The 288,358-nt window shown below is 46.3% G+C and overlaps 1 protein-coding gene across 1 annotated transcript; it reads left to right on the top strand.

Annotated features, from left to right (window-relative positions):
* The first annotated feature begins 94,446 nt into the window (after positions 1 to 94,446).
* LOC143929837 (C-type lectin domain family 2 member B-like) lies at positions 94,447 to 232,593 on the top strand. Its single transcript, XM_077453811.1, has 6 exons — positions 94,447 to 94,495; positions 144,245 to 144,304; positions 146,454 to 146,558; positions 153,705 to 153,889; positions 227,993 to 228,096; positions 232,342 to 232,593. The coding sequence occupies exons 1-6, from the start codon at positions 94,447 to 94,449 to the stop codon at positions 232,466 to 232,468; spliced, it is 630 nt and encodes a 209-aa protein (XP_077309937.1). The 3' UTR covers positions 232,469 to 232,593.
* The last annotated feature ends 55,765 nt before the right edge of the window (positions 232,594 to 288,358 follow it).

The raw sequence follows: 288,358 nt of genomic DNA, 5'->3' as shown, positions 1-288,358 counted from the left end.
ATGTGTAGGCAAACATTCTCCTTTACACGGATACACAGAAGACGGGGTGTATAGGAAGTTGTTACTTACCTGGTCCAGAAGCCGAAAGGCTAAAAGGGCTCTCCTTACCACTGAGTGGTCATTATCCCTAGAGGTGGAAACAGGAAACATGAAAACCAAAGAAGCAGGGGTTGCTGATTGTGCCACACATGATAGATGTAGGTGTGGAGAACTCTCTGAAGGTGAATACCAGATGAGTTGAGCAGTAGGACTCAGGAGAGCTGATGGTTGTGCGTGCTGCACACAGCAAGAAGCAGGCTGGATATATCAGGTAAGTACTGCAAGCTGGAGCAACAGGTGAGTACTGCAGGTAGGTACAGTAAGCAGGCACCAAGATGGATCACTACAGACAGGGTTAAGAAGGTGTAGTCAGGGATGGTTGCAGAGATCAGGGTGCCAGTGGTCAGCAGACAGTAGATCAGGGACATGATCAGGCAAGCCGAGATCATACACAGGACAAAAGTCACGAGCAGATCCATGGGCAATCCGAGGTCAGAACTGGGAGAAAAACAAGAGGTATCCAAGCCGGGTCGGTAACGGGTGATCATAAGCAAGCAAGGGAACAGGAAGCTGAAGACCAGCCAGCAATGTCCATGTGCAATAGTCACTCTTTTAAAGGCCAGATGGCAATGGGATCTGTCGTGCATTGTGTGTGCCATGGTGTATATGCGTTCGCAAGTTCATCGTAAGCTTGCATGTTTACCTCCAATAAGTCTGCGCAAATGAGCATGGCCATAGTGGAAATTGGCCACTGTGTCAGGCTTATGGGCAACTCCTCCCGCTAGTTTCTTGGCAGAAGGAGTACATAGTCTGTTATTTTGACTTCTGATTGGAAATTGAAGACTGTTATTCCAATTCAGGCAATGGGGGGCTTGTAATCATATCTACCTGTGTACTATCAGGGGAATTGACAGTATGATTGATGATACTTGTTGAGCGTTTTGATTAAAAGGTACATTCACTATCACTGAACATGAACCCATGAGATGCATACAGGGACCAGAACCAGCATACTCCATATTTTAGTTTTTCATCCAGATATTGCTGTACTAAGCAAGTCCCCACCATGTCTCATTCCCCTATAATCTGGTGGTTCTGGGATGAGAAGCTGGAACACCCACATCAAGTTCCTTGCTGTCTCTTGCATACTGAAAACCTGATGTATAGAAACCCAGGAAATATTTTTTTTTTCTGTTATGCCGCGTACACGCGAACAAAATTCCGGCCAGAAAAAGACCGATGAGAGCTTTTCATCGGAAAATGTGACCATGTGTATGCTCCATCGGAATTTAGCTGTCCGAATTTCCGCCAGCCAAAAATTGATAGCATGTTCTCAATTTTCCCGACGGAAAAACGTTCTATCATTAATTCCGATCATGTGTATGCAATTCCGACACGCCAAAAATCACACATGCTCAGATTCAACTACGAGACAGAAGCTATTGGCTACTGGCTATTGAACTTCCTTTTTCTAGTCACGTTGTACGTGTTGTACGTCACTGCGTTATAAACGATCGGAATTTGATGTGACCGTGTGTAGGCAAGACCGCTTGAGCCGAATTCTGTCGGAATTCGGTCGGGAAAACCGTCAGAGCTTTTTCCGACGAGAATTTCGATCGTGTGTACGCGGCATTAGCCATCCTTTAGATTTAAGCTGGCCTTAGAAGTGAGAATGGGGAGAGGTTAAATGATGAAATCATGAAATCCATCAGTATGTGTCCAGAATAAGTTTTAATTATCATTGTGTTTAAAAAAATCAGTCAACACATTTCAAGGTTTTAAAGGCTCTGCTTCATCAGGGCTGGAAAATGATAAATCTGAAATATAGACCGGAGTCATTTATAAATACAGAGGAGAACTCTGGTAGTGATGAAAGGCACTTATACAAGTATGTGGTTTGGCAGGAGCGCATTTCAATCCTACCCCAATTCACTGCTGTATATAGCCACTGCCTCATCAATTATTCCTTACCATTAAAATGTCAGCATTATAATTTTTCAACCCTGAAAAGGGGTAACCTCAAACCCCTGAATTGAGTTGGATGATTTGGTAGACTAATCAAATATGAATAAAAGTTATTCAGGACACATACCAGTGGATTGACTCTTCCATCATCTACTCTCTCCTCATACTTCTAGGAGTCCAGATCCTCCTCTTCATCCCAATATTATGAATATATGTGGATTTTAAAAGCAATTTTCTTATAGGGTGTGTGGTGTGTCCTGATGGTTGGTTGCGGCACAGAGAGAACTGTTATTACATTTCATCTGGAGGAGATCAGAGAACATGGAAGGAGAGCCGGGAATTGTGTGAAGAGATGGGAGCCGATCTACTGGTCATAGAGGACCGGGAACAGCAGGTATGATATAATATGGAAATAGATGGGAGATGGATGGACACATACAGAGGATTTATAATCCATTGTTCCAACATCTGCATGTTTATTATACAGGAATGACCAGGACAGATGTGCTTACAGTACAAAATGCCACCTAAATGATGGCCACATGTATTGATTTGATAATACAGTCAATTCTCAAAAAAATCTGACAATAAAGACCCTCCATTTAATATATTTAATGAGCTCTTGATTGATTTCAACTCAGCCAAGGTGGAATTATTTTGATTGCTTCTTCTGCTAAAACAAATAGTAAAACAAATTGACTAAATTATATTTTGAATAGTGTCAATCTGTCAAAAAAAGTGAGAAATATAAATCTTCTACAAATATAAACCTGAAATAAGGCTGCTTACATAGTGGCCGTGTATAGTATGTGGACAGAGATAGATTGAGCATTGGGGTCCCCCCCAAAATCCACACCAGGCCCTTCAGGTCTAGTATGGATTTTAAGAGGAACCCCACACCAATTTTAATTTAAATCCTTACCAGACCCTTATCTGAGCATGCAACCTGGCAGGTCAGGATAGGGTGGATGACCGAGCACCCCCCTTCTGAACCATACCAGGCCACATGCCCTCAACATGAGAAGGGTATGGTTGTGGGGTCTGCAAGTCTGCAAGCGGGGGGGGGGGGGGCTATCGGAATCGGGAACCACGTAAAAATGCCAGGAGACAGTTCTGGACAATTCCTTTATTAAAAAATAAAATATAAAAAAGTGTCCCGCGATGCCCATCTATCTTCAATCACGGTGCCGACGGACCCAAAAATAGAAAAAAGAAAAGCTCTGCTTCGATAGGAGACGTCCTGCCAACTGCTGTCTCTTGGATGTGACAGCTGTTATATAGGCAAGGGCGGGGCCACCAGATGACATAACTGGGTGAACCTGCCCCTTCTGACATCATGTGACATCAGAGGGGGGTGGGGTCACCTGTTCACGTCACCGGGTGGTCCCGCCCTTGCCTATATAACAGCTGTCACAGCCAAGAGAAGTCAGAAGCGGAGTTAGCCTTTTTTACACTTTTTTGGTGAATGGGTAGGGGTACAATGTATCTGATACCCATTCACATGGGGGGGGGTGAGATCTAGGGGCCCCTTCTTAAAGAGGGCTTCCAGATTCCAATAAGCCCGCCACCCACAGACCCCCCAAAACCACCGGGCAAGGGTTGCGGGGATGAGGCCTTTGTCTCCATCAACATGGAGACAAGTTCCTTTGAATGGAACCCAAAGCACCCTCCCCATGTTGAGGGCATGTGTCCTGGTACGGTTCAGTGGGGGGGCACTCACTCGTCCCCCTGATCCTGACCTTCCAGGTTGCATGCTTGGATAAGGGTCTGGTATGGATTTTGGGAGGGATCCTCACACCGACTTGTTTTCAATTTGGCATGGAGTTCCCCCTAATAAGCATAGCAGATCCAAAGCGCCTTGTATGGATTGGGGGGGACTGCATGCCATTTTTTTTCAATGTTTTTTTTATCTATAGTGTTGGGAACCGGCCATACATTACAGCCGCAAGCAATTTTAAATTACATTTTTTCCTTTAGAAATATAATTTTGCTGTGGTACTGTAATAATCATTGGAAAGACTTTACATGCAGACTAAGGGGACCCCCAGTCACGATATTTAAAGGAATATTTAGTTGTTATTGTTTCACTTTAAGCATTATTAAAATCACTGCTCCTGAAAAAATGGTTGTTTTTATAACTGTTTTGCATTGATACATGTCCCCTGGGGCAGGACTCGGGTCCCCAAACACTTTTTATGGCAATAAATTGCATATAAGCCTTTAAAAGGAGCACTTAATTTTTCATGTTCGTGTCCCATAGACTTTAACAGTGTTTACATAAATGATTTGCCTGTTCGCATGTTCTGGTGCAAACCAAACCTCGGGGTGTTCGGCTTATCTCTAGTTGTAGGGACTGTGACAATATAAAGCTCACCACACACATTACAATCTGATTGTACAATTTAAATCTACCAACAATTATGTAATGCAAGGGCATGACTGATTGGATGTAAATAAGTTGGATGGTTTAGGTCCTTACCCACTTGAGGATTTTAAACATAAGAGGTACATCCAAAAATACTACAACAAAGTTTTTTAGGCAGCATTTCTTACATTTATCTTCTCACCCCCTGCAGCTATTACCGTCAATTACCAGCTGTCAAAATGCAGGGAACCGAGCAGACAGGCTCTGTGCTTCATGATTGCTATGATGGGCAATAATTTGCTTTATAAAAGGAGTCCTTTTGAGGTTGTCCTGGCATTTATAATTTATCATGTTTTAGAACAGCATGGGAAAAAAAAAAATTTCTAGCTCTATCTTTTTTCGAACTCTAGCAGTCTCAAAAAATGTTGGGTGCTGTGTTCCATGATGATTAATTGTCAGTCAAACTATCACAGTACTGAAAACTGAAAAATGTCCTGGACATGAAGGGGGGGGGGGGGTGTAACATGCTGGTATTAGGGTGGTTAAACTTAGCCCTTGTACACACGGTCGGACATTCCGATGGACAATGTCCGATAGGACCGTGTTGTCGGATAATCCGACAGTGTGTGGACTCCATCGGACTGTTTCCATCGGAGTATCCGATGGACCAAGTTTTCCAGCTGGGCTATAAAATTTTCCGACAACATGATCCGATCGGGCTTCATCCGATCATGTGTAGAGAATTCCGATCAGACAAAGTGCCACGCATGCTCAGATCAAATTCCTAGACCAAAGCTATTGGCTACTAGCCTGAACGTAGTCCCGTCCTAACGAAATATCATCACGTTAAGTACGATCGGATTTTCTGACAACTTTGTCCGACTGTGTGTATGCAACAGTTTCGGACAAAATCCGACGGATTTGGTTGTCGGAATATCCGACCGTGTGTACAAGGGCTAACACTGAACAAAATAGAAAACATATTTTTACATAAATCAAAATAGTTTTTGCAAAACAATATTGCCAAAAGAAAGCCTAATTGTTTTTCCCTTTAAAAAACAGTAGGGTATAATCATATTAACAACACTAATAGTCTCACATTAGGATGCATGTAATTTAGCAAAGTCTCTGGATCAGGTTTTCAGGGCAGTGCGTCTATATTCCTCAGCACCCAAGTGCAACAGTTGGCATATTTCCAAGACAGATTTATTACCAAAGATAAAACGTATTTCCACTCTAAACAGAAGTATAATTAAAAAGTGGTCAGTTGTAATGCATTCACAAATGTTACCACTTATTAGAGCAGCCAAAGTGTTAATTTATGGCACAGGCTGTAACCTTGTACTAAATCTAACGATGAGTCTCATTGCTTCTGTTTAGCAATGCTTTGCCTTGCAACAAGATTGATAAATGTCCTCCACTGTATGTATTTTTTTTATAAGTAATGGCAAAGTTATTGCAGAAGAAACAGGCCCTTAGTCAAATGTAAAAAATTATGTGGTCTATAAGGGAGGTAAAGGTTCCAGAGCTGAAGTGGATATATTACATAGGTTTGGTGTTAGCATGATGTTTGGCTGCAACATCTATTCTCACATAATATGCTGTGATTACTAGTTGTGCCATTATGTATCAGCACCAAAGCAAGCCTTATAGCAGGGATTTGCAATTAGCGGACCTCCAGCTGTTGCAGAAGTACAAGTCCCATGAGGCATAGCAAGACTCTGAAAGCCACAAGCATGACACCCAGAGGCAGAGGCATGATGGGACTTGTTGTTTTGCAACAGCTGGAGGCTAGTTGCATATTCCTGCCTTATAGGAATAAATGAAAAATAAATGAATAAATGAAAAATGACTTGTTCGTTAGAAGCAAATGTGGATTAAAGCTGCAGATAAAGTAAAGACATTAGGGGGTACAGAGGGTGAAGGGCAAAAAGAGTCACGAGTCACCAGCAGGCAGGGCAGGTGTCATTAAAAGGTTCACCTGTTGGTGGCGCTGCTGATCTCTTGGATCGCAGTACCAGTGTCCACCAGCGGGTGTCTTCTAACACCTGTAATAAGAGGACTCACCTGCTGGTGGCACTGTTGGATCCTTGAGCTGTAGTACCTGTTCACCAGCGGGTGTACTCCGGCAGTGTGGAGCAGACAGCACCTTCTGCGCTCAGCTGTTACGTGAGGTCAATCACTGGCAGTCTTATAAATACCCGGCAGGCCTTCACATGCTTGCCTTGGTAACTTTCTCCCATGTGCCCTGACCTGTAAGCTGCAGCTGCAGCTGCGGCTGCGGCTGCGGCTGCGGCTGCGGCTGCGGCTGCGGCTGCGGCTGAACCTGATCCCATCCCCATCCTGATCCTGTGTTCCTGTTCCCTTGTAGCCTTTCCCATCCTTAATCTCCCTCTCCTGTCCTGCTCTTGTTCATCTGCTGATCCTCTGTGTATGACCCTGGCCTGGCTAATTCTTGTAATTCCAGAACCGCCCTTGTTATCTGCTGATCTTCTGTGTATGACCTTGGCCTGGCTAACGTGTTTGATTTCGGTACTTCCCTTTGGCTGCATATATTATCTGTTGCCTGTGGGTTTCTGTTTGTTGGTTGAGGACTATTTGTATTTGAGGTTTTTACTTATTCATATCACTTATCTTAAACAAACATTATTCTTATTCACTTTACATGCGTTTTGGTTTTCTCTTTGCAGTCTACACAATCTGGTCACACCTGTTCATGACAGTATACCAAGGCCATCCCTGACCAGAAGTGGCTGCACAGGGGAACCATCTTGGTTCTGTTTTCATGTTGCTGAGATGAATTCAGATATAATTGTTTTGTTCTGCTGGCAACAGAGAGTTCTGAACATCTCCACCAGACATTGAAGGGATGGTCCAGTGATCAGCTGCTGGAGATTATTTGTTTAGCTCAGGCTGCGGTTGATCAGGGCAGTATAATGTTTGAGGATGTTCAGCCTTTGATTGGAATGTGTACAGAGCTGGCTCTGCCCTGTATCCCAAAGGGCCATGATCAAGGGTGGTCGGGGCCCCTGGGCTTGAGTCACTTTCGGGCCGTACCTTCTATACATTACCATATGTATTGGCGTATAACATGCACCCCAGTGTCATTTGCAGCCTTGTCATTGCAGTCTTGAAGTTTAAAAATGGCGCCACCAAGATACAGAGTCCTGGGTCCTCTTGGCGGCTCTCGGGTCCTCTTGGCGGCTCTCGGGTCCCCTCGGCGGCTTATGGCAGCTCTCGGGTCCTCTCGCAGTCCCGAGCAGAGCTGAGAGTACTTGGCTCAGCTCACAGTCATGCCCAGTTCCTGCATTATGTCCATCATAGGGCGGGACTGGGCGTGACTGTGAGCAGAGCTAAGCCGAGTACACATCGCTATGTAGCTCAGCGGGGCCCGTGGGGCCCCCTATTGGGTGGAGCCCATGGGCTTGAGCCCAGTCAAGCCCAATGGTAAGTCCAGCCCTGGCCATGATGACTTTTCTCCCCCTTCAGCATTAATTAGATTGCGTCCTTAGTATGGCTGTTGGAGGATGACTCTGCATTCTGATTGTCTCCAGTCTGATGTCCTGATACCTGCCTTCCAGTCCAATGTGCCAGCCTTCTGGTCCGATGTGCCAGCCTTCCGGTCTGCTGTCCTGGTGCCTGCCTTCCAGTCTGATGTGCCAGCCTTCCAGTCTGCTGTCCTGGTGCCTGCCTTCCAGTCTGATGTGCCAGCCTTCCAGTCTGCTGTCCTGGTGCCTGCCTTTCGGTCCGATGTGCCAGCCTTTCGGTCCGAAGTTTCAGCCTTCCGGTCCGATGTGTCAGCCTTCCAGTCTGCTGTCCTGGTGTCTGCCTTCCAGTGTGATGTGCCAGCCTTCCAGTCTGCTGTCCTGGTGTCTGCCTTCCAGTGTGATGTGCCAGCCTTCCAGTCTGCTGTCCTGGTGTCTGCCTTCCAGTCTGATGTGCCAGCCTTCCAGTCTGCTGTCCTGGTGTCTGCCTTCCAGTCTGATGTCCTGGTGCCAGCCTTTCGGTCCGAAGTTTCAGCCTTCTGGTCCGATGTGTCAGCCTTCCAGTCTGCTGTCCTGCTGTCTGCCTTCCAGTCTGATGTGCCAGCCTTCCAGTCTGCTGTCCTGGTGTCTGCCTTCCAGTCTGATGTGCCAGCCTTCCGGTCCGATGTCCTGGTGCCAGCCTTCCTTTCCGATGTGCCAGCCTTCCGGTCCGATGTGCCTGCCTTCCAGTGTTCTTGCGTTCCTGTCTGCTGCCCAGCCTGATGTGTTCCTGTCTGCTGCCCAGCCTGATGTGTTCCTGTCTGCTGCCCAGCTTGATGTGCCTTTTGTTCAACCAGCAGGTGTACTCCGGCAGTGTGGAGCAGATAGGCACCTTCTGCGCTCAGCTGTTACGTGAGGTCAATCACTGGCAGTCTTATAAATACCCGGCAGGCCCTCACACGATTGCCTTGGTATCTTTCTTCCATGCGCCCTGACCTGTGACTTGTATCCTGAACCCTGTAAACTGTAACCTGTATCTGAACCTGAGCCTGTACCCGATCCCATTCTGATCCTGTGTTCCTGTTCCCTTTTAGCCTTTCCCATCCTTAATCTCCCTCTCCTGTCCTGCCCTTGTTCATCTGCTGATCCTCTGTGTATGACCCTGGCCTGGCTAATGCTTGTGATTACGGAACTGCCCTTGTTATCTTCTGTGTATGACCCTGGCCTGGCTATATATTTTTTCTGTTGGTTGAGCACTATTTGTATTTGGGGTGTTTACTTATTTATATCACTTATCTTAAACATTATTCTTATTCACTTTACATGCGATTTGGTTTCCTCTTTGCAGTCCACACAGTCTGGTCACACCTGTTCATGACAGCAGGTCTTGTGTGAAGGTCACCGACAGGGGGACAGCTGTGCAGGACTGGAAGATGCTGAAGCTCAAGAAGGAAGATGGACAGCTAATCCAACAACATGCCGGGGGTCAAACACCGGTGACTGGCAAGAGTCTCTTAGATAGGCAAAACAGTCTAGTGCCAAGGACTGTTAGCAGGTCTGTCAGCAGGCTGATGACTTAGTACTGAAGACTGATAGCAAAGTCCGTAAAACAAGATAACTGGAGGCAAAATCTGTGAGCAAGCCAGGGGTCAAGCACTGAAGATAATATCAAAGTCCAGAAGCAGGCTGAGGGTCGCTCACTGGAGACAGGAAGCAACATCCGTAGACAGGCCGAGGGTCAAACCCAGGAAGCAAGAAGAGTGGTCCCAGATGCAAGCCGAGGGTCAGATGCAGGGAGAGATCAGAGCAGGTCAATCCGGGTCACAATAGGTAATCAAGAATCAGGATACAAGCAGGAAACACACGGGGAGCTGAAAGACAAACCAGCAATCTGGTCATGGCACAGAGTGGCTTTATAAGCCAGTAGGAGGCTCATGTTGCGTATGCACATTCGCCATCCCGATGAATTGCGCACGTGCATTAGCCATTTTCGCTGTATTGTGCCCAGGGATGCGCCGGAGTGCCGCTCCTCCGCGCATGTGCGAAGGAAGGCAGCGATATTGGCGAGACTGGTACTTGCTTCTTTCCTAACGGCTGTTTGGTTCCAACATACATTATATTCTCCTATATTATATGGTGATTATTGGATGTGCCTCTGTGTGTCAGCATTATACTTGCATTAACGAGTTATTCTATTTTGTGGGAGTTATGGTTATGATGTAATTTCCTGACTTTGTGATCTCCTTGCTCCTTTATTTATAATAAAAACAAGAAAAGCTGCTGCCATATATACCCAATAGCATCAAACTATTAAGAAGACATATGAGTAGCACATATCCAACATTATAGTCTTTACCCCTTGCCACTGATTCCCAGTGGCCCTTTTAAGGGATTCCTAATGCCAGGAGTCAGAAGTGGTCTACCTGATCATGTGATCATTGTGATTGGCTTTCACAATAGTCTCATTTTCGCCATTCTTAAATTGAGACCCAGAGCCCTTGGTGATAGCTCGGTCAATGTGCTAGGAGCACGCCAGTGAGTGTGCTGTCAGCAAGGGGCAGCATATGGTCCATATATGGGTTATGCTGGCGAGAAGGCATTAAAGTGATCGTAAGGCTTTGTTTTTGTTTTTTTAAAATAACAAACATGTCATACTTACCTCCACTGTGCAGTTTGTTTTGCACAGAGTGGCCCCGATCCTCGACTTCTGGGGTCCTGTGGTGGCGCTGGCAACTCCTCCCCGCATTGTATAAACCAAACCCCCTAGGAGAAGCGCTCTCCTGGGGGGTTAGCTTGCGGACATGCTTCTGAATCCAGCATTTGCGTCCATAGACACAGAATTCTGGACTCGGCCCCCCCCCCCCCCCCTCGGCGCCCACGTCGTTTTATTTGATTGGATAGATTAATAGCAACGCAGCCATTGCTGTCAATCAAGAGCCGAGACAATGGGCAGAGGGGAAGAGCGCGTCTCTGGCGTGGGAAATACGGGGTTCAGGTAAGAAAAATGGGGGGGGGGGGGTGCATTAAGGTGAAAAAACATGAGGGTTTACAACCCCTTTAAAAAGGCAAACTTTGAAATGATCTACAAGAACAAAACTCTTGTATCTCTTTATCTCTTTTTAATCTTTGTGTGAATTTTTTTGCTATAAAAGTCATCCAACATTATGCCAAGCGGGTCTCTTGTAGTGTCTATGGAGGGCTCTGCCCCTCCTCCTATCTATATACCATTACATGTAATCTAGATGATAGATTGTTCTCTTATGGCTAGTGGCTAGTTCTAGAATCTAGAAAATGAAAAAAAAATGATAGGATTCTCTGCTACATTTGGGTTATACATAGAGAGCGATCATCAAGTCTTTTGATAGATCTTTCCACAAACAGTGACAATCTAACAAAAAGATCATCCATTACTTCAATGGTCCTTGGTTTTGTTAGATGATTTATCTTGGGTAGTACAAGAAATAAGCATGTATGTTGTGTGATCTTTGATTACTTCAACCACTTTGCAATCAAAGCAATTTAACATTTTTGCATGTTTGTTCAAATCTGAAAATTTGGGGGGAAAAAAAGAATTAAACCCTCAAATATTATATATTATTATCTAACGGCAAAGTTCCTGAACAATAAAAAAAATGGTAGTTGCAATTTTTTATGTTGTTCAATATTTGTGTGAATGTTTATCGAATTGATATTTTCAAGAAAAAATACACTAGAATGAATGTTTTATGTACGCACAAAATGATAACCGGTTTTTAGTAAAATATAAAAATGAGGTTGTGTTGGGTAAAAAGATTTACCAAACACAATCAGCCTCATAATTAAACTATTATTATTATTAGATTATATTAGTATTGTAGCCCAAATTGCCCAAAGGTGATATTTCATAAACCTTTAATGCTCATCACAGTTAACAGTGATTGATGGCCCTAGAATTATCGCTCTCACTTTAACATTCGCAACAATATGTAATATATGACGCAATTGATGTTTTTGTTGTAGGTGCGCCTGTCATGGTTATGCAATAGAGTTGGTCTGCTTACCTATTTCCATGTGTTCATCTCTAGAGACCAGCCGACCCTCACCTGACTGCTTTTGTAATCCATCCTCTAGCATGACTCCACCCTAGCTCCTATCAGAGAACTCTATATTAACCTGTGCACTGCAGGCCAACCCTGCTCCATGCATGGTTCTCAGTTACAAGCAGCACTTTAAAGAGACAGACACCGATTTTTGAACAACATGGAGAAGTTTTTAAAACAGCTTATATTGACAAAGCAACAGTGCAATGCTACCCAACAGCAGACTGATCGGCTACTATACAGTAAGAGTCAAACTACTGAACCAGTCAACAGATGCAGCTGACTAAAGTTTACCAGGTCTCCTTACAGAAACAATAGTACAGGAACCTATCTACCTACCTATCTTGAGATACCTATCACCGAGGCAGAAGGTGGCACAGGGGCCAAAGATTACACCACAACAGCTCCTACAGGATGCTTTACAGAAATTATCTCTGAAGGATGATGTTGAAACCTACTTCAGCATTTTTGAGAGAGTCACTGAGTGTGAGACGCTACCAAAGTAATAGTGGACTGATGTGCTAGCACATTTTTTAACAGGGTAAAAAGAAAGCCCTAAAAAGCTTGCTGTGACTTACAACTTCAGGATTCCAAGAAGTTTCCTATACTTAAAATAGAGGTATGAACAAAGCTCTTTTAGCCATACTCCTCTCTTCTCTTTAGCTTGCTGTCAGCAGAATCTGGATCACATGAGTGCAGAATAGAAAAGCAAAAGAAAATAAAACTGCGCTGAAACACTCAAAAAAAAAGGGAAACAATTCCTCTTTCTTATTTTATCGTGCAAGGGGAAAAAATATCGAGCAAAAAAAATAAGTATTTTCCTCAAATGAATATCCCCCCAAAAAAATTAATCTTAGACATAAATACAAATAATCCAAAAATTACAAATGAATGTTTCACAGAATATAAGGCTGCTGCTCCACAGTGGGATACACACACATAAATATAGATAGAAAAATGAACAAAAGAGCTGCGCCAAATAATATAAATCAAAAAAAAAATATGTTTTTTTTTTTTTTTAAATCAAATAAACAATTTATAAAGAAAAGTCCATGAAAACTTTATGTTATCCAAGAAAGGAAAACGATCGCACCGCAGTGATTCCACACTTCCTTATCGCTATAGTGTCCCACCACCGACAAAACAGTGTGCTTACTAGATGGTAAAAGCACAAGGAGCGTTTACAGTACCAAGTCACCGGCAGCTCCTCGCTTCCACCAAACACTTTATCCTTAATCCCTCAGGAACGAACGATCCATACACTGTAGCCGCTCCACAATCTCATAGGTAACCCAGGTACACGTTCGTAGTATAAAAAGAAAAGAAGCCTCCCATAGTGTAAAAAACTTCAATGCTTTTTTAATTAATAGAAATACACTTACATAAAAACGAACATTTTTCACATGTAAAATCAAGCCGGCCGGAAAAAACGAGAGCCCGTCCTCCTCTCGTAACATGGGTTCCCCATTGAAAACGTCACGTATGACGAAACGCGTATGGGAGGGCACGCTGTGACGTCACCACGTGTTACGAGAGGAGGACGGGCTCTCGTTTTTTCCGGCCGGTTTGATTTTACATGTGAAAAATGTTCGTTTTTATGTAAGTGTATTTCTATTAATTAAAAAAGCATTGAAGTTTTTTACACTATGGGAGGCTTCTTTTCTTTTTATACTACGAACGTGTACCTGGGTTACCTATGAGATTGTGGAGCGGCTACAGTGTATGGATCGTTCGTTCCTGAGGGATTAAGGATAAAGTGTTCGGTGGAAGCGAGGAGCTGCCGGTGACTTGGTACTGTAAATGCTCCTTGTGCTTTTACCATCTGGTAAGCGCGCTGTTTTGTCGGTGGTGGGACACTATAGCGATAAGGAAGTGTGGAATCACTGCGGTGCGATCGTTTTCCTTTCTTGGATAACATAAAGTTTTCATGGACTTTTCTTTATAAATTGTTTATTTGATTTTTTAAAAAAAAACTAATTTTTTTTTGGGATTTATATTATTTGGCGCAGCTCTTTTGTTAATTTTTCTATCTATATTTATGTGTGTGTATCCCACTGTGGAGCAGCAGCCTTATATTCTGTGAAACATTCATTTGTAATTTTTGGATTATTTGTATTTATGTCTAAGATACATTTTTTTGGGGGGATATTCATTTGAGGAAAATACTTATTATTTTTTTTGCTCGATATTTTTTCCCCTAGCACGATAAAATAAGAGAGGAATTGTTTCCCTTTTTTTGAGGGTTTCAGCGCGGTTTTATTTTCTTTTGCTTTTCTATTCTGCACTCATGTGATCCAGATTCTGCTGACAGCAAGCTAAAGAGAAGAGAGGAGTATGGCTAAAAGAGCTTTGTTCATACCTCTATTTTAAGTATAGGAAACTTCTTGGAATCCTGAAGTTGTAAGTCACAGCAAGCTTTTTAGGGCTTTCTTTTTACCCTGTTAAAATTGATTTATATTATTTGGCGCAGCTCTTTTGTTCATTTTTCTATCTATATACATGAGTGCAGAACTAAGTGCATTCTGTTGACCCAGATTCAACTGACAGCAAGCTAAAGCCTTCTGTTGGCTGACTACACAGAGCTAGTCCAAGCTTTGCAGGGACCCCACTTTATGGCTTGTTCACACTTGACTACATTTCTAATGCTTAACAAAATCTCCTATAGCATTAGTATGGGCATTAGACTCCCATTAAGTAACTTTAGTATGGGCAATAGGCTGATCAAACTGTCAGGTCACCTTGAGGCCAGGTGACAGATGCACACCGTAGGGATCAGGAGTGCACCGCAAGGTTGTGGACCCTACGGCTGACTGTTGAGGACGGGAGACAGAACCAACTGGGGTTAGAGCGTAAGATTCCCTGGGGCGCGGAGTCTAAGAGCCAGCAGGTGTAAACCAGCGCCTCTAGTGGTGAGGATGGACTGGGCTGCAACTGGCTCCAGGTCGCGACCCCCAGGGTCCCCCAGCTCGCACCCACAGTAGGCAACAGGAGGATAGGGATAGTGAGGGATAAACCCAAGGTCGGGGCCACAAGCAGACAGGAATAGTCAGGGACACGCCAATAGGTCAGGATCACAGGCAAACAGGGATAGTCAAGGACATGCCAAAGTCTGTAACGGAACAACAGAAGAGCACACGACAGGTAACAGGAAGCTAACACACAATGGTTGATCAGCAGGGTTGGCCTGCAGTGCACAGGTTAATATAGAGTTCTCTGATAGGAGCTAGGGTGGAGCCAGAGGATGGATTACAAAAGCAGTCAGGTGAGGGTCGGCTGGTCTCTAGAGATGAACACATGGAAACAGGTAAGCAGACAAACTCTATTGCATAACCATGACAGCACCCAATGTGTGTGTGTGGGAAAGGGGGGGGGCTTAAAAAAATCTTTGTGTGCTTTAATTTATTTTTGCCACTTAAATTTTTTTAAAGTGATTGTAAGGCTTCGTTTTTTTTATTTATTTCTTTTTTATTTACCTCCACTGTGCAATTAGTTTTGCACAGAGTAGCCTGGATCCTCAAATTCTGGGGTCCCCCGGCGGGGCTGGTAGCTCCTTCCCGCATCTTATAACCCCCTAGGAGAAGCACTCTCCCGAGGGGGTTACTGTGCAGGAACGCTCCCGAGTCCAGCATTTGCGTCCATAGATGCAGAATGCCGGACTCGGCCCCGCCCCCCACATCATTGGATTTGATTGACAGCAGCAGGAGCCAATGGCTGCTCTGCTATCAATCTATCCAATCAAGAGCTGAGACAACGGGCAGGGGGGAAGAGCGCGTCTCCGGCGTGGGAATTACAGGACTCAGGTGAGTAAGATGGGGGGGTGGAGCGGTCACTGCCAGAAGTTTAATGCATCCTATGCATTAAGGTGAAAAAACATGAGGGTTTACAACCCCTTTAAGCTTTAGGGGGAAAGCCCCTATATGACAACATAAATGAAATGACAGGTTCCCTTTATGGAGACATCAGGGGTCTATTAGAACCATGATGTCACCTATAGAACTTATTGAAGCTAGTGAAGTGCAGATCATGCTTTACTAACTTCTTCTACCACAGTAACCGGATGAAGGACAGCCGGATACTGGAAGTGATGAAATCCTTGAGGGTAGATCAGATGGTGTATGTGTGCAGATCTCCCTCTAGTCTACAGCCAGGCACCTGCCATGCTGGTCCTGGGCCCACAGGAGGGACAGCAGAGCCTGGGATATATGGAGGTGGTGGGTTGGGGGAGACTGTGCTGCACCACCTCAGGCCCATACAAGAGGAAATTGACAAAAAATTCCAGTTTCATGGATCATCAACTTTTGTAGAAATTATGGAAAAGACAGACTTCTAACCAATGTGGGTGTCCGATATCTGTGACTGGATTGTGACAGAAGATGTTCTGTGTTACCAGGAATTTATAAACAGATACATCAGAGGACAAACAGATGGAAAGTTCTGGATTGGTCTGTACAGAGATGGAGATGGATGGAGATGGGTGGACGGTCACCTCTACGATACAAGTAACCTGTAAGTGACTCTTAATGTATGCTGACAATATGAATGATGTTCCTCCAGAAAACAATAGATCCTCATAACTCCTCATTGTTATTTATTACCCAGATTACAGATATCAACAAAATCTTCAGGAGTCTGTGTAAGGATGCATGCAACTGCTGGATATTATAAAGGTGACTGTCAAACCAAACACAACTGGATTTGTCAGAAGAGAGCCCCGAAGATCTGACTGATTCCTCCCAACATACAGACACTCTGCTTGATTTATAATACAAAGTAATATAGGAAGATGACTTCCAATATCTTTTAGCCTCAAATTCTAGATACTAGCAGGGGCGGACTGACCATTCTGGCACTCGGGCACTGACCGAGGACCCCAGGGCCACTAGGGGGCCCCATCAGGGTTGCCAACCTCTGTAAAAGCAGGGACAGTTTGTAAAAATCTGCATATTTTTACATCTGCCCTTCAAATGGCCACTACCGACACCATTTTGCTGTACAAATCTTGAGATTGTATCTGCCCCGCCTCTCCACTGCCTCCTCAGCCAATGGGAGCACAGTTTGCACATCCCGTTGTCCAGAGTGGGCTTTTTTGACACAGGAGCAGGAGATGCAGACAGCTGGAGGAGAGGAGAAGAGAGGGAGGAGGGGAGGGAGGAGGGGACCGCCTGCAGTGTGGGTACTGACTGCTGCCTGATAGAAGGTAAGCTAGCTGAGCTGAAAGAAATGTATTATTATCAGTGGCTTACCCTGGTGAGGAGGGGGAGGGGGGGGAAGATGTGTTACATCTATCAGAGCTCCTCCTGTCGCTGCTGTTAGATCGATGTGCGTGTGTGAGAACTGCCATGCTTCTGGGGGTATGATGTTCTGAACTTCCCCAATCTCTGCTACATCCCCTGCCCATCAGTACACAGCCATATCATCCTCCTCCTCCTCTTCTCCTGTATTAGCACATCCAATGTCTGAGCTGCTGGGGCACTACAAGTCCCAGCATGCCAGGAGATGGAGGCAGCAGTGTGTTCTATCAGGATGATTTTTGATTGAAAAGTGCTGTTTTGTGTGTGTGTGTGTGTATGTATGTATGTATGTATATATATATATATATATATATATATATATATATATATATATATATATATATATATATATATCTATCATAGTTGCCAACTGTCCCGAATTTCCCGGGATTAGGACATTTGTCCCGAATTAATTTTGTCCCGGGAAATTGAATTTCCAGTTTTTTTGCCGCCGGCCGCTAGAGGTCGGCGGCCGGCGGAGACAATGTCTCCGCCGGCCGCCATTTTTAAGAAGACCAGAAGTTGGTCTACAATATAGAGTACCTGTGGCGCCGCCCACCCCAGCTGCCAGTGTGTGTATATGTGTAAAGTGCAGTGGGAGGGCGACACAGTTAAATGACTCTCCGCGTGGCAATGGCGGCCAGTGTCTGTCACTGTGGATGTCGGGGCGGGGGCCAGTCATCGGATGTCGGGGGCCAGTCTATGAATGTGGGGGCCAGTGGTATGTCGTGGGCCAGTCTGTGGATGTGGGGGCTAGCAGTATGTCGGGGGACCAGTCTGTGGTATGTCGGGGGGCCAGTCTGTGGTATGTCAGGGGGGGCAGTCTGTGGATGTCGGGGGGGGCAGTCTGGATGTGGGGGCCAGTCTGTGGTATGTTGGGGGGCCAGTCTGTGGCTGTCGGGGGCCAGTCTGTGGCTGTCGGGGGGCCAGTGGTATGTCGGGGGCCAGTCTGTGGATGTGGGTGGCAGTGGTATGTCGGGGGGCCAGTCTGTGGTATGTCGGGGGACCAGTCTGTGGCTGTCGGGGGACCAGTCTGTGGAGTATGTGGGGGGGCGGTCTGTGGATGGCAGAGGGGCACCAGATGTAAGGAGGGGCTCCGCTGATGGACACAGATGTGAAGAAGGTACCTCTGATGGGGCACCTGATGTAAGGACAGACTCCGCTTGGGACACCTGATGGCATCTGGTGGCAGGCAACGTGGCTAGTGACGCGCTCAGGGCTCCCACTGATTCTGCATTATGGTGAGTTGAATGATCTCATTTTATATTACAATGTAATAATAGAAATAATGCGCTTCAATCATCCTGACACCATAACAATCATGGCGCCGGGATGATTGAAGCGCCAACACCAGGTATTTGGAGTAACTTTTATCTGCTGATTGTCAAACTCTGGAAAACACATATTGCTATTGTGGTGTAGGATCGGGGGGGCTGCTGTACCTCCACCCCCCCACCCCCCCTCCTTTCCCTCTCTCCATCCCCCTCCTTTCCCTCTCTCCATCCCGCATTCATCTCAGACTCTAACCACACCCCTTCGAGCCACGCCCCATGTAAGCCACACCCATTGTTTTACGTAAACCACGGCCATATTTCGCCGCAGCGCGCTTTGTGCGTCGCATTTTTTCCTTTTCTTATGCCACACCTATAAACGCATGCCCCGCCCCCTAATTATATCACGACTCCGCCTACTACCAAAAAGTGTCCCACATTTTTTTTTTACAATGTTGGCAACTATGATATATGTATGTATACTGTGTATGTACACTGTGTATATATGTGTGTGTGTATGTATGTGTACACACACAGTATACATATATACACATACGCATTATACAATATATATATATACTGTATAATGCGTATGTGTATATATGTATACTGTGTGTGTGAATATATGTATACTGTGTATGTGTGTGTGTGTGTATACCAGGGGTGGTCCATCCATTAATGGCACCGCCCCCTCTATCACGACACCCCCTATATCTAGAATGTATAGATTCATGCATAGCATAAATCTATCCATGGCCACTGTGGCCACCCCCTATTCGGGCATCCTGACCCTTTTAGGACGCCAGGCGCCTGAATTACAGCGGCAGGGGTGGATATTTTTAAAGCACCTGATTAGAGCCATAAGCTCTAATAGGCTTCAAAATAGTATATTTGCTTTTCTAACACTGAACCGCCTCTCTGCCAATCAGGAAGTGCAGGTCTGATGCCCATCACATGATTGGCTGAAAGGACAGGCGCTCCTATTGGACACCTAGCAGGAGGAAAGAAGAGATGCAGGGCGTAAGCATGGAGGACATAGCTCGCCGCTGCCCATCCCACATCTCGCCACCATCACACGATGCCTGACCCGCCACCAAGATAGGGTAAGTGCCAGTCAGACAATGGGTGGTGGTGCTGGTTAAATGCCGCTGGGGGGTTCACAGTGGCTGCATTTGATGGGGCACAGTGAGGCTGCGTTTGATGGGGCACAGTGAGTCTGCGTTTGATGGGGCACAGTGAGGCTGCGTTTGATGGGGCACAGTGAGGCTGCGTTTGATGGGGCACAGTGAGGCTGCGTTTGCTGGGGCACAGTGAGGCTGCATTTGCTGGGGCACAGTGAGGCTGCATTTGCTGGGGCACAGTGAGGCTGCATTTGCTGGGGCACAGTGAGGCTGCATTTGCTGGGGCACAGTGAGGCTGCATTTGCTGGGGCACAGTGAGGCTGCATTTGCTGGGGCACAGTGAGGCTGCATTTGATGGGGCACAGTGAGGCTGCAATTTTTTTTCCCATTTTGTTTGCACCTCCCAAAAATGTTGAGCACCAGCCGCCACTGGTGTATACTGTGTGTGTTGTGTACTGTATGATCAATGTGTGCCTACTGCTGCTCAACAGAAGTCGCTCTAACAATCCCATGCCCATGAAAAATGCACTTGTTGCCATTCGGGGCCATCTGAATGGTGAACTGCTGAGCTTGGCCTTGGATCAGGCAGCAGAGCAGGTCTGAGTGCACACCTGTGCAGTGACATCGTGGCACACATCAAGCATGGCTTTTGTTTACACACCCCACTGCCCGATCTGAGACCAACCACAGCAGTTCACTATTCCGCTGGCTTTACGACTCACTTGTGCAGTTCAGAGGCTGCAACAAGTAGATATTTTTTAAAAGCCTTTTCCCGCCAGCTGCTTAACACACCAAGCACCAAGGTGCAAAGGTGTGTGTAAGGGGACATTGATGGAAGGTGACACTGGGGGGCTCTGCCGCAGGGTGGCACACTGGGGGGCTCTGCCGCAGGGTGGCACACACGCACGGCGGCCATCTCTAAGGCTGAGGGCCCCATAATCTCCTATTGCCCGGGGGCCTCATGAGTTGTCAGTCTGTCCCTGGATGCTAGAAATCTACTTCTTCATTGGGATATCCCGGGTTTGATAACAATTGTTGTATATTTAATGTGCATGATTGCTCTATGAGCATCAGTGAAAGGGAGCCTTGACTGCTGGGAGCATGGCACTTTAAAGCAGAACTAAACCCTCCAATCCCTTACAGACAAGGAAGCTACCATCTTAGCCTCTGTTTAAATTGCAGTCACCGCGGTGCTGCCCATGTGATCAGTTATGACACCAGCCATTTGATGCCTAGAGGGCTTGGCCTGGGTGGAAGTCAAGTGGAAACCATCTTGATGTTTCAACTTTCAGAACAAGTTGTGCAGTGGTGTTTCTCCCTTTCCAGTATATGATACAGAGCCCATGGATGAGCTCCTTAGCCGCCTGCACACTTGAGTAGAAGTCACCAGAGTTGAAGGATGATTGTCTGGAGCGTCACCTCAAGTTTCCTAGGATTGCATTTGATAGCTTGAAAGTTTGAGAATGCAAGCAACTGTGACAGTAAGGCCACTTTCGCACATGAGGGGCAGGGGCAGCTGCCAGTGAGAATTAGTAGAGTCTTCCTGGTGGTACGAAATGACGCCTGCACACATTGGGTGCGACCAGCAGCAGCTGTCAGGTTTGTTCTCTGTACGAATCAATGGACAGTGCCACCGCTGTTCACACGTAACCACTTATCTGAATGGTAACACACAAATGGAGGCTCCAACTGACCCTGAACAGAGGCGGTGCTTGTAAAGAGTTTTGGCCATACACAAACTGGTTACAGCTAATCAGCCAATTTGTATGTGGCCAAAGCACAAAGTGTTGCTAAGCCCAAAGGTGGGGTTTAGCCAGTGTGAATGTAGTTTTATCAATCACAGCATGCTATGCATGTCATTGTTTTAAAAAACAGTTAAAGAGGAGTTCCTGCCCCCCCCCCCCCCCCCCCCCCCATACACAAACAAATAATATAGCTCCTGACTTTTAAAATTAGGGCACTTACCTGTCCAGGCATCCAGCGGTGCCCTCACCTGAGCCAATTCTTCAATCAGCTCTTGGGTGCTGGAGCTGCCATCTTGACAAAGGGAAACCGGCAATGAAGCCTTGCAGCTTCACAGCCGGTTTCCTACTGTGCATGCATGAAGCGTACTGCACTTTGTGAACGGGCCGCAGTCTTCTGGGACCTGTGAAGTGTCCAAGAAGACTGTGGGTGAAAGAGGCGGGCTGAACTTCCGGGTTGGTTCGCCGTGGCACATTGAACCAGAAGTGGGAGGGGGTACCTGTCAAAACCAGGTACCTGCTCCCCCCCAAAAGGTACCAAATGTGACAGCAGAGGGGGAGTGGCGGTAGAAAAGTGGAGCTTCCCCTTTTGAGTGGAGCTCCACTTTAACTCAGTGGGTTTAGTTTCTCTTTAACCGCTTGTACTGCAGCAACATGGCTCGGCTGCACGAATCACAATTGTGTTACGTCGGTAACCTATTCGGCCACTAGGGGCCGTGCCTCCGGAAGGCATGCGCACATGGCGGGCTTCCGTGATCGCTCGGGGCACACCTAGAACCGGGATCTGTGTGTGTAAACACAGTTTCCGGTTCTCTGAGGGGAGAACAGACAGATAGTCTGTTCATACAGAGTATGAACAGTGATCTGTCATCTCCCCTATACAGTCTCATCCCCCTTTAGTTAGAACACACAATAGGGAACACAGTAACCCCTTGATCTCCACTTAGTGTTAACCCCTTTACTGCCAGTGACATTTTTACAGTAATCAATGCATTTTTATAGCACTGATCGCTGTAAAAATGCAAATGGTCCCAAAAATGTGTCAAAGTTGTCCGACGTGTCCGCCATAATGTCGCGGTCCCGATAAAAATGGCAGATTGCCACCATTACTAGTAAAAAAAATATATAATAAAAATGCCATAAAACTATCCCCTATTTTGTAGATGCTATAACTTTTGCGCAGACCAATCAATATACGCTTATTGTGATTTTTTTTTTTTTTTACCAAAAATATATAGAAGAATACACATTGGCCTAAACTAAGGAAAAAAATATTTTTTTATATATTTTTGGGGATATTTATTATAGCAAAATGTAAATTCGCAATTGGCGCTCTTTTTTTGTTTATAGCGCAAAAAATAAAAAACGCAGAGGTGATCAAATACCACCAAAAGAAAGCTCTATTTGTGGGAAAAAAAAGGATGTCAATTTTGTTTGTGTGCAACGTCGCACGACCGCGCAATTGTCAGTTAAATCAACACAGTGCCGAATTGCAAAAAGTGCTCTGGACAGGAAGAAAAATCTTGCGGGGTGAAGCGATTAAGTTGCTCAGTAGATGGAGCATGTTAAAAGTAAATGTTTTGATTTACTCACTGTCCTGATTGGATTAAGTTGTACGGGGGTAGGCCTTGGGGTTTATTTTCCAAAGGTTGGTGTACAGGCACGGACCTTCAAGATTCCTGCGATCTGACAAGTTTGTCACCCTGATATCTACTTGATGGTCAGAGCTTTAATTGCGGTTGGTACCTTGCCATGGTTTAGATGGCTGTTCATGGTTTAACCCTCGTGTTTTTTAACCTTAATGCATCCTATGTTTTTTTATTTTATGTTTTTTTATTTTATTATTTCAATAGATTTTTATTGAAAGATTGAACATAAAGACAAGAAATCATATGTACAGTGCACAATAGTATTACAGAGTTCATTAGAGTACCGATTAGTCAGAACATAAACCCTGAGAATTATTGAGCAAGATCTATCTGTTTAAGCTATCTGGTGGAGATCATGTAAATCTTAAGTTAAGAACAACCAACGAATTAACATCTCAATAGGTGAAAAACCTATGGTTCCGAGGAACCCATCTATTGACTGTGAGGTCGAGCCTCCTGGGCCTAGCACCCCAAAAGGGATCTTGCTGTGCCGGAGCCCCTGAGACCTAACCTAGCCCATGATCTGGGACCTATGATACATCTTCTTCTAGCGTAAGTATCGAAACAACAATGCCCCAAAAAGCAGGTCAAAGAATTATCTCAGAGAAAAAATAACTATACCAAGTGAACCAGATAGGATTTAAAAAACAAGTCAGCATACAGATCTGAGTATAGAGGTTTATGATCTTAATGGGGGTTTAAACCTCCCGATGTACCCAAACTAGTCTAGATAAGAAGCACTAAATCATAGAAAGAAGAGAAAAAGAAAAGAAGAAAGGAAAAGAAAAGGAATCAGAGAAAAGATAGCTAAGAAGGAAGCGGACCTCTCTTGCCCCTCAGCAAACTGGAGTCCCTGAAGACGGTAAACATTTAGAGGTATAATTGATCCAAGGAACCCATATCGCAGTATGTTTGTCTATCGTATTAAGGAAAATGCTTACAGTTTTTTCCTGAACCATGATCCAAGAAATTTTCCTTTTAACCACTCTTAGGGAGACCGTCGTTGTTTTCCAGGCCCTGGCAATAGTGAGTTTAGTTCCCACCAGAATAAATCTAATGAGTTGTTGAGTTAATTTCGGGACTCCTTGTAAGGGAAAGTTGAGTAAAGCTATTTGAGGTGTTTTAGGAATAGGGAAGGTAGTGATTTTCCGAATAATGTGGAAAACCTTATTCCATAAAGTCCTAATTTTCGGACAATCCCACCAGATATGTAACATCCTATGTTTTTTTTTACACCTGGTAGCACTCAAGGTAAGAACAGATATTCAAACTATTGTGAATTTTGTTTAATAGCATTAACCACTTCAATACTACCTTCCTGCCCAGGCCAATTTTCATCTTTCAGCACTGTTATACTTCGATTGACAATTTTTTTCACACAAATAAAACTTTCTTTTGGTGGTATTTAATCATCACTGGGTTTTTTTCTTTTTTGAGATATAAGCAAAAAAATACAGAAAAGTAAAAAAAAAAACCTGCGTTTTTCTTAGTTTCTATTATAACATTTTGCAAATATGTAGTTTTTCTTAATAAATATAGGCCAAAATGTATACTGAAATAAGAAAGGGAAATAGACTTGGCGCTATACTGTTTGGTTTAGAAAAATTAATAATTATAGTTTATATAAATTTTCCAGCGTGCTTGTAAGTAATAAAAAATGAAGAACTATCTGTTCATGCCCAGCAGTAATTTCTAGTAATTATTTGTATATATATATATGCTTCTTTATAAATGCCATAAAGTGCTGACAAACCATAAATAAACATGCGATTCCTATACTTAGGTATTAAAGTGCAAGTGCCAGTGAAAAAACATGTGCGAAATGTAAGTATTAAAATGCACAGATTCAGCTACATTTAAAATAAATATATGATTGATTAACAATTTTGCATGTCATATATCAATTGGTGAAAAAATTAGTGTACTAAGTGACACAATTAAATACCATGTGACTAATGGCCCATGAGAAAATAAATAATTATTAAAAATAAAAATTAAAAATTAAAAAGGTGAGCAACTGAAAAATTATAAGAATTAATGACACATATAAAAGTGAAAAATTAAAAAATTAAAAGTTAGAAATTAGAAAAAATAAATATATGATAAAAATTGATTTAAAAATAATAATATAATAAACGGTGGAAAAGATCCTCTGTGAGTGTCTTTAAAAAAGGGGGGGGGGGGGTGACTGCAGCTGCTGCTCCCAGTGCTTGGTGTCTGCTAATGTGATTGCTCTCACCAGAGGTATACCCCCATCCGGGGTGGATCAGCCTCCACAGTATAAGCCACTGTGTTGCTCTCTGGCTTTCCTCTGCTGTGGTCCTGGGGGTCCACCGTTCCTTCGTTGGTATAGCGTGCCACGTTATATGCACATAGACCCGCAGACACAGGATGAGAGAAGTCTCGTGAGGCCACTTCTATATGTAGACACCTAGAGAAACCAGTTATCCCACTCAAAATGTATACTGCTACATTTCTTTGGTAAAAAATATCCCAAATGAGCGTATATTATTTAGTCTGTGTGAAAGTTAGAGTCTACAAGCTACAGTATCATTGGAAATTGGTCAATAATGATGTATTGACTGATATCTCGTTTCTTGAGGCCCCTAAAACTGTATAAATACCTACCAAATGGCCCCTATTTGGAAAGTAGACAGTCCAAAGTATTTAGTAAGAGGCATGGTGAGTTTTTTGAAGTTGTATTTTTTTCCCCACAATTCTTTGCAAAATGAAGAAATTAAATAAAATGTTTTTTTTTTTTTTTTTTTCAGAAAATTGTCCTATTAACATGTTATTTCTCTCACAGCATAAGCATACTTGAAGTTACTCCCCAAAATACATTCTGCTACTTTTCCTAAGTATGTCGATACCACATGTGTGAGGCTTTTTATACAGCCTGGCCACATATAGAGACCCAGTATCCAAGCAGCCCCTTCAGGCGTTCTAGGAACGCAAAGTACGCATCTAATTTTCTGACTACCTATCACAACTTTAAAGGCCCTGGAGCACCAAGACAATGAAAATGCCCACAAAACAACACCATTTTGGAAGGCAAACACCCAAATGTATATTGTATGAGGCATAAGAAGTCTTTTGATTATGACATTTTTTACACAAGTTTTTGGAAAATATGGAAAGAAAATTTAAAAATGTTTTTCTTTTTACACAAAATTGTCAATTTATAAAATATTTCTAAAACACAGCATGGACATACCAAGAATTACACCCCAAATACATATTGCTACTCCTCCCGAGTATGGCAATACCACACGTGTGAAACATTTTTACAGCCTAGCTTAACAAAGGATAAACAAAAGATTACTTGTGGTTTTAGTAGAGCAGTTGTCTGCAGAGGAGAGCCAGTCCAGGCTCCAGGATGCAGGCAGAAATGTGGTCAGCAACAGCCAAACAAATCCTCCAGGCAGCAGGCAGGAACATGGTCCATAAAAAGTCCTGGGTCAGTCCAGGCAGAGATATGGTCAGCAGTCAAAGTATTGTCCAGGCAACAGGAACTTGGAAGGAACATCAGGCTTAGAGCCGTGGTCGGGTAAGACATGTGCACAGGGGTAGACCCAATCGCTTTGAAGCATACTGACTCCAGACTAGGGATGAGCGTCGAGTTCGAGTCGAACTCATGTTCGACTCGAACATTGCCTGTTCAGCGAACAGTGAACAATTTGGGCTGTTCGCAGAAAATTCGAAAAGCCGGAACACCCTATACAAGTCTATGGGAGAAATCTAAAGGGTAATATGCAGGTTACTGTCCTAAAAAGTGTTTGGGGACCCGGGTCCTGCCCCAGGGGACATGGATCAATGCAAAAAAAAGTTTTAAAAACGGCTGTTTTTTCAGGAGCAGTGATTTTAATATTGATTAAAGTGAAACAATAAAAGTGTAATATTCCTTTAAATTTCATAGCTGGGGGGTATCTATAGTATGCCTGTGAAGGGGTGCATGTTTCTGGTGCTTAGAACTGTCCCTGCACAGAGTGTAATTTGTGCAGGAAAAAAAGTCTTTTAAAATGACTTGCGGCTAAATTGTCGGCTCCCCGTAATACAGAGAACACTCAATGAGTGTTCTCTGTATTAGCCGACAATTCATTCATTCATTCATAAAAAAAAAGAAGGATGTATGGACAGCGCTGGACTGAGAGATCCCCCGTCGCTGGATATGATCATCCATCGTTGGACCCCGGAGATTCGTCGCTGGATAGCAAGAGTGGATTAGCACCGCTGGAATCTTTTTTTTTTTTTTTTTTTTTTTTTTAATAAAGGAATTTTTCAAAAGTGTGTTTGTCTTATTTAACCATTTTGACAATTTCTTTGTGAAATGGTAGGGGTACTTTTGTACCCCCTTACTATTTCAAACAGGGGGGGGCCGGGATCTGGGGGTCCCCTTGTTAAAGGGGGCTTCCAGATTCTGATAAGCCCCCCGCCCGCAGACCCTCAAAACCACCGGCCAGGGTTGTGAGGATGAGGCCCTTGTCCTCATCAACATGGGGACAAGGTGCTTTGAGGGGTCACAGACCCCCAAAGCATCCTCCCAATGTTGAGGGTATGTGGCCTGGTACGGTTCAGGAGGGAGGGGGGCAACTCTCTCGTCCCCCCCTCTTTTCCTGCGACCTGTCAGGTTGCGTGCTCGGATAAAGGGTCTGGTATGGATTTTTAGGGGGACCCCCACGTCAATTTTTTTTTTATTTGATGCGGGGTATAATCAGTATATACATCCCAGCTTTGTGCAGCTACATCTCCCTGCCGGCCATTAGTATGTCTGGAAGACCAACAAGGAGAGGCAGACAGTCACAATCCAATAAAAGAGGGCAAGCAGGCTCTGTGTCTAGAGGCAACAGTGCTGGTCGTGGACATGGTGCATCCTCATCAGTACGTGGCCAGGGGACACGCTTGTCCTTTTTTTCGGCATCTGGCCGTGTTGAGCCGCAACATGCCAAAGACTTGGTAGAGTGGATGACCAAGCCGTCCTCATTCTCCTCATCCTCTCTCAGCCAGGCTCAGGGTAATGGCAAAGCAGCTGCCAACTCGGCCTCCTTCCGTGGCTCAATGGCATCAGTCACTCCTTCCCTAGCCCCACCATGTCCTCCTGAGGAGTCCCCCGAACTGTTTGACCGCAGTGTTGGGTACATGCTCCATGAGGATGCCCCGTGTTTTGAAGCCTCTGATGATGATACCCAGCTAGAGGAAGGCAGTAACGTAACCCTAGAGAGAGGGGTGCCCAAGAAGGACAGCAATCTGACAGTCCTGTTCCCCCAGCTGCTGCATACTGGCAGGTTTGCTCCAATGATGAGGAGGGAGGGGATGATGTGGTCACTGACTCCATGTGGGTGCCTGATAGGAGAGAGGAGAAGGAGGCACATCTCCAATTAGACAGGATGCCCGCCAGGGGCCAGCTTAAGGGCAGCACCCCGACTGCATCACACCGCACAGCTCCACATGTGCAGGGCGCTTCCTCTTCACGTTATTCCAAAATTTCTTTGGTGTGGGCCTTTTTTGAGATGAGTGCATCAAATCGCACCGCTGCTATTTGAAACATATTTCTCAAGCGTATCTCACGTAGCTAAAACTTCAGTCACTTGGGCACCACATGTTTGACCAGACATATGTCGACCTGCCATGCAGTTGGCAAGCATACCTAAAAGACCCACACCAAAGAACAAAGCGGACCTTTCCTTGCTCCTCATCAGCTGGGATCTCCAACCCCACTATACCTTCAGTCCTCTCTGAAACCTGCACTGGGAGGAATGAAGGTGTACAATTAGGTGTGTCACAGCCAAGTACTTGTGGGCAATCTGCTAGCGGTACACCGACATCGGATTGTACCAGCCAAATTTCCCTGCCTCAGCTGCTGCACCACCAAAAGAAGTTTACTAACAGCCATCCACATGCCTAGTGGTTGAATGCTAGCTTGGCTAAATTGCTAGCACTTCAAATGCTGCCTTTTCAGTTGGTAGACTCTGCCCCCTTCCGCGAGTTTGTGGAATGTGCGGTTCCTCAGTGGCAGGTTCCCAAACGCCACTTTTTCGCATGGAAGGCAATTCCGGTTCTCTACCGGCATGTGGAAGGCAATGTCTTGGCCTCGCTTGACAGGGCGGTCAGTGGTAAGGTGTATATTACCACTGACTCATGGTCCAACAGGCATGGATAGGGATGTTACCCATCTTTCACGGTGCATTGGGAAGGATGCAGGACAAGGTGCAGTAGTATTGGAGGTTGTTCCACACCATGCCTCCAAAATGCTACTACTGGTGATTCTGACACACCTCTCTCCTCCACCCCCTCCTCTTCTTCTTCTTCCTCCATGGCTTCTTCCTGTGCTTTGTCCTCGGGAACCAGTGGTGCTCTGTAGGCGTTCAAGGGGCTACACAAGTACGCAGGCAAAAAGATGCCATGTGGTACTTGCGCTGGTGTGCTTGAGGGACAGGAGCCACACTGGGGCAGAGATTCTGTCAGCTCTGCAGGGGCAGGCTGAGATGTGATTGACGCCATGCCAGCTTAAGCCAGGAATGGTGGCTTGCGACAATGGCACCAACCTCCTCACCGCCCTCCGTTAGGGACAACTGACTCATGTGCCCTGTTTGGCTAGCGTCCTTAACTTGGTGGTGCAGCAGTTCTTGGACAGGTACCCAGGCTTACAGGATGTCCTGAGGCAGGCCAGGAAGGTCTGTGTGCATTTCCACCGGTCATATAATGCCAGGGCTCGGCTGGCTGACCTCCAAAAGGAGTTGAACCTGCCCAAGAACCGCCTAATCTGTGCCACCAGGTGGAACTCAACGTTGGCATGCTGCAGCGCCTGCACACACAGCAGTGGGCCATCAATGAGTACCTGTGCGACTATGGCACCAGGACAGGGTCAGGGGAGCTTGGTTTTTTCCCCATGCCAGTGGGCCATGATCAGGGATGCATGCACTGTCCTGCCACCATTTGAGGAGGCCACGAGGATGGTGAGCAGTGACAGTGCATGCATTAGTGACACTGTCCCTCTTGTCCACCTGTTGGAGCACACGCTGTGTGGAATAATGGATAGGGCACTTGAGGCAGAACAGAGGGAGGAAGAGGAGGACTTCCTTACCTCTCAAGGCCCCCTTTATCCAGACAGTGTTCCTGCTGCCCTGTCAATCACACAGGAAGAGGAGGAGGAAGTGGAGGATTATGTCAGCATGGAGGTGGAGCCTGGCACTCAGCAGCAGTCTTTTAGGGATCATTTACAGTCCCAAGAAACCCATGGCTGGGAGGAGGTGGCTGCAGATCATGTCGTCCTTAGTGACCCAGAGGACTCTGGACCAAATGCCTCAGCTAACCTATGCTGCATGGCCTCCCTGATCCTGCAAAGCCTGCGGAATGATCCTCGTATTCATCGTATCAAGGAGAGGGATCATTACTGTCTGGCAACCCTCCTTGATCCACGTTACAAGGGTAAGGTTGCGGACCTTATCTTGCCGTCGCAGAGGGAGCAGAGGATGAGACATCTTTGGGAGGCCTTGCAGAAAGGTCTGTGCAATGCATTCCCAGAGACTGGGATGTTACAAATTCCTGGTCCTGGACAATGTGTTGCTGAGGCTTCGATCAGTCACAGAAGGAGCGGTGGAGAAGGTGGCCGCCTGACCAATGCATTCAGACAATTTTTTAGTCCACAGCCCCAAGGTAAGATCGGTTCCAGCAACCATCGCCAGAGTCTGATTTACATGGTGCAGGAATACCTAGGGGCAAGGTCAGACTTGGACACCTTTCCCACCGAAAATCCTCTAGGTAACTGGGTCTTGAGGCTGGATCACTGGCCAGAGCTTGCACAGTATGCAATTGAGCTACTGGCCTGTCCTGCATCCAGCGTTCTTTCGGAACGCACCTTCAGTGCTGCTGGAGGCTTTGTAACCGATCACAGGGTGCGCCTGTCCACTGACTCGGTTTATCGACTGACCTTCATAAAAATGAATCAGTCTTGGATCACCACCAGCTACCAAGCACCTGAAGCTGATGTAACCGAATAATTTTTTTTGAAATGTCAGATCCCTTCAAGACTGCCTATGCTGATGCTGAGTGACTATTCTGTTATTCTGAGTGACTATCCTCTTCCTCCTCAATAATCATGCTGATAGCTTGTAAGAACATTTTTGGTTTTGGGCGCCACCACCAGTGGCTAAGGCCCAATTTTTTAGCCCCTGTTTAACAGGTGCGTGTAATTACAATTTTTGATGCAATACTTTGCAGCAGGGCTCATTCCTGCGCTCCAACTAGAGTATCTGTGAGGGGTTGCAGTGTCGTGGCACCAGCACCAGTGCCTAAGGCCCAATTTTTCAGCCCCTGTTTAACAGGGGCGTGTATTTACAATTTTAGATGCAATATTTTGCAGGAGGGTTTGTTGCTGCGCTCATCTACATTATTTGTGAGCGGTTGCAGTGTTGTGGCACCAGCACCAGTGCCTAAGGCCCAATTTTTCAGCCCCTGTTCAACAGGTGCATGTAATTACAATTCTTGATATAATATTTCACTGCATGGCCCGTTCCAGCGCCCACCAAGACTAACTGTGAGGACTTACAGTGTTATGGCACCAGCACCACCATCACCACCAAAGGCCCAATTTTTCTACCACTGTTCAACAATGGCCTGCAATTACAATTCTTGATATAATAGTTCACAGCAGGGCATTCCAGCGCCCACCATGAGTCATTTTGAGGGCTTACATTGTTGTGGCAACACCAACACCTTAGGCTCAAATTTCTGCAGAGCATATAGGGCAGGCCCGTACTTTCAAACATCCAACTTACAAATGTCTCCTTGCAAACGGAAGGAGACAACAGGAAGTGAGATGAAATCTACCCCTAGGAAGGGAAATTCTCTCCTGTAACAGTTGATATGGGAAAAACGTGTCTCCTCTCCACTGATGCTTTATCCCAATCCTTGTTTTACTAAAAAACCCAAATTTTCAAGAAACATTGGGACAGAAAGTGAGGTGAAATCTTCTGAAGAGGTCCACCGACAGCAAAAAAAATGTTACAGGGGTGATAACCTTTCCCTATGTTTTCCAAAAAGCTTAAAAATAGATTTTTTGACTGGAGCTACACTTTAAAAATGTACCAGTTCAAAATTACAAACAGATTCAACTTAACAACAAACCTACACAGTCCCTGTCTTGTTTGCACCGCCTGTATACTGCTGTTCTGAGTATATAGGGCCTGGGGGCCCCACGCCTTTCCTGTTTTTTTATTTGGGTGTGGGGTTCCCCTTAATATCCGTACAAGACCCAAAGGGGCTGGTAATGGGCAGGGGGTACCCATGCCATTTTTCTCAATGATTTTCATCCATATTGCCGGGACCAGACATGACATTAAAACCGCAAGAAGTTTTAAAGGACTTTTTTTCTGTTAGAAATGTCATTTTGTGCAGGGACTGTTCTAAACACGGGAAACACATGCCACTTCACAGGCATACTATAAACACCCCACAGGTACGATATTTAACCACCTCAATACAGAGCACTTACACCCCCTTCCTGACCAGACCAATTTACAGCTTTCAGCGCTCTCATCTTATCAGGCCTTCAGTACATCAGGTGTATCTCATTTCTTGAGACACTAACAAGTCAGAAAAGTACAAATACCCCCCAAATGACCCCTTTTTAGAAAGTAGACATTTCAAGGTATTATGTAAGTAGCATGGTGAGTTTTTTTTAAGTTGTCATTTTTTTTTCTGCAAAGTTCCTTATTTAAAATATTTTTTTTTCTTGAAACTTCCCTCTTAAAATGAATGTGTGTGTTATACGCTGATAAATACGGTAACTATCATATTTTTGTGAGTCTTGTTGCCAGTTGATACATGTGCAATGCTGCTATGTTATGTTTTGCAAATGAGAAAATGTTTACAAATAAAAATTACTATTTTGTGGTTTATCATTTTGAATTATTTGATCCAAAAGCTGGTTTGGGGGCAAAACTGTAAAATTTCCACAATTAGCTGGTCTAGCAAAGTGTTGCATGCAAAATAGTAGTGGTCATTAAAAAGGTGGGGTGTACATAGGAAGGACAAAGGGGCTGGAGCCAAGGGGGAGGCAAAATGAGGTTTCACCTAGGGAGTCAAAAATTCTTGCACCAACCCTGCTGGTATAGACAAGTATAATGCGCATATATATATATATATATATATATATATATATATATATATATATATATATATATATATTAGTGTATGTAGCACTGACCCCTGAAGGAGCTGCTGGTTTTATTTGGGTTTACCATTACCTCACCTGCTCGCTTCTCAGGGGTCCCGTTGGAAAATAGCCCAAAGAATGTTAAATTCGACACTTAGTCCTTTTTCACAGATTTATTTGAAATAAGCACAAAGTTCTTCAATAGAGGGTTAGAGGATAAGGGGGAGTTCAGGCATCTGGTAATTGCGGGTTAGAGGTATTGGTTAGATCCAGAGGACAAACAGCTCCTCAGACTGGATCCAGCAACCACCAGATAGATCCCTCTCACTTGACCTAGAAGCCGGTGGGATGCTCAAATATTCTTGAGAGATTCTGAACAAATTTAAAGAACTGCCATACAGTATTAGTTTCTTTCAGCCGACCCGGCGATATTCTATGGATGTTGATCCGGGTTGCATCCTCCAACTGGGTTCCCAGGCTCCTCCAGAGATACCAGCCTTGTGCTCGGTCCTCTACTAGAAAAGTCCTCCCCTGGGTCCTCCAGTTTTCTTGGCCTATCCCCGCAGGCGAGACAGAACCACCCCTGGATCAGTAGGCCCCAAGACTCTTGGGCCTACTCTCTCAGTTGCAAAGCCTCGGGCCAGCCGGCCCCGAGGCGCAGGATCATGCGACACACACCCCAGGCCAGGAGGGCCATGAGGTCGGGATGGGGAACCCCGGAAAAGAGACCCCACAAAATGGCATCGGTATCTTAAATACCCTCTCCCAGAATGCACAGCAGAGAAACCACCCCCACAGAGCTATGCCCGAGCAAGAGGTGATATTCAATACATCCAGCTTGCTGCATTTCTACACCTACCAGTGGTGACAGCGACACCCACGTTCAAGTGGACATTAGTGCAACCCAGCTGAACTGATACAGAAACCAGAACTTTTTGGAATAATTAGTCTGAGCCCAACTACAGCTTCAGACAACTTAAATTTGAAAAACAATAGTGTCTGCTCATCATGAGGAGGGCGCTACATATATAATATATTTCACAAGTAGGGTTGAGCGGACACCTGGATGTTTGGGTTCAACGGGTTCAGCCAAACTTTGCAAAAAAGTTAGAGTTCGGGACCCGAACTTGATCCCGAACCCCATTGAAGTCAATGGGGACCCAAACTTTTGAGGACTAAAATTGCTCTAAAAAAAGTAATGGAAAGGGCTAGATGGCTGCAAATGGCAGCAACATGTTGTTAAGAGCATGGCAAGTGCTCTGCAAACAAATGGGGATAGGAAAATAACTTAACATAAAATACATAAAAATAATATGCTAGAGGCTCATTCTTAGAAGAAGAGGTACAGGAAGTCATTAAGAACCTCAAATCAGGTTCTGCTCCAGGCCCCGATGGTCTCCCTAACCCCTATTACAAGACATTTACCACCACCCTGACTCCACATTTGACACAATTTTTTAACGCAAAGACACAGGGAACCCCACTTGATCCTCACCTAAACACAGCCTACATTGCAGTAATACCAAAACCGGATAAAAACCCGGAAGAAGTCAGTAATTATAGACCCATCTCCCTCATCAATAGCGACTTAAAAATCCTTACCAAACTCCTTGCAGATCATCTAGCTTCCTTCATAAGGATCAAGTGGAGTTCATCCCAGGCAGACAGGGCCCTGATCAGATCAGAAGAGCCATAGACATAGTCTCCATTCTCCAGACAAACTGGCCAGGAGGTCCAAAACAATTAGGCATGCTTCTATCACTGGACCTTCAATAGGCCTACGATTCGGTCTCCTGGCCATACATCTTTACAATTCTTGAACGTTGGGGCTTTGGCGACAAGATTATGGGCCTGATCCAAGCTCTTTATTCAAATCCTAAAGCCTATATTAGGCTTCAAGGCCACTACTCCAAGCCAATACATATAGCCAAAGGCACCAGACAAGGCTGTCCTTTATCTCTGCTAATCTTTGCAATAGCAATTGAGACACTCACCATCAACATTCGCTGGGACCCCAACATACAAGGAGTTCAATGTGGCTCTCAGGTTCACAAATGTGGCCTGTTTGCAAAGGACAAACACTGATGCCTAGTCACGGATTCCTATCTTAGGGAAAAAGACACAAGGTCATTTCCGTCCCTCTCCTTACATTCACACCTAGGGGTCGGTGGTTAAGTTCCTCCTCTTGTGCACAGCTAGCACCCAGTGGGGGTGTCCAGGGAAGAGGTACACCTCCGACCATTAACAGGAATACCAACTCTTCACTCTAAGGCCGCGTACACACGGGCGGACTGTCTGCCCAACTTAGTCCGCCGAAACATATTTGAGCGGACAATCCGCTCGTGTGTGGGCTTCAGCGGACTTTTTCAGCGGACTGTCTGACGAACAAAGTCTTACGGAATTTCCGTAAGATTGTCCGTTCAAACTTGGTTTGAGCGGACAGTCCGCCCGTGTGTGTGCCAGTCCACTGTACTTTCGAAATGAGCGGACTTTTCCTGCCCGGAGAAAAGTCTGCTCATTTCGAGCGGGTATCCAGGTAGGCGGGGCCCGCGACGGAGACGTCGCTGGCCCCGCCGCCTGGTATGGACTTAAAGGGGAACCCCAACCCTGAAAAAAATCGGCGTGGGGGTCCCCCCCAAGTCCACAACAGACCCTTGTCCGAGCACGCTACCCGGCCGGCCAGGAAAGGGGGGCGAGCGAGCGCCCCCCCCCTCCTGAGCCGTACCAGGCCGCGTGCCCTCAACATGGGGGGTGCCTTGGGGAAGGGGGGGCCGCGCGGCCCCCCCACCCCAAAGCACCTTGTCCCCATGTTGATGAGGACAAGGGCCTCTTCCCGACAACCCTGGCCGTTGGTTGTCGGGGTCTGCGGGCGGGGGGCTTATCGGAATCCGAGAGCCCCCTTTAATAAGGGGGCCCCCGGATACCGGCCCCCCACCCTATGTGAATGAGTCTGGGGTACAATGTACCCCTACCCATTCACCTGTGAAAAAAAGTACAAAAAAAAACACAACACAGAGTTAAAATATTTTATTGCACAGCTCCGGGGGTCTTCCGTCTTCGGGGGTCTTCTCGCCGGACTCCTCCGCTATCTTCTTGTAGCTCTTTTGCTAGCGGAGGAGTCCGGCTTTCTTCCTCCCCGCCGCCGGCCTCTTCTCCCGACTTCGGGGGTCTTGTCCCCCTCTTCGGTTCTTCTGCCGGGCCACCGCGCCTTCTTATAGCTCTTTTAGAGGCGGTGGCCCGGTCTTCTGTCGCCGCTGTCGCTGTCGCCGCCTTCCGTTCTTCTTCTTCCCCAGGAGATGTTGCCTCGACGATCTCTCCGGCCGGAATGCCAGAGCCGCGCTGCGCGGCCACTTATATAGTGACAATGGGGCGGTGTCACATGGTATATGTCACATGGGTTGGTCACATGGGTTGATGTCACATGGGGACTATGACATTGTAAGGGGGCGGGGACACCATGTGACACCAACCCATGTGACATATACCATGTGACACTGCCCCATTGTCACTATATAAGTGGCCGCGCAGCGCGGCTCTGGCATTCCGGCCGGAGAGATCGTCGAGGCAACATCTCCTGGGGAAGAAGAAGAAGAAGAAGAAGAAGAAGAAGAAGAAGAACGGAAGGCGGCGACAGTGACAGCGGCGACAGAAGACCGGGCCACCGCCTCTAAAAGAGCTATAAGAAGGCGCGGTGGCCCGGCAGAAGAACCGAAGAGGGGGACAAGACCCCCGAAGTCGGGAGAAGAGGCCGGCGGCGGGGAGGAAGAAAGCCGGACTCCTCCGCTAGCAAAAGAGCTACAAGAAGATAGCAGAGGAGTCCGGCGAGAAGACCCCCGAAGACGGAAGACCCCCGGAGCTGTGCAATAAAATATTTTAACCCTGTGTTGTGTTTTTTTTTGTACTTTTTTTCCACAGGTGAATGGGTAGGGGTACATTGTACCCCATACTCATTCACATAGGGTGGGGGGCCGGTATCCGGGGGCCCCCTTATTAAAGGGGGCTCCCGGATTCCGATAAGCCCCCCGCCCGCAGACCCCGACAACCAACGGCCAGGGTTGTCGGGAAGAGGCCCTTGTCCTCATCAACATGGGGACAAGGTGATTTGGGGTGGGGGGGCCGCGCGGCCCCCCCTTCCCCAAGGCACCCCCCATGTTGAGGGCACGCGGCCTGGTACGGCTCAGGAGGGGGGGGGGCGCTCGCTCGCCCCCCTTTCCTGGCCGGCCGGCTAGCGTGCTCGGACAAGGGTCTGTTGTGGACTTGGGGGGGACCCCCACGCCGATTTTTTTCGGCGTTGGGGTTCCCCTTTAAGTCCATACCAGGCGGTGGGGCCCGCGACGTCTCCTTTGTGGGCCCCGCCTACCTGGAGACGCGCTCGAAATGAGCGGACTTTCCTCCGCGTGTGTGGGCGAGTCCGTTCATTTCAAAAGTTGAGCGGATTGTATGGCGGACTTAGTCCGCTGTATTAGTCCGCTCAAAAAGTGCCGTGTATGGGCAAGTCCGTTCATTCAAAAGTTTGGACGGACTGTCTGTCGGATTGTCTGACAAACTTAGTTGGGCAGACAATCCGCCCGTGTGTACGCGGCCTAACACTACCATGTCTGTCTAAAATGATTTTACATTTTATATCTCTGACGTGTTACACTCAGTTCATCTTGCTGCGCTGCCTTTAGCCTTTCTATGTTTTGACTGAATCAATATTCTGAATGTCACTTTCAAATAAAAAATAATATTCTTGACCTAGGAAGACGAGGTCCATATGGAGAAGGAGGTTGAGATGGTGGTGGATGTGGCGGTGTAGGTGGAAGCGGCGGTGGAGGATGAGGTAGCCAACACTGGTTTTTGTTTTTAATTTTTTTTATTTATTTTTTTAATTAGGGTACACCCTAAAAGAGTGAGAAAGATCAAAAATACAACAATGGCTGGGTAAGGCCGGTATACATGTCTAATCTGCACAAGGTACGGACAAGTCCTGTGGGATGTGGGTGCCATGGTTCATTTTAATGAACGTGAGCTTATCCACATTGGCTCTGGACAGTCGGCTGCGCTTGTCTGTGATAACTCCCCCTGCTGTGCTAAATACACGTTCAGATAATACACTGGCTGCAGGGCAAGCCAGCATCTCCAAGGCATAAAGGGCAATCTCAGGCCATGTGCCCAATTTGGAGACTCAGAAGTTGAAGGGGGCAGATCCATCATTCAGTACGTGTAGGCATGTGCACACATACTGCTCCACCATTAGGGATGGCCGAACTGTTCGCCCGACGGTCGGTTCGCGGCAAATTTTGCGTGTTCGCAATTCGCCAAACCGGCGGACTATTGTCGCTGTTCGCCCGGCGGACAAATGTGTTTACAGTGTGAAAGAACTTTGACCCATGATGACACATCCATCATGGGGTACAGGACAGCCAATTGAGACATTTCAGCACATGGACAATTAGACATTCCCCCTAACTTATAAATAGACCTGATCTGGTGGCCATTTCTGTCTTATGTCAATGTAGGGAGAGGTTGCTGTGTGGAGCAGGGACAGACTGTAGTGACACAAATTGCTATCTATTAGGTCCACAAAAGTCCTTTTAAGGACTGGTATAGGTGTAGTACAGTATATAGGGATCAGTGCACTGCTGTTCTGGTGATTGCAGCTGTCTTTTGTCAGTGTACGGACAGGACGCTGTGTGGAGCAGGGACAGTCAGTTTAATCACTAGCTAGCTATTATTATTAGGTCCACAAAGGTCCTTTTAAGGACTGGAATAGGTGTACAGTATATAGGGTTCTGGTGCAGGGCTGTGCTGCAGATTACTGCTGGTTTCTGCAGCAGTCTTTCATTAGTGTAGGGACTGAGGGACAGTCTGCAAATCACTAGCTACTAGGTCCACAAAGGTCCTTGTAAGGACTGGTATAGGTGTACAATATATAGGGTTGTGGTGCACTGCTGCTGACTGCTGCCCTATTCTGCAGCAGTCTTTTATCAGTGTAGGGACTGAGGGACAGTCTGCAAATCACTAGCTACTAGGTCCACAAAGGTCCTTTTAAGGACTGGTATAGGTGTAGTACAGTATATAGGGTTCAGTGCACTGCTGTGCTGGTGATTGCAGCTGTCTTTTGTCAGTGTAGGGACAGGACGCTGTGTGCAGCAGGGAGAGACTGTAGTGACACAAATCACTAGCTATTAGGTCCACAAAAGTCCTTTTAAGGACTGGTATAGGTGAAGTGCAGTATATAGGGTTCAGTGCATTGCTGCGCTGGTGATTGCAGCTGTCTTTTGTCAGTTTGGGGAAAGGACGCTGTGTGCAGCAGGGACAGTCAGTTTAATCACTAGCTAGCTAATACTATTAGGTCCACAAAGGTCCTTTTATAGGTGATATAGGTGTACAAAATATAGGGTGCTGGTGCAGGGCTGTGCTGCAGATTACTGCTAGTTTCTGCAGCAGTCTATTATCAGTGTAGGGACTGAGGGACAGTCTGCAAATCACTAGCTACTAGGTCCACAAAGGTCCTTGTAAGGACTGGTATAGGTGTACAATATATAGGGTTGTGGTGCACGGTGCTGGTGTCAGTGCTCTATATGACGGTGCTGGTGTCAGTGCTCTATATGACGGTGCTGGTGTCAGTGCTCTCTATCTCACTGCTGGTGTCAGTGCTCTCTATCTCGCTGCTGGTGTCAGTGCTCTCTATCTCGCTGCTGGTGTCAGTGCTCTCTATCTCGCTGCTGGTGTCAGTGCTCTCTATCTCGCTGCTGGTGTCAGTGCTCTCTATCTCGGTGCTGGTGTCAGTGCTCTCTATCTCGCTGCTGGTGTCAGTGCTCTCTATCTCGGTGCTGGTGTCAGTGCTCTCTATCTCGGTGCTGGTGTCAGTGCTCTCTATCTCGGTGCTGGTGTCAGTGCTCTCTATCACGGTGCTGGTGTCAGTGCTCTCTATCACGGTGCTGGTGTCAGTGCTCTATATCGCAGGGCTGGTGTCAGTGCTCTCTATCACGGTGCCGGTGATCATCTCCTGCCCCCTCTTCATAGCCTACTCTGACCTTTCCTCTCCTCCATTGCCTTCATGCGCTCCTGAGTCCTGAATTGTCAAAATTTCACAGATAAAAAAAGAATGCTTGTAGTTGTCGATCCCAGATTCACTTCATACATGTGTTATGTCAGTGGCCATGTGGTGAGACTATGTGTGCACAGCTAGTACGTATTTTGTTACTATAAAATATAGAAGAGCGCCAAGTCAGTAAAAGATGTTTATTTCATATAACAAATAAAAGTTTCACTTACATCAATAATCATTGTTGTACATGTGAAAGTCAGTTCGCTGTTCCCTTAAAGTGGAGGGCCACCCTGAAAAAAATTTTTTTTTTACTTACCAGAAATGCCTGTTGCTAGACACATAATCCTAATCTGCCTCTTCCTCCTCCGCAGAGATCTTCTTCTTTCTTCTCTCCTCTTTGCGTTGTCTTCTGGGTAATGGGTCGCGCTGTGTTCTGGGAACTGTGTGTCCCAGAACACAGCGCGTCCCATTCACAAAGCGCTGCACGACTCGCGCATGCGCAGTAGGAAACGGGCAGTGAAGCTGCAAGGCTCCACTGCCTGTTTCCCTTAGAAAGAATGGCGGCGCCAGGACCCGAGAGCCGAGGTAAGGGTCGGCCTCGGGCGGCCGACATCGCGGGCGCCCTGGACAGGTAAGTCAGCTTATTAAAGTCAGCAGCTGCAGTGTTTGCAGCTGCTGACTTTTATTTATTTTTATTTTTTTAAACGGCCCTCCTCTTTAAGCTGGCACAGATCCAGGAAGCAGATGTTGTTAATCCTCCTCTGTAGTGCGCTGGGGGAAGATCGTCTGTGTTCGGCGGTACACAGAAACACAGGTCGGCTCGTAGGCAGTGTATGACGTCAGCAGGGGAATGCCCGAGGACACGATGTGTTTCTGAGCATGCGCAAGCCTCGGACGGGCATGCGCGCTCCTTTGTCAAGTGTAAGTATGGGCAGAACGACGGTGGACGGCATTTAAATAGGATAATTGGTAAGCAATGAGATTCATTATAGAGATTAACCCCATAATGTGTATAAGCAAGCTGAGTGGTTTATAGTGATTCAAGTGGCGAATAAATTATTTATATGTTAGTGTTGGTGAACTTAATGATGGATTAAATGAAAAATAAAATACAAGGAAAAAAAGGGGGAAAAAACAAGAGGAAAAAGAAAAAAGAAGTAAGAAGGAGGAGGAAAGGAAAAAGAAGGGTGAAAATAATAATGTTAAAATTAAATTAAAATGAAAATAAATGTGACAAATGAAAACGAAAATGTAAATAAATATAAAAATGAAAATAAATATAAAACAAAAATCAAAAAAAATATAATAATAATAAATATAGAAATAAATGTAAGAATAAAAATGAAAAATAAAAATATAGATAATAATAAAAATAAAATTTGAATAAAAATAAGAAAAAAATGAAATTGAAAATGAAGAGAAATGAAAATAAAAACAAAAATAATAATAATAAAAATTAAAATTAAAAATATATAAATAAAACAAAATAAAATTGCAAGTAAATGTAAATATAAATGGAAAAATAAGTGGAAAAATAAAAATGATAAATTTTTTTTAGAAATACGGAGAGTATTAAAAGTGAGAAAAAAAATGAATAAATTGGAAACTAAGGACGTGAATAATGTATAATAAATCGTTAATAACTAAAGGATATGGAATAGTGTTCCTTTGTAATAGCGACAATTAATTGTGAATGTGATTTCGGTTGCAGTCACAGAATGGTGCGACATCGTCGCGTGCTAGAATAAACAACATAAATACTAATAGTAGAAATTCATAGCGAAGTGGATATATGGATATATGGGAATTACATATAAAAAATATATAAAAATATAAAAAAATAATACCAGTAAATTATATATATATATATAAAAAGAAGGGTTGCATATGATACTTCACAACAACGTTATAAGCCCGGAGTTTGTGTGTACATTAAAAGAGTTTTGTACCAAAGAGATTACATATAAAAATCATATACATAAGAAATCTATGTATAAAAAATATATATATATATATAAAAAAAAATACATATAGAATATATACAAGAGAAGGGAGGTGGAAGGGGCCATAAAGATGAGAGCCCATCCGGGAAAAAAAGGAGGGAATGAGATAGCTGATTTGTCAGAAGAGGCTATTTCAAAGAATCGTGTGGATCTCGATTTCTTCATTGAGGCCATTGGGGGTGAGGGTGTCCAAAGAGAAAATCCAATAAATTCCACGCTCACACAATCTGGAGAAACGTTCTGCCTCGGACACCCCCGCCGATATGGACTCAATGACCCAAACTTGAAGGCCTGTGGTGGACTGATTATGAAATTCCGGAAAATTCGGGGTACGCTGTGTTTGTCCGAGCCCAATTCTATCAGTCGACGATGCTTGCCGAAACACTGTCTAAGTGGGCAAATGGTGCGGCCCACGTACAGCATTCTACAAGGGCAAGTGAGGCCGTATACGACATAGTTGCTGGAACAGTTGTGGAATTGGGTAGCAGGGTATGTGACACCTTTGTGGATAAAATTCTTCTGGCCGTGACTGACAAAATCACAGGTCTTACACAGTGGTTTATTGCACTTATACATGCCTACAAGTGGAATAAGGCACAGAGGGCCAGGTTCCTGTTTGCGTTTAAGTTTGCTAGGCGCAATCTTATTTTTAAGTGTAGGTGCCCTCCTATAAGTGACTTTTGGTCTATCCCCCTGGGAGGAGCTCAAATGTGGATCTTGTTTTAGGATGTCCCAATGTTTACCTAAAATATACTCCATTTTTTTTATATTGTCTATGGAATCCAATGATAAAACGTACAGTGGATTCTTCCGGAGGCTTAGCGGTCTTTGTTTTTTTTCCGGGTAGATAAATATTGTAAGCATGTTCGACCAAGTCTGTGGCATAACCCTTCTCAATAAACTTATCTTTTAATAGGGAACTCTGCAGTATGTAATCGCTGTCTCTGGTATAGTTCTGTCTAAGTCGGCAGAACTGACCCTTGGGGATGTTTTTTCACCCACGAGGGGTGATGGCAGCTGTTGAAGTGAAGGTATTTGTGTAATTACGGGCAAAGATGGTGCTTCCATCATGGCTCAACTCTAGATCAAGGAAGGCTAGACTGTCCCTGTCCCATACGTTTCTCCAGATTGTGTGAGCGTGAAACTTATTGGATTTTCTCTTTGGACACCCTTGCCCCCAATGATCTCAATGAAGAAATCGAGATCCACACGATTCTTTGATATAGCCCCTTCTGACAAATCATCTCATTCCCTCCTTTTTTTCCCGGATGGCCTCTCATCTCTATGGCCCCATCCCCCTCCCTTCTCTTGTATATATTCTATATGTATTTTTTTTTTTATATATATATTTCTTATGTATATGATTTTTATATATGATTTTTATATGTAATCTCTTTGGTACAAAACTCTTTTAATGTACACACAAACTCCGGGCTTATAACACTGTTGTGAAGTATCATATGCAACCCTTCTTTTTATATATATATATATATATATATATATATATATATATATAATTTACTGGTATTATTTTTTTTTATATTTTTTATATGTAATTCCCATATATCCATATATCCACTTCGCTATGAATTTCTACTATTAGTATTTATGTTGTTTATTCCAGCATGCGACGATGTCGCACCGTTCTGTGACTGCAACCGAAATCACATTCACAATTAATTGTCACTATTACGAAGGAGCACTATTCCATATCCTTTAGTTATTAACGATTTATTATACATTATTCACGTCCTTAGTTTCCAATTTATTAATTTTTTTCCCCCAATTTTTTCTCACTATTAATACTCTCCATATTTAAAAAAAAAAAAAATGTATCATTTTTATTTTTCCACTTATTTTTCCATTTATATTTACATTTACTTGCAATTTTATTTTGTTTTATTTATATATTTTTTTATTTTTATTATTTTTATTTTCATTTCTCTTCATTTTCAATTTGATTTTTTTCTTATTTTTATTCAAATTGAATTTTTATTATTATCTTTATTTTTATTTTTCACTTTTATTCTTACATTTATTTCTATATTTATTTTTATTATTTTTTTTTGATTTTTGTTTTATATTTATTTTTATTTTTATTCCCCTGCTGACGTCATATGCTGCCTACGAGCCGGCCTGTGTTTCTGTGTACCGCCGAACACAGCCAATCTTCCCCCAGCTCACTACAGAGGGGGATTAACAACATCTGCTTCCTGGATCTGTGCCAACTTAAGGGAACAGCGAACTGACTTTCACATGTACAACAATGATTATTGATGTAAGTGAAACTTTTATTTGTTATATGAAATAAACATCTTTTACTGACTTGGCGCTCTTCTATATTTTATATTGGTATGCTATTCATGAGTTGACTTCACTCTAAGCCCCCGTACACACGGTCGGAGATTCTGATGGATTAATTCCGGAAGAGGTCCGGAAGTGATGTTGCATACACACGGTCGGACTCAGTTGTCGGAAAATCCGATTGTACATAACGTGATGACGTTATTTCGTTATGACGGGACTACGTTCAGGCTAGTAGCTAATTGCTTTGGTCTAGGAATTTGATCTGAGCATGTGTGGCACTTTGTCCGTCGGAGTAGGCTACACATGATCGGAGTATGTCCGATCGGAGCATTTTGTCGGAAAATTTTACCGGCAAGTTGGAAAAGTTGGTCCGTCGGATATTCCGACGGAAACAGTCCTATGCAGACCACACACAGCGAAACGTCCTGTCAGAAGTTCGTCCATCTCTATCCACCATGTTGGTGAAATGCTGCCTCCTGCTAACACGTTCCATATCAGCTGGTGGTGCTGGTTCTTGTGGCGTGCTGACAAAGCTTTTCCACATTTCGGCCATGCTAACCCTGCCTTCTGAGGTTCTGGCAGTGCCCTGGCTGCGTTGGCTACCTCGTCCTCCTCCTCTGCCTTTGCCTTGTGCTTCCACTGTGCCCCCGCTGTCAGGTGGGAATGCCACCAGCAGTGCGTCTACCAGCGTGCGCTTGTACATGCTTTAGTGAGGGAATTAAGGACGGTACGTTGTCCTTGTAATGGGGATCCAGCAGCGTGGCCACTCAGTAATCAGCACCAGTTAGAATGTGGGCAACTCGGCGGTCATTGCGGAGACACTGCAGCATGTAATCGCTCATGTGTGCCAGGCTGCCCAGAGGCAACAAAAATCTGTCCTCTGTGGGATACGTCTGTGTCCTCTGTATCCCCCCAGCCACGCACTAGTGATGGCCATGAGCTGTTCTGGGTGCCACCCTGCTGTGAACATAGTTCCTCCCCCTCCATCTCCTCCTCCATCTCGTCATCCTCCAGAACTGTGCCCTTGTTGGACGTTGAGAACGGCATCATCGGCACTGGCTATGTTGGTGGAGTACTCAAAACAGCGCAACAAGGCACACAGGTCTCTTATGGAGGCCCAGTTATTGGTGGTGAAGTGGTGCTGTTCCGCAGAGCGACTGACGTGTGCGTGCTGCAGGTGAAACTCCACTATCGCCTGCTGCTGCTCGCACAGTCTGGCCAGCATGTGCAAGGTGGAGTTCCACCTTGTGGGCACGTCACATATGAGGCGCTGAGCGGGAAGGCCGAAGTTATGCTGCAGCGCTGACAGGCGAGCAGCAGCAGGGTGAGAACTTCAAAAGTGCGCACAGACAGCCTGCATTTTCTGCAGCAGCTCTGGCATTTGGGGGTAATTTTTAAGGAACCTCTGGACCACCAAGTTCAGCACATGCGCCAGGTAAGGGATGTGTTTCCAACCGGATAGGCCCAGAGATGCTACGAGATTTCGCCCATTATCGCACACCACCAGGCCGGGCTTGAGGCTCACTGCCACCAGCCACTCATCGGTCTGTTGTTCCATGTCCCTCCACAACTCCTGCACAGTGTGGGGTTTTTTCCCCCAAACAGGAAAGTTTTAAAACTGCCTGCTGTCGTTTACCCCTGGCTGTGCTGAAGTTGGTGGTGAAGGTGTTACGCTGACCGTATGAGGAGGCAGTAGAGGATGAAGAAGCAGAGTAGGAGGAGTTAGCAAAAGGAGGCAAACTGAAGCGCCCTGCAATCCTCGGTGGTAGAAGAACATGCGCCAAACTGCTATCTGCCTCAGGTCCAGCCGCGACTGCATTTAAGCATGGTCAGAGATATAGCGTCTCTGACCGTGCTTACTGGTCCACGCATCCGTAGTTAGGTGGACCTTGCCACAGATGGTGTTGCGCAGTGCACACCTGATTTTGCCCCTCACTTGGTTGTGCAGGGAAGGGGTGGCTCACCTGGAAAAGTAGTGGCGGCTGGGCACGACGTACTGTGGGACAGCCAATGCCATCAGGCTCTTAAAACTCTGTGTCTCCACCAGACGGAATGACAGCATTTCAAAGGCGAGGAATTTTGAAATACTGGCATTTAGGGCCAGGGATCGCAGGTGGGTAGGGGGGTACTTCCTCTTCCGCTCCAGTGTTTGGGAGATAGAGAGCTGAACGCTTCCATGGGACATTGTGGAGATGGTTGGTGACCCGGGTGGTAGTGTTGCTGGCAGATCCTCTGTTTGCGGGTTGGCAGGTGCCACTGTCACTACAGAGGTGGATGAAGAGGCCGAGACTGCAGCAGAAGAGGAAGCAGGAGGAGCCAGAGACATTTCTTGGATTTTGAGGTGTCTACTCCACTGCAGCTCGTGCTTTGCACTTAGATGCCTGGTCATGCAGGTTGTGCTCAGGTTGAGAACGTTTATGCCTCGCTTCAGGCTCTGATTGCACAGTGTGCAAACCACTTGTGTCTTGTCACCAGCACATTGTCTGAAGAACTGCCACGCTAGGGGACTCCTTGGACCTGGCTTTGGTCTGCTCGGTCCCTTGCTGTGTTGGGCAGTAGCAGGCGTACTGTCTAGGGGACGGACACTCCGCTTTTGCACCCTGCTCCCTCTTCTGCTTGTCGGTCTGCACAATTGCAAAAGCAGCAGCAGTTGGCACCTGTGTTTCGTCATCATCCGAGACGTGCTGCGATGGTCCTCCCATGTACTCATCATGAAACAGAAGTGGTTGGGCATCGGTGCACTCAATCTCTTCCACTTCTGGGGCAGGGCTAGGTGGATGGCCCTGGGAAACCCTGCTAACAGAGTCATCAAAAAGCAGAAGAGACTGCTGCATGATTTGGGGCTCAGACTGCTTGGCTGATTTGCAAGGGGGAGAGGTGAAAGACTGATGGACATCGGCTGCAGGTGCCAACTCTGATCTTTCAGCACTAGACTGGGTGGTAGACAATGTGAAGGCACTGTCAGCGACCCAATCTACTATCGCCTGTACTTGTCCTGGCCTCAACATTCGTAGAGCCGCATTGGGCCTGACCAAATACCGCTGCAGGCTCTGTCACCTACTCTCATCTGAGTAAGGTGTTTCACTTGTGCGTGTAGCTGGCACAGATCAACCACGTCCGCTCCCTGCAAAAGGAGCTCCACCAGCAGCACCACGACCGGAGCCACGTCCCTTCTTTGACGTTTTCCTCATATTTCTCAAATTTGGGATCTTGCCCTAAATGGGTGTTTTTTGAATAGCAGAATAGAAGAACAGTATCTAAAGGGTGTATCTCACACATACAGATATGAAGAAAATGCTATTCAAAAAATAATAATTTGCCCTAAATTTTTTATTTATTTTTGAAATAGCAGAATAGAAGAACAGTATCTAAAGTGTGTATCTCACACGTACAGATATGCAGAAAACACTGCAAAATATTTGTTTTTTGCCCTAAATGGGTATTTTTAGAAAAGCAGAATAGAGCAACAGTATCTAAAGGGTGTATCTCACAGTAACATATGCAGTGCTGGTGCACTGAGTTTGCATAAAATGCCCGCCGATGTCAACCTAACTAACAGACAGATAAAAGTAATATTTTCTCTGGCACTGGGCTCAGGGCAGTGTAAAAAGTTTGTGCACTGCACCCACACAAGAAGATCAAGGTAGATCGCAGAGTAATTAGATTTCTGAAGCAGGACTATCTAATTCTCTCCCTCAAAGCAGCAGCAGCAGCAACCTTTCCCTACACTATCTAAAGCAGAGTGACGTGCTGTGCTGTGTGCCTCTAGCTTATATAGAGGCTGTGTCACATGGGCACTGGCCAATCACAGCCATGCCATTAGTAGGCGTGTCTGTGATGGCTTCTAAGGGCACATGAGTTAAATGAATATTAATTGGCTGCCCTGCACCTGTTAAAAAAGTGCCATTACATTACCGAACACCGAACCCGAACATACAGTAAATTGTTCGGGTTCGGGACCCCAAAACCAAAAAGTCCAGTACTAACCCAAACTTTACAGTTCGGGTTCACTCAACCCTAGTTATTAAAATCAGTGCTCCCAAAAAAACTTGGTTAAAACTTTTTTTTGCATTGATTCATGTCCCCTGGGGCAGGACCCAGGTCCCCAAACCCTTTCTAGGACAATAACTTGCATATTAGCCTTTAAAATGAGCACTTTTGATATCGAACGTTCGAGTCCCAAAGACTTCAATGGGGTTCTAAAGTTTGCACAAATTTTTGGTCCGTTCGCAGGTTCTGGTGCGAACCAAACCGGGGGTGTTCGGCTCATCCCTATATATAATACATATTGTAAGCGAAAAGAGACTTAATAAATATAATTATAATCATATTGACATATTTAATATCAATGATAGATAGACATGATTAGTACATTCAATAAAAAATAATAAATTAAATAAATATACAAATCAGATTGACACAAAAATCATGATAAATGCAAACAATAAATGCCATTGACAGAATTCATGATTTTGAGCAAGCTTGACTTGGCACCCTTGAGTGAAGACTCAAAGCGTTTCAAGGCATTTACAGCCAATCATCAGGAGTAGGATGCATGAATTTTGGCTACAAAATGGAATAAATAAATGAATGGGTAAATAGAGTCTCAGATAATGTGCCATGCTTTTCAAAAGAGAGCAGAAGCTAGCGATTTATACATTACCTAAGGAGCAGCCTATAGGTATGACCCAGCAGTTCCCGTGATGGTGTAAGACAGTGGGCCTGAATGAGCTGTTTCCCCCGGGGTTGAAGCAGGGACAACCCCCCCCCACCCCAACAACCAATGGAGACTGGAGAGGGGGTCATGGGGAACAGCAGCCATGGAGCGGGCAGGACACCCACAACGCAGCTCCAAAATATGAGGTGTGCATACATGGGACATGTGCCCAATTCTGTGAAAAAGGAAAAATAAATATAAACTAGATAAACACGTGATAAAAAAAGAGTGGAGAATGTGAAAATGAGTAAAAGATGGGCGGTGTTGGATTATAATTAAAACAACTCTGTGTACCCACAGTGAATGTGTGTATGCGTTGCAAGGTATGTGTATATCTACACCAGTGGTAGCACTTGAACTTGTAATAAATGTTAGCAAATAGAAAGTAAAAATAAAAGTGATTGAATAAATGTGGACACTTCCAAGAATGGGGTCCAATATATTGCCAATTCAATAGTGTATGTGTGTGTGTGTGTGTGTGTGTGTGTGTATATGTGTGCCCGTGTAAGGGTATGTATGTGTGTGTGTGTATGTGTAGTCCTGTGAGACCCCCCAGTTACCTGGAGCATGATTTATTTATTTTATTAATTTTTATTGTATGTACTAATCATGTCTATCTATCATTGATATTAAATATGTCAATATGATTATCATTATATTTATTACGTCTCTTTCCGCTTACAATATGTATTATGTATTATTTATATTATACATTATTGCATTTTATCGATTTAATTTAATTTATTGGATTCATCAATCTAATTCAACATGATTATATGGAACACCCTACAGGGACTGACACATCCATGTTATATATATATATATATATATTTTTTTTTTCAATTAGGTATTTTATATAACATCATTCACATATACATGCCTCATGTAATGTCCCAAAACCCAGTCCTTCCTTTTTCTACATACATATAGGGATGGAGGCATGTCTATGTTTTGTTAGGGTTAAATAGGTCACCATTTGTTCTCTACTCATCTCGGAGATGGACCACTGGACTTCCACACACCAAAGCACATTAGGAATGTCTGGTAGAGACCAGTAATTCCTTGATTACCATTAATATTCCACATATTTTTTTATTCTTTTTTTTTGGCTACTCATTAAAATGTATTAGCACATAAATGAGGCTAGCGCTTTCAGCCGATTATACGTGTTTAGGTGCGTCAAGCATTTTTCTGACAAAACTCCGTTTTTTTTCCCCTGCCTCTAAACGCTCCTGCCTCAGTGTGCCTGCAAGCGCCTATGTGTTCATGGCCATATGTTAACATTGAGGGGTGTTTGCCCTGTGTGCATAAAGCCTAAAATATATTGAAAAGTATCAGAATGTGGTTGGCTAAGTCATTAAACGCATTGCATTTTCTAATTGTTGCCAGAAATTTTGAAAGTTCCAGAGATGATTTAAAGTAATTTTGAGACTAATGCCACGTACATACGGTCGGACTTTCCGACGGTCCATCGAACATTTGTTGTCAGACTTTCAACCAACAAATGTTGGCTAGCAGGTTCTCAAATTTTCCGCCAATAAAACGTTGTTGTCGGACTTTCCGATCGTGTGCACAGAAGTCCGTCACACAAAAGTTCACGCATGCTCGGAATCAAGTACGAGCCTGAAGCAATCGGTCTTGTAAAACTAGCGTTCGTAATGGAGATATCCCATGACTGTAGAACTTCCTTTTTATTGGCTTGCCGTACATCTTGTACGTCACCGCGTTCCTAACTGTTGGCCAACATTTGTGTGACCGTGTGTATGCAAGACAAGTTTGGTCCAACAACCTTTGAACAAAATTCCACAGTTTTGTTGTCAGAAAGTCCGATTGTGTGTATGGGGCATTAATTTAGTTGTTGTCTCATGAGTATTCATGTGAGTAGTTTTTTTAGGCATGTGATCTACTACTTAAGAAGTCTCCTAGCAAATAAATTATTCTTGTAAATTTCTCTTTCATATTTTGTTATTGCTCTTTAGAATACTAATTCCAGCATAGACTGTTTTAGGTCTGGTTCACAACTGAGCTAGCATTTCTCTCTCAACATCATAATGCTCAACAAAATCATTCCCATAGTATCCAATGGTGCCTGTACATATGAGCGCTGTGCTGTCACCCAAGGCCACCGATAAGGAGGTAGAGCTGGCTCTCCTGTACTGGGCTTGGGCTTGGGCTGACAAGCAGGAGGGCCGGCTGTGCTGCCTTATCGCTGTAACCAATTCTACTTTGGACCTTCCTGCCACACAGCCAACTTCTCCTACTCTCCTTCCCACTGGTTTTCAACTGCTCATACTGTTCCACTATCTGCCCTCCTCTCCCTGCCATTTTGATCGCTCTGTGTGCCTCTAACCCCCATGTCCTCAGCACTACCATGTTGAAACTTGGAGTTTTCCCTGGCAGCTGTCTTTTGAGTCCTACCTGACTCCAGAGACGAGTGAGCAGAGGCCGGGAGCCTGGACCTTACCTAGTGCCACCATCCCTCTTTTCTTGCATCATAGAGCCCTGTGAATCTTCATACCTCACATACCAGTCTACTGCACCCAGCCCAGGTCCTCATCACACTGCTGGGACAGCTGTGTGCCTGCTACCCTACCAATTTCCAATACTGTGCTCCTGTGTGCCTGCTATCTTACCAACCACCTTCCCCTGTATCCTGCCACTGTGTTTCTGCTATCCTACCAGCTACACATTCCCTGTACAATGCCTCCGTGTGCCTGATATCCTACTAATTAGCCCCGCCTTGTACCTTGCCACTTTGTACCTGCTATGTTACCAACTTCCCCCTTCTTGTACCCTGCCACTTTGTATCTGCTATTCTACTAACTACTCCTTACCTGTACCTTTTGCTGTTCAGAGAGCATTTGACAGGCATTGTGGAGGTGTTGTATCGGTTCCTCAACTCCTGTTTTAAACCTTGCAACCGCATGCAATGTTCACTCTCACAAAGCAGTGCCATTCACTTTCTTAGGTTGCTTTCGACCAGCATCATGGCATGTGGCATGTGTACACCCGCAGTGGCTGCCTCTGCAGCTAAATGGGGTAGCTGTTGGGGTTGGGGGGGCAGTAAAAGCACAGTTTATCCTTGGGGATTTTACCCCCCTTTTAAACCTTATGTGTGAACAAGCCCAAAGAGCCTTTTCACACAGGCAGTCAGGTCGTGTGAATCAGCAGTTTGTGTGGCTGAAGCCACTTGTTACTCTATTTCCGCATACACAGCCATGACAATGCCAATTTTAAGTCATGACCTCTTTCTAAGTCCGCTTGACTTTTGGGGAAAAAAAGTCAGCCGGAGCCCACACACGGTCGAATTGTCTGGCGGTCCGATCGTGTGTACGTGGCATATAGGGATGCAGAGGCTGAGTGAGCACAACTGCAGGTCCTAATTTGATAGGTGTGCAAGTGTGGATGAGCGGCCCTGAATACACATTGTCTGTGCTCAGGGCTGTACACCGGCACCCACACCCCTGTCAAATTAGGACCTTGCGGCTGTGTTCATACATCTGCTGCATCCCCATAGCCTACACACAGCTTCAGCTTGTTTGTGACATTGTATGTTTGTACATTTTTGCCCCGTTTGCTGTGATTTTTTGGCCTCCTCCTCTTCCTAGTAAACGGGGCCTGGAAAGAAAGTGGAGGAAGCAGGGCTTCATGGCCTGGATATGGAATACTTTATCGAGTTGACCAGGTAGGGTTGCCACCTCATCCCTTTAACCACTTCAGCTCTTGAAGGTTTACCCTCCTTAATGACCAAGCCATTTATTTGTGATACAGCACTGCGTTATTTTAACTGACAATTGCGTGGTAGTGCAGCGCTGTATCCAAATAAAATTGACGTCCTTTTTTTCCCCATAAATAGAGCTTTCTTTTAGTGGTATTTGATCATCTCTGCAGTTTTTATTTTTGCACTATAAACACAATTTTTGAAAAAGAAAAAACAATTTTTTGCTTTCTGCTATAAATAAATAAATACAAAATACAAAAATGTAAAAAAACAAAATGTCTTCATCATTTTAAGCCAATATGTATTCTGATACATATTTTTGGTAAAAAAAAAAAATCCCAATAAGTGTATATTGATTGGTTTGCGAAAAAGTTATTGCGACTACAAACTATGGGATATTTTTATTTTATTTTAATTTTTACTAGTAATGGTGGTGATCAGCGACTTATAACGGGACTGCTATACTGCAGCAGACAATTCAGACTCTAATGTGGTGTACACACGAGCTGACTTTTCGACGGACTAGGTCCAACGGACTTTCGGCGGAGTTCCGATGGACTTTCTGAATGAACGGACTTGGCCACACACAATCACACCAAAGTCTGACGGATTCGAATGTGATGATGTACGACTGGACTAGAATAAGGAAGTTCATAGCCAGTAGCCAATTGGAATTGGTTCTGTCGGAAATATTTAAAACATGTTCTATTTCTAGGTCCGTCAGAATTTTCAAAAAAAAAAGAAAAAAGTCAGATGAGGCCCACACATGATCAGAATATCCGATGAAAATACTTTTTTTGTCGGACATTCTACTCGTGTGTACGAGGCATTAGTGACGCTTTTGACACTTTGTGGGAACCAGTGACACTAATACAGTGATCAGTGCTAAAAATATGTACTGTCACTGTACTAATGACACTGGCAAGGAAGGGGATAACATTTAGCGCAATCAATGGGTTAAATGTGTGCCTAACAAGTGTTTTCTCACTGTGGGGGAGGTGCTTTTACTAAGGGAAGACATAGATCCCTGTACCTGCTTTGCTCTGATACCCAGAAATGCAGGATCACGTATATAAGTGATCCTGCGCAGAGTGACTGCCCTGTAGCAGTAAATCTGCTATCAGGCGATCGGAAACTGGATAAGATCATCAGCATTATGATAACTCACAAGCAGGGAGCGCTCTATCATGGCTCTGTCACAGTGTGGCACATGACATGACTGCTGGGTGCTGATTTTGTGACCAATAAGTGCTGCTGCCTGTGAGTTCTGATACCATCCATTATGCCAGAGAGACAGACACAGTGCAATGTAGTCTATTCACAGACACCCCCAAAGCTCACCTGTGTTGAAGCCTTGAAGGCACTGGCAGCCCCACCATTGGATCCCCTCCCCCTCTATTCCTGCTGCTGGACATCATCAGCTGAGCCCAGCTGCCTCTCTCTGCCCGTCGCCTCCGCCGGCCTCTCAGCCTCTCAGGTCTCACTCTCCGGGCCCCGGCTACTACTGGGTGGGGAGCGGAGGAAAATGACTCTGCCGGGGAAGGCAAGGAGATAAGCAGGCAGACGGCTGGCCGGAATTTGAGCCAAGGCAGAAGAACATGTGTGCGGAGCTGAATGGGCATGTGCCGGAAACTGAAGCAATAGTCCATCCTCTCCGACCAGCACATCATCATCAGAAAGGGACACAGATAATGGAAAAAATACACCCTTAAGCTAGTAGGAGCGGGGGTGGATTCAGATTTTTTTTTATTCTGCGCTATCTTTGAAAATTGTCCCAGCTCCTGTTGAAGTCAAATCCAGGGACAGACTTGGTCCGGGGACAGTGTCCTCAATCCGGGGACTGTCCCCTGAAACCGGTGACATCTGGCCACCCTACTGTAGGGGGTTCTGTATTGTAGGGGGGTCTGCACTGAAGGGGGTCTGCACTGTAGGGGGGGTGGTCTGTATTGTAGGGGGGGTCTGCACTGTAGGGGGGTCTGTATTGTAGAGGGGGGTCTGATCTGTATTGTAGGGGGGTCTGCAGTGTAGGAGGGTCTACACTGTAGTTGGGGGTCTGATCTGTATTGTAGGGGGTCTGTACTGTAGGGGGATATGCACTGTAGGGGGTCTGTATTGTATGGGGGTCTGCACTGTAGGGGGATCTGTATTGTAGGGGGTCTGTATTGTAGGAGGGTCTGCACTGTGGGGGGGTCTGTATTGTAGGAGGGGTCTGCACTGTGGAGGGGTCTGCACTGTGGAGGGGTCTGTACTATAGGGGGGTCTGTACTGTAGGGGGTCTGTACTGTAGGGGGTCTGTATTGTATGGGGGTCTGCACTGTAGGGGGGGTCTGTACTGTAGGGGGGTCTGTACTGTAGGGGGTCTGCACTGTAGGGGCTCTGTATTGTAGAGGGGGATTGTATTGTAGAGGGGGGGGGTCTGTATTGTAGGGGGGTTTGTATTGTAGAGGGGGTCTGTATTGTAGGGGGGGGGGGGTCTGCACTGTACCCACCAGCACCAGCAGTACCCACACCAGCACCAATACCCATCAGACAGCACCAGAGTGTGAGTGTGTACATTTATATATATTTATTTAGTTTTTTTTAGCTGAGATATGATTTAGTGATGAAAGTTATTAGTGCTCGGGACCCCCCCCCCCCCTCAAGTTGTGATTGTAATATCTTATGTGTCCCCCTCAGGGCGGTTTTTAAGGCAGGGCAAAAGGGGCAGCTGCCCTGGGCCCTGTCATTGTTGTGTGGCCCAAAGCAGCTGCATCATACTTGCCAACTATCCCAGTTTAAATGTCCTTGTCTCTTGCTGTTTCCTGAAATCTCAGTGTGAAGTGCTGCTACTAGTACTAATGCTGTCCAACTCTGCCCTATTGTTGTGTACAGATGACTCACCTGCAGACCCTGTGTTTACATGTAAATAACCAGCATTCACATGTAAATAGCTGCATAGATATGTAAATAAATGCAGCATCCATATGTATAGCATGGCCCCTGGAGTGAGATGATGTGCTGTAACCTCTAGCAACGAATCAGTGAGCAGTATTACTGTACAGTAATCTCAACAAGCAGAAATCATGTGCTGTAACCTCTAGCAACTAATCAGTGAGCTGTAATGTGTGCTGTAACCTCTAGCAACCAGTCAGTGAGCGGTAATGATACACTGTAACCTCTGGCAACCAATCGCAATAGCTGCCTGATCTAATTCAGTAAACTGATTTTGAGTCTATATTTATTGTATGTCTCAGAGCTGGTGGAGAGTGAAACTGCATGGGGGAGGGGGGCAAGAAAAGTTTAGCCCAGGGTCCAATCAATATTAAAGACGGCCCTGGTCCCCCTTATATATCAATCTTAGAGTTGCCACTAAGAAAGGTGAAGAAAAAGAATGTTTATTACGTGTTGGTGAAAAGAACCTTTAGAGAAGAGCTCGTGTTATATTGTCCAAACCAAATGTTGTGTTAATGTTTAAACATTGATTTTGTTGGAAGTACCAATAAATATAGCCTTATTGATAATTTGCATTTTTATTCTCGTGCGTCATTGTCTAGGCAGGGCCCCAGTGCACTGTATTGCCCGGGTCCTATAATGCTCTTAAAGCGGAGGTCCACCCTAAAGTGGACCTTCCGCTCATTGGAACCCTCCCCCCCTCCGGCGCCACAATTGGCACCTTTCAGGGGGAGGGGGGTGCAGGTACCTGTACAGTACAGGTATCTGCACCCACTTCTGGCGTAGATTCTGCAGAAGCTACGCCCCTTTCCGCAGAATCTACAACCCCTTTCCGAAGGTCCCCCACTGCCTGCTGGGAAACACACGGATCCCAGAGACAGCGGGGACCATCCTTATTGCGCAGCACGACTCGTGCATGCGCAATAGGGAACCAAGAAATGAAGACGCAAGGCTCCACTTCCTGATTCCCATACCCAAGATGGTGGCGGCAGCACCCGAGAGACGATCGAGAGATCGGCTTCGGGTGCCGACATCGCGGGCGCGCTGGGCGGGTAAGTGTCATTATTTTAAAAGTCAGCAGCTGCAGTATTTGTAGCTGCTGGCTTTAAAAAAAAAAAAAAAAAACGGCGGACTCCGTCGGAAGCACCAGTAAATATAGCCTTATTGATAATTAGAATTTTTATTCTCGTGCGTCATTGTGTAGACAGGGCCCCGTGCACTGTATAGGGAAGCCCGGAAACGCAGGCTAGACGTAGGTGCAGGGCTGGCATGACAAATGCGAGGTAGCCCCTTATAGGGTTAAACTGAAGAATAGAAAGAGGGAGGGGTGGAGCGGCAGGAGAGAGAGAGGAGAGGGCGGAGCGCCATATAAGGAGGGGGAGGAGCTGCAACAGGAAGCGTGGGTCACAAGTGTGGAAGTTGCCTGGCTGGAGGACGCACAGGTACAGCGCGGGCTACACGGCGGCATTGCGGGCGGGACGGGTGGTATTTTTGGCTGCCAGGGACTTCGGGAGGACATTGCCTACGATGGGGGACATGGAGGAGCTTTTTGAGCGGCTCCGTGCGGCGGCGGGAGCGCGAGGGACAGACTGGCTGCAGGAGCAGGTGGCGGCCATTACACGTGCGGCGGCGGGGGGGCCTGTAGAGGGGGGGGATGCCACACCACGCGCTCGGCGGTCCAGGCCACCGGAGCGCTTCTCTCCTGGCCCCTCCACCAGAGTCCAGCGCCCTACCAGGAGCCCGATAGCGGACCCGCCGGCCCCCCCCGCGAAACGGTCATCTGCGGGGGCTAGGGGGGGGTCCGGGCGGAATCCTTTTCATGGGCGGGGCTCGGGGAGTGGGGGTTTGGAGCCTGCGGTCACCCCCTCCCCACCGGCGCGGTCAGTTGACGGAAGGAGCACGGTCCCCCTTGCGGCCGCGGTGCTGCCGCCGCACGGGGAGACACGGCGGAGGAGTTCCAGAGCCACACCTGCGCGTAAGCTACCAGACGCGGCGGGCAGGTCGGAGAGGAGTGGAAGCGGAGCCCTGAGGGTGGACGGGAACAGGCCTACGGGGCCCGCACGGGTGCGCAGTGCGGGTGCCTTGCTCGGCAGGATGGTTGGTCGGGCCTATTGCAACGACGGAGCGTCTACCAGCAACGCTGCTACACCCCCGGGCTGCCCAGCGGCCGGAGGGTCTGCGACGCCTATGCCATCCGCGGCAGATGTGCGTTCCGAGGGGGAGCTGTCGGGTTCCGAAGAGGAGGTCCTTGGTCGAGTGGAGACGGCTGGAGGTTCCGGAGGGTCGGCTGACGGGAGGGGACCCACGCAGCCAGGTAAGGGGCTTCACTTTCATGCTAATGTTTTGCCTGATGATGTGGGGTGTCTGTCAGGGGGAGTGGTTGGGAGCGGGGCGTGGGGCCGCGCGGGGGTGGTGCCGCGGGAGGCGGGCGGGTTGCCTGCCTCCGGCGGGACCCAGGAATCGTTGCAGGCATTGTTGGGGGGTTTGAAGGATCTGCTGCAGAGGTTTGCTGACGGGGCTTCTGGGGGCCCCCCGCAGGTGACGCCTTGGGTGGGTGGTCTGGGGTCTGGGTCCAGTTCGGGTTCACTTCTGGGGGGTGGGGTGCCCCAGGGAGGGGGTGCCTTACTAGGGCCAGGGGATGGGGCATTCGGGTCGCTGGCTTTGGGCTCGCCCTCAGGGTTGCAGGCGCCGGTGGCCGGGACTGTGGAGGTAAGTTCGCAACAGGAAACGCCGGTGGCGGGAGCATCCTCGGTAAGTATGGGGGAGGAGGTGGCAGCGAAAGAGGCCGCGGCTCGGGTTGATTTGGTTCGGCTTGCCGACGCGGCTAAGTGTGAGGTTTATGTCTGTTATGAGGGGCCGTTGGGGGCGCATCTCAAGCAGGAGGTAAGGGACAAGATCAAGAAGGGTGAGTATGTGGAGATCTTTTCGTTGCTTCCCCTGGAGAAGTTCAATTTGGACAGGGTCAAGCCTGATAGCTCTAAGAAGGACGATGAGGAGAAGAGGCGGTATCGGCTGATACCGCGGACCTTCCCTAATTGGCTGCAGGCGTTTGCCATTTTGGCCAGCGTGATTGGCGAGACAGCGCCGGAGCACTGCTCGGCTCTGTTTTGTTACATGGACGCTATCGGGGAAGCGCATAGGGTGTATGGGGGTACGGCTTGGCTGCGGTACGACGAGCAGTTTCGGCAGCGGCGGGCGGTGCGGCCTGATATTCGGTGGGACCACAAGGATATCAGCCTTTGGATGCGGTTGATGGCGTCGGCGCGGACGCCTTCGCAGTTTTTTCAGGGGGGGGCCGGGGGTACCCCCGCCTCTGGACTTCCGGCCGGTAAAAAGATGGGCGTGTGCTGGCAATTTAACGAAGGGGCCTGCAAGTTCGGGGGGTCCTGTCGATTTAAACATGAGTGTTCCGGTTGCGGAGGCACTCACTCCCTCTCCCGTTGTTTTAAGAGGGGCAAGCGTACTGGGGACCCTGCGTTCAAGGGGAGCAACCCCGGTGAGGGTGGAAAGGATGCGTCCTTTTCTAAATAGGTATCCGGACAAGGGGGCTGCGCGGGTGCTGGGGGAGGGGTTTGCGGTGGGTTTTCGGATTCCGTGTTCGCTGGAAGTGGCTCCCCCGGTGGCTAGGAACTTGAGGTCCGCCTTGCGGCATCCGGGGGTGGTCAGCGACAAATTGGCTAAGGAGGTTTCCTTGGGGAGGATGTGTGGACCGTTCGTGGAGCAGCCTTTGCCGGTCTTGGTGGTGTCGCCGTTGGGGGTGGTGCCTAAGAAGGAACCCAACAAGTTCCGGCTTATCCATCATCTGTCCTTCCCAAAAGGGGGGTCGGTGAACGATGCTATCGATCCCGAGGCCTGCACGGTTTCTTACACGTCGTTCGATGCGGCGGTAGGCTGGGTGCGGCGGTACGGTAAGGGGGCCCTTATGGCAAAGTCTGACATTGAGGCGGCGTTTCGGCTGTTGCCCGTGCACCCGGAGAGCTTTTGGCTCTTGGGGTGTTATTGGCAGGAACGGTTTTACGTGGACAAGTGCTTGCCCATGGGCTGTTCCGTGTCCTGTGCCTTGTTTGAACTGTTTAGTTCATTCTTGGAATGGGTGGTACGCGATGTGTCGGGCTGGGCGTCGGTGATTCATTACCTCGATGACTTTCTGGTCGTGGGCCCCCCGTCCTCCAATGTGTGTGCGATCCTTTTGGCCACGTTGCAACACATTGCGGATCGCTTTGGGGTGCCGTTGGCGGCCGATAAAACGGAGGGGCCGGCCACGGTCTTGAGTTTTTTGGGCATTGAAATAGACACGGAGGTTATGGAGTGCCGCTTGCCGGACGACAAAGTCGAGGGACTGAGGCAGGAGCTGCGGGAGTTGGTCGGCGTGCGGAAAGTGCAACTGCGGAAATTGCAGTCGGTCCTGGGTAAGTTAAATTTTGCCTGCCGGATCATTCCGATGGGGCGGATATTTTGCCGCCGGCTGTCGGGGGCTACGGCGGGTGTCCTGGTTCCAACCCACTTCATTCGGTTGACACGGGATCTTAGGGAGGACTTGCGGATTTGGCAGACTTTTTTGGAAGACTTCAATGGACGGTCGGTGTGGATGAAAGGGCCGGTGAGTAATTTTGACGTGGAGTTGGTGACGGATGCGGCGGGGTCCGCGGGCTATGGGGCCTTTTTTCGGGGACAGTGGAGCGCAGAGGCGTGGCCCAGGTCGTGGGTGGAGGCGGGGTATGCGAAGAACCTGGGGCTGCTGGAATTGTTTCCGGTGGTGCTGGCGATGGAGCTTTGGGGGGGGTCGTGCAGGGATCTGAAGATCAGGTTGCACTGTGACAACATGGGAGTGGTGCAGGTGATCAATCGGATGTCGGCTTCCTCGCAGCCGGTGATCCGGCTGCTGCGCCACCTGGTGCTGCGGTGTTTGCAGGCTAACATATTTTTGTATGCCGTTCATGTGCCTGGGGTGGACAATAACGTGGCTGATGCCTTATCTCGATTCCAGTGGGAGAGGTTTCGGGCGTTGGCTCCGGAGGCGGCGAGAGATGGGATCCCCTGCCCGGGGTGGCTCTGGGAGGTTGCGTTGGACTCGCCACGGACTGGATCAGGAGGTCGGTGAGCAAGGCGACCTGGGCGGCGTACTGTAAAGTATGGAAGGAATGGCTGGATTTTACACGGCTAGCGGACGCTGAGCTGGGTGGGAGTGGTGAGCAGGGGCTTTTGGTGTTGTGCTTTGTGGCTAGGGTGATGGAACGCGCGGGGTCGGTGTCCTTGATTGAGCGCAAGCTTACGGCACTGGCGTTTTGGTTTAAGTTGCGGGGGGAAGTTGATCACACGAAGGATTTTTGGGTCAAGCAGGCGGTTAAGGGGTACAAAAAGGGCAATCCGCGGAGGGATATGCGGAGGCCGGTGACCTTCCAGGTTCTACAGGTTGTCTGCGGGCGCTTGGGGGAACAGTGCACTTCGGGTTACGAGGTGCGGTTGTTCCGAGCGGCTTTTTCGTTGGCCTTCTTTGGGGCTTTTCGGGTTGGGGAATTGGTCAGTCCTGCTAAGACGGTTGGGGGGGGTTTGTTGGGTCAGGATGTGACCTTGGAGGCTGATAGGGTGCGTTTGCGCCTGCGTAGGTCCAAGACAGATCAGACTGGGATTGGGGTGGATGTATGGTTGTTTGAGCTGCCGGGGTCGGGGTTATGCCCAGTGAGGGTGGTTTCGGAGTTCCTGAGGGTTCGGCCGCAAGGGGCGGGCCCGTTGCTGGTGCATCAAGACGGCACCTTTTTATCCCGTTTTCAATTTGTGGCGGTGTTTCGGAGGTGTCTGCGGGCTGGGGGTTTGGATTGCACTCAGTTCGCCTCCCACTCCTTCCGCATCGGGGCAGCCACTGAGGCGGCCAGGTGCGGGTTGGACGAGGCGGTGGTCAAGAGGATTGGGCGCTGGGAATCTCGGCGTTTTCGGTCGTACGTGCGACCACATCTGACGTAAGGGGTGTTCAGGGTTTGGGTTCATGTTTTGTAGCAGGCGGGGGGGGGTGGATGTTTTGGTGGGGTCGTGGTTGGGATTGGTATAGTTGCTCTAGTGTTTTTGTTTTTCCTTTCAGATGGAGGTCGCGAACGCCTCGTCTGGATATTGGGGCACTCCTATGTTTTTTGGGGTGCCAGGAGAGCAGATGTCAGGCCGGAGGGAAGGCAGCTGGGGATTTCCCGGGGGGAGGCGAGTGTACGTTGGTTGGGGATTCCTGGGCTTAAATGGAACAGGGTGGTGCCGGAATTTCTTCGGTACGCCAGGCTAGATAGGCCCCCGGATGTGTTGGTGCTGCATGTGGGGGGTAACGATTTGGGGGCCCGGTCTACCAGGGACATTGTGTCCGATGTAAAACGGGATTTTCTCATGCTTCGGAGAGATTTTCCGAGCATGGTGGTGATCTGGTCGGACATCGTTGCACGGACCGCGTGGCGTATGGCTCGCTCTGTGGTTCGAATTAATAAGGCTAGAATTAAGGTTAATAAGGCCCTGGGGAGGTTTGTGTCCCGGAATGGGGGGTTGGTGATACGGCACACGGAGTTGGAGGTAAATGTGGGCATGTACCTCAGGGGGGATGGTGTGCATCTCACGGCGGTGGGTACTGACCTGTGGACTCTGGGAGTGCAGGAGGGGATTGAGCGGGCTCTTCGGGTGTGGAGGGGCCCTTAAGGCTAAGGGGTCATCCTTGCGGGCTGTGGCGGTGTCTTTGGTCTTTGACGGGGTAAAACAAATTAGGTGATGGAACGGTGTGGGGGGCTCATAGGTCGTATGTGCCCCTTTTGGTGTATCCCAGCGGAAGGGTAGGCTGGGATACGGGTTTGGTTACACTGCGGGAAGGTGGGGTTGTCTCCGGGCTGTTAAACGACCGGAGGCCTTGTATGGTACAAATTTGGTCCCGCAGTGGGTTTTTGGTTTTGGAAAATAGTAACGTTAAATGGAACCGAGGTACCGTCAAAGACCAAACGACTGGGAGTTGTAATTGCTGTTGCAATATGTATATAAGTATGTTTCTATTATAACATTAAAGTTATTTATTTTATTTTGGTTAAAGTTCTGGTTAAATAAAAGGCTGCTATGGCCAATTTATACTCCAAACTCCGGTGTGGTCTATTTATTGGGAATGGGAAAAGGTAAAAGGGTATTGATACAGGTATGGGTAAGAAAACTTACGGAAGGGGTAATTACCGAATGCATAGGTCAAGGGAAGCCCGGAAACGCAGGCTAGACGTAGGTGCAGGGCTGGCATGACAAATGCGAGGTAGCCCCTTATAGGGTTAAACTGAAGAATAGAAAGAGGGAGGGGTGGAGCGGCAGGAGAGAGAGAGGAGAGGGCGGAGCGCCATATAAGGAGGGGGAGGAGCTGCAACAGGAAGCGTGGGTCACAAGTGTGGAAGTTGCCCACCCACCCGCCCCCTTTATTTTGAGTTATTGTACTGTTGTTTTCCGATTGCTGTCGGGTTTCTCATTTTTCTTGCAGGTTCGGTGGTGGAGGTCGTCATAGCAGTGGAAGGCGGTGTCTTTGGTCTTTGACGGGGTAAAACAAATTAGGTGATGGAACGGTGTGGGGGGCTCATAGGTCGTATGTGCCCCTTTTGGTGTATCCCAGCGGAAGGGTAGGCTGGGATACGGGTTTGGTTACACTGCGGGAAGGTGGGGTTGTCTCCGGGCTGTTAAACGACCGGAGGCCTTGTATGGTACAAATTTGGTCCCGCAGTGGGTTTTTGGTTTTGGAAAATAGTAACGTTAAATGGAACCGAGGTACCGTCAAAGACCAAACGACTGGGAGTTGTAATTGCTGTTGCAATATGTATATAAGTATGTTTCTATTATAACATTAAAGTTATTTATTTTATTTTGGTTAAAGTTCTGGTTAAATAAAAGGCTGCTATGGCCAATTTATACTCCAAACTCCGGTGTGGTCTATTTATTGGGAATGGGAAAAGGTAAAAGGGTATTGATACAGGTATGGGTAAGAAAACTTACGGAAGGGGTAATTACCGAATGCATAGGTCATGCCCGGGGCCTATAATGCTCTTAAGGTGGAACTGGGTCAGCTATGTAACTTCAATGATTCTCCAGATACTCGGAATGTTGACTTTTCAGACATGTAAGTACAAATGGCGTTTAATCTGTCATAATACTCCTTTCATTGTTCTTTGTTCAAACATTTCCTTTGTTTTTTCTATTTTGAGCTATGCATGTAAAACTATTTACTATCACACTAGGAGGAAATGATATACAGAAGGGGGGCCTTAGGGTAGCTGGGAGATACAACGTGAAGCACTTTTCAATGGTGTATATAGGATTCCGGGACAATAAGACAAAGACAAAGATCAGCTATTTATACCAGCAGTAATAATCCACTTGACCTCCGGAAGATTTACCCCCCTTCCTAACCAGGCCATTTCTTGCGATACGGCACTGCGTTACTTTAACTGACGATTGCGAGGTTGTGCGACTCTGTACCCAAATAAAATCAATGTCCCTTTTTCCCCACAAATAGAGCTTTCTTTTGGTGGTATTTGATCACCTCTGTGGTTTTAATTCCACTATAAACAAAAAAAAGGGAGCCAATTTTTAAAAAAAAAAATATATATTTTTTTACTTTCTGCTATAAAACATGTCCAATATAAAAAATGAAAAAAAAAAAAACGAATTTCTTCATAAATATAGGCCAATATGTATTGTGCTACATATTTTTGGTTAAAAAAATCCCAATAAGCGTTTATTGATTGGTTTGCGCAAAAGTTATATTGTCTACAAATTATGGGATATATACTGGAATTTTATTAAAATACATTTTTTATACTAGTAATGGTGGTGATCAGCGACTGGTAGCGGGACTATGATTTTTGCGGTGGACATTCTGACACTTTGTGGGAACCAGTAATACTAATGCAGTGATCAGTGCTAAAAATATTCACTTTGATCACCTCTGCGGTTTTTATTTTTTTGCGCTATAAACAAAAAAAGAGCAACGATTTTGAAGAAAAATATATTTTTTTACTTTCTTCTATAAAACACATCCAACTTCATAAATTTAAGCCAATATGTATTCTGCTACACATTCTTGGTAAAAAAAAAATCACAATAAGCATATATTGATTGGTTTGCGCAAAACTACAAACTATGAGATATATACAGTATCTCACAAAAGTCAGTACACCCCTCACAATTTTGTAAATATTTTCATGTGACAGCACTGAAGAAATGACACTTGTCTGCAATGCAAAGTAGTGAGTGTACAGCTTGTATAACAGTGTAAATTTCCCGTCCCCTCAAAATAACTCAACACACAGCCATTAATGTCTAAACCGCTGGCAACAAAAGTGAGTACACCCCCTAAGTGAAAATGTCCAAATTGGGCCCAAAGTGTCAATATTTTGTGTGGCCACCATTATTTTCCAGCACTGCCTTAACCCTCTTGGGCATGGAGATCACCAGAGCTTCACAGGTTGGCACTGGAGTCCTCTTCCCCTCCTCCATGATGACATCACAGAGCTGGTGGATGTTAGAGATGTTGCGCTCCTCCACCTTCCATTTGAGGATGTCCCACAGATGATCAATAGGGATTAGGTCTGGAGACATGCTTGGCCAGTCCATCACCTTTACCCTCAGCTTCTTTAGCAAAGCAGTGGTGGTCTTGGAGGTGTGTTTGGGGTGGTTATTATGTTGGAATACTGCCCTGCGGTCCAGTCTCTAAAGGGAGGGGATCATGCTCGGCTTCAGTATATCACAGTACATGTTGGCATTCATGGTTCCCTCAATGATCTGTAGCTCCCCAGTGCCGGCCGCACTCATGCAACCCCAAACCATGACACTCCCACCACCATGCTTGACTGTAGGCAACACACGCTTGTCTTTGTCCTCCTCACCTGGTTGCCACCACACACGCTTGTCACCATCTGAACCAAATAAGTTTATCTTGGTCTCATCAGACCTCAGGACATTGTTCCAGTAATCCATGTCCTTAGTCTGCTTGTCTTTAGAAAACTGTTTGCGGGCTTTCTTGTGCATCATCTTTAGAAGAGGCTTCTTTCTGGGACGACAGCCACACAGACCAATTTCATGCAGTGTGCGGCGTATGGTCTGAGCACTGACAGGCTGACCCCCCACCCCTTCAACCTCTGCAGCAATGCTGGCAGCACTCATACATCTATTTCCCAAAGACAACCTCTGGATATGACGCTGAGCACGTGCACGCAGTTTCTTTGATTGGCCATGGTAAGGCCTGTTCTGGGTGGAACCTGCCCTGTTATACCGCTGTATGGTCTTGGCCACCGTGCTGCAGCTCAGTTTCATGCTCTTGGCAATCTTCTTATAGCCTAGGCCATCTTTATGTAGAGCAACAATTCTTTTTTTTTCAGATCCTCAGAGAGTTCTTTTCCATGAGGTGCCATGCTGAACTTCCAGTGACCAGTATGAGAGAGTGAGAGCGATAACACCAAATTTAACACACCTGCGACCTTGTAACACTAACGAGTCCAATGGCTAATTGGACCAAATTTGGACATTTTCACTTAGGGGTGTACTAACTTGTTGCCAGCGGTTTAGACATTAATGGCTGTGTGTTGAGTTATTTTGAGGGGACGGCAAATTTACACTGTTATACAAGCTGTACACTCACTACTTTACATTGTAGACAAGTGTCATTTCTTCAGTGTTGTCACATGAAAAGATAGAACAAAATATTTACAGAAAAATGAGAAGTGTACTCACTTTTGTGAAATACTGTATACTGGAATTTTATTAAATTATTTTTTTTTATACAGGTAATGGTTTTGATCAGTGACTGGTAGCGGGACTACGATTGTTGCAGAGGACATTCTGACATTTTGTGGCAACCAGTAACATTAATGCAGTGATCAGTGCTAAAAATATGCACTGTCACTGTACTAATGCCACTGGCTGGAAAGGGGTTAAACATCTAGGGTGATCAAAGGGTTAAGAGTGAGCCTAGCCAGTGTTTGTGTGTACTGTGTGAGGTGCTTTTACTAAAGGAAGTGATGGATTTTCCTCCCCTGGTCAGCACAGAGCTCTGCCCTCTCTTGCTCTGTCCAGCCTCTCTCCTCCCTGATCAGCGAGTGCTGGAGGACCCTCATTGGTTGGTGATCGACTTGTGCCGCATCTAATCACAGTACAGCCGTGGCGCTGGTGGCAAACACTCTACCTGGATGTACCGGATCATGTATTAGGTATGTGATCTGGCCGGGGGAAAACTTCTCTGCCACCTTATAAGTATATTATGTGGTCGGCAAGTGGTTAAAGTGACTCTACCCCCCCCCCCCCCCCAAAAAAAGAAAAAAGAAGAAAAAGAAGAAATACAGACTATACATGGAGATTAATAATATTTAGCAGCCCTGTTACTGGTGATGTCATTCTTTTCCCTCTTTAAGGGACAGAAATGTTGCTCAGAACAGGGCCTGGCAGGAGGGGGAGGGGGCTCTATGCATTACTATTCTCTTAGGAGTGCCCAAAGGTGTCCCAGGTCTGTTATCCTATAACTATATATATATATATATTATAATTCCATATGCTGCTAAAATGTTCTGGTTTGACTAGAAGAAAAATTAGCAACCCTAGTGGTGCCTGAGGCCTCAGCTTTGCACTGCAGTTCCATCTGCAAACCATTACACCACCGCTATGTCACTGCAGAGCTGTAGGGGCATATATGTTGGTGGGTGGAGCTATAACAAACAACACGGGGAACGGGCATCCAACACACTGGAGAGATTCAGATGCTGTGCATAACACACAGCAGAAGCTGTTATCTTTTTACTTAGACCTGTATATATTATATACACCTGTGCATGTGCACATGTGTATAAAGCAGGGATATGCAATTAGCAGACCTCCAGCTGTTGCAAAACTACAAGTCCCATGAGGCATAGCAAGACTCTGACAGCCACAAGCATGACACCCAGAGGCAGAGGCATGATGGGACTTGTAGTTTTGCAACAGCTGGAGGTTCGCTAATTGCATATCCCTGGTATAAAGTGTCACCAGGGGCGGACTGACCATTCGGGCACTCGGGCACTGCCCGAGGGCCCCATGCCACTAAGGGGCCCCATCAGGGTTGCCAGCCTCAATAAAACCAGGTGTGTGTGTATATTGTGTGTGTGTATTCTGTATGTGTGTGTGTGTGTGTGTGTGTGTGGGTATACTGTATGTGTGTGTGTATTCTGTATGTGTGTTTGTGTGTGTGTGGGTATACTGTATGTGTGTGTGTATTCTGTATGTGTGTTTGTGTGTGTGTGGGTATACTGTATGTGTGTGTGTATACTGTGTGGCCCCATAAATCTATTGCCAGGGGGGGGCCCATGAGTTGTCAGTCCACCCCTGAGTGTCACGCTCCTAATCACAGAAATACTGTGATCTGACCAATAAAAGTGCTAGTGCCCCTATGCTAAGATTCTGTAATGTCAATACCAATGTACAGATAAATCCATTTGAATGCAATCAATTTTCAACAAATCAAAAGATATAAAAAATAATATGTGAAAAAATAAAAAAACGGAAAAAATTAAAAAACTGAAAAGTGCTCGTGCATCCGTGAATCTCAGATAGCAAAGTGATAAAAATAAAGTGGTAAAATTAAATGTATTGCAATAAGGTCCATAAATTATAATCAATTCAACAAAAGTCCATAAATAAGTGCCTTCATGCAATTGTGCTCTCCTCCCCCGTCAGGTGTGCCCTTCATGAACTTTTGCTGAATTGATTATAATTTATGGACTTTATTGCAATACATTTAATTTTACCACTTTATTGTTATCACTTTACTATTTGAGATTCATGGGATGCACGAGCACTTTTCAGTTTTTTTATTTTTTCAGTTTTTTTTTTTGCATAATATTATTTTTTTATATCTTTTGATTTGTTGAAAATTGATTGCATTCAAATGGATTTATCTGTACATTGGTATTGACCTTACAGAATCTTAGCATAGGGGCACTAGCACTTTTATTGGTCAGATCACAGTATTTCTGTGATTAGGAGCGGGACACTTTATACACATGTGCACATGCACAGGTGTATATTATATATACAGGTCTCAGTTTTTTAACATTTTGGGGAGGTGTGGGAAGTGTCAGCAGCTGATATACATTTAGCTTTTAGTTCAAGCAGCGCACAAGGTTTCACCCATTTTTTTTCTCTCTCTCTCTCTCTCTCTCTCTCTCTCTCTCTCTCTCTCTCTCTCTCTCTCTCTCTCTCTCTCTCTCTCTCTCTCTCTCTCTCTCTCTCTCTCTCTCTCTCTCTCTCTCTCTCTCTCTCTCTCTCTCTCTCTCTCTCTCTCTCTCTCTCTCTCTCTCTCTCTCTCTCTCTCTCTCTCTCTCTCTCTCTCTCTCTCTCTCTCTCTCTCTCTCTCTCTCTCTCTCTCTCTTCTCTCTCTCTCTCTCTCTCTCTCTCTCTCTCTCTCTCTCTCTCTCTCTCTCTCTCTCTCTCTCTCTCTCTCTCTCTCTCTCTCTCTCTTCTCCATATGGAGTCATCCAGAGGAGAGTTGGAAGGGGAGGAGTAATTGTTCAGGCTTGTTCTGTTGTGTCTGTAAATGTCAGCTTTAGCTATTGGGCTCTGTAAATAACTATTTTTTTTTCCCAGCAAAGTTGAAAAGTTAGGCCAGAAAATATGTTGAAAAAAAGCTAGGAGCTCCAACTACTAGTTTGAAATAATATAAAACTGATATGCAATACTTCTTGGCTATGGTTTATATATATATATAAAAGAAATCCTCTTTACATTCCCTTTAATAATATAGTATATGGTTTTCGTTTCAATATGTTGATTAGAAGTTTGAGTAAACAAGAAAATATAAACTGCTCATGGAACACCCTCGCAGGGGCTACAAAACATGAATACAAGTCCAAAGGGCAAATCCCCCCAATATACAAATGGTATAATGTAAGCAGGGGGTGGCAGCAAGACTAGTCACAGTACAGAATCCAAACCCCCCTGTTGTCTCTGAGGGGAGAACCCTTCTACCGCTACCCCCTTTCATGGGGGGCAGCAGTAATTCTAAGAAGAGAGGGAGACTATGAAGAAGAGTAAAAGGAGCGAAGGGACAAGAGAAAGAAGTTAGAGAGAAGAGAGGGGGAAGAGGGATGAGGGAACTCGGACGCGGAGGCCCCACCAAGGGGAGTTAGACCAGGCCTAGGCACGCTGCTTGGAGCGTAGGGAACTCATATGAAATCCACAGCTCCCAGATTTTAAGAAATTCAGCATGTGAATCGTGTACAATGCTGGACATGCGTTCATGTAGCAGCATCGTAGTCATGCGTGTCTTTACCCCATGGAACTCCACCCGTTGGGTCTTCCAGGCCTGGGCAATGGTCCGCTTAGCAGCTATAAATAGGTAGGTAGCCAGCTTCTGCTGAGGGCCTCGCAAGCCTGGTATCGGACAATGTAAGAGAGCTAGCTTGACGTCCCTTCGGATCGTTAAGTGGAAGAGTGTCTGCAGTAAACCAAAAACCCTTGACCAGAACCCCACCAGCTTCGGGCAGGACCACCATGTGTGTATAACATCTCCCCGCTGCCCACAGTTGCGAAAGCATCTGGCAGCACTTCCAAGGAAGGCCTGCGCTGTGCGGGCTGGTACCCAGTACCATCAAAACAGGACTTTGTATGCGGCCTCTAGGGTGTTTGTATTAAACGAGCATTTGGCTACCATTCTCCAGGCTTTACTCCAATCTTCCAAGTCTATAGGGGCCTGAAGGTCCCTTTCCCATCGGACCATATATGAGAGGAGTGCTGATGGCGGACGTCCATTCAAGGAAGAATAAATGGCCGAGATAAGGCCTGGGGACCCAGGAGCGCGTTGGCATACGTGCTCGAAAAAGGTTTTTTGAAATGGATAGGTGGACATGCGACGCAGGGCTGCAATCCAGTGCTTCAATTGAATGAAGCAATAATGCTCACTAGCCGGTGCCTCATGCGTCTCCCAAATAGCCTCCCAGGTAAGGAAGGAGCGTGCGGAAAGAAAGTTTTGAACTCGTGGGTAGCCATGTGAGGGCCACCAGGAAAATGCCTGAGGTTCCTCCAGACCTGGGGGGAAGAGAGGGTGGCGAGTGATGGGGAGCAAGGGTAGAAAGGGGGACATCAAGTTGCCGGAGAAGTGGACAGAGTCTCAAATCTGCAAACCATGCAGCAGCATAGGAATCAATGAAAGGGGGCGCAGTGCCCGGGGGAGCCAAAGCAGTGTTTGGAGTGAACAGGGGTCGCAGTTAGGCACCTCCAGAAGCACCCACAAGGGAACATCCCTGGATGCGTGAAGCATAGTCAACGGGGAGATCCGCACCGCTGTGTAATATTTTGGGATGTTGGGAACCCCCAGGCCTCCCTGGAGCCTGTGGGTAAAAAGGGTCGCTATAGGTACCCTAGGGCATTTATGTGCCCAGATAAATTGGAGAATCTTATTCTGCAGGAGACGGAGAAAAAAAGAAGGTACTCGGACAGGCAGGGTGCGAAAATAGTAAAGGACCTTGGGCAGAATCGTCATTTTCACTGCCGAGATCCTGCCAACCCATGAAAGGGTGGGGAATTGCCAGGCCTGCATAAGGGTGGACGCTGTATGCAGCAGGGGATAGTAGTTGGCAGAGAACAGGGAGGAATAAGAAGGTGTTATTTTGATACCTAAATAGTCAATCGAGTGGGATGCCCAACGATAGGGGAAATGGTCCTAGAGGCGCTGCACCAATTCCGTAGGAAGGTTGACGTTCAGCGCCGTGGTCTTGGAGGGATTAATTTGAAGGCCGGAAAAGGCTGTGAACCGGTCTAATATAAGTTGCAGGTTGGGCAGGGAGATAAGTGGGTCTGACAGAGTCAGGAGGGCGTCGTCCGCAAAGAAACTCATTTTATAGTGAGAACCAGCGTAAGGAACTCCCGAGTTGCTACCAGTGGCCCTGATCACCGCCGCCAGCGGTTCCAGTGCCAGGATAAAGGGCACCGGGGACAGGGGGCAGCCCTGCTTGGTGCCCCGAAGTATGGGGAAAGGGTCGGATGGAAAGCCTGCATATTTAACCAGCGCTGACGGGGCTGAATAGAGGGCTTGGATCCAACTTAAAAAATGTACCCCAAATCCCCACCTAGTTAAAGCAAATTTAAGCTAATCCCAGGAGAGCAAGTCAAACACTTTATAAATATCCAGTGAAAGCAAAAAACCCGGGATCTTACGCTGGTGGAGGATATGGAGGAGATGGATGACCTTGCGGACGTTATCCCCCGCCTGGCGACCGGGCACAAAGCCCACTTGGTCCCTGTGAATGAGGGCCTGAAGGCCTGAACCTATTAACCCGCGAGCTTAGAACTTTTCCTAAGACCTTCAGGTCGACATTCAACAGGGAGATGGGACGAAACGATTGCGGGTCCGTGGCTTCCTCAAGAGACTTGGGGATCATAGAAATGTGGGCCTTAAGCGAGTCTAATGAGGGCCGCTCACCTTCCTGCCAGGAGTTGAAATAGGAAATTAGATGGGGCATGAGCAGGGGTGCAAAAGTCTTATAATATAGACCAGTAAAGCTGTCCGGGCCTGTCGCCTTAGACGGTTTAAGGGACTTGAGGGCCTGAGAGACTTCCCGTTCAGATATAGGAGCATTCAAAGTGTCCTGGGCTTCCGGGGACAATGAGGGAAGACTAAACATTTGAAAGAATCTCTTGGCCTTTTCCCGATCAAAGGCAGCTGGTCTGCTATATAGAGAAGAGAGAAATGAGGCCACTACCTTGGATGGGTTAGACGTGAATCCCCCTCCTCTCACCTGCAGTCGAACCGGTCTGCTCGGGCGGCCCACCGAATTAAGCTTCCTAGCCAGCATAGGACCCGGTTTGTTTGAGCTACTATAGAATTTATACTTGGCCCAGCGCAGGGCCTTTTCAGCCTGAGCGGAGGCAAGCAGGTCCAACTCAGTGACCACGTTGTCACGGACCTTTCTATTGACTGTCGTTGGACGCGCCTTCTAAGACACATCCGCTGCTTCTAATAAAAAGATCAACTCCCGTGTCTGCTGCTCTCTGGCTCGCTTCGTACGGGAGGCGATCTGAATTAGGTGTCCCCTGACCGTCGCCTTGTGGGCTTCCCACAAGGCGACCGGGGATGCGGCCGAGCCCACATTTTCCACAAAATAGGTTTGAATGTGTGTTTGTACTTGGGTACAGGTATCAGGCGTAGTCAGAAGAGATTCATTAATCCTCCAGTGATAGGCCGGGTGGGAGAATCCAGCCAAAGAAATTCCAAGAGTCAGGGGGCCATGGTCAGGAGGTAGAGATAATAATCTTATATACCGACGGTAAGGAGCTAAGGTGCAGAAACACATGATCTATTCTACAAAAACTCTGATGGGGGTTAGAAAAAAAAGTAAATCCCGAAATCCCGGGTGCTGCTCACGCCACACTTCCACCAAGCCATATGATTGTAAAAGATCACACAGCGCTTGTTCTTGGGAGGCATCGTGGGATGGAGGTACTTCCCTGAGACTACGTCTATCCAGAGTGGAATTAAAAACTGAATTGGAGTCTCCCATCATAATCAGCAGGCCCATTTGGTGCCTGGTGATTACTTGAAGCAGATGCGAGAAAAACCTCTGCTGAAATGAATTAGGAGCGTAGTATCCCACCAGGGTAACCTCCTGATCCCACAGGGTGCCTTGCAAGATTAAAAATCTACCCGTGGGGTCCGCTATCTCCCTAGAACAGTTAAATTGAAGGTTACGCCAAAACGCCATCAGCACCCCTATATGTTTCTCAGAAGCAGAGGCCGTAAAGAATACTGGATAATGGGAAGACAAATACTTGGGAGATGAGGATTGGGAAAACCTGGTTTCCTGCAGACAGACTACGTCAATTGACTGAGATTTCAGATGACGGAAGACCTTTGACCTTTTAATGGGGGAATTAAATCCATGGATATTCTGCGAGAATATTTTCAACGCATTCTGAGACATCTGGGGGTGGGAACAAATTTCATATAAATATACAGCGACCGACTGGCCACTTACCTACCTTGATCCCAAGGCGAGGCACTCCGAGCCCGAGTAGGGGAGGGAGAGGGGAAGAGGTAAAGAGGAGAAGAGAAGGAGAGCGGAGAGAAGACACAAAATCGGCATGTAAAACACATAGTCACCACACCTGGTGTACATGGCATCCTAGCTACAGGACACTTAGGGGGGGTGGCTCTACCACCAACCACAAGGCTTGTAAGGAAACAATATATTATTGTAACAATAATAGGACCGCCCCTGCACGGGGGCTATTAAAACTCGAACAAAAACAGAACAGATGGGCTGGACCCATCTCTCAGTACCTTCACCTGAATAACAATAAACAAAACAAATATAAACAAATAGAGCAATTTGAGGCTTTCCCCAACCGGCGTCCCTATTCAGGGAACGCCCGAGGGGAGAACATAACCCCTGACCCTGACCGTGACTCCCCCGCCAGGCCGCCAGAGGCCCCCAAAAAGAAAATCCCAATAAGTGTATATTGATTGGTTTGCGAAAATGTTATTGCGACTACAAACTGGGATATTTTTTATTTTATTTTCATTTTTACTAGTAATGGCGGTGATCAGCGACTTATAGCGGGACTGCTATATTGCAGCAGACAATTCGGACACTAATGCCGCGTACACACGAGCGGACTTTTTCGACGGACTAGGTCTGACGGTCTTTCCAACGGACTTTCGGCGGAGTTCCAACGGACTTTCTGAATAAACAGACTTGGCCACACACAATCACACCAAAGTCTGACGGATTCGAACGTGATGACGTACGACCAGACTAGAATAAGGAAGTTCATAGCCAGTAGTCAATAGCTGCCCTAGCGTTGGTTTTTGTCTGTCAGACTAGCATACACACGAGCGGATTCTTGATAAAAACTGGGTCCGGCGGAGCTCCGGCAAAAATTTTTTAAACATGTTTTATTTCTAAAGTCCGTCAGATTTTTGGACAGCAAAGATCCGATGGAGCCCACACACGATCAAATTGTCCGCCAGATTAGTTCCGTTGGATCTTTACTGTCAAAAAGTCTGGTCTACTGCCATTCTGTCTGCCTCAGGAACAATCGGTGGGTCCCGGCTGACCTGGCTCCAGCTGTGATTGGACATGCACCCCAGACCAGGAAGGGCGAAACCACGTCCAGGTACATGATTTTGCCCAGAGAGGCCGCCCCGCTGCAGTAAATGTATGTGGGAAGGTCTCCAAGTGGTAAAACCCGAACACATAATAATTACACAGGCTGATTAAGGTGGTAATTAAATTGGACCTTGAGTAATTTTTTTCAAATTTCCATCTATTAAATCTTCTGCCCTTGTTGTTGTTTTAATTTTGGATAGTAAAACATTTTTCTGCCAATAAGTCCCTTATACAGCCCACTTCCTGTTTCTTGTCTGGTCATTAGCCTAGGCTTATGACATCATGCACAGCTCTCTCTCTCTGAGTTTGCCAGGAAGGGAGGGGAATGAGTCATAAGAAGGCCAACCACAGCTACAGAGCTGGAGCTGTGCCTCTGTGTGTTAATCCAGGAAGTGAACAGGCTGCAGTCTCAGCTGCCCACAGTTAAAATGGCTGCAGCCAGATTGGAGGGAGATTTCTGCAGCAAATTTGGCAATTACAGAATCACAGTATATATAAAATAATATGCAAAGAGGGAAGCTTCAGAATGGCAAAGATGTTTTTATTACAAATTATGTGAGCAGACTGCAATTCCTCTTAAAGTGGTTGTAAACTAAATTTTTTAACTTTTACCTACAGGAAAGCCTATAATAAGGCTTACCTGTAGGTAAAAAAAATATCTCCTAAACCTGTACGGTTTAGGAGATATTCCCCTCGCTATGCGCCGCACAAGGGGATTCTCGGCCTGAAAATCCGGCAGTGGCCGACCGGCCGGAATAAAATCTCCCGCGCGCATGCTTTAAAAACTAATTTGGTGCCTTATCTGCATTAAATTACCCTCAGATCCAGTGTAATTCATATGTGTTCAGGTTTAAAGGGATGAGGTGGCAACCCTATGGCCCGGTCCCATTACACTTTAGCTCCATGCCAGAAAATTAGATTTCCTATGACCATGTGTGGCTATGAGGAGGTGAGGAGGTGAGGGATCTTGTATGATTACTGTTTTTTAAATAATTCAAATGGTCGGAGTTTGTTTAAAATCCTTTTGAGACTTGGCCATGTTTTTGTCTCATGGGTCAGCTCAGGGCCGTTTTTTTGCATTGGGCATGCTGGGCAGTTGCCCGGGGGCCCCACTTGCCTGGGGGGTCCCACCTGCCCAGCGACTCCAGCCAAGTATCTCCCAAATGTCTGGGCCTCCCTGGGTGCCACATTCTGGGGGTGGTGTCAGGCCGGCACCCCTCCTCCGCTAGTCCATGCAGTGGCTTTGCAGGAGAGGGGGTGCGAGCTGCACCGAGTGACACCCGTTGGAACATCCGGGACCCGGCCGCAACGATCCCCTTCTCTCACGGCTACGATCAGTTTCGGCTCGGCTGTCTCACACAGCTGAGCAGAGGTGAAGCCGCCTCCCCCTCCTCCTTTATGTTTACACACGGGGAGGGGACCCGGCCAGTGCTGAGCATGTCCTGCCTGATCATCTGAGGACTGAGGTACATTATGGGTCTAAAGGGGGGGGGGGGTCTGCACTGTATGAGGGGTGGCCTGTATTGTAGAGGGGTTCTGTATTATAGGGGGGTCTGTATTGTAGAGGGGGGCCTGCACTGTAGAGGGTCTGCACTGTAGGGGGGTCTGTATTGTAGGAGGGGTCTGCACTGTAGGGGGGTCTGCACTGCAGGGGGGTCTGTATTGTAGGAGGGGTCTATATTGTAGGAGGGGGCTGTATTGTAGGGGGGGTCTGCACTGTAGAGGGGATCTGTATTTTAAGGGGGGTCTGCACTGTAGGGGGGTCTGCACTGTAGGGGGGTCTGTATTGTAGAGGGGGTCTGTATTGTAGAGGGGGTCTGTATTGTAGGGGGGTCTGCACTGTAAGGGGGTCTGTATTGTAGGGGGGTCTGTATTGTAGGGGGGTCTGTATTGTAAGGGGGGTCTGTATTGTAGGGGGATCTGCACTGTAGGGGGTTTGTATTGTAGAGGAGGGGCTGTATTGTAGGGGGGTTTGTATTGTAGAGGGGGTCTGTATTGCAGGGGGGTCTGCACTGTAGGGGGGGTCTGCACTGTAGGGGGGGTCTGTATTGTATGGGGGGTCTGTATTGTAGGGGGGGTCTGCTCTGTAGGGGGGGTCTGTACTGTAGAGGGTCTGCACTGTAGAGGGGGTCTGTATTGCAGAGGGGATCTGCACTGTACCCACCAGCACCAATATCCACCATTCAGCACCAGAGTGTGAGTGTGTACATTTATATATATTTCGTTTTTTTTTTTAGCTGAGATATGATTTAGTGGTGAAAGTTATTAGTGCTCGGGCCCCCCCAAGTTGTGACTGTAATATCTTATGTGTCCCCCTTATATATCAATCTTAGAGTTGCCACTAAGGCCGCGTACACACGGGCGGACTGTCTGTCCAACTTAGTCCGCTGAACCGTGTTTCAGCGGACAATCCGCTCGTGTGTGGGCTTCAGCGGATTTTTTCAGCGGACAGTCTGACGGACTTAGTCTTTCGGAATTTCCGTAATACAGTCCGTCCAAACTTGGTTTCAGCGGACAATCCGCTCGTGAGTAGGCTAGTTCGACGGACTAAGTTTGGCGCATGCTCAGAAAGGATTTACGCGGCGAAGGTTGCATTGCAGTGTATTGGACGTCGAATTTCTCGTCCCGTCGTACGTGCCGTACACGTCATCGCGCACGCTTTCGGTGGACTGTCTGTTCATCGTATGTGGTCAAGTCCGTTCATTCAAAAGTTGAACGGACTGTCTGTCGGATTGTCTGACGAACTTAGTTGGCCAGACAATCCGCCCGTGTGTACGCGGCCTAGGAAAGGTGATGAAAAAGAACGTTTATTACGTGTTGGTGAAAAGAACCTTTAGAGAAGAGCTTGTGTTATATTGTCCAAATGTTGTGTTAATGTTTAAACATTGATTTTGTTGGAAGTATCAATAAATATAGCCTTATTGCTAATTTGCATTTTTATTCTCGTGCGTCATTGTGTAGACAGGGCCCCGTGCACTGTATTGCCCGGGTCCTATAATGCTCTTAAAGCCGCGTACACACGTAGCCGTCTGTTCGACGTACTTAGTCTGGCGGACTTCCCGCCAGACTGTCCGTCGGACTTTCCGAACGGGCTACTTGCCCACACATGGCACTTTTTCAGCGGACTAATACGGCGTAGTAAGTCCGCCGTACTATCCGCCCTACTTTTGAAATGAACGGACTCGCCCACACGCGGAGGAAAGTCCGCTCATTTCAAGTGCGTCTCCAGGTAGGCGGGGCCCGCGAAGGATACCTCGCTGGACCCGCCGCCTGGTATGGACTTAAAGGGGAACCCCAACGCCGAAAAAAATCAGCGCGGGGGTCCCCCCAGGTCCACATCAGACCCTTGTCCGACCACGCTACCCGGCCGGCCAGGAAAGGGGGGCGAGCGAGCGCCCCCCCCCCCCCCCTCCTGAGCCGTACCAGGCAGCGTGCCCTCAACATCGGGGGTGCCTTGGGGAAGGGGGGCCACGCGGCCCCCCCCACCCCAAAGCACCTTGTCCCCATGTTGATGAGGACAAGGGCCTCTTCCCGACAACCCTGGCCGTTGGTTGTCGGGGTCTGCAGGCGGGGGGCTTATCGGAATCCGGGAGCCCCCTTTAATAAGGGGGCTCCCGGATACCGGCCCCCCACCCTATGTGAATGAGTATGGGGTACAATGTACCCCTATCCATTCACCTGTAAAATAAAGTACAAAAAAAACACAACACACAAGGGTTAAAATAGTTTATTGCACAGCTCCGGGGGTCTTCTTGCCGGACTCCTCCGCTATCTTCTGCTAGCTCTTTTGCTAGCGGAGGAGTCCGGCTTTCTTCCTCGCCGCCGGCCTCTTCTTCCGACTTCGGGGGTCTTGTCCCCCTCTTCGGTTCTTCTGCCGGGCCACCGCGTCTTCTTCTTCTTCTTCTTCTTCTTCTTCTTCTTCTTCTTCTTCTTCTTCTTCTTCTTCTTCTTCTTCTTCTTCTTCTTCTTCTTCTTCTTCTTCCTCGCCGAGTCCTCCGCTCACAATAACGGGGACCGGGCACGCGGTGACTTATATAGGGACAAGGGGCGGGGTCTTCGGTTGATGTCACATGGGTTGATGTCACATGTCCCCTTACGATGTCACAGTCCCGGAGGATGCTGGGACTGTCGCCATGTGGCATCAACCCATGTGACATCAACCGAAGACCCCGCCCCTTGTCCCTATAAAAGTCGCCGCGTGCCCGGTCCCCGTCATTGTGAGCGGAGGACTCGGCGAGGCAACTTCTGAAGAAGAAGAAGAAGAAGAGAAGGACAGAAGAACGGAAGGCGGCGGCAGAAGACCAGCCCACCGCCTGTAAAAGAGCTAGAAGAAGGTGCGGTGGCCCGGCAGAAGAACCGAAGAGGGGGACAAGACCCCCGAAGTCAGAAGAAGAGGCCGGCGGCGAGGAAGAAAGCCGGGCTCCTCCGCTAGCAAAAGACCTACAAGAAGATAGCAGAGGAGTCCGGCGAGAAGACCCCCGAAGATGGAAGACCCCTGGACCTGTGCAATAAACTATTTTAACCCTTGTGTGTTGTGTTTTTTATTTTGTACTTTATTTTACAGGTGAATGGGTAGGGGTACATTGTACCCCATACTCATTCACATAGGGTGGGGGGCCGGTATCCGGGGGCCCCCTTATTAAAGGGGGCTCCCGGATTCCAATAAGCCCCCTGCCCGCAGACCCCGACAACCAATGGCCAGGCTTGTCGGGAAGAGGCCCTTGTCCTCATCAACATGGGGACAAGGTGCTTTGGGGTGGGGGGGGCCGCGCGGCCCCCCCTTCCCCAAGGCACCCCCATGTTGAGGGCACGCGGCCTGATACGGCTCAGGAGGGGGGTGCTCGCTCGTCCCCCCTTTCCTGGCCAGCCGGGTAGCGTGCTTGGACAAGGGTCTGATGTGGACTTGGGGGGAACCCCCACGCTGATATTTTTCGGCGTTGGGGTTCCCCTTTAAGTCCATACCAGGCGGCGGGTCCAGCGACGTATCCTTGCTTGATCGTGTGTACGTGGCATAAGGTGGAACTGAGTCAGCTATGTAACTACCTTAAATGATTCTCCAGATACTCGGAATGTTGACTTTTCAGACATGTAAGTACAAATGGCGTTTAATCTGTCATAATACTCCTTTCATTGTTTTTTGTTCAAACATTTCCTTTGTTTTTTCTATTTTGCGCTATGCATGTAAAACTATTTACTATCACACTAGGAGGAAATGATATACAGAAGGGGGGCCTTAGGGTTGTTGTGAGATACAACGTGAAGCACTTTGCAATGGTGTATATAGGATTCCGGGACAATAAGATAAAGACAAAGGTCAGCTATTTATACCAGCAGTAATAATCCACTTGACCTCCGGAAGATTTACCCCCCTTCCTGACCAGGCCATTTCTTTCGAAACGGCACTGCGTTACTGACGATTGTGCGGTCGTGCGACTCTCTACCCAAATCAAATCGATGTCCTTTTTTCCCCCACAAATAGAGCTTTCTTTTGGTGGTATTTGATCACCTCTGTGGTTTTAATTTCGCTATAAACAGAAAAAGAGAGACAATTTTGAAAAAAAAAATATTTTTTTTTTACTTTCTGCTATAAAACACGTCCAATATAAAAAATGAAAAAAAAAAATCGAATTTCTTCATAAATATAGGCCAATATGTATTGTGCTACATATTTATGTTTAAAAAAATCCCAATAAGCGTTTATTGATTGGTTTGCGCAAAAGTTATATTGTCTACAAATTATGGGATATATACTGGATACTGGAATTTTATTAAAATACATTTTTTATACTAGTAATGGTGGTGATCAGCGACTGGTAGCGGGACTACGATTTTTGCGGTGGACATTCTGACACTTTGTGGGAACCAGTAATACTAATGCAGTGATCAGTGCTAAAAATATTCACTTTGATCACCTCTGCGGTTTTTATTTTTTGCGCTATAAACAAAAAAAGAGCAACAATTTTGAAGAAAAAATATTTTTTTTTACTTTCTGCTATAAAACACATCCAATATTAAAATTTTAAAAAATTTAATTTCTTCATAAATTTAAGCCAATATGTATTCTGCTACATATTTTTGGTAAAAAAAAATCCCAATAAGCATTTATTGATTGGTTTACGCAAAAGTTAAATTGTCTACAAACTATGAGATATATACAGTATCTCACAAAAGTAAATATTTTCTTCTATCTTTTCATGTGACAACACTGAAGAAATGACAAAAGTAGTGAGTGTACAGCTTGTATAACAGTGCACATTTGCTGTCCCCTCAAAATAACTCAACACACAGCCATTAATGTCTAATCCACTGGCAACAAAAGTGAGACACCCCTAAGTGAAAATGTCCAAATTGGGCCCAATGTCAATATTTTGTGTGGCCACCATTATTTTCCAGCACTGCCTTAACCCTCTTGGGCATGGAGATCACCAGAGCTTCACAGGTTACCACTGGAGTCCTCTTCTACTCCTCCATGATGACATCACAGAGCTGGTGGATGTTGGAGATCTTGCGCTCCTCCACCTTCCGTTTGAGGATGCCCCACAGATGATCAATAGGGTTTAGATCTGGAGTCATGCTTGGCCAGTCCATCACCTTCACCCTCAGCTTCTTTAGCAAGGCAGTGGTCATCTTGGAGGTGTGTTTGGGGTGGTTATCATGTTGGAATACTACCCTGTGGCCCAGACTCCGAAAGGAGGGGATCATGCTCTGCTTCAGTATGTCACAGTACATGTTGGCATTCATGGTTCCCTCAATGAACTGTAGCTCCCCAGTGCCGGCAGCACTCATGCAGCCCCAGACCATGACACTCCCACCACCATGCCTGCCTGTAGACAAGACACACTTGTCTTTGTCCTCCTCCCCTGGTTGCCGCCACACACGCTTGTCACCATCTGACACCAAATAAGTTTATCTTGGTCTCATCAGACCACAGGACATGCTTCCAGTAATCCATGTCCTTAGTCTGCTTGTCTTCAGAAAACTGTTTGCAGGCTTTCTTGTGCATCATTTTTAGAAGAGGCTTCTTTCTGGGAGGACAGCTATGCAGATCAATTTGATGCAGTGTGCAGCGTATGGTCTAAGCACTGACAGGCTGCCCCCCACCCCATCAACCTCTGCAGCAATGCTGGCATCACTTATACGTCTATTTCCCAAAGACAACCTCTGGATATGACGCTGAGCACGTGACCTCAACTTCTTTGGTTGGCCATGGCGAGGCCTGTTCTGGGTGGAACCTGCCCTGTTATACCGCTGTATGGTCTTGGCCACCGTGCTGCAGCTCAGTTTCAGGGTCTTGGCGATCTTCTTATAGCCTAGGCCATCTTTATGTAGAGCAACAATTCTTTTTTTCAGATCCTCAGAGAGTTCTCTTTGCCATGAGGTGCCATGTTGAACTTCCAGTGACCAGTATGAGAGAGCGAGAGCGATAACACCAAATTTAACACACCTGTGACCTTGTAACACTAACAAGTTCAATGGCTAATTGGACCAAATTTGGACATTTTCACTTAGGGTTGTACTCACTTTTGTTGCCAGCGGTTTAGACATTAATGGCTGTGTGCAGTGGCGGAACTACCACCATAGCGACCCACGCGGGCGCTATGGGGCCCACAGCCGAGTTGGGGCCTGGTGAGTGGTGTTACTATGCGGGTGCTGGCCCCTCTGGGTGACATGCTTGGGTAGCAGCAGCCGCCCACACCGCTAACACTGCTCGCTGTACCCCGTGCCGCTGTGTCCCTCAGCGGCACTGACCGGAGCCGCCTTTCCTCCTCTCTGTTTATATCCACAGAGGAGGAGGAGCCTGCGCTCGAGGGACACACACACCGCTGTATATCAGCGCTGTTCTTAGGTATGTAGGGGGGGCTGCACTACTGAGGGGGTCTGCACTGAGTGGGGGTCTGCTGCACTGAGGGGGGTCTACACTACAGAGGGGGGGTCTACACTACAGAGGGGGGTCTGCACTACAGAGGGGGGGGGGTCTGCACTACTGAGGGGAGATCCTGCACTACTGAGGGGGATCTGCACTACTGAAGGGGGTCTGCACTACTGAAGGGGGTCTGCACTACTGAGGGGGAGGGTCTGTACTGAGGAGGGGTCTGCACTACTGAGGGGGAGGGTCTGTGCTGAGGGGGGAGTCTGCACTACTGAGGGGGGCCTGCGCTAACAGAGGGGAGTCTGCACTACTGAGGGGGAGTCTGCACTACTCAGGGGGGGTCTGCACTACTGAGGGGGGTCTGTCTGCACTACTGGGGGTCCTGCACAGAGGCGGGTCTGTAATAGGGGGGTGTCTGCACTACTGAGTGGTGTCTGCACTGAGGGGGGGGAGTCTGCACTACTGAGGGGGGTCTGCACTTCTCGGGGGGGGGGTCTGCACTACTGAGGGGGGAGGTGTCTGCACTGAGGAGGTGTCTGCAACGCTGGCGAGTGTCTGTAATGAGGGAGTGTCTGCACTGGGGGGTGTCTGTACTGCTGGGGGGCCCTGCACTGAGTGGGGGTCTGTAATGGGGGGGGGAGTCTGCACTGAGGGGGGGGGGTCTGAAATGCTGGGGCAGTCTGCAATGCTGGGGGAGTCTGCACTACTGAGGGGGGAGTCTGCAATGCTGGGGGTGGTCTGCACTGGGGGTGGGTCTGTACTGAGGGGGTGTCTGCACTGGGAGGTATTTGTACTGTTGGGGGGGTCCTGCACTGAGGGGGGGTCTGTAATGGGGGGGGTGTCTGCACTGATGGCTTTCTACACTGAGGGGGGTATCTGTACTAAGGGGGGTGTCTGTACTGCTGGGGGGTCTGTACTGCTGGGGGGTCCTGCACTGAGAGGGGTGTCTGCACTGAGGGGGGTGTTTGTACTGCTGGGGATCTGCACTGAGGTAGGGGGTGTCTGTACTAAGAGGGGTGTCTGTACTGCTGGGGGGTCTGCAATGTGTGTCCTTCAGGGGCTGCATACAGTACACTGCATACTTTGTTGTTCGAAATTAATATAAGCTGTTGCCTGGGTACTGTGCCACATGGGTGTTGTAATCTGTTGTTCAATGGCATTAGTTAATTTTTTTTTTTTGGGGGGGGGGGGGGCCCATACAACATTTTGCTATGGGGCCCTGTGATTTCTAGTTACGCCCCTGGCTGTGTGTTGAGTTATTTTGAGGGGACAAAAAGTTTACACTGTTATACAAGTGTCATTTCTTCAGTGTTGTCACAAAGATAGAAGAAAATATTTACAGAAATATTTACACCTCCTCTTATGAGAGGTGTACTCACTTTTGTGAGATACTGTATACTGGAATTTTAATAAATTATTTTTTTATACTAGTAATGGTGGTGACTTATAGCGGGACTACGATATTTGCAGAGGACATTCTGACACTTTGTGGGAACCAGCAACACTAATGCAGTGATCAGTGCTAAAAATATGCACTGTCACTGTACTAATGACACTGGCTGGGAAGGGGTTAAACATCTAGGATGATCAAAGGGTTAAGTGTGAGCCTAGCCTGTGTTTGTGTGTTACTGTGTGAGGTGCTTTTACTAAGGCCCCTTTCACATTGGCGCGGTGCGGGTGTTGGCGGTAAAGCGCTGCTATTTTAATTGGCGATTTACCGTCGTTTTAGCGGCAGTATGCAGCTGCTAGTGGGGCAGTTTTAACCCCCACTAGAGGCCGAAAAAGGGTTAAAACCACCTTTGCCGGCGGTATAGCCGCGCTGCCCCATTGATTTCAATGGGTAGGAGCGGTTTAGGAGCAATGAAAACACCGCTCCTTCACTGCTCCAAAAATGCGGCTAGCAGGACTTTTTTCACCGTCCTGCTAGTGCACCGCTCCAGTGTGAAAGCCCTCCGGTTTTTTCAGGCGCTATTTTTTGCGTTGTAGCGCCTGAAAACCGCCCCAGTGTGAAAGGGGCCTAAAGGAAGTGATGGATTTTCCTCCCCTGGTCAGCACAGAGCTCTGCCCTCTCCTGCTCTGTCCAGCCTCTCTCCTCCCTGATCAGCGAGTGCCGGAGGACCCTCATTGGTTGGCGATCGACTTGTGCCGCATCTAATCACAGTACAGCCGTGGTGCTGGCGGCGCACACTCTACCTGGATGTACCGGATCATGTATTAGTAATGTGATCTGGCCGGAGGAAAACTGCTCTGCCACCATATAAGTATGTTATGTGGTTGGCAAGTGGTTAAAGTGACTCTACCCCCCCCCCCCCCCTTCTCGGCCTTTTGGCTAAGTGTAGTATCGACTATAGCCCTTAGGGGTGTCTCTGCTTCACAGCTAGGACGTTGAGAACCACTTGTATCTATCCAAGCCATTAGGTCCTTGTGGGGTACCCTCTGCTCGACCTCGTAGGATCGTTGATTAAATTCAGCTTCACCTACTTGCTGCTATTGGGCCAGAGGCTTAGCCCCCACAAGGAACGAGATTGCGGTCTTCCCTCCTCCCCCCCTCCTCCGCATTACTACCTTCGGGCAGTAGATGCAAGAGCCTTTATAAAGCTATTTATTTTGTTCATAAACAACCTGGAGGATGGGCTAAACAGTTCAATCTCTGTATTTGTGGACAATACTAAGCTAAGCAGGGCAATAACTTCTCCACAGGATGTGGAAACCTTGCAAAAATCTGAACAAATTAATGGGGTGGCAACTACATGGCAAATGAGGTTCAATGTAGAAAAATGTAAAATAATGCATCTAGATGGCAAAAATCTGAATGCAATCTATAGACTGGGGGGAGAACCTCTGGGGGGATCTAGGATGGAAAAGGACCTGGGGGTCCTAGTAGATGACAGGCTCAGCAATGACATGCAATGCCAAGCTGCTGCTAACAAAGCAAACAGAATATTTGGCATTAAAAAAGGGGATCAACTCCAGAGATAATTCTCCCGCTCTACAAGACTCTGGTCCGGCCGCACCTGGAGTATGCTGTCCAGTTCTGGGCACCAGTCCTCAGGAAGGATGTATTGGAAATGGAGCGAGTACAAAGAAGGGCAACAAAGCTAATAAAGGGTCTGGAGGAGATTAGTTATGAGGAAAGGTTGTGAGCTCTGAACTTATTCTCTCCGTAGAAGAGACGCCTGAGAGGGGATATGATTTCATTATATAAATACTGGACTGGTGACCCCCCAACAGGGAGAAAACTTTTTTGTGGAAGGGAATTTAACAAGACTCGTGGCCACTCATTAAAATTAGAAGAAAAAAGTTTTAACCTTAAACTATGTAGAGGGTTCATTACTGTAAGGCTGCTTTCACACTGGGGCGAGAGCAGCGTCGGCGGTAAAGCGCCGCTATTTTTAGCGGCGCTTTACCGTCGTTTTAGCGGCGGTGTGCGGGCGCTAGCGGGGTGGTTTTAACCCCCGCTAGCGGCCGAAAAGGGGTTAAACCCGCCCGCAAAGCGCCGCTGCAGCGGCGCTTTGCCGGCGGTATTGCCGCGCTGTCCCATTGATTTCAATGGGTAGCAGCGGTATAGGAGCGGTGAATACACCGCTCCTTCACCGCTGCAAAGATGCGGCTGGCAGGACTTTTTTCACCGTCCTGCCAGCGCATCGCTCCAGTGTGAAAGCCCTCCGGCTTTCACACTGGAGTTAAAGGGGCCGGTTTTTTTCAGGCGTTACACAGGCGCTATTTATAGCGCTGTAACGCCTGAATACCGCCCCAGTGTGAAAGCAGCCTAAGAGCGGCAAGGATGCGGAATCCCCTTCCACAGGTGGTGGTCTCAGCGGGGAGCATCGATAGTTTAGAGAAACTATTAAATAAGCACCTGAACAACCACAACATACAGGGTGTTAGGTGTGACCTCAACAAGTCACCTATTTGTCAGGTTATGTTACCGTTTCCCAATTGTTAGTTAGAGTTCTTATCCGAGCAAAGAGACACAGAGATATTATTCAGTATTTCTGCTCAGAAGTCCGTCGTTAACTCTAACTGTCTCTGACTGACTGTGTCTCTGAGGCTTGTTTATTACATCTTTTATAGACAGAAAAGGGCAAACATCAGCAAATGTAAAAAAAACAACATTTTCAAAGTAAAGACAATTCTCCGGGTGTTATCAGCTGATAAGACAATCTTCTGGGCGTAGACTGCTTTTTAGGGCTGATGCGGCCTCTTCTTGATGAGTACGTGACAAAAGATGATGAATCCTTATTTTACAGAGAAGGATAGAAAAATATAAGACATAAGGTCAACCATTTTGTTTCAACATATACCTTAATCCTTACATTTCCCCCTTTGACATCACCCCTCCCTCTTGCCCTGGGTCCACCTGAACAAGTTCTAGTCAGCCTATATCCAGAGTACTCTCCCTGACCGCGAGTTGTCAGAGGGGTATACACCCATCCCCCTGGACAGTACCAACATCTAAAATTCAGGAAGAGTGGCTTTTCTGACAGATGGGTGATGTCAAGAATCTAAATCTACCTATCTTCACAAAAGTTCCATCTTTTCCACATCATTTACCTTGGCTTTCTTGCAAAAGCACATAAACAACTTAAAGCATGCATAAAAGAAAAATACGAATAAGAGCACCACTATAATCGTCATTGCTGCCTTCTTAACCCAAGAGAATAACCCTGAGAAACTAAAAGTTCCACCAAACGGATCCCAGTCGCGACCAATATTTCGGGCCTTCTCTTGTAAATTCTTTACTTCCGTACGGTGTTGTGCAATGATGTCATAATAGTCAGGTACCTCAATGCTGGTGTTATGTATCCAAGTACAGCACTCATAGTCCTCAGTAGTTTCACAGAGTCCTGTCAATGCTGCACTCATACTTTCAATTGCTAATTCATGTAATTCTAATTGTTGTCTGATGGCTCTGGTCTCCAGATTTAACTTAGTAATGTCATCAGAGTTTTTCTCCAAAACATCATTAATAATTCCTGTATAATTATTTAGTCGTTTCATTAAGTCTATACCCCATCCTGTCCAGGACGGGAACCAAGCCCATGCCATGTCCTTCTTCAGGAATATTTCTCTTTTACTACGATACCTGAGGGGATATCTAGGATGCATGCTAGCTTCTAATAGGTGATCACCTCGTTCATCACCTACTACTCCCATTACTGGTACTAAACTTGTGAGGTAGCACCATCCCTGAGCTCTTCTAGGTATCCAAGTATAACATTTATCCTCACAACAGATGTATATATTATTTCCCAGTGCTACTGATCTTGAACTGATATCATTTCTATAACGAGAGGTGTATCCATAGAGGGATAAGTTGGATACTAACCACCTAACATTATTATCCACAATGTTAGTGAGGAAGTCAGATAATGTCTGGTGTGTGCTGGAATTACTGGGATAGAAGCTTCCATTTAATACGACAATGGACAAATTAAACTTGCTGTCTTGGCATTCTCCATTTCCTCCCGTTGTGTTCCCTAAGCTGAAACACCAGGCAGGGGAAAAGGCGAGACCATTTGACTTAAACATTACTGTCTCACTGGTATTTGTTCTAATTATGTTAATGCTACTGTTAGCAAGATCAGTATAGTTTATAGGAACTGCCATCAGTGGTATACTTGCTGTGCTGGGGTGTAATTTGCTACAAATCCAACATTTCTCATATCCTGACTTCTGGGCATAAGCATATTTAAACTTCAGTAATAACATTTTTTTAGAAAATCCTTCATCCTTGTGTATTTTATTCTGTGAGGTAACCAAACTATTAGCCAGAATTACTGAAACAATAAAAAGATACATGTTGTCATTTGCCAACTGGCTCCTTTTTACAATGAGAAGCGTGGATCCAGGTAGGTTTCCCTTCCAATTTCACTGAGGTTGCTGTAATCAATAGCACCTGGAAAGGACCTTCAAACCTTGGTTCCAGTGTCTTTCTGGTATGTTTCTTTACATACACATAGTCTCCTGGTTGTAGATCATGAGTACCTGTGACAGAATTAGGGTCTGGAAGAGAAGAATACACACTCTTGTGGATTTTAGTCAGACGCTGTTGCAACTGTATTACATACGTAGTTAAACTATCACATTGTAATTGCATACTTTGAGGAAAATATAAACCTAATCTAGGTGCACTTCCAAACAGTATTTCATATGGGGATAACCCTGTTTTTCCTGTTGGGGTGTACCTAATAGAGAACAAAGCTAAAGCTAGGCACTCAGGCCATGGTTTGTTCAACTCCTGCATAGCTTTTTGTATTTTCAGCTTGATTGTACCATTTACTCTTTCTACTGATCCTGAACTCTGTGGGTGGTAAGGAGTATGAAAACTTTGTTGAACCCCTAACATTGCCATCACATTTTGCATTATTTCTCCCGTGAAATGTGTCCCCCTATCTGATTCTATTGTTTCTGGGAGACCAAACCTAGGTATCAGCTCAGTAATCAGTTTCTTGGCGGTGGCTTTTGCCGTAGCTGATTTTACAGAATAACTTTCGGCCAGCCTGAAAATAGGCAGATGCACACGAGAACAAATTCAAAGGGGCCGCTCTTAGGCATTTGTATGTAGTCAATCTGCAGTCTCTGAAAGGGATATTGGGCCCGGACCTGATGTTTACGTGGGGTTTTCACTCTCTGTCCTGGGTTATTAATCAGACAGATTTGGCATGCAGCACAGTAGTTCCTTGCAGTACTACTGAATCCAGGGGCTAGCCATCCTTGGCTTACAATCCTATACATAGAATTGGAGCTGACATGAGTGGGTAAGTGAACAGCCGCTGCCATTGCGGGGTATAGAGAACCGGGTAGACATATTTTGTCTCCTTCTCTCCATACATTGTCAAGGCCTAGTGCAGCTCCCTCCTTAACCCAACGGTCCTTCTCAATAGCCCCTGCTTGTTCCTGTAGTTCCATTAGCTGCTGCCATGTGGTTTCGGGCATACTCACCTGTACCGTGGCTAAGGTCTCAGGGCTTACTTCCCCTAGAGCTGCCTTCTTTGCAGTTAAATCTGCAAATGCATTTCCTTTTGCCTCAGTTGTTTTTGCGCTCGTGTGTGCCGCTATCTTCATGATGGCTACTCTTATAACCTTTTGAAGATTGTTCAGGACTCTTTTGATTCCTTCACCATGTTTAACAGGTGTGCCTGCTGCTGTAAGGTAACCTCTAGCTTTCCATATGTGGCCATAATCATGTGCCACACCGTAGGCGTATGCGGAATCAGTGTAAATGTTCCCTTCTTGTCCCTCCAAGTGTTCTAGGGCTTTCTCTAGAGCGGTTAGTTCCGCTTCTTGTGCCGACATGTGTGCTGGTAGTGACTTTGCCTCAATTACCTGTGTGTCTGTTACCACAGCATAACCTGTGTGATATTTACCTTTGTCATCGGCAAATCTACTACCATCTATGTACAGTGTGTGTTCTGCATTTGCAATGGGTATGTCTGTGACATGTGGGAACCCCGTGGTTTCTTGTTCCATAAGTTGGAAACAATCGTGTTCATCAGATGTTATGTCATGAAACAAAAGTGTGTCAGAATCCTGAGTATCTTGTGCTGTGTCTACACCATTATCATCATTACTCCCCCCTGTCAAATCTGTCTGTAATGGTAAAAGCTGTGCTAAGTTAAAAGAAGTGCATCGCTGAAAGGTAACATTGGGGGGTAGGAGCAAAGTGCATTGTAGACGCAGCTGCCTTGCCATTGATATGTGTTTTGGTTGGACCTGTGATAAGATGGCGTGTATGTCATGTGTGGTATGTACCACTACAGGATTGTCTAAGACAATTTCTGAGGATTTGTCAATGATAATTGACACTGCTGCAACTGCTCGTACACAGGACGGTGATCCTCTAGAGACAGGATCGAGAGCCGCCGAGAAGTATGCTACCGGCCTTTGTTTGATGTGTTGTTGTGTCAACACCCCTGTTGCGTGTCCCGTGATTTCAGCAATGTACAAATGAAATGTTTTGGTATAATCAGGGATCCCGATCGCAGGTGCCGAAATCAGTAACCTTTTTAAGGTGCTAAAAGATTCATGACCTGCTTCTGTGAGTACATAGGGTACTATTTTCAAGCAATCATATAATGGCTGCATCAGAGAACTGGCATGTGGTATCCATTGTCTACAATATGATACCATTCCCAGAAACATACGAAGTTGCTTAAAGTTGCGTGGGATATTCATTTGTCTTATGGCCTGGACTCGGTCTTCAGTGAGATGTCGAGTACCCTGGGATATACAGTGGCCCAAAAAGACAACCTTTTTCTGACATACCTGTAACTTAGTTCTATTCACCTTGCACCCTTTTTCAGCCAGGAATTGTAACAATGAGAGAGTGGCTTTTAAACAAGTATCGTTATCCGGACAACATAACAATAGGTCATCTACATATTGCAACAATACACAAGTGTCAGGCGGTAGCCATTCTCCCTATTTTTACCTTTTAAGGTTTAGTCAGTGGGGCATCAGACAAAAGACCGTCATAACCACTTATGGGTATGGTGTCACGGGACGTCATGTGTGGAGGGACTACTGAATCAGACAACAGACTGCGTGACGCTCCTGTGTCAACCAAACAAGGAATATGTTTACCTTCCACCTTCATCAACATGTGGAGCATTTTGTTCTCTGATTCAGCTAGGACTGGGGCAAGTCATGCGGTCGGATCGTCCCTATCATTGGTACGCCCCTGTCTGTAGTCCCTCGTGTCTCTGTCCGTGTTTCCTTCCTGTTCGTCTTTTATCCTTTTCCTACAGTCTCTTTTTATATGTCCCACCTTGTTGCAGTAATAACAGGTAAGAGGTTTACGGGAGGAATTCCCTCCTTCATTGACCCGGGCAACAGTGTTAACTCCCGGTGTCCTTCTGGGTTTAGTTTCTGCTAAATCAGCCTCTATGCCTTGTGCTTTCTGCAACAATGTTCCTCTGTCCCGTATGGCTCTCCATTCGGGAGTACATGCCTTCAGTTTGTCACCTATTTGGGGTACTAGTCCTTCCATAAACTGTCGATTGAAAGCCCTAATGGTGACGGGTAAGGCTAAATCTAGACCTTCGTCAGCCATCATGCTTTCCATGTTGAGGTAAAATTCTGTAACAGTCTGACCTGGGGCCTGTTTTATGGGCGCTGTCGAACCCCTTTCCTGCTGTTTCCCTTGGCAAAATTCTCGTAACTGAGCAATAAACAGGGGTCTAGAGTCTATGTGACGGGGATGTATTCCTGGTGGATCTGTGGTAGGATCCCCATTCGGTCTAAGTGGGGTAAGTTTTAGTCATGAATTGATTAAACATTGTCAGTGTCATTTTATGTCTACATATATCTTCCCCATCTTGCCAAGTTGCTTCATGTGTGTCTAGTAATTGTGTCACGAATCTACAGAATGCGGCAGGTTTTGCTACGGGATCAGGAGCATTTTGTATTAATGCCATAAGAGTGTCAGCCGACCAAGGTGTCCATGTCCTCAGAACGACTTGTCGGGTCACTGTAGGTGGCTGTCCTGCTTGACCCGCATTTGGATTATTTACTTGTATTACCCTAGTCCGACTATGGACTGGAGCTACGGGCTCTGGTCTTTGAGCGCCGCAATGTACACATTCCTGTGCCCAGTCTGGGTTCTGGGTACCGCATACTCGGCATACCCATCCTCTTCCTCTTAAGAAAGGATAAAGTTTTGGTCTTTCGCTACCTGGTGTGGTGATGTTATAAGGAGGTGGAGTATCTCCCGTATTTACCCTATCGCCGGGAGCAGAAGGAAGACTTTTGTGTCGGACCTTCATATCCCATCCACCCTTTTCCTGACAATGCTCCCATCCCTCCTCTTCAGCCCTGTTGGAAACCTTAATTAAACATTGTATTTGTGATACCCATCTGTTCTGCAATATCTCTCCCTGTCTGTCTTTCTTTATTTCTTCCCAACCTTCTACACTTAATCCATTTTCTCCATCCATCCCCAATTTCTTGAGAATCCTATTTGTGCCCTGTGCCTTATCCTTCCCATACAACATTGTAATTATGTCTTTAACAGCATAACATTTCTGAGATTCCTCCTGGGGTTTACCATGTGTCTGGCCCATTTTGACAGTCCTGCCTAGGTGGCGTTTGGATCACTTACTAAGTGTCTCGTTGCCTTCTCCTCCTAGGGTGCCAAAATACTAAAAACCTCTCCTATATGAGATTTCTGAAATCGAATTACTTTATATGCTAGCCAACTGACAAATATTATGACCAGACTGACAGCTACAACATATACAAGCATTCCCTTTTGGTGGCCAAACACATATGACTAGGTCTCCGGGACTTGTGGAGACCTTATTTCCTTCCCATTACCATGGAATCTCTCAGCATTCGTTTCTTATTCCTGCTTTATTGAGGCAGTCAGGACTTATACTTTCAACCCGTTTTTAGGCTCATGAATCAAAAAGCGTATATCAAACTTAAGTGTCGGACCCCCAAAGTACTCTTACGAGTTAAGGGCGCATTCCGTTACCCATTGGGATGATATATGTTTCAATTCACACCATACAAACAGGGATTATCTCATTCACAACAGACAGATGACAAGTAGACAGACAAGAAACAACGGTAACATAAGCCAAAATATTAAGTTCAAGACCCACTTACTACAGAGGTTGGTGTTTACCTGAAGAACAATTCAGACAGATCAGGTGGGCACAAATCTAAGAAGCACAGAGTTTATAAGAAAATAAAGCTTTTCTTACCTGCGCAGGATTTGTCTGTGGTTCTTTGATGTGCCCAGCCTCTTTGTTCCGTCCTTATGTTCGTTCGCCTCTTGTAGTTTCTTCAGCGAGTCCGTGTTCGCGGCGCCAGAAATGTTAGGTGTGACCTCAACAAGTCACCTATTTGTCAGGTTATGTTACCGTTTCCCAATTGTTAGTTAGAGTTCTTATCCGAGCAAAGAGACACAGAGATATTATTCAGTATTTCTGCTCAGAAGTCCGTCGTTAACTCTAACTGTCTCTGACTGACTGTGTCTCTGAGGCTTGTTTATTACATCTTTTATAGACAGAAAAGGGCAAACATCAGCAAATGTAAAAAAAACAACATTTTCAAAGTAAAGACAATTCTCCGGGTGTTATCAGCTGATAAGACAATCTTCTGGGCGTAGACTGCTTTTTAGGGCTGATGCGGCCTCTTCTTGATGAGTACGTGACAAAAGATGATGAATCCTTATTTTACAGAGAAGGATAGAAAAATATAAGACATAAGGTCAACCATTTTGTTTCAACATATACCTTAATCCTTACAAGGGATATACAATGTAATACTGACATATAATCACACACATAGGTTGGACTTGATGGACTTGTGTATTTTTTTCAACCTCACCTACTATGTAACTATGTAGTAAATGCACTTTTTTTTTTTTTAACGTGCATTTATTATTATTATTATTATTTTTATTTTTTTTAAAGTGAACTTTGATGGATGGGCTGGTCTTTCTCTGCCTCTATGTTACATAATGCCATATCTTTCTTTTGCTTTCATTTTCTTCCTCCTCCACATAAAAAAGGCAGAGGGAGGGGAAGGCGGACAAGTTATAAGTAGCTGTAGACTTCATGAAACTGAGTACAAGGTCACCACCAGGTATACCGAATGGGTCTAGGGGAACACAAACCGGAGGATTTCAACAAAGAAATAGAAGGTATGTCTTTTTTTTTTACCTTGGAGCAGCAGATATGGCTTTGCACTATATATATATATACACATTAATATTATATATTTATATATTGTAGCAACTGCTTTTGTTGGTGATTAATATTTAAAACAAATCCATTCCTCCTCACTTTCCAAAATGAGAACGAGGAATAGCTTTGTATATTGTGTAAGTATTCCAAGGACCAGTTACATGGACCATGAAGAACTGGTATTCAAAAAAAAGTTTGTTTTATCCCATGAATGTCTTGTTGTTTTTTTTTTGTTTTTTTTCTCTATTACATTTTCTGTATACTGGATATTGAAAGTAACAAATGTAATAGTTTAGTTGTTGTTTGTATGGTTAATTGCAGTATACCACTCCTGCTAATTCCATAGTTCATTACTTTTATGGAGGTCTACACAGACCAAAAGAGAGGGACAAATGAGGAGGAAAGAGGGACGAGGGGATTTGGCTGCAAAACGGGGACAGTTCCTGCAAATTAGGGACAGCTGGGAGCTATGTTAGTCCAGAGGATTGCTTTGCTTTTAGCCCTTGTACACACGGTCGGACATTCCGACAACAAAAAAATCTGACGAATTTTGTCCGAAACTGGTGTTGCATACACACGGCCGGACAAAGTTGTCGGAAAATCCGATCGCTCGGAACGTGATAATTATTTCGTTACGACGGGACTACGTTCAGGCTAGTACCCAATAGCTTTGGTCTAGGAATTTGATCTGAGTATGCGTGGCACTTTGTCCGATCGGAATTCTCTACACACAATCAGACAAAGTCGGATCGGATCATGTTGTCAGAAAATGTTATAGCCCAGCTCTAAAACTTTGTCGGTCGGATATTCTGACGGAAACAATCCGATGGAGCGCACACACGGTCGAATTATCTGACAACGCGGTCCGACCGGACATTTTCCATCGGAATGTGACCATGTGTACAAAGGCTTACACAGATGTCGGCAACCTGTCAGGCTAAGGCTGGCCATACATTATACAATCTTCTTGTTCAATCTTCATTTATAGTCAGTTCGCACCACATGCACGCCAGTGCGTTTTTTTTTTTTTCTGCATCAAAAACGCATGGAAAGTAGTTTATATGGTTTTTAATGGTATAGTTCACACCAGTGCTTGCAGCTCCAGAAAAAAAAGGAGAACATGCTGCATTTTTCCTTTACTGGACTGTACTGGAATGCTGAAAAAAAGCATAAAAAATGCATCTAAACGCACCACAAATGTGCCAAAAACGCACTGCAACACACATGTCCTTATTTAAAGTTAAGAAAAAAGAGGGGGGGGATGCACTGGAATGCATCAAAAACGTGCATGCAGAAAAGCATCTGGACTGAGTTTCTATAGTGTGAAGGGTGTTATAGTAGTCCCGGAACCCAGCGGCTATTTGGGAGGACCTAACCGTGCACACCTCCGAGGAGAGGCGTAGCTTGTGTACGTGCATGAGGGCCTGTTTCTTCTTTAGAGCTCGAGCCAACATTCGGCCGCATTCATTGCCATGCTCATAGTATCTATGCGATAAGTATCGCAATTGCCTGCGTGCCTGCCTGTCCAGCAATCGAGAGAATAACTCTCTCAACTCCGTCAGTTCCCTCAGAGCCTCAGGGCTGCTGTCCTGTTTGTGCTTAAAATGGAAGTAAACCCTTCCAAACAACTTTGACCTACAGGTAAGCCTAGATTAAGGCTTACCTGTAGGTCCAAGTAATATCTCCTAAACCTATATGGTTTAGGAGATATTTGCCCGAAAATGGGCACCGCTGTCTACGGCGCATGCGCCGTAGACAGCGGCGCGCAGGCGCACTAAATGCGGCAAGTCCAAGAATGGATTTGCCAAATTTGTCTACTCCCGTGCGCATGCGCGGGAGTGACGTCATCGCGGCTCCGGCGAATGGCAGCGTCGGAGCTCCGAGACGCGACTCCCGTGCGCATGCGCGGGAGTGACGTCATCGCGGCTTCTCCGCTGTCATTCGTCGGAGCTGCGAGAGATGCCACAACCAAGATGGATGCGGCGGACTACAGGTGACAGCGGCGACTTCGCTGGCTCCTGTGTCAGGTAAGTGACACATAATGAGCTACTATGCGATGCATAGTAGTCCATTATGCTTTACCTTTGCAGGGAAAAAAAGAGGAAGTAAACCCATCAGGGTTTACTTCCTCTTTAAGTTCCGCCAATCGGAGTGTCTGGAGTACCCTATCAAAATCTGCTTGTCAGGCTTTCTTAAGTCTGGATCCCTGTGAAATCAGTTCGCCTCTCACCACTGCCTTGTGGCCCTCCCCAATAATCCCTCAAACAATCCCTCTGCTCATCCCCTCTGTGCAATCCTTGTTTGCATTTGACATGTTGCACTGTAGAAGGGACAGCTGGGAGCGGAATGATTGCTATGGGCCGGGTCACATCATAGAAATCCAGTCTGGCTGCATTTTTTTCCAGTACGGTTTTGATGCAATGTGGTGCATTTTTTTTCCTCCCTCTTTTTTTCTTAACCTTAAATAAGGACATATGTGTTCTGGTGCGTTCTGGTGCACATTTGATGCGTTTTACTGCGTTCCAGTGGAACTGACCACACTGGTGTGAACTATGCCGTTGAAAAACCAAAAAAATGCAACTGGACTGCATGTGGTGTGAACTGACCATTGGGGTAAACAGAACTATTCTTGTTTGCACATTTCTAACACATGAACCTCCACAGAAGAACAAGCTTGGACATTCTCAGAAGCACATATGGTCAGGAGAGGAACTGCAGTCTGCTCACATAATTTGTAATAAAAACATCTTTGCCATTCTGAAGCTTCCCTCCAACCACTTTGCATATTATTTTATATATACTGGGATTCTGTACTTGCCAAATATGCTGCAGAAATCTCCCTCCACTGAGTCTGGCTGCAGCCATTTTAACTGTGGGCAGCTGAGGCTGCTGCCTGTTTACTTCCTGGATTTACACAGAGGAATGCCTCCAGCTCTGCAACTAGGGTTGCCACCTGTCCAGAATTCACCCGGACAGTTCGGGTTTGGAATCATGCGTCCGGGTTTCAGACTGCCTGAAACCCGGACACATTATTTAGATTGACAATGGCTTCCCTGCAGCTTCCACCCCCACCCCCCCAAACACTCCTACCCCTCTGTGTCTGCCCACACTCCAATCCCCGGCGCTGTGCCTCAGAAATGGAAAGTTGGGGCTGGAAATTTGAAGGTGCTGACTGCCAAGGAGTGAGTGAGTGAATACACTAAGGCAAGTCAGGGTTCTCAGAGCACCCTTTACACCAGAGGCCACAGTGTTCCACCTTACATCAGAATCTTCTCCATACATCAGAGTTCTCAATGTTCCACCTTAAATCAGGGTCCCCAGAGCATCCCTTATGACAGAGTCCCCAGAGTTCTCCCTTACATCAGAGTCTGCAGAGTCCCCCCCTTACAGTGAAAGGGAACTCTGTGAGTTCAGATGTAAAAGAGGAACTCTGCGGACTCTGATGTAAAGGGGAACTCTTGTGATTAACTTCATGTGATTAGAAATTTTATTTAATAGCAAAATATATGTATAGTTTATACTATTAAAAAAAATTGCTACGTGGCGCTAAAGTGTTCGGGTTTGACTTAAAGAAAAGGTGGCAACCCTATCTGCAACTCTCATTGGCCCTCTTATGACTCATCCCACCTCCCTTCCTGGCAAACTCTCACCAGAGAGAGATAGAGAGAGAGAGAGCTGTGCATGATGTCATAATGGGCTGTATAAGGGACTTACTGGCAGAAAATAAAATGTTTTACTATCCAAAGTTAAAACAACAACAAGGACAGAAGATGTAATAGACTGAAAGATGAAAAAATGACTGAAGGTCCACTTTAAGGGTCAGTTCACACCACATGCAGTCCAGTGCGTTTTTTTCTGCATCAAAAACGCATGGAAAGTCGGTTATAGCATAGTTCACACCGGTGCTTCCAGCTCCAGGAAAAAAAAAAAAAGAAGTAGAACAACACTGTAAAACGCTTCAAGAACACTTTGGAAGTCAGGTCCCATTACACTTTAGCTTCATGCTAGGAAATGAGATTTCCTATGACCAGGTGTGGAGGTGTGGAGATGAGGATGTGCGGAGGTGGGGAGGTGTGGAGGTGTGGAGGTGTGGAGATGAGGAGGTGTGGAGATGAGGAGGTGTGCAGATGAGGAGGTGTGGAGGTGAGGAGGTGTGGAGATGAGGAGGTGTGGAGATGCGGAGGTGTGGAGATGCGGAGGTGTGGAGATGCGGAGGTGTGGAGAGGAGGAGGTGTGGAGGTGAGGAGGTGTGGAGATGAGGAGGTGTGGAGATGCGGAGGTGTGGGGTGTGGACGTGTGGGGTGTGAAGATGCGGAGGTGTGGAGATGAGGAGGTGTGGAGATGGGGAGGTGTGGGGTGTGAAGATGAGGAGGTGTGGAGATGAGGAGGTGTGGAGGTGAGGAGGTGTGGAGATGAGGAGGTGTGGAGGTGAGGAGGTGTGGAGATGAGGAGGTGTGGAGAGGAGGAGATGTGGAGGTGAGGAGGTGTGGAGATGAGGAGGTGTGGAGATGAGGAGGTGTGGAGATAAGGAGGTGTGGAGATAAGGAGGTGTGGAGATGCGGAGGTGAGGAGATGTGGAGATGTGGAGGTGTGGGGTGTGGAGGAGAGGAGATGTGGAGATGTGGAGATGAGGAGGTGTGGAGGTGAGGAGGTGTGGAGATGAGGAGGTGTGGAGATGAGGAGATGTGGAGGTGAGGCGGTGTGGAGATGTGGAGATGCGGAGGTGTGGAGGTGTGAAGATGAGGAGGTGTGGAGATGAGGAGGTGTGGAGGTGAGGAGGTGTGGAGATGAGGAGGTGTGGAGATGAGGAGGTGTGGAGATGAGGAGGTGTGGAGATGAGGAGGTGTGGAGATGCGGAGGTGTGGAGATGCGGAGGTGTGGAGGTGTGAGGTGTGGAGATGAGGAGGTGTGGAGATGTGGAGATAAGGAGGTGTGGAGATAAGGAGGTGTGGAGATAAGGAGGTGTGGAGATAAGGAGGTGTGGAGATGCGGAGGTGAGGAGGTGTGGGGTGTGGAGATGAGGAGGTGAGGAGATGTGGAGATGTGGAGGTGTGGGGTGTGGAGATGAGGAGGTGTGGAGATGAGGAGGTGTGGAGATGAGGAGGTGTGGAGATGAGGAGGTGTGGAGATGCGGAGGTGTGGAGGTGTGAGGTGTGGAGATGAGGACGTGTGGAGATGAGGAGGTGTGGAGATGTGGAGATGTGGAGGTGTGGAGATGAGGAGGTGTGGAGATGAGGAGGTGTGGAGATGTAGAGGTGTGGAGATGAGGAGGTGTGGAGATGAGGAGATGTGGAGGTGTGGAGATGCGGGGTGTGGAGATGAGCAGGTGTGGAGGTGTGAGGTGTGGAGATGAGGAGGTGTGGAGATGAGGAGGTGTGGAGATGCGGAGGTGAGGAGGTGTGGGGTGTGGAGATGAGGAGGTGTGAGGTGTGGAGATGAGGAGGTGTGGAGATGAGGAGGTGAGGAGGTGTGGAGATGAGGAGGTGTGGAGATGAGGAGGTGTGGAGATGAGGAGGTGAGGAGGTGTGGAGATGAGGAGGTGTGGAGATGAGGAGGTGTGCAGATGCGGAGGTGAGGAGGTGAGGAGGTGTGGAGATGAGGAGGTGAGGAGGTGTGGAGATGAGGAGGTGTGGAGATGAGGAGGTGTGGAGATGCGGAGGTGAGGAAGTGTGGGGTGTGGGGTGTGGAGATGCGGAGGTGTGGAGATGCGGAGGTGTGGAGATGCGGAGGTGTGGAGATGAGGAGGTGTGGAGATGAGGAGGTGTGGAGATGAGGAGGTGTGGAGATGTGGAGATGAGGAGGTGTGGAGATGAGGAGGTGTGGAGATGAGGAGGTGTGGAGATGAGGAGGTGTGGAGATGAGGAGGTGTGGAGATGAGGAGGTGTGGAGATGAGGAGGTGTGGAGATGAGGAGATGTGGAGGTGTGGAGATGCGGGGTGTGGAGATGAGCAGGTGTGGAGGTGTGAGGTGTGGAGATGAGGAGGTGTGGAGATGAGGAGGTGTGGAGATGCGGAGGTGAGGAGGTGTGGGGTGTGGAGATGAGGAGGTGTGGAGATGAGGAGGTGTGAGGTGTGGAGATGAGGAGGTGAGGAGGTGTGGAGATGAGGAGGTGTGGAGATGAGGAGGTGTGGAGATGAGGAGGTGTGGAGATGCGGAGGTGAGGAGGTGTGGGGTGTGGAGATGAGGAGGTGTGGAGATGAGGAGGTGTGAGGTGTGGAGATGAGGAGGTGAGGAGGTGTGGAGATGAGGAGGTGTGGAGATGAGGAGGTGTGGAGATGAGGAGGTGTGGAGATGAGGAGGTGAGGAGGTGTGGAGATGAGGAGGTGTGGAGATGAGGAGGTGTGGAGATGAGGAGGTGTGGAGATGAGGAGGTGTGGAGATGCGGAGGTGAGGAAGTGTGGGGTGTGGAGATGAGGAGATGTGGAGATGAGGAGGTGTGGAGATGCGGAGGTGAGGAGGTGTGGGGTGAGGAAGTGTGGGGTGTGGAGGTGTGGGGTGTGGAGATGTGGGGTGTGGAGGTGTGGGGTGTGGAGGTGTGGAGATGTGGAGATGAGGAGGTGTGGAGATGCGGAGGTGAGGAGGTGTGGGGTGAGGAAGTGTGGGGTGTGGAGGTGTGGAGATGAGGAGGTGTGGAGATGAGGAGGTGAGGAAGTGTGGGGTGTGGAGGTGTGGGGTGTGGAGATGAGGAGGTGTGGAGATGAGGAGGTGAGGAAGTGTGGGGTGTGGAGGTGTGGGGTGTGGAGATGAGGAGGTGTGGAGATGAGGAGGTGAGGAAGTGTGGGGTGTGGAGGTGTGGGGTGTGGAGATGAGGAGATGTGGAGATGAGGAGGTGTGGAGATGCGGAGGTGAGGAGGTGTGTGGTGAGGAAGTGTGGGGTGTGGAGGTGTGGGGTGTGGAGATGAGGAGGTGTGGAGATGAGGAGGTGAGGAGGTGTGGAGGTGTGGGGTGTGGGGTGTGGAGATGAGGAGATGTGGAGATGAGGAGGTGTGGAGATGCGGAGGTGAGGAGGTGTGTGGTGAGGAAGTGTGGGGTGTGGGGTGTGGAGGTGTGGGGTGTGGAGATGAGGAGGTGTGGAGATGAGGAGGTGAGGAAGTGTGGGGTGTGGAGGTGTGGGGTGTGGAGATGAGGAGATGTGGAGATGAGGAGGTGTGGAGATGCGGAGGTGTGGAGATGCGGAGGTGTGGAGGTGTGAGGTGTGGAGATGAGGAGGTGTGGAGATGTGGAGATAAGGAGGTGTGGAGATAAGGAGGTGTGGAGATAAGGAGGTGTGGAGATAAGGAGGTGTGGAGATAAGGAGGTGTGGAGATAAGGAGGTGTGGAGATGCGGAGGTGAGGAGGTGTGGGGTGTGGAGATGAGGAGGTGAGGAGATGTGGAGGTGTGGGGTGTGGAGATGAGGAGATGAGGAGGTGTGGAGATGAGGAGGTGTGGAGATGAGGAGGTGTGGAGATGAGGAGGTGTGGAGATGAGGAGGTGTGGAGATGCGGAGGTGTGGAGGTGTGAGGTGTGGAGATGAGGACGTGTGGAGATGAGGAGGTGTGGAGATGTGGAGATGTGGAGGTGTGGAGATGAGGAGGTGTGGAGATGAGGAGGTGTGGAGATGTAGAGGTGTGGAGATGAGGAGGTGTGGAGATGAGGAGATGTGGAGGTGTGGAGATGCAGGGTGTGGAGATGAGCAGGTGTGGAGGTGTGAGGTGTGGAGATGAGGAGGTGTGGAGATGAGGAGGTGTGGAGATGCGGAGGTGAGGAGGTGTGGGGTGTGGAGATGAGGAGGTGTGGAGATGAGGAGGTGAGGAGGTGTGGAGATGAGGAGGTGTGGAGATGAGGAGGTGTGGAGATGAGGAGGTGAGGAGGTGTGGAGATGAGGAGGTGTGGAGATGAGGAGGTGTGCAGATGCGGAGGTGAGGAGGTGAGGAGGTGTGGAGATGAGGAGGTGAGGAGGTGTGGAGATGAGGAGGTGTGGAGATGAGGAGGTGTGGAGATGCGGAGGTGAGGAAGTGTGGGGTGTGGAGGTGTGGGGTGTGGAGATGCGGAGGTGTGGAGATGCGGAGGTGTGGAGATGAGGAGGTGTGGAGATGAGGAGGTGTGGAGATGAGGAGGTGTGAGGTGTGGAGATGAGGAGGTGTGGAGATGTGGAGATGAGGAGGTGTGGAGATGAGGAGGTGTGGAGATGAGGAGGTGTGGAGATGAGGAGGTGTGGAGATGAGGAGGTGTGGAGATGAGGAGGTGTGGAGATGAGGAGGTGTGGAGATGAGGAGATGTGGAGGTGTGGAGATGCGGGGTGTGGAGATGAGCAGGTGTGGAGGTGTGAGGTGTGGAGATGAGGAGGTGTGGAGATGAGGAGGTGTGGAGATGCGGAGGTGAGGAGGTGTGGGGTGTGGAGATGAGGAGGTGTGGAGATGAGGAGGTGTGAGGTGTGGAGATGAGGAGGTGAGGAGGTGTGGAGATGAGGAGGTGTGGAGATGAGGAGGTGTGGAGATGAGGAGGTGTGGAGATGAGGAGGTGTGGAGATGCGGAGGTGAGGAGGTGTGGGGTGTGGAGATGAGGAGGTGTGGAGATGAGGAGGTGTGAGGTGTGGAGATGAGGAGGTGAGGAGGTGTGGAGATGAGGAGGTGTGGAGATGAGGAGGTGTGGAGATGAGGAGGTGTGGAGATGAGGAGGTGAGGAGGTGTGGAGATGAGGAGGTGTGGAGATGAGGAGGTGTGGAGATGCGGAGGTGAGGAAGTGTGGGGTGTGGAGATGAGGAGATGTGGAGATGAGGAGGTGTGGAGATGCGGAGGTGAGGAGGTGTGGGGTGAGGAAGTGTGGGGTGTGGAGATGTGGGGTGTGGAGATGTGGGGTGTGGAGGTGTGGGGTGTGGAGGTGTGGGGTGTGGAGGTGTGGAGATGTGGAGATGAGGAGGTGTGGAGATGCGGAGGTGAGGAGGTGTGGGGTGAGGAAGTGTGGGGTGTGGAGGTGTGGAGATGAGGAGGTGTGGAGATGAGGAGGTGTGGAGATGAGGAGGTGAGGAAGTGTGGGGTGTGGAGGTGTGGGGTGTGGAGATGAGGAGGTGTGGAGATGAGGAGGTGAGGAAGTGTGGGGTGTGGAGGTGTGGGGTGTGGAGATGAGGAGATGTGGAGATGAGGAGGTGTGGAGATGCGGAGGTGAGGAGGTGTGTGGTGAGGAAGTGTGGGGTGTGGAGGTGTGGGGTGTGGAGATGAGGAGGTGTGGAGATGAGGAGGTGAGGAAGTGTGGGGTGTGGAGGTGTGGGGTGTGGGGTGTGGAGATGAGGAGATGTGGAGATGAGGAGGTGTGGAGATGCGGAGGTGAGGAGGTGTGTGGTGAGGAAGTGTGGGGTGTGGGGTGTGGAGGTGTGGGGTGTGGAGATGAGGAGGTGTGGAGATGAGGAGGTGAGGAAGTGTGGGGTGTGGAGGTGTGGGGTGTGGAGATGAGGAGATGTGGAGATGAGGAGGTGTGGAGATGCGGAGGTGAGGAGGTGTGTGGTGAGGAAGTGTGGGGTGTGGAGGTGTGGGGTGTGGAGGTGTGGGGTGTGGAGATGAGGAGGTGTGGAGATGAGGAGGTGAGGAAGTGTGGGGTGTGGAGGTGTGGGGTGTGGAGATGAGGAGATGTGGAGATGAGGAGGTGTGGAGATGCGGAGGTGAGGAGGTGTGTGGTGAGGAAGTGTGGGGTGTGGAGGTGTGGGGTGTGGAGGTGTGGGGTGTGGAGATGAGGAGGTGTGGAGATGAGGAGGTGAGGAAGTGTGGGGTGTGGAGGTGTGGGGTGTGGAGGTGTGGGGTGTGGAGATGAGGAGGTGTGGAGATGAGGAGGTGAGGAAGTGTGGGGTGTGGAGGTGTGGGGTGTGGAGGTGTGGGGTGTGGAGATGAGGAGGTGAGGAGATGAGGAGGTGAGGAAGTGTGGGGTGTGGAGGTGTGGGGTGTGGGGTGTGGAGATGAGGAGATGTGGAGATGAGGAGGTGTGGAGATGCGGAGGTGAGGAGGTGTGTGGTGAGGAAGTGTGGGGTGTGGGGTGTGGAGGTGTGGGGTGTGGAGATGAGGAGGTGTGGAGATGAGGAGGTGAGGAAGTGTGGGGTGTGGAGGTGTGGGGTGTGGAGATGAGGAGATGTGGAGATGAGGAGGTGTGGAGATGCGGAGGTGAGGAGGTGTGTGGTGAGGAAGTGTGGGGTGTGGAGGTGTGGGGTGTGGAGGTGTGGGGTGTGGAGATGAGGAGGTGTGGAGATGAGGAGGTGAGGAAGTGTGGGGTGTGGAGGTGTGGGGTGTGGAGGTGTGGGGTGTGGAGATGAGGAGGTGAGGAAGTGTGGGGTGTGGAGGTGTGGGGTGTGGAGATGAGGAGGTGTGGAGATGAGGAGGTGAGGAAGTGTGGGGTGTGGAGGTGTGGGGTGTGGAGGTGTGGGGTGTGGAGATGAGGAGGTGAGGAAGTGTGGGGTGTGGAGGTGTGGGGTGTGGAGATGAGGAGGTGTGGAGATGAGGAGGTGAGGAAGTGTGGGGTGTGGAGGTGTGGGGTGTGGAGATGAGGAGGTGTGGAGATGAGGAGGTGAGGAAGTGTGGGGTGTGGAGGTGTGGGGTGTGGAGATGAGGAGGTGAGGAAGTGTGGGGTGTGGAGGTGTGGGGTGTGGAGATGAGGAGGTGTGGAGGTGAGGAGGTGTGGAGATGTGGAGGTGTGGGGTGTGGAGATGAGGAGGTGTGGAGGTGAGGAAGTGTGGGGTGTGGAGGTGTGGGGTGTGGAGATGAGGAGGTGTGGAGATGAGGAATTTGTATGATTTGGTTTTTGAATACTTCAAATAGTTGGAGTCGGTTTACAATCCTTGTGAGCCTTGGCCTTATTGTCTTCTCATGGGCTCAGCTCTATAACAATCGTCATACCCAGAAAGGTGAATCCCAGACATATAAGAACAAAGGACACTTATCTGTAAAATGCGGTTTTGCTGCATTAAGTTTTCTCTTCAGATATTTCTTTTTGGTAAAGTTGTTTCGTTTTTCTCTCTGCGGATTGGACATGAAATCATATCTACTATGATCAGCAGACACAGTAGGAGGAAATGATATACAGAAGGTGACTTGGGGTTGCTGTGAGAAAAATGTGAAGCACTTTGCAATGGTATATTTAGGATTCCAGGACAATAACACAAAGACAAAGGTCAGCTATTTATACCAGCAGTAATAATGCACCTGCGGAAGATTTACCCCCCTCCTGACCAGGCCATTTCTTGCTATACGGCACTGCGTTACTTTAACTGACGATTGTGCAGTCGTGCGACTCTGTACCCAAATAAAATTGATCTGCTTTTTTTCCCCACAAATAAAGCTTTATTTTGGTGATATTTGATCACCTCTGCTTTTTTTTTTTTTTTTTTTTTTTTTTGCGCTATAAACAAACAAAAAAAAAGCAACAATTTTGAAAAAAAAGAAAAAAATGTACTTTCTGCTATAAAACACATACAATATAAAAAAATTAAAAAAAATATTCATAAAAATCAGCCAGTATGTATTTTGCTACATATTTCTGGTTAAAAAAAATCCTAATAAGCGTTTATTGATTGGTTTGCGCAAAAGTTATATTGTTTACAAACTATGGGATATATACTGGAATTTTATTAAAATTAAATGTTTTATACTAGTAATGGTGGTGATCAGCGACTGGTAGCGGGACTACGATTGTTGTAGAGGACATTCTGACACTTTGTGGGAACCAGTAACACTAATGCAGTGATCAGTGCTAAAAATATGCACTGTCACTGTACTAATGACACTGGCTGGGAAGGGGTTAAACATCTAGGGTGATCAAAGGGTTAAGAGTGAGCCTAGCCAGTGTTTGTGTGTACTGTGTGAGGTGCTTTTACTAAAGGAAGTGATGGATTTTCCTCCCCTGGTCAGCACACAGCTCTGCCCTCTCCTGCTCTGTCCAGCCTCTCTCAGCGGGTACCGGAGGACCCTCATTGGTTGGCACCCACTGATCGGTTTGTGCCACATCTAATCACAGTACAGGCGTGGCGCTGGCGGCACACACTCTACCTGGATGTACCGGATCATGTATTAGGTACAGTGGTGTGAAAAAGTGTTTGCCCCCTTCCTCATTTCCTGTTCCTTTGCATGTTTGTCACACTTAAGTGTTTCGGAACATCAAACCAATTTAAACAATAGTCAAGGACAACACAAGTAAACACAAAATGCAATTTGTAAATGAAGGTGTTTATTATTAAAGGTGAAAAAAAATCCAAACCATCATGGCCCTGTGTGAAAAAGTGATTGCCCCCCTTGTTAAAACATACTATAACTGTGGTTGTCCACACCTGAGTTCAATTTCTCTAGCCACACCCAGGCCTGATTATTGCCACACCTGTTCACAATCAAGGCATCACTTAAATAGGAGCTGCTTGACACAGTAAGGTCCACCAGAAGATCCTTAAAAGCTACACATCATGCCGAGACCCAAAGAAATTCAGGAACAATTGAGAAAGAAAGTAATTGAGATCTATCAGTCTGGAAAGGGTTATAAAGCCATTTCCAAAGCTTTGGGAATCCAGCGAACCACAGTGAGAGCCATTATCCACAAATGGCGAAGACATGGAACAGTGGTGAACCTTCCCAGGAGTGGCCGGCCGCCCAAACTTACCCCAAGAGCGCAGCGACGACTCATCCAAGAGGTCACAAAAGACCCCACAACAACGTCCAAGGAACTGCAGGCCTCACTTGCCTCAGTTAAGGTCAGCGTTCATGCCTCCACCATCAGGAAAAGACTGGGCAAAAATGGCCTGCATGGCAGAGTTCCAAGGAGAAAACCACTGCTGAGCAAAAAGAACATCAAAGCTCGTCTCAATTTCTCCACAACACATCTTGATGATCCCCAAGACTTTTGGGACAACATTCTGTGGACCGATGAGACAAAAGTGGAACTCTTTGGAAGGTGTGTGTCCAAGTATATCTGGCGTAGAAGGAACACTGCATTTCATAAAAAGAACATTATACCAACAGTAAAATATGGTGGTGGTAGTGTGATGGTCTGGGGCTGTTTTGCTGCTTCAGGACCTGGAAGACTTGCCATGATAAAAGGAACTATGAATTCTGCTGTCTACCAAGAGATCCTGAAGGAGAATGTCCGACCATCTGTTCGTGTACTCAAGCTGAAACGAACTTGGGTTCTGCAGCAGGACAATGATCCTAAACACACCAGCAAATCCACCACCGAATGGCTGAAGAAAAACAAAATGAAGACTTTGGAGTGGCCTAACCAAAGTCCTGACCTGAATCCTATTGAGATGTTGTGGTATGACCTTAAAAAGGCCGTTCATGCTCGAAAACCCTCTAATGTAACTGAATTAGGACAATTCTGCAAAGATGAGTGGGCCAAAATTCCTCCAGGACGCTGTAAAAGCCTCACTGCACGTTATCGCAAACGCTTGGTTGCAGTTGTTGCTGCTAAGGGTGGCCCAACCAGTTATTAGGTTTAGGGGGCAATCACTTTTTCACACAGGGCCATGATGGTTTGGATTTTTTTTTCACCTTTAATAATAAACACCTTCATTTACAAATTGCATTTTGTGTTTACTTGTGTTGTCCTTGACTATTGTTTAAATTGGTTTGATGTTCCGAAACACTTAAGTGTGACAAACATGCAAAGGAACAGGAAATGAGGAAGGGGGCAAACACTTTTTCACACCACTGTATGTGATCTGGCTGGGGGAAAACTGCTCTGCCACCTTATAAGTATGTTATGTGGTCGGCAAGTGGTTAAAGTGACTCTACCCCCCCCCCCCCCAAAAAAAAATAAAAAAAAGAGAAAAGAAGAAAAACAAACTATAAATGGAGGTAATAATATTTAGCAGCCCTGTTACTGGTGACGTCATTCTTCTCCCTCTTTTTAAGACTACACTGACTAAAGAATATTCAGTACCTGAGTCCAGGTGTGTTGGATGTAGGGTTGCCACCTGCCAGGGCTTCACCTGGACAGTCTGGGTTTCAGTCCACCTGAAACCTGGACGGATTATTCAGGCTCAGAACAGGGCCTGGCAGGAGGGGGAGGGGGCTCTATGCATTACTATTCTCTTAGGAGTGCTCAAAGGTGTCCCAGGTCTGTTATCCTATAACATATATATATATATAATCCTGTACACTGCAAAAATGTTCAGGCTTGGCTAGAAGAAAAAGTGGCAACCCTACTTGTTCCATCTGCCAACTATGACACCACCGCTATGTCACTGCAGAGCTGTAGGGGCATATATGTTGGTGGGTGGCGCTATAACACACATGCAGCACTAATCCCCCGAAGGAGCTGCTGGTTATTTTTGGGCTCACCGTTACCTTCTGTTCTCCTTGTTGCACATCTAGGGGATGTCCCGTGGTAGATGGCCCAGTAATTCCAGACTGACTACAGATCCACTTGAATGGATTTTATTTGTAAAAACTCAGACAATTGAACAGTCTTTCAACTTGGGATCAGAGGGTTGGGAAGGAGTTCAGCTCCCCTCAATGTCAAAGTCTATAAATGTTAAAGAAATTACTTACTTCTAGACTGCATCCAGAGAATAGCCATTCACAGCTGGATGATCACTCAGGTTGGACAGTCCACCACTCACAAGGCCTGGCAGCCAACCAGGTGTTACTCAGGAACAAGTCTCTGCCACAGACGTTGTTGTAGAACACGTAGGAAACTAGAACTTGAAACACTTGTAGGATTCCTGGATCTTTCAGCCACTTGGCGATATCCACAAGACCGGATTCTCTCGGTTACTTCAGCCCTTCCAGGCTCTTGTTAACCACTTTCAGACCGGACCATTTTGCTGGTAAATGACCAGAGGTCTTTTTACACTTTGGCACTGCGCTGCTTTAACTGGTAATTGCGCGGTCATGCAATGTTGTACCCAAACGAAATTTGCGTCCTTTTCTTCCCACAAATAGAGCTTTCTTTTAAAGGTATTTGACTGACTCTGCGATTTTTATTTTTTGCGATATAAACGTAAAAAGACCGCAAATTTTGAAAAAAAATGATATTTTCTACTTTTTGTTATTAGAAAAATCCAATAAACTCAATTTTAGTCATACATTTAGGCCAAAATGTATTCAGCCACATGTCTTTGGTAAAAAAAAAGTCAATAATTGTATATTTATTGGTTTGCGCAAAAGTTGTCACATCTACAAACTAAGGTACATTTTCTGGAATTTACGCAGCTTTTATTATATGACTGCCTATCTCATTTCTTGAGGTGCTAAAATGGCAGGGCAGTACAAAACCCCCCCAAATGACCCCATTTTGGAAAGTAGACACCCTAAGGAAATTGATAAGAGGCATGTTGAGCCCATTGAATATTTTATTTTTTTGCCGCAAGCGATTGAATAATGACAAAAAAAAAAATTTTTTTTTTTTTTTACACAAAGTTGTCACTAAATGATATATTGCTCACACATGCCATGGTTATATGTGGAATTGTACCCCAAAATACATTCTGCTGCTTCTCCTGAGTACGGGGATACCACATGTGGTCGACTTTTTGGAAGCCTAGCCGCGTACGGGGCCCCGAAAGCCAAGCACCGCCTTCAGGATTTCTAAGGGCATACATATGTCATTTTACTCCTCACTACCTATCACAGTTTTGAAGGCCATAAAATGCCAAGATGGCACAAAACCCCCACAAATGACCCCATTTTAGAAAGTAGACACCCCAAGCTATTTGCTGAGAGGCATGTTGAGTCCATGGAATATTTTATATTTTGCCACAAGTTGCGGGAAAATGACAAACTTTATAAATTTTTCACAAAGTTGTCACTAAATGATATATTGCTTACACATGCTATGGGCATATGTGAAATTACACCCCAAAATAAATTCTGCTGCTTCTCCTGAGTACGGGGATACCACATGTGTGGGATTTTTTGGGAGCCTAGCCGCGTACGGGGCCCCGAAAACCAAGCACCGCCTTCAGGCTTTCTAAGGCCGTAAATTTTTAATTTCACGCCTCACTACCTATTACAGTTTTGAAGGCCATAAAATGCCAAGATGGCACAAAACCCCCACAAATGACCCCATTTTAGAAAGTAGACACCCCAAGCTATTTGCTGAGAGGCATGTTGAGTCCATGGAATATTTTATATTTTGCCGCAAGTTGCGGGAAAATTACAAACTTTTTTTATTTTTTTATTTTTTTTCACAAAGTTGTCACTAAATGATATATTGCTCACGCATGCCATGGGCATATGTGAAATGACACCCCAAAATAAATTCTGCTGCTTCTCCTGAGTACGGGGATACCACATATGTGGGACTTTTTGGGAGCCTAGCTGCGTACGGGGCCCCAAAAGCCAAGAACCGCCTTCAGGCTTTCTAAGGGCGTAAATCTTTGATTTCACGCCTCACTACCTATTACAGTTTTGAAGGCCATAAAATGCCAAGATGGCACAAAACACCCACAAATGACCCCATTTTAGAAAGTAGACACCCCAAGCTATTTGCTGAGAGGCATGTTGAGTCCATGGAATATTTTATATTTTGCCGCAAGTTGCGGGAAATTTACAAACTTTTTTTTTTTTATTTTTTTTTTCACAAAGTTGTCACTAAATGATATATTGCTCATGCATGCCATGGGCATATGTAAAATGACACCCCAAAATAAATTCTGCTGCTTCTCCTGAGTACGGGGATACCACATGTGTGGGATTTTTTGGGAGCCTAGGTGCGTACGGGGCCCCGAAAGCCAAGAACCGCCTTCAGGCTTTCTAAGGGCGTAAATCTTTGATTTCATGCCTCACTACCTATTACAGTTTTGAAGGCCATAAAATGCCAAGATGGCACAAAACCCCCACAAATGACCCCATTTTAGAAAGTAGACACCCCAAGCTATTTGCTGAGAGGCATGTTGAGTCCATGGAATATTTTATATTTTGCCACAAGTTGCGGGAAAATTACAAACTTTTATTTTTTTTTCACAAAGTTGTCACTAAATGATATATTGCTCACACATGCCAGGGACATATGTGAAATGACACCCCAAAATAAATTCTGCTGCTTCTCCTGAGTACGGGGATACCACATGTGTGGGACTTTTTGAGAGCCTAGTCGCGTACGGGGCCCCGAAAACCAAGAACCGCCTTCAGGATTTCTAAGGGTGTAAATTTTGGATTTTACACCTCACTACCTATCACAGTTTTGAAGGCCATAAAATGCCAAAATAGCACAAAACCCCCCAAAATGACCCCATTTTGGAAAGTAGACACCCCAAGCTATTTGCCGAGAGGCATGGTGAGTATTTTGCAGCTCTCATTTGTTTTTGAAAATGAAGAAAAAAAAAAATAATGTATATTTTTTTTCTTTTTTTCAATTTTCAAAACTTTGTGACAAAAATGAAGGTCTGCAAAATACTAACCATACCTCTCGGCAAATAGCTTGGGGTGTCTCCTTTCCAAAATGGGGTCACTTGGGGGGATTTTGTGCTATCTGGGCATTCCATGGCCTCCGAAACTGTGATAGGCAGTGAGGAATGAAATCTAAAATTTACACCCTTAGAAATCCTGAAGGTGGTGCTTGGATTTTGGGGTACCGTACGCGGTTAGGCTCCCAAAAGGTCTCACACTTGTGGTATCCCCGTACTCAGGAGAAGCAACAGAATGTATTTTGGGGTGTAATTTTACATATAACCATGGCATGTTTGAGCAATATATCATTTAATGACAACTTTGTGCAAAAAAAAAAAAAAAAATAATAATAATGTATTTTTTCCACAACTTTTGTCAAAATATAAAATATTCCATGGACTCGACCTGCCTCTCAGCAAATAGCTTGGGGTGTCTACTTTCTAAAATGGGGTCATTTGGGGGGGTTTTGAACTGTCCTGGCATTTTATGCACAACATTTAGAAGCTTATGTCACACATCACCCACTCTTCTAACCACTTGAAGAAAAAGCCCTTTCTGACACTTTTTGTTTACATGAAAAAATATTTTTTTTTGCAAGAAAATTACTTTGAACCCCCAAACATGTAGTGTTTTTTTAAAGCAAAAGCCCTACCGATTAAAATGGTGGGTGTTTCATATTTTTTTTTCACACGGTATTTGCGCGGCGATTTTTCAAACGCATTTTTTGGGGAAAAAACACACTTTTTTTTATTTTAATGCACTAAAAATCACTATATTGCCCAAATGTTTGATGAAATAAAAAATATGATCTTAGGCCGAGTACATGGATACCAAACACGACATGCTTTAAAATTGCGCAGAAACGTGCAGCGGCGACAAACTACGTACATTTTTAAAAGCCTTTAAATGCCTTTACAGGTGACCACTTTAGATTTACGGAGGAGGTCTACTGCTAAAATTAGTACCCTCGATCTGACCTTCGCGGTGATACCTCACATGCATGGTGCAATTGCTGTTTACATATGCCACCAGACCAACGCTTGTGTTCCGCGTTGCGCCTTAGCAGGGGGGGACAGGGGTGGTTTTTTTTTTTTTTTTTTTTTTTATTATTTATTTTGCTTTTTTATTTTTTTTTTAAACTGTTCCTTTCATTTATATATATTTTTTTATGATTTTTATTGTTATCTCAGGGAATATAAATATCCCCTATGATTGCAATAGGTAGTGACAGGTACTCTTTTTTAAAAAAATTAGGGTCTATCAGACCCTAGATCTCTCCTCTGTCCTCAAAGCATCTGACCACACCAAGATCGGTGTGATAAAATGCTTTCCCAATTTCCCAATGGCGCTGTTTACATCCCGCAAAATCTAAGTCATGAAATGCTCGTAGCTTCCGGTGTCTTAGGCCATAGAGATGATTGGAGCCATTCTGGTCTCTGATCAGCTCTATGGTCAGCTGGCGGAACCACCGGCTGCATTCTCAGGTTCCCTGTTGGGACAGGAGAGCCTGAGAAAACCATGGAAGATGGTGCGGGGGGGGGGACATTCCCTCCCACTGCTTGTAAAAGTAGTCTAGAGGCTAATTAGCCACTAGGATTGCTTTTACATAAAAGCCGACCGCTGGCTGAAAAGAATGATACCAAGATGATACCTAAACCTGCAGGCATCATTCTGGTATAAGCACTCAAAGTCCCGCAACATACCAGTATGTTGCTGGAACTGGTTGGGCATATATTGTATTTTTTTTTTCATGCAGCCTGTGGGCTGAACGAAAAAAAAATATTGATCGGTGGGCATGCCCACCATTAGATACCACCCTTCATCCACCCACTTTCTAATGGTGGGCATACATGCACCATTTATATATGCCGAAGCATGGGGGCATCCTCCCGCAAAAGGTAGGAGCAGATCGTTCCTCCACCCCGTATGCCCCCATGCTTCGGCATATATGCTCTTTTTTAACTGTGGTGGTGAAATCACCCCCGACAGTGCTGGAGTCGCGGCTTTATGTATCGTGGGAGCAAACGCTGTTGCTGTCAAGATAAATAAATCCGCTCTGCAGCAGAATGGCGTACCTGCTAAGCAAATGATGGTTAACAATAAAACAAAGTAACATTACAGTATAACAGTAGGACTTACCATACCTGCAAAGCAAATACAAAAAAAATCGCAAAAAATAACACATTTAACACAATCTGTGCCTAAAATATATATATGCCGAAGCATGGGGGCATCCTCCCGCAAAAAAGTTATGCCGCGTACATACATTCAAACTTTTCCACGGGCAAGCCCTCCGTCGGAATTTTGACTGTATGTACGCGGCATTAGGAGCAAAATCGATCCTCCACCCCTTATGCCCCCATGCTTCGGCATATATGCTCTTTTTTAACTGTGGTGGTGAAATCACCTCCGACAGCGCTGGAGTCGTGGCTTTACATATCGTGGGAGCAAACGCTGTTGCTGTCAAGATAAATAAATCCACGCTACAGCTGAATGGCGTACCTGAAAACAAAAAATGGTTAACAATAAAACATTGCAGAATAGAATACAGTACAAAGGAGCAGAACAATAGAGAGAGAATAGAGAGCGAGAGAGAACAATAAAACGACAACTATTTTTGGTTTTTTTATTTTATATTTTTTTTGGTTTTTTTGGTTTTTTTACTTTTTTTTTTTTTTTTTTTTTTAACACTTTTTTTTGTAACTTTAACACTTTTTCTGTTGTAACGGTTCCAGCGGTTTGGGTCTCTCAAAATGTGATGGCATCTTGGGAGACCCTGTGAACGTGTGCCTAGCTTGTGCAATGCTGTACCCTGCGCTAATACTCAACTAGTTCATGGTAGCGTTCAAAACACTCACCCTGACAAAGACCAGGCTGGTCAGGACAGCGGGGACAATAAGAACGGGTGTCACGCCTAAATCCGCGCTTGCTACAGACACGACATCTTTTTTGGGGGGCTCGTTGGGTAGGGGTACTCGGGATGACATAAGAATAATGCCTCTCATGCAGCCGGCTTACTGCATCTGGTAGGGGAAGGTGAGGTGGAGCACCGTCTGGATACAGAAGGGCTCTGACGATATCCTCCTGGAATTTGAGGAAGGATCCAGTCCGTCCTGAAGCTTTGTGTAGTACATAAGCATTCAGTATAGCCAATTGGAATAAATAAACAGACACTTTTTTGTACCAGCGTCTGGACTTACGGGCAACTAGATACGGCGCCAACAACTGGTCATTGAGGTCCACCCCTCCCATGTTAAGGTTATATTTGTGGACACAGAGGGGTTTCTCCACAACACCAGTCGCCGTAGAAATTTGGACCGTCGTGTCTGCATGAAGGGAGGTAAGAACGAAAACATTCTTATTATCCCTCCACTTCATAGCGAGCAAATTATTACTGCGCAAGCAGGCTCTCTCCCCCAGCCTAAGACGGGACTCTACAAGCCGCTGGGGAAAGCCCCGGCGATTAGGTCGCACGGTGCCACATGCTCCAATCTGCTGATCAAACAAGTGACTAAAGAGTGGCACGCTTGTGTAATAATTGTCCACGTACAAGTGGTACCCCTTTCCGAATAAGGGTGACACCAAGTCCCACACTATCTTGCCAGCGCTTCCTATGTAATCAGGGCAGTTCTCCGGCTCTACGTGACTATCTCTTCCCTCATAAACCATGAAACTACGTGTATAGCCTGTGGCCCTGTCACAGAGCTTATACATCTTGACCCCGTATCTGGAACGCTTGTTGGGGACGTATTGTTTGAAGGACAAGCGACCAGAAAATTTAATCAGGGACTCATCAACGCAGACAACTTGATCGGGAGTAAACAAGGCTGCAAAACGTTGGTTGAAGTGGTTTATGAGGGGCCGAATTTTGTAGAGCCGATCATACTCAGGGTCTCCACGAGGACGACAGAGTTCATTGTCGCTGAAGTGCATGAACCGCAAAATCATCTCGTATCGTGCCCTGGACATGGAAGCAGAGAACACGCGCATATGGTGAATTGGGTCAATGGACCAATATGACCGCAACTCACTCTTTTTGGTTATGCCCATGTTGAGGGAGAGGCCCAGAAAGATTTTAAATTCGGAAACCGTAACTGGTTTCCATTGTCTGGCAAGGGCGGACTGGGGAATAGTGGCGATGTGTTGAGCAGCGTACAAATTGGTTTGGTCCACAATAGATCTAAAGAGATCTTCGGTGAAAAACAGTGAGTAAAAGTCAAGTGTCGTAAAATCAACTGTTTCCACGTTAATGCCAGGTTGGCCAGTGAATGGGGGAAGTACGGGTTCTGCAGAAGTGGTGGGCACCCAAATAGGATTGGCGAATTCTGCAGGAAGGGCACTATGGGTACGACGGGCCTGTCTTTGTCTTCTTCTTGGTGGCAGCGGGACACTACTTGTGCTTGCCACCTCGCCAGCTTGAACTGCACTTATGGGACTCGCCACGTCACCACGTGTTACTGCAGTGCTGGATGTAGGTCCAGGGTGTACTAGGCCGCTGGTGCTTGCCAGTTCACCAGAAGGTTGAGCGGCTCTAGTACGTCTCTGCTCCATACGAGTGACCTGCGGTTCCTGCACCTCAACAACAGAATACATACGGGATTGGGCACACCTGTTCTTAACAGCGGCCTCATCTCCGTCGTCAGAGCTATCTGTCATGGAGCCGCTGTCCTCTACAGGATCGTATTCTGAGCCTGAATCTGACAGATGAGTGACGTCCTCTTCACTATCTGTCATGCTCAGAAACGTGTAGGCCTCATCACTAGTGTACCTTCGCTTTGCCATTTTGGGCTCTAAATTTAGGGGTACACTAGTGAGACTCACAGGTAAAAAAGCACCTAGCCTGTCAGCGACTGTTTCAAAACGCTACAAAAAAAACTGTTAGCGATCGCAGGGATCAAGCCTGACTCTGCGAACGCTGCAGTTATGTGTGTTGTGTTTTGTAAGTGACAGTGATCGATCGATACTGCACTTGGGTGGGCTGGGCTGGGCTTGGCGGAGGGGCTAAACGCAGGTGCTAGCGGGTATCTGGGCTGATCCCGCTAACAATGCGTTTTGGGAAACCTAAAATGCTGGCAACGCTAATATATATCTGATCAGATACTATATTACTAAGGGAGGTGTATGCTTTGCGCGTGGGTGTTAGCGGTACTGGCACTAACCTGACGCTGGGGCGACGCAGGCCTTATCTGACCCTAAAAAACTTATATCACCCGCCGGGTGATCAGGGGGTTAAACCTTTATTAGGTAATAAATGGCGGGTGCCCTGAAACAAAAAAATATAACTAACCAACCAGCGTCACCTGTAACAGTTATATGGTGATCACTGGTGAAAGGGTTAACTGGGGGGCAATCAGGGGGCTATGCGGTAGTATATGGGGGTCCCTGACGCTATAAAAAGCTGCGGCGAACCCAAATACTTACCTGCCTATCTAGCGTCACCTGTGACACTAATACAGCGATCAGAAAAAAATCGCTTATTAGTGACACTGGCGACGGGGGGTGATCACGGGGTTAAACCTTTATTGGGGGGGTTAGGGGGGCACCCTAGAGCTAAAGGGGGCTAGCCCTAACTGCCCTAACAGTTATTACAGTCACAAATGACACCAATGCAAAAAAAAAAAAAAAAAAAAAAAAAAAAAAAAAAATGCACTTGGTGTCACTGTGACTGGGGGGGGCAGGGGTGATTGGGGGTGATTGGGGGGTGATCAGGGGGGTGAAAAGTGTGCCTGGCGTGTTCTACTGTTAGTGTAGTGTTAGGTGCAACTCACCGATCCGCTCTCCTCGGTGCCGGAACGAAAAAGACCGACACGAGGAGAGAATACATCACTTCCTCTCCTGTGTTTACATTACAGGAGAGGAAGTGATGTCACGGGGGATTTTCATTCGTCGGGAGCGATCGCGAGGGGGTGGCCATGAATGAATGGCCGTCCCCTCGTCCGGGATCGCTCCCGAACGAAAACCGACCGCCGCAGGCACCGGGCGGGGGCCCGATCGGGCCCCCGACCCGCGGGAGGCAAATCACGTACATGTACGTGCTTATGCCTGCCCGTGCCATTCTGCCGACGTACATCGGCGTTAGGCGGTCGGCAAGTGGTTAAGAAAACCAACCCATATGTGGTGTTCTTCTAAAGAGTCCTTCCCTGGAATGCTTGAAGTCACTGGGTCTCTCCCAAACCATAGACGGCACCCAACCACCTCAGAATCCTCCTTTAGTTCCCTTGCCTCGGGCTAGCCAGCCCCGAGGCATTAAAGTTGGGTGGATCTGCACCTCAGGCCATAGCCTTCCTGGGGGGCTGGTCAGGAGGACCAGGACCATGTAATCAGCACATCATAATGGACCGGAAACCCGAACCACGTGACGTCCGCATCTTAAATACCCTCTCCCAGAGGGCACAGCGAGAGGGCCACTCCCACTGACCTGACTGTGAAAGTGAGTAACTTCAGCACCTGACCAGGCCATAGTTCCACGCCTGCCAGAAGAGACAGCGCTCCCTGTGGCCAGGCTGAACATCTCACAGCCCAGTCAGACTGATGCAGAGGTCCCCAAACCAAACTGCAGTTTAGACAAAGTTTAACTTTGAAAAACACATAGTGTGTGCTCTTCAGGAGCCGCCGCTACACACAACACGGGGAACGTGCATCCAACACACTGGAGAGATTCAGATGCTGTGCATGACACACAGTCGAAGCTGTTATCTTTTTACTTCCCTCTCTCTCTCATGTAAACTCCATATGGAGTCATCCAGAGGAGAGTTGGAGGGGAAGGGGAGGAGTCATTGTTCAGGCTTGTTCTGTTGTATGTGTAAATGTCAGCTTTAGCTATTGGGCTCTGTAAATAACTTTTTTTTTCCAGCAAATTCGAAAAGTTAGGCCTGGAAACATGTTGAAAAAAAGCTAGGAGCTCCAACTACTAGTGTGAAATAATATAAAACTGATATGCAATATTTCTTGGCTATGTTTTATATATATATATATATATATATATATATATATATATATATATAAAAAAAAGAAAACCTCTTTACATTCCCTAATAATATAGTATATGGTTTTCTATAGTCCCCCTTCTGTTTGACACATTTCATTTTTTGATACAATTAAATCTGTGAGCTTCCTAACACATTAATGAGGACTTCCCAGCACAAAATGCCCCTCTCTGACCAATGGCGTTCCTCTGTACACCGACAAACGTTTTTTATTCCTAAATTGCTTATTCATGAACTGGCTGCAATTCTTTTAGAATCTGCTGCAGCCATCATTCTACATTCTAAAAGTGGCACAAATAAGATTTATCTGAATTTTCTGCACAAGTCGGTTATATGAATGAAACTTAAAATTTGTTGCAGGACTTTTCGATGAGCGAATACTCAAATATATATATATCTATGCTTCCACTTTAGCACAAAGCATACTAAGGACCCCCTCACACAGCTCTGTAGCAAAATTGCATTAAAAACGCATATAGATTTTTTTTACAGCAATTTTGCTGTTCTTCAGATGCATTTTCTTTGTGTTCATGGTGCGTTTTTTTTGTTTTTTTTGGGGTTGCCTGCACTGTGGAAAATGGAAATGTGACTCAAAAATACAAATTGTAAAAAGCGTTGCATTTCAAAACTCACCGCACCTATAACGCAGTGGTGTGAAGAGTCCCATAGGATTTAAAGGGAAACATTTTGCATGCGTTTTCTCTTGCAGGGTAAAAACACAGGAAAAGAGTGTGGAAGAGCCCTTGAGGCCTGACTCACACCTAATGCATTTTTTAGTGCTTTTTGCAGAAACGCACTACAGTCCCATTTACCATGGTTTCCTATGGGACATGTTCACATCTACTCTTTATTTCAGCCGCTGCGTTTTTGGAAAGGGTCAGGGACTTTTTTTAAATGCAAAATGGTGCTTTTTTTTGCTCAATAGACTTCAAAAGAGAAGCTGCAGAAAAGCGTGCGGCGTGTTTTTTGCTGAGATTTTTTTTTTTTTTTTATATAGTGATGTTGATGCAATTTGCGTTTTATTTAATACTCCCAACAACAAATTGGCAATAAAAAAAAAAAGTAAAAAAATTCAAAACACAAAACATGCTAAGAAGCACCACACACTAATTAACACAACTTCGGACTTCTGGGAATTTGATTGGATATCAATACAGACTTTTTAATTTTATTTATGTTTTTCTTGTTTTTATTTTTACCAATTGTTGAAGGATTGCTATATGAAATGATTGCACTATAGCACTTTATGTTGTATTTCTTCTGTATGTACTTTATTACAGATTGCAGCACTTTATGATGGGATATATAAATTGCACACTTTTTGAATATTGAAGTCGCATATAAATCGGCACCAGCACTTTTTTTTATTAAGTGATGGATAATATTTTAGATAGGATCAGGGGCGGACTGACAACTCATGGGGCCCCCGGGCAATAGGAGATTATGGGGCCCCCGGGCAATAGGAGATTATGGGGCCACACAGTATACAATCACACATTATACACATACATGTACACACAGTATACAATTACACATTATACACATACATGTACACACAGTATACACAGACATGTTTCTATTGGCTGAGAAGGCACTGGAGAGGTGGGGCAGCTATAATCTCAGGATTTTTAGACCAAAAGAATGTCGGTAAGGGGCATTTCAGAGACAGATGTAAAAAAAAAAACACTGATTTTTACATGCTGTCCCTGGTTTTACTGAGGCTGGCAACCTTGATGGGGCCCCCTAGTGGCCCGGGGCCCTCAGGCAGTGCCCGAGTGGCCAAATGGTCAGTCCGCCCCTGGATAGGATGTAGGGCGGTCAGGCCAGCGCTGCTCATTACTATAGTTGTGAACTAAGCCTGAGGCCTCATTCACATCTATGCATTTTAGTGCATTTTGCAGATTTGCACTACAGAACGTGTTCCATAGGAAACCATGTTATGTGGGCTGTAGTGTAAATATGCAAAAAGCACTAAAAATACATAGATGTGAATAAGGCCTAAGAGTGTGGGAAAACTGTGTCCTATTTGTACTTTGTTCTCTGGGTTTGATAAAAAAAACAAGCTTACCTGGTATGTATTTTGAACTGAGAACAACTGAAAGTGAAGCCTACACTGATGAGCAGTATGGCAAACAGAAATACAGAAGGGGGGCCTTAGGGTTGCTGTGAGATACAATGTAAAGCACCGTGCAATGGTGGGAATAGGATTCTAGGCAAAAACCGTAAAGACAGAGGTCAGTTATTTTTATTAATTAAAGAGACTCTGCCCCTCCCCCCTCCAAAATAAATATTTTTTTTAATAAGAACCAGCCAGCCTGTAAAAGGAGAATAATACCATTTAGTAATCTCCCCGGGTGTGTTTGATGTCTAAGGACCTCACTTTGCAGTGCGGTTTCATCTGCCGGCCATTACATTGCTACTGGAACACCGACATCCAACACCCTGCAGAGATGTGATTGCTGACGGTTCTTCAGCCAGTATAACTCTGCAAGAGGATGAAGACTTCAGTCACTGATGGTGGGATTGGTCTTTTTTTTTTTTTTTTAATATATATATTCTACAGGCTGGTTTCTTTCTCTTTTTTTTTTTTTTTTTTACTCACAAACAGAGCTTTTTTAAGATTTTTTTTTTTTAATTTAATTCGGTGCAGGGTTCCCCTTAATTTCCATACCAGACCTGAAGGGCCTGGTAATGGACTGGGGGGGGGGGACCCAAGCCCTTTTTTTCAATGATTCTTATCTATATTGCCGAGACCCGACAATTCATTACAGCCGCAATCAGTTTTTAATCACAATTTTTCCTTTTAGAAATGTCATTTTGTGCAGGGACAGTTCTAAGCACGGGAAACATGCGCCCCTTTACAGGCATACTATAGACACCCCCCAGGTACGAAATATAAAGGAATATTTCACTTTTATTGTTTCACTTTAAGCATTAAAAAAATCAGTGCTCCCGAAAAAATGGGCGTTAAAAAAAAAAAAAAAAAATTTGCATTGATCCATGTCCCCTGGGGCAGGACCCGGGTCCCCAAACACTTTTTAGGACAGTAACCTGCATATTAACCTTTAAAATTAGCACTTTTGATTTTCATGTTAGTGCCCCATAGACTTTAACAGTAGAAATTTACCCCGAACACCACATATTGTTCAGTGTTCACAGAACATCCAAACAACCAAAGTTCGGGCCGAACCGTTCGCCCATCCCTAGCAGACGGCTCACACTGACAGTCTGCTGATGACTGGTGCTAAGCTTTCCAGGCTCCAAAAAAAAAATAGTAATTGCCAGACCATTGTTCCTAATTTTTACAGACAGTCTAGTGACTGGAATGGTACCAGCGGATTGGAGAAAAGCCAATGTAGCACCAATATTTAAAAAGGGCCCAAAATACATCCCGGGGAATTGCAGACCAGTTAGCCTAACATCAATAGTATGCAAGCTCTTGGAGGTTATGGTAAGGGACTATATACAAGATTTTAGTAATGAGAACGGTATCATTAGCAGTAATCAGCATGGATTCATGAAGAATGGTTCTTGCCAAACCAATCTATTAACCTTCTATGAGGAGGTGAGTTGCCATCTAGATAAAGGAAGGCCCCTAGACATTGACACAGTTCCCCAAAAACGTTTACTGTATAAAATAAGGTCCGTTGGCATGGACCATAGGGTGAGTACATGGAATGTAAAATGGCTACAAGGAGTTCAGAGGGTGGTGATAAATGGGGAGTACTCGGAATGGTCAGGGATGGGTAGTGGGTTCCCCCAGGGTTCTGTGCTGGGGCCAATCCTATTTTAATGTATTCATAAACAACCTGGAGGATGGGGTAAACAGTTCAATCTCTATATTTGCGGATGATACTAAGCTAAGCAGGCCAATAACTTCTCCGCAGGATGTGGAAACCTTACAAAAATCTGAACAAATTAATAGGGTGGGCAACTACATGACAAATGAGATTTAATGTAGAAAAATGTAAAATAATGCATTTAGATGGCAAAAATCTGAATGCAATCTATAGACTGGGGGGAGAACCTCTGGGGGGATCTAGGATGGAAAATGACCTGGGGGTCCTAGTAGATGACAGGCTCAGCAATGACATGCAATGCCAAGCTGCTGCTAACAAACCAAACAGAATATTGGCATTAAAAAGGGGATCAACTCCAGAGATAAAACAATAATTCTCCCGCTATACGAGACTCTGGTCTGGCTGCACCTGGAGTATGCTGTCCAGTTGTGGGCACCAGTCCTCAGGAAGGGTGTACTGGAAATGGAGCGAGTACAAAGAAGGGCAACAAAGCTAATAAAGGGTCTGGAGGATATTAGTTATGAGGAAAGGTTGTGAGCACTGAAATTATTCTCTCCGGAGAAGAGACGCCTGAGAGGGGATATGATTTCATTATATAAATACCGGATTGGTGACCCCACAATAGGGAGAAAACTTTTTTGTGGAAGGGAATTTAACAAGACACGTGGCCACTCATTAAAATTAGAAGAAAAGAGGTTTAACCTTAAACTATGTAGAGGGTTTGTTGTGAATTCATTAAGAAAAAAATAATAATAATACATTCATATTTACTGTCAAAGAGGTGAGATTGTTTAGGCTTTAGGAACAGATGAACTACAATGTTGATATTATTGGACTATGACCTCTTGGAGAACTTTAACATGCAAAGTACAAGATCTCACAGGTTTTCTAAATGTTAAAGGGATTAGCTATCTTTTAAAATTTTACAAGTCTGTACTGAGAAATGTGTGGCCTGAACAAAAGGGATGTTTGGTCACAAACACCAGAGGAAATCTTATCTACCTCATTTAATGGCCAAGGAAGGCCATGCAAATATATATGGCAAGGTTTGGGCTATACTCAGGAGTACCTGTGACCAACAGCCATTAAACCTGAATGACCAGAACAAATATCCCATTGTCTCAGAAAGTGAGAGATCAATAAGCCAAGTAGTCAGTATTGTCCTCGCTTCTCATGAAACAATGGCAGGAGAGATTCACACGCTAGGATGATAACAGCTATAAAACCGAGAGTGGAATGACAGGTGCATATATCTGGGGTGTTGTGTCACAATGTTGGAGACAGATTCATATACCAGTAACATAAATATTTTTCTAAGCCATTCAAATTATATATATAGGTCACAAAAAGGAGATATTGTGGTTTGGTATCTAATGATCTGGGGAACTTTGTCATGGAGAGATTATATATGAAAGTGTGATCATAAGTAGAAGTGTTTTAGCAACAAATTAGTATTATAAAAAACATATAATCATGATTAGAATTGTATAAGAATTTAACCTATGTTTAGATAAACAAATATTGATTGGATACCCAAATTATACATGGATCCATATAGATAATAATTGTATGTGATATTGTTTGTGATATATCTAACCTGTGTCCTTTCTAAACGGACTAAAGATTAACAGATATACATTGATATACATATATATCAACAATTTATGCAAGTGATTATTGAACTTTATGTTAAAGAGTATTTTATATTATGCCATAATTCGTGAACACTCAAAATATATTCGTTAGAACATATATAAATAACGAGCGCACATTACAGAAATAGAAAAATATTAACTTAAAGAAATAAAACACCAAACACAGGTGAAGACACCTGGTGGTGGAAGGTGCTATTATCTTAAAATCACGAGACTCCCGGGAAAGCTAACCATTAAGTCTGTCGGCCAATGAGGAGGGAACACATACCCTCTGGGCAGAACTTAGTATAATTTTATGATCCTTTTGTTGAAGAGGATATTTAAGAAACTAGAAAGATGGAGAAAAAGAAAAAGGAAGCTCGGAGGAGAGCTGGGGGGAGAGAGTCAGGGGGAAGCTTAGGGACCTCCCTGAGAAGGGACACTGGAAGACATGCATGAATACACATTTTACATTCATGAAGATCCCTGCTCCTTGGAATGTTGAAGCCACGGCAGCCATCTTAAAATTCCTGGTAACTAATACTCCACACTAATAGCCATATTGGAAATGGGTAAATATATGTTTATCATCTATTTTATGTTCTCTTAAATATTGATGTTTTTGAATATTCTATTATTGAAATACTTCTCCCGAATCAATAACCGTCTTTTAGATTTTTCTCTAAATTAAATTTTTCATACATTTCTTTTTGCATAGATGCCAATTTTATTGACAAACAAATGTCTAATTTATTTCACATTGTTAACCACTTACTTACCTGCAGTATAGTAACAGTTGGATGTGTGAAATACAGACATTCTGTTTAATTGTCAATTATCAAAAGGTTATTGATTCTACTGAGAAATGATAATGGTGATAATTGTGTCCAAGGTACTACTACGCCCAGTTTGAGGGTGTTCCCAGAAATTGTCAAAATGATCAAGTAATGTAATCTGTATTTTAATATTTCATGTAAATATTTGTTTTCTGTCAACCAATAAATGTAGCTATTTTGTATGATCACTCGTCTCCGTGAATAAGTTTCACATATATAGACTGTGTCATATAGACTGATTCTGTATCTTAAAAATATCTTCGTTAAAAATTACTTAGTAAATATTGTGCGGGAAAATGTCCTTAAAAGCACAATATTTACTAAGTAATTTTTAACGAAGATATTTTTAAGATACAGAATCAGTCTATATGACACAGTCTATATATGTGAAACTTATTCACGGAGACGAGTGATCATACAAAATAGCTACATTTATTGGTTGACAGAAAACAAATATTTACATGAAATATTAAAATACAGATTACATTACTTGATCATTTTGACAATTTCTGGGAACACCCTCAAACTGGGCGTAGTAGTACCTTGGACACAATTATCACCATTATCATTTCTCGGTAGAATCAATAACCTTTTGATAATTGACAATTAAACAGAATGTCTGTATTTCACACATCCAACTGTTACTATACTGCAGGTAAGTAAGTGGTTAACAATGTGAAATAAATTAGACATTTGTTTGTCAATAAAATTGGCATCTATGCAAAAAGAAATGTATGAAAAATTTAATTTAGAGAAAAATCTAAAAGACGGTTATTGATTCGGGAGAAGTATTTCAATAATAGAATATTCAAAAACATCAATATTTAAGAGAACATAAAATAGATGATAAACATATATTTACCCATTTCCAATATGGCTATTAGTGTGGAGTATTAGTTACCAGGAATTTTAAGATGGCTGCCGTGGCTTCAACATTCCAAGGAGCAGGGATCTTCATGAATGTAAAATGTGTATTCATGCATGTCTTCCAGTGTCCCTTCTCAGGGGGGTCCCTAAGCTTCCCCCTGACTCTCTCCCCCCAGCTCTCCTCCGAGCTTCCTTTTTCTTTTTCTCCATCTTTCTAGTTTCTTAAATATCCTCTTCAACAAAAGGATCATAAAATTATACTAAGTTCTGCCCAGAGGGTATGTGTTCCCCCCTCATTGGCCGGCAGACTTAATGGTTAGCTTTCCCGGGAGTCTCGTGATTTTAAGATAATAGCACCTTCCACCACCAGGTGTCTCACCTATGTTTGGTGTTTTATTTCTTTAAGTTAATATTTTTCTATTTCTGTAATGTGCGCTCGTTATTTATATATGTTCTAACGAATATATTTTGAGTGTTCACGAATTATGGCATAATATAAAATACTCTTTAACATAAAGTTCAATAATCACTTGCATAAATTGTTGATATATATGTATATCAATGTATATCTGTTAATCTTTAGTCCGTTTAGAAAGGACACAGGTTAGATATATCACAAACAATATCACATACAATTATTATCTATATGGATCCATGTATAATTTGGGTATCCAATCAATATTTGTTTATCTAAACATAGGTTAAATTCTTATACAATTCTAATCATGATTATATGTTTTTTATAATACTAATTTGTTGCTAAAACACTTCTACTTATGATCACACTTTCATATATAATCTCTCCATGGCAAAGTTCCCCAGATCATTAGATACCAAACCACAATATCTCCTTTTTGTGACCTATATATATAATTTGAATGGCTTAGAAAAATATTTATGTTACTGGTATATGAATCTGTCTCCAACATTGTGACACAACACCCCAGATATATGCACCTGTCATTCCACTCTCGGTTTTATAGCTGTTATCATCCTAGCGTGTGAATCTCTCCTGCCATTGTTTCATGAGAAGCGAGGACAATACTGACTACTTGGCTTATTGATCTCTCACTTTCTGAGACAATGGGATATTTGTTCTGGTCATTCAGGTTTAATGGCTGTTGGTCACAGGTACTCCTGAGTATAGCCCAAACCTTGCCATATATATTTGCATGGCCTTCCTTGGCCATTAAATGAGGTAGATAAGATTTCCTCTGGTGTTTGTGACCAAACATCCCTTTTGTTCAGGCCACACATTTCTCAGTACAGACTTGTAAAATTTTAAAAGATAGCTAATCCCTTTAACATTTAGAAAACCTGTGAGATCTTGTACTTTGCATGTTAAAGTTCTCCAAGAGGTCATAGTCCAATAATATCAACATTGTAGTTCATCTGTTCCTAAAGCCTAAACAATCTCACCTCTTTGACAGTAAATATGAATGTATTATTATTATTTTTTTCTTAATGAATTCACAACAGGTTCTTTACTGTAAGAGTGGCAAGGATGTGGAATTCCCTTCCACAGGTGGTGGTCTCAGCTGGGGGCATTGATAGTTTAGAGAAACTATTAGATAATCACCTAATGGACCACAACATACAGGGATATACAATGTAATACTGACATATAATCACACACATAGGTTGGACTTGTGCCTTTTTTTTCAACCTCACCTACTATGTAACTATGTAGTAAATGCACTTTATTTTATTTATTTAAGTGAACTTTGATGGATGGGCTGGTCTTTCTCTGCCTCTATATTACATAAGGCCGTATCTTTCTTTTGCTTTTGTTTTCCTCCTCCACATAAAAAAGGCAGAGGGAGGGGAGGCAGACAAGTAGCTGTAGACTCCATGAGCAAATTCACCACCAGGTATACAGAATGGGTCTAGGGCAGGGGTAATGAGTTAAAATTAAAGGAGGTCCGGTCGCCAAAATTGTCTTTGGGCCGAGGTCCGAATCTCAAGTCTGTGCTACGACTCAGAAATATTGTAGTAACTGTATATCTATCAAAAACATGAGAAATGTACAATTTCCTTAGCATTTCAACAATATTTATTGTCAAGTTATATCTGGTGATCCCAGATCAAGTTAAATCTGGTGTCCCCATCACAGTGCCCCTTTACATCAGGTGTCCCCATCACAGTGCCCCTTTACATCAGGTGTCCCCATCACAGTGCCCCTTTACATCAGGTGTCCCCATCACAGTGCTTCTTTAAATCAGGTGTCCCCATCAGTGCCCCTTTACTTCAGGTGTCCCCATCACAGTGCTTCTTTAAATCAGGTGTCCCCATCACAGTGCCCCTTTAAATCAGGTGTCCCCATCACAGTGCCCCTTTACATCAGGTGTCCCCATCACAGTGCTTCTTTAAATCAGGTGTCCCCATCACAGTGCCCCTTTACATCAGGTGTCCCCATCACAGTGCTTCTTTAAATCAGGTGTCCCCATCACAGTGCCCCTTTACATCAGGTGTCCCCATCACAGTGCCCCTTTACATCAGGTGTCCCCATCACAGTGCCCCTTTAAATCAGGTGTCCCCATCACAGTGCCCCTTTAAATCAGGTGTCCCCATCACAGTGCCCCTTTAAATAAGGTGTCACCATCACAGTGCCCCTTTACATCAGGTGTCCCCATCACAGTGCCCCTTTAAATCAGGTGTCCCCATCACAGTACCCTTTAAATCAGGTGTCCCCATCACAGTGCCCCTTTAAATCAGGTGTCCCCATCACAGTGCCCCTTTAAATCAGGTGTCCTCATCACAGTGCCCCTTTAAATCAGGTGTCCCCATCACAGTGCCCCTTTAAATCAGGTGTCCCCATCACAGTGCCCCTTTACATCAGGTGTCCCCATCACAGTGCCCCTTAACATAAAATGTGCACATCAGGATTTCCCTTAACATAAAATAAGTGTCATGCTGATGGGCACATTTTATATTAAGGGGCACTCTGATGGACACAACAAAACATGCCCCTTAACTTAAAATTTGCCCATCAAAGTGCCCCTTTTAATATAAAATGTACCCATCAGTGTTGCTCTTAAAATAAAATCTGCCCATCAGCGTGCCCCTTAACATGAAATAAGGGTCACACTGATGGGCACCTATTATGTTAGGAGGCATTCTGATGGACAATTTTTATTTTAAGGGGCATGCTGATGAGTATATTTTTAATGTGCACATCAATGGGCATATTTTGTAGGGCACATTTTGTTGTACCCATCAGCGTGCCCCTTAACAAAATATGCCCATCGATGTGCACATTAAAAATATACCCATCAGCGTGTCCCTTAAAATAAAATGTGCCCATCAGAGTGTCCTTTAACATAAAATTTTCCCATCAACGTGCCCCTTAACATAAAATAAGGGTCACGCTGATGGGCACCTTTTATGTTAAGGGGTAATCCGATGGACAAATTTTATTTTACGGGGCACGCTGATGGGTATATTTTTAATGTGCACATCGATGGGCATATTTTGTTAAGGGGCACGCTGATGGGTACAACAAAATGTGCCCTACAAAATATGCCCATCGATGTGCACATTAAAAATATACCCATCAGCGTGCCCCGTAAAATAAAATTTGTCCATCGGATTACCCCTTAACATAAAAGGTGCCCATCAGCGTGACCCTTATTTTATGTTAAGGGGCACGTTGATGGGAAAATTTTATGTTAAAGGACACTCTGATGGGCACATTTTATTTTAAGGGACACGCTGATGGGTATATTTTTAATGTGCACATCGATGGGCATATTTTGTTAAGGGGCACCTTAAAAAAACATGCCCATCAGTGTGCACATAAAAAATATATCCATCAGCGCGCCCCTTAAAATAAAATGTGCCCATCAGAGTGTCCTTTAACATAAAATTTTCCCATCAGCGCGCCCTTTACAAAAAAAAGCCCCTTAAAATATGCCCAACAGTGTGCACAACACTGATCACTAATAGATAACTAATGTGCCCACATACCTTAACTGCAGGAGTGTGGGCACAACTGAAGCTGCCTCGCGATGAGATCCAGGACCCGGGAACTGTGGGCAGCAGGGGGGCGGGGTGCGCACGTGACGTCACACCCCTACTGCCCGTGTCTCTTCAGCTCCGAGACGCGGCCAGGAGCAGGGGGCGGGCGCATGCGCGCAGCGTCACTGGTTGCTGGGGAAACCCGCGGTCCCAGCAAACCAGTGATTGCTGTCGCTTGCTACACTGGCGGCATGGCGGTCCGGGCAGAAGCGCTGCTCGGTCCGGACTCGGACCGCAGGCCGCCATTTAGTGACGGCTGCTATAGAACATTCCAAGATATACTAGCGCTGTATTTGGCAAAGGTGTTTGACTCTGCTGCTGCTTCCTCCTCCTTCCCCACAGAGATGTTGCAGGCTTTAATTGTGGCTTTGCCAAAACCGGGTAAGGAGCCTGACTTGCCACAGAACTTTCGTCCCATTTCGTTGCTGAACAACGATATTAAGATATATGCAAAACTCTTAGCATTACGTTTTGTGGACATATTACCTTCCCTTATAGATAGGGATCAATCTAGGTTCACCAAGGGTAGACAGACCACTGACTAGGCGATTGATAAATGTTATACATGTGAGTGGGGAATGTCGGGCGCCTTCTAGCTCTGCATGCGGAGAAGGTGTTCGACAGGATACATTGGGAATACCTAGCGATGGTTCTAAGGAAATTCGGCTTTCTGGGCTTTATTTATGATCCAATAATGGCGCTCTACTCTTCTCCATCTGCGCGGGTCTATATCTCGGGGGCTCTGTCTACTCCGTTTGTGATTTCAAATGGAACTAGACAGGGTTGCCCACTCTCCCCATTGATCTTCAATCTGTTGATGGAGCCTTTAGCTACTTACATTCGCTCACACCTAAGCATATCGGGCATAAAAATCAGCAATAGATCTCATACCATAAGCCTCTTTGCCGATGACATAATATTGATGCTCTCCAACCCAGGCTCATCCCTTCCCTGTCTGCATGAAGCACTACTACTCTTTAGCAAGGTATCATATTATAAGGTTAACAAAACAAAATCATATGTACTGAACCTAAGAACAAAGAACACCGGAGGAGGAATGCCAGACACTAAAACAAAAATTCCCCTACACTTGTGTAGCGGCAGGCTTCTGAAGAGCACGCTCTATGTGTTTTCAAGATGTAACTTTACCCAAACTACAGTTTGGTTTGGGTCTATTTGCCTAAATTTGACTTCTGTGTCAGTCTGACTGGGCTGTGAGATGTTCAGCCTGGCCACAGGGGGGGCGCTGACTCTGGTGGCAGGCATGGAACTATGGTCTGGTTGGGCATTTAATTTACTCTCTCTCGGAGTCAGGTCAGTGGGAGTGGCCCTCTCGCTGTGCACTCTGGGAGAGGGTATTTAAGATGCAGACATCACATGGTTCGGGGTTCCGGTCCAGTATGCTGTGCTGATTACATGGTCCTGGTCCTCCTGACCAGCCCCCAGGAAGGCTATGTCCTAGGGTGCGGATCCACCCTACTTTACTGCCTCGTGGCTGGCTAGCCCAAGGCAAGGGAACTAAGGAAGGATTCCAAGGTGGATGGGTGCTGTCTCCGGTTCGGGAGAGACCCATTGAACTTCGAGCATTCCAGGGGAGGACTCTTCTGAAGAACACCACGTACGGGGTGGTTTTCTTAATAAGAGCCTGGAAGGGCTGAAGTAACCGAGAGAATCCGGTTTTGTGGATGTTGCCAAGCAGGCTGAAAGATCCAGGTATCCTACAAGAGTTCTACAGCTTAGTTTCCCTACGTGTTCTGCAACAAAGTCGGTGATAAAGACTTTGTTCCTGAGTAAACACCTGGTTGGCTGCTAGGCCTTGTGAGAGAGGGACTGTCCAATCTGAGTGTTTATCCAGCTGCGAATGGCTATTCTCTGGATGCAGTCAAAGTAAGCAAGTTCCTTAACCTTTTTGGACTTTGACATTGAGAATACCTGAACTTTCCTTTCCAACCCTCTGATCCCAAGTTGAAAGACTGTTCAATGGTTGGAGTTTTTTCAAATAAAATCCAGTCAAGGGGATCTATTGTCAGTCTCAAGTTACTGGGCCATCTACCACGGGACATCTCCTAGAAGTGCAACAAGGAGAACGAAGGTAACGGTGAGCCCAAAAATAACCAGCAGCTCCTTCGTGGGTTAGTGCTACACTTGGAAAACAGAGGGCATCAAATACTTAGGCATAATCCTTACCCCTAGAACAGAAGATATTATATCCGCAAATTATACACCCTGCCTAAACTCTATGGAGGTCCAGTTATCTACTATTGCCCACAATGAGTTGTCGTGACTTGGGAGATTAGCGGCCTTTAAGATGCAAATACTCCCACGGCTGCTATATCTATTTAGAACTGTGCTGATACCACTTCCCAACTCATATTTTCGCTCCATACAATCTATCATTAACAAATTCTTACCTTTCCACAAGAGAGCGAGGTGTGCCTTCAGCAGATTGATCAAGCATAAAAAAGCGGGTGGGAATGTGGGCCATGTCCAGGTGCAAGACTACTATTTGGTGGCTATCCTGGCCCAGCTCCAACACTGGATGAGAGAGGACTCCATCACACTATGGAAAGACATTGAAAGCACACAAATACCTAAAGGGAATCTTAAAGACTTTATACTGACCGCTCAGCATAACAAATCACTACATAAGACGTTGTCCCCCACAATACTTGCATCTGTCAGACCATGAACACACATGTGTAGATGTCAGGAGTGGAGTGGTGCAACAACGCCTCTGAAATTCCCCATATCTGCACTATCCCACATGATACCTGACATTAACTTATCTAAATGGAGAGACAGAGGCATTAATTGGTTAAGTGAGATAATGGCTGGTCCTTTAGTTAAGCAATTCTCTAGCCTACAACAAGAATACCAGCTACCGAATACAGAGCTCTATAAGTACTCACAGATAGTACACTTGATGAGGGTCCGACACCCTCATCTCCTCACCATAGAACTACCAACCAAACTGACACAATTCTATCAATCAAACTCAGATAGGGGTAAAGGCATATCACTTATTTATTCAAGTCTCCAAGAAAAAAACATATGCACTAAGTCCTCATCCATGTTGGCCTGGGAGCAGGAAATAGGGACAGAATACACGTCATTACACTGGGAAACATCACTACGACTACTGCATTATTCTACAAAAAGCACCAACCTAGGGGAAATGCAACAAAAGATTTCACTTAGATGGTACCTAACCCCCTCATCACATTGCAAAAATATTTCCAGGTGCCTCCTCGAATTGCTGGAGAGACTGCAGAAATACGGGTACACTATTCCATATACTATGGTCCTGCCCTAATCTAATGCCGCGTACACACGAGCGGACTTTTTGTCAGCAAAGGTCTGACAAAATGATTCCGTTGGACAATTCGATCGTGTGTGGGCTTCAGTGGACTTTTGATGCGCAAAAATCCAACAGACTTTAGAAATGGAACATGTTTCAAATTTTTCCGCCGGAACTCCGTCGAACCCAGTTCCTATGTAGAAATCCGCTCGTCTGTATGCTGTTCCGAAAGACCAAAAACAACGCATGCTCTGAAGCAAGTACGAAACGGAAGTGCTCGGTTGGTAAAACTACAGTTCGTATTGGAAGTAGCACATTCCTCATGCTGCAAATTCTGTGCTCGTTTAACCACTTACCGACCAGCGCACGCCGATGTACGTCCTATTTTTGAAGAGGGATATCTCGGTAACGGCAGCAGCTGCTGCCACAACCGAGATATCCATCTCTTCAGGCGCTGGTCGTCTGTACGATAACGGTGGTCTCCGCGGCAGATTCGCCGCAAGATCACCGCTATCAGCGGTGGGAGAGGTGCCACCCCCCTCCCGCCGCCCTCCCGCACCTTCCACCGCTTACCGGAGCCATCGGTACCGGAGGAGGCGATCGGGTCCTTTCACTAGCTCGGTATGGAGACGAGTGAGGCTAAGATGGCCCCCACTTGTCTCTATACCATAGGAGGGCGGAAGCGACATCAAAACGTCACTTCAGCCCATGCCTCTTAAAGGTATATTTTTTTTAAAATGTAATTTTTTCTTCTTCTTTTTTTTTTTTTTTTTGTTGTTGCATTTTAGCCCAAATATGAGATCTGAGGACTTTTTGACCCCAGAGCTCATATTTAAGAGGACCTGTCATGCTTTTTTCTATTACAAGGGATGTTTACATTCATTGTAATAGGAATAAAAGTGATGCGTTTTTTTTTTTTTAAACAGTGTAAAAATAAATAAAATCAATTAAAATAAATAAGAAAAAAAAAGTTTTTTAAAAACACCCCGTCACGACGAGCTTGCGCACAGAAGCGAACGCATACGTGAGTAGCGCCCGCATATGAAAACTGTGGTCAAACCACACATGTGAGGTATCGCAGCGATCAGTAGAGCGAGCGCAATCATTCTAGCCCTAGACCTCCTCTGTAACGCAAAAAATGCAACCTGTAGAGTTTTTTAAATGTCACTTATGGAGATTTTTGAGGCTAAAAGTTTGACGCCATTCCACGAGCGGGCGCAATTTTGAAGCGTGACATGTTGGGTATCAATTTACTCGGCGTACCATTATCTTTCACAATATAAAAAAAAATTGGGCTAATTTTACTGGTGCCTTTTTTTTTATTCAAAAAAGTGATTTTTTTCCAAAAAAAGTGCGCTTGTAAGACCGCTTCGGAAATACGGTGTGAAAAAAAGTATTTCAATGACTGCCATTTTATTCTCTAGGGTGTTAGAAAAAAAACAATATAAAATGTTTGGGGGTTCTAAGTAATTTTCTAGCAAAAAAAAACTGTTTTAAACATGTAAACACCAAATCTGAAAAAGAGGCCTGGTCCTTAAGTGGTTAAATGCAGCACCTCTTCTTTATAATGCTAGAAGAACAAAGTTGCTTTGCTGCTCATATTCACACAGAGTTCTCACAAACACATTTCTGGATTATTTCTCCTGATCTCATGAATGATATTGTATTTTTTTTTAGAGCCCCATATCAGTAATAATGCTTTAAACTATTTTTTTGTAGTCCTCTTTTATTATTTTGGATTTCATCCAGATTTTTGGTATGATTATCAAATTCAAAATTATTTTCTAGTGATCTCCATATTTATTTATTTATTTATTTATTTTTTTAACAAGTATTTTTATTCATATTTCCAAAAAAAGGAAAAGACATACAATAACATGTTACACAAATAAACAGGATACAAAAATAAAATGCGCAGACAGGTATCCAAATTGCAGCAGATATTCCAAGAATTTGGTAAAGTCACTAGTCATTACATTACCAACATCAGACATTACCCGAGACCTCCCTCCTCAATACAAAAACCACATACGACACCAAGAAGGGATCCCACCCCCCACCACCCCCCCGGCCTAATCAATGGTCAAATGCTTCGCCTCAACCCATGCCGCCCAAATCTTCCCAAATTTCTTGGGGCAGTTCCTGCCTAGATACGTCAGTTTGTATAGCGGCAGAGCCGCGTTCACCAGGGACTGCCACAATTGCTTGGTAGGAGGAAGAGGTTGATTCCATTGCAATAGTATCGCTTTCCTCGCGTGTAGTGTGGTGTAGAAAATAAACAGTTTCTTTCCCCGGGAGAGTTCCAAAAAATCGCAGATACCTAACAGGAGAGGTATTGGGCTAAGTGGGATCGTAAGCTCCCCCACATCATTAATGTCAGCCAGGACGTCTTTCCAGAATACCCCCACCCCCGGGCAGGACCACACCATGTGAAAAAAGTCAGCATCTTCTTCATTACATCTAGGGCAGGTAGCCAGTCGGTCAGGATAAATCCTTGCCAGGCGTGCCGGCGAGAAGTACGCCCGATGAAGGAACTTCAATTGTATATACCTGTCCCTTGCCGAAATCGCCAGGGCCAGGTATTGCTGTATACCCTCCTCCCAGTGCTCATCAGTAAGTTCTGGAATGTCACTGTGCCAGAGCACAAACACATGGGAGATTCTAGTCTTGTCGTGTGTAGCCAGCGCTTTATATAACGTAGACATTGGGCGCTCCCCCCCCCCGCTGGACCAAGCATGGTCTCCACTGCTGACACCTCCAGATTCACTCGGGATGGGATTTGAGACCGGAAGGCGTGCCGCAGCTGCAGAAATCTGAAAAACATATGGTTCGGCAGATCTCTATCTTGTTTTAGAGCATCAAAGGAAAGTAGCTCCCCCAGTGATGTAACTCCATGCCTGGCCCAACCAATTGGATCAGGGATGGACTGAAAATGGGGCAGACGGGGGTTCCCCCAAAGGGGGGTCCTTGGGGCCCACACCCCTGGGCCCACCAGCTGTCTGTTGACCAATTCCCATACCTTAAGAGTCGTGCGCATCGGGAGAGTTATACGGGAGTTGGATCGGGGTCCCCTATGGATTAAGTTCCTTAATTCCGCATAGGAGCCCAAGGAGGATGCAGGGTTGGCTGTGCCCTCAGAGAGCCACCACTTAACAGTCACCAGGCCTGCCGCCCAGTAGTACTTCAAGAAACAGGGCAATGCCAGACCTCCGCACACAAGGGGCAGTTGGAGAGTTGTTCTAGCTATTCTAGGGGGTTTACCATTCCAAACGAAGGACGAGATAATGCCATCTAGGTGTGTATCTCCATATTTATTTATTTTGTCAAGTTAACACAATAACATTTTCTTTGTCTTTTTTTTTTTGTGTGTATCGTTACCACAATAACCTGTTTTGAAATGTTTTTTTTTTTTTGTGTGTGTGTGTGTAGTTACCACAATAACCTTTTTTTTTTCTTTTTTTTTTTGGTGTCAAGTTACCACAATAACAATATATATTTTTCTTTTTGTAACCTCAAGGAGGTTGGTGTCCCTTGTTCATTTCACGTTGTCTTCTAGGAATGTATTTGTCTAAAAACACATAGGCAAGTATATTTTCAAAATAAAATATCCATTTATTCTGGTTAACAAAATAAAGATGAATTCAACGCTGGAGAAACTTGAGCAATTTGTGTAGCCTTTTGGCCCCAGGGCAAACATTAAAGTCTGTGGAAAAGAAAATTGGGACCTTGAGAAGTACATATAATGGGGAGCACAATCTGGTCCCTGAATCCCAGAGATCAATAGCAGCAACAGATGACATATATGTCCCCAGGATGTGGTACTACACCAGCCTGCGTCTTTGGTCAGACCAGACTGAAGCCAGGCCATCCCTTTCTTCTCTTCTCTCCACCCTTCACTGCACCCTTCCCTGCAGCCTTCCTGTGAGGCTGTGTCTCTGGTGGTGTACTTGTGGCAGGAGGAGGAGGAGGAACAGGAGGAACTTGATCACAGATTTGGCTTGTGGCAGTTAACTCGCCACTCAGCCCCTTCTGAAAGGCAGAGAAAATGATTTGCTCACAGTGGAGGCGTTGGCCCCTCTCTAATTGCTGCAACTGGCTGGCTATATAGCAGCCATAGGACATTTGTAGCCCCTCTAATGAGGCGCAGTGATTCCTCCTGTGTGGCCGTCCCCTTCTTGGGCCTTTTTGCCTGAAGACGGAGGGGAGGCACCTGCGACTGAGTGAGGCTCCTACTGGGCCCGGCCACCTCCTGGCTGACAGTGGGCCCAGCCTCCTCCTGCCTGCCACTTTCCCCAACTTCCTCCTGGCTGATCTCATCCTGTGTATAAAAAAGGGACATCGTTTTCGTTTTTGGTTCATCAATCATAAACAATTTTCAGCTCATGACTTTAAAATTCTATTAATACATATACAAGAGTATCATTCTGATCCCAGCATTTATTCTTTGCTGTTTATGCTGGTGATGAACAGTTTTGGCCACTACTGTCAATTGATATGTATACTTTATTTTTTTGGTAAAATCAATAATATTGTTTAAATTATAACATCTAGTTAACATCATTAATATTAGGACAATAAATATTTATTGTAACAATATACCTGGCTCAAGCTGGGTGCATCCGCTTCTTCCATGATGGAAGGCCCAGGTTGCTCATCAGCCTCTGTTGGGGTGGAGGGAAGGGTAGGGGGAATGCTGCAGGGAAGGATGGAGGGAAGGGTTGAAAGCGATTCCCTGGCCTCAGTCTGGTCATCAAGAAAACGCAGTTTGTCAAAGTACCACAGCTTGGGTATATATACAGCATCTGCCAATGCTCCTGATCTCATGGAATTCAGGATTTTATTATGCTCCTTTCTGTACATATTTTTCAATATGCCAATTTTCTTTTCCACAATCTCCAAGTTTGCCTCTGGAATCCAAGTCTGCACAAATGCCAGAAGTCTCTCCAGCGTTGCCTTCCTTACTTGTTTATTATAGTAAGCACTGTGCTTTACCTCCCACAGATTTTTCAGCTCCCTGTATTTCTCTATAAACTGGGTCAAGAAGTCTGGATCTTTAAATTTCTTATTATTAATTTTTTCTGAAAGACAATACACAAGACCAAAACAATGATGTTAGCCCAAACTCGCCTAATCTTAGCCCAATATAGACCTTAATCTATAAGCAGTATAGGCCACTGTTTTTCAGAAATTATTTTTAAATTACCTTTATTTTCTGCGCTCACAACTTCCGTTCCTATTTCCTCCTCGCACGTAGAACATGTGCATGTTGCCTTTATATACAGTGCGCACGCGTAAAACACCACCTGTGTCACCCGCCCATGACGTTCTTTTTCTATAATGTTTCCCCGTCCTTTTTCTCTACGCACAGAACGTATGTATGTACGACAGTAGCATATTGGCTATATATATTCAGTGCTCATGTGTGAACTCCGCCTGTGTCGCCCGCCCATGACGTTCTTTTGGTAAACTTTTTTCCCGCCCTTTCCCTGTGCACAGAACGAACGTACGTAAGTATGTAAGCACATTTGCATGTAGCCCCCCAAAGCACCTTGTCCCCATGTTGATGGGGAGAAGGGCCTCATCCCCATAACTCTTGCCCGGTGGTTGCGGGATCATCCCTATGGCTTTCCTGTAGCTTCAGAGGGGGCGGGCCATCCGGTTACATAACCGAGTGATGCTGCCCCTCTGATCGTAGGCAGCTTGTAGCTTTTCTTTTGGTCCGTCGGAGCGAGAGAAGAAGATGATGAATGGACTTCGTGGGAAGTTTTATTTGTTTATTTTTTTAATAGGACTTGTCCCAAGGCGTGTATTGTCTTTTTTTTTTCCACACATTTTTTGTGAAATGGTAGGGGTACATTTGTACCCCGTTACCATTTCACATGGGAGGGCCGGGATCTGGGGGTCCCCTTGTTAAAGGGGGCTTTCAGATTCCAATAAGCCCCCGCCTGCAGACCCCCACAACCACCGGGCAAGGATTGTGGGGATAAGGCCCTTCTCCCCATCAACATGGGGACAAGGTGCTTTGGGGGCTACCCCAAAACACCCTCCCAATGTTGAGGGCATGTGTCCTGGTACGGTTTGGGGGTGTGCTCTCTTGTCCCCCCTCTTTTCCTGCAGTCTGCCAGGTTGCATGCTTGAATAAGGATCTGGTATGGATTTTTGGGGGGACCCCACACCATGTTTTTTATTTTGGCACAGGGTTCCCCTTAAAATCCATACCAGATCTGAAGGGCCTGGTATGGAATTTGTGGGGGCCCCCATATTTTTTGTTTTATTTTGGTTCAGGGTTCCCCTGTGGGGAAATTCCATGCCGTTTTTATTAATGAACTTTTCAGTGTATTGCTGGGACCGACAATTCATTATAGCCACGAGTACTTTTAAATTTTAGAAAAGCATTGCTGGAGGTAAATGTCAGTTTTGCATGTGTGCGCTGTAATATTTTTGTTCTGTTGTATGGTCTTATGGCAGCACCATCTTTATGCATTTTTTAGGGTGTGCTCCCCAAATATTTGTTTTGTCTATTGTATGGATTCTGACCAAATTCTTTTGGGTGTGGAGAACCCCACTCCCTCAGTAAGTGCCGCTCATTGACTTTTACTTCATCACGGCCGATCACGTGGTAAACAGCCATTCCCAATGGCTGTTCACCCCCTCGTGGCGAGTGGTGTCTCCGTGAAATGCCTCCACCGAAGGTACAGGAATGTGCTCACAGGATCGCGCGCATTCACTGTTTAAATGGACGGACGTCATATGATGCCTGCCCAGAACGAGTGCCGTGCGGCCTGGCCGTCATATGATGGCCCTCAGGCGGCAAGCAGTCAATCAAGTGAAACAGAAAACTAAAACAGAGTCCCATTCAAATTCAAGTCCATAAATATCAAGGGGTTAACACCTATCCATGTGAATAAAGATGATAGGTTACAGTGGAGGAAATCAAGAAACATCCTTCATATAAAGTGCGTCTAGCTCCACACCCAGGTGAGTAGATAACCAACTTACCAGATCGCTGTGACCACTAAACAGTAGTCTCGCCAAGCTCGGGGAAAGGGTTGTCTCCCCAGGACCTTTTAAAAGTTGTCTGGAACTGCAACTGAAACCAGTGATACTCAAAAAAGACAAACAGAGATACTCTTATGGTGTAGTACTTAATAAAAGCGAATTTAATAAAACAAGTGGATTATATTTACAAGATAAAGGTCTTTTAAAAGCAGTACAGCAGCATGTGTTAAAAACGGAACCGCTGTGTCTCCATAGGCTTCACTTCACTTCCTATGTTTGCCCATACACCTCCTGAGAGGAAGAACGTGATGACGTCACCGACGTAGGCTCTACCCTACGCACAGACATCGATTGGGGATTGGCCAATTGATCAATATTTTCACTAGTGCTGCATCTATTTTGCATATTTTATCTGTTTTGCATTTTTGTATTAGACTTTAAGGTGCTGGCAGCTGTTAAATTTTTTTCATATACAGTCATTCACATTTCTTTATTTTTTCAAGAGCAACGTTGACCTTCTGGCTCCTTTTTTTTTACATTTAGTATTTAAAAGTACATTAAACTTTCACAACTTGAAAAAAGTCCAATGTCAACCTTGCCTGTCCTTATCTACTGCATTTGTTCAGTCGGCTGCAGTGTCTTTACATTGTTTTCTGAGGTTCTGCAATAATAATGGAATAATAATGGAATAATCTCTCGCCTCGACTACTGCAACTCCCTCCTCATTGGATTACCTTTACATAGACTATCCCCCTTCAGTCCATAATGAATGTCGCTGCAAAACTTATCCACCTTACCAGCCATTCAGTGTCCTCCACCCCTCTCTGCCAATCCCTGCACTGGCTTCCACTCACCCAACGAATAAAATTCAATGTACTAACAATAACTTACAAAGCCATCCATAACTCTGCCCCTAGTACCTATAACACTAACCTAGTCCCAAAATACCAACCAAGCCGATCTCTTCGGTCCTCCCAAGACCTCCTGCTCTCTAGCTCCCTTGTCAACTCCTCCCATGCTCGCCTCCAGGATTTCTCCAGAGCCTCTCCCATCCTTTGGAACTCCCTACCCCAATCTGTCCAACTGTCCCCTAATCTATCCATCTTTAGACAATCCCTGAAAACCCTTCTCTTCAAAGAAGCCTATCCTGCTTCTAACACTGTTTTACTTCCTCCATCAGCTCATCCCCCCACAGCTATTACCTTTTGTATCAATTGACCCATCCTTTTTAGATTGTAAGCTCTAACGAGCAGGACCCTCTGATTTCTCTTGTACCAAATTGTAATGTAACTGTAATGTCTACCCTCATGTTGTAAAGCACTGCACAAACTGTTGGTGCTATATAAAACCTGTATAAAAATAATAATAATAATAATAATAATAATAATAATAATAATAATGGAAGAATGTTATTATGGCAGATTACTTGGGACCAGAAACTAGACTGACTGAGCTACCTGTACAATGAGATTTTACCCCCTTAAAGTATATTTGAACCCTAACCTTGTAAAAGAACCCATTCAGTTAAAATTGGAATGCAAGGCAAAATGTTTATATGCATATATAAAAAAAACAATTCTAAATACCTCCTTTTTTTTTTTTTTTTTTTACTTTTTATAAGTGATCACATCACCTCTGTTCTCAGCTGCATAAGGCAGCTTAGATAGCTGGAGGTGAAATAAGTAAGCAGAGGGACTGGCAGGATCACCAGGGATTTCACACAAAGGAAGCAATACAAAGAGAGCAGGAGACTTTGTAAGTACATTATACAGTAGGCACCACATATCAAGATCATGAATTGTTGAGGTAACATATGCTTTAAGCCAGGTTTCAGGTGTGAATTTGTAATTAATGCTACTCGGTTAACAAATAGTTTTTAGTGCCACTGATATTTGCCCAATATTTGCAATTGTTTGCTCTTATTGTAAATATTATTTACATTTTGCCCAAATAAATGCCCTTTTATTCAGCCTTGGCTTGTCAGAGGGCATAGTACTGCCAGAAGGGTCATTGGCATCAGGGAACCCAATCATCTAGCAGCTCCTTTGGGGTAGTGCTACATACAATATATCAGGATAATTCCCTTTTCCACTAGAAAAATAACTGTCATTTTCATAACCTAGTGTCCTACCTCTTACCGACAAAAAAATCAGCCCATCTGAGCACAGGTAGTGATGTCTGGGCACAGGAGGGAAAGGTGATTAAGTTGGCAGAATTAACATGGCAGATGATATAGGCCTGACTTAAAGGTGGTTCATTAGGTATTTCCAGCCATCAGCTATGATAGCAACTACAGTATGTGGGTTTGATTTTTTTTTTTTCCTAAAGTATTTATGTAGTAGCTATTAGTTTCCATTGACTGGACATCCAATCTTCTGCTGGTTCAGCTTTCTTCTGCAAAGTTCTTGCCGTGGCACTCTGAAGTTGGGTCTGTTGGCACAATTCTGTTTGCCTAAGGCCGCGTACACACGCGCGGACTGTTCGCCCAACCTTGTCCGCTGAACAGTGTTTGGGCGGACAGTCCGCTCGTGTGTGGGGCTTCAGCGGACAGTTTCAGCGGACAGTTGGCCGAACAAGGTCTTACGGAAATTCCGAAAAACTGTCCGCTGAAACAAGGTTTCAGCGGACTGTTCGCTCGTGTGTAGGCTTGTTCGGCCAACTAAGTCTCGCGCATGCTCAGAAAGGATTTCCACGTCGGAAAGTTGCATTGCAGTGTATAGGACGTCGTATTTTTCGTCCCGTCGTACGTGCCGTTCACGTCATCGCGCACGGTTTCAGCAAACTGTTCGTCCGTCGTGTGTGGCCATGTCCGTCCATGCTAAGTTTGAGCGGACTGTTCGCTCAAACTGTTGGACGGACAAAGTTGGGCCAACAGTCCGCGCGTGTGTACGCGGCCTAATTGTTTGTTCAGCGAGCTCCTTCATTGCATGGGGACCTCCTTGGGTTTATGAATACACAGCCTGCGCCCTGTACTGTACTATTAAGATGAGAGGAATTTTGACTTGTACATTTCATAGCTTGGAGTACAGTACAAGACGGGACATTTTCCTTTCCATTCCTTGGTTACTCTGCATTGCTTGCTGCAAAACCGAGGAGTCATGGAGTGGGGTAGGGTTATAGGGGAGGTGCCTAGGGTTTGTGTCCTCCAAAATCTTTGCCAGCATCTAGTCACCTGTAGGTATGCATCTGTATCCCGGGGTTTATCAATTGTTTGCTTGTGTCCTGTACTGTGCTCCAAGATTTGGAATTTACAGGTAAGTCAAAATATACCGTTTGTCTATAGATATACTATATGGCTAAAAGTTTGTGGACACCAAGATGATCTTGTTGGAAATCCCATTGCAAAAACATGATCATTAATATGGAGTTGCTCTCCTTCCCATTTGTGGCTATAACAACCTTCACTTGTCTGATGTGTTCCACAATATTTTGGAGTGGGTGTGTGGAAATTGATGCTGTATTCAGCCAAAGGAGCATTTGGAGGTCAGGTACTGATGTTGGATGATATTACCCGGCTAACAATCGGTGTTCCAATATATTCCAAAGGTGTTTAGTAGGGTTGAGGTCAGGGCTCTGTGGACGACACTTGACTTCCTCCACACCAAACTGGTGTCTTTATGGAGTTGGCTTTGTACACAGGGGCACAGTCCTGCTGAAACAGAATAGTATCTTCATTGCACTTTTACCTTAAGGTTAGAAGATCACAATTGTCTTGTATGTGGTAGTATTAACAGAACCCTTCACTGGAAACTCCTAAACTCCATATGTGGAGGGGTGTCCACAAACCTGTTGCCATACAGTCTAGTTGTGTACTTTACTTGCTTCTCATATATTGCATATTGATATATTACTGTTTTAAGAATGTATATCAGAAAAGTGTTTTGCATTTCATAATTTAGGGACATTCAAATATTTTTTTTCTCTCTGTACAGAATGTTTAAGCCCCTTCACAAATGAAGACACTGAAAAGGCTGCAATTTTTGATAACCAAGGTATGATAAAGGCATGTATGTACAAATGTTGTGTCTGTACTGAGCTATGCATGGCTGTTATGCTGAATGTTTTACAGCTTGGGTTGGCTTCATTTGAACTTGCCCAGGTATTTCCATTGACAGCATTTGATATATAACATTCAAATTGTTTTTGTATAAATCAGCCCTTAGGAGTTCTAAAGCAGTTTATATTGACCAGAGAGTTGAGAACAAAGGGTTATTATTAATCCAAACCGATATATCTGACAATGTTAGAAGATATGTTATGTTGTGGTTCACATAGAACACAGTTTTCATTTCTATCAGAACACCTCTTAGCCCTTGTACACACGGTCGAAGATTCCGACAACCAAATCCGACGGATTAATTCCGGAAGAGGTCCAGAAGTGATGTTGCAAACACACGGTCGGACTAAGTTGTCGGAAAATCCGATTGTACATAACGTGATGACGTTATTTCATTACGACAGGACTATGTTCAGGCTAGTAGCCAATAGCTTTGGTCTAGGAATTTGATCTGAGCATGCGTGGCACTTTGTCCGTCGGAGTAGGCTACACATGATCGGAGTATGTCCGATAGGAGCATTTTGTCGGAAAATTTTACCGGCAAGTTGGAAAAATTGGTCCGATGCAGACCACACACAGTCCGATAGGAAACATTCCGACGGAATCTCCGACCGTGTGTACAAGGGCTAACAGTCTTTTTCTTTCTATTATACATTACTGTGGATATGGATAGGATAGACTTTTATGTCAGTATTTAAAAGTACACTAAACTTTCACAACTTGAAAAAAGTCCAATGTCTACCTTGCCTGTCCTTTATCTACTGCATTTGCTCAGGTGGCTGCAGTCTCTAAACCAGGGGTCTCAATTTGCAGAACTACAAGTCCCATCATGTCTCTGCCTGTGGGAGTCATGCTTGTAACCTTGCAATGCCTTATGGTAGTTGTAGCTCCACAACAGCTTGAGGGCCACCAGTTTGAGACCCCTGCTCTAAACACTACATCATTTTCTGAGGTCCTGCAATAATGAAAGAATGTTATTATGACTCTGGGCATCATTTAGGACCAGAAACCAGACTGACTTGAGCTACCTGTACAATGGGACATGTTATAGAGCACATTGCTCTCCATAGGAAAAAAGATTACAAGAATGTGCCTACCACATGTATTTGGGTAAACCACACATGACTTTTATAAGTGAAGGATAAGAATGGATGGCTTCAAAGTATATTAGTAGTTTCCATTCATGATGGCTTGCTTTCTGTTGACTTGCTGCGATTGGCTACAGCTTATCACATGGTACAGGGTGCTGTGATTGGCCCAGGCACCATGTGATAGCTGTGGACCAATCAGAGCATCACTACAGAAAGCTCAGCTGTTATGAATGAAACTCATTCGTTACGGTTGTGTATACATAGTGATCATGTGATCCCCCAGCCGCTTTAAGCCAGGAACCAATGGACACAGCCCATGTGCGAAGCAACATATATATACATTTCTGAGCTTGCCTGTGCCACCCGCCCACTGTAAAAGTATTGTGGGTTGTCTTAAAGCAGTTAATGATACCCTGTTTGCAAATAGTTTAGCGCCCCCAGTATTTTCCCTTTATTTGCAATTGTTTGCTGTTGTAGTAACTGTTAGTTGCTTTGCTGGATGTGACACCCAAATAACTTTTATTCAGCCTTGGTTTGTCAGAGGGCAAAGTACTACTGGAAGGGTCGCGGTCACAGCAATCTGGGAACCCAATCATCCAGCGGCTTCTCTGGGGGAAGCGCTACATAAACTATCGGGATAAATTATTTTCTCAGGTTTTGATGTCTGGGCACAGGAGGGAAAAGTGATTAAGAAGGCACATTTAACATGGCAAGTGATTGTAGGCCTGAGTTAAGGGGGTTCACAAGGCCCTTCCAGTCCTCAGACACCATAGCAACTATGTGGGTTTGATTTTTTTTTTTTCCATACAATATTCATATTGTATCTACTAATTTCAATTGAACCTTAGCCCTTGCACAAGGACTAAGGTTAATTTGGTGTGTTGTGTTTGTGTGTGACCCCCTATTATGTTCTGTCTCTGTAATCTCTGCACACTTAAGGATAAAGTGTAGACTGTATTTACATTTAATGTCTTATCTCTACATTGTTTTTAGGAACTTGGAAAAAGCTGAGGTACAAAAAGGTTCCCCTGATCCCAGTTCTTGTCATTCTAGTACTATTAATACTGGCAATTGTTGCTGCAGCTGTGCTTAGAAGCGGTAAGTCTTAAGTTGTAAGTTAATACAAAAGTTGTAAAAACAGTCCTTCTTTTAAGCTAGCTTCACACTGCTGCCATGTGATTTTTATTATTATTGATGTATATAGTGCCAACAACATGAGGGCAGACAGTACAGTTACAATACAATTCAATACAGGAGGAAAAAGAGGACCTGTCTCATTACACTCTAAGAGGGAGGTCAGCCAGAGACAATAACTCGCTGTAAGGGAGAGTGTGCCTAGCATAAGGAGAGATTTCAAAGGAGGAGGGACAGCATAGGGAATATTTGTTAATGCTGCTGTGGGGAATCTTTCCGCCACTAGTTCTTCACTGCTTACTGCCAACCATCCGCCTCCTGCACCAGGTGCCGTCGGTCTCTGAGCATTGCTCCCCACATGTACTATGTAATCATCTGTGATGCCGCGTACACACGAGCGGACTTTTCAACATCCAAAGTCCGAAGGACTGAGTCCGTCAGACTATCCGATCGTGTGTGGGCTGCAACGGACTTTTGACTCGCCAAAGTCCGAAGGACTTTAGAATATGGAACATGCTTCAAATTTTTCCGAAGGAACTCCGCCGGACCCGGTCCCCTTCGAAAAATCCGCTCGTGTGTATGCTACTCCGACGGACTAAAACCGACGCTAGGGCAGCTATTGGCTACTGGCTATGAACTTCCTTATTCGAGCCGAGTAGTACGTCATCACGTTCAAATCCGTCGGAGTTTAGTGTGATCGTGTGTGGCCAAGTCCGCTCAGCCGAAAAGTCTGTCAGAACTCCGTCGGAATTCCAGCAGAACTCCGACGGAACTCCTTCGGAAGTCTGTCGGACATAAGTCCTCTCGTGTGTACGGGGCTTTAGTGTTGCTGCAAGTCTTGGCCACTACATAGACTCTGTTACTATATATTGGAACATGGATCAAAAATTTTGCCAAACTCTAACACAGGATGGAACTATGGGATTTGAAAGTAATGCAGTGCCACATTCTAAAACGTCAATGGTTAAATAAAAAAAATGGAAAAATTGGCTTTCCAGGCACCAATTGTAGAAAAAATATAGAAGCTTTATTAAACACATAATACAAGGAAAAACATTAAAATATTGCAAATAAATGCAAAAAATGGCTAAACCTCTCCAATATGGATCATAGATATGTTGGAACATTCTTAACAATACATTCCCTAAAACTACAACCACTGTGTGTGCGCTGTTCCTTCCCCCGGTGGTTCCTACCACCTGGCCTCCCTCCCACCTACAAGCTGTTTTTTTCCCCATATGTCCCTTCCCCAGAAGTTTATCAAACAATTTTTTCAAGGTCGGGGTTGCCACACACTGACTAAGTTTCGTACAGTCCCTTCTGAATCAGCCAAATTTAAATCAGTGTATGAGCATCTTTATACTAGGAGAGGGAGGGATGGTATCAAGCATCCTCTATTGCTTTGAACTGTGATATCAGTCTTACACTGTGAATATGCTTACAGGACATAAGAACACGTGCATGACCTTATCAGTATGCTAGTGCTTCCTCAATGTCCAGTTACAATCTGGGGCAGGTCTTTGACCAGGCAGTATTGCTTTGTCCAGGCAGGTCCCAGAAATGCAAATCTCCCAGCTGTCCCTGATTTTGAGGGACTGTCCCTGAATATTATTATTATATTTTTTTGGAAACAAATTTGATTGAGTTTTATGCAAAAATATACAGGGTATTCAAGCATAATTTGGAGACGTAACCGAATAAAGAAAAACAATGTATAAATACATACACAGAGAAAATAAACCCACAAAGATTAACAATACTGATGACAATTGTGTTCCATTTATGGTATAAACCAAAAGGTGTGTATAGTTCACACATGCTACATGGAGCCAGGTGCATTCAGCTAGTGAAGTATTGTGCAGATTCAGGAGTCACAGGTTGATGAGGATTGGACCCATTAGTCCCAGATTTTATTGTATTTGCCCGAACTCCCTCTATTGATGTAGACTATCTTTTTGTATGTAAGCGTATTATTAATTTCAGAAATCCAGGCAGCCATTGTAGGAGCTGTAGCCTGGATTCAATTCTGGTCTATAATCTTTCAAGCTACAAAGTTTATGTAGGAATCTGAGAGTGTGTTTGTCTGTATCATTGTCAGGAAAGATTCCCAACAGGCATTGCTTAGGATCAAGATACACCATTGAGCCCATCTGATCATGTAGGAACAGGATAATCTGCGACCAGTATCCTTGAATACGAGGGACATGCCAGAGGAGATGGCCAAAGGTGCCAACTGATATCAAGCATATGGGGCACATTGAGTTATGTGAAGAACAGAATTTGGCTAAGCGGTGTGGAGTTAAGTATGCCCTGTGTGCTACGTAGACTTGTGTAAGCCTGTTTAACATTTTGAGTGAGACAAGTGTGCAGGTCTCTAGAGCCTCGCCCCAGTTCTCGTCCGAGTCCCCAGCATCATCAACCCATTTGGTCTTAGCATTGTAGCCAGGTTTAGTGGCAGCTGGAGTAATTAGCATGTTTTATAAATTAGATATGAGTTGATGTGGCTCATTGTTACAGATTATAGCAAGTGCATTCAGGGATTGTAGGTCGGGGTAGGAGCCTGTGAACTGGGTATATAGGGCATGGCGTACCTGGAGATAAGAAAAGAACATATGGTTTGGGAGGTTAAACTCTTCCTTAAATTGATCAAATGTTTTGAGTGTTCCATTTTTGAAAATGTGGGACAGCAGATATACTCCCCTGGATATCCATATAGTAGGATTGGGTATCTGAAGGAGTTCTCAGAGAAGTCTGTTGTACTACAGGGGAGTATTGATGTGAAACCCAGTTGTTCCCATCTTGGCCATTGATGGATCCCATATCCGCTTGTGCCCCCCCTGCCCATTACCAGCCCCTTTGGGTCTTGTACAGATATTAAGGGGAACCCCGTACCCAAATAAAAAAAAAGGAAAGATGTGGGGCCCCCAGGCCCTATATACTCAGAACAGCAGTATACAGGCGGTGCAAACAAAACAGGGACTGTGTAGGTTTGTTTTATTAAGTATAATCTGTTTGTAATTTTGAACTGGTACATTTTTAAAGTGTAGCTCCAGTCAAAAAATCTATTTTAAGCTTTTTGGAAAACATAGGGAAGGGTTATCACCCCATTATAAAAAAATTTGCGTCCGTTTTTTTCAGCTCCCTTCCTGTTGTCTCCTTCCGTTTGCAAGTAGGAGACGTTTGTAAGTTGGATGTTTGAAAGTAGGGGCCTGCCCTATATGCTCTGCAGAAATTTGGGCCTAAGGTGTTGGTGTTGCCACAACACTGTAAGTCCTCAAAGTGACTCTTGGTGGGCACTGGAACGCCCTGCTTTGAACTATATCAAGAATTGTAATTACATGCCATTGTTGAACAGTGGTAGAAAATTGGGCCTTTGGTGGTTTTGGTGGTGCTGGTGCCACAACATGTCCTCGCAGTTGCTCTCGGTGGGCGCAGGAATGGGCCCTGCTGTGAAATATCAAGAATTGTAATTACATGCACCTGTTAAACAGGAGCTGAAAAATTGGGCTTTAGGCACTGGTGCCACAACACTGCAACACCTCACAGAAACTTTAGTTGGAGAGCAGGAATGAGCCCTGCTGCAAAGCATTGCATCAAAAATTGTAATTACATGCCCCTGTTAAACAGGGGCTGAAAAATTGGGCCTTAGCCACTGGTGGAGTCACCCAGAACCAAAAATGTCCTTCCAAGCTATCAGCAGGATCATTGAGGAGGAAGAGGATAGTCAGTCAACATAACAGGACAGTCACTCAGCATAGCATAGGCAGTCTTGAAGGGATGTGACATTTAAAAAAAAAAATATTTGGTTATATCAGCTTCAGGTGCTTGGTAGCTAGTGGTGATCCAAGACTGATTCATCTTTATGAAGGTCAGTTAATCAACCGAGTCGGTGGACAGGCACACCCTGTGATCGAACGCTGGATGCAGGACAGCCCAGTAACTCAATTGCAAACTGTGCAAGCTCTGGCCAGTGATCAATCCTCAAGACCCAGTAAGCCAGAGGATTTTCTGTGGGAAAGGTGTCCAAGTCTGATCTTGCCCCTAGGTATTCCTGCACCATGTAAATCAGTCGCTGTCGATGGTTGCTGGAACCGATCATACCTTGGGGCTGCAGACTAAAAAATTGAATGCATCGGTCAGATGGCCACCTTCTCCATCGCTCCTTCTGTAACTGACCGAAGCCTCAGCAACACGTTATCCAGGACCAGGAATTTGTAACATCACAGTCTCTGGGAACGCGTTGCACAGACCTTTCTGCAAGGCCTCCCATAGATGTCTCATCCTTTGCTCCCTCTGCGACAGCAAGATAAGGTCGGCAACCTTACCCTTGTACCGTGGATCAAGGAGAGGGGCCAGCCAGTAATGGTCCCTCTCCTTGATCCGAAGAATACAAGGATCCTTCCGCAGGTTTTGCAGGATCAGGGAGGCCATGCAACGTAGGTTAGCTGAGGCATTCGGTCCGGAGTCCTCTGGGTCACTAAGGACGACATGATCCACAGCCACCTCCTCCCAGCCATGTAGAAGTCCACAGGTTTCTTGGGACTGTAAATCATCCCTAAAAGACAGCTGCTGCTGATGCTGAGTGCCAGGCTCCACCTCCATGCTGACACAATTCTGTGCAATAAACTATTTTAACCCTTGTGTGTTGTGTTTTTTTTTACTTTTTTTCACAGGTGAATGGGTAGGGGTACATTGTACCCCATACTCATTCACATAGGGTGGGGGGCCGGTATCTGGGGCCCCTTATTAAAGGGGGCTCCCGGATTCTGATAAGCCCCCCGCCCGCAGACACCGACAATGGTCAGGGTTGTCGGGAAGAGGCCCTTGTTCTCATCAACATGGGGACAAGGTGCTTTGGGGTAGGGGGCCACGCGGCCCCCCTTCTCCAAGGCACCCCCAGCGTCATGAATGTTAATTCTCCATCACGAACGCTAGTTTACAAGACCGATTGCTTTTGGCTCATCCTTGCTTCCATGCATGCGTGTTTGTACTTTGGACTTTTGTCTGACGGACTCGTGTACACACGATCCTAAAATCTGACAAAAGACCATTGTCGGTGGAAAATGTTAAGCCTGCCATCCAACATTTGTTTGCGGAAAATCCGACAACAATTGTCCGATGACGCGTACATATGGTCGAATTTTAGGCCAACAGTCTGTCATCACACAATTCCCGGCGGAAAATTAGATTGTGTATACGAGGCTGGGTTCACACTAGTCTGGTGCGATTTGCAGCTCCGGTTTCCCTACGAAGATAAAAATCAGTTGTTCAGTGGTTCCTCTCAGTTGAAGTTGTGGATCAGCTGACATGGGAGAGGGGGAGGTGTAGTGAGGAGGGAGAGAGAATTTTGTGTTCAGAACGGAACGCATCTGCGAATCAGATGCATTCCCATAGAAGATTATGTGCCTGCAATTTGCACCGCAATGCCTAGAAAACACACACTTTTTTTTGGGCAATGTGGAGTGTGGATGCAATGCACATATGTGAACCAGACTTGTTGAAACTAACAGATTTGAATATGCTCTGCGAATTGGGTGTGGTGTAATCCAATTCGCATAGGTGTGAACCTAGGCTTTTCTTCTAAGATTGCTCTGTATTTGGCTCCATCCATCTTCCCATCAACTCTGGTCAACTTCCCTTTCCCTGCTGAAGAAAAGCATCCCCACAACATGATGCTGTCACCACCATGTTTCAGAGTGGGGGTGGTGTGTTCAGGGTGATGTGCAGTGTTAGTTTTACGCCACACATAGCTTTTTGCTTTTAGGCCAAAAAGTTACATTTTGGTCTCATCTCACCCAAGCACCTTCTTCCACATGTTTGCTGTGTCCTCCATATGGCTTCTCACAAACTGCAACCAGGACTTCTCTTGCCTTTCTTTCCACAATGGCTTTCTTCTTGCCACTCTTCTATAAAGACCAGATTTGTGGATTGCACGACTAATAGTTGTCCTGTGGACAGATTCTCCCACCTAAGCTGTGGATCTCTGCAGCTCCTCCAGAGTTACCATGAACCTCTTGGCTGCTTCTCTGATTAATGCTCTCCTTCAGTTTAGGTGGACGGCCATGTCTTCGTAGGTTTGTAGTTGTGCCGTACTCTTTCCATTTTCATGTGATGGATTGAATAGAGCTCCGTGAGATGTTCAAAGCTTGGGATATTTTATTATAACCTAACCCCGCTTAAAACTTCTCCATGACTTCATCCTTGACCTGTCTGGTGTGTTCCTTGGCCTTTATGATGCGGTTTGTTCACTAAGGTTCTCTAACAAACTTCTGAGGGCTTCACAGAACAGCTGTATTTATACAGAGTTTAAATTACACATAGGTGAACCCCATTTACTAATTAGATGACTTCTGAAGTTGATTGGATCCACTAGATTTTAGTTAGGGGTATCAGAGTAAAGGGGGCTGAATACAAATACACTTTTCACATATTTATTTGTAAAAAAACATTTTTTCATTTTTCTTCCACTTCAGTTATGTGCCACTGTTGTGTTTTGGTCTATCACACAAAATCCCAATAAAATACATTTACGTTTTTGGCTGTAACATGACAAAATGTGGAAAATGTCAAGGGGTATGAATACTTTTTTGAGGCCTTATCTATCTTATCTATCTTCACTCCCACCATTTTTCTATCCCATTAGTATTTTGTTTCAATGGTTTTATTGGTGTTTTCACATCAAATATAACAATAGAAAAACATGTAGTCTTATATCATACATACATATATCAGTTGCAGAGTACCTGATGTTTGTTTATACGAATAAGAACATTGGGTACCTCTTTCTTGGCACTCAGATAATACTCGCCAAACTCCTTTTGAAACCCAAAGATATAAAATAAAAGAAGAAAGGAAAGAAAGGGGGGGGGGGGGAGATCCCAAGCTCTGGTCCCTGCCACTCAAATGCTCCTCAGCTCGGAGCTGTATGGGGATCTCCAGTCAGGTATCTGATCCACAGGCTATCCCATTAGTATTTCAAGTCTTATTTTATGTTTGTACTTTATTCTTTTATTGTAATGACTTTCTGTAATTTTATACATTTTGTCTAACATTTAATAGCTGTTAAAATGTAGAAAATTTACCAAAACAAACAATTTGATCTGTTTCTAGAAGAGACGCCTACAACAGGAAAAGAAAAGTGTGTATATAAATATGCTGAATGCATGGAGGACTGGATACACTATAAGGACAAATGTTACTATCTCTCAAAAGACATTGATACATGGAATAATAGCCAGAACTTCTGCCAATTCTACAATTCATCCTTGGTCATTATTGATAGTGAAAAGGAACTGGTGAGTTATAATTCATACAACTACAATAATTACTTGATACTCAACATGATAATACAATTCTATTACATTCTATACATAGAACACTACACCCCCAACATGACCCACCACTGGACATGATCATAATACAATTCTATTACACTCTATACATAGAACACTACACCCCCAACATGACCCTCCACTGGACATGATCATAATACAATTCTATTACACTCTATACATAGAACACTACACCCCCCAACATGACCCTCCACTGGACATGATCATCATACAATTCTATTACACTCTATACATAGAACACTACACCCCCAACATGACCCTCCACTGGACATGATCATAATACAATTCTATTACACTCTATACATAGAACACTACACCCCCAACATGACCCTCCACTGGACATGATCATAATACAATTCTATTACACTCTATTCATAGAACACTACACCCCCCAACATGACCCTCCACTGGACATGATCATCATACAATTCTATTACACTCTATACATAGAACACTACACCCCCAACATGACCCTCCACTGGACATGATCATAATACAATTCTATTACACTCTATACATAGGACACTGAAGCTGAACTGCTCTTCTCAATAAGGGTCTAAAGTATGCTCCACCTAAGAAACTGAATAAGTTTCAAACATACATGGACATACATAAGTTCGTCCGTACTATTAATATAAAGAGACATTTTATGTCTATTCCAACTATCCAATATGAAAGTACTCAACATGAATATATACATACAGGCCTCTCCAATGCATCTACGTTTAACCCTCCTGGGGCATTGGCCCCTTCCGTTAGGGTTTTTGGAGATGTTCTCCTACGTGATTTGGAGTCCATCAAAATTAATAATATCAAAATGGAAAGAAATTTGGAAGAGGGTTTAGACTCATTATGTAAAAACAAAAATTTGGTAATACGCCCAGCTGATAAAGGGGGGGGCATAGTAGTCTTGGACCGGAAAGATTACCTGACGGAGATGCATAGGATAGTGGATGATAAAGATACTTATGCAACTCTTCCAGGTAATCCGATAACTCAATATAAAAAAACATTACAACTATTGGTTGACAGGGGTTCCCGTTTGAATATATTGAATGAAAAGGAAAAATTTTTCCTGATCCTAAAGCAGCACAAGCCCCCATACTGTATTATCTCCCTAAGATCCACAAGAGTCTCACTTGCCCCCCGGGCCGTCCGATTGTGAGTGGTATTGACTCCGTCACGGCCCGGGTGGGCAAATATATAGACTTTTTCCTTCAACCTTTGGTTCAACGTATGCCATCATACATTAAGGACACCAGTCATGTAATTAACTTATTGTCAGAACTTAAAGTAGGTGCTTCCACCCTCTTGGTAACAGCAGATGTGTCTTCTTTGTACACTATAATTCCGCATGTTATGGGAATCTCTGCAGTAAAATATTTTCTGGAAGGTTTCTCCACTACACCTAAGGTGCAACAATTATATATTATGGACCTTTTGGAATACGCTAACCATAATTATTTTTGGTTTGAACATAAGTATTATAGACAGATTCGTGGCGTAGCTATGGGGGCGAAATATGCCCCCAGTCTCGCCAATTTGTTTCTAGCCAAGTGGGAGGAGGACGTCGTCTATAAGGACAGGAGTCCTCACCTGGCCTTCTGGGCTAGGTATATAGACGATGTCCTCCTCCTATGGGATGGGACTGTTTTGGAGCTGGAAGAATTTTTTGGATACTTAAATAATAATGAGAGAGGTATAGAATTTACATATGAGGCGAGCCGGGAAAAAAATAATTTCTTGGATTTAACTATTTGGAAGAGTGGTGATACTCTTAAAGTGGTTGTAAACCCTTACAAACCACTTTGACCTACAGGTAAGCCTAGATTAAGGCTTACCTGTAGGTCCAAGCAATATCTCCTAAACCTATATGGTTTAGGAGATATTTGCCCGAAAATGGGCACCGCTGTCTACGGCGCATGCGCCGTAGACAGCGGCGCGCAGGCGCACTAAACGCGGCAAGTCCAAGAATAAAGCTGCCTAATTTGTCGACTCCCGTGCGCATGCGCGGGAGTGACGTCATCGCGGCTTCGCCGAATGACAGCGGCGGAGCTGCGAGACGCGACTCCCGTGCGCATGCGCGGGAGTGACGTCATCGCGGCTTCGCCACTGTCATTGGGCGGAGCTGCGAGACGCCACCAGCAAGATGGATGCGGCGGACTACAGGGGACAGCGGTGACTTCGCTGGCTCCTGTGTCAGGTAAGTGACACATAATGAGCTACTATGCGATGCATAGTAGTCCATTATGCTTTACCTTTGCAGGGAAAAAAAGAGGAAGTAAACCCATCAGGGTTTACTTCCTCTTTAAGACCGTCTCTTTTTTTAAGAAGACGGATAGGAATGCGTTTATACCTAAAAGGAGTTGCCATCATGATGTGTGGTTGGATTCAGTTCCAAAGAGCCAATTTTTAAGAATGAGGCGAAATTGTACTGATCTTACTGACTATAAGTTACAGGCAGATATAATTAAAAATAGACTAATAGAGAAGGGATATGAAGTTGAGTCACTGAATCAGATAATGCAGCAAATAGGAGAAATTGATCATTCTATTTTATTAACTGCAGGTCCAAATAACAATAAGAAAAGGAGAGAGAGACCGGCTATACCCTTTATCACTACTTTTTCAACTCAGCATTACCTTATTAAAAAATTGCTTCGTAAGCATTGGCACTTGCTAGGTAATGATAGGATCATTAAAACTTTCCTACCAGTCAGACCACAGTTGGTGTTTAGGGGAGTCCCTTCGCTTCGAGATATAATTGCTCCAAATGTTGTTGATCCGCCCACTAAAAAGATTTCTTTCTTTCAGAATATGTCAGGTTATCATCAGTGCCGCAGATGTCAAATCTGCGCACTGAATAAAAACAAGCAGAGGAAAATGGAATCATTCATTTCCACAAGTACATCTAGAGAACATAAAATTGAACCTTTCATTACGTGCAGTTCCAAGGGGTAGTGTATCTTTTACAATGTCCCTGTGGGTTCCAATATATAGGCAGGACTAAACGCACCATGCAGGTGCGTTTGGGTGAACATCTAACCAACATACGAAATGGGTTTAGATTCCACTCGGTGTCAAAACATTATACTATCCATCACAACCGTAACCCGGCGAATACGTTGTTCTTGGGGATAGATAAGTACAGTGCTCACTGGAGGGGAAGCTCTCTGGTGAGAGAATTATCTAAGTTGGAGATGACCTGGATACATAGGGTACGGTGTTATACCCCGTATGGTCTTAATGTAGAAGTGGATGTTAATGTTTTTATTGATAACAGCTAGTTGGTAATTGATGAAACATTGTGAACCCACTGTGAGTTTCTGTAAGGCCTAAGTCAGGCTAATTTGGGGGGTGTATTTTAATCATATATTTCTTTGGGCATATAAAAGAAAAGAATAAAACTCTTTTTCGTGTTTCCTTTTTTTCTGCAAAAGAGAGGCGGAAGAATAACAATAACAAAATAAGAAAAAGCTTTTTGAAAGGTTTTTTGAAAGGTTTTTTTGAAAGGTTTTTTTGAAGGTTTTTTTGAAAAAGTTTTTAAAAAAAGTTTTTTGAGGTGTTTTTGAGAACCACAATCCTGTCATAATAAGCAGGAAAAAGGTTTTTTCGTGATATCATCTGCGGGGTGAAAAAATATATATCTATATAAGTAGCCTAAGAGATGAATAAAAAATGCCCTTGGCAAATTATGCACAACAAATATATATTTTTTTCAAATCAAGTAGGGTATATATATACATTCTATGGGAGTTCCCCCGGGATATGTATATTATTGGCTGGTAGTCCTATAAGTATTTCTATTAATTTAATGATCTTGTTTTTTTTATAATAAGATTAATAATTTTAAAACTTTTATTTTATTTTTTTGTATAATACATATATTATTTCTCTAATATATTTATTTTTTAATTTAGTTCTGAATATACTAACTGACTCAAAGTATGTTGAACGTTAGGTCATTGTTTATATCTGACATTCAGTTGGGTTTAAAGTAATTCCTACCCAGACTTAATATTTGTTTTTCATATTTAAATTTGATATTTTCCGTTTGGGTAGGTAGTGTATGCTTTATGAAACGATCGCCCATAATATGGTAGATGGTATGTGAAGAAAACACTCGTATATCTGCCCATACGAAGTTGCGATCTGCCCTTACTTGATATGGCCATCAGAAGCTCAGAGTGGGGCAGAACTAATTTTATGTAGTGCTATTTAATGCGGTGAGTCAATACGCCGCCCGTGCCCCTGGAAGACGTTCGTTTTAACGAAACGGCGTAGGGAGGAGTGGCGTATTGACGTCACCATGTTCCACGCTGAACCCGGAAGCAACGGGCAGCGTTCACGAAGCCGGCCGGCAAACTTGTTTTTAATACAGCGAACTGTTCTTCAGCTTGATGTAAGTGCAATCTTTTACTTTATCCATTAAACCTAACAATTTATTACACTATGGCGACCCTTTTCGTTTCTATATGTGCCGGGCAATGAGTGGTGTGGCCGTAGGATCTTTCCAACCACCTGAACTGAGTGCCAAATAAAGAAACATCCCCCTGGCGGTCCATGTGCAGAAGAAGCGTTTCTTTTGTGGCGATATCTGGTCTCTGTGATGGGACCAGTCTAGCTGGTAAGCGGCAGTGGTGTTGGTGGTGGAAGCCTGTCTCTGCAACTTTGAGGACACTTTTCCCTTTACTGGTGTGGTGTGTTACACAGTGGAAATTACAATCAGAAAATTCTGCAGAAGGGGGTATGGACTAATATTTGAACATATACACTTTTTGGGATTATATTTTGTTTAAATATTATACTGATTGACATATTCATTTATTTTGTTTATTTACTTTCACAAGTATTTTTGGATCATTTTAGCACAGCTTTTTATAAAACACATAGAACACTACACCCCCAACATGACCCTCCACTGGACATGATCATAATACAATTCTATTACACTCTATACATAGAACACTACACCCCCCAACATGACCCTCCACTGGACATGATCATAATACAATTCTATTACACTCTATACATAGAACACTACACCCCCAACATGACCCACCACTGGACATGATCATCATACAATTCTATTACACTCTATACATAGAACACTACACCCCCAACATGACCCTCCACTGGACATGATCATAATACAATTCTATTACACTCTATACATAGAACACTACACTCCCCAACATGACCCTCCACTGGACATGATCATAATACAATTCTATTACACTCTATACATAGAACACTACACCCCCAACATGACCCTCCACTGGACATGATCATAATACAATTCTACTACACTCTATACATAGAACCCTACACCCCCAACATGACCCTCCACTGGACATGATCATAATACAATTCTATTACACTCTATGCATAGAACACTACACCCCCCAACATGGCCCTCCACTGGACATGATCATAATACAATTCTATTACACTCTATACATAGAACACTACACCCCCAACATGACCCTCCACTGGACATGATCATAATACAATTCTATTACACTCTATACATAGAACACTACACCCACCCCCCCCCCCCCCCCAACATGACCCACAACTGGACATGATCATAATACAATTCTATTACATTCTATACATAGAACACTACACCCCCCAACATGACCCTCCACTGGACATGATCATAATACAATTCTATTACACTCTATACATAGAACACTACACCCCCAACATGACCCTCCACTGGACATGATCCTCATACAATTCTATTACACTTTTTTTTTTTTTTCACTATCAAGATTTTATTGAGCGATCACATGGCAAGCATTCAACTTTGAACATTATGAAGATGAACATATTATTGAAATGTCAGTTGACAGTGTGTTATAGCAATTTCTGCATTTGAAAGTATATATTAATATTGAAAGATAATGATTTCAAAAGGGAGGAAAAGGTTTGGAGGTGGTGGGGAGGGGGGGGGGGGGTTAAAGAGTAGAAAGGGGGGAGGGGATGGGGAATTGTGCAGAGAAAGTGGATATGAGATTACATATTTAATCTTACAAACATATCTGTGTGAGGATGAGAGTAATTCTAATTGGAACTAAGTATATAAAACAGAGGTTACTTATTGTTCAGGTAAAGTACATATATTATATGGGTAAATTATAAGGCAAGTAATTATTGGAACTCATCTGATAGTGTAAATAGCAGCCAGGATTGCCACATCTTTTCATTGCTAGGATTTCTTCCATCATATATGTATATGTATATGTGTGTGTATGTATGTGTGTATATATATATATATATATATATATATTTATGGTCAAAGCCCTATGGCCGATACGGATATGAACAAGTAGCCTCTACCATAAGATTAACCACATGAAATGGACCTGAAGTGTGCCCTGGTCTGATGGTCGGTATACCAAAATAAGGGGGCATACCCTAGATTAGAAATTAATATATGGGAAGAGAAATGAATTTGAGAAATTCCCTGAAAAAGGGGAAGGGAGGATGGGTGCCGCGCACCGGAAACCGACAAAGACCACAGGCGAGCGGGCTGGTTAAATACCCTCCGGGCTCCTCCCATAAATTCAGGCCACCACACTGGCCTTCTTACTTATGGTCAAAGCCCTATGGCCGATACGGATATGAACAAGTAGCCTCTACCATAAGATTAACCACATGAAATGGACCTGAAGTGTGCCCTGGTCTGATGGTCGGTATACCAAAATAAGGGGGCAAAACATTCAGGTAGGGGTGCAGTTTTATTAGTTTTAGCTTAATTAGTTGAGCAAGTTTGGTGAACGCTTGTGCCATTTCCACCCGAGGATTGGGAATGTACCGGGCGAGGTAGGCAGGGTCCCAACTGCTTAGTCTTTCAGTGACGTGACTTGGGACCCACGCCAACATGCTGCCAAGGGTGCTCAAATACTAAAGAGTGTCCACGGTATGGACCGGGGACGAGGTGTAGGCTGTGTAAAAGAACCCCATGTGTTTGGGAAACTGGCAGGTACACAAGTGTTGGCACGAAAGCAATAGGGAACTAGAGTCTACGCGTTCCGGTAGGAGTGACAGTAGGTAGTCGAGTACGGTTACTTGATACCAAGCCCTGCTTTTCTATAGAAATGGACGTCCATCCTGGAGTCAGATTGCTGGGTTTTAGACACTGCAAGGAGGAGGATGAAATAAAGTTGGTAGCGAGCCAAGTAACGACTATGCAGAACTTGGCCTGCGGGATTGCTGAAGGCCTGGAATGAACATACAATGGACATTAAACTGGTGCCACCGGGCTAACTGCAGCAGTCTGCACAGGAAGGACACAACCGAGAGCGGTCCAGACCTGGCTTCAATAACAAGATGAGCCTCGGCCCAGTTGTCGGTGGTGAAAGCCACAGCCTGTCCTGTCCTGACATGACCCCAGATACGAGAGGCTGTCATGACCGGGTATAGCCTGAAGAGGGAGGAAGTCCAGGTAAACCGGGGTTTAGGAGTATCCCTGATGCCATGGTCCTGTAAACCAGTGGTGGCCAAAAATTTCCGCGAAGCCTGTGGAGGCTGTGGCATCTGTCACTACCAGGGGCGACAGGGGCATCGTAGACGGTTTAAACACCGATACATCAATCCATGCAGTAAGGAACCTTCCGACATTGACAGGTCTGCTATTGCCACGGCATCTAAATGAAGGATCTAAGAAGGGTCCTGTGTCCGTGAGAGGAGGACCAGGAGGCGTGACATAAAGATCGATCCTGGGGAATGGCCCGTATTGCAGATTTGAACATTCGTCAGGTAGTGTCTGTGTAGAACCTGGCTGCCAGTGCTACCAACAATAAATTGGCTAGGCCATGGAAAACCACAAAGGGCCAGGTAGATGGCCGCTTGGATGACTAGACTGGGGAATATGCGAGGATTTCATGTCCCTAAAGATGGCAGTTGTGATGGGCGAGCGTTTTCCGTTGGCTATGGGTGATGCCTCTGGATGCCTCGAAGTGGGGATCTTGCTGTATGAGCCATAAAGACAGGTGGCTCTCCGGGCCCTGTAAGGATGAGAAATGCTGAACGCTGGCTAGGTATAGCCTGAGCGTGTTACAGGAAGAAGCCAGTTGCGTGTGTCAACACGATCCAGGTGCTGGATGGAAGTTGAACTCAACTATCCTAAGGGAGAGACCGACAGACAGGAAACGGTGAGTGGCTTGTAAGAAAAGCCACAGGAGACAAGTGGCCAACTAAGTGCTGCTGAAAACGACGTGTAGCCAGTTTGTGTGCCACTGAGAATGTGTGCTTGCAAAAGAATGATTGCAAGACGTTATGCTAAGTCGCGAGCCTTGGCACGATTGCAAAAGTAGTGTTTAAACGTGTGCTTGCGACAATTGCGTGGGAGTTTGTCACTGGAAATGTGTTCATAGTGACTGTGAGAAATTCGTGTTATCGCATGTGCTTTGCGAAGACTGCAGGAGTTGTGCTTGAACATGTGTTTGGGTGCGTGCTTGCAACGATTGCAAGATGTTATGCCAAGATGCGTGCTTGCAACGATTGCAAGATGTTATGCTAGGATGCGTGCCTGCAACGATTGCAAGGAGTTACACCAGGATGCGTGCTTGCCATGATTGCAAGATGTTTATGCTAGGATGCGTGTGTGCAATGATTGCTAGAAGTTATGCCAGGATGCGTGCCTGCAATGATTTCAAGGAGTTATGCCAGGATGCATGCCTGCAACGATTGCAAGAAGTTATGGTAAGATACATGGGTAGCCAGGTCGGAAAAGACAGAAGTCCATCCAGTCCTAACCACAAATCAAACAAATAAATATCGCACAACCCGACACACCCAATTCTACACCCACAGCTGATCCAGAGGAAGGCAAAAAACCCCAGCAGAGCATGGCCCAATTTGCTACAGCAGGGAAAAAATTCCTTCCTGATCCCCCGAGAGGCAATCGGATTTTCCCTGGATCAACTTTACCTATAAAATAAGTACCCCGTTACAATGTACATTTAGGAAAGTATCCAGGTTTTCTCAAAGCAATCTATTGAGCCAGCCGGAACTGCCTGCTAGCAATGATTGCAACAAGTTTGTGCTTGGACATCTGCTCGCAATGATTGCAAGAGGTCTTATGCTCGAATGCGTGCTAGCAATGATTTGCCAGAGGTCTATGCCTGAATGTGTGCTTGCAATGATTGCAAGAAGTCTATGTTTGGATGCGTGCCTGCAACGATTGCAAGAAATCTACACTTGGATGCATGCTTGCAATGACTGCAAGAAGTCTACGCATGGATGCGTGTTTGCAATGATTGCAAGAAGTCTATTCTTGTATGCGTGCTTGCAACGACTGCCAGACTTCCATGCTTGAATGCGTGCTTGCAATGATTGCACGAAGATTATGCTTGATGTGTGCTTGCAATGATTTGCAAGAAGTCTATGCTTGGATTCGTGCTTGCAACGATTGCAAAAAGTCTACGCTTGTATGCGAACTTGCAACGACTGTACGACGTCCATGCTTGAATGCGTGCTCGCAACGGTTGCAAGAAGTCTACACTTGAATGCGAGCTTGCAACGATTGCGAGAAGTCCAGGCTTGTATGCGTACTCGCACCAACTGCAAGACGTCCATGCTAGACTGCGTACTAGCAATGATTGCAAGAGGTCTATGCTAGGATGCGTGCTTGCAACGATTGCCAGAAGTCTACGCTTGGATGCGTGTTTGCAACGATCGCAAGAAGTCTACGCTTGTGTGCGTCCATGCTTGGATGCGTGTATGCAAAGATTGCAAGAAGTCTATGCTTGAATGCGTGCTTGCAACGATTGCCAGAAGTCTGTGCCTGGGGATGTGTTTGCATGTCAGATGCGACCGACTCGAAACGGGGCACTGTATACTACGGTCCATTTAATGAAAACCTGTTATGACAGAGGCATAAGCCGGTCATGCCGTGACTGTGACTGATGATGAACCGGACTCTGGAGCATGCACTGAAATGAGGCTAAAGCACTGGGGCACACCGTAACGAATCGGTGCATGTATGCAACTGGATTCGAAACGGAGCGCGGTACGTGGCGGTGAAATTTATTTGATTGCCATGACAGAGGCATGAGTCGGTCGTGCCGCTGTTGCGACTATCCGTTAATCGTGCATGCTGTAAACCAAGTACTGGAATGTGGCTGAAATACCTGGGGCGCGCCGGGACGAATCGGTGCATCGTAGATGCGACTGGATTCGTATCGGACATCCTACGTGACAGTGAAATTGATTTCCCATGACAGAGTCATGAACCAGAGAACCGAAACCTGCAACCAACAATGAATCCTGACTCTGGAGCATGTACTGAAATGAGGCCGTAACCAACTGGGGCACACCGAAACGAATCGGTGCATCACGGATGCGACTAGATTCGAATCGGAGCGCGGTAAGTGACAGTGAAATGAGTGACAAAAGTATGCCATGACAGAGGCCCGAATCGGTCGTGCCGCGATTGCGACTGACAACGAACGGGACTCCGGAGCATGTACTGAAATGAGGCCGAAAATACCTGGGGCACGCCGGGACGAATTGGTGCATCGTAGACGCGACTGGATTCGTATCGGAACGTGATATGTGACAGTGAAATGATCCCATGACAGAGACCCGATCGCTTAGCAACGAGCGGGCTCTGGAGCATGTACCGAAATGAGGCCAACACAACTGGGACACGTCGATCGAACCTGTGCGTTTTCTTGAGAAATGCGACTGGTTTCGACTCGAACGTACTAGGTGACAGTGAAATGATTCCCATGACAGAGACCCGATCGATTAGCCACGAGCGAGCTCAGGAGCATGTACCGAAATTAGGCCAACGTAACTGGGACACGTCGATCGAACCTGTGCGTTTTCTTGAGAAATGTGACTGGTTTCGACTCGAACGTACTAGGTGACAGTGAAATGATTCCCATGACAGAGACCGGATCGATTAGCCACGAGCGAGCTCTGGAGCATGTACCGAAATGAGGCCAACGTAACTGGGACACGTCGATCGAACCTGTGCGTTTTCTTGAGAAATGCGACTGGTTTCGACTCGAACGTACTAGGTGACAGTGAAATGATTCCCATGACAGAGACCCGATCGATTAGCCACGAGCGAGCTCTGGAGCATGTACCGAAATGAGGCCAACGTAACTGGGACACGTCGATCGAACCTGTGCGTTCGAGAACTGCGACTGGTTTCGATTTGAACGTACTAGGTGACAGTGAAATGAATTCCCATGACAGAGACCCGATCGATTAGCCACGAACGAGCTCTGGAGCATGTACTGAAATGCGGCCAAGCAGTTAGGGGCACACCGGAATGAATCGGCGCATTTAGCGGATGCGACTGGATTCGAATCGGAGCGCCGTGCGTAACAAAAATGAGTGAAATGATGAAATGACCTACGTGAGCCAGCTATGGCAGAGGTAGGAGTCGTTGTGCTGTGAGACACGACTGACAACGATTTTGACTGTGGAATACGGTAACGAGACTATATAACAAGTACTAAAACAGTGCAGTTTTTCCCTACCAGCAATATCTACCGAAATGACGCCCGTGAAATGAAGGGCGCTGCGAAATTGGAGCGTATTGAGTGATAACAACCGGTATCATAACGAACGATTCGATATTTCAGGTTTTAACGACACTAAAAATAGTACAGGAAGGTCAATCGAGACCCTTACCTGCGGCAGTCGAGCTGGCGACGTTGTACAGAGCCGGCGACGTTGTACAAAACGAACGGGAAAGAAAACCACGAGAGAGACGTTTTGTCCGAATGGAAACGAAACACGAGCCGTCGGCCTAGTGACGTAGTGCCACGCACCGGAAACCGACAAAGACCACAGGCGAGCGGGCTGGTTAAATACCCTCCGGGCTCCTCCCATAAATTCAGGCCACCACACTGGCCTTCTTACATATATATATATATATATATATATATATATATATATATATATATATATATATATATATATAATTGTGTGTATGTATGTATGTACTCTGTTCTATCAATCCTTGACCGTTGGTATGTGGGTGGATTTCCAGTACAAAGGTATGAGAGTTTTTGCTGCCGTTAACATATGTCTGAATGTTTTTCTTATATTTACCTAATGCCGCGTACACGCGACGAATTGTCCGGCGGACTTAGTCCACTGGACCGCATTACGCCGGACAATTCGATCTTGTGTGGGCTCCAGCAGACTTTTTCATCGTAAAGTTCGGCGGACTTAGAAAGTAGTTTTGACTCAAAATTTGTCCGCCGGACTTGCCTTTCAGCGGACAATCCGTTTGTCAGTGTGCTAGTCGGCGGACTAAGAATGACGCATGCTCAGAAGCAAGTACGAGAAGGAAGCTATTGGCTACTGGCTATTGAACTTCCTTTTTCTAGTCCCGTCGTATGTGCTGTATCATCATCGCGTTAGAAATCGCTGGACTTTCGGAGTGTCCGTGTGTGGCCAAGTCCATTCCTTAGAAAGTCCGGCGGATTGTTTGCCAGAAGGTGAGTGAGTTAACATGAATCAGACATGCAGCAGCGTTCAAGGTTATTTTAGTATTGGTGATGTGTTTGATCCATTTGATTATCTTTTCCCAGTAGTCAAGGATTCTTGACTACTACTATTTCCACCAATCATGTGTATAAATGATCCAGTATCTTTGTCACAGTGCCAACATACATCTGAGGTGGTGTGAAACCATTTCTTGGCCTTCTGTGGTGTTATATACCACTGTGATATTTTTATGAGAAATCTCCTGATATTTGGTGCTTAGGGAGCATTTGTGTGTCGTGATACATGCTTTTTCCCATTGGGCATCACTGATTTTTATACCCATGTCAAGTTTCCATTTTTCTTTGTATTTGTTATTGTTTCCATGTGCTGGTTGGTTCAACCACGTGTAGGCCATAGACATGTGCAGAGTAAAATATTTCGTTTCGGAATTTCGTTTTCGTCTGAAAACTTAATTTATTTAGTTACTCCCGAAATTCGTTTTTATTTATTTCGTTTTTCGTTCAAAAATTGCATTCGTCCGAAAATCCACATGAATTACGGTCGAATCTGTCTTGGAAGGCTTATGGTGTCTGTCGAATGTATAAAGAAGATTCGACGGAGCTAACTATATAGCATACTTTAGAACCCTATTAAAGTCTATGGGACTCCAACGTTCAAAATCTAAAGTGCTAATTTTAAAGGCTAATTTGCAAGTTACTGTCCTAAAAAGTGTTTGGGGACCCGGGTCCTGCCCCAGGGGACATGTATCAATGCAAAAAAAAGTTTTAAAAACGGCCGTTTTTTCGGGAGCAGTGATTTTAATAATGATTAAAGTGAAACAATAAAAGTGTAATATTCCTTTAAATTTCGTAGGGGGGGGTTGTCTATAGTATGCCTGTGAAGGGGCGCATGTTTCCCGTGCTTAGAATTGTCCCTGCACAAAGTGTCATTTATGCAGGAAAAAAAGTCCTTTAAAATCACTCGCAGCTATAATGAATTGTCGGCTCCCGTAATACAGAGAACACTCATTGAAAGTCATTGATAAAAAAATAAATAAATAAATAAATAAAAAAAAAAGCGTGGGGGTCCCCCAAATTCAATTACCAGGCCCTTCAGGTCTGGTATGGATATTAAGGAGAACCCTGCCTCAAATTTAAGAAAAAATTTGACGTGGGGTTCCCCCTAAATATCCATAACCAGACCCTTCAGGTCTGGTATGGATTTTAAGGGGAACCCCGCGTCAAATTAAAAAAAAAATTGACGTGGGGTTCCCCCTAAAAATCCATACCAGACCCTTTATCCGAGCACGCAACCTGGCAGGCCGCAGGAAAAGAGGGGGGGACGAGAGAGCGGCCCCCCCTCCCTCCTGAACCGTACCAGGCCACATGCCCTCAACATTGGGAGGATGCTTTGGGGGTCCGTGACCCCTCAAAGCACCTTGTCCCCATGTTGATGAGGACAAGGGCCTCATCCCCACAACCCTGGCCGGTGGTTGTGGAGGTCTGCGGGCGGGGGGCTTATCAGAATCTGGAAGCCCCCTTTAACAAGGGGACCCCCAGATCCCGGCCCCCCCCCTGTTTGAAATGGTAAGGGGGTACAAAAGTACCCCTACCATTTCACAAAGAAAGTGTAAAAAATGTTTAAATAAAACAAACACACTTTTTAAAAATTCCTTTATTAAAAATAAAAAAAAAGATTCCAGCGGCGGTAATCCACTCTTGCTATCCAGCGACGACGGGCAGCTCTCCATCGATGTCTAATGTCATCCAGCGCAGCGCAGCATCCTTCTTCTGTCTCCTCCACAGAGACACTGGAGGCATTCCGGCGCTGACGTTCCTTATATACGGAGGGCGGGGCCACCCGTCACCTGACCCCGCCCCCCTCTGACGCAAGGGGAAACCCGGGGTTCCCCGTGACGTATGGGTGACCCCGCCCCCCTCTAACGGAAACCTGCCTGTGTTACATCAGAGGGGTGCGGGTCACCCCTACGTCACAGGGAACCCCGGGTTTCCCCTTGCGTCAGAGGGGGGCGGGGTCAGGTGACGGGTGGCCCCGCCCACCCTATATAAGAAACGTCAAGCCGCCGGAATGCCTGTAGTGTCTCCTCCACGGAGACAGAAGAAGGATGCTGCGCTGCGCTGGGTGACATTAGACATCGATGGAGAGCTGACCGTCCGTCGCTGGATAGCAAGAGTGGATTACCGCCGCTGGAATCTTTTTTTTATTTTTAATAAAGGAATTTTTCAAAAGTGTGTTTGTTTTATTTAACAATTTTTTACACTTTCTTTGTGAAATGGTAGGGGTACTTTTGTACCCCTTTACCATTTCAAACAGGGGGGGGGGGCGGGATCTGGGGGTCCCCTTGTTAAAGGGGGCTTCCAGATTCTGATAAGCCCCCGCCCGCAGACCTCCACAACCACCGGCCAGGGTTGTGGGGATGAGGCCCTTGTCCTCATCAACATGGGGACAAGGTGCTTTGAGGGGTCACGGACCCCCAAAGCATCCTCCCAATGTTGAGGGCATGTGGCCTGGTACGGTTCAGGAGGGAGGGGGGGCCGCTCTCTCGTCCCCCCCTCTTTTCCTGCGGCCTGCCAGGTTGCGTGCTCGGATAAAGGGTCTGGTATGGATTTTTAGGGGGAACCCCATGTCAAATTTTTTTTAAATTTGATGCGGGGTTCCCCTTAATATCCATACCAGACCTGAAGGGTCTGGTTATGGATATTTAGGGGGAACCCCACGTCAAATTTTTTCTTAAATTTGAGGCAGGGTTCCCCTTAATATCCATACCAGACCTGAAGGGCCTGGAAATTGAATTTGGGGGACCCCCACGCTTTTTTATTTATTTATTTATTTATTTTTTTATCAATGACTTTCAATGAGTGTTCTCTGTATTACGGGAGCCGACAATTCATAATAGCTGCGAGTGATTTTAAAGGACTTTTTTTCCTGCATAAATGACACTTTGTGCAGGGACAATTCTAAGCACGGGAAACATGCGCCCCTTCACAGGCATACTATAGACAACCCCCCCCTACGAAATTTAAAGGAATATTACACTTTTATTGTTTCACTTTAATCATTATTAAAATCACTGCTCCCGAAAAAACGGCCGTTTTTAAAACTTTTTTTTGCATTGATACATGTCCCCTGGGGCAGGACCCGGGTCCCCAAACACTTTTTAGGACAGTAACTTGCAGAATCTTTTCTCTCTGTCAAATCTTTTTTCTCTGTCGAATATTTTCTCTATATAATCTTGGACTAATAGAGGTAAGGTTAAGCACATTCGACCACAGGTTCTATAGACAGATTGTTATCGTCAGAGTCATGTCGAATCTCCTATTCTATACCGAACTGTTGTAACAATGAAAACGAAAATAAAGCATTTATTTATGTCGGATCTTTCGTTTTTCGGATTTTGTGCTTTCGTTATCGTTTGTCAAAACGAAAACGAAAATAGCTGAAATTCGGACGAAAATGCATTCGGACGAAAACGAATGCACATGTCTAGTAGGCCATAGATGTAGATTTTAAGACCTGAGATCTTTTATAGCATATAGATTCTAGGGGTGTCAGTAGTAGGCAGTATGAGGACTTATGTTTGCTGTTTAGTAAGAAATCCTTCAGCTGAATGTAGAACCAAAAGCCAGGAAATGATTTGCCCAGATCTGTTTGTAGGGTTTCTAGTGTTTTGACTACTAATGGGCGCTCTATGTGTCTGGTGAGTTTTGAATGTAGGGGGACCAAGGGTAGAACAGTAGATGTTGTGCATTGTGCAGGTGTTCTAATTGAACCCAGTATTTATCGGGACTGTGACAGTGCCAATCTATTATTCTGGTGATGTGGGTGGCTTGGTGATATTTTTTGAAGTCTGGAAGACCGATGCCCCCTCTATTCTTGTTGTGTAAGGCGGCAGAAATGTTATTCTTGTTTTTTTATCAGCCCATAGGAAACGTCTTTGTATTTCTGTAAGTTTGGTGAAAAATTTGTTAGGTATTGATACAGGCAGTACGTTAAAAAAAATGTAGCAGTTTTGAGAGAATTGTCATTTTCAATATTGAGGCTCTAGCAAACCAAGAGAATAGTTTTGGAGTCAATTTTTGCAAATCGTTTGCTATGGAATTTAATAAAGATACTAGGTTGGTTTTGTATAGTGATTCGATATTGGGGGTCAGGTTTATCCCTAAGTATTTGAACGTGTTTTGTTCCCATTTATAGGTGTAATTTTCATTCAGCTTGTTTAATTGGTCTGATGGGAGGGTAATGTTGAGTGCCTCAGATTTGGATTGGTTTATTTTGAAGTTAGAGATGTATCCAAATGTTTTGAAAATTTTTTGGAGCTTGGGTATAGAAGAATGGGGTTGCGTAAGGAAGAACAGGAGATTGTCTGCGTAAGCAGCAATTTTATATTCTCTTTTGTGTATTTTGAAACCTTGACTATCATTAGATAAGTTAATAGTTCTGATGAGTGGCTCTAGCGAGAAAATAAAAAGAAGTGGTGACAGAGGGCAGCCTTGGCGCGTACCATTATGTATATTTATGGGGTCAGAGAGGATATTATTTATTTTGACTTTGGCTTGTGGGTTCTGGTATAGGGCTGTTATCCAGGATAATACATTTTCACCTAGGCCAATATGGAGACATATGGATAGCATGTATTCCCAAGAGAACTCTATCAAAGGCCTTCTCGGCGTCAGTGGATAGCAAGAGGCCTTTGATCTTAGAGTTTCGTGCATAGTGGATCAGGTTTAGAGATTTGGTTATACTGTCTCTTTATTCTCTTCCGGGCATAAAGCCTACTTGTTCTGGGCCTATAATTTTTGATAGAAGGGGTTTTAATCTGTTGGCTAGTATTTTCACTAAAAGTCTAAATCCACATTCAGAAGTGAAATAGGAAGGAAGTTAGCACAGTCTGTGTGATCCTTGTCTGGTTTTGAGATAACTGCTATGTTTGCCATGAGGAAAGAATAGGAGTTATTTTTTGTCAAGTAATTGTAAGCCATCAAGAGGGGTCTAACAAGTAATGGTTTATAAGTTTTATAATATTGGGAGGTGAATCCATCAGGATCAGGACTTTTTACTGTTTTTAAATCCCTAATGGCAGATTGAATTTCTGTAATGGTAATAGGTTCTTCCAATTTACCTGAATCATCTACTTTAAGAGAAGGGATTTTGCTATCCTTCAAGAAGTCTTGTGTAGCGCTGGTATTTTCAATGCAGATGCTATTATTTTTGTAAATTTAAGTTTGTCTGAAGCTGCAGTTTAGCTCACAATAATTATGTCTAAGTTCTGGTTTCTGTACCAGTTCAGCTGGGTTGTGCTAGTTTCCACTTAGCCATCGGTGTCGCTGTCACCACCGGTAAGTGTTGGAAATGCAACAGGCTGAATGCATTGGGTATCCCTTTTACTCAGAAACAGCCCGGTGGAAGTGGTCCACCCACTGTGCATTCTGGGTAAGGGTATTTAAGGTACAGGCGCCATTTTTAGGGGTTGTTGCTCGTTATCCCGACCTCATGGGCCTCCTGGCCTAAGGTGTGTGCTGCCTTTTTCTATGTCTCGTGGCCGGATGGCCCAAGGCTTCGCAACTGAAGGGTAGGCCCAGAACTCCTGGGGCCTACCGACCCAGGGCTGGTCCTGTGCTGTCTTACCTGTGGGGAGAAGCCAAGCGACTGGATGATCCAGGGGAGGACTTTTCAGGAGAGGACCGAGGAACAAGGCTGGTATCTCTAGAAAAGCCTGGAGACTCAGTTGGAGGATGCATCCCGGGTCATCTACCACACAGTACCACTGGACTGGCTGAAAGAAACTGTTACTGTGTGACAGTTCTTTAATTTTACAAGTTGCTGGCCGTGCATTCCTGTGGCAGAGACTTTGACCTCATCGGCTGCTAGGTCAGTGAGAGAGGCCTATCCGGTGAGTGCCGGATCCAGTTCTGAAGCTGTTTGTCTGCTGGATCAAGAGACACCTCTAACCCGCAATTACAAGATACCTGAATTCCCCTTAACCCTCCATCCCTCTATTGCAATTGATGTTCTTTTAATAAAGCTTTGTCGGAGCCAATATTATTATTATTTTTTTTTGTTTTCCAGAAGTTTTTATTAAGAAAACTGCACAGTTTAACATAACAATGCAAAGTTGATTTGCGAACGCAGCTGCTATATGTAATACGAAATAACAACAACTGTAGAATCAATAGAAACATTCAATATCGTACATGGATCCAGAAGTGTATGTTACAGTTAGTTTAGTATGACATTAGGTATATCAATCAGAAGGAGACAGTATGTTGATATCCATTCAGCTATTTGTCTTAGGCCGCGTACACACGCGGGGACTGTTCGCCCAACTTTGTCCGTCAAACAGTTTTGGCAAACAGTCCGCTCAAAATTAGCATGGACGGACATGGCCACACACGACGGACGAACAGTTTGCTGAAACCGTGCGCGATGACGTGAACGGCACGTACGACGGGACGAAAAATACGATGTCCTATACACTGCATTATAACTTTCGGCGTGAAAATCCTTTCTGAGCATGCGCGCAACTTTGTTTGACGAACAAGCCTACACACGAGCGGACTGTTCGCTGAAACAAGGTTTCAGCGGACAGTTTTTCGGAAATTCCGAAAAACCTTGTTCGTCAAACTGTCCGCTGAAACTGTCCGCTGAAAGCCCACACACGAGCGGACTGTCCGCCCAAACACTGTTCAGCGGACAAAGTTGGGCGAACAGTCCGCCCGTGTGTACACGGCCTAAGGAGATAGATATTTATAGGTATTTATATGATGATAGTGTAGCACTAACCCCCGAAGGAGCTGCTGGTTATTTTTGGGCTTACCGTTACCTTCCGTTCTTCTTATTTCACGTCTAGGGGATGTCCCGAGGTAGATGGGCCAGTAACTTGAGACTGACAATAGCTCCACTTGAATGGATTTTATTTGCAAACTTAAACCATTGAACAGTCTTTCAACTTGGGATCAGAGGGTTGGGAAGGAGTTCAGGTACTCTTAATGTCAAAATCTATAAACGTTAAGTAACTTGCTTACTTTGACTGCATCCAGAGAATAGCCATTCGCAGCTGGATGAGCACTCAGGTTGGACAGTTCCTCTCTCACAAGGCCTAGCAGCCAACAAGGTGCTTACTCAGAAACAAAGTCTTTATCTCCGACGTTGTTGCAGAACATATAGGAAACTAAGCTGTAGACCACTTGTAGGATACCTGGATCTTCCAGCCTACTTGGCGATATCCTCAAGACCAGATTCTCTTGGTTACTTCAGCCCTTCCAGGAGTCCTCCCCTGGAATGCTCGAAGTTCAATGGGTCTCTCCCGAACCGGAGACGGCACCCATCCACCTCAGATTCCTCCTCTAGTTTCCGTGCCTTGGGCTAGCCAGCCCCGAGGCATTAAAGTCGGGTGGCTCCGCACCCCAGGCCATAGTCTTCCTGGGGGCTGGTCAGGAGGACCAGGACCATGTAATCAGCACTTCATACTGGGCCGGAACCCCGAACCACGTGACATCCGCATCTTAAATACCCTCTCCGAGAGGGCACAGCGAGAGGGCCACTCCCACTCACCTGACTCCGAGAGAGTAAATTTAAGCGCCTAACCAGTCCATAGTTCCACGCCTGTCACCAGAGACAGTGCCCCCTGTGGCCAGGCTGAACATCTCACAGCCCAGTCAGACTGACACAGAAGTCAAATTTAGGCAAATGGGCCCAAACCAAACTGTAGTTTGGGTAAAGTTTTACTTTGAAAAATGCATAGCGCGTGCTCTTCAGGAGCCTGCCACTAGAATAGTATATTATGTTAAGTGTAAAAACTCAGTGTTTGGGATTGATGCATGGAGAACAGGTGTGAGGAGATTGGGGGAAAAATAAGGGAGGAAGGGTTGGAATGACGAGAAGGCTTAAGAAGGTGACAGTCTATGTTTGCAAATTAAGGTGTTGAGTGACGGGCCTCTTCGACTCTGGGAGGAAGCAATCCAAAGAAATTTGGGAAAAGGGGTAGCGGGGGGTGGGTTTCTCAAGAATCTTTATTTTTATTTTTTTGATCACTCATGTGGTAGACTTTTGAAATTCGTTTGTCGTGGTAAAATGTAGCCAGCTAGACCATACAGCAGTGAACTTGCACGGTGTGTCATGAACCTGATGTATCAGTTCTTCTATTTCTGCATTTTTTTTTTTTGATGCGTTTAACCAGATTTAGATAGAAGCTCTGTGGAGCGCCATTTAACTGGTATGCACATTTTTGCCGCGTTGACCATATGTATAGCTAGTGAGCGTATATAAGCCTTCGTAGGTATGTTGGAGTGGTGCAGCAGAAATTGCGCTGGTGTGTATTCTAGGTCGTATATGGTTATTTGATTGGTGAGTCGGTGGACTTCTTTCCAAAAGGGTTGTAGTTTAGGACATGTCCACCAGATATGTAGGAGGGAGCCAATTTCAGTCCCATATCACCAGCATAATGGTGAAAGGGAGGGATAGATGTGGTGTAATCTAAGGGGGGTTCTGTACCATCTTGAAAAGATTTTAAAAGCATTTTCTTACGTGTGTACATTTACCATACCATTGTGGATGCACGCGTATATGTTTTTCCACTCTCAATTTGTTAGGTCAAGGGTGAGTTCCTGTTCCCATTTGTGGCTGGCCCAGTTGAGCTTGGGGTGTTGGGGTGGGGTCTGAAAATAGTAATGTATATGTGCAGGAGATTAGGTGTTGAAGAGGTTCAGTACTCAGAGGGATTCAAAGGGTGTGATTTGCCACGACCAATCAGGTTTTGGATTGTGTTTGTCAAAAAAGTGTCTGATTTGGACATATGTCCAGAAGGGAAATGTACCATTTGTCATTTTAGTGGCTAAGTCGGTGTGGGAGATTAAGTGGTTATTTTCAAAGAAATGTTCTGCACGGACAGTTGTGTGAGGCCAAATCTGTTAAAAAGGAAAAGGACATTCCTGGTGTAAAATCTGGATTATGTCTAAGTGGAGTCATTGGGCCTAGAATTGATGAAATTCTATATTTAGTACATGTATCGCGAAATGAAACCAAAGTCGGATAAATGATTTGGGATTTGGTTCGGTACAATCAAAGGGGTTTGGGCAAGTGGGATGGATGACATGGATTGTTCTAGGTGGATTCATGCTTTGGTCTTAGGGTGTACGTTCCAGTCAATAATCCTACTTAAGTGGCAGGCTCATTGGTATTTGCGTAGGTCTGGGAGACCAATTCCTCCTTTAAGGTTTAGGGATGGTAAGTCTGGCATAGCTTATTCTAGGGCATAGTGTGCCCCATATAAAGTCTGTGCATGCTTTCCGGTATGTAGAAAAGAAAGGCAGGCGAGAGTTTGATTGGGACTGTCTGCAGGAGATAGAGAATTCTGGGTAGAACATTCATTTTAATTATGGCAGCTCTGCCGAACCAGGAGAAGATCCCCGTGGACCACTTTTTCAGATCTTTTTTAATGTTTTGTAGCAGTGGGAGAAGGTTAATGGAGTATAAGTCAGTAAGGGATGATGGTAGTTTGATGCCTAAAGTATGTGATTGAGTGATTATTCCATGCAAACGGGAAAGTAGCTCGACATTGTGTACATACATCAGGGGGTAGTGTGACATTGAGAGCATCGGACTTTGCGAAGTTAATTTGTAGATTAGTCAGATATTTAAAAGTGTTGAAGTCACTAAGAAGATTAGGGAGTGTTGTGAGAGGTTCTGTAAGGAAGAGGAGAATGTCGTCAGCAAATGCTGCTATTTTGTAATTGTGATGGTCGATAGTTATTCCTTTGATGTCTGGGTTTGTTCTGAGGCCTCTCAGCAGTGGTTCAAGGGCAAGGACAAAGATAAGTGGGGATAGGGGGCATCTTTGTCTGGTCCCATTGGAGATTGTGAAGGCATTCAATGGGTGGCCATTTACGCAGACTCTTACGGTGGGGTTAGTATATAGTGCTTGTATGAAGTGAAGCAAGCGCTGGGGGAAATCCATAGTTCATAAAGCTTCTGTCATGTAGTCCCAGGCCACCCTATCGAATGCCTTCTCCGCATCCAGGGAGAGTAAAAAACCCTGTTTGTGGTTTGTAGTGAGCCAGTGGTGAATGTTGATGGCTTTGAGCGTATTATCCCTAGACATGTGCATTCGTTTTCGTCCGAATGCATTTTAGTCCAAATTTCAGGTATTTTCGTTTTCGTTTTGACAAACGATAACGAAAGATCCAACATAAATAAATGCTTTATTTTCGTTTTCCTTGTTACAACAGTTCGATATAGAATAGGAGATTCGACGAGACTCTGACAATAACAATCTGTGTCTATAGAACCTGTGGTCGAATGTGCCTAACCTTACCTCTATTAGTCCAAGATTATATAGAGAAAATATTCGACAGAGAAAAAAGATTTGACAGAGAGAAAAGATTCTGCAAGTTACTGTTCTAAAAAGTGTTTGGGGACCTTTGTGAAATGGTAGGGGTACTTTTGTACCCCTTACAATTTCAAACAGGGGGGGAGCCGGGATCTGGGGGTCCCCTTGTTAAAGGGGGCTTCCAGATTCTGATAAGCCCCCCGCCCTCAGACCCCCACAACCACCGGCCAGGGTTGTGGGGATGAGGCCCTTCTCCACATCAACATGGGGACAAGGTGCTTTGAGGGGTCACAGACCCCCAAAGCATCCTCCCAATGTTGAGGACATGTGGCCTGGTACGGTTCAGGAGGGAGGGAGGGCCGCTCTCTCGTCCCCCCTTCTTTTCCTGTGGCCTGCCAGGTTGCGAGCTCGGATAAAGGGTCTGTTATGGATATTTAGGGGGAACCCCACGTTAATTTTTTTTTTATTTGAGGCAGGGTTTCCCTTAATATCCATACCAGACCTGAAGGGCCTGGTAATTGAATTTGGGGGACCCCCACTCTTTTTTATTTATTTATTTATTTATTTTATCAATGAGTGTTCTCTGTATTACGGAGCCAACAATTCATAATAGCTGCGAGTGATTTTAAAGGACTTTTTTTCCTGCATAAATGACACTTTGTGCAGGGACAGTTCTAAGCACCAGAAACATGCGCCCCTTCACAGGCATACTATAGACACCCCCCAGCTACGAAATTTAAAGGAATATTACACTTTTATTGTTTCACTTTAATCATTATTAAAATCACTGCTCCCGAAAAAAACGGCAGTTTTTAAAACTTTTTTTTGCATTGATCCATGTCCCCTGGGGCCGGACCCGGGTCCCCAAACACTTTTTAGGACAGTAACTTGCATAGTAGCACTTTAGATTTTGAAAGTTGGAGTCCCATAGACTTTAATAGGGTTCTAAAGTTCACACGAAGTATGCTATATACTAGCTCAGTCGAATCTTCTTTATACATTCGAAAGACGCCATAAGCTTTCAAAGACAGATTCGACCATAATTCATGTGTATTTTCGGACGAATGCAATTTTTGAACGAAAAACGAAATAAATAAAAACGAATTTCGGGAGTAACTAAATAAATTAATTTTTCGGATGAAAACAAAATTCCGAAACAAAATATTTTACTCTGCACATGTCTAATTATCCCTCGCTTCTCTACCTGGAATAAAGCCAACTTGGTCCAAGTCAATCAGTTGGGTGAGCAGAGGGAGGATTCGATTTGCAAACATTTTGGAATACCATTTAAGGTCTACATTTATCAGTGATATGGGTCTGTAATTTGTAACCATGGAAGGGTCTTTTCCAGGTTTTGGGACCACTATATAGGCTTCGAGTAGGTCTCGAGGGGGTTCAGTAGGTGAAGAGAAAGAATTTAAATGCTGAGACAAAGAACGGGGTAAGAAGGTCGGCATGGATTTATTCCAGGTAGAGAGGCCAGGGATAATACTATACGGATGACAAGGGGGTGGCTGCAGGGCTTAGCTCAAAGGGCAGCTGCTTTGGGCCCCAGGAGCACTAGCACGGAGGAGGTGGAAGTGAGAGTACAAACCCCCCCCACAAACCAGCCCCCTGCATTAGTACAGACCCCCCCACAAACCACCCCCCATTAGTACAGACTCCCCCACAACTCCCTCATTAGTACAGACTCCCCCAGAAACCACCCCCCATTAGTACAGACTCCCCCACAATCCCCCCATTAGTACAGACTCCCCCAGAAACCACCCCATTAGTACAGACTCCCCCACAACCCCCCCATTTGTACAGACTCCCCCAGAAAACACCCCCCATTAGTACAGACTCCCCCAGAAACTACCCCCATTAGTACAGATTCCCCCAGAAACCACCCCCCATTAGTACAGACTCCTCCACAAACCACCCCCCATTAGTGCAGACTCCCCCATAAACCACCCCCGTTAGTACAGACTCCCCCACAAACCACCCCCCATTAGTGCAGACTCCCCCAGAAACCACCCCCATTAGTACAGACCCCCCACAATCCCCCCATTAGTGCAGACTCCCCCAGAAACCACACCCATTAGTACAGATCCCCCCAGAAACCACCCCCCATTAGTACAGACTCCCTCACAACCCCCACTAGTGCAGACTCCCCCAGAAACCACCCCCCATTAGTACAGGCTCCCCCACAACCCCCCCATTAGTACAGACTCCCCCACAACCCCCCCCCCATTAGTACAGACTCCCCAAGAAACCACCCCCCCATTAGTACAGACTCCCCCACAACCCCCCCATTAGTGCAGACTCCCCCAGAAACCACCCCCCATTAGTACAGATCCCCCCAGAAACCACCCCCTATTAGTACAGATTCCCCCACAACCCCCCCATTAGTGCAGAATCCCCCAAAAACCTCCCCCATTAGTGCAGACTCCCCCACAACCCCCCCATTAGTACAGACTTCCCTAAAAACCACCCTCCATTAGTACAGACTCCCCCCACAACCCCCCCATTTGTACAGACTCCCCCAGAAACCACCCCCCCATTAGTACAGACTCCCCCAGAAACCACCCCCCATTAGTACAGACTTTCCCACCAACCACCCCACATTAGTGCAGACTCCCCCAGAAACCACCCCCCATTAGTACAGACTCCCCCACAACCCCCCCATTAGTACAGACTCCCTCAGAAACCACCCCCATTAGTACAGACTCCCCCACAACCCCCCCATTAGTACAGACTCCCCCAGAAACCACCCCCATTAGTACAGACTCCCCCACAACCCCCCCATTAGTACAGACTCCCCCAGAAACCACCCCCATTAGTACAGACTCCCCCACAACCCCCCCATTAGTGCAGACTCCCCCAGAAACCACCCCCCATTAGTACAGACTCCCCCACAACCCCCCCATTAGTACAGACTCCCCAAGAAACCACCCCCCCATTAGTACAGACTCCCCCACAACCCCCCCATTAGTGCAGACTCCCCCAGAAACCACCCCCCATTAGTACAGATCCCGCCAGAAACCACCCGCTCATTAGTACAGACTCCCCCACAACCTCCCATTAGTGCAGACCCCCTTAGAAACCACCCCCCATTAGTACAGACTCCCCCACAACCCCCCATTAGTACAGACTCCCCCAGAAACCACCCCATTAGTGCAGACTCCCCCATAAACCACCCCCCATAGTACAGACTTCCCCACAACCCCCCCATTAGTGCAGATCATCCCCCATTAGTATAGACCTCCATTAGTACAGAATCCCCCACAACCCTCCCATTAGTACAGACCCCCCTCCACAAACCACCACCCCATTAGTATAGACTTCCTCAGGACAAACCCCACCAGTGGCAGCTGGAGAGGAGGTGGAGAGATGCCGCTCTGATCTCCTCTGACAGGGGGATGGAAGGGGGACGGAGTCGGACTTGAGCAGGAAATATAGCGTTGGCGGTGACCGACAGAGAGAGCGGTCTCTGTATGGACACTGTCACTGAGTCTGACAAGGAGGGAGGGGAGCACTCTAGCGCTTGACCGCCTCCACCTCGTGGCGCCTGGGTGAACTGCACCCACCTAGGATCAGCCCCGGTTCCTCAGTTTTATTCTGCGACAGTGTATTGTCCCGGAATGAAGGTGCCCAGGACCAGGGACAAAATTGTAAATTGCGGGGGAATACTGGGCAATCCAGGACACGTGGGCACCCTAGGTGGAAGGTTATACAGTTTGGAATAAAACTCGTGAAATAGTTCTGCTATTTGTTCCAGTTTGTGTTCAAGATTACCAGCTTTATTGCGGATAGCGTGTATATGTCCTGCTGTTGTTGCATCTCTAATGCCGCATACATACGATTGGACGGACAATTCGCGGACTTAGAAAGAAGTCTTGACTCAAAATTGTCCACCAGACTCGGCAGTCTGGCGAACAATCCGCCTGTCTGTTTGCTAGTCCACCAGACTTTTAAAATGAACGGACTTGTCCACACACGGAGTAAAGTCCTTCATTTTGAACGTGACTCCAGGTAGACTCCAGGTAGACTGGAGTAGCGAAGGAAGTTAATGTCGCCGCCTCCATCAGTGAGATTGACACCTCACGAGCCCCGTCGCCTGGTATGGATTTAAAGGGGAACTCCTACACTGAAAAAATGGCTTGGGGGTCCCCTCAAAGTCCATACCAGACCCTTATCAGAGCACGCAGCCCGGCCGGTCAGGAAAGGGGGTGGAACGAGCAAGTGACCCCCTCCTGAACCGTACCAGGCCACATGCCCTCAACATGGGGGGGTGCTTTAGGGACGGGGGCCCCCAGATCCCGGCCCCCCACCCTATGTGAATGAGTATGGGGTGTGATGTACCCCTACCCATTCACCTGGGGGGGAAAAGTGTAAATAAACACACAACACAGGATTTTAACCACTTTGCAAAGACGGCTACAGCGCGGATGCTACCTGCCGGGAGGGCGTCCCTGGATGTCCTTCTGTTTACTTCCGCAATGCACACTCCTGAGAACGCGCTTCGGGGAAGTTCTGTCCTGGCCGTGTCCCTTAGACACAGCCAATCACAGATCGCTGTAAATGGCCAATCACATCGGTCGTTTACAGCACGATCAGCGTGTCCAATGAGAGATGATCTCATATGTAAGAGACAGCGTGTGAATAGGGAGAGATGAACGGCTGCAGCGGCCGTGAGTTCCAAAAAAAAAAACGTAAAACAAACTGCCATCTGCCCCCACTGCCATCTGCCCCCACTGCCACCTGCCCCCAGTGTCACCTGTTGTCAGTGCCACCTGTTGTCAGTGCCATGTATCAGTAGCATCTGTCATCAGTGCCACCTGTCAGTGTCACGTGTCATCTGTTATCAGTGTCACGTGTCATCAATGCCATTTATCAGTGCCATCTGTCATCAGTGTCACGTGTCATCAGTGCCACGTATTAGTGCCACGTGTCATCAGTGCCACGTATAAGTGGCACCTGTCATCAGTGCCACGTATTAGTGTCATCTGTCATCAGTGTCACGTGTCATCAGTGCCCCGTATTAGTGGCATCTGTCATCAGTGCCATGCATCAGTGCCATCTGTCATCAGTGCCACATCAGTGCCACGTGTCATTGTCCTGGTGCTCCAGGGCCTTCAAAAGTGTAATGGGTAGTCAACAATTTAGATGTGTAATTTATGCTCCTAGAACAATTGATGGTGCTCCCTGCATGTTGGGCCTCTCTAGGTGGCCAGGCTGTGGAAAAATCCCACACATGTGGTATTGTAATACTCGGGAGGAGTAACAGAATTTATTTTGGGGTGTCATTTGTGGTATACACACACCATGTGAGAGAAATAACCTATTACAATGACAATTTTGTGAAAAAAAAAAAATCTTCATTTGCAAAGAATTGTGGGAAAAAATGACAACATCAAAAAGCTTACCATGCCTCTTACTAAATACCTTGGAATGTCTACTTTCAAAAAAGGGGTAATTTGGGGGGTATTTGTACTTTCCTGGCTTGTTCGGGTCACAAGAAATGAGATAGGCCACCAGTACATCAGGTGTGATCAATTTTGTATGATTCGCACCACAGCTTGTAGACTCTTTAACTTTCACAAAGACCAAATAATATCCACTAATGTTATAATTATTTTTACCAGAGATATGTAGTAGTATAAATTGTGGCCAAAATTTATGAAGAAAAATTAATAATTTGCATAATTTTATCACAGAAACAAAGAAAAATGTGTTTTTTTTTCAAAATTTTCGGTATTTTTTCATTTATAGCGCAAAAAATAAAAAACCCCAGAGGCGATCAAATACCACCAAAAGAAAGCTCTATTTGTGGGAAAAAAGGACAAAAACTAATTTGGGTACAGTGTTGCATGACTGAGTAATTGTCATTCAAAGTGTGAGAGCACCGAAAGCTGAAAATTGGTCTGGGCAGGAGGGGGGTTTAAGTGCCCTGCAGGCAAGTGGTTAAATTAATTTATTAGTTAGCTCTGGGGGTCTTCTTCTGTCTTCGGGGGGTCTTCTCGCCAGGCTCCTCCACTATCTTCTGCTCTTTTGCCACTCTTTTGCTAGCGGAGGAGCTCGGCTTTCTTCTTCGACATCGCCACCGTCCGGGGGTCTTCTTGACTTCGGGGGTCTTGTCCCGCTCTTTGCTTCTTCTGCCGGGTCTCCGCTATCTTCTTCCAGCTCTTTTACTAGCATTGGCCAGGTCTTGTCGCTGTCGCTGCCTTCTTCTTCCTTCTTCTTCTCTTCTTCTGATGTTGACACAACACTCTCTCCGGCCGTGCCGGGGACGCATTGGGCGGCGACCAATATCGGCATAAGGGGCTGGGTCGCCGAGTGATGTCACATGGTGACCCCCACCCCTTATGATGTCACAGTCCCAGCATCCCTCGGGGCTGTGACATCATAAGGGGCGGGGTCATGCCTATATAAGTCACCCTATATAAGCCACCCAATGCTTCCCCGGCATTACGGCCAGAGAGAGTGTCGTGTCAACATCGGAAGAAGGGAAGAAGGCGGCGGTGACAACAAGACCGGGCCAACGCTAGTAAAAGAGCCAGAAGAAGAAAGCGGAGGCCCGGCAGAAGAAGCGAAGAGCGGGACAAGACCCCCGAAGTCAGAAAAAGACCCTCGGACATCGGTGATGACGAAGAAGAAGAAAGCTGGGCTCCTCCACTAGCAAAAGAGCAGAAGATATCGGAAGAGCCCAGCGAAAAGACCCCCGAAGACGGAAGAAGATCCCCGGAGCTGACTAATAAATTAATTTAAAAACCTGTGTTATGTGTTTTCTATTTAAACTTTTTTTCCCTAGGTGAATGGGTAGGGGTACATCGTACCCCATACTCATTCACATAGGGTGGGGGGCCAGGATCTGGGGGCCTCCTTATTAAAGGGGGCTCCCGGATTCTGATAAGACCCCCACCTGCAGACCCCAACAACCAAGGTTGTCGGGAAGAGGCCCTTGTCCTCAAAAACATGGGGATTAGGTGCTTTGGGGTGGGGGTGCCGCACGGCCCCCCTCCCCCAAATCACCCCATGTTGAGGGCACGCAGCCTGGTACGGTTCAGGAGGGAGGCGCTCGCTTGTCCCCACCCCCTTTCCTGATCGGCCGGGCTGCGTGCTCAGATAAGGGTCTGGTATGGACTTTGGGGGGACCCCCATGCCATTTTTTCAGCTTAAGGGTTCCCCCTTAAATCAATACCAGGCGACAGGGCTCGCAAGGTGTTAATCTCGCCGATGGAGGCGGAGACATTGACTTCCTCCGCTACTCCTGTCTACCTGGAGTCACGTTCAAAATGAACGGACTTTACTCCATGTGTGGGCTAGTCCCTTCATTTCATTTCGGAAAAGTCTGGTCGTGTGTGGGCAAGTCTGCTCGTTCAGAAAGTCCGGCGGATCCCCGCTGCAAAGTCCGGCGAATTGTGCGCCGGACTAAGTCCGCCGGATAGTCTGATCATGTGTACGCAGCATAAGAGCTTTGACCAATTGTTTCCCACTCTTATCACCATGCTCATGGAAGATGTTTTTTTTTTTTTTTAAATAGGGACTTTTTTTTTTTTTTTAAATGTAGTATTTGTTTCAGGGAGATCCTGCTTTGTGTCAGTTCTTCTTCAGCAAAAAATCAAAAGAGACTGTTTATGTTGAATTTCAAGATTAGCAATCTTGTGAGATAATTTGGTTATTTCACGATCTTTCTTTTTTTCTTCTTGCTTCCCATTTTACGAGTTCCCCTCTGATCACGCTCTCGTGGGCCTCCCAGTTGTTTAAGGGATGTCATGGTTATGCTGCAATCTTCCTCTGTCTGCTTACCTCTCATATGTTCAGACTAAAAGGGCAGCCACTTCCACCTGGTGGTTTTTATAACCTCTCTTCTAAGCATGGCTCCACCCCAGGCCCTATCAGGGAACCCTATATTAACCTGTGCACTGCAAGCCAGTGGTGCTGATCAACCATTGTGTATTCACTGTGTGTTTGGCTTCCTGCTTGCCGTGTGCTCTACGATTGTCTCTGTTACCGACCTTGGTGTGTTCTCGACTATTCCTGTCTGCTTGCGACCTTGACCTTTTGGCCTGTCCCTGACTATCCCTGTCTGCCTGTGACCCTGAACCTTTGGTGTGTACTCTATTCCTGTCTGCTAGTTGCCCTGACCTCTGCCTTATCCCTTTACTATCCTTGTTGTTCCAGCCTGCTGTTTCCTTCTTCTGTAACCTACCGTGAGCATGAGCTATGAGACCCTAGGGGCTGCGACCTGGAGCCAGACTGCAGCGCAGTCCATCTTCACTACTAGAGACTCTGGTGAACACCTGCTGGCTCTTATGCCCTGTACACCCGGTCGGACATTCTGACCAAAAAATCTATCTGATTTTTTGCTGACGGATTTTGGCCCAAACTTGTCTTGCATACACACAGTCGCACAAAGTTGTTGGAAAATCCGATCGTTCGGAATGCGGTGACGTACAACACGTACAAAGGGACTATAAAGAGGCCAGTAGACAATAGCTTTCGTCTCGTAATTTATTCTGAGCATGCGAAGCACTTTGTCCATCGGAATTGTCTACACACGATCAGAATTTAAATAATCAGATTTTGTTAGAAAATTTTAGATCCAGCTCTCAAACTTTGTGTGTCGGAAATTCAAGCAGAAAAAGTCAGATGGAGCCCACACATGATCGAATTTTCCGACAACACGATCCGATCACACATTTTCCATCAGAAAGTCCAACCGTGTGTACAGGGGCATTAGACTCCACACCCTGGAGAATCTATGTTCTAGCTCCAACTGGGATCCGTGTTAATGATCCAGTAGACCTGCTTCCTGAAACTCCTTGTGTGCAGCAGTCAGTCCTAGGGTCCACTATCTTAGCGGTGCACTTCCATCTCCTACGGAGTGCATCTGTCACCTGGTCTCAGGTGACCTGACAAGAGACTTGTGTCTGTGTCTAAATTGTCCCTGAAGTATGTATTGATTGAGTCATGTATTGCATCTTATATTGCCTGGTTGGTCAGTAAGGCAGCATTGAGTCTCCAGTTAAAGGTGGTGGGTTTGGGTGAATTAAGTTTCAAGGTGATAGCGGTGGAAGCATGGTCTGATAATGCAATTATTCCTATTTCTGCTTTGACTACGTTAATTAAATCTTTGTGATACAAAGATTAGGTCAATTCTTGAGTATCTTTTATGGGGAGGGGAGAAGTAGGTCAAGTCTTTTTCGGTGGGGTGTGTGGACCTCCATGAGTCACCCAGTGATAGTGATTGTAATAGGACCTTGATGCGTTTAAGAATTTTGTATGCAACATGGCTGTGTCTCTAAGTGGGGATGTGGATATGTTAAATTCTCCACCCAGAAGGATATAGCCTTCAGTGAACCACGTGAGTTGGTCTATTATAGTAAGACAGAATGTTATATGTGCTTTGTTTGGGAAGTAAACGTTCGCCAAAGTAATTGGATAACCTTTCCGATGAGCCTTTAAGAAAAATGTAGCTTCCTTCTGGATCTGGAGTTGTTGTTTTAGCTCGAAAGGGGAGTCTTTATTCACCAGTAGTGATGGACGAACTTCCGACGGGACGTTTCGCGAACGCGAAACGCGAACGGACACAAACGTTCGCGAAAACGACCGTTCGCCGCGGGCTCCATTGACTTCAATGGGAGGCGAATTTCGCAAACCTTTAGGTCGAATTTGCGGCCACGGGGTAATTATTAGGGGGTAGCACGTAGTCCCACCACCTGGACAATAGCATAATACATGTATGAGGTGAATTTGGGATCGATAACTACAAGCATTTTTTTTTTATTTGGGAAATTGTTCTGACAATTCAGGACTATGGAGCTAATGAAGGCAATGGAGGAGAGGGAAGGTCAGGGACCAGGGTAGGCAAACAAGAGGGTGCAGGAGATACAGAGCACTGACAGCAGCACCGTAATACAGAGCACTGACATCAGCACCGTGACATACAGCGCTGACAGCAGCTCCGTGACATACAGCGCTGACAGCAGCTCCGTGACATACAGCGCTGACAGCAGCTCCGTGACATACAGCGCTGACAGCAGCTCCGTGACATACAGCGCTGACAGCAGCTCCGTGACATACAGCGCTGACAGCAGCACCGTGACATACAGCGCTGACAGCAGCTCCGTGACATACAGCGCTGACAGCAGCTCCGTGACATACAGCGCTGACAGCAGCTCCGTGACATACAGCACTGACAGCAGCTCCGTGACATACAGCGCTGACAGCAGCTCCGTGACATACAGCGCTGACAGCAGCACCGTGACATACAGCGCTGACAGCAGCTCCGTGACATACAGCGCTGACAGCAGCTCCGTGACATACAGCGCTGACAGCAGCTCCGTGACATACAGCGCTGACAGCAGCTCCGTGACATACAGCGCTGACAGCAGCTCCGTGACATACAGCGCTGACAGCAGCACCGTGACATACAGCGCTGACAGCAGCTCCGTGACATACAGCGCTGACAGCAGCTCCGTGACATACAGCGCTGACAGCAGCTCCGTGACATACAGCACTGACAGCAGCTCCGTGACATACAGCGCTGACAGCAGCTCCGTGACATACAGCGCTGACAGCAGCACCGTGACATACAGCGCTGACAGCAGCTCCGTGACATACAGCGCTGACAGCAGCTCCGTGACATACAGCGCTGACAGCAGCTCCGTGACATACAGCGCTGACAGCAGCTCCGTGACATACAGCGCTGACAGCAGCTCCGTGACATACAGCGCTGACAGCAGCTCCGTGACATACAGCGCTGACAGCAGCTCCGTGACATACAGCGCTGACAGCAGCTCCGTGACATACAGCGCTGACAGCAGCTCCGTGACATACAGCGCTGACAGCAGCTCCGTGACATACAGCGCTGACAGCAGCTCCGTGACATACAGCGCTGACAGCAGCTCCGTGACATACAGCGCTGACAGCAGCACCGTAAGCAGCCCCAGGAGGAAGTCAGCACAGCACAGGGATGGTGTGATCCCCTCATAATAAGAACCCCCAGGAGGAAGTCAGCACAGCACAGGGATGGTGGGAGCCCCTCATAATAAGAACACCCAGGAGGAAGTCAGCACAGCACAGGGATGGTGGGAACCCCTCATAATAAGCAGCCCCAGTAGAAATATGACACCGCTCAACCTCTTCAAAGAGGAGGGTAGGGGCATATAGTACGGTGTGCTTTTTTGGGTCAGGGAAGTGAGCCAAATGAATTAAGAAGGTCTGTGTGCTTGATTCCAAAAATTGTTTATAGACATATACATGGTCTACTGATCACATGTGTTGAATTCCTCCGAGATCCATGCCTCATTCATTTTTAGAAATGTGAGGTAGTTAACACTGTGGTGAGCTAGGCGAGTACGCTTATCGGTCACAATCCCCCCTGCTGCGCTGAACGTCCTTTCGGACAGGACACTGGATGAGGGGCAAGCCAACAGTTCGATTGCAAATTGGGCAAGCTCTGGCCAGAGGTCAAGCCTGCCCACCCAGTAGTCTAGGGGTTCATCACTCCTCAGAGCGTCCACATCGGCCGTTAACCCAATGTAGTCGGACACCTGACGGTCTAGGCGTTCCCTGATGCTGGATCCGGATGACACCTGTCGATGGGTCGGCTGAAAGAATGACCTCATATCCGAAGTCACCAACACATCTTCAAACCGGCCTCTTCTTGCAGGCGCTGTTGGATTGGTACCCGCAAATCCTTCTCTGGGAGTGGGAATTGCTCCTCTGCCAGCGCACGCAAAAGCAGAATGCAGCATTTCTCGAAGCAAGGCCTGGAAGTGCTGCATTCTGACAGCCCTCTGCGACGGCGGTAACATTTCCGCCATTTTGTGTTTGTACCGGGGGTCTAAGTACGTTGCCACCCAGTACTGGTCCTTGACCCTCATGCTTTTTATACGGGGGTCCCTATTAAAACACTGGAGCATGAAGGCCCCCATTTGCACTAAAGTGGAAGCGGTGTGGTGGCCTGGCTCCTGCTCATCATCCAGGATAATGTCGTCCTCTTCATTCTCCTCTCCCCATCCTCGCACAACAGGGATCCCAGAAAGGTTTAAAGCATGCTCTTCTTGCTCCTGCTCATCCGCCCCGGCACCATCCTCCTCTGACTCCTCATCAGACTCCTGTTGTTGACTTGTCTCAGATAGAGTAGCCCCCCCTGGGAATTCATCCAGCATTGCGACTTCCTCATCTTCCCGCTCCTGCTCCTCCACAGCCTGATCAATGACACGACGCAATGCACGCTCCAGAAAGAAGGCATAAGGTACCATGTCACTGATGGCGCCATGGCTGCGACTGACCAGTTTGGTGATCTCCTCAAATGGCCGCAGAAGTCTGCATGTGTCGCGCATGAGCAGCCACTGGCGCGGTGAAAAAAAACCCAGCTCCCCAGAACCGTTTCTTTCGCAGAGTTCATACAGGTAGACGTTAACTGCACGTTTCTGCTGGAGCAGCCTATCAAGCATATAGAAGGTTGAGTTCCATCGCGTCGGGCAATCGCAAATAAGACGTCTGACCGGCAGATGGTGTCGCCGCTGAATGTCAGCAAGGCGAGCCATGGCCGTGTAAGATCTTCTGAAATGGGCCGAGATTTTCCTTGCCTGCCGCAAGATGTCCTGGACCCCAGGGTATTTGACAAGGAATCGCTGCACGACCAAGTTTAAGACGTGTGCCATGCACGGCACGTGCGTGATTTTGCCCTGTTTCAATGCGCTAAGCAGATTGGCACCGTTGTCACACACCACTTTACCAACTGTCAAATTGAGCGGTGTTAGCCACTCATCTGCCTGTGAACGCAAAGCTGAAAGGAGTGCCGGGCCAGTGTGGCTCTTTGCTTCCAGGCACAACAGACGCAGCACGGCATGGCAACGTCTCACCTGGCATGTGGAATAGGTTCTGGGGAGCTTGGGCGGTGCAGTGGAAGAGACGCTAGCAGCGGAAAAGGAGGAGGCAGCTGAGGAGGAGAGGGAGGAGGATGGAGTAGGAGGAGGAGAAGAAGAGTCAGGCCTGCATGCAATCCGTGGCGGTAAAACCAAATCTACACGGGTGCCACGGGTTACATGCTTGACGGCCGTCAGAAGGTTCACCCAGTGGGCAGTAAAACTGATATACCTTCCCTGCCCGTGTTTGCTAGACCACGTGTCTGTGGTCAGATGTATCTTGGCACCGACACTGTGTGCCAGAGATACATTCACTTGCCGCTGAACATGGCCATATAGCTCTGGGATGCCCTTCTCTGAGAAATACTTCCTTCCTGGGACCTTCCATTGTGGTGTTCCAATGGCCACAAATTTGCGAAAGGCCTCCGAGTCCACCAGTTTATATGGCAGTAGTTGGCGGGCTATGAGTTCTGACAAGCCAGCCGCCAACCGTTGGGCAAGAGGGTTATCCGGCGTCATCATTTTTTTACGCTCAAACATTAGGCCCACGGAAGCCTGCCTTTTTGCAGAAAAATGTGAGCTTGGCGTGATGGAAGGTGGAGTGGAGGACAATTGTGAGGAGAGAGGAGAAGGAGAAGTAGAAGACGAGGCTGGACGGTGAGAGCCTGCAGTGTGGCTTTGTGTGTTCCGTTGCTCCCACTGGGCTCGGTGATGGCTGCTCATGTGCCTTCTTAAGGCGGTCGTCCCTAGGTGAGTATTGGGCTTACCGCGACTAACGCGTTGACTGCAAAGATTGCAGATGGCAACGCTATTGTCAGCAGCGGACACGTTAAAAAAAGCCCACACTGCGGAGCCATGTGCCGGTGTCCTGGGAGCGCCAGATGTGACCGTACATGGTCGATGACTCGCTCCTGATACATTTGCAGTCTGCTTTGTCCCTGCTGTGCAATGTAAGTCATTGCTGCTTCTCCTCCCTATCTGCTGGTCCATATCTCCCTCTGAACTCCCCTCCTCTTCCTCTCTTGTGGGCACCCACGTGACATCACTAGACACGTCATCATCAACGTCACCTTCCCCACCGCTATAAGTAGAGTAGGCAGCAACACCGGGGACCAACCTCCTCCTTGGGCTGATCTGGGTACTGGCGTCAGACTGCTGAGTAGCGCTTGTTGCTACCTCCTCTTCCTGATCCAATACCAAGAGTGGCTGCGCATCAGAAATGTCCTCTTGATATGGATCGGAAAATAATTCCAGTGACTCAAGCGGAAGGTATGTGGTGGTGGTGGTGGTGGTCGTGTTGTTGGTGGTAGTGTCTTTGGGGGTGCACATAGCAGAGAGTGAAGAAGAGGGTGCAGATCGAGAGGATGAGGAGGGTGCAGAAGAGTAAGGCTGAGCGAGCCACTCAACCAAGTCTGGTGCATCCTTTAAAGTAATTGAACGCACCTTCTGCAACTTCCCACTTTGGCTCAAGCCTGTTGCTCCTGCCCTACCCCTACCACCCCTGCGGAAGGGCCTGCCTCTTCCTCTGCATGTCATTTTTTAAATGACCCTGTGACAAAACTCTTAGTCCCTATACCGCTGAAGGACTGCTGCAGTATAGGTGAGCGGTCAGCAGTGGTGCACGTCAACCCTATCTATTGTGGACCTATAGCGGTCCTTACAGAACAGCAGACTGTACCGCACTCAAGCCTATGTACCGTAGCACCCTATACCAAGTTACCAGTCCTTATAAGAACTTTTGTGGACCAAGCAGGTTGTGTATTAGTGTTTAGCAGACTGTACGTCAGTCCCTATACCGCTGAAGGACTGCTGCAGTATAGGGCAGCGGTCAGCAGTGGTGCACGTCAACCCTATCTATTGTGGACCGATAGCGGTCCTTACAGAACAGCAGACTGTACCGCACTCAAGCCTATGTACCGTAGCACCCTATACCAAGTTACCAGTCCTTATAAGAACTTTTGTGGACCAAGCAGGTTGTGTATTAGTGTTTAGCAGACTGTACGTCAGTCCCTATACCGCTGAAGGACTGCTGCAGTATAGGGCAGCGGTCAGCAGTGGTGCACGTCAACCCTATCTATTGTGGACCGATAGCGGTCCTTACAGAACAGCAGACTGTACCGCACTCAAGCCTATGTACCGTAGCACCCTATACCAAGTTACCAGTCCTTATAAGAACTTTTGTGGAACAAGCAGGTTGTGTGTTAGTGATTAGCAGACTGTACGTCAGTCCCTATACCAATGAAGGACTGCTGCAGTATAGGGCAGCGGTCAGCAGTAGTGCACGGCAACCCTATGTATTGTGGACCGATAGCGGTCCTTACAGAACAGCAGACTGTACCGCACTCAAGCCTATGTACCGTAGCACCCTATACCAAGTTACCAGTCCTTATAAGAACTTTTGTGGACCAAGCAGGTTGTGTATTAGTGTTTAGCAGACTGTACGTCAGTCCCTATACCGCTGAAGGACTGCTGCAGTATAGGGCAGCGGTCAGCAGTGGTGCACGTCAACCCTATCTATTGTGGACCGATAGCGGTCCTTACAGAACAGCAGACTGTACCGCACTCAAGCCTATGTACCGTAGCACCCTATACCAAGTTACCAGTCCTTATAAGAACTTTTGTGGACCAAGCAGGTTGTGTATTAGTGTTTAGCAGACTGTACGTCAGTCCCTATACCGCTGAAGGACTGCTGCAGTATAGGGCAGCGGTCAGCAGTGGTGCACGTCAACCCTATCTATTGTGGACCGATAGCGGTCCTTACAGAACAGCAGACTGTACCGCACTCAAGCCTATGTACCGTAGCACCCTATACCAAGTTACCAGTCCTTATAAGAACTTTTGTGGAACAAGCAGGTTGTGTGTTAGTGATTAGCAGACTGTACGTCAGTCCCTATACCAATGAAGGACTGCTGCAGTATAGGGCAGCGGTCAGCAGTAGTGCACGGCAACCCTATGTATTGTGGACCGATAGCGGTCCTTACAGAACAGCAGACTGTACCGCACTCAAGCCTATGTACCGTAGCACCCTATACCAAGTTACCAGTCCTTATAAGAACTTTTGTGGACCAAGCAGGTTGTGTATTAGTGTTTAGCAGACTGTACGTCAGTCCCTATACCGCTGAAGGACTGCTGCAGTATAGGGCAGCGGTCAGCAGTGGTGCACGTCAACCCTATGTATTGTGGACCGATAGCGGTCCTTACAGAACAGCAGACTGTAACGCACTCAGGCCTATGTACCGTAGCACCCTATACCAAGTTACCAGTCCTTATAAGAACTTTTGTGGACCAAGCAGGTTGTGTGTTAGTGATTAGCAGACTGTACGTCAGTCCCTATACCAATGAAGGACTGCTGCAGTATAGGGCAGCGGTCAGCAGTAGTGCACGGCAACCCTATGTATTGTGGACCGATAGCGGTCCTTACAGAACAGCAGACTGTAACGCACTCAGGCCTATGTACCGTAGCACCCTATACCAAGTTACCAGTCCTTATAAAAACTTTTGTGGACCAAGCAGGTTGTGTGTTAGTGTTTAGCAGACTGTGCGTCAGTCCCTATACCGCTGAAGGACTGCTGCAGTATAGGGCAGCGGTCAGCAGTGGTGCACGTCAACCCTATCTATTGTGGACCGATAGCGGTCCTTACAGAACAGCAGACTGTACCGCACTCAAGCCTATGTACCGTAGCACCCTATACCAAGTTACCAGTCCTTATAAGAACTTTTGTGGACCAAGCAGGTTGTGTATTAGTGTTTAGCAGACTGTACGTCAGTCCCTATACCGCTGAAGGACTGCTGCAGTATAGGGCAGCGGTCAGCAGTGGTGCACGTCAACCCTATCTATTGTGGACCGATAGCGGTCCTTACAGAACAGCAGACTGTACCGCACTCAAGCCTATGTACCGTAGCACCCTATACCAAGTTACCAGTCCTTATAAGAACTTTTGTGGACCAAGCAGGTTGTGTATTAGTGTTTAGCAGACTGTACGTCAGTCCCTATACCGCTGAAGGACTGCTGCAGTATAGGGCAGCGGTCAGCAGTGGTGCACGTCAACCCTATCTATTGTGGACCGATAGCGGTCCTTACAGAACAGCAGACTGTACCGCACTCAAGCCTATGTACCGTAGCACCCTATACCAAGTTACCAGTCCTTATAAGAACTTTTGTGGAACAAGCAGGTTGTGTGTTAGTGATTAGCAGACTGTACGTCAGTCCCTATACCAATGAAGGACTGCTGCAGTATAGGGCAGCGGTCAGCAGTAGTGCACGGCAACCCTATGTATTGTGGACCGATAGCGGTCCTTACAGAACAGCAGACTGTACCGCACTCAAGCCTATGTACCGTAGCACCCTATACCAAGTTACCAGTCCTTATAAGAACTTTTGTGGACCAAGCAGGTTGTGTATTAGTGTTTAGCAGACTGTACGTCAGTCCCTATACCGCTGAAGGACTGCTGCAGTATAGGGCAGCGGTCAGCAGTGGTGCACGTCAACCCTATGTATTGTGGACCGATAGCGGTCCTTACAGAACAGCAGACTGTAACGCACTCAGGCCTATGTACCGTAGCACCCTATACCAAGTTACCAGTCCTTATAAGAACTTTTGTGGACCAAGCAGGTTGTGTGTTAGTGATTAGCAGACTGTACGTCAGTCCCTATACCAATGAAGGACTGCTGCAGTATAGGGCAGCGGTCAGCAGTAGTGCACGGCAACCCTATGTATTGTGGACCGATAGCGGTCCTTACAGAACAGCAGACTGTAACGCACTCAGGCCTATGTACCGTAGCACCCTATACCAAGTTACCAGTCCTTATAAAAACTTTTGTGGACCAAGCAGGTTGTGTGTTAGTGTTTAGCAGACTGTGCGTCAGTCCCTATACCGCTGAAGGACTGCTGCAGTATAGGGCAGCGGTCAGCAGTGGTGCACGTCAACCCTATCTATTGTGGACCGATAGCGGTCCTTACAGAACAGCAGACTGTACCGCACTCAAGCCTATGTACCGTAGCACCCTATACCAAGTTACCAGTCCTTATAAGAACTTTTGTGGACCAAGCAGGTTGTGTATTAGTGTTTAGCAGACTGTACGTCAGTCCCTATACCGCTGAAGGACTGCTGCAGTATAGGGCAGCGGTCAGCAGTGGTGCACGTCAACCCTATGTATTGTGGACCGATAGCGGTCCTTACAGAACAGCAGACTGTAACGCACTCAGGCCTATGTACCGTAGCACCCTATACCAAGTTACCAGTCCTTATAAGAACTTTTGTGGACCAAGCAGGTTGTGTGTTAGTGATTAGCAGACTGTACGTCAGTCCCTATACCAATGAAGGACTGCTGCAGTATAGGGCAGCGGTCAGCAGTAGTGCACGGCAACCCTATGTATTGTGGACCGATAGCGGTCCTTACAGAACAGCAGACTGTACTGCACTCAGGCCTATGTACCGTAGCACCCTATACCAAGTTACCAGTCCTTATAAAAACTTTTGTGGACCAAGCAGGTTGTGTGTTAGTGTTTAGCAGACTGTGCGTCAGTCCCTATACCGCTGAAGGACTGCTGCAGTATAGGGCAGCGGTCAGCAGTAGTGCACGGCAACCCTATGTATTGTGGACCGATAGCGGTCCTTACAGAACAGCAGACTGTAACGCACTCAGGCCTATGTACCGTAGCACCCTATACCAAGTTACCAGTCCTTATAAGAACTTTTGTGGACCAAGCAGGTTGTGTGTTAGTGATTAGCAGACTGTACGTCAGTCCCTATACCAATGAAGGACTGCTGCAGTATAGGGCAGCGGTCAGCAGTAGTGCACGGCAACCCTATGTATTGTGGACCGATAGCGGTCCTTACAGAACAGCAGACTGTACCGCACCCAAGCCTATGTACCGTAGCACCCTAGACAGACCAAGTTACCAGTCCTGATAAAGAGCTTTGTGGAACAAGTGAGTTGTGAATGATTAGCAGACTGCAGCAGAAGGGCAGCAGTCAAGTATAATATTCTTTCTATATTTGGAAGAAAGAATATTATACGTGTACAAGCCTATTACCGTACCACTGATACCAGTCCTGAAAAGAACCTTTGTGGAACTAATAGTAACAGCAAGTCTTTAAAATTATCCTCACTGCCTGACACACTGCTTCCTGCCTGTCCCTATACAAATTGGCAAAAAAGAGTAGGCTGGAACGATTAGCTGGAACAGCTCTTTTGTGGACCTGATAGTAACAGCTAATGATGATGATGATGATGATGATGAAGAAAGACTAATCTGGCTGAGCTGTCCCTAAAATAGCAGCATACAGCGCTCTGTCCCTTTATCTAAACTGACAAAAGAAACTCAGGCTGCTGACCTAACACCTATACCAGTCCTGAAAAGAACTTTTGTGTACCAAATAGCTAGCGTTTTCTCTGTCCCTACTCCACACAGGATCCTTTCCCTACAGTGACAGAAGAAAGAATGTAAAATGGCCACCGGATCGGGTGTATTTATAGGTTAGGGGGAATGTCCAAGTGTCCATGAGCTGTCATGTCTCAATTGGTTGTCCTGTAACACATGATAAACGTGTCACGAAAGGTTAAAGTTCTTGTATACATTAAACACGTAAGTCCGCCGGGGCGAACGACGGAAAAAGGCGTTCGAACCCGCGGACGGCGAAAGTCGGAAATTCGCCGCGAAACGACCGCCGGGCGAACCGTTCGGCCATCACTATTCACCAGGATAGAGACCTTTTTGATTTTGGATAATGGGTTAGCATGGTATGCTTTTGTGAAGAGCTTGTTGGTGAGTTTGGGGATGTTTGGGCCTTTGAAGTGTGTTTCTTGGAGGAAGACTATAAATGGACATACTTTTTTGAGTTCCTGCAATATTTTTGTCCTTTTTTGGGGTATGTTGAGGCCATTCACATTATGTGAGATAATTTCCTTAAAAAGAATATGCCATAATTGAGCAGGGGTTGAAAGCAGACAGCAAACAACAAACCGGAATAAGGAGGGTGGTGGGAATAGTGGGGGTAGGCAGAGGGAGAAGGAGGATTATGTTTTGAGGGGGGTGAAAAGGGTTGGGTTGGTTTTGTAGAACCTAGTGTGGCAGCACGCAGGTAAAATCACCTGGTTGTATTCAGGATGGGAAATATGTGTGTCCTAGATTCAGGCTTTATGCAGACTTTTACAATTAGAGGGGAAGAGTTAATGAGCCCTGCTGTAGTAAGTGGGCTCATTAAGACCTCTACAAAAAACCCCAGCATGCATAGGGAGATGCTCCATCCTGGAACCAGTTTTGTGTGTATAGACTGGGGAGTCTGAGATCTGTTCTGTGCGGTGAGTTAACGCCTGTGTGGCAAACCCCTACAATAGAGACAGGGACTGGGGCAGCACAAGGCTGCACCCAGTTGTTAGACAGGGAGTCTACGTGTGTAGTTAGAGGTCAAGCTGACCAGGATTTATTTTCTTGTTTTATTTTGTTTGGCTGTTATATGTATCACTGCATGTAGCCTAAATAAACCGGATCTTTTGTTTTTTGCACCTACACCGCTGTCTGCTGTGCCTGACTTTGTGTTGTGAACCCATCCAGGGGGTCACACACACCCGCTACCGAGCGAACCCCCTCACAGTTGGTGGAGAATTTTGGCAGTTTTTTTTTTTTTTTTTTGTTGTTGTTAAGGCCAGCATGGAGGAGATACTGAGACAGCTGGCTCTAGCAAATGCAAACCAGCAGCAAACAAATGCAGCTTTACAAAAGAGCCTTGCAGCTCAACAACAAGCCCAGCAGCAGGCAAATGCAAATCAGCAGCAGACAAATGCAACTTTGCAGCAGAGTTTGGAAGCCCAGCAGCAGGCAAATGCAAATCAGCAGCAGACAAATGCAACTTTGCAGCAGAGTTTGGAAGCTCAGCAACAAGCCCAGCAGCGATCTGAAGCCCGCTTCATAGACCTGTTGCAGAAGCAAGAGCAGCATTTTCAACAGCAAATAGAGACATTGATACAGCAACGTCCGCAGACCAATGAAGCAAGTGGGTACAATAATACCGCAACCTTTGGTGTGAGCCGTTTACTGACAAAAATGACTGGAGAGGATGATCCGGAGGTGTTTTTGACCACATTTGAAAGGACTGCTGAAAGGGAAAAGTGGCCCAAGGAGCAATGGGCTGGACTGGTGGCCCCTCTGTTAACTGGGGAATCGCAGAAAGCTTATTATGACCTAGAGCCTGACCAAGCAAAAGACTATGTGGTGCTAAAAGCAGAAATATTGGCACGGCTGGGTGTCACCCTGGCAGTCCGGGCTCAGCGTGTGCATAACTGGACTTTTCAGGTTGGAAAACCTCCCAGGTCTCAAATGTATGATCTCATTCACCTGAGCAGGAAGTGGCTGCAGCCAGAGATTTTGACCGCACCAAACATTGTGGAACGTGTGGTTATGGATCGTTTCCTGAGAGCTCTTCCTACTGCCATCCAAAAATGGGTAAGCCATGGAGACCCAGAAAATGCAGATAAACTTGTGGATCTGGTTGAGAGGTACTTGGCTACAGAGAACTTGACCACCTCTTCCAGGGACTCACGGACTTTCCCCCCTAAGACCAGATCATCCCCAGTGGCGGGTAAGATGACTCCAAGGGGTGAGGGTGGAGAGAGTGAAAGGGTGGGAGTTCTACCTAAGGTCTGGCGGGAGCAGCCCAGGAAGCCCATGCTGCAAGAGGCAGCGAAAAAAATTATTTGCTACCGCTGCCGGCAAGAGGGACATATTGCAGCCAATTGCCCAGTTGTGGATGAGCCTATGCAATGTGACTTTATAAGGGAGAGACGTCAGTCGCTGTTTGCGACAGTTGCATGCACTGCCATTCGGGGACCTGAGAAACATTTATGTAAAATGTGTATTTATGGTAGACATGTTGATGTGTTGCTAGATTCAGGTAGCCTGGTAACATTGATAAAAGCTGAATTAGTTACTACAGAGGTCTCTGGGAAGAACAGGGTGGCTGTTATTTGTGTGCATGGGGACACCCGAGAGTATCCTGTAACTTCAGTGTTTTTTGAGACCCCCAAAGGTAACCTCTCTCATCAGGTGGGGTTAGTGTCTCAGTTACCACATGATGCTATTGTGGGAAGGGATTTTCCAAAATTCTGGGAACTCTGGGATTGTCCTGAGGCCCCCATTGGTGCCCCTATAAACCAGGAAGATGACCAGAATTCCTCTGGGAGTGGTGAGGACTCTCCTGAATTTCCCTTGTCGGTATTGGCGGGGGAAACTCGAGAAACTGGGGAGGAGCCAACATCCTCAGATGAAAACATGCCGTCTGTGGAGTTTTCGGATCTTGAGGTTCACAGGGAAAATTTTGCCACAGAACAGTTAAAAGACCCCACCCTAATAAAGGCACGGGAAAATGTGGTGAAAATAGATGGCGAGTTAGTGAACCCAGATAAGACTTGCCCTTATCCTTACTTCACTATGGAAAGGGACCTGCTATATCGAGTGGCTCAAAGGGCAGAAGAAACCATTGAGCAACTTGTAGTGCCCAAACCTTACAGGAAGTTGGTGTTAGAATTGGCTCATGGACACATTCTGGGAGGTCATCTGGGGACAGAGAAAACCAGAGAGAGGGTATTGCAGAGATTCTATTGGCCTGGGGTCATGAAGGAAATAGAAAAGTATTGTTCCTCCTGCCCTGTGTGTCAGAAGTCGGCACCTATGCCACATTTCCGTAACCCACTGGTACCTCTTCCTATCATTGAGGTCCCCTTTGAGAGGATCGCAATGGATTTGGTAGGTCCGATAATAAAGTCTGCTAGGGGGCATCAGTACATTTTGGTTATATTGGACTATGCCACCCGTTATCCGGAAGCAATTCCTCTCCGAAATACCTCGGCCAAAACCATAGCCAAAGAGCTATCCCTTGTTTTTAGCTGCGTGGGTATTTGTAAGGAACTGCTTACGGACCAAGGTACACCCTTTATGTCCCGGATTATGAAAGAATTATGCAAGTTGTACAAAGTGAAGCAATTGCGTACATCTGTGTATCACCCCCAAACAGATGGGTTGGTTGAAAGATTCAACAAAACCCTAAAACAAATGTTAAAGAAGGTGGTGGATAGAGATGGAAAGAATTGGGATTGTCTAATACCCTGTCTGATGTTTGCCATTAGGGAGGTACCCCAATCCTCTACGGGTTTCTCACCCTTCGAGTTGCTCTATGGGAGACACCCAAGAGGGCTGCTGGATATCGCCAAGGAAACTTGGGAAAATGAGAGTTCTCCTCACAGGAGTGTGATTGAGCATGTCGCCCTGATGCAAGATAGAATTGCACAGGTAATGCCATTTGTAAAGGAACATTTAACCCAAGCGCAGTTAGCACAGCAGAGAGTGTACAACCGTGGGGCCAAGACACGTACTTTTTCCCCGGGGGATAGGGTCTTGGTGCTAGTCCCTACGGTTGAAAGCAAATTTCTGGCCAAATGGCAAGGTCCATATGAAGTAATTGAAAAAATTAGTGAGGTGAACTACAGGGTTAAACAGCCAGGAAGGCGAAAGCCGGAGCAGATCTATCACGTCAATCTGCTGAAAGCCTGGAAGGATAGGGAATCCCTAGTCGCAGAGACTTTGTCACAAGTACAGCCTGATTGCTTAGTTCCTGAGGTTGGAATAGCAGACACCTTATCGAAACCCCAACAACAGGAGGTTAAAGAGTTTGTACTTCGTAACAAAGAGATTTTCTCTGAGCTTCCAGGACAAACATCTGGCGTAGAGCATGACATTATCACCCCGCCAGGAGAAAGGGTAAAACTAAAACCTTATAGAATACCAGAGGCCCGACGGGAGGCAATACGTGGGGAGGTTCAAAGGATGCTGTAATTGGGTGTGATAGAGGAGTCCCAGAGTGACTGGTCCAGTCCTATTGTACTAGTGCCCAAACCTGATGGGAGCTGGCGGTTTTGTAACGATTTTAGACAATTAAATAAAGTTACAAAATTTGACACCTACCCCATGCCACGTATAGATGAGTTGGTTGACCGGCTGGGAACAGCCCGATATATGACAACTCTTGATCTCACCAAAGGGTATTGGCAAATTCCCCTGGCCGAGTCAGCCAAGGAGAAAACTGCGTTTGTAACCCCAGATGGGGCATTCCAATATAAGAGAATGCCGTTTGGGTTACAGAATGCACCGGCAACATTCCAGCGGAAAATGGATAAGATTCTGAGGCCCCATCATAAATATGCTGCAGCTTACCTGGATGATGTGATTATCCATAGCACAGACTGGGTCTCACATTTGCCAAAAGTACAAGCAGTCCTAGACTCTATCCGGGAAGCTGGGTTTACGGCCAATCCAAAGAAGTGTACCATTGGACAGGAGGAGGCCAAATATCTTGGGTACACTATTGGGAGGGGGGTGATAAAACCCCAAGTCAATAAAGTCGAGGCCATACAGAGTTGGCCACGTCCCAACAGCAAGAAACAGGTACGAGCCTTTCTGGGAATCGCTGGCTATTATCGACGATTCATTCCCCATTTTGCTTCTCAGGCTGTGCCCCTCACCAACCTGACAAAAGGGAAAGAGTCGGTTATGGTTAAATGGTCCCCAGAGGCTGAGGAAGCATTTCAGTCCTTAAAAACAGCCTTATGTAGCCAGCCAGTGTTGTACTCACCAGACTTCTCTAAGGACTTTGTTGTACAAACTGATGCATCAGACGTTGGGTTAGGAGCAGTGTTATCCCAGGTCTGGAACGGGGAAGAGCACCCAGTCATTTACCTCAGCAGGAAGTTAAAGTCCCATGAGGTAAATTACTCCACGATTGAGAAGGAATGTTTAGCAGTGAAGTGGGCTCTAGATTCCCTTCGGTACTATCTGCTAGGTAGGCACTTTGACCTGGTGACTGATCACGCTCCTTTAAAGTGGATGGCTCAAAACAAGGAGACCAATAGAAGGGTAAATAGGTGGATCCTGGCCCTACAGGAATTTAACTTTACAGTTAAGCATCGCCCTGGTGTTAAAATGGGGAATGTGGATGCTTTGTCTCGGATACATGCGTGTCTGGCTGCTTGTGTTACAACCCCAAGGTTGAAACAAGAGGGGGGGTATGTGGCAGCACACAGGTAAAATCACCTGGTTGTATTCAGGATGGGAAATATGTGTGTCCTAGATTCAGGCTTTATGCAGACTTTTACAATTAGAGGGGAAGAGTTAATGAGCCCAGCTGTAGTAAGTGGGCTCATTAAAACCTCTACAAAAAACCCCAGCATGCATAGGGAGATGCTCCATCCTGGAACCAGTTTTGTGTGTATAGACTGGGGAGTCTGAGATCTGTTCTGTGCGGTGAGTTAACGCCTGTGTGGCAAACCCCTACAATAGAGACAGGGACTGGGGCAGCAAAAGGCTGCACCCAGTTGTTAGACAGGGAGTCTACGTGTGTAGTTAGAGATCAAGCTGACCAGGATTTATTTTCTTGTTTTATTTTGTTTGGCTGTTATATGTATCACTGCATGTAGCCTAAATAAACCGGATCTTTTGTTTTTTGCACCTACACCGCTGTCTGCTGTGCCTGACTTTGTGTTGTGAACCCATCCAGGGGGTCACACACACCCGCTACCGAGCGAACCCCCTCACACTAGTGTGAGTGTTAGCTCAGGTATACACCAAGATGGTGTAGCAGCTAGTTAGTGTTCTAAAAAAGGACACTAATGCCACGTACACACGATCAAACAATCCAGTGGAAAAGTCCGGCAAACTCAAGTCCGCCAAACAATCCCCTCGTGTGTAGCCTCCGGCATACTTTTTTGACCCGAAAGTACGGCGGACTTAGAATGCCGTGTTGCACTCCAATCTTCCCGCCGGACTCGCATTTCGGCGGACAATCCGGCCGTGTGTATGTCAGTCCGCCGTACTTTTGAAATAAGCGGACTTTTCCCGCCCGGAGAAAAGTCTGCTCATTTTGAGCAGGTCTCCAGGTAGGCGGGGCCCGCGAAGGAGACGTCGCTGGCCCCGCCACCTGGTATGGACTTAAAGGGGAACCCCAACGCGGAAAAAAATCGGCGTGGGGGTCCCCCCCAAGTCCACAACAGACCCTTGTCCGAGCACGCTACCCGGCCGGCCAGGAAAGGGGGGGCGAGCGAGCGCCCCCCCTCCTGAGCCGTACCAGGCCGCGTGCCCTCAACATGGGGGGTGCCTTGGGGAAGGGGGGGCCGCGCGGCCCCCACCCCAAAGCACCTTGTCCCCATGTTGATGAGGACAAGGGCCTCTTCCCGACAACCCTGGCCGTTGGTTGTCGGGGTCTGCGGGCGGGGGGCTTATCGGAATCCAGGAGCCCCCTTTAATAAGGGGGCCCCTGGATACCGGCCCCCCACCCTATGTGAATGAGTATGGGGTATAATGTACCCCTACCCATTCACCTGTAATATAAAAGTACAAAAAAAACACAACACACAAGATAAAATACTTTATTGCACAGCTCCGGGGGTCTTCCGTCTTCGGGGGTCCGGATTTCTTCCTCGACGCCGGCCTCTTCTTCCGACTTCGGGGGTCTTGTCCCCCTCTTCAGTTCTTCTGCCGAGCCACCGCGCCTTCTTCTAGCTCTTTTACAGGCGGTGGCCCGGTCTTCTGTCGCCGCCACAGCCGCCTTCCGTTCTTCTTCTTCTTCTTCTCCAGAAGATGTTGACTCAACGATCTCTCCGGCCGCAATGCCAGGGACGCGCTGCACTGCCACTTATATAGGGACAAGGGGCGGTGTCGCATGGCTTTATGTCACATGGGTTGGTGTCACATGGTGACCCCGCCCCCTTACGATGTCACAGTCCCGGAGGATGCTGGGACTGTCGCCATGTGACATCAACCCATGTGACCAACCCATGTGACATAAACCCATGTGACACTGCCCCTTGTCCCCTATATAAGTGGCAGCGCAGCCCGTCTCTGGCATTGTGGCCGGAGAGATCGTCGAGTCAACATCTCCTGGAGAAGAAGAAGAAGAAGAACGGAAGGCGGCGGCGACAGAAGACCGGGCCACCGCCTGTAAAAGAGCTAGAAGAATGCGCGGTGGCCCGGCAGAAGAACCGAAGAGGGGGACAAGACCCCCGAAGTCGGAAGAAGAGGCCGGCGGCGAGGAAGAAAGCCGGGCTCCTCCGCTAGCAAAAGAGCTACAAGAAGATAGCGGAGGAGTCCGGCGAGAAGACCCCCGAAGACGGAAGACCCCCGGAGCTGTGCAATAAAGTATTTTATCTCGTGTGTTGTGTTTTTTTTGTACTTTTATTTTACAGGTGAATGGGTAGGGGTACATTGCACCCCATGCTCATTCACATAGGGTGGGGGGCCGGTATCCGGGGGCCCCCTTATTAAAGGGGGCTCCCGGATTCCGATAAGCCCCCCCGCCCGCAGACCCCGACAACCAACGGCCAGGGTTGTCGGGAAGAGGCCCTTGTCCTCATCAACATGGGGACAAGGTGCTTTGGGGTGGGGGGGCCGCGCGGCCCCCCCTTCCCCAAGGCACCCCCCATGTTGAGGGCATGCGGCCTGGTACGGCTCAGGAGGGGGGGGCGCTCGCTCGCCCCCCCTTCCCTGGCCGGCCGGGTAGCGTGCTCGGACAAGGGTCTGTTGTGGACTTGGGGGGAACCCCCACGCCGATTTTTTTCGGCGTTGGGGTTCCCCTTTAAGTCCATACCAGGCGGCGGGCCCAGCGACGTCTCCTTCGCGGGCCCCGCCTACCTGGAGACGCGCTCGAAATGAGCGGACTTTCCTCCGCGTGTGTGGGCGAGTCCGTTCATTTCAAAAGTAGGGCGGATAGTACGGCGGACTTAGTACGCCGTATTAGTCCGCTGAAAAAGTGCCGTGTGTGGGCAAGTAGCCCGTTCGGAAAGTCCGACGGACAGTCTGGCGGGAAGTCCGCCAGACTAAGTACGTCGGACATACCGCTACGTGTGTATGCGGCTTTAGTATTACTCTGGGGAGTGGGAGGTGCGTTTGTGAATGGTAAGAGGCGGTGTGGTATTTCAACTAGTTAAACAATTAAAATAACAACTAAAATGTCAGACCTCATGGAGTACCGGTTGAACCTCGGAGCAGGTTTCAGGGACAAGTAGTGGTTTACTTAGATCCCAATAGATTGAGAAATCGTTACAAATTGAGGTGTGATGTGCTTCGACCTTGTGTATACAAGGTATGCTGCCCATTTGTAATAATAACTTAATTATAGCAGTGGCACAGTGCTATCCCAATATATTTTTTATATATCTCTTTATTAGTTTTTTTTACATATCCATTATACATTTCACCAGTTACATTCATCGCTCTCTTATGAGCTTCCATAAAATCCATTCATAGTCATGTCCTCAAATACTACAAAATTATACGTATACATTTATACATTCATATCCCTCTTACCCCTTTTGGTGTGGCTTGCCCTATCTCCATACTGTTTTATCCTGATGCCGTTATGGAATTTTCTATCCAACCTGCCCATACTCTATCATATTTCTCTCCATGTCCTCTACGCCAATATGTTTCCCTATATAGTGGTAGATTACGATTTACTAAATTTTCCCACTGTGTTAACGTTGGGGCTTTCGCCTTTTTCCAATTCAGCACTATCGTCTTTCTAGCATAAAAAAGCAACAGACCCACCTGTATTTTCCTTCCTATAGGGGTGATATTATTCCCTTCTAGTCCTAATAGGCAGATCTCTGCTTCTTGATTTAAAGAGACTGATGTTACTATAGTAATTACTCTCAAAACCTCCCTCCAGAATATCACTATCTTTGGACAAGACCAGAATATGTGGATGAAATATCCTGGGGTACTTGCACATCTCCAGCAGTTTTGAGAGATTGTTGGAAATATTTTATAAAATTTGTATGGCGTATAATAACTTGTATTATTTTAAATTGTATTCATCTATCTCGCAGATATTTTAGCATTTGGAGTGGAGATCTCCATATCTCCTCCCAGTTTATATTTGCTAATGTTGGAACATCTCTTATCCAGCTTTCACATAGTTTACTTATATCTGAAAATGTAGTTTTAGATATGTAGCTATATAAAATTGAAATTTGTTTTTTTTTGGTCTTTTTCCTTACCATTTGCTCTAATTCTGTTTCTATCAATTATGGGATCCCCTCCGGGAACTGAGCCAATAAAGCATGGAGCCACTGCATGTATCTAAAAGTGTAGTACCCAGGTATATTCCAACATTTTCTTATTTCGGCAAATGAAATAATTCTCCTTTCGGGTACAACTGGTGATAGTTTTTTAATCCCAAATCTAGTCCATTCCCCTGGATCTTGGATGGAATCCAAATGTGGGAGCTCTGGATTTCTCCATAATGGAGTGTTTGGGCATAAATCCCCTCTCAGATAGTCCTTTTTTTGCCATGGCTGCTCTCCATATTTTTACTGTCGTAATCATCAAGGGAGTCAGATCTGACCTATATTTTAATCCACGGAACGGCAATGACTGCAGTGCCTCCTGCAACTGGACCACTGCGGCCTCTACCATCGTGGCAGAGTCAAATCCATCCAGATTCAGCCATCTCCCTATCGTCATCAACTGTGTAGCCATATAATATTTATAAAGGTCTGAGAAAGCCAATCCCCCCTGTACCGCTGGACACATAAGTACGCTTAGTTTAATTCTAGCTGGTTTGCCTTTCCATATAAATGTAGAAAACATACCATGTAGCTGCGTAAAAAAAAATTCTTAGGCAATCACTGTGGAAAATTTCTAAATACAGAAATTTAGGAAGAATCTTCATCTTTATTAAATTTATACATCCCGGCAGCGACAGGGGCAATGCCTTCCAGATCTTTAACTTTTTCTTACACTCCTGTATTACTGGATCTAAATTTAACATTTTAAAGTCTTTGACCTGTCGAGATATTATTATGCTTAGATACTTAATTTCTGATACCCATTTTAGTGGTAGATCTGGGGGAACTGTATCTTGTGCCACTTTGTCAATAGAGAATAACAAAGACTTATCCCAATTCACTTTAAGCCCTGTAAACGTTGAAAAAATATTCCGTAGTTCTAGAGCTCCTTTCAATGAAGGACCCGCATCTCTGAAAAACAGCAACATATCATCTGCATACAGAGCTACACATCTGTCGTTCTCTCTGGCATGAATCCTGTCTGATCCGAATCTATGATATTCGTTAATAAAGATTGTAATCTCAATGTTACTATTTTCGTCAGTATTTTTAGATCTATATTTAATAAAGCTATCAGCCTGAACATAGTTTTGGATCTTTCATTTCCTTGTATACTAAGGTTATATGTGCATGCCCCATTGAGTATGGAAGCACTCCTTTAAATAGACCACTTGTAAATACTTCTGCTAATTTTGGAGCTAGTAAAGCTCCATATTTCTCATAAAATTCCATAGGAATTCCATCTGGGCCTAGTGCTTTCTCTCCTGGGAATGTATGTATGACCTTTATGATCTCTTCACCTGTAATCGGACATATCAATGCCTCTCTCTCCCTATCCGACAATCACCCGAGGGCTACCCGGTCCAAAGAGTCCGTCGTAGCCGTCGGGCGGAAGTCGGAGGGGAGAGAAGAGGCATACAACCGACTATAGTACTCTCCTCAGGTCTCTAAAATCTCCTCAGGTTCTTTTACTCTATTTTTCTGTAGGGTTTCGATTTCTGATATAGTTGTAGTTTGATATTCTTGCTGTGCTAATCTTGCTAGAAATCTCCCACCTTTATCTACTTGCTCAAAATATTTTGTCTGTTTTTATGTAGTTCCAACCTTGTTATTTCTTCCATATATAAATGGAGGTCTCTTTGTGCAGCCATCATTTGCTCAAAATTTACAACACTGGAGTCTTGACCATATTTCTCCTTTTTTTATTTCTATCTGTTTTTGCAATTCCTGTATCCTAACCTTCTGTTTTTTATTAACCGCAGCGATATTTGAGATGTATTGTCCCCGTATTTACGCTTTAAGCGCATCCCAGACAATGTCCACCAAGGATGACCCTGCATTATTTTCCCAGTACTCCATTATTAGGGATGCCATTTTTTCCTTCTATCTTGGGGTGTGACACCCACTGCGGACTTAACCTCCACAATGATGCACTTATCGGGGTGGGGACACGTATTGGCCACTTGGTAAGTATGTTACTTCTGAAATATCTGTTAACATTGCTACATCTGCAAATGCTAAATCTAGTCTGGACGCTGTTTTATAGGAGACAGAAAAACAGGAATAGACTTTCTTCTGGATTTCTCCATCTCCAAATTTCCGATACTCCTGCCACCTGAGCCCAATTATACTAGTCCACTGAATATTGCTTAGGAGGTTTTGGTCTATCCAGCTCTGGCAATAGAATTTAATTAAAATCTCCAATAAATAATAACTTTGCTGGGAGATATTCGATTATTTTCTCGCTTATCTCATTCTAAATTCCCACCGCAAATGGGGTGGTATATAAATTGCTACTGTAATGTATCTTTGCTGCCCAATTGTATAGAATAAAATAACATATTTCCCTTGAATGTCTATAAAGGCCTTCTCTATTTCTCCCGAAAAAGTTTTATTTACTAAAACGGATACTCCTCTAGCATAGGAGGAATACGTGGCATGGTATGCTTTTTTATCCAGAATTTTTTTAAGTTATTAATCTTTTCCCCATTAAATGTGTCTTTTGAAGTATGATCAGTTGAGGACTATATTTTCTTATATATTGAAACAATAATGGTCGCTTAAACTTTGCGTTCAATCCTCGGACATTCCATCACATGTTTTAGTCATTTTAGTTGGCTAAAATTTTTTAGTCTACTAAATTAACACTGGGAGTCAGGATCGCCATCTAGTGGTAGAAAACATATTAACTTCTTTTAAACTGAGGTAGAACTAAAATGGCGTTAACATGTGTTCAGCACACCAACTTAAACTGAGAAAGTGACCCAACATGACCCTCCACTGGACATGATCATAATACAATTCTATTACACTCTATACATAGAACACTACACCCCCAACATGACCCACCACTGGACATAATCATAATATAATTCTATTACACTCCATACATAGAACACTACACCCCCCAACATGACCCTCCACTGGACATGATCATAATACAATTCTATTACACTCTATACATAGAACACTATACCCCCCAACATGACCCACCACTGGACATGATCATAATTAGAGTTGAGTGGACACCTGGATGTTCTGTTCGGGTTCGACGGGTTTGGCTGAACTTCAGAAAAAAGTTCGGGGTTGGGACCAAACTTGACCCTGAACCCAAACCCCATTGAAGTCAATGGGGACCTGAACTTTTGAGGACTAAAATGGCTCTAAAAAAGTAATGGAAAGGGTTCAGGGCTGCAAATGGCAACAAAATGTTGTTAAGAGCATGGCAAGTGCTCTGCAAACAAATGTGGATAGGGAAATAAAATAACATAAAATAAATAAAAATATATATATATATATGCTGGATGCCCCCTTCTCAGAAGAAGAGGTACAGGAAGTGATTAAAAACCTCAGGAACTCAACGGCACGATGCCACACATATGGTGGGAATGCCCCAGAATACGCCCCTTTCTGGAAAAAATTATTACATTTAATGGATACGTGGGAAAATAAAATACTTTGAAATAAAAAAAATTAAAAATTATAATCTTGACCTAGGACAGGGATATACAATTAGCGGACCTCCAGCTTTTGCTGAACTACAAGTGCCATGAGGCATAGCAATACTCTGGCAGCCACAAACATGACACCCAGAGGAAGAGGCATGAGGGGACTTGTAGTTTGGCAACAGCTGGAGGTCCGCTAATTGCATATCTCTGACCTAGGAGGACAAGGTCCATATGGAGTAGGAGGTTGAGGTGGCGGTGGATGTGGCGGTGTAGGTGAAAGCGGCGGTGGAGGGGAACGAGGTAGCCAACACTGGTTCAAAAATACAACAATGGCTGGGTAAGGCCAGTGATGTGTCGAATTCTGTCCCCCGTCAGATAGTGTTAGCCCTGTACTGCACTTGCTCAGTATGTAGAACAAGGGGATTTCGAAAATCTCTGAAGACGAACAGCGCTGCATGGTGAGACCAGGTTCAAGCTACACCATCTGAGGTTCAAGCCGAGCGAAGCGAGGCCATGCCCGAAGCGTGGCAAGCGAAGCGAGCCCGTGATGGGCCCTGTTACTATGTGCTACCGTATGTCCACTTGGATGGTGGGGCTTGAACCTGCACTCACGGGGCAGACGCCGTTCATCTTCCAAGATTTTTGGAATCTCCTTGTCCTCGGGCTGGACACTATCCGATGGGCAGACAGTTTTTTTCAGAACACTGGTATACATGTCTATTCTGCACATGGTTCAGACAAGTCCTGTGGGATCCATGCCTGGTTCATTTTAATGAACGTGAGCTTGTCCACATTGGCACTGGACAAGTGGCTGCACTTGTCTGTGATAATGCCCCCTGCCGTGCTAAATACACGTTCAGATAATACACTGGCTGCAGGGCAGACCAGCACCTCCAAGGCGTAAAGGGCAGGCTCAGGCCATGTGCCCAATTTGGAGACCCAGAAGTTGAAGGGGGTAGACCCATCATTCAGTACATGTAAGCGTGTGCACACATACTGCTCCACCATGTTGGTGAAATTCTGCCTCCTGCTAAGACATTCTATCTCAGCTGGTGGTGCTGGTTCTTGTGGCGTGCTGACAAAGCTTTTCCACATTTTGGCCATGCTAACCCTGCCTTCTGAGGTTCTGGCGGTGCCCCGGCATGCGTTGGCAACCTCTTCCTTCTCCTCTGCCTTCGCCTTGTGCTTCCACCATACCCCCGCTGTCAAGTGAGAATGCTACCAGCAGCGTGTCTACCAGAGTGTGCTTGTACTCGAGCATCTTACGATCATGCTCCAGTGAGGGAATTAAGGATGGTACGTTGTCCTTGTAACGGGGATCCAGCAGGGTGGCCACTCAGTAATCAGCACCAGTTAGAATGTGTGCAACTTGGCAGGCGTTGCAGAGACACTGCAGCATGTAATCGCTCATGTGTGCCAGGCTGCCCAGAGGCAACAAAAAGCTGTCCTCTGTGGGGGGGTGTATCGTCTGTGTCCTCTGTATCCCCCCAGCAATGCACTAGTGATGGCCATGAGCTGGTCTGGGTGCCACCCTGCTGTGAACATGGTTTCTCCTCCTCCATCTCCTCCTCCTCATCCTCCACCTCGTCATCTTCCAGAACTGTGTCCTTGCTGCCGGACAATTGTGTACCTGGTGTTTGTTGGTGCAGGAACCCACCCTCATAGCCACTTGTGAATGACTGCCCTGAAAGCCTTGCAAATGATCCCTCTTCCTCCTCCTCCTCCTCCTGTCCCACATCCTCTTGCATCATCGCCCAAAGCATTTTTTCAAGGAGGCATAGAACTGGGATAGTAACGCTGAGAATGGCGTCATCTGCACTGGCCATGTTGGTGGAGTACTTGAAACAGCGCAACAAGGCACATAGATCTCGCATGGAGGCCCAGTTATTGGTGGTGAAGTGGTGCTGTTCCGCAGAGCGACTCACACATGCGTGCTGCAGCTGAAACTCCACTATTGCCTGCTGCTGCTTGCACAGTCTGGCCAGCATGTGCAAGGTGGAGTTCCACTTTGTGGGCATGTCATATATGAGGCAGTGAGCGGGAAGGCCGAAGTTACGCTGCAGCGCTGACAGGCGAGCAGCAGCAGGGTGAGAACGTCGAAAGTGCGCACAGACAGCCCGCACTTTCTGCAGCAGCTCTGGCATATGGGGGTAATTTTTAAGGAACCTCTGGACTGCCAAATTCAGCACATGCGCCAGGCAAGGGATGTGCGTCAAACCGGCTAGCCCAGAGCTTCTATGAGATTTCGCCCATTATCGCACACCACCAGGCCGGGCTTGAGGCTCACTGCCACCAACCACTCGTCGGTCTGTTGTTCCATGTCCCTCCACAACTCCTGCGTGGTGTGGGGTTTTTCCCCCAAACAGGAAAGTTTTAAAATTGCCTGCTGTCGTTTACCCCTGGCTGTGCTGAAGTTGGTGGTGAAGGTGTTACGCTGACTGGATGAGGAGGCGGTAGAGGATGAGGAAGCGGAGAAGGAGGCTTTAGCAACAGGAGGCAAACGGAAGAGCCCTGCATTCCTCGGTGGTGGAAGGACATGCGCCAAACTGCTATCCGCCTCAGGCCCAGCCACCACTGCATTTACCCAGTGTGCTGTTAGGGAGATATAACATCCCTGACCATGCTTACTGGTCCACGCATCCGTAGTTAGGTGGACCTTGCCACAGATGGCGTTGCGCAGTGCACACCTGATTTTGTCCCCCACTTGGTTGTGCAGGGAAGGGATGGCTCACCTGGAAAAGTAGTGGTGGCTGGACACGACGTACTGTGAGACAGCCAATGCCATCAGGCTTTTATCTTCAAATAATTTTTATTAGAGTTTTATAGAAAAACATACAGAGTACAGTCAGTACAGGCTTTGACAATTAGTTACACTTGGATATACATATCCGCAACCAGCAAATAGCAATTCTTTATCAAAATAGTGACATCCCCCGTGCACTGGACAAGTACACATAAGGGCCTGAATGATATGTAGGGCCTACCCACCCGGGCGGACCCATGCGAGCCCCCTAGGAGATCGCATCCCCCGAGCGGGTACTCCCACGCTATGATTCATTCTGTTAGTTATAAGGTGAAGCGGAAGAGCTTATTTTAACAAAGTGTACTTTGAAAATTACTAAAATCTCCCTATCCGACTGCAGGTTGTCATTAATCAATTGGTTTATATATCGAATAACAATTTTTATAACAACTCAAAACTTAAAACTTGAAACAATTAAGTCAGTCATGATAAAAGTAGCGTTACCTATTCCCTTATTCACTCCCAGTGATGGCGGGCTGACCCTAAATGCTGTATATCAAGTACCACTTGTGCCATGGAGCCCATAACTCGTTCGTTTCCTCATACTTCCCTAATGTGGAAGAATGCAAGATTTCGTATTAGCTATGTGTGTGCACAGTAGTCATAACTTCCAAAAGGGATGGGGCTGCGGTATCTCGCCAGTGCCTAAGGATAATTAATCTGGTAGCCAACAGCACGTGTGAAACTACTGTTTGATATGTGTTAGGAAATTTGTCGAGGTCAAGCGAGAGTATCACCGTCTCCAGATCCAGTTTCCCTTGCATTCCTGTAATGTTGTAGATAGCACGCTCTATTTGTTTCCAAAGTGGACCCAGTTTAGGACAGTGCCAGAGGATATGGCTCAAAGATCCATATCCCCCGCAACTCCTCCAGCACTCGGACGATGTTGTGCGATAAATTTTCGAGAGGCGGCTCGGGGTTAAGTACCATCTAAGTGTGATTTTCTGTTGCATTTCTCGCAGATTAGTGCTTTTAGTGGACTTGTGTGTCAATTTGAAAGCCCTCTCCCATTGCTCTAACAGAAAAACCTTTCCTAGTTCCATTTCCCATGCCTCCATATCGTGCGATTTGTCGCACAAGTTTTTTCCCTGAAGTCCCATGTAGATTATGGAAATCCCCCTTGAGCTGTTTTGTTTATCTGTATAGAAGCGGTGCAAATTAGAGGGAAGTAAAATCTGTATGTTGGTGTCTTTCTTGAGGAGCTGTGAAAGCTGTAAGTATCTGTAGTACTCCCGTTCCGGCAGGTTAAATTCCCGGGAAAGAGAGGAAAATGGCTGAATACGTGAATCTACCATAATGTCATCTAGATAATGGATGCCTCGGTCTTCCCATGATTTCATATTAATGTCTGGTATCAGGTATCTGATCGCCGATATGGGTAACTTTAGGCGATAAAGAGTGCCCGCCCCTCTACAATGTTTTTTAAAGTACCGCCAAGCCCTCAGGGCGGCCAAGATAGTAGGTGACAAATGGGCATTCAGAAAAGAATGTGAGTGTGCTGTAAGTAAGAAATCTTTCAATGTACCCGATGGAAGTTGTGTCTCTTCAATATCCGACCATAGTTTCCTCTGGTCGGGATTAGGGACAAGCCAATGTCTGAGTTGGGTCAGGATTGCTGCAAAATAGTAGTCTTGGATATGGACATGTCCCACCCCACCCGTTCTCTTATGTTTGATCATCTTGCCGAAGGCACACCTAGCCTTTTTCCCCTGCCACACAAATCTATTCAGTACAGATTGTATAGCTTGGAAATAGGAGTTGGGTAAAGGTATAGGTAGCGTTCGAAAGACATACAATATTTGAGGCAAAATCTGCATTTTAAAAGCCGCCAATTTTCCCAACCATGACAATTCTGTCATGGATATGGCTTTCAACTTCCCCTCAAGCTTGTTTAGCAATGGAATGTAGTTGGCTGCTACCAGCCCATCCGTTATGCCTAAGTACTTAATCCCTTCCTGGCACCATATATACGGGAACCTCTGTTCCAATATGTTCTTGGAGTGGTTCGGGACTCCTAAGTTCAATATGTAAGATTTGCTTGCATTTATTTTGTAGTATGATATGTCGTTAAAGTCTTGTAGGGCTTGATGCACCGCTTCTAAAGAGTCTTCAACATCTGTGAGCATCAAAATAATATCGTCTGCAAACAAGCTAATGATGTGCTCCCTCCCACCAATGCTTACACCATGAATATGTGGATGCGATCTCAAATAGATAGCGAGAGGTTCCATCAGTAGATTAAAGATCAGGGGTGACAGAAGCCACCCCTGCCTCGTCCCATTTGTAATCTGAAACGGCTTAGATAAAGCTCCTGCCACAAGTACCTGAGCCGACGGCCTGGAGTATAGGGCCATTATGGCGGAGTAGATAGCACCATCAAAACCAAACCCCCGTAACACCTGAGACAAAAACTGCCAATGTATCCTATCGAACGCCTTCTCTGCGTCCAAGGCAAGGAGCAGAGAAGGTGTTCCACTCTTATTAACTGCATGGATCACATTGATCAGGCGCCTAGTAGCATCGGAGGACTGCCTCCCTTTAGTAAATCCCGATTGATCCACGTCGATCAACTCAGGGAGGATGTGCATTAGTCTTGTGGCCATAAGCTTAGCATAAAGTTTAACATCATTATTTAGCAGCGATATTGGACGAAAATTCTGCGGTGAGTCCGGGCTTTTACCCGGTTTCGGCAATGCAACTATAGTGGCTTTCAACATTTCCTGAGGGAACGAGGATGAGGCAGCAGAAGACCTAAACACCTCCACCATATGTGGGATTAATATATCGTGAAAGGATTTATAGTATTCCAGGGAAACCATATGGTCCCGGGGATTTGTTTAAAGGTAGCCCCTTTATTAACTGGCCAATTTCCTCGCCTGTGATGGGACTATTTAGCATGTGTAAATGATCCTCCGTAAGCTTGGGGAGGCTAAGCGTGCTTAGGAAGTTGTCTATAGCGGTAGTGGACGGTTGTGTTATAGTAGAGTCGTCTTTAAGGTTGTATAAGGAGCCATAGTAGCTACTAAACGCATCCGCTATATCTTGTGGGTGCTGTAGTTTAGCCCGTGTCTCATGGTGTGTTACATATTGAATGTGGGTCTTATGTCTGTACCCCTTTAATTTATGCGCTAGCAGTTTCCCCGCCCTGTTTCCACTAGTGTAATAAGTCAATTTCATTTTCCTGGAGGCTTTCTCAAAGTCCTCCAGAAGGCTCATTCTCAATTCGGTTCTTAGCAGCGTGAGTTGGTCTGTCAAGGCTTGGGTCGTGTGTCGCATGTTTTGGGTCTCTAGGGATTTTAATGTTTCAATAATAGCCGAAGTCCGCTGCTGCCTTTCCCTCTTAGCCCGTGCCCCTTGCTGGATCAGTACTCCCCTGACGAACGCCTTATGGGCATTCCAGAGAATAAAAGGATCTGATACTGAGCCTAGATTAGTATTAAAGAATTCAGATAGTCTTTTCTGAACATATTCCTTGGTCGGACCATGGCGGAGGAGTCGGGGATTTGCTCTCCAAATAAAAGCGTTTTTCCTGTTCGTAGGATTCCCCACTTGCAACTCCACCGGGGCATGGTCCGACCAAGTTATGTCGTGGATCTGCGCAGATTTACATTGAAACAGTAATTGCTTGTCAATCAAAAACAAATCGATCCTACTATATGTTTTGTGGCTATGAGAAAATAATGAAAAGTCCCTGGCGTTGGCGTTCAAGCATCTCCATGCATCAAAAAGGGAGTGCTTGCGCAGAAATGGGAGAAGAGAAGGTTGAGGTCTTTTTGGATGTGATGTAGAGTCTAGCTTGTGATCTGGAGCCATATTAAAGTTCCCGCAGATCAGCAAGGAGCCTTGAAGTACTTGATGAATTTTCTTCATAATTTTGTTCAAAAATTTGGATTGACCTGCATTAGGGGCATAGATGTTCGCCAGTGTGTAGAGTGAAGAGTTAATTTCACAAATCATAATTAAAAATCTGCCCTGAGAGTCCTCTTCAATGTTGTGTAATTTAAATGTGACAGTGTCTCTGACCGCCACCATCACCCCTCTCTTCTTTTGGTCCGCACTGGCGAAGAAGGCATGGGGAAATTTGGGATGGGTGCATTTTGGAGGCGCAGTGCTCTGAAAATGAGTCTCCTGCACGCACAAGATGTCGCAGTTCCTTTGGAGGGCTTCTTTCCAGACAGACCTGCGTTTGGCGGGGTGATTAAGGCCTTTGGCGTTGATTGATAAAAATTTAACCGCCATGAAAGGTGATTATAGAGAAAGTGCTTACCAAGTGGGAGCGACTCTCACTTACGACTGTTGCGCTGCGCCAACGTGGGTTTCATAGAAGCTGCTCAGGCCGATGCACTAATGGATTGGGACGACATAGGATGGAAGCTTGCCTCGCATCTGAGAGGGAAGAGACGACTGACCATTCAAAGAAAAAAATAATGTGTGAGTCAACATTAAACTGAGTGGACAAGTGCCACCAACCATGTAAACAAAAAAACAGGAGTAGTAGAAAGGTCAAACATAACAAAAGTGTGACATAATGCCACTCAAGTAGTAATAACTTGGGGGAAAAGTTGTATCCAACTTTACGGAGTGATACAATGCCTCCTGAGCGGGTGAGGAGTGAAGGATCCCTGTTCCCAATCAGGTATGTTTGCGGGCGTTTTTGTGGTTGACAGTGCGCCATTCTGTATCCTGCTCATCACAGGGACTGCCCTGTCGGGGAAGCTTCTGAGTGTCTGCAATGATCCCCCATGAACTCAACAGGGCCATGCCCTTGGGGATGGAGTCCATTACATATTCCTTGCCATCTTTCGTGACTATCAGTTTTGTGGGGAAACCCCATCTGTAGCTTATCTTATGATTTCTGAGTGCTTTCGTCAAAGTAACCATGTTTCTGCGTTTTTGCAGCGTGTAGTGAGAGAGATCCGCATAAAATTGCAGATGAGAGTATTCATGAGGAATCTGGTCCTTCTGCCTAGTGGCTAGCATGAGTCTTTCCTTCGTGTGGAAAAAATGTAGGCGGAGAATGACATCTCTGGGGATATTGTCAGATAGGTAGCTGGGTTTCGGGAGTCTATGGATTCTGTCCACTGTGAAGTCAAGCTCCTTCAGGTCTGGCAGAATGGCCATGAAAAGCTGTACTGCATATTCCCTTAACTCCTGCTGTTGCACCGACTCAGGGACCCCTCTGATCTTCACGTTATTCCTCCTAGACCTATCTTCGATGTCCGCCATTTTAGCTCTGATATCTTCTATCTCCTCATCTTTCGCTTCATTAGCGTCAAACAGCTCATTAATAGTTGTAGCATATTCCCCCATTCTGTGTTCAATATGGGTCACTTTAGCAGTTACAGACTGGAGATCTTTCCAAAATGTATGCATGCATGCAACCATATCTGAATTCAATGAGCCCCTTAAGGATACCAGCATCTCCTTCAACACAGTGTCCATAACTGGTTGGCCGATAGTGGGGAATGTGTCTATGGAGTCTGGCAACTCCCTAGTGTCATCCCCTGAGTCTAAGAGGGAGCTCACCTCATGGATGCCATCCGCGTCATCCGGCTTGAATCGCTCCTTCTCCGGGCTCCCTGAGGACAGTGTGGCAGGTGGGGACTTTGGATCACCCGGAGGGCTGCTTCTTTTGTGCCTCCCATGCTGCGTTTCGCGGCCGGAGGCCGTGATGGACGGCGTGGATGTATGGCCGGCGCCATCTTGCTTCTCTTCATAGAAGAAGTACTCCGTGAGCCTTGCTGGCCCTCCCGGTCTACGTTTCTTCCCCGGCATGTCAGCGGAGTGATCCCTGACTGTCGGGGGTCTGGATCGCCGCCGTGGATGCCCGAATGAGCGATTGGGATGGGTGCTTTTAGCCGCTTCTTCCCCGCTGAGTCAGGAGCTCCTCTACTTCGCGTCTATCTTGGACTCCGGCTAGCTCCGCCCCCCGCCATCAGGCTTTTAAAACTCTGCGTCTCTACCAGACAGAATGACAGCATTTCAAAGGCCAGGAATTTTGAAATTCTGGCATTCAGGGCCAGGGATCGCAGGTGGCTAGGGGGGTACTTCCGCTTCCGCGCCAGTGTTTGGGAGATAGAGAGCTGAACGCTTCCATGGGACATTGTGAAGATGGTTAGTGACCCAGGTGGTAGTGTTGCTGGCAGATCCTCTGTTTGCGGGTTGGCAGGTGCCACTGTCACTACAGAGGTGGATGAAGAGGCCGAGACTGCAGCAGAAGAGGAAACAGGAGGAGCCAGAGACCTTTCTTGGTTTTTGAGGTGTCTACTTCACTGCAGCTCATGCTTTGCACTTAGATGCCTGGTCATGCAGGTTCTGCTCAGGTTGAGAACGTTTATGCCTCCCTTCAGGCTCTGATTGCACAGCGTGCAAACCACTCGTGTCTTGTCATCAGCACATTGTCTGAAGAACTGCCATGCTAGGGAACTCCTTGGACCTGGCTTTGGTCTGCTCGGTCCCTTGCTGTGTTGGGCAGTAGCAGGCGTACTGTCTAGGGGACGGACGCTCCGCTTTTGCACCCTGCTCCCTCTTCTGCTGTGTTGGTGGCTCTGTGAGACCACCGCCTCTTCCTCCGAGCTACACTGGTCACCTGCATGACGTTGATTTCATGTGGGGTCCAGGACCTCATCGTCCTCCACATCATCTTCCACCCAGTTTTCACCCCTGCCCCCCTTGTCGGTCTGCACAATTGCGAAAGCAGCAGCAGTTGGAACCTGTGTTTCGTCATCATCCAAGATGTGCTGCGATGGTCCTCCTATGTACGCATCATGAAACAGAAGTGGTTGGGCATCGGTGCACACAATCTCTTCCACTTCTGTGGCAAGGCTAGGTGGATGGCCCTGGGAAACTCTGCTAACAGAGTCATCACAAAGCAGAAGAGACTGCTGCATGATTTAGGGCTCAGACTGCTTGGCTGATTTGCAAGGGGGTGATGTGAAAGACAGCTGGACATCGGCTGCTGGTACCAACTCTGATCTTTCATCAGGAGACTGGGTGGGAGACAATGTCAAGGAACCGGAGGCACTGTCAGCAATCCAATCCACTATCGCTTTTACTTGTCCTGGCCTCAACATTCGTACAGCCACATTAGGCCTGACCAAATACCGCTGCAGGCTCTGTCGTCTACTGGCACCTGAGGAAGGTGTTTCACTTGTGCTTGTAGCTGGCACAGATCGAACAAGTCCTCTCCCTGCAACAGGAGCTCCAACAGCAGCACCACCAACGTCCCTTCTTTGACATTCTCCTCATATTTTCCAAATTTAGGATCTTGCCCTAAATGGGTGTTTTTGCATTACCGAGTTAAAAAAACCAGAGTATGTAAACGTGTATCTTAGAGCTGCAGAAATTGTGAAAATGCAATTAAAAAAAAATGTTTTTGCCGTAAAAAAATTTTTTTGAATAGCACAATAGCAGAAAAATATATAAATTGTGTAACACATACCTCCACATATGCAGAAAACACTGCAACGTTTTTTTGTTTTAGTTTTTTGCACTAAATGGGTGTTTTTGCAATAGCAGAATACACCCACAGTATGTACAGGGTGTATGTCACAGTAACATATGCAGTGCTGGTGCACTGAGCTTGCAGATAAAAGTTATATTTTCTCTGGCACTGGGCTCATGTCAGTGTAAAAAGACTATGCACTGCAACCCAACCAGGTAAATCTATGTAGATTGCTTAGTTATTAGAAAAGATTTCTGAATTTGGACTCCTACATAATTTTCTTTCCCTCAAAGCTGCAACAGGAACCTTGCCCTACACTGTCTATCTTTTCTCTCAGTGCAGTGTAAAATCGCTGACTAATTAGAATAGATTTCAGAATCAGGACTCCTATTTTATTCTCTCCCTAACAGCAGCAGCCAGGAACCTTTCCCTACACTGTCTAAAGCAGAGTGACGTGCTGTGTGCCTCTAGCTTAAATAGAGGCTGGGTCACATGCTGCACTAGCCAATCACAGCCATGCCATTAGTAGGCATGGCTGTGATGGCTTCTAAGGGCACACCAGTTAAACACATGTTGATTGGCTGCTGTAGGGCTTTTTAAAATGCGCCATTACGTTGCCGAACACCGGACCCGAACCCAAACATACAGTCAATTGTTGGGGTTCGGGACCCAAAAAGCCAAAAGTTCAGTACGGACGAGAACTTTACAGTTCGAGTTTGCTCAACACTAATCATAATACATAATAAATCACACTTGTTTATTAATAAAAATAAAAAGGTAAATAGAGTAAGCGTATCCAAAGCATAGCCAGAGTCCAGTAACCGAATCAAGTAGTCAGCCAGTCCAGAGTTCAATTACCAGATCGGGTAATCAGCCAGGCCAGAAGTCAGGGATCCATGTGGAGCAACAGCAAGCAGGATAAGGAGCCAGAAGGGATGTCAGCAATCCAGTCTTTAAACAGAACCGCAGGAGATGGTTTCTTGTGATGTGACCAAGGCGAAGGCAGATATGTAGTGAGCTGGAAAGCTTTAAGTAGGCAGGTTAGACAAGTTGGATAAGGAACAGCTGGTAACAGTGGAGAGAGATGAGAGCTGGCAATTAGCCTACAGCTGAGGAGCCAGCCCAGACAAGGAAGGGCTAAGCCAGCCCTGACAATGACCCACCACTGGACATGATCATAATACAATTCTATTACACTCTATACATAGAACACTACACCCCCCAACATGATCCACCACTGGACATGATCATAATATGATTCTATTACACTCTATACATAGAACATTACACCCCCAACATGACCCACCACTGGACATGATCATAATACAATTCTATTACACTCTATACATAGAACACTACGCCCCCAACATGACCCTCCACTGGACATGATCATAATACAATTCTATTACACTCTATACATAGAACACTACACCCCCAACATGACCCACCACTAGACATGATCATAATACAATTCTATTACACTCTGTACATAGAACACTACACCCCCAACATGACCCATCACTGGATTTGAACATAATACAATTCTATTACATATACTTGGTACAGAGGGAGTTTTGTGATTTACCAGTGTTGCCTTTTTATAGTGATTTAAAGATAACAAATATTTTCTTTTTTTTTTCTTAAAGTTAACCGTTTTGTGAAAAAATTTTGAATTGAAATTATTATTATTATTATTATACAGGATTTATATAGCGCCAACAGTTTGCGCAGCGCTTTACAGCATAAGGGCAGACAGTACACAATACAAATCAATACAGGAGGGACTAGAGGGCCCTGCTCATTAGAGTTTATAAGCCAGAAGGGAGGGTCAAGTTGAAACAAAAGGTAATAACTGTGGGGGATGAGCTGATGGAGAAAATGAAAATACAGTTGTTAGGTGTGGGTAGGGTATGCTTCTCTGAAGAGAAGGGTTTTCAGGGATCATCTAAAAGCTAATAAAGTAGGAGATAGGCGGACAGATTGGGGTAGGGCATTCCATAGGATTGGAGAGGCTTTGCATCAGTCCTGGAGGCAAGCATGGGAGGAGGTGATGAGGAAGCTAGAGAGCAGGAGGTCTTGAAAGGAATGAAGAGAACGATTAGGTTGGTATTTAGAGACTAGGCTAGTGATGTAGCTGGGGTGAAATTGTGGATGGCTTTGTACGTAGTTGTTAGTATTTTGAATTTAATTCTTTGGCCGAGTGGAAGCCAGTGGAGAGATTGACAGAGAGGCATAGCAGACACAGAGCGATTGGTAAGGTGGATGAGTCTGGCAGCAGCATTCATGAAGGATTGAAGAGGTGATAGACTATGTTGAGGTAAGCCAATGAGAAGGGAGTTGCAGTAGTCGAGGCGGGAGATGACCAGCGAGTGAATTAAGAGCTTTGTTGTGGTTAGAAAGGGGCATATTTTGGAGATGTTGCAGAGGTAGAGGCGGCAGGATTTGGACAGTGATTGGATGTGTTGCTTGAAGGAGAGGTCAGAGTCCAGGACTACGCCTAGAACCTTGGCATGTGGGGGTGGGCTTATGGTTGTGCCATCGATTTTGACAGTGAGATCAGGGGAAGGGGCATATGTGGGAGGAAAAATTATAAGTTTGGTTTTGGATTAGATTGAGTTTGAGGAAGTGGTGTGACATCCAGACTCAGGGCAGGACTTAGGGTGCTGGGGGCCCCTGGGCTTGAGTCACTTTCGGGCCCTACCTTCTATATTAATTTGTCGCCATCTGGTGCCGTAACAATATAATCGATCCAATCGTTATTTGAAGTGCCAAGCTACTTTTAAAAGGTGACTGGTACCATAGACAGCGTAAAATGCTAAAAAAAAGTAATAATCGATTACCGATTGAAGCTTGAAAAGCTTTTTTCCAATAAATAAATAATGATGAAAAAAGTTCAAAGTGATCAAGTGTTTATTGCAATGCACAAATGTCTTGGTCAGAATGAGAACATAAAACACTTATTTACCTGGAAAAAATATTGAAAAACTTGAATCAACTACCTTGTAAGGTTGCAATCATAACAAATCAATTGCAAGAATATAACAAAATAACATTGAACTTATATGTGGCACTGGGGACAGATGGCACTGAGGACAGGTGGCACTTATACATGGCAGTGGCACTGGGGACAGGTGGCACTGATGACGGATGGCACTTAAACGTGGCACTGGGGACAGATGGCACTGATGACAGATGGCACTTATATGTGGCACTGGGGACAGGTGGCATTGGGGAAAGATGGCACTTATACGTGGCACTGGGGACAGGTGGCACTGATGAAAGATGGCACTTATACGTGGCACTGGGGACAGATGGCACTGATGACGGATGGCACTTATATGTGGCACTGGGGACAGGTGGCATTGGGGACAGATGGCACTTATATGTGGCACTGGGGACAGGTGGCATTGGGGACAGATGGCACTGATGACAGATGGCACTTATATGTGGCACTGGGGACAGGTGGCATTGGGGACAGATGGCACTTATACGTGGCACTGGGGACAGGTGGCACTGATGAAAGATGGCACTTATACGTGGCACTGGGGACAGGTGGCACTGATGACAGATGGCACTTATACGTGGCACTGGGGACAGGTGGCACTGATGACAGATGGCACTAAGTACAGATGGCACTTATACGTGGCACTGGGGACAGGTGGCACTGGGGACAGATGGCACTGGGGACAGGTGGCACTGGGGACAGATGGGACAGATGGCACTGGGGACAGGTGGCACTTATACATGGCAGTGGCACTGGGGACAGGTGGCACTGATGACAGATGGCACTAAGTACAGATGGCACTTATATGTGGCACTGGGGACAGGTGGCACTGGGGACAGATGGCACTGGGGACAGGTGGGACAGATGGCACTGGGGACAGGTGGCACTTATACATGGCAGTGGCACTGGGGACAGGTGGCACTGATGACAGATGGCACTAAGTACAGATGGCACTTATACGTGGCACTGGGGACAGGTGGCACTGGGGACAGATGGCACTGGGGACAGGTGGCACTGGGGACAGATGGGACAGATGGCACTGGGGACAGGTGGCACTGGGGACAGATGGCACTGGGGACAGATGGGACAGGTGGCACTGGGGACAGATGGGACAGGTGGCACTGGGGACAGATGGGACAGGTGGCACTGGGGACAGGTGGCATTGGGGACAGATGGCACTTATACGTGGCACTGGGGACAGGTGGCACTGATGAAAGATGGCACTTATACGTGGCACTGGGGACAGGTGGCACTGATGACAGATGGCACTAAGTACAGATGGCACTTATACGTGGCACTGGGGACAGGTGGCACTGGGGACAGATGGCACTGGGGACAGGTGGCACTGGGGACAGATGGGACAGATGGCACTGGGGACAGATGGGACAGGTGGCACTGGGGACAGATGGCACTAAGTACAGATGGCACTTATACGTGGCACTGGGGACAGGTGGCACTGGGGACAGATGGCACTGGGGACAGGTGGCACTGGGGACAGATGGGACAGATGGCACTGGGGACAGATGGGACAGGTGGCACTGGGGACAGCACTTTACACTGTTTTTTTTTATTTTTTTTACTCACAGTGAAATGCACGTCGCTCTCCCTCCTCACAGGCTGTCTCTGTGAGGGGGAGAGCCGGCGATGAGAGATGATCTCATGATATCATCTCTCATTGCCATTGGACACTCAGATCAGTGCTAAATGGCCGCTGTGATTGGCCATTTAGCATGATCTGTGATTGGCTGTTTGGCTGTGTCCAAGGGACACTGCCGAGTCGACACAGTACTTCCCCGATGCGCGCCCGCGGCACGCATCAGGGGAAGTAAACGAGAGGAGGACGTCCAGGGACGTTATAGCGCGGACGCCTCGTGTATGGGCTGGCGGGGCTCGCGGGGCCCCCTATTGGACGGGGCCCATGGGCTTGAGCCCCGTCAAGCCCTATTGAAAGTCCGGCCCTGTCCAGACTGATATATCTGATAGTAAATTAGTGATACGTGAGGAGACAGAGGGAGTGAGCTGAGGGGTAGAGAAATAGATTTGGGTGTCGTCAGCATAGAAGTGGTATTGGAAGCCATGGGAGGCTATCAGTTAACCCAGGGAGGAGGTGTAGATTGAAAATAGGAGTGGTCCAAGAACAGAACCTTGGGGGACCCCAACAGAGAAAGGAAGAGGAGAGAAGGAAGTAGAGTTATAAGAAATGGTAAAGATGCGGTTGGATAAGTAGGAAGAGAACCAGTGAAGAGTACAGTCACGGAGACCAGAGGTGTGGAGTTTTTTGAGGAGGAAGGGGTGGTCAACCGTATCAAAGGCAGCAGAGAGGTCCAGGAGTAGGAGTACAGAATAATGTTGATTGGTTTTGGTCGTTAGTAGAACGTTTGTTAGTTTTAGGAGAGCAGTTTCTGTGGAGTGTTGACTGAAGTGGATCACGAAGGCTATTGTCAGCGAGGTGGACACTTAGTCGGTTGTAGACCATGCGTTTGAGGAGTTTGGATAAGAAGGGGAGCAAGGAGATGGGGCGTAGGTTGTTAGGATTGGATGGGTCCAGTGAGGGCTTTTTAAGTATGGGTCTGACAAGTGCATGTTTTAGAGAGTTGGGGAAGATGCCAGAATAGAGGGAGAGATTGAAGATGTGGGTTAGAGAGTGTAGTATAGAGCCAGAGGGTGAACGTAGCATTTGTGAGGGAACAGGATCCAGAGGGCAGGTGGTAAGGTGGACATTACCAAGTAGTTTAGCAACTTTGTCTATAGTGGTGGGGTTGAAAGAGGGAAGTAATGATTGTGCCTGTGGGCATGAAGTGTAATGCGTGGAGGGCATCAGAACAGTAGAGCTCTCCACGCAAATTGTATCAATCTTCTGTTTGAAGTGATTGGCAATCTCCTGGGGCAGTGAGTGAGTTGGCGGGTGGAGGCGGTAGAGGACGAAGTAGAGAGTTGAAAGTAGAGAAGAGTTGACGGGGACGGGATGATAGGTTGCTAATGAGAGTGATAAAATAGGTCTGCTTGGCAGAGAGGAGTCTGGAATTGTATTTTTGAAGGGCAGATTTATAGTGGTTGAAATCTCTCTGAGACTTGGTCTTATGCCACAGGCGCTCATGAGCACGACTATGTTTTTTCAGACTTCTAGTAACATCTGTTTGCCAAAGTTGAAGAGGTCGGGGCTTGATTCTGTATGTAGTGAGGGGGGCCAGTGAGTCCAGAGAGGCTAGAAGTGAAGTATTGTAGACAGATATGGCTAGATGGTGCAGGATAGGGGTGAGATTTTGTCGTAGAGGTGGTTGATAGCAAAGTAGAGAAGAGAAGGGTTGAGATGACGTAGGTTTCTGCGGGTAACTTTTACACGATTGGAGGGAGAGGAGAGTGAAACTAATAAGGTGGTGATCAGAGAGTGGGAATGGATGGTTAGAGAGGTTGCATGGAGTACAAAGGTGAGAGAAAACGAGGTCAAGGATATTGCCTTCGGTGTGAGTAGGAGCATGTATCCACTGCTTCAGGTCAAAGGAGGAGGTTAGGCTGAGAAGTTTGGAAGGGGCAGAAGTGTTAGTATTAATAGGGTTGTTGAAGTCCCCGAGAAAGATTGTGGGGATTTCAGAAGAAAGAAAGTAGGGTAGCCAGGCAGGGAAGTCATCAAGAAATGTTGATACTGGTCCAGGGGGCCTGTAGATCACGGCTATCCTTAGAGAAATTGGAGTGAAAACGCGAATGCAGTGTGCTTTGAAAGAGGTGAGTGACAGAGAGGGAGGTGGCTGAAGTACCTGAAAGGTGCTATGTGAGGCTAGAAGGATTCCGACACCCCCTCCCTTACATCCATTGGATCGGGGGGGGGGAGTCCAAAGAAGACCACCATGGGATAGGGCAGCAGAAGACAGTGTCAGATTCATGGAGCCAGGTTTTGGTAATGGCGAGTAGGTTAAATGAGTTGGCGATAAAGGTGTCATGGAGAGAGGTGAGTTTGTTGCAGACAGAGCGGGAGTTCCAAAGGGCACAAGAGAAAGGGAGTCTGGTCTTAGGAAGAGTAGATAGAAATGGGAACTAAATTGTGTTGATTGCAGCTGCTGCCAGAGGGTGCAGGGTGATTGGTACAGTTTAATGATGGAGGCCCAGGGTTTGGGGATATATCTCCAGAGGTTAGGAGAAGCAGGAGGGTGAGGGAGGTAATATGGGAGTGGGATTTATATGAAGGGACATGCCCCAGGGTCTTGGAGATTTTTAGTGTGTGTGGATTTAGAATTAGCAGGAGTTGGGGGGTGCAGTAATAAGGAGAGGACAGAAGTGAGGGTGATAGATTATATATATATATATATATATCTACATATATATATCTCATAACCTGATGTCTGTGTGATGTTTTCCAAAGTATTTTCTTGTGTCCCTTCGCTGAAGTGCATTCGCTGAAGTGCAGAGTCAGAAGTGCTTCCACTTATAGAAATCACCTCTTTGACAAAGAGCCCCATTTGCAAATGTGCCCCCTGCAATAGCCTCCACCAAAAAGAAGCTTATCTTTATACTGATAGGGGTGGGGTATGGGTGAATTTCAGTTATAACTCAGGAGCAGGGGCGGATCCATTGTCAAGTCTCAGGAGGGGCACTGACAGAATATATATTTTTTTTGCGAGCAATTTATCGGGGAATTGGCTGGTGTTGACGCTTCAATCATCCTGGCACCATGATTGTTATGGTGTCAAGATGATTGAAGCGCATTATTTCTATTATTACATTGTTATATAGAATGAAATAGTTCAACTCAAAATAATGCAGAATCAGAGGGAACCCCAAGTGTGTCAGTTGCCACCAGAGTGAAGTCAGGCAGCAGAGAGATGATGTAATCTCTCTGCTTCCGTCAGCTGCACAGTGAGAGTGGAACTTCAGGGATGCAGGGCGGGCGCTGGGTGGTGAGAGATGATGTCATCTCTCTGCTCCCCTCTCCCGCTGGTCCGCTGGTTGGCCAGCTGCCAGCTCACCTGCCGAATGGCCCGCCTGCTCACCCACTGAGCCGCCCACGTGCTCACTCACCCACCCACCCACAGCTAATTTCTGGGGGGGGGGCAATTGCCCCGTTGCCCTCTCCCTGGATCCGCCCCTGCTCAGGAGGTAATAAAGCTCGGCTGGTCAACAGGGCAAAATTGGAACTTCAGAAACAGACAAGCAAGAGGGCACTAAAGTTAGACGGGCCATAATTTTGGGTAAGACAAGGGAGATAATAAAGCATTGTAATGTGGACAGGTCTACAGACTGTTGAGCAAAAATAACATATCAGCATTTTTTTTAAAAACACATGAAAAGCAGATAGCAGTGTTTCAGTTTTTGGGTGGAGATGGTTCAGTTAGCAGTTATGCCAGTTGTAAAACATTACTGACCCATTGCACAAAGATCAATTGTATGAATGTAGGCTGTTGAGGTCTATACATCAGGCTGGCACCTTAAATGCAACCTAGTGCTGAATGAGAATTTTGCAGATAGTCTTAACTGTGTGTAGTGTTACTATGAATACATTTTGTGAACGTCGCTTCTAAGCAGATATACATTTTTTTTTTTTTAACCATGCCTTTTTCTGTCTTTTAGGGGGTATTAAATCACTACAGATGTGATGTCAATTATTGGATTGGACTGAGTAGGGTAGAAAATGGCTGGGTCTGGACCAATAAAACACCGTACTCGGAAACAATGTAAGTTTAATTTTAAAAGTGTAAATGCTGGTTCAAAGTTCAAATTTGGGCCAACATTTTTTGTTTCAGCTGCCCATTTATTTTCCTGAAAACTCTGGTAGAAAGATTTTATTGCATTAATTTGTACTTTATAGCAAATTATTGCCTGTCCTCTAGTACATAACCCACATAACCTATATACTGTATCTGTACCTCCAAAAAATCACTGCTGCTACTTTAACCCCTCTGTGAACAATTACCATAAATCAAACAATATAGTGCGCAAATCACTAGTAGCGCAGTGAAAAAAACATATAAACAAATAAAAATAAAAAATACATTGTGAAACAATATATATATATATATATATATATATATATATATATATATATATATATATATATATATATATATACAATAAGGTTCACGGTGTTTAAAGTTTAAAAAAAAAAACCTTAAAACACAAAAAAAAAAACCTTAAAACAGAGTCCATTGCATAAAGTCCCAAGAAACATCAAATTAATTTTATAAACACAGTTCACTTCCGTATCTTCTTTCCACTTTAAACATATACCACTAATGGTGTCTACGGTGACTACCACCAATCACTCCAATCCAGTGTAACTAACCAAATCCTATTGCCTCTCATATTTAAGATAGGCAAAAGCGCTTTAGAACAGCATCCAGATTCGTTTTGCCTATTCATAACAAATACCCATCCTTCAGAACTCTGCTTTCAGAGTAACATTAGGTTCATGATATGTAGGGAATAAAAACGCTCCCAATATTGTAATAAAATCCAAAACTCCTATATTTTATTTCATATAAAATGAGGCTCATCGGACAAATTCTTGAAACCCAGCATGACATAATTCATATGACCGCTGTATTTACATTGAATCAGTAAACTCAGAAAGCTGCTGGGATCTCACCATCATACTCGGCCATTAGTCTGACATCACTTCCTGACACATCACTTCCGCTACTTCATTTCCTGTTTACGCCCATCCACATCCCAAAATATTTTGTTTTTACTGACTTCTTCCAAGATCACTTGGAAGAAGTTGGTAAAGATGAAACATGTTGGTATGTGAATGGATATAAACAGGGTGTGACTTAGCAGAAGTGATGTCAGACCAGTGGCCAAGTATAATGGTGAGATCCCAGCGGCTTTCTGAGTTTACTGATTTAATGTACATACAGCGGTCATGTGAATTACCGTATTTATTTTCGTATAACATACACTTTTCCCCCCATTAAAATCAGGGGAAAATCATGTGTGTGCATGTTATACGCCAATATAGGGCCTCAGAGGGGAAGGAGGGAATGAGCGCCGCCAAAATAGAGCTGCAATCTCCGGTGGAGTCGGCTCACAGTCACACCCAGTCCCGCCTCCAAGCATTGACGTCCCACCATTAGACTGGTGTTATGTCCATCATAGGAGTCAGGCCAAGGGGAGGGATTGGGTGTGACGCTGAGCCGAGTACACAGGATATCCGGCTCTGTCTATTTCGGCAATTACAAGGCTGCAAATGCGCACTGATTAGGCTGTGATGGGCACTGATCAGACTGCAATGATGGGCAAGGCTGCAGATGGGCACTGATCATGCTGAAATGATGGGCAAGGCTGCATATGGGCACTGATCATGCTGCAATGATGGGCAAGGCTGCAGATGGGAACTGATCCTGCTGCAATGATGGGCACTGATCAGGCTACATTGATGGGCAAGGCGGCAGATTTGCACAGATCAGGCTGCAATGATGGGCAATGGTGAGGCTGCAGATGGGCACTGACCCTTACTTTGCTTCAAATGTGTTGTTTTTTCCCCTGAAACGTCCCTCTTAAAATTAAGGTGCGTGTTATACACCAATAAATACGGTATGTCATATGTGATATGCTGAGTTTCAAGAATTTGTCTGAGCCTCATTTTATATGGAATAAAATATAGGAGTTTGGGATTTTATTACCCTTTTGGAAGCGTTTTTTTCCTTGCGTGTTATGAGCCTATTACACTGAAAGCGGAGTTCTGAAGGGTGTTTGTTAAGTAGAAGCAAAACTAGTCTGTATGCTGTTCTAAAGCACTTTTGCCTATCTGAAATATGAGAGGCAATAGAATCTGGTGAGTTGCACTGGATTGGGGTGATTGGTGGTATTCACTGAAGTCACCATTAGTGATTTATGTTTATGGTGGAAAAAAGACACATTAGTGAACTTTGTGTATATAAAATTACTTCAAGATTTCTTGGGACTTTATGCACAGACGCTTAGGCTCATTTCACACTGCCGCGACTTGGAATCCGAGTTGTGAGACCCCAAGTCACGTGACATGTGAAATCCTATGTTAGTCAATGAGACCTGTCTTGGCACTACTGGAGTCACTCTGACTTTAGAAACGGTTCCTGAACTACGTCAAGGCAACTTCTATCTGACTTGTACCCATAGACATTAATGAAAGTCGCCTTCAAGTCATATCCTCATATATATTGATACGATTTGAATCTGACATTACAGAAATTTCACCGAAATTTGCTTCAAAGTCGCATCAAGTAGTACTCAACTCGCCAGGAAGTTGCCTGGCAAAGTCACACCAAGTTGCACAACTTTCAGGCCACGGCAGTGTGATCCGAGCCTTAGGCTTTGTTTTTTTTTTGTTTTTTTATTCAGTTTGAGCACAATGGACGTTTTTATATTATATAATATTTTATTTTTTATTTTATGTTTTTCGTTTTGTTTATGGGTTTTTCACAGCGCTACTAGTGATTTGAGCACTATATTGTTTGATTACTTTATGAAATCTATAGAGATATTTCATCATTTCAAAAAAATATTTTTTGATCTTAAGTTTTTCTACTATCAGATCTATAAAAGGAAGCAGAATTCCTTGATGGGAATAACCATTGCCTTTTTAAAATGAGAGATAGGCAGTTCCACCAAGGGTGGTGTAGCCCACTGTTTGATCGATTTCCCAGGAAAATGATATGGGGTGGAGCACTAACTGGAAACAGAAAGGAGCTGATCAGACTATGGCCCCTTTCACACATGCAGACCGTATGTCCTTATTTCATCCATCTGTTTTCGGATGAAAAATGAACATACATGCATGTCTATGGGATAGCGGGTGTCAGCAGATGAACATCCACTGACACCCGATATCATCCGTCTCTGCTATGTTCCGATTCTGTAGACAAAGGAAAATCCTATTTTTCTATTCATCTGCAGAGCGAATCGGATGAACACGGTCCGTGTTCATCCGATCCCCCATAGAGGAGAGCGGAGAGCTGTCATCCGCCGGCTCAGTGGAGATAAATGGAGCGATCCCCACTGAGCAAGCAGATATTCACGGGGCAGATCATTACACATCCGTCCCGTGTGAAAGGGGCCTAACTCTGTTCTCTAGGCAGCAGGTCACCAAACTGCTGATGATCAGGGAAGACTTAAGAATGACGTTTCAGTCTGCAGGACATCCAATAGATGCTAAGCCCTTAGAAGTACCAGTAGGATTTTCAGGCTACTTTTACATGGACATCATGCGTTCAGTCATGTTTTTTCAAAGAAAAAACGGATTCAGTTTACATCGTTTTGCACATCTCTGTTCAGTTCAGTCTACATCCGTTTTTGCATCCATTGTTAGTTGTTGCAGAGACCAATCAGACGTGACAAAAGTATAAACAAAAAACAGACATAAACAGAACAGATGTAAACAGATGACATCCATTTACATCTGTTCTGTTTCAACGGATCTGGACTTTGGCTGCTCCTTTTAACAAAACAGACCCGAATGGACATGGATGTAGGCGAATGAACAGATGATCATCCATTGACATACATCGCAGTTCAGTCTGGATCCTTCTGAAAAATTAACACACGGATCTGGACTGAAAGCCCCCAATAAGACTGCCAATGGCTTCTTTCTATCTAGAGAAAGAATAGTCAAACAGCTCCCCTTAACTCAGAGTGGAAAAATAATCAACCTCAGTTGCATGCACCTTTAACTGAATCTGCATAGTCTGAAACTGTCAGCTGGTGAAATGGAGTATTCTGTATGGCCAGTGTAGGTGGCCATGGTCTGATCTAACACCCTGGACAGCTGAAACTTCCTTGAAGTAGGAGCTATATCCACGTTAAGGAATAGACTTCTATGCTGTCCTCCAGTGAACACAGGGAGAAAAATGTAAAGTCACTTTAAATTCCTTTTTAGAAAGAGATCTGTCATGTATTTAATTTTTAAAACAACAGAACTTTATTACCAAATATGTTTTTTTCAGCTTTAAGATTGAAAGATTGGAAATTACCCCTGGTCATTCAGAGCATGTTTTCCTGAATCATGAAGGTGTTAAAAGTGGAAGTGGAGAAGATCTAAACAAGTGGATTTGTTACAAGAAGATGGAATAGGGTTGCCACCTTTACTTCAAGCCAAACCCAAACTCTTTACTGGCGCACATAATTTTTTTTTTAGCATACGTTATAGATAATAGGATTGTAAAAGACCTTGGAGTGGGAGTGGACGGGGTTGTGAGATCTACTCTAAAAAAAAAGTGTTTTGTAGCTTGAAGCCTGAACTTAGTCGGTCAGTTAGCTACTTTATTTTTTATTTTTTTTTTTACAAAAAAAAAAAATTCTTGATGGTATTCACTATTGTGAGTTTCAATTTCTCTTTGAAGTGCTTATATGAATGTTTATCTGTGAGATCTGCTTGCACTGTCTGTGATGCTTAGTGTGGCAATTGCCCCATGCATAGCTGCTGAAGCGTTGTATTACCTTCTGATCTAGGGGGTCAAAATTAAGGGGGAGCTGCTCTCTTTAGGTGTGAGGCATGGAAGAAGAATTTATAAATGTTAATATTTTTTCACATGAATGGACTTAAAGAGGAAGTAAACCCTAGTGGGTTTTACTTACTCTTTTTTTCCCTGAAAAAAGAAAGCATAATGGGCTACTGTGCATCGCATAGTAGCTCATTATGTGTCACTTACCTGAAACCGAAGCCCCGCGATATCACCATTGTCCCCACTAGCAGGGAGCATCCATCTTCACCCCTCTTGCTTCCGGAAAGCACGTGCGAGCCACCAGTCACGGCATGACCCCTATTAGAAACGGCACGATGTGCCCTTTCTAGAGTGCGCATGCACCATAGTCATCGGCAATCAGCTTTTTCGTAAATATCTCCTAAACCGTGGTGGTTTAGGAGATATTTCCAGCACCTACAGGTAAGCCTTAATATAGGCTTACCTGTAGGTAAAAGTGGTTGTACAGCGTGTACAACCACTTTAAGTTATTGCACAGTTGGTGTTCACTTTTTGTAGGTATATGTATATAAGGAAATGATTATTCACCTCAATGGAGGATAATAAATGACATACTCAGATACATACATTTTTTTAGTTAATCACATGCATACACACACATACTCAAATGCATACAGATACTAAGATATATACATATGCTAAATTACATACAGTACATGCGCACACACATATATACACTCAGGGGAGATAATGGGGTCCCTGTCCAAGTGAGAAGGGATTCCTGTCCCCAGGAAAGATGATGGGGGCCCTGTCAGGACAAGATAAGTTCTTTGCGAGTCTTTTCCACACCCTCAACCCCATGCTAGAAGGAAAAGTAATATTGGGTGGGAATTCGAACATCGCATTTGAACAGGGATTGGACAGAACTAAACCTCTGGGACAAGAGCTCACTCGCCCATGCAAAGTCAGCCATAGGGTAGCAAAACTGATACATTCACAGGGCTTGCAGGATGCAGGGAGGGAGCTGAATCCAACCACAAGGGACTACACACACTATTCAGCCCCCCACAATACTTTTGCAAGAATAGACCACTTCTTTATACAAAGTCATCTGCTTCTCTTAGCTGAGCGATCCCAGATCAGAGACACCATTCTCTCAGACCACGCGATAGTTAGTCTGTACATACGCCTCATGAGCCTGGCCCCGGGCTTTAAATCCTGGAGACTGAATGACTCCCTCCTCACGGACCCTAGCAGGGTCCCCATTATAGAAAAGGCACTAGAGGAATACTTTAAACTGAACACGACCAAACGACACATCTATGGAGACAGTTTGGGCTGCGCACAAGGCATTTATTGGGGGAGAATTCATACAACTGGCCAAACAATTGAAAAAAGAACAATCCGCTGACATCGACAGACTAGAAAAGGAATATGCAGCACTGAGAGCACAACATAAGAGAAACCTCTTGAAAGAAAACATTCCCCAAATAGATAAAATTTAATTGGAACTTAACCTAGCCCTCACGGCACGTGCGGAAAAAAGCATCAGGTGGAGTAAAAATAAATACTACACACAGAAAGATAAAATTGGCACCATGCTCGCCTCCAAACTGACCCCCAGACCCCGATCTCACAATATGCCCCTTATAAGAATCCCAGGGTCGGGCCTATCAACCAATCCAGTGAAGATTCTGGAGGCTTTCCAATCCTTCTACACAAACCTTTACTCCGCGCCCCCGCCTAACCATAATGAGGCCATCAACTCCTTCCTAGACAAACTGCCCATTTCCAAAGAACACAGGGACATTCTTGAAGCTCCCTTCATGGAAGCGGAAGTCCTTGACACTATAAAGGGATTAAAATGTAATTCGGGATAAAAAAATTATTCGGTGGGGGCGTGGCTTGGCTGAGCTCAATGGCGGACGTCTAACTGACTAGCTCCGCTACCTCAGGACGAATACTTCCGCCTACAGAGGGATTTCTCACCCGCTATCTCCCTACAAAAGATGGGAACAGCTTCCAGAACCTCCTCCACATCTCGGTCCCATTCTCCGCGCAGGAACTCCAGCGGACAGAGCCAACAAATACCGGAGATGTTCCGCACACAGAGGGGAAACATGGCGCCGTCCCGCCACAACTCCTCACAATTAGTGTCTACACATTCTCCTCAGAGAGAGGATATCATCTTGACGGACACTGGACTCCGGGATTCTCGTACTACCGGTCCTAATAACCAACAACTCCCTGAGGTAAACCCATCCTCACACATCAGTATGCAGGACCTAAAACTGATTGCTTCGGACATAAAAGACACCCTATCGGCGGCCATTGCTGAACTACGGGTGGATATTAGAGCTCTATCTGATCGTGTGCTTCAAGTGGAAAACCGTTCTGATCAACACGACCTGCTTCTTCGTAAGTCCACCAGGAAAATTGACGGACACACAATACAAATGAGAGACATGCAGAGACATTTAGAGGATTTGGACAATAGGGGGAGGCGACACAACCTTCGTATCAGAGGTCTCCCTGAGGCCATTGAGGGAGATCAAATCCCCATTGCTGTCACCTCCATCTTTAACAATATACTTGACCGACCTCCACAATCAATTGTTGAAATGGAAAGAATCCACAGAGCCTTGAGACCTAAAGGTAGGGACAACGACCCCCCTCGAGACATTATATGCTGCCTCATAAACTACCAGCTCAAAGAAGGGGTGCTCGAGCAAAGCAACACATACTGCATGACAATGCCCCCATACAAATCTTTCAGGATCTCTCAGGCATTACCCTGCAACATCGCAGAGACCTCAAACCTCTCCTGGAGGTGTTGAGAGACAGGAATATAGCCTACAAATGGAAATTTCCTTTTTGCCTTACTGCCTCAAATCTTGGACGAATGGCTCATCTAAGGCCGCGTACACACGCGCGGACTGTTTGCCCAACCTTGTTCGTCAAACAGTTTCGGCAAACAGTCCGCTCAAAATTTGCATGAGCGGACTTGCCCACACACGAGCGGACTGTTTCAGCGAACTGTTTGCCAAACAGTTCGCTCAACTTTTGAAATGAACGGACTCGCCCACGTAAGGAGGAGGCAAATCCGCCCATTTCGAGCGCGTGTACAGGTAGGCGGGGCCCGCGAAGGAGACGTCGCGGGCTCCGCCGCCTGGAATGGGCTTAAAGGGGAACCCCAACGCCGAAAAAAATCGGCGTGGGGGTTCCCCCAAAGTCCACACCAGACCCTTGTCCGAGCACGCTACCCGGCCGGCCAGGAAAGGGGGGCGAGCGAGCGCGCCCCCCCTCCTGAGCCGTACCAGGCCGCGTGCCCTCAACATGGGGGGTGCCTTGGGGAAGGGGGGGCCGCGCGGCCCCCCCACCCCAAAGCACCTTGTCTCCATGTTGATGAGGACAAGGGCCTCTTCCCGACAACCCTGGCCGTTGGTTGTCGGGGTCTGCGGGCGGGGGGCTTATCGGAATCCGGGAGCCCCCTTTAAGAAGGGGGCCCCCGGATACCGGCCCCCCACCCTATGTGAATGAGTATGGGGTACAATGTACCCCTACCCATTCACCTGTGAAATAAAGTACAAAAAAAACACAACACAGGGAAAAAATATTTTATTGCACAGCTCCGGGGGTCTTCCGTCTTCGGGGATCTTCTCGCCGGACTCCTCCGCTATCTGTGTGTAGCTCTTTTGCTAGCGGAGGAGTCCGGCTTTCTTCCTCCCCGCCGCCGGCCTCTTCTCCCGACTTCGGGGGTCTTGTCCCCCTCTTCGGTTCTTCTGCCGGGCCACTGCGCCTTCTTGTAGCTCTTTTGCAGGCGGTGGCCCGGTCTTCTGTCGCCGCTGCCTTCGGTTCTTCTGCCGGGCCACCGCGCCTTCTTGTAGCTCTTTTACAGGCGGTGGCCCGGTCTTCTGTCGCCGCTGTCGTCGCCGCCGCCGCCGCCGCCTTCCGTTCTTGTTCTTCTTCTTGTTCTTCTTCTTCTTCTCCTGGAGATGTTGACTCGACGAGCTCTCCGGCCGGAATGCCAGGGACACGCTCCGCTGCCACTTATATAGTGACAATGGGGCGGTGTCACATGGTATATGTCACATGGGTTGGTCACATGGGTTGATGTCACATGGGGACTATGACATCGTAAGGGGGCGGGGTCACCATGTGACCAACCCATGTGACATATACCATGTGACACCGCCCCATTGTCACTATATAAGTGGCAGCGGAGCGTGTCCCTGGCATTCCGGCCGGAGAGCTCGTCGAGTCAACATCTCCAGGAGAAGAAGAAGAAGAACAAGAAGAAGAACAAGAACGGAAGGCGGCGGCGGCGGCGGCGGCGACGACAGCGGCGACAGAAGACCGGGCCACCGCCTGCAAAAGAGCTACAAGAAGGCGCGGTGGCCCGGCAGAAGAACCGAAGAGGGGGACAAGACCCCCGAAGTCGGGAGAAGAGGCCGGCGGCGGGGAGGAAGAAAGCCGGACTCCTCCGCTAGCAAAAGAGCTACACACAGATAGCGGAGGAGTCCGGCGAGAAGACCCCCGAAGACGGAAGACCCCCGGAGCTGTGCAATAAAATATTTTTTCCCTGTGTTGTGTTTTTTTTTGTACTTTATTTCACAGGTGAATGGGTAGGGGTACATTGTACCCCATACTCATTCACATAGGGTGGGGGGCCGGTATCCGGGGGCCCCCTTCTTAAAGGGGGCTCCCGGATTCCGATAAGCCCCCCGCCCGCAGACCCCGACAACCAACGGCCAGGGTTGTCGGGAAGAGACCCTTGTCCTCATCAACATGGGGACAAGGTGCTTTGGGGTGGGGGGGCCGCGCGGCCCCCCCTTCCCCAAGGCACCCCCCATGTTGAGGGCACGCGGCCTGGTACGGCTCAGGAGGGGGGGCGCGCTCGCTCGCCCCCCTTTCCTGGCCGGCCGGGTAGCGTGCTCGGACAAGGGTCTGGTGTGGACTTTGGGGGAACCCCCACGCCGATTTTTTTCGGCGTTGGGGTTCCCCTTTAAGCCCATTCCAGGCGGCGGAGCCCGCGACGTCTCCTTCGCGGGCCCCGCCTACCTGTACACGCGCTCGAAATGGGCGGACTTTCCGAGCGGGAACAGTTTGCTCATTTCGAAAGTAGCCTACACACGGGCGGACTGTTCGCTCAAACACAGTTTCAGCGGACAGTTTTTCGGAATTTCCGAAAGACTTTGTCCGTCCAACTGTCCGCTGAAACTGTCCGCTGAAAGCCCACACACGGGCGGACTGTCCGCCCAAACACTGTTCAGCGGACAAGGTTGGGCGAACAGTCCGCCCGTGTGTACGCGGCCTTAGAGTCCCGGAAGATCTACCCACCTTTTGGATAACCTTAGGGATCCCACTAATAGAGGTCCCTAACTGGTATTCCAACTTTCGTCCTCTACTGGGTAGATCAGATAAGTCCCAACCTGAATTGATGGAAGCTCAGGAAGCGGGATACCGTAGGCGCAGGTCTCCGTCGAATACCAGGATGCACCGACACTCTGAAAATCCTCAAAGAGTGTACAGCCCTTCCATATCCCCCAGATCGCGTAGAGCGACGAGAGATTACTAAAAAGCTAAGGACCGCTACTTACCTGCGAGCTATTGCAATACTCTCCAATGCAGAGTCACTGCTTCCTTTCTTTTCCCTTACCTTTTTTGTCCCACGACTGTGGGGGTTATGTTCATTAAACCTGTTGATGTTCGGAAGCTCATGTGCTGTTGTGGGATACTCCACATTTACTTTATTCGTTATCTGTTTATTATTACGGTAGACCCGATTTATTTAACTGTGTCCATTCTACGCTACGAAAATCGAAGTCAGTGCTGAAACTACATTACCCAGCACACACCTGGAGCATAGTACGCTGTGTTGCCACATGACTCTTCCTGCGTAACCTCCCGGATGTTTCATCCTCTGTCAGATGATGCCAGTCACATGCATTAGTGATGGGAAGTTCGGATCTTTAAAATGAATCGGTTCATTTCAAACTGCTCACTGAAATGAACCGATTCAATGAATCGATTCTTCGGTTCTTCAGTTCACTTGCTGAGTCTACTGACAAGCAAGTGAACCGAAGCTCTGATTCAACCTTCTTAAATGAGTAGAATCAGAAGACTGATTCACACAGAAGGTTGGCAGGTCCTGGTAATTGACAATTATTCCATTGTTGTCAGATTAGCGCAGTGTCATGCATTTTGGTGATACACAAACAGCTGTGTTAGGCTGGGTTCACACTTGTGCGATGCGGGAACCCTGCGATTCCACGACGGGTTCCTGCTTCGCACCCAACTCACACGACAGTTCACAACGACATATGCGAACTGCTGGGGAGTGTCATACAATGTTAATGGCACCCCCATTTCAGCTCGCATGTCGCACTGCGAAGTGTCAGTTTGGACATGAATCGGATCACATGAGTGCTATGCGATCCGATTCTGGTGCGGACCAAAAAAAGGGTCCTGTGCGAGTTTAGTCCGAATGCGATACGATTTCAACCATACTATCTGTATGGCTGAAATCGCATTGCACGGACATCGCTTGTGATTTGCACTGCAGTGCAAATCGCATGCGATTTTGCACTATGCTGCAGTGTGAACCGGCCCCGAGCCTAGGTTTCCGCAAATTTGATGGATAGCAATGTTACCTGTGACGTTGCCCCAGAATGCAGTTCACATGCACACAAACCCCGCTTTTCATTTAGGCTCCGTTTCCACTTGTGCAACTTGTCCTGCGACTTGGGACTGCAAAGTTGCATGACAAGTACCCGATTTCCAATGAGTACCGTTCATATCTGTGCGACTTCAAGTCACAGCGACTTCAGAGTAGTCCCTGCACTACTTTGGTCCCATTGTAATGTGACTTGAGGTCCATAAACCTCCAGAATACACAGGCATGGCTTCAAGTCGTGGCAGAATCGTGCAACTTTCTGGCTTTTCAGGCTAACGCAGCCTGAAAGTTGCACAATTCTGCCGCAATTTTGATGCGACTTTAAAGCAATGCCTGTGTATTCCGGAGGTCTATGGATCTCAAGTTGCATCAAAGTGGGACCAAAGTAGTGCAGGGACTACTTTGAAGTCGCACAGATACGAATAATACTCATTGGAAATCATAGAGCACAAAGTCGCAGGACAAGTTGCACAAGTGGAAATGGAGCCTAAATGAAAAGTGTGTTTTTGTGCATGTGAACTGCATTCTGATGGGCCAACTTCCCAGTTAACATTGCTATCCATCAGATTTTCCCATAGTCTTTACAGCGCATGCGCAGGAATGATGATCAGATTTTACTACCACTACCATGGGCGAAGTACCCCTGGTAGTAAAATCCAATCGTTAAGGCTATTTTCACACTTGTGCGACTTGAAAGTCAAGTGCTTTTGCCATGATTTTTGCCATGACTTGAAGCAATGTCTGTGTAATCTTGAGGTCTCTGCCACAAGTCGCATCAAAGTCAGACAAAAGTAGTACAAAAACTACTTTGAAGTCGCACAGATATGAACTGAACTGGTTGGAAATCATGGGGTGTGACTTGTCATGTGACTTTGCAGTCTCAAGTCGCAGGACAAGTCGCATGAGTGTGAAAGGGCCTTAGGCTGTCCGTACCGCCTGATCACTGCTGCTACCTCATTGGTTTAGTGTATTGTTTTACTGGTGGTGACTCGTGGTTCTTTCAGTGTACTGGGTTCTAAAAACTGATACGATTCTTTAACTCGGTAACTTGTACGATTCTTTAACTCGGTGTACTGTGTACTCCTGGCTCTTGTTTTAAGTTTGTATCCAGTTCCTGAGTGTCACTGTGTTTTGAGTCAGCTGATTGGTTGCAGGGAGGGGCGGAGCTCTCTCACTCTAGGATGATATTACCACTGCCAGCTCTGCTGCTCTGCTATGTACTGAGTGCAGAGTGAACTGTTTCAAACGAATCCGTTCACTGAAAAGAATCGATTCATCCAGTTCACTAAAAAGAACCGATTCAAAAGAACGATTCGTTCATGAACTGGACATCACTAACATGCATCGGTTAACACCAGCAGTTTCCAGAATTTACGTGCAGATCTGTTTTGTTTTATCTGTGCGCTGTCTGCTGCTTTATGCTCTGCTAGGAGAACCACATGGACCTAACTTATACTCGAGCAGTGAGTAAGCACACACTACGAAATACTGTCATTGTCATTGCCTGCCTACTACTCGTTCTCAAGCTCAAACAGTTATTAATGTTTGCTACGATTTGACTACACTGAGCTTGACCTCCTTACTATGGCTCCTCTAGGCTGACTGAATTTTTTCATAGCTGACAGCTCTGTGTCCATAACGACGCGCAGAAATGCCTTATCTTGTCTCGGCTATGCTGCATTATGCGAGACCGGCTACAGATACAACCTGACTTTTGACCTTCGGCTTACGGGGAGTTTATCCCTTATCCTCACGCACAAAAACATTTTCATGTTGGCATCTCCGGCTCAATAATGTCAAAAGCGCAGTTTGTTACATGATTTCACTTAATAATATTTTTTTTCTGCTCCCCAGAGATGTGCTATTTACAATGCTACACGTCGCGCTGACGGTTGACGCTTACTGGTTATGTATAGTACATATAGTTTGTATGTTAAATGCTCTGATAGCAAGTGTCTTCTTTTACAGGTCAAAAGTTTTGCATTTACTCTGTTTTCTAAAATTTTTATAGACATGCATTGTATTTACATGTCACGCTTATATTCTGTAACTGAACAATACATCCTTAGACTTCTACTCTCCTACTATCCCATTTCTAGCTCATTACTACGTACATTTTTCCGATACTCACCATAACATGCTAACCATAGGTTAAAATCTACCATAGGACTAAATGATATCACCTCGACAGTTTACCTTGTCTTCTTAGTCCTGAATGGCGGAGTTCCACGACTTGATTTCCTTCTTACCTAGTCTTTCATTGGACTTGGCAACAGCCAACCCCCACGTACTGGCGGAAGTGAGTGAGTATACATTATTTAGGTGTGTGCTCTCTCCGGCCACCCGACACTATATTGATTTTTTTTTTTGTGTCACTCAACCAGTGACCCTCACGTCATTTCCCCCTTACCTAATTCGACTTTCCAAGCGGATTACCCCCTCCATCTGATTATCTAACCCCCCCCCCTCCCCCCTGTTACTAAGCCTTCCTCTTCCTTCCCCCTATCATGGCCTCTTTACCTCCCCCCTTTACTATGACGGACTCAACCCCCATTACTGGTGACCCCCCCCCTACAGGTCCTTCCGCCACCATCCATTAAATTATACTCTCTGAATATTAGAGGTTTGAACATTCCCGAGATCCAAGCTTCTGTATACCCTGTATAGAGCAAAAACACAAATAGCCCTTTTACAAGAAACCCACTTTCGTTCAGATGCTATCCCCAAACTCTACAATAAACATTTTCCCACAGTATACCATGCGACAAATGACCACACTAAATCTAAAGGAGTTTCTATCTTAATCTCGAAATCTTGCCCCATTACTATTACCGACACTTTAAGAGATCCTCAGGGAAGATTTTTTTTTATTAAAGGACGGGCACACAACCTCCCTATTATGATAGCTAACATCTATGCCCCCAATTCTAAACAGGTGACCTTTTTTAGGGAAACCATGGCCCTTCTTACCACATTTCAATCAGGCATCCTCCTCTTGGGAGGAGATTTCAATGTTCCCTTGACACCCTCTCTCGATACTTCCAATGGCACGTCCTGTCTAAAATACCAAGCACTAAGGGATATCAAAACACAACTTCAAACCTTGACCCTTCATGATACCTGGCGCACTCTTCACCCAAACACAAAAGACTTCACCTTCTTCTCCCCCCCACATTCAAAATATTCCAGAATTTACCACTTCTTCCTTTCGCAAGCGGACATTCATTATTTGACCAAAGCCACGATCGAGCCCCTTTTGCTCTCCGACCACAACCCCATCACGGTTACCCTTATGTTCGCACAAGGTAGCCCCAGATCTGTTGTCTGGCGGCTTGACGACTCTTTACTTCTTGACACAGAAAATAAGGCCACAATCGGGGAATGTCTCTCGCATTATTTCCGGGAGAACTCCAACCTCGAGACGCCACCTGCATCGGTCTGGGCAGTGCATAAATGCGTCATACGCGGAGTGCTTATCTCCCTCGCAGCTAAAAGACACAAGTACCAAAAAGCAACTCTAGACTCATTATATTTGCGCATTCAATCTCTCGAACGCTTACATAAACATACTTTAGCTGAAACTCGCCTTAATGAACTTATTGCTACCCGGGAACTTCTTTTGGAAGAACTCCAAAAAACTCTTTGTCGTAAATTTGCCTTATCCAACAAAATCTTCTATGAATTTGGTAACAAGGCGGGTAAATTTCTAGCGAGAGCCTTACAGACTAAAAAAGCGAGACACACCATACATAGAATCGTGACGCCTAAAAGAGACTCTATAGTAGCAACGGATGCAATTGCGGAACAATTTGTGAAATACTTTCACTCATTATATAATCTTCCACCGCCTTCTCCGCTTGAGGCGGTGGGAGATAGATCGGAGCGAATACGGGAGTTTCTGTCTAAATTCTCCCCACCCCCTATTGAATCTTTCGATCAACAGGTACTGGATTCCCCCTTGTCTAAGGAAGAAGTGCTCCTCGCCCTACAACAACTTAAAGCTGGTAAAAGTCCAGGCCCAGATGGCTTATCTGCGGCGTATTATAAAACATTTCCCGATCTGTTAATTCCTCACTTCTTAAACACCTTTAATAACCTCACCTCCCGCACTCAGTCCACTACTGACCTTTTACAAGCACACATTACATTGATCCCCAAACCTGGGGAGGATGATACGCTAATCCCTAACTACCGGCCTATCTCTTTACTCAATGTGAATATTAAGATATATGCTAAAATTCTTGCAAACCGCATTGTACCCTTGCTTCCCCACATTGTTTCGACTGATCAGGTCGGTTTTGTCCCCGGCAAAGAAGCCCGGGACAACACCACCAAGACCCTGAATATGCATCATTGGTTGACCACGTCCCGGAGCAAAGGCTTCTTTTTATCATTGGATGCGGAGAAGGCGTTCGATAGGGTGGCATGGGACTACATGCTATCTGTCCTTCAACATATCGGTCTACCCTCGCGATTGATTCAGATGATATCGATCTTATATTCCACCCCTACCGCGTGCATACGAGGCAATGGCCGCCTATCGAACGCCTTCTCCATCAACAATGGCACACGTCAGGGATGCCCACTTTCACCGATCATCTTTATTTTAACCTTAGAACCATTACTCCGCATGCTTAGAGATAACCTAACCATCCAAGGCATTAACATCAACAATAATCAATATAAAATTTGATGCTTACGCTGACGACATCATGTTGTACCTTTCAGATCCAATCACTACTCTTCCAAACCTATTGAAGGACCTCGATGCCTTTTCCACAATATCAAACTTGAAAATAAACTTTGACAAATCGAAGGCTTTAAATGTCTCTCTACCTGAAAGTACGGTTTTGCAATGCCGCCTCAATTTCCCGTTTTGCTGGGAAAGTGAGGCACTAACTTATTTAGGCATTAAAATCCCCACTGATCTGTCCAGGCTGTATGAACTCAATTTTACCCCTGCACTACTTCGGATACAACAAGATCTACAAAAGTGGCATGGAGGCCCTTTCTCCTGGTTTGGCAGAGTAGCCATTCTGAAAATGAATGTCCTCCCTAAATTGCTGTATCTGCTACAGGCCATACCTATAACAATTCCCAAATCCTTTTTTCACTCGTACAAAGCCATGTGTAGAAAATTTCTGTGGTCGTACCGCCCTCCCCGACTGAGTTGGGCCAAACTCATTCTTCCAAAACTATGTGGAGGCCTGGGATTTCCTGATCTTCATACCTATTACAATGCGACCCTCCTGGCCAGAGTAGTAGATTGGCACATACACCAAAAAGATAAAGCATGGATACCTTTAGAAAACGTTTATACCCCGTTCCCTATATCCCATCTGCCTTGGATCTCCACTCAGGCCACGCCTTCAGCTTGCACCCAACACCCTTTGATAGGTCCTACCATTCGCGCTCTCCATCAAACATATAAATCTCTTCACATTAATATACCTCATGGCCCACTAACTCCGCTTTCCTCGAACCCAGACTTTCCCCCAGATCTTACCGTTCCTAGATCTGGGGCCATCCTTCAAAGAAATGTCTACAGAGCTTACCAATTTTTCGATAAGGGGAAATTGTTGACATACCCTGATATGGCTGCAAAATTCCCTGAGCTACACCTACCATTTTTCAAATTTCTTCAAATCCGACACTTCCTTACATCATCACAACCATTCTCACGATGGCACACAGCCCTTACTCCATTTGGATCCTTATGTTCCAGCTCGGAACCACAAAAACATGTGATCTCCACTATTGTAAAGCTGTTAAGCTCAGACCTCACTCCACAGAAACCCATTATACAACATTGGGAATCAGATTTGAAGTCTACTTTGACCGCACAACAATGGTCCTTGATTTATGAACATATACACAAACGTTCTATTAACGTATCGGCACAGGAAAATCGATATAAAATTTACTCTAGGTGGTACCGCACCCCTGACAAAATTCACAAATTCTTCCCAGATGTCCCCACATCCTGTTGGCGTTGTAATGCTCCAATTGGAAATTTCCTACACATATGGTGGGATTGCCCCATGCTACAGCCCTTCTGGAAGGGGGTTCATGACACAATAATTAACATTACTACGTATCATCCAGAATTCTCCCCGGCACAATATTTGTTACACCACACACCGCTTTCACATAAAATTTATAAGACTTCGATAGTCCCACACCTGATCAATGCAGCCACCCAATGCATTCCACGTCATTGGAGATCTACAAAACCTCCATCTATTGAGGAATGGCTCCAACAGATGGATAGAATAGAGGAAATGGAAAGATTAATTCACCAAGCATATGACAGACATGAACAATTTTCTCATAAATGGGCGTGCTGGACACATTTCCGCGCATCTAAATCCCTTAGCACCGCGGTCACTCATACTAAACATAATGTACTAATGGTCTAGACACCATCTACACTATCTTTCCTGGACTGTTATTCGAACATCCCGCCTCTGCACCCCTAGTCCACTTCCTCCCCGGAGAGATCATAGCCGACTATAATCTTTCATACGCATTTCGCCATACTTTACCTTACAATATACAATTCCCCTCCGACCCCCTTCATGAGGCCTCACCCCCCCCTTCCCCGCTGCACCTATGAGAATTCTAGTGCCAGCCCCCCCCCCCCCCCCCTTACTTCTATTCTACTTACGTATAAATGTTTTACATAAAATATATGTAATGTGATTTCATTATTGGCCCCTATCGGATCTCCTCCCATATCACAGCAAGAAGTTTGCATATCTCAACCATCCACAGTGTGATCCCATTTGGGGTGGATGGCAGCACAGGAGATCCGTTAGGACCCAATACTATTATCTGACCCTTGTTCAGATATCTATGTGTACTTTAATTGTTCCAAATATTGGATTATTTATACTTACTTTTCCTTCTCAGTATGTACACGATTCCCTTGATAATTGTTTATTCTTTAATTGATGTGACTTGAGTTACATGTTTTATTTTTATTTTTCTTATGATGTTCTCCTTGTTATTGTTATACTGTACTGCACGTACATACCTTGATTGTATTTTGTGACTCTCAATAAACTTTCTTTGGAAAAAAAATAAAATGTAATTCGGCCCCCGGACCAGATGGCTTATCCAACCCCTACTATAAAACCTTTGTAAACACTTTAGCCCCTCATCTGGCCAAATTTTATAACTCCAAGACACAGGGAGATCCACTTGACCCGCTCCTGAACTCTGCTTTCATCTCCGTAATCCCCAAACCAGACAAGAACCCGGAGGTAGTGGAAAATTATCGTCCAATTTCTCTTATTAACTGCGACCTTAAGATTTTAACTAAAATGCTAGCTAACAAACTGGCTTTCTTCATACCCATATACGCCAATAAAAATCAAGTGGGATTCATATCAGGTAGGCAAGGGCCAGATCAAATCAGAAGAGCTATCGATATTATATCTATCCTACAATCTAACTGGGACGGTGGTCCCAAACAAGAGGGCATGCTCCTATCGTTGGACTTAAAAAAAGCCTTCGATTCGGTTTCTTGGGGCTACCTCCTTACGCTTTTAGAAAGAAGGGGATTTGGAGACAGATTCCTGGGTTTGATCAAATCCCTCTATTCTACCCCCCAAGCTAGGATTAGGCTCCAGGGCCATTACTCAAAACCTATCCAGATTGCGAGGGGGACCAGACAGGGCTGCCCACTCTCTGATATTTGCCCTGGCAATTGAAACCCTTGCTATTTCACTGAGGGAAAACCAAAATATAAAGGGTGTGAACTGCGGGTCTCAAACACATAAATGTGGGTTATACGTGGATGACATCCTCCTATTTCTCACCTCCCCCATCACTTCCCTTCCGAATCTTCTTCACACCCTAGGGGAATTCTCTAAGATCTCGGGGTTGCAAGCGAACTACAACAAATCCCTTGCCATGAACATTTCTCTCCTGCCGCAAATGGTTTCCCAACTGCGCCAATCCTTCCCCTTCCAATGGAACGACAGAGCCATCAATTATCTGTGAGTTTACTTAACGCCTAAAATAGAATCCCTTTACAAAGCTAATTATCCTCCCATGTACAAAAAGCTCTCCATAGATCTCAATGCATGGGCCTGCCACAATCTCTCCTTGTTAGGAAAGATTAACTTTATCAAAATGACCCTCCTGCCCAGACTCCTATACCTATTTCGTTCCCTGCCCATCCCAGTCATCAGAAGTCATATAAAGTAATTTCAGAGTAATATTCTTCAGTTCGTCTGGGGCAAGAAGGGATACAGGATCCCCCAAAGCATTTTATACCATCATAGGAAGAAAGGAGGACTTGGTCTGCCCAACCTCCAGCACTACTTCGTAGCCGCCAGGTTAACTCAGATCTCGATAATATACTCAAGGTTTGAAAAACCTGACTGGGTTGGGATAGAGAGACAAGCAACACCGTGCCACACTTTGGACTTTTTAATGTGGGCGTCCCCAAAAGAGAGGCCCCCGATATTAGCGCCCACCCTATCCCACTCTCTAGCTCTCTGGGAAAGGACACGCAACTTGAGAGCCATCTCATCCCCCTGTACACCACTAGCTCATCTGTTCAACAACCCGGCATTCCCTCCGGGCCAAAATATAACCGCATTTAAATGGTGGCTGGACAAAGGGCTGTACCGGATTGGGCACTTCTTCTCTAGGACAGGTCCCTTCCCCCTCAAACACTTCATAAAGAAACTGGAACTTCCATTGACCGAGCGATTGAGATTCCATCAAATTTCACACTTCCTACAGTCCATTCGGACTGAAAAACCACTCCCTCCTAGCTTCACAGAGTACGAAATTTGGTGTGGCCAGGGCCCAGAGCAGAGGGGAGGAATCTCTAGCATTTACTTTTTACTGGCGCAGCCAGAGTCTAAATCTTCTATTATGGAAACGTGGGAAGGAGAATTGCAGTTCAATTGGGACCTGGGGTCCTGGCACACGGCAATCTTTACATCCTACAAAGGGATCCTAAACACGTCTCTCGCAGAGGCCAGCTTAAAAGTCATCCTGCGATGGTACTACACTCCATTCACATTTACCCCTCTGCGGACCCGCAATGCTATAGAGGGTGTCATCTCACAGGCACATTGATCCACATCTGGTGAGAATGCCCCAGGTTACGCCCCTTTTGGAGGAAAATCTTCAAAATTATAGATGGGTTCGCCGGGTGCCGAGTCCCCAGGTCCTCTACCATTGCTCTGCTTAACCACTTAAGGACCGCCGTATTGCCATTGTACGTCATCACAATGGCACAGGCAGGCACAAGCACGTACATGTACGTGCCTGCCTTCCAGCGGGTGGGGGGTCCGATCGGACCCCCTCCCGCTGGATACGGCGGTCCGGTTCGCTCCAGGAGCGATCCGTGATGAGGGGATGGCCGTTGGTTTCTGGCCACCCCCTCTGGATCGCTCCTGGCCAATGAGAAGCTTCCTCCCACTGTGTATTGTTTACACAGGAAGGAGGAAGTGATGTCATTCTCCTCGGGGCGGTCTTTTTGACCGGACTACGAGGAGAAGACACAAAGTAAGTGTGCACCAACACTACACTGACATGTAGGTACACACAGGCACACAAACCCCCCCCCCCCTCGATCCCCCCAATCGCCCCCCGATCCCCCCCGCCCCCCCCCCAGTCACAGTGTCACTGATTGCATTGATCATTTCTTTACTGATCACTGCATTCAGTGTCAGTTGTAACAGTTAAAACTGTCAGGGCAGTTAGTGTTAGGTCCAGGGTAGCCCCCTATCACCCCCCAATAAAGATTTAACCCCCTGATTGCCCCTAGAGTTAACCCTTTCACCCCCTTTTGCCAGTGTCACTAAGCGATCATTTTTCTGATCGCTGCATTAGTGTCTCTACTGTCGCTAGGTAGCTAGTTATTTTTTTAGGTTCACCGCCAGGTTTTTATATCGCTAGGTGCCCCGATATACTACCCAATAATGGTTTTAACCCCCTGATTGCCCCTAGTTAACCCGTTCACCCCCTTTTGCCAGTGTCACTAAGCGATCATTTTTCTGATCGCTGCATTAGTGTCGCTACAGTCGCTAGGTAGCTAGTTTTTTTTTAGGTTCACCGCCTGGTTTTTATAGCACTAGGTACCCCGATATACTACCCAATAATGGGTTTAACCCCCTGATTGCCCCTAGTTAACCCTTTCACCCCCTTTTGCCAGTGTCACTAAGCGATCATTTTTCTGATCGCTGCATTAGTGTCGCTACTGTCGCTAGGTAGCTAGTTATTTTTTTAGGTTCACCGCCAGGTTTTTATAGCGCTAGGTACCCCGATATACTACCCAATAATAGTTTTAACCCCCTGATTGTCCCTAGTTAACCCTTTCACCCCCCTTTTGCCCGTGTCACTAAGCGATCATTTTTCTGATCGCTGTATTAGTGTCGCTAGGTAGCTAGTTATTTTTTTAGGTTCACTGCCAGGTTTTTATAGTGCTAGGTACCCCGATATACTACCCAATAATGGTTTTAACCCCCTGATTGCCCCTAGTTAACCCTTTCACCCCTTTTGCCAGTGTCACTAAGCGATCATTTTTCTGATCGCTGCATTAGTGTCACTAGTGTCGCTAGGTAGCTAGTTATTTTTTTAGGTTCACCACCAGGTTTTTATAGCGATAGGTACCCCGATATACTACCCAATAATGGTTTTAACCCCCTGATTGCCCCTAGTTAACCATTTCACCCCCTTTTGCCAGTGTCACTAAGCGATCATTTTTGTGATCACTGCATTAGTGTCGCTAGTGTCGCTAGGTAGCTAGTTTTTTTTTTTAGGTTCACCGCCAGGTTTTTATAGCGCTAGGTACCCCGATATACTACCCAATAATGGTTTTAACCCCCTGATTGCCCCTAGTTAACCCTTTTACCAGCGATCACAGTATAAGTGTCACTGGTGACGCTGGTTAGCCAGTTAGTTATTTAGGTTCCCCGTCAGGTTTTTATATAGCGCCAGGGACCCCCATATACTACCTAATAAAAATTTGAACCCCCTGATTGCCCCTAGTTAACCCTTTCACCAGTGATCACCGTATAAGTGTTACGGGTGACTCTGGTTAGTTTGCTTTTTATAGCATCAGGGCACCCACCATTTATTACCCAATAAAGGTTTAACCCCCTGATCACCCGGCGGAGGTTTTAGGGTCAGGGTCTGCGTCGCCCCAGGCAGCGCTAGGTTAGTGCCAGTACCGCTAACACCCACGCGCAAAGCATAAACCTCCCGTAGTGGTATAGAATCTGAACAGATCAATATCTGATCTGATCAGATCTATACTAGCATCCCCAGCAGTTCAGGGTTCCAAAAAAACGCATTGTTAGCGGGATCAGCCCAGATACCTGCTAGCACCTGCGTTTTGCCCCTCTGCCCAGCCCACCCAAGTGCAGTATCGATCGATCACTGTCACTTACAAAACACTAAACACATAACTGCAGCAATCGCAGAGTCAGGCCTGATCCCTGCCATCGCTAACAGTTTTTTTTGGTAGCATTTTATATTTAAATCCAGAAGGCAATGCTTGGTTTTCGGGGTCCCGTACGTGGCTAGGCTCCAAATAAGTCCCCCACATGTGGTATCCCCGTACTCGGGAGAAGCAGCAGAATTTATTTTGGGTGTAATTTGACTTATGCCCATAGCATGTGTGAGCAATATATCATTTAGTGACAACTTTGTGCAAAAAAAAAAAAAGTTTGTAATATTCCCACAACTTGTGGCAAAATATAAAAATTTTCATGGACTCAACATGCCTCTCAGTAAATAGCTTGGGGTGTCTACTTGGGGTCATTTTGGGGGGTTTTGTGCTATTTTGGCATTTTATGGCCTTCGAAACTGTGATAGGTAGTGAGGAGTGAAATCAAAAATTTGCACCCTTAGAAATCCTGAAGGTGGTGATTGGTTTTCGGGGTGCCGTGCACGATTAGACTCCCAAAAAGTCCCACACATGTGGTATCCCCATACTCAGGAGAAGTGGCGGAATATATTTTGGGGTGCAATTCCACATATAACTATGGCATGTGTGAGCAATATATCATTTAATGACAACTTTTTGTAAAAAAAAAAAAAAATTATATTTTTTGTCATTATTCAATCCCTTGGGACAAAAAAAAATATTTAATGGTCTCAACATGGCCCTCAGCAAATAGCTTGGGGTGTCTACTTTCCAAAATGGGGTCATTTGGGGGGGTTTTGTGCCATCTTGGCATTTTATGGCCTTCAAAACTGTGATAGGTAGTGAGGAGTAAAATAAAAAATGTATGCCCTTAGAAATCCTGAAGGCGGTGCTTGGATTTCGGGGTCCCGTACGCGGCTAGGCTCCCAAAAAGTCCCACACATGTGGTATCCCTGTACTCAGGAGAAGCAGCAGAATGTATTTTAGGGTGTCATTTCACATATGCCCATAGCATGTGTGAGCAATATATCATTTAGTGACAACTTTGTGCAAAAAAAAAAAAGTTTGTAATATTCCCGCAACTTGTGGCAAAATATAAAATATTCCATGGACTCAACATGCCTCTCAGTAAATAGCTTGGGGTGTCTACTTTCCAAAATGGGGTCATTTTGGGGGGTTTTGTGCTATTTTGGCATTTATGGCCTTCGAAACTGTGATAGGTAGTGAGAAGTGAAATCAAAAATTTGCACCCTTAGAAATCCTGAAGGTGGTGATTGGTTTTCGGGGTGCCGTGCGTGACTAGACTCCCAAAAAGTCCCACACATGTGGTATCCCCATACTCGGGAGAAGTAGCGGAATATATTTTGGAGTGAAATTCCACATATAACCATGGCATGTGTGAGCAATATATCATTTAGTGACAACTTTTTGTAAAAAAAAATTTTTTTGTCATTATTCAATCCCTTAGGACAAAAAAAAAAAATATTCAATGGGCTCAACATACCCATCAGCAATTTCCATGGGGTGTCTACTTTCCAAAATGGGGTCATTTGGGGGGGGGGGGGGGTTTGTACTGCCCTGCCATTTTAGCGCCTCAAGAAATGAGATAGGCAGTCATAAATTAAAAGCTGTGTAAATTCCAGAAAATGTACTCTAGTTGTAGACGCTATAACTTTTGCGCAAACCAAAAAATATACGCTTATTGACATTTTTTTTACTAAAGACATGTGGCTGAATAAATTTTGCCCTCAATGTATGACTAAAATTCAGTTTATTCAATTTTTCTTATAACAAAAAGAAGAAAATATCTTTTTTTTTCAAAATTTTCACTCTTTTTCCATTTATATCGCAAAAAATAAAAATCGCAGAGGCAATAAAATACCATCAAAAGAAAGCTCTATTTGTGGGAAGAAAAGGACGCAAATTTTGTTTGAGTGCAATATTGCATGACCGCGCAATTACCAGTTAAAGCAGCGCAGTGCGAAATTGGAAAAAGACCTCTGGTCCTTAAGGTGTTTATCGGTCCGGGGCTGTAGTGGTGAACAAATTCCTGGTTTGGAAGAGGAGAGATTAGAGATGTAGAAGTGGGGAGGAGAGCCTATGCTCAATCTTAACTATCAGATAAGGGTTGGGAATTGTTGAACCACTCTATCCACGCTTCCTATCACGCAGTAGACATGTGCATTAGTTTTCGTCCGAATGCATTTTCGTCCGAATTTCAGCTATTTTCGTTTTCGTTTTGACAAACGATAACGAAAGCACAAAATCCGAAAAACGAAAGATCCGACATAAATAAATGCTTTATTTTCGTTTTCATTGTTACAACAGTTCGATATAGAATAGGAGATTCGACATGACTCTGACAATAACAATCTGTCTATAGAACCTGTGGTCGAATGTGCCTAACCTTACCTCTATTAGTCCAAGATTATATAGAGAAAATATTCGACAGAGAAAAAAGATTTGACAGAGAGAAAAGATTCTGCAAGTTACTGTCCTAAAAAGTGTTTGGGGACCCGGGTCCTGCCCCAGGGGACATGTATCAATGCAAAAAAAAGTTTTAAAAATGGCCGTTTTTTCGGGAGCAGTTATTTTAATAAAGATTAAAGTGAAACAATAAAAGTGTAATATTCCTTTAAATTTCGTAGGGGGGGGGGGGGGTGTCTCTATAGTATGCCTGTGAAGGGGCGCATGTTTCCCGTGCTTAGAACTGTCCCTGCACAAAGTGTCATTTATGCAGGAAAAAAAGTCCTTTAAAATCACTCGCAGCTATTATGAATTGTCGGCTCCGTAATACAGAGAACACTCATTGAAAGTCATTGATAAAAAAAATAAAAAAAATAAAAAAAATAAAAAAAAAGAGTGGGGGTCCCCCAAATTCAATTACCAGGCCCTTCAGGTCTGGTATGGATATTAAGGGGAACCCTGCCTCAAATTTAAGAAAAAAATTGACGTGGGGTTCCCCCTAAAAATCCATACCAGACCCTTTATCCGAGCACGCAACCTGGCAGGCCGCAGGAAAAGAGGGGGGACGAGAGAGCGGCCCCCCCTCCCTCCTGAACCGTACCAGGCCACATACCCTCAACATTGGGAGGATGCTTTGGGGGTCTGTGACCCCTCAAAGCACCTTGTCCCCATGTTGATGAGGACAAGGGCCTCATCCCCACAACCCTGGCCGGTGGTTGTGGAGGTCTGCGGGCGGGGGGCTTATCAGAATCTGGAAGCCCCCTTTAACAAGGGGACCCCCAGATCCCGGCCCCCCCTGTTTGAAATGGTAAGGGGGTACAAAAGTACCCCTACCATTTCACAAAGAAAGTGTAAAAAATGGTTAAACAAAACAAACACACTTTTGAAAAAATCCTTTATTAAAAATAAAAAAATAAAAAAAAGATTCCAGCGGTGGTAATCCACTCTTGCTATCCAGCGACGGACGGTCATCTCTCCAGCGATGGCTCATCTCATCCAGCGCAGCGAATCCATCCTTCTTCTGTCTCCGTGGAGGAGACACTGCAGGCATTCCGGCGGCTGACGTTTCTTATATACGGAGGGCGGGCCACCCGTCACCTGACCCCGCCCCCCTCTGACGCAAGGGGAAACCCGGGGTTCCCTGTGACGTATGGGTGACCCCGCACCCCTCTGATGTAACACAGGCAGGTTTCCGTTACATCAGAGGGGGGCGGGGTCACCCATACGTCACGGGGAACCCCGGGTTTCCCCTTGCGTCAGAGGGGGCGGGGTCAGGTGACGGGTGGCCCCGCCCTCCGTATATAAGAAATGTCAGCCGCCGGAATGCCTGCAGTGTCTCCTCCACGGAGACAGAAGGATGGATTCGCTGCGCTGGATGAGATGAGCCATCGCTGGAGAGATGACCGTCCGTCGCTGGATAGCAAGAGTGGATTACCGCCGCTGGAATCTTTTTTTTATTTTTTTATTTTTAATAAAGGAATTTTTCAAAAGTGTGTTTGTTTTATTTAACCATTTTTTACACTTTCTTTGTGAAATGGTAGGGGTACTTTTGTACCCCCTTACAATTTCAAACAGGGGGGGCGGGATCTGGGGGTCCCCTTGTTAAAGGGGGCTTCCAGATTCTGATAAGCCCCCCGCCCGCAGACCTCCACAGCCACCGGCCAGGGTTGTGGGGATGAGGCCCTTGTCCTCATCAACATGGGGACAAGGTGCTTTGAGGGGTCACAGACCCCCAAAGCATCCTCCCACTGTTGAGGGCATGTGGCCTGGTACGGTTCAGGAGGGGGGGGCGCTCTCTCGTCCCCCCCTCTTTTCCTGCGGCCTGCCACGTTGCGTGCTCAGATAAAGGGTCTGGTATGGATTTTTAGGGGGAACCCCACGTCAATTTTTTTTTTAATTTGACGCAGGGTTCCCCTTAATATCCATACCAGACCTGAAGGGTCTGGTTATGGATATTTAGGGGGAACCCCACGTCAAATTTTTTCTTAAATTTGAGGCAGGGTTCCCCTTAATATCCATACCAGACCTGAAGGGCCTGGTAATTGAATTTGGGGGACCCCCACGCTTTTTTTAAAATTTATTTATTTATTTTTTTATCAATGACTTTCAATGAGTGTTCTCTGTATTATGGGAGCCGACAATTCATAATAGCTGCGAGTGATTTTAAAGGACTTTTTTTCCTGCATAAATGACACTTTGTGCAGGGACAGTTCTAAGCACCAGAAACATGAGCCCCTTCACAGGCATACTATAGACACCCCCCCCCCCTACGAAATTTAAAGGAATATTACACTTTTATTGTTTCACTTTAATCATTATTAAAATCACTGCTCCCGAAAAAACGGCCATTTTTAAAACTTTTTTTTGCATTGATACATGTCCCCTGGGGCAGGACCTGGGTCCCCAAACACTTTTTAGGACAGTAACTTGCAAATTAGCCTTTAAAATTAGCACTTTAGATTTTGAACGTTGGAGTCCCATAGACTTTAATAGGGTTCTAAAGTATGCTATATACTAGCTCCGTCGAATCTTCTTTATACATTCGACAGACACCATAAGCCTTCAAAGACAGATTCGACCGTAATTCATGTGGATTTTCGGACGAATGCAATTTTTGAACGAAAAACGAAATAAATAAAAACGAATTTCGGGAGTAACTAAATAAATTAAGTTTTCGGACAAAACGAAATTCCGAAACGAAATATTTTACTCTGCACATGTCTATCACGCAGGACTTTAATTCAACGTATTCAATACACACAATATAACACTGCGCAAATCCAAATGGGTGAAAACAGCAGCCAACACGCTAAAACAAGGATATTTTTAGCCAGAAATGTGTAAAATAGTGTAGGCGCTTAAATATGTATTGACAAAAACGTGACAAGTTATCATATACAAAGTGAAAAATTAAATAAAAAGAAATGTGTATATATGTGAGAGAGTATATGGGAAACCCTCTAGGGTGTTAAATGCACCCAAACATTAATACAAACAATGACTTATTGTAAAAATATAATCCATATAGTGATTAGATATAGTCCATATCACAAATCCGTGGTGCATGAAATAAAGTCCAAAAAAGAAAATAAAGGATAATATGAGGAACATCTGAAAAAGGTGTATCCAAAAAATTCACCGGTGTGCTGATACCATCACCATAAAAAGTGCAGGCTTACCAGACATTAATGATCCAATTAAACATACGTCTAAGGGGTCACAAATCGCTTATTGCTCCAAGTTCTGGGGCACTGGTTTGGCGTTTTCCGGTCTACTGGGTCTCACTACAGAAGTAGCCCTTTCTCCAATGCTTGAGCATGTATGGTTACAATATTTGAAGAGACAGCTCCGACATCAACCAAAATCAACATGTAATGGAAGGATAAAGCCAGAATAGCATAATACCGTTTAAAATAAAAATGTAATAAAAATAAAGTAATGGACTCACATTTAGGTAGTCATTAAGAAGCATATCAATAAAAGTAGGCAGTGGTAGAGTCTTCCTGACGTGTTTCGTCCGCTAGGACATCACCAGAAAGGTCTGTGCAACACGTTCCCAGAGACTGGGAGGTTACAAATTCCTGGTCCTGAACAATGTGTTGCTGAGGCTTCGGTTAGTCACAGAAGGAGCGGTGGAGAAGGTGGCCGTCTGAGTGATACTTTCAGACTATTTTTTAGTCCGCAGCCCCAAGATATGATCGGTTCCGGTAACCATCACCAGCGTCTGATTTACATGGTGCAGGAATACCTAGGGGCAAGATCAGACTTGGACACCTTTCCCACCGAAAATCCTCTGGGTAACTGGGTCTTGAGGATGGATCACTGGCCAGAGCTTGCACAGTATGCAATTGAGCTACTGGCCTGTCCTGCATCCAGCGCTCTTTCGGAACGCACATTCAGTGCTGCTGGAGGCTTTGTAACCGATCACAGGGTGCGCCTGTCCACCGACTCCGTTGATCGACTGACCTTCATAAAGATGAATCAATCTTGGATCACCACCAGCTACCACGCACCTGAAGCTGATGTAACCAAATCATTTTTTTGAAATGTCACATCCCTGACTATCCTGTTATGCTGACTGACCATTTTTGGTTCTGGGCGCCGCCAGCAGTGGCTAAGGCCCAATTTTTCAGCCCCTGTTTAACAGGGGCATGTAATTACAATTTTTGATGTAATACTTTGCAGCAGGGCTCATTCCTGCACTCCAACTAGAGTATCTGTGAGGGGTTGCAGTGTCACGGCACCAGCACCCGTGCCTAAGGCCAAAGTTTTCAGCCCCCGTTTAACAGGTGCATGTAATTACAATTCTTGATATAATATTTCACAGCAGGGCCCGTTCCAGCGCCCACTGAGAGCAACTGTGAGGACTTACAGTGTTGTGGCACCAGCACCACCACCACCAAAGGCCCAATTTTTCTACCACTGTTCAACAATGGCATGTAATTACAATTCTTGATATAATAGTTCACAGCAGGGCATTCCAGCGCCCACCAAGAGTCAATTTGAGGGCTTACAGTGTTGTGGCATCACAAACACCTTAGGCCCAAATTTCTGCAGAGCATATAGGGCAGGCCCCTACTTTCAAACATCCAATTAACAAACGTCCCCTACTTGCAAATGGAAGGAGACAACAGGAAGTGAGATGAAATCTACCCCTAGGAAGGGAAATTCTCTTCTGTAAGAGTTGATATGGGAAAACCGTGTCTCCTCCCCACTGACGCTTTATCCCAATCCTTGTTCTACTAAAAAAAACAAATTTTCAAAAAACATTGGTCATTGGGACAGAAAGGGAGGCGAAATCTTCTGAAAAGGTGCACAGACGGAAAACAAATGTTACAGGTGTGATATAACCCTTGCCTATGTTTTCCAAAAAGCTTAAAAATTTTTGATTGGAGCTACACTTTAAAAATGTACCAGTTCAAAATTACAAACAGATTCTACTTACCAACAAACATACACAGTCCCTGTCTTGTTTGCACCACCTATATACTGCTGTTCTGAGTATATAGGGCCTGGGGGCCCCACGCTTTTCCTTTTTTTATTCCATTTTATTTTTAATTTGGGTACGGGGTTCCCCTTAATATCTGTACAAGACCCAAAGGGGCTGGTAATGGGCAGGGGGGCTACACATACCGTTTTTCTCAATGATTTTCATCCATATTGCCGGAACCAGATATTACATTAAAACTGAAAGTAGTTTTAAATTACTTTTTTTCCGTTAGAAATGTCATTTTGTGCAGGGACTGTTTTAAACACGGGAAACACGTGCCACTTCACAAGCATACTATAGACACCCCCAGGCACAATATTTAAAGGAATATTTCACTTTTTTTTTCACTTTAAGCGTCATTAAAATCACTGCCCCGAAAAAACGGTTGTTTTTAAAACTTTTTTTTTGCATTGATACATGTCCCCAAACCCGTTTTAGAACAATTTCTGGCACATTAGCCTTTAAAATTAGCACTTTTGATTTTGAACATTCGAGTCCCATAGACTTTAATGGGGTTCTAAAGTTTGCACGAATTTTCGGTCCATTCGCAGGTTCTGGTGCAAACCGAACCGGGGGTGTTCGGCTCATCCTTACTGTCCAACCGTAAGGCATCATCCACAGTTGCACGCTGAGGCCGCGTACACACGGGCGGACTGTTGGCTCAACTTTGTCCGCTGAACAGTGTTTCAGCGGACAGTCCGCTCGTGTGTGGGGCTTCAGCGGACAGTTTCAGCGGACAGTTTGACGAACAAAGTTTTTCGGAAATTCCGAAAAACTGTCCGCTGAAACTTTGTTTGAGCGAACAGTCCGCCCGTGTGTAGGCCACTTTCGAAATGAGCAAACTGTTCCCGCTCGGAGGAAAGTCTGCTCATTACGAGCGCGTCTCCAGGTAGGCGGGGCCCGCGAAGGAGACGTCGCGGGCCCCGCCGCCTGGTATGGACTTAAAGGGGAACCCCAACGCCCAAAAAAATCGGCGTGGGGGTCCCCCAAAGTCCACAACAGACCCTTGTCCGAGCACGCTACCCGGCCGGCCAGGAAAGGGGGGCGAGCGAGCGCGCCCCCCCTCCCGAGCCGTACCAGGCCGCGTGCCCTCAACATGGGGGGCGCCTTGGGGAAGGGGGGGCCGCGCGGCCCCCCCACCCCAAAGCACCTTGTCCCCATGTTGATGAGGACAAGGGCCTCTTCCCGACAACCCTGGCCGTTGGTTGTCGGGGTCTGCGGGCGGGGGGCTTATCGGAATCCGGGAGCCCCCTTTAATAAGGGGGCCCCCGGATACCGGCCCCCCACCCTATGTGAATGAGTATGGGGTACAATGTACCCCTACCCATTCACCTGTAAAATAAAAGTACCCAAAAAAAAAAACACAACACACGAGATAAAATATTTTATTGCACAGCTCCGGGGGTCTTCTCGCCGGACTCCTCCGCTATCTTCGTGTAGCTCTTTTGCTAGCGGAGGAGTCCGGCTTTCTTCCTCCCCGCCGCCGGCCTCTTCTCCCGACTTCGGGGGTCTTGTCCCCCTCTTCGGTTCTTCTGCCGGGCCACCGCGCCTTCTTATAGCTCTTTTGCAGGCGGTGGCCCGGTCTTCTGTCGCCGCCTTCCGTTCTTCTGTCGCCGCCTTCGGTTCTTCTGCCGGGCCACCGCGTGTCACGTACCTGGTTGGAGAGCCCAAGCGTGCAGGGAGCGGCGCCTCGTAAGCCCCGGCTCGAGAGCCCCTGGAGATGGGAACAGGGATTCAGGAGTCCGGAGGGCACAAGTGCCAGACTGGTTAGCTGGTAGAAGAGACCGGAGCAGATGGTGGACCGGAGCGGAAGGTGCAACCAGCGCAGGATGCTGGACAGGAACTGCTGGACAGCTGGCACAGGCGAACAGGCAGGAGCTGCAGAAGTAGTAGTCAGTGCAGGTCCGTAGGCAGACTGGCAGACGTGGTCAGGGACGAGCTGGGTCGGCAACAATCGGGCAGCAGAGGTACAAGGCAGAAGGCAGAAGCGTGGTCAATCAGGCAAAGGGTCGGAGGCAGGCGGCAAACAGGCAAAGTCCAGGAACAGGCCGGGTACAGAATCAGGAACACACACACAGGAACAGATAGCAGGAGTCACAGGAATGCTGTAGACGGGACAGCAGGTGCAGGTCCCTTAAGTAGGCAACTGGGCGCCAAGAACGGTCGCACGGTACGTCTACGTACCCCCGCGGGTGACCGTGCTCCCGTTCGTGACCCCGCGTACGCCCGTTCGGCTCGTCGCGCACCCGCGTGCGCCCGCTCGTGTCAACGCGCACCCGCGTGCGCCTGTTGGGGACTACGTGCACTCGCGTGCGTTCGTTAGCGCCAACCCGCGTCCGAAGGCACCGACGATCCCCTCGTACAGGGAACCTGCGGGTAAGTCTTACTTGGGTGACCGGGGTGGTGGAACGACCGCGACATTGCCCCCCCCCAAGGGGCAACCTCCGGATGCCCAACTGTGCCATCTTATCCGGGTGAGCTCTTTTGAAGGCATGGATTAGTCTTTCAGCATGCAGGTTGGACTCCGGTTCCCATGAATTCTCCTCAGGGCCATATCCCCTCCATTTAACCAGAAACTGGGTCTGGTTACGTCTCCTCCTGCAATCCAAGATAGCTTCAACCTCAAACTCCAATTCCCCATCAATCATCACGGGTTCTGGGGGGTTGGTGCTCCGGTCGGCAAAGGGGTCCGGAACCGCAGGCTTGAGCAATGAAACATGAAAAACCGGGTGGATCCGGAATGACCCCGGGAGTTTCAGCTCAAAGGCTACTTCATTTAGTTTCCTCAGAATGGGGAATGGACCCACAAACTTCGGACCCAGCTTCCTGGAAGGGCAGGCCAACTTCAAGTTTAAAGTAGACAGCCAGACCTGGTCCCCGACCTGGAGGTTAAGTTCGCCCCTTCTCTTCCTATCGAAGACTTCCTTATAGTGTTCCTGGGTCTTAGCCAGCGTTTCTTGAAGGATCCTGTTGTTATTCCTGAAGAAGTTAAGGTCCTCCTGGACCGCCGGTACTGAACACTCAGGAAGATTACCGGGCAGAAAAAGTGGGTGGAAACCGAAGTTTGCAAAGAAGGGGGACTGCTTGGTGGCCGAATGGACGGAATTATTATATGCAAATTCTGCTAAAGGTAGAAGCGATACCCAATCGTCCTGGGAGAAGGAAGAGAAGCAACGCAGATACTGCTCCAGCGTTTGGTTGGTTCTCTCGGTCTGGCCGTTAGTTTGAGGGTGATAGGCCGAAGATAGGCGAAGCTCAATTTTCAGGGCCCCACAGAGAGCCTTCCAAAACCTGGACGTGAATTGAACTCCCCTGTCAGAGGTGATGTCAGCAGGAATGCCGTGGAGCCTTACTACTTCTTTAATAAAAGTCCTGGCCATCTCTGTGGCCGATGGAGTCCCCTTCATGGGTAAGAAGTGAGCCATTTTAGTAAATCTGTCCACCACCACCAGAATCGAGGAAAAGTCTTCAGAGGGGGGCAGTTCCACGATAAAATCCATGGATATCATCTTCCACGGCCTATCCGGGATGGGTAATGGCCTCAGCAAGCCCCAAACCTTCGACTTACTCCCCTTATTCCTGATGCAGGTGGTACACGCTTCTACATATTCCCTGCAGTGTTTCTTCATCTGGGGCCACCAAAACGTGCGTTGAAGTAAGTCTGAGGTTTTGAATGCCCCAAAGTGACCGGCCAATGGGTGGTCGTGGCAGGAGCTGAGGACCGCAGTACGTAACTCCTGGGGGACAAAGATTCTGTCCTGGTGCCAGAGAAGACCGTCCTTGGAGGTTAAAGAGGTGTCAGAAGATAGAGCCGGATCACTGGAGGCCTGTTTAATTCGGGACAAGAGATCTTCTTGGAGCAGGAGAAAGTTTCCTGGGGGAAGAATGGTGTCTGGCGTAGGAGATATCACTGGCTCATTGTACATCCGGGAAAGAGCATCGGGCTTCACCTTCTTCGACCCGGGCCTGTACGTGATATGGAACACGAACCTGGAAAAGAAAAGTGCCCACCGGGCCTGTCTTGGCTTCAGTCGCTTGGCAGATTTAAGATACTCCAGGTTCTTGTGGTCCGTATAAACCAGGATCGGGTGGGAGGCACCTTCAAGGAGGTAGCGCCATTCCTCCAACGCCGCCTTGATCGCCAGTAATTCCCGGTCTCCAACATCGTAGTTCCGCTCAGCTTCTGAGAGTTTACGGGAGAAAAAGGCCACCGGGTACAAAAGTGACTTAGGCCCCTGTCTCTGGGATAATACCGCCCCAACGGCTACTTCCGAAGCATCTACCTCCAGGATATAGGGCAGCGTGGCGTCGGGGTGTCTCAGGATCGAAGCTGAAACAAATAGGTTCTTCAGGGTTTCGAAGGCTTCTTGCGCCTTGGGAGTCCACAGGAATCTTTGACCCTGTTTGGTCAGCTCCGTGATGGGGGAGATAATGGATGAAAATCCTCTGATAAACCTTCTATAGAAATTGGCAAATCCCACGAACCGTTGGACCCCTTTCCGGTCCGAGGGAGCGGGCCAGTCTAGGATGGCTGAGACTTTCTGGGGATCCATTTCTATTCCATTTACCGAAATGATCAAGCCCAAGAATTGAATGCTCTGTTGCTCGAAGACGCACTTCTCCGGTTTGGCGTACAGGCCATGGAGACGGAGACGAGCCAGGACAATCTTCACATGTTCCCGGTGTTCGACTAAAGAGGAAGAAAAGATTAGTATATCGTCAAGGTATATGACAACAAACAGGTCTAAGTACTCTCTGAAGACATCATTAACGAAATGCTGGAATGTAGCAGGGGCATTACAGAGTCCGAAGGGCATGACGAGATACTCATAATGCCCAAAGCGGGTACGAAAGGCGGTCTTCCACTCATCGCCTTTGCGGATACGGACCAGGTTGTAGGCGCCCCGCAGATCCAGCTTGGAGAATACCCTAGCCGACCCCAGTCTCTGGAACAATTCAGGCACCAACGGTAGAGGGTAGCGGTTTTTCACAGTAACCTTATTGAGTGCCCGGTAGTCTACACATGGTCGTAGGGAGTGGTCCTTCTTCTGGACGAAGAAAATCCCTGCACCTGCCGGGGAAGTGGAAGGTCGGATAAAGCCCTTCCTTAAATTATCATCCAGGTAGGTCTTTAGAGCTCCCAGCTCGGTCTCAGATAGGGGAAAGATTCTCCCGAAGGGAATCTCCGCTCCTGGAAGCAAGTCTATCGGGCAATCATATAGTCTGTGGGGAGGTAGAGTCTCTGCGCCCTTCTTACTAAAAACGTCCAAAAATTGGTGATAGACTTCGGGCACTGCCAGTCGGATCTCAGTGTCTGTCTCCAAGCAGAGCAGGGAAGGAGGGTCCGTCTTGATGGCTGGAAGGCAATACTGATGACAATAGATGGAAACTCGATCTTTCCAGTGAACCAATTTATCAGGGGATTGTGGGCCTTCAACCAGGGTATGCCAAGAATTATGGGAAAGAGAGGAGACTCGATAATGTCCAGACACAGGTGCTCCTGGTGGTCCCCCGTGATGGTGACAAGAAGGGGAGATGTTTCCTGGGTTACAGGTCCGGATCTCAGAGAGGAACCGTCGGCCAAATAGATTGGAAGTTCCTTGGCCCTGGGCCGAAGGGGAATGTTGTTTCTCAGGGCGAAGGATAGGTCCATAAAACCGCTACAGGCCCCAGAGTCAATGATCGCGTTGACGCTGATAGTCTTGCCGGAGAACTGTAAAAGAAGAGGCACAGCCAGGTGAGAGATGGTACTGGTACTAGGCGGAGTAGGAGAAGAGGCGGGAGGTATAAGCAGGCACTTACGCGACTTGGCGGGGCAAGTGCGAACATAATGTCCAGATCCCCCGCAGTAGAAGCACAGGTTACCAGATCTTCGGCGTTGGCGCTCTTCGGGGGTCAGAGGTGAACGTAGTAGTCCCAGCTGCATGGGTTCCGATAAATCCGGAGAAGAAGGACCAGGAAGAACCGGTGGATTGGCACTTGGAACCCGTGGCATCATCCAGACTGGGCGAGAGGTGGAAGAAGAGCGCTCCAGACGACGCTCTCTTAACCGCCTATCGATCTGGACAGAGAGGTCGATGAGCGCTTCCAGGGTCTCAGGAGTTCCTACACGGGCCAGTTCGTCCTTCAAAGCCTCCGAGAGTCCCATGCGGAACTGGTAACGGAGGGCTGAGTTGTTCCACTCTGTGTCGGCGCTCCAGCGCCTGAACTCAGACACATAGTCCTCTACTGGCCTGCGACCTTGCTGGAGTGCATGCAAAGCCGCTTCTGTGGTGGCTGCGAGCTGGGGGTCCTCATATAGACGAGACATGGCTTGGAAGAAGACATCTAAGGAGTCCAGAGAGGGGTCTTTTCGTTCAAAGAGGCGATGTGCCCAGGCCTGGGGTTCGTCGGTAAGCAAGGAGATAACGAACCCTACTTTCGTAGCCTCGAGAGAAAAGGTCCGGGGTTGAAGGGCGAAGAAGAGCTCGCAGGAATTCCGGAAGGCCCTAAACTTATTCCGGTTACCGGAAAAACGGTCTGGTGTAGGGACCCTTGGCTCTGGCAGCAACATGACCACTGAAGGAGGGCCTGGGGATCCTGAGGCAACTGGAGCTGCGGCAGATAGGGCTTGAACCCGTTCCTCCAAACGACCGTAACCCTCTTGCAGGTTCTTCACGGCCTGGGTGAGGCCGGCTAGATGGTGGCACAGTTCATCCATCGGAGACGCTCCCTGCGAGGGCTCGGACATGGCTGTCCCGTACTGTCACGTACCTGGTTGGAGAGCCCAAGCGTGCAGGGAGCGGCGCCTCGTAAGCCCCGGCTCGAGAGCCCCTGGAGATGGGAACAGGGATTCAGGAGTCCGGAGGGCACAAGTGCCAGACTGGTTAGCTGGTAGAAGAGACCGGAGCAGATGGTGGACCGGAGCGGAAGGTGCAACCAGCGCAGGATGCTGGACAGGAACTGCTGGACAGCTGGCACAGGCGAACAGGCAGGAGCTGCAGAAGTAGTAGTCAGTGCAGGTCCGTAGGCAGACTGGCAAACGTGGTCAGGGACGAGCTGGGTCGGCAACAATCGGGCAGCAGAGGTACAAGGCAGAAGGCAGAAGCGTGGTCAATCAGGCAAAGGGTCGGAGGCAGGCGGCAAACAGGCAAAGTCCAGGAACAGGCCGGGTACAGAATCAGGAACACACACACAGGAACAGATAGCAGGAGTCACAGGAACGCTGTAGACGGGACAGCACAGAGGAGCAGGAGCAGGTCCCTTAAGTAGGCAACTGGGCGCCAAGAACGGTCGCACGGTACGTCTACGTACCCCCGCGGGTGACCGTGCTCCCGTTCGTGACCCCGCGTACCCGCGTACGCCCGTTCGGCTCGTCGCGCACCCGCGTGCGCCCGCTCGTGTCAACGCGCACCCGTGTGCGCCTGTTGGGGACTACGCGCACTCGCGTGCGTTCGTTAGCGCCAACCCGCGTCCGAAGGCACCGACGATCCCCTCGTACAGGGAACCTGCGGGTAAGTCTTACTTGGGTGACCGGGGTGGTGGAACGACCGTGACACCGCGCCTTCTTATAGCTCTTTTGCAGGCGGTGGCCCGGTCTTCTGTCGCCGCTGTCGCCTTCCGTTCTTGTTCTTCTTCTTGTTCTTCTTCTTCTTCTCCAGGAGATGTTGACACGTCGCTCTCTCCGGCCGGAATGCCAGAGCCGCGCTGAGCGGCCACTTATATAGTGACAATGGGGCGGTGTCACATGGTATATGTCACATGGGTTGGTCACATGGTGACCCCGCCCCCTTACGATGTCATAGTCCCCATGTGACATCAACCCATGTGACCAACCCATGTGACATATACCATGTGACACCGCCCCATTGTCACTATATAAGTGGCCGCTCAGCGCGGCTCTGGCATTCCGGCCGGAGAGAGCGACGTGTCAACATCTCCTGGAGAAGAACAAGAAGAACAAGAAGAAGAACAAGAACGGAAGGCGGCGGCGACAGCGGCGACAGAAGACCGGGCCACCGCCTGCAAAAGAGCTATAAGAAGGCGCGGTGGCCCGGCAGAAGAACCGAAGGCGGCGACAGAAGAACGGAAGGCGGCGACAGAAGACCGGGCCACCGCCTGCAAAAGAGCTATAAGAAGGCGCGGTGGCCCGGCAGAAGAACCGAAGAGGGGGACAAGACCCCCGAAGACGGAAGACCCCCGGAGCTGTGCAATAAAATATTTTATCTCGTGTGTTGTGTTTTTTTTTTTGGGTACTTTTATTTTACAGGTGAATGGGTAGGGGTACATTGTACCCCATACTCATTCACATAGGGTGGGGGGCCGGTATCCGGGGGCCCCCTTATTAAAGGGGGCTCCCGGATTCCGATAAGCCCCCCGCCCGCAGACCCCGACAACCAACGGCCAGGGTTGTCGGGAAGAGGCCCTTGTCCTCATCAACATGGGGACAAGGTGCTTTGGGGTGGGGGGGCCGCGCGGCCCCCCCTTCCCCAAGGCACCCCCCATGTTGAGGGCACGCGGCCTGGTACGGCTCGGGAGGGGGGGCGCGCTCGCTCGCCCCCCTTTCCTGGCCGGCCGGGTAGCGTGCTCGGACAAGGGTCTGTTGTGGACTTTGGGGGGACCCCCACGCCGATTTTTTTCGGCGTTGGGGTTCCCCTTTAAGTCCATTCCAGGCGGCGGAGCCCGCGACGTCTCCGTCGCGGGCCCCGCCTACCTTAACACGCGCTCGAAGTGAGCGGACTGTTGCCTCGTGTGTGGGCGAGTCCGCTCATTTCAAAAGTTGCGCGGACTTAGTACGACGAACAAAGTTTGCCGTATTTGTCCGCTCAAAAAGTGCCGTGTGTGGGCGTGTTCGTTCATTCAAAAGTTTGAGCGGACTGTTTGACGAACTTAGTTTCGGCAAACAGTCCCCGCGTGTGTACGCCGCCTTACGCTGAAAGCAACTGCTCCACCTGGCATTTGAGCAGTTTTTTAGCATTTCCTCTGCCTGTTACCTCCCCTCCATGTCGGCCTTTAAAAAAAAAAAAAAAATAGTATTTTTTAACTGCATGCAACAAACTTTTTCCTGAAGTGAAAAAGTGAATCACATATGGTGTGCACATTGCAATGCACACTATAGGTGATTTAATGTGCAATGCATGGGGGACACATAGCCTAATGTGGAGCGGCATAGAGTTAACACTACAGGCAAACGAAAGGCTCAAAAACAGGGAGCTCAAATGCATGTAGGAGCAGCTACTTTGAGCTTCATTGTGCATGTGGCCTTACTGCTACTAAGTCCTTGGCCTTGCCATCCTGGAATGAACCTAATTTTGGTCTGTGAAAAATGTTTTTTCAGGAGTTTCATAAGAAGTTGAACTAGAAGCTAGCACTTATTTAAAATTTTTAAATAATGTTAGTTTTGAGGTACTGTTTAGTTGCTCCTCCTCAGGCCTAACATTATTTAACTGTTTTGCACTTGGGTTGGTTGATGTGATGACGTGAACTTGTGATGTATGTTTTATATGTGGTGTCATCACCAATGATGATATTTCATGTTCTGTGTGACATTTGAGCTTTTCATTCAAGGCATAATGCCTGTACAATGAAGCTAAAAGCATCAGCTCTTCAAGGAGTTTGAGCTTTTTGCCTGCCTGTTAACGCCTCCCCTCCATGTCAGCCCATTGCACATTAGTTTCAGGAGTTTAGTGGCAGGAAAGTTTACAGGCAGAAAAAAAAAAAAATCCAAAAATGTATTTTACATTTCCAATTTCTGCCACTAAACTACTTCTGAAACCGCATAGTGCATCTTGGCCAATGGCCATGAATTAACACATAGGCTAACATGGAGGGGAAGAGGTAACAGGTAGAGAAAAAAAAAAGCTCAAAGAGCTAAACACCTGGAGAAGCAGCTGCTTTGAGCTGTGCATGAGGCCTTACTCCAGCCTACATGCCAACCTAACACACATCCTTCCTGGCCATCCTGGTCCTGGAATGTTCTGTCTGTGAAATGTGTTTCTCTTATACATGTGTAAGAAGTTGAACTGGAAACAAACACATGTTGTGTTTTCATTTTTTTTTTTTTTTATTTTATAATGTCTTGTGTTGTGAGTTGACTAATGTACTGTACTGTTCTTGCTTCTCCTCATGCCTAAATTGTGAACTTGCAATGTACATGTCATTGATGACATTTGAAATTATTATTTTTTATATAACATGTTCTGTGCAATTTGCGCTTTAACAGCTTTGTGATCAGCAAATAAACATGTTATCTTTCATATGTCTTTTGACTGCGTTTCATTTCCTCATATTATGGTGAAAATGTGTAATTTCTCATTATTTTCTTTTTTTAAATGGTCACATGACCAAAATCAGGTATCGGTAATTGGTATCGGCGAGTACATGATGTCAAGTATCGGTACTCGTACTCGGTGTCAAAAAAGTGGTATCGGTGCATCCTTAATATTTATATATATATATTTATATAGATGGTCGAGATATAGAGAGCATTTGGTTCCATTTGCAGGGCCAAAAGTTTGTTTTTACTTCGGCAGGTTAAACCAATAAAGCATGCCAAGTTAATTGACTGGCTGTTATCAGCCTTCCAGGTTCTTGCTGAGGTAGCCATATTAACTTTAAAACTCACACATGGAAGCAGACCAGGTGACTAAGGATGTTGCATTTACAGCCCCGGACACTTGCTGGGTCTGTGCAACTCACAGATTCCACCCTAGTTCTGGCCCAGTATAGCTGGGATTAATAATTCAACTTTAGGGACCCCAGAATGAGAAGAACAAGTGGTCCACAGAGGGCAACTTCTTATGAAACAAGACTTTGGAAAAGGTGATCATTTATGTCTGCCAGACACTCTTTTCCCTCCAGCTTGACACATGGACCGTGTCATCAGTCACAAGTAGTTATGGCTGCCTTAGTAAATGAGCATGGGATAGAGCCAGGGTTCAACACAGTTGTTTTCATAATATACCACTTCTTGTTTTACCTGTTACCAAAGGTGTTACCAAAAGCTGAACATCCCTTCCAGAGATTACAAAAAGATATATCCAGGTGCCCATGTCAGGATTTTACGCGTATGTATTTTGTTTGTATGGACATGTTTTCTGGATGTCCAATTGCAAATACTACTGCAAAGGCCACAGTAAAAAGTGTTATCAGAAGTAGTTTCTAAGTACAGAGTGCAGAATCTACAGAGAGTAACAGGAAATCAATTTTATAGGAGAGTCCTTACTAGATGTTTTGAGGTTTTATTTTTACACTCCCTACTGTCTACAATGAGTTAGGCCCCGTATTTGGCATCCGCTTGCTCTGCGGGGATTGCTCCGTTGATCCCCGCTGAGACGGCGGATGACAAAGTCCATCTCTGCACTCTGTGCAGGGACGGACCTGTCAGAGAGTCCGCTCTCCACTATGGGGGGATCAGATGGTTTCGGACCGACTGTCCGTTTATATCCGACCCACCAGACAGATGGAAAAAAGGACATCCATCCATCCACCTAGATTTTGCGGAGACATCCGATGCTCCATAGAGATGTATGGAGCACCCATTCAGATCCGCCTGAAAAAACTGACAGGCGGATCTGAATGGTCCATGTGAAAGGGGCCTACAAAACTAGAAAACTTTTGCCTGAATGTTTTCTTATATTTTATCAAGCCCCTAAGGGGATGTTGGACTCTCTCCCTATAGGAATTGGTTTGGGAGTGTGTTACTCACTATTTTTTCTCAGCAGCTGAAGTTCACCATTCAGATCTCACAGAGAATGTTGCTGATCTTTTAAGGTTTTTGACAAACTCATTTATGTGTTTTCTCCCCAATTCCAAATCCTAAAAGCTTGGAAGGATCTAAAACTAAAGCCAGGTGACTTGTGCATTGTTAAGAGATATTTATATATAAGAAAATGTTTGGAGACTCAATACAGCATCTATAAACTTGAAGGAAAAGTCACCTGGATCCACACCAGACACTGGAAAAATTACTAAATTAAAGAAATCTCTTTGATTTCTTTCTATCTTTGAATCACAGTCTAGGGTACTATTTACTCAAATACTAATTGCAAAGGATATATATATATATATATATATATATATATATATATATAGTCATGGCCGATATTGTTGGTACCCCAGAAATTTTTCCAGAAAATCAAGTATCTCTCACAGAAAAGTATTGCAGTAACACACGTTTTTCTATACACATGTTTATCCCCTTTGTGTGTATTGAAACAAAACAAAAAAAGTGAGGAAAAATAGCAAATTGGATATAATGTCACAAAAAACTCCAAAAATGGGCTTCTCAAAATTCTTGGCACCCTTAACTTAATATTTGGTTGCACACCCTTTGGAAAAAATAGCTGAAATCAGTCGCTTCCTATAACCATCAATAAGCTTCTTACACCCCTCTCCCGGAATTTTGGATCACTCTTCCTTTGAAGAGCGCCTTTTCCCAAGAGCAATTTTAAGATCTCTCCACAGGTGTTCAATGGGATTTAGATCTGGACTCATTGCTGGCCACTTTAGAACTCTCCAGCGCTTTGTTGCCATCCATTTCTGGGTGCTTTTTGACATATGTTTGGGGTCAATGTCCTGCTGAAAGACCCAAGATCCCGGACACAAACACAGCTTTCTGACACTGGGCTCTACAGTGCGACCCAAAATCCTTTGGTAATCCTCAGATTTCATGATATCTTGCACACATTCAAGGCGCCCAGTGCCAGAGGCAGCAAAACAACCCCAAAACATCATTGAACCTCCACCATATTTCACTGTAGGTATTGTGTTCTTTTCTTTGTAGGCCTCATTCTGTTTTCGGTAAACAGTAGAATGATGTGTTTTACCAAAAAGCTCTATCTTGGTCTCACCTGTCCACAAGATGTTTTCCCAAAAGGATTTTGGATTACTCAAGTACATTTTGTCAAACTTTAGTCTTGCTTTTTTATGTCTCAGCAGTGGGGTCTCCTGCCATATTGTTTCATTTAATTTAAATGTCGATGGATAGTTGGAGCTGACACTGATGCTCCCTGAGCCTGCAGGACAGCTTGAATTTCTTTGGAACTTGTTTGGGGCTGCCTATCCACCATCTGGACTATCCTGCGTTGCAACCTTTCCCTGTGGACAAAGGCAAATCTAGATCTCTGGAGATGGACTTGTAAACTTGAGATTGTTGATATTTTGTCCACAATTTTGGTTCTCAAGTCCTCAGACAATTCTCTTTTCCTCTTTCTATTGTCAATGCTTAGTGTGGCACACACAGATACACAATGCAAAGACTAAGACTCCATTCACACAGGGGCAACTTTGGATCCGACTTCAAGTCTCCCCAAGTCGCGCTACATGTAAAAAACAATGTAAGTGAATGAGAGCCGTCTCAATGCACACTACTGAAGTCGCTCCGACTTCAGAAAATGTTCCTGTACTACTTCTATCCGGCTTCTAGGGGACTGGTACCCATTGATTTCAATGGAAGTCGCCTCCAAGTCGGATCTCCGTCTATATTGAGGCGACAATGTCACCTCTCACAGAATAATCAGCTCTCGAGAGGGAACTGCACGACAAATATTAAATAAAAGACTGGAATGGGTTCCGGCTCCAGGAGCATACCAGGCCCTTAGGTCTGGTATGGATTTTAAGGGGAACCCCCCTACGCCAAAAAAACGGCCTGGGGGTCCCCCCAGAATCCATACCACACCCTTATCCAAGCACACAGCCTGGCCGGTCAGGAAAGGGGGTGGGGACGAACGAGCGCTCCCCCCTACTGAAACGTACCCGGCCGCATGCCCTCAACATGGGGGGTGGGTGATTTGGGGAAGGGGGTGCCCTGCGGCCCCCCACCCCAAAGCACCCTGTCCCCATGTTGATGAGGACAAGGGCCTCTTCCCGACAACCCTGGCCGTCAACTCTTGGTTGTCAGGGTCTGCGAGTGGGGGGCTTATCAGAATATCTTTAATAAGGGGGCCTCCAGATCCCGGCCCCCCACCCTATGTGAATGAATATGGGGTAAAAAGTGTCAATAAAAAAAAACACAACACAGATTTTTAAAGTAATTTATTAATCAACTCCGGGGGTCTTCTTCCGACATCGGGGGGTCTTCTCCCGACTTCTCCGCTCTGTTCCGCCTCTTCTCCTGGTGTCCGGCCTCTTCTCCTGCTCTCCGGCGTCATCTCCTGCTCTCCGGCTGTCTTCTTGCAGCTCTTTTACTAGCGGAGGAGCCCGGTCTCCTCTGTCCTTCTTCCTTCTTCCCTCTTCTCTCTTATTTCTTCTTCCGATGTTGACACGACACTCTCTTCTGCTGTAATGCCTTGTGCAATGTGCGCGGTGACTTATATGGGTATGGGGCATGGTCACCGGGTGATGCCACATGGTGACCCCGCCGCTTATGACATCAAGTCCCGGGGCATGCTGGGACTAGGGGGAACCCAAGCTGTTTTTTTTATTTAAAATTTGGCGTGGAGTTCCCCCTTGAGAGCTCATTATTCTCTGATTGGCCACGGCCAAAGTCGCCTGGCCTGGGGGAACTTAAAGTCGTGTTGTAAGTCACCCCAAGTCGAATTGAAGTCACTACAAGTCGCGCTGTTATTCATACTCAAGTCGTGTCCAAATTGCCTCCAAAAGTCATGCTGGAAGTCGTGTTGCCCCTGTGTGAATGGAGTCTAAGTGAACTTCTCTCCTTTTTATCTGCTTTCAGGTGTGAATTTTATGTTGCCCACACCTGTTACTTGCCCCAGGTGAGTTGAAAGGAGCATCACATGCTTGAAACAATCTTATTTATCCACAATTGTGAAAGGGTGCCAAGAATTTTGACCAGCCCATTTTTGGAGTTTTGTGTGACATTATGTCCATTTTGTTTTTTTCCTCCCTTTTTTTGTTTTGTTCCTATACCCACAAAGGGAATGAACATGTGTATAGCAAAACGTGTTGCTGCAATACTTTTTAATTTCTGAGGTGCCAACGATTTCGGCCATGACTATATATATATATATATATATATATATATATATATATATATATATATATAAAATGTGATTTGAAAAGTTGTTTAGCCATGTTAAAGTCATATTTGTCTTTTGTACGTCTTCCATTTTATGTAGTAGAATTGTCTGTGTTTACATGTGCTGATAGTCAGCATGCCTACAAATAAGCTAGAAGGCCATTCTGACCACAGGAGTGTACAGCCAGTACTCTGTAAATATGTCTTATCAATCATATTTTCACAATGAAAAGTTATTTTGTAATGAAAAGACTGTTCAGCTATTATTTTCTCCACAATGGACAATGCCTCTTTGGCCAGGACTACCTCCACCTAAGCGTGTGGAGGTTCCAGGTTAAAGGTGATAGCAGGTATGGTTAGTGATCAAAATATTGATCAAAAGAGAGGAGACTGTAATGGAAATTTGTAGGTTCTGTATATAATTGTATTCTATTTTGTATGTATTGCACAATGCCCTCACTGTGCACACGGCACTAATAATTTTTTCATTATATGTTTTGCATTCTTTCGAGTCCTGATTAGAATTAGCCTGCCTATGTAACGCCCCTTGTTACCATAAACTTATAATTGTAATATTAGCCACTTCAATACAGGGCACTTAAACACCTTCCTGCCCAGACCAATTTTGAGCTTTCAGCGCTGTCACACTTTGAATGACAATTGCATGGTCATGCTACACTGTACCCAAATGACATTTTTATAATTTTTTTTCCTCACAAATAGAGTTTTCTTTTGGTGGCATTTGATCACCTCTACGGTTTTTATTTTTTGCTAAACAAATAAAAAAAAGACCGAAAATTTTGAAAAAAAAAATATTTTTTTGTTTCAGTTTCAAAACTTTGTAAATAAGTAAGTTTTCTCCTTCACTGATGGGCACTGATGGGGCTGCACTGATGGGCACTGATAAGGCGGCACTGATGGGCACTGATGAGGTGGCACCAATGAAGTGGCACTGATGAGGTGGCATTGATGGGCACTGATATGTGGCACTGATAGGCGACACTGATGGGCACTGATAGGTGGCACTGATGGGCGACACGGATGGACACGCATGAATGGGCATGGATAGGCAGCACAGATAGGCATGCATGGGCACTGATAGGCGACATGGATGGGCACTGATAGGTGGCACGGATGGGCACTGATAGGCGGCATTGTATTGTATTGTTTTGTACTGATGGATGCCAATCAGTGGCAAACAATAATGCATGCCAATCAGTGATGCCCATTGTGGGCACTGATTGGCATCCATTATGGGCACTGATTGGCATCCCTGGTGGTCTAGGGTGGCATACCTGGTGCTGGGCATCCCTGGTGGTCTGGTGGCGTTCCTGGTGGTCTAGTGTGGGCATCCTCAGGGGATTGCGCTGATAATCGATCAGCACAGACCCCCCTGTCAGAGGAACAGCTGATCGGCTCTCCTCTACTCGCGTCTGACAGGAAAAAACGATCAATGGCTCTTTCTATTTACACTGTGATCAGCCGTGATTGGACACGGCTGATCATGTGCTAAAGAGTCTCCGTCGGAGACTCCTTACTGAGATCATAGTTGCAGTGTGTCAGACTGACACCCCGCAACAACGATCGCCATGGTGCGCTCCTCTGGGGGCGTGCAGCGGCTCAAAATCCTGAGGACGTCATATGACGCCCAGTCAGGATTTTGAAACCACTTTGCAGCCGTCATTTGCCTATAGGGCAGGTGGCAAGTGGTTAATGTGATACCTACGTAATCATATGTATAAAAACCTTCAATTGCGTCATAATAAAGCAGAACAGTTATTTGAAAAGATGTGGAGTGGATCTTTTGTGTCTGTTCCCTACTGCAGTAGTTATTATTAATTTGGAACTACCAATCAATATGAGTTGCCTATCTATAAAATGTCCAGGTCATTACTAACCCCTCCCGTTTACAAATGTTTCTATGGCAATGACCCAAACACAAAGATGCTCCCCTAAGGAGTCTTCGTTACCCTGGGATCCTCCCACGATCTATTAACAATAAACAAAATACAGGAGTACTCTAGTGTGACCTGGAGGGTGGTCTCTCTAATGGACACAGAGAGGGCTTCTGTTAGAGATTTTGTTAGAGAGAGCCCCCAGACATAGTACAGGAGACGGTCAAAGACTGCAAACATCATACAAGAGATTGTCAGAGATCTATGCATCAAATGCAGCCTCATCAGTACCCATCAAATGCAGCCTACCAGTGCCCCCCAATTGCAGCCGACCAGTGCCCATCAAATGCAGCCTACCAGTGCCCACTAAATGCAGTTTATCAGTGCCCATCAAATGCAGCCTCATCAGTGCCCATTGAATGCAACCTAGCACTGCCCATCAAATGCATCATACCAGGGCCCACCAAATGCAGCCTGTCAGTGCCCACCAATTGCAGCCTGTCAGTGCCCACCAATTGCAGCCTGTCAGTGCCCACCAATTGCAGCTTACCAGTGCCCACCAATTGCAGCCTGCCAGTGCCCATTAATGCAGCCTCACCAGTGCACATCAATGCAGCCTGATTAGTGCCCATCAATGTAGCCTCACCAGTGCCCATAAATATAGCCTCACCAGTGCCGAACAATGCAGCCTCGTCAGTGTATGGGGATTAAAGAGAGGAGAGCCACTGGATCACAGAGTAGGGATCTCCCACTGTGACACACTATGGATTTGAATTAACCTGGTGGCCACTGTCATGCAAAGTCCTGCCTCCTGAACCTACTCCTTTGATATACATCACACTTCTAGGCATTGGACCGTGTGATGTCAAAGGAGACGGTCCAGGAGGCAGGACTTTGTATGACAGCAGCCACCAGGTGTCACAGTGGGAGAACCCCGCTCTGTGTGCCCTCCCCACTTTCCCTCCAAGGCAGCGCTGGAGCCCATCTGGGCCCGGAAAAGATGGTCGCTGCGGGCCTGCAGCTGTAAGTTTTTTTGTCCCTGGACCCCGGACCGGCCCTGAGAGTTCCGGCAGGCGGCGCTGGTGGGCTCTCATCAGCAGCTGAGCCCTCAGGCCACTACCAAAGTGCCTGACCGGTCAGTCCGCCCCTGGGCACATGAACACATGAAAAGAAGGATCCTAATAAGCTTTGATTACACCACTGCAGAGCTTTCACGTGCGTTTAAAAAAAAAATGCAGAGTGCTGCAAATGCACATGAAAATGCACAAACGTGACTTTGGCTGGAATCACCTGAGTGTGGTGCGTTCTTTTCCCTGTCATATTTTCTATGCACATTTTTAGGCACACGCCATTAAATCACACGCCATTAAATCACTATGCGTGTTTTATGAATGCGCATCACAGGGGCAGCATGCAGGAGTTTAATGCACTTTAATGAACACATTTATGCCAATAGAGTTTAATGGTAGTGTGCCTGAAAACACATGTAATTGTTTCCATAAAACGCACAGCAAATGCACTGAACACGCAGGTGAATGCACAGGGAGTGCAGAGACTGTGATGTAAATGAGCCCTCAGGAAAATATGTCCATGTCACTGACATCTCCCTCTGGAAATGCTGGCTATCACCATGACCCCGCTCCTTTTACTGGCATGGCATGCTGGGAGTTGTAGTGCTACCTGAAACTTGTTGTTCCTCTGATTCCAGTCAGAGCAAGCTGAGACCTGTAGCCCCCTCCTCCATCAGCTCTCCAGGCAGCCCTCCAGGTCCCAGATTTGAAGTTTGTAGAACTTGTTCTCCTCGGTGATGGGCTCCCCTCTGGTCCTCTCCTCCGCTGCCTTGGCCAGTTGTGTTTGCATACTGTCACTTGGGGGCTATTCTGGGCTGACCCATTCCTCGCTCACTGTTTTGTCTCTGATGGCTGTGTTTTCCATCCAGCTTGGGGGGCTACAATGTACATAGGGGAGATGTCTCTCTGATCTCCTGCTGTCTGCAGACGGGTGTAGCCACCTGCACATCAGCGCCATGTTCTCCACGCCCACACACTGACATCTTCTTTACGTCACAGGGATGTGGGCTGTGTGGATCATCCCGAATGGTTGGGTGGTTGCTGCGTCTGTGTACCCTCTCTGATGGTGGGCATCTTACTGAAGCCTGTACGTCACCATTCATACATGATGCTGGGGGTGGAGCTTTCGGGCCCTTTGACACATGTGCATGTTTATATATATTTCCTAGACATGATCTTAATGGGCAAAGTTAAGACCCTAGGGCTAAGCACCCTCACCCCGACTGTGCTGTTCCTCCAGGTGTTCCCCTGCTGTGGCTTTTGTTTGCTCCGACCCCTCAGCTGCCGAGCTGGATGCACTTTATTGCCCCCTTCTTGATATCCAGCAATTGGCGATTCATCCAAGTCCACTGGTAAGTATGAGGCCCCTGTTCCAGACCTCTCTTACCAATTACTCCATCTGCCCCCATTTATTAATAACATAAATCTATTGATCTCATCACTTATATTGCAGATACAACATTCATGCATCTTCCTGAAGAAGTGAGCAGGCTCTTGTGAAACGAGTAGGGAATTATTGATGCTTGTTTTATGATAATGTTGGAGAAAATTTAGGGATTTTAACGGGGCTAGTTATGAAGAAAGTTGAACAATATATAAAATAAAGGTATACAATTTTTATTCAAAACATGATTAAAATTCACAAACAATGAAATTGTACAATTGTGGTTTGAATTGATCAAAATAGTCGGTGGAGTAAAGATGGATTACGGCATATTATCCCAACATGTTTCGCAGATATGCTTCCTCAGGGGTAGTGCGTTTTTCATTAATCGGATAAGGAAAACTTCTACTATTAAAAATACAGAAATGCATCTAATAAATTAACAATACATAATATATAATCACTATAGAAAAAGATACACTGAAAGAGGGGCACCAGAAGACAAACACTGCTCACACAGACCAAGTCCACCACCACATAGTAATCAATCACTTGTGGTTGAACTAGATGGACTTGTGTCTTTTTTCAACCTGACTAACTATGTAACTTGTACCCCACAAATTTAAGGACACCAAAGTCCCAGCAACAAAAGATCCAGCTAAAAAAATTGAGTAAATATTATTTCAAAATTTAATAGAAAATTTCTAGTGGTTATGTTGCAAATATTGCAACAAAAGGGATGAAACATCCTTTGATATAAAAATGTTCATTATTTACTTACGTAAAAACAAGATTAATGAAGCTCAAGAGGAGAATGACTAGGAGATAAAAACCAGTGAGCCAGACAAAGTTGAAGGATTGCAAGGAAAACAAGGACTGGAAATCAAAAAATCCAAAAAATAAAATTAGATACTGGAGACAAATTCATCATAAAGCTAAGCAGAGATAAACATAAAAATGTGGGGTTAAATTAAAATAGGGATAAGAAGTAAGACAAGTGGTAATAGTAGAAGGATATCGCAGGGACTGATGATGCCCCACAAAGACCACCAATTTAAATGGCTGAGTAAATGGTAAAAAATAAATATTATGATTCATATAATCACAATATATACCACAAAGCTGCTATTATGGAAAAAATATCTGTGTATAGAGTCCCATCAACTTAAAAAAAAAAAAAAACATCATCAACCACTAAAGCAAGAGGGAAATGAGTAGAAAATATAACTTACCAAACAACTCTGGCCCACAGTGTATAAGTCATGTCCTCTGGCATAGCAGCAAGGACTGACTGTGTCTGGCTTTTGTATTCCATGCTATCGAGCCAGCGTCTGACGTCACCGGCTCGATGCGGACAAAACGGCGCTAATGCGCATGCATGGGGGAAGAGGAGGGCGGAAACAAATTGGAAAGTCACCGCCACCCGTTAACATGTGGCGGTGCAGTACCAGTGCCGACCAAATAGACTTAATCACTCAACCAGCAGACGCAAAAGGGGAAAAGGAGCCCAGACGGTAGACCACAGCCAAATAGGCTGTGTGGAGTACGTAAATTACGTATAGCATCCCCCGCTTGAAGGAAGCACAGCACCAAAGTGGGCAGTGACTGGCAAAGCCAAGCTGTACAGAGAATTGGTGTAGAAATGTGGGAATGCACAGGAAAGCAGTGGGTGACATTGGAGAACTAGTTGGTCAAGGAGAACAGATATATGTTTGAACATCCAAGCCCCATATGAGAGACCACAATTTCAGACACATGGGCTATAGTGGACATCAAACAGCGCATCAAAATATACCACAAAATAAAAGATGAAATAATCAAAAAATATATATTTTTAAATATACTTAGATTGAAACAATATAACAAATAATATAAAATAATATATATAAAAAAAAGGGAAAGGGTAAAGGGAAAAAGGGAAAATTAGAGCAAGGTAATTATTCATAGAAAGGACTTGAAACTGAAATTTTCATTAAATCCTGGAAAATTAGTAGCCTTTAAGTCATAGATCCAACTGACTTCAAGTTGAAGTAAAATGTTGTCTACACTGCCCCCCTTAGGTCTAGAGGGACATGTTCCAAAGCCTAGAATTTAATTGTATTAGGATTGAACGCGTGATAGTTACCAACATGCCTGCTGATGGCAGTGTCCATTTTTTTCTTTAAAATAGGTTTACCATGATCTCTAATTCTCATAAGAAATTGTCTCTTTGTTTTTCCTACATAGAAGCCACCGCACAGACACCGGGCCAGATAAATAACACGCGGTGTCTGGCAGGTGACCCTATGTTTAATGGAGTGCCGGTAATTTAAATTTAGATTTGTGGTCAACATATTGACAAACGTCACAGTGACCACATGAGAAAGTTCCAGTATTCCTTTCTTTATCTCTAGAATTGGTGTTGTCAAAGTGAATATGTACAAGTCTATCCCTTAATGAAGGGACTCTTTTAAGCGTGACCTCAGAGAATTCTTTAATATATTTTTTTGCAGTGGGATCAGCGGGAAGAAGTGGCCAAAATCTGCTTAGAATTTTTTTTAAATTCTGTGTGTTGATTAGAGTATTGAGTTATAACTCTAACTGTATCAACTTTATCAGAAAGTTTGGTTGAAAAAAATCAGAGATGTTCTACCCCTGACCTTAACACGGTTATAAGCCTGTTTTAGGCATCTATGGCTATAGCCTCTGATTTTTAATCTCTGGTATAAGTCCTTTGCTGCTAGTTGGAAATCTGCATCCTCACAGCCGTTGCGTTTTAATCGTAAATATTGGCTGTAAGGGATATTGTGAAGTAGGATGAGAGCTACGAGCATGAAGAATTGTATTCCCTGCAGAGGGTTTTCTAAATAGAGATGAAACCAATTTACCATGTGTGGCAATAGAGATAGTTAAATCCAGAAAATTCACAGAGGATTGACTGTATTGCATACTAAATTTTAAATTGAAATCATTGACCGAGATCAAAGATAAGAATTTGTTCAGTTTGGGTTCGGTACCTGACCAAAAAAATAGGACATCATCAATATAACGGAACCAGGAGATGATTTTATCCAATAAATGTGTCAAATCATATCTGGAAAAGGTGTCCTTTTCTCACCCCCCCAGGTACAGGTTGGCATACGATGGGGCACATTTAGTCCCCATCGCAACCCCCTGCACTTGGAGGTAGTGGGAAGAGTCGAATACAAAAACATTGTGTCTCAAAATGTAATCAAGTAGCTCTAAAACAAATGTGTTATATTCAAAGGATGTTGAGCCCCTTTCATTTAGGAAAGTCTGCACCACCTCAACACCCCTATCATGGGGGATTGCTTTGTAAAGACTTTCTATGTCCAGGGCTACCAGCCAAGAGTTCGGAGGGAGAGACATTCCCTCAATAACTCTAATGGCGCGTACACACGATCAAACAATCGGGTGGAAAAGTCCGGCAAACTCAAGTCCGACGGACAATCCCCCCGTGTGTAGCCTCCGGCATACTTTTTTTACCCGAAAGTACGGCGGACTTAGAAAGTAGTTTTGCACTTCAATCTTCCCGCCGGACTCATATTTCGGAGGACAATCCGGCCGTGTGTATGCCAGTCCGCCGTACTTTTGAAATGAACAGACTTTTCCCGCCCAGAGAAAAGTCCGCTCATTTCGAGCGGGTCTCCAGGTAGGTGGGGCCCGCGAAGGAGACGTCGCTGGCCCCGCCATCTGGTATGGACTTAAAGGGGAACCCCAACGCCGAAAAAAATCGGCATGGGGTCCCCCCAGGTCCACATCAGACCCTTGTCCGAGGACGCTACCCGGCCGAGCGAGCGTCCCCCCTCCTAGCCGTACCAGGCCGCGTGCCCTCAACATGGGGGGTGCTTTGGGGAAGGGGGGCCGCGCGGCCCCCCCACCCCAAAGCACCTTGTCCCCATGTTGATGAGGACAAGGGCCTCTTCCCGACAACCCTGGCCGTTGGTTGTCGGGGTCTGCGGGCGAGGGGCTTATCGGAATCCCAGACCCCCCACCCTATGTGAATGAGTATGGGGTACAATGTACCCCTACCTATTCACCTGTAAAATAAAGTACAAAAAAAAACACAACACACAAGATAAAATAGTTTATTGCACAGCTCCGGGGGTCTTCCGTCTTCGGGGGTCTTCTCGCCAGACTCCTCCGCTATCTTCTTCTAGCTCTTTTGCTAGCAGAGGAGCCCGGCTTTCTTCCTCTCCGCGGCCTCTTCTTCCGACTTCAGGGGTCTTGTCCCCCTCTTCGGTTCTTCTGCTGGGCCACCGCGCCTTATTATAGCTCTTTTACAGGCGGTGGTCCGGTTTTCTGTCGCCACCACCTTCCGTTCTTCTTCTTCTTTTCCTTCTTCTCCTGGATATGTTGACTTGGCGCTCTCTCCGGCCGCAATGCCAGTGATGTGCTGCGCGGCGACTTATATAGGGACAAGGGGCGGGGTCATCGATTGATGACAGAAGACCGGGCCACCGCCTGTAAAAGAGCTATAAGAAGGCGCGGTGGCCCGACAGAAGAACCGAAGAGGGGGACAAGACCCCCGAAGTCAGAAGAAGAGGCCGCAGGGAGGAAGAAAGCCGGGCTCCTCCGCTAGCAAAAGAGCTAGAAAAAGATAGCGAAGGAGTGCGGCGAGAAGACCCCCAAAGACAGAAGACACCCGGAGCTGTGCAATAAACTATTTTATCTTGTGTGTTGTGTTTTTTTTGTACTTTATTTTACAGGTGAATGGGTAGGGGTACATTGTACCCCATACTCATTCACATAGGCTGGGGGGCCGGGATCCAGGGGCCCCCTTATTAAAGGGGGCTCCCGATTCCGATAAGCCCCTCGCCCGCAGACCCCGACAACCAACGGCCAGGGTTGTCGAGAAGAGGCCTTTGTCCTCATCAACATGGGGACAAGGTGCTTTGGGGTGGGGGGGGCGCGCGGCCCCCCTTCCCCAAAGCACCCCCATGTTGAGGGAACCCGGCCTGGTATGGCTCAGGAGGGGGGGCGCTCGCTCGCCCCCCCTTTCCTGGCCCCCCTTTAACTGTCAATTAGGGCACTGGCGTTCTCAGTTAAACTGGAACATCCAGAAATTATTGGACGTCCTGGAGGGTTAGTCAAAGATATGTGAATTTTCGGTAATGCATAAAAGGTAGGAATCTTTGGATCCTTAGTATTCAAAAAATTCCAAGTATTAAGATCAACCCATGTGACATATACCATGTGACACCGCCCCATTGTCACTATATAAGTGGCCGCGCAGCGCGGCTCTGGCATTCCGGCCGGAGAGAGCGACGTGTCAACATCTCCTGGAGAAGAAGAAGAAGAAGAAGAAGAAGAAGAAGAACGGAAGGCGACAGCGGCGACAGAAGACCGGGCCACCGCCTGCAAAAGAGCTATAAGAAGGCGCGGTGGCCCGGCAGAAGAACCGAAGAGGGGGACAAGACCCCCGAAGTCGGGAGAAGAGGCCGGCGGCGGGGAGGAAGAAAGCCGTACTCCTCCGCTAGCAAAAGAGCTACAAGAAGATAGCAGAGGAGTCCGGCGAGAAGACCCCCGAAGACGGAAGACCCCCGGAGCTGTGCAATATAATATTTTATCTCGTGTGTTGTGTTTTTTTTTGGGTACTTTTATTTTACAGGTGAATGGGTAGGGGTACATTGTACCCCATACTCATTCACATAGGGTGGGGGGCCGGTATCCGGGGGCCCCCTTATTAAAGGGGGCTCCCGGATTCGATAAGCCCCCCGTCCGCAGACCCCGACAACCAACGGCCAGGGTTGTCGGGAAGAGGCCCTTGTCCTCATCAACATGGGGACAAGGTGCTTTGGGGTGGGGGGGGGCCGCGCGGCCCCCCCTTCCCCAAGGCACCCCCCATGTTGAGGGCACGCGGCCTGGTACGGCTCAGGAGGGGGGGCGCGCTCGCTCGCCCCCCTTTCCTGGCCGGCTGGGTAGCGTGCTCGGACAAGGGTCTGTTGTGGACTTTGGGGGGACCCCCACGCCGATTTTTTTCGGCGTTGGAGTTCCCCTTTAAGTCCATACCAGGCAGCGGAGCACGCGACGTCTCCTTCGCGGGCCCCGCCTACCTGGAGACGCGCTCGAAATGAGCAGACTTTTCTCCGGGCGGGAACAGTCCGCTCATTTCGAAAGTACAGCGGACTGGCCCACACACGGGCGGACTGTCCGCTGAAACCAAGTTTCAGCGAACAGTTTTACGGAAATTCCATAAGACTTTGTTCGTCAAACAGTCCGCTGAAACTGTCCGCTGAAGCCCACACACGAGCGGACTGTCCGCTGAAACACTGTTCAGCGGACAAAGTTGGGCGAACAGTCCGCCCGTGTGTACGCGGCCTAATACAGGCATCTGCAGGAGTTAAAGTGGGTGTTGTGTGCCTCTGGTACCGTATACACCTGTATCTACCCTTTATTGCTGGTGTTCTCTAAAACAAGCATCTGTAGGAGTTAAAGTGGGTGTTGTGTGCCTCCAGCACAGTATACACCTGTATCTACCCTTTATTGCTGGTGTTCTCGAATCCAGGCATTTGCAGGAGTTAAAGTGGGTGTTGTGTGCCCCCAGCACAGTATACACCTGTAGCTACCCTTTATTGCTGGTGATCTGTAATACAGGCATCTGCAGGAGTTAAAGTGGGTGTTGTGTGCCTCCAGCACAGTATACACCTGTAGCTACCCTTTATTGCTGGTGTTCTGTAATACAGGCATCTGCAGCAGTTAAATTGGGTGTTGTGTGCCTCCAGCACAATATACACCTGAAGCTACCCTTTATTACTGGTGTTCTGTAATACAGGCATCTGCAGCATTTACAGTGGGTGTTGTGTGCCTCCTGCACAGTATACACTACCCAATTGCTGGTTTTCACATCTCCCTACAGGCCATTACTATGTCTGGAAGGCCAACAAGGAGAGGCAGGCAATCATGAGCCAATAAAAGAGGGGAAGCTGGCTCTGTGTCTAGAGACAACAGTGCTGGTTGTGGACACGGTGCATCATCATCAGCACGTGGCCATGGGACACTTTTGCCCCTATTTTCAGCAGCTAGATGTGTTGAGCCACATCATGCTGAAGACTTGGTATTGTGGATGACCAAGCCCTCCTCATCCTCCTCATCCTCTCTCACCCAGGCTCAGTGTCAGAGAGTTGCCCGTAGTGGACGTGTCACTGGGCGTGCTGTGGGGGTCATTGTGTGCTGGTGTGAGCTTGCGCTCCTGTGCATGCTGATGTGCGGGCGGGTGCGCGTTGGCGCCAATCGGCCTACTTAAGTGTTCCCCCGAGGTGTGCTCGGTGCTGTCCGATCTGCAGCTTCCTGTGCCCTGTTACCTGTGACTTTGCTTGTGTTCCTGACCTCCTGTTTACCCAGCTCGTCCCTTGGATTATCCTGTCTGCTGCCTGCCTTTGACCTCGGCCTGTCTCTGACCTCGCATCTGCCCGCTCCTTTGTACCACACTGCCCGCCTGTTGCCTACCCTGCTTGTGATCTGGACTTGAACTTGCTCATCCCTATTCTGCACCGTCTGCCTGCTGTCATCTGTGCCTGTGGCTGGACCTGCTCACCATCTCCTGTTTGCATCTGCCCCTGCATCCAGCTGTGAGAGTCTGTCTACCTGTCCGAACCCAGCCGTTGGATCTCTTCTCCAGCATCTAACCCGCCAGGCTCTCATACCCGTCTGCGCTCCCGTGCCACCTGTCCATCCTACCAGGGGCCGTGAACCAGACCCATAAGGGAGACATTCTCCTGCTATCTCGGGCTCACCTGTCAGGTACATGGGCCTGACACTCAGGGTACTAGCAAAGCAGCTGCCAACACGTCTTTTTCCCTCGTCTCAATGCCATCAGTCACTCTTTCCCTAGACCCACCATGTCCTCCCGAGGAGTCCCCCAAACTGTTTGAGCACAGTATTGGGTACATGCTCCAGGAGGATGCCCAGCGTTTTGAAGGCTCTGATGATGATACCAAGCTAGAGGAAGGCAGTAGCGTGAGCGCAGAGAGAGGGGATGCTCAAGAAGGACAGCAATCTGGCAGTCATGTTCCACCAGCTGCAGCATACTGCCAGGTTTGCTCCAGTGATGAAGAGGGAGGCGATGATGAGGTCATTTACTCCATGTGGGTGCCTGATAGGAGAGAGGAGGAGGGGGCACATCTCCGAGGCAGGATGCCCTCCGGGCACACAGACTGAATCACACCACAGAGCTCCGCCCCTGCAGGGCGCTGCCTCTGCACGTTATTCCAAAAGTTCTTTGGTGTGGGCCTTTTTGAGACGAGTGCATCAGATCGCACCACTGCTATTTGCAACATATGTCTCAATAGTATCTCGCGTGGCCAAAACATCAGCCGCTTGGCAAAACCCACACCAAAGAATAAAGCAGACCTCTCCTTGCTCCTCATCAGCTGGGATCTCCAACCCCACTAGACCTGCACTGTGAGGAATGAAGGTGTAGAATGAGGTGTGTCATAGCCAAGTACTTGCGGGCACTCTGCTAGCAGTACACCCATGTCTTATTGTAGCAGGCAAATTTCCCTGCCCCAGCTGCTGGACCATTGAAAGAAGTTCACTCCCAGCCATCCACATGCCCAGCGGTTGAATGCTAGCTTGGCTAAATTTCTAGCACTTCAACTGCTGCCTTTACAGTTGGTAGACTCGGCCCCCTTCCGTGAGTTTGTGCAATGTGCGGTTTCTCAGTGGCAGGCAATATTCATGCCTCGCTGGACAGGGCGGTCAGTGGTAAGGTGCATATTACCGCTGACTCATGGTCCAGCAGGCATGGACAGGGACGTTATCTATCCTTCATGGCCCATTGGGTCACTCTTCTGGCAGCTGGGAAGGATGCAGGATAAGGTGCAGTAGTGTTGGAGGTTGTTCCGCCACCACGTCTCCAAAATGCTACTACTGGTTGTGACACACCTCTCTCCTCCACCCCCTCCTCTTCATCTTCCTTCATGGCCTCTTCCAGTGCTTTGTCCTCGGAACCAGCGGTGCTCCATAGGCGTTCAAGTGGCTATGCAAGTACGCAGGCAAAAATATGCCATGCTGTGCTTGCGCTGGTTTGGGGGACAGGAGCCACATTGGGGCAGATATTTTGTCAGCTCTGCAGGGGCAGGCCGAGAGGTGGTTGACGCCACACCAGCTTAAGCCAGGAATGGTGGTTTGCGACAATAGCACCAACCTCCTCTCCGCCCTCTGACAGGGACAACTGATCCATGTGCCCTGTGTGGCTCACGTCCTTAACCTGGTGGTGGTGCATCAGTTCTTGGACAGGTACCCGGGCTTACAGGATGTCCTGAGGCAGGCCAGGAAAGTCTGTGTGCATTTCCGCTGATCATTTAATGCCAGTGCTTGGCTGGCTGAGCTCCAAAAGGAATTGAACCTGCCCAAGAACCGCCTTATATGTGACATGCCCACCAGGTGGAACTCAATGTTGGTCATGCTGCAGTGGCTGCACACGCAGCAGAGGGCCATCAATGAGTACCTGTGCGACTATGGCACCAGGACAGGGTCAGGGGAGTTGGGGGTTTTTTCACCACGCCCGTGGGGCATGATCAGGGATGCATGCACTGTCCTGTCACCATTTGAGGAGGCCACAAGGATGGTGAGCAGTGACAGTGCATGCATCAGTGACACTGTACCTCTTGTCCACCTGTTGGAGCATGCGCTGCATGGAATAATGGACAGGGCACTTGAGGCAGAACAGAGGCAAGAAGAGGAGTACTTCCTTGCATCTCAAGGCCCCCTATATCCAGACAGTGTTCCTGCTGTCCCACCCATCACACAGGAAGAGGATAAGGAGGAAGAGGAGGAGGCTTGTGTCAGCATGGAGGTGGAGCCTGGCACTCAGCATTAGCAGCAGCAGTCTTTTAGGGATGATTTACAGTCCCAAGAAACCCGTGGACTTGTACGTGGCTAGGAGGAGGTGGCTGCGGATCATGTTGTCCTTAGTGACCCAGAGGACTCCGGACCGAATGCCTCAGCTAACCTACACTGCATGGCCTCCCTGATCCTGCAAAGCCTGCGGAAGGATCCTTGTAATCTTCGGATCAAGGAGAGGGACCATTACTGGCTGGCCACTCTCCTTGATCCCTGGTACATGGGTAAGGTTGCGGACCTTATCTTGCTATCGCAGAGGGAGCAGAGGAGGAGACATCTCTGGGAGGCCTTGCAGAAAGGTCTGTGCAATGCGTTCCCAGAGACTGAGAGGTTACAAACTCCTGGTCCTGGACAACGTGTTGCTGAGGCTTCGGTCACTCACAGAAGGAGCGGTGGAGAAGGTGGTCGTCTGACCGATGCGTTCAGACAATTTTTTAGTCCCCAGCCCCAAGGTATGATCGGTTCCAGCAACCATCGCCAGCGTCTGATTTACATGGTGCAGGAATACCTAGGGGCAAGGTCAGACTTGGGCACCTTTCCCACCGAAAATCCTCTGGCTTACTGGGTCTTAAGGATAGATCACTGGCCAGAGCTTGCACAGTATGCAATTGAGCTACTGACCTGTCCTGCATCCAGCGTTCTTTCGGAATGCACCTTTATTGCTGCTGGAGGCTTTGTAACCGATCACGGGTTGCGCCTGTCCAGTGACTCGGTTGATCGACTGACCTTCATAAAGATAAATCAGTCTTGGATCACCACCAGCTACCAAGCACCTGAAGCTGATGTAACCGAAGAATTTATTTTGAAATGTCACATCCCTTCAAGACTGCCTATGCTGATGCTGAGTGACTGTCCTGTTATG

Source organism: Lithobates pipiens, unplaced genomic scaffold, assembly GCF_037356315.1.
Source record: "Lithobates pipiens isolate NorthernLeopardFrog02 unplaced genomic scaffold, aLitPip1_a1.2 Scaffold_25, whole genome shotgun sequence".
In the NCBI taxonomy this organism is placed as follows: Eukaryota; Metazoa; Chordata; class Amphibia; order Anura; family Ranidae; genus Lithobates; species Lithobates pipiens.
This window is presented reverse-complemented; position numbering and strand designations above follow the sequence as displayed.

Excerpts from the sequence above, each read along its gene's own strand:
- LOC143929837 (XM_077453811.1), top strand. The coding sequence starts at position 94,447 with ATGGGTCTAGGGGAACACAAACCGGAGGATTTCAACAAAGAAATAGAA. Across the intron at positions 146,559-153,704 it reads TGCAGCTGTGCTTAGAAGCG|AAGAGACGCCTACAACAGGA; the intron begins GTAAGTCTTAAG and ends ATCTGTTTCTAG. Across the intron at positions 228,097-232,341 it reads ACACCGTACTCGGAAACAAT|CTTTAAGATTGAAAGATTGG; the intron begins GTAAGTTTAATT and ends TGTTTTTTTCAG.